Raw genomic sequence first — 256,940 nt, forward strand, 5'->3', positions numbered from 1 at the left:
AAAACAATCTGTAGTTATCCTGTTTATCCGTTTCCGTGTTCACTATCTCTTTCCCCCTGGAAATGTTAGTTCCTTTAGGGACAGGGTCTATGTTTCTTGTGCACGGCTTTTAGCACAAAGCCTAATGCAGGCTATGTACTTAGTAACTATCTACTGAATGAACAAATGAGCAAGCTGTGTGGTTGCTTATTCAAGATAACCTTACCCCCATGCTTTTCCCTTTGTAACAGAACCCCAAATTTTGTTTGGCAACCTGTCCTACTCATGATCGTGTGTTTTACTGAGCCATTCATAGTATTCCCTTTCCCTGTGCTCGTAACTGGTTTCAGAAAGGACGCACGACATAATCCTAGCCAGAACCATCAGCAGAAGTCCACTGGGTCAGGGAAGGGGGTTCTTAAAGAGTTTTTCCCTTCATAAAAAGAGGAACAGACATTGCCTTTTGATCTGGATACAATGCCTAGTACAGCTGAAGAAACTGGGTCATCGATGACATTACTGAGGAACTATACTTCTTTTTTTTTTTTAAAGATTTTATTTATTTATTTGAGAGAGCGAGAATGAGAGAGAGTACATGAGGGGGGGAGGGTCAGAGGGAGAAGCAGGCTCCTCGCTGAGCAGGGAGCCCGATGCGGGACTCGATCCCGGGACTCCAGGATCATGACCTGAGCCGAAGGCAGTCGCTTAACCAACTGAGCCACCCAGGCGCCCTGAGGAACTATACTTCTTGTTACCAGGCCTAAGAAGTTTCCTCATTATTAAGCCATTGTGAGTTGTACCTTTTGTTACTTGCAGCCAAAGGCATCTGAACCGTCGAGACTATAGCATTTGCTGTCCCTTGGTCTAGCGGCCGCCACTATGACTAAGACTGACAGACAGAGCCTGACAATCCAGAGCACACCAGCCCAAAGGGGTACAGAAGGTGCCCCGGCAGAGCGGAAGGTTGGAGGAAGGAGTGCCTAAAAGCAGGGAGCTAGGAGGGTAACTGAGCAGTTTCACAAAAGAGATGGGACCTGAGCTGAGTCTTACACAGAAAGCAAGCGTTGTGCAGATAGACACACTGGTCAAGATTCTCTCAGACAGAGGAAACAACAACATCTCATGTTCCAGAGAAGAAAAAGAGTAAGCAGGATCACCTACTTATAAGCACCTGTGTGCACCAGGCACTGTGCTAAGTGATTTAACATACGTCCCCCCACCTCTAATCCTTAGGATATGCAAGTAGGTAAATACTGCTATCCCATTTTTTAAAACATGGAAACCGAGGCTCCAAAGAGCTGTGACTTGTCCAAGGTCATATAGCCGGAGAGCGGCAGAGCCAGGCTTTGACCACAGACCATCTGGCTCCAGAGCCCACAATTTCCCTACCACTCCAGCTCTCGTATAGAAGCAGACCCCGTTTGGGAAGAAGACACCTGTAGACTGACCCAGTGTCCTGCGTGTGGAAGATAGCAGAGCTCCATGAGCAGGAGAGAGATGCGTGTGAGCAGAGAGTCAGGAGAGCGTTTGAAGGAAACGACCAACACTTATGCCCTGGGTGACATGGTGGGGAGCTGCGTGGGTGATGGAGACAGGGGCAGGCGAGAGAGGATGTAGGTGGCCCGAAAACACCAATCTCTCTTGCACCGTGTTTATTTTAAATGGAATGACTGCCCTCTCTTACCCATTTCCTTTTGCGAGACCCTTCCAGCTAAATATTATCCTAAAAATTTATCAGCCCACAAATTTTTGTTAACCAGCCTGCTAGAAATGTTATGCAGATGGCAAAATAAATAAAACCCATCAGTAGTTACGACTGGCCTCCGCGAAATGGTAACTGGCCTCGGGCTCACAGGAACTCAGCTTCGAGAAGTCGGCCTTAAATAATGAACAAGAAGGGCGCCTGGGTGGCTCAGTTGCTTAAGCGACTGCCTTCGGCTCAGGTCATGATCCTGGAGTCCCGGGATCGAGTCCCGCATCGGGCTCCCTGCTCAACGGGGAGTCTGCTTCTCCCTCTGACCCTCCTCCCTCTCATGCTCTCTGTCTCTCATTCTCTCTCTCTCAAATAAAAAAATAATAATAATAATGAACAAGAAGATGAAACAAGCATTGGGTCTCTGGGCACCGTGTGGCACTGTAAGTTGGCACCCCAGATCCTGCAGACGCCTTTGGTTTGCAAGCTCTCTTTTTCACAAAACCAGGGGTATGGCAGACACCCATCACCGTAATAAAATAACATACAATAACGGCGCAAGCTAATTTCCCCAGGCTTCTATCTCAGCAGGGAAGGATATAATATTGCAAGCCAGCAGAAGCCACCCGAGTGGTTCTGTTTTACATTACATTAAATGTTACTATTTCTGAAGGGAATATCTGTGGAGCACTGGTGTAACCCATAGCAACCAGCTAATAAATTGTAACTTACACTGCCTCAGCTTATTGTAGGGGTGGAGAACAGCAGGGGAAAAAAAAACAAAAAACAACAAAAAAGGCAAATACTGGCAAAAAAAAAAAACAAAAAACAAAAAACCCCACCACATCTCCCCCCCCCTCCACTACCTCCTCTATACACACACACACACACACCACACCACCACATACAGGTGCATCAGCATTCTCTAATGAAATTATTTCAGGTGAAGTGGGACAATTAGCAGCCAAGCTTTTAGAATTCTTCACCTTCATGTTTATATATATTCGATGCCTCTTTGAGAGCTCCGAAGGGGTATTCTAAATGCGGCCGGCCGTCGGCCCTGCCCTCCAGAAGGATGACCCTCTGCATCACTTCATAGCCTTTAGCGAGGGTGACAGTCTCAGCGTCAAGCCTGCACGTGGAATGGGGCCGCTGAGCTCACCTTTTCTCCTTCTGTCTGCAAATAGCTCTTGCCTAATTGCTCCCATACTTCAAATTCACAGCAGGCTGGTGAGCCTTGCTCGTTGCTCCGCTGAGCTACTCTCCGGCCTCAGCCCCCATAGATTCCTCCCCTCCATTAACTCCTTGTTCCTCAGGCCCGTCTGTTTTTTACACAGTCAGTCCCTCCGAAACGTGGGCATGGATCCGGATTCACAGGAATTATTCATGGAGCACTTTGTGGCCTTGAGACAGTCTGTTCATCTGTTTGGGCTGATTAACCGTGCACACCCCCTATCTGTCTCTGTGAACAGTGCTGGACTTGAAATCGCTTCCGATTCTGAGATGCCCATCACTCGGTGGGCTTTTGAAGGAAACGACCAACACTTATGCCACCTGAGTAACTGTCCCTGGGCATTTTTCTTCTGTCTAGCCATGTCTGCTTCGGTCCAGAGGAGGGGAGTAAAGAGTGCACCCAGGCTCAGTTTCAAGGGGCTGGCTCTCCTTTCCTCCTACACTAGGAGAGTAACACTAGCCACAGAGATGCGTGGGACTTGGAATCGGGCACTCTGGATCAAGAACCTCCTGGGGCACTGACTAGCTGAGTGTCATTTGGAAAATTCATGCTGCTGCTGGGGACTTAATTTCCTTACCTGCAAGGCTAGGCCACTATGAGTATACTCAAGGGTGCGTTCAGCTGCGATCACAAAAAGCCCAGCTGGTGATGCTTTAAAGAGGAGGAAATACATTTTTGCACCTGGTAATGGCTAGGGCAGGTGGGAGACTCGGCTTCCGCTTCCCTGTGAGTCTCTCCTGGGGGGGGATGCTTTTATCCCCACGTTCCCCCCACCAGAGCGAGTCCCTCCACTGTTATGCTTGTTATGCTGTGCTGTAGTTTGCATGTCTGTCTACTCACTGGATCCAATCCCCCCTCTGGCTCAGCGCCTGGCGTGTGGTCAGGAAGAATGGACGGGTGAATGAATGAGTGAAGGATTCTAAGCCTCCTGCAGAAGGAAAAGGAAATTTGGGAAAAATAAAAAGCTATAATATGGGCAAAAATGCTGTGCCAACTGTAAGATGCTACAGAAGCATTGAGAAAGTTCTGAGTATTAATTATGACAGTCACGAAGCCTCCTGCTGTAGGAGCCACCTCTGGGATGCTGGTCTGAACTCGAAGGCCCACCCTGCGGGCAGTGGGAGAGTTTGCTGGGACAGTGGGAGAGAAATGGTTTTTCCAAGAAAAGCTGATGGCTTTTGGCCCCTAAAAACAAACAAACAAACAAACAAAAACACCCACAATGTAATTATTAATTACAAAGGTCAAAAGCTGTCTTTACAATGGAGAGATCTGACAGACATTCCTTTAACCAAATAATGAAATTTGGCATCACAAACAATGAGGTCAACTGGCTCTACAGCTTCTTGGTATGCGCAGTGGGAGGACACAACCCACCTATGTGGTATTTTTGTCTCCAACACTCAGCCTGAATATAATCACGAGGAAGCAACTAGCAAATCCCAGATTGCAGGACATCCAAGAGGACAGCCAGCTGAACTCCTTAATACTGTTGGCGTCATTAAGACAAAGAAGTCAAGGCAGGGGACTCTTCTAGATTAATGGAGACTAAGATAAAGCAACCAAATTGCAACAAGTGAATTTGATTGGATCCTGGATTACAGAAATGCTACAAAAACAAATTTTCAGATAATTAAGCTACATATTGGATAATTCTGGTGCATCATTGTTAAATTTCTTCAGCTTGATGATATTTTAGGAATGTGTCTTTATTCTTAGTAGTTACATGGTGAAGTGACATGATGTCTGTAATTTACTTGGAAATGGTTTAAAAAAAAGTACACACACACACACAAATATACTCTTGTATATACACACACATACAGAGACAGAGATACACAGAGAGAAAAAGCAAATGTAGCAAAATGCTAACTAGTGAATCTAGGGGAGGAGCACATAAGTATTCATAACACTATTCTTTCAAGTTTTCTGTAGTTTTTAACGTTTTCCCTATAAAATCCTGGGGGAGAAGACATTGACAGACAGCATGAATATCCTATTTACTCACTTAGACACTATTCCAGTTAGACGTTTACATTTTGTCCATTTTGATTCTCTCAGTTTTTATTATTATGCACTTGCCTTCTGACTTCTCTTACTTAGGCTAAATTAGAAGAATCAGGGTAGCGTATGAGTCCACACTCCTGTAAGGATGCATCGTGTTTTCAAAAGCATCATTTGGGCTCCTGCTATGTATTCCTACTGTGCCTCTTTCTCTCTCTCTGTCTCTGTCTCTCTCCTCCCCACCCCGACCCTGTCCCTTGTCTCCCCACCAATGATCTCAAATGCTCCATGCATTTAGGTGACCTTGGTCCTTGCCCTTCGGCCCCGCATACCCCAGCTAAGACTTCCTTTGAGCCGAAGCAAGGAAAAGAGTGTCGGTCACAGCCCCAACCCCCACCTCCCATAAGCACACACCTGAGACTTTGACAAAAAAGGACAGCGGGATTAAAATCTAGCTTTAGTTTATCCAGTCCATGATAGAGGTGGCATTTGGGGCAGAGTCTTGGTGGAGGAGGGGCTCAGAGTTGTGGAAGGCTGGGTCCGGCCCTGGCCGCCAAAATGTAGATCAGGCCAAGCCCAGGATGCTAGACCATCTGGCAGAGTTTCTGGAGAGGGCAGGTTCCTGCTGCTTACTGTCCCCGAAGCCAGAAAGGCCAGCCTGTCCCATTGACCATTGGCAAGGGGCCCTTTGCCCGCCTGAGTATCCAGTCCTGGCTGTGCTCACTTACCAGAGACACACACCTCTACAGTCTTTGGCCAACGTGTGACTTTGCTTCGCCTCCTCTAACACATGCCTTGCTCTCCCAGCAGGGCCAGACTTCTCCATAGGCAGAACCAGTGAAGTGGTTATGGTGACACAGAGGTCTTCTGGGACCTCACCTCACTGGATGCTGCCCAGATCTTCAGACAGTCTGGCCTGCCTTACTCACTAGGCATCACAGGCAAAGCACGTTAGGCCCCCAATACTTTTAGGGGCCCACGAAAATGTGTTAAGTTCTTTTAACATCAGAAGGGGGGAAGGAACTATTAGGGATAAAGATTATATTCTTTTTTATGCCAACACAATCATAAAATATAATTTGTAATTTGTTTTGTAGAGGAGTCCGCGCCGCCCGCCCCCCCCCCGCCCCAGTGCCCTGGGGAAATGTGCCGAGGCCGTGGGAGGCCACAACGAAGCCCTGGGGTCTGGTTGGCTCTGCCCCTCCCTTGCCCCAAACCCAGGGTACGCGGCTGCCTCAGGACCTCCCTCCCTGTTCCTTTTCTCTGTTTGTGGCACCTTCCCCAGCCTCTCTCCCCACTGCGGCTCTACGGTTCACGTTTTCTGGAATCTGCAGCCCAATAGGACAATTCAATGCGAGGAGCTCTTCCCAAAACCAAATTTATACCAATGAGAGGACCATTCTTTTTTTCTTTCTAAAATGATGTACTTCTCCTTTCTTTTCCTTTTGGTACTAAAATGTCCTTCCATCTATAAAATTGCGGTAATGTCAGATGATATTTTGAATGGCAAATATGTCACAAATTGTAGAAGTCGGTGATCGTCTGCTGGTCCAGCCTCGACCCCCACTTCTGTGAACATTGTCCTGGCTGTAAAACCCCACGCTCTGACAAGTCCTGGCTTGGAAAACTTGAGTTGATCTTTCTTCCAGACTGACGTCTCGTGGCTCCTGCTCTGTGAAGCCCCCTCTGGCCCCAGGCTCTACACTCCGCTCTGCTCCATAAGGCCCATCACACTCACTTCCCCTTGTCCTGTTAGCATTTTCTCGTCCGCCCCCCCCTCTACTAGCCATCTTCCTTCAGGAAGGCAAGGCTTCGCCTTACTTCCTTGCGTCTCCTCCGCTTGGCACGGCTCCTGGCACCCGGTAACTGCTCAATCAATCTTTGTTGGATGAATGGAGAAATATACCAATTCCCAGAAAAAATTAAGTGAATGGATAGAATTTCTCCAGCTTTTAGGTTTTTTTCCCCTCTCTCTACATTTTTATTAAATCTTTGGCACCTGTTTTGCTTGTCCAGTGGCCAGTGCTAGCAGATGACTGAAAGAATTAGCAAGTAGCAAGTGAATATTAATGGGCCCAGACATAGCCGCCAGCACTTAGTTTGACAGCTTGTTTTTTCTGTGGACAGGTGTTTGGGCTTATGGTTGTGGTTTTATATTGTGTGTTAGTGCCTGTAAATTTAATTAAATTTAACATTTCTAAGCAACTTAAGCATACAATAGCTAAATATGTAATTTTGTGCTAAATCAGAGACTGTATTTGGACTTAAATATATCAATATTTCATTGTGATCTGCAAAGGGTACCATGACTGATAGGAACCCCGTTGTATGAAAAAAATAGAGACCAGAGGATAGAGAACCGCTGTCCTGGTGCAAATTTGGGCTCTGGAGGCAGGTTTTAAGTGGAATGGGGGCTCTCAGTGGTTACAGGGAGCCTAAAACAAGGGGGCGGGATGCAGGAAGTAGGGGTGGAGATATTTGTAGGAGGCCAAGGCTAATCACTGGTCCCTGTTCCTCCCGCCCATCGCTTGGGCCTGAGAATGTAATTCTCTCTTGCTTATTCTTGCTGAAGCTTTAGGTGGGTCTATATGAGTGTGTGTGCATATTGAGGGCATGGCAAATAAGTAAAACAGTTATTGTTGGGCAAATGAAGAAATGCCTTTGGTCCTTCTGCTAAAGCTGAATCTTCCCATGCTCAGCTCTGATAGTGTTACTGGCCTATTAAGAAACTCTCTCAGGGCTGCCGTTCCAAGCTGAGCGAACCCTAATTTATTGGCCTCTCAAATCCCGACCCGATGTAACTTTCCACCATTAAGCCCACCATCCTCCAGGCACGCTCTGCAAACCAGCTGAACTGAACTTACCATGTGGTTTTCCAGAACAGTCTACCTTCTGGCCTCTACCTTTGTTATCACAGTTCCCTACTTCCTACACCTGGGCAGTCCCCCACTCCATCTCCATCCCCCCACTTCCCACCTACTTTTCAAGACCCAGCTTACATTCTAATTCCTTGATGAGACTACTTCCATTTCCCCAAATGGATATTATCACTATTTCTCTGACCTCCTGTATCTTTTTTTCAAGGCACTTATGTTCTGCTCTTTAGAATAGTAATTTCTGTATTTTATTATCTCCAGTCCACAATCCAGACACACACAGATTTGTTATACGACATTCATAGTAAAGGAGTTTTATTCATCGGGGTATAATACCATGCCTGGTACGTTGTTCTCATTTTATCTATATTGCACTGAATTGAATTTGTGTCCTCAATAAGGCCAAGCTGAATTCGGCATGCATTTTGCTGATGATCTGTGTATCAGAATTCTTCTGGTTGCAAATCACAGATGAACCAACAAAAAAGGGACATAGTCAACAAGGAAAATACATAATAATGTCACAAATACTAAGAAATCTGGAGGTAAGGAGGAGGCTCTGGGGTTGGGATCAGTGATTCAGTGATGTCATCAAAGGCCTGCCTTCTCCAGTGTGTAGCCCCCCCGCCCCCCGCCCACTTAGACCCGGTCACAATGTGGCTGCTCAGATCTGGATTCTACACACAGATACAACACTGGGGAACAAAGAAAAGAGATCATTCCTTCTACGATCCTCTTTTTATCATAAGGGAAAATCTTTTCCCAGAGACTGCCAGCAGACCTCTTCTACACATTATCGATTGGAATTGCAACACATGCACATGCCTAAAACAAGTGCTGACAAAGAGAACAGAATTACCTTGATCGGCTCAGGTTAACCAAAATTCACAGCCTTGGTCCGGGAAAAAGTTCAGACCCTCCTAAGCACATGGCCGCCAGGTCATTGCCCAGACTTGGGTTCCATGTCAAGGTGGAAGTAAGTGGTGTCTTTGTCTATGCACAATAGTGCCAGTTAAAGTTGTTCTATATTATAGGCTGTTGTAAAGCTGGGACGTGCCGGAACAGGAGTCCTGAGCTCTTGGGTAGTAATGGGTAGGATGGGAACCTTCACTTCCTACAGGGAGATAATAATGATTAATGTTAGCTACCATTCATTTCTATCCCCTTTCTCACGCACCTTCCAATACTACCTCCCCCCCATCCTCAAGCCAGTGATCCTGCTGAGAAAACCTAAGCAAAGACATTCTGTGTTCTTCTACCTACACCTACCCACCAACTTACATCAGTGCCCACATATTCTGCCTTTCCTCCCACATTAAGTGTGCCCCATCCTTGCTCCCAGGGAAGACCATTGCCTCCACTTATACCCCAGTTCCCATTTCCTCTCACCTACTCGAGGGCATCATCCAGCAAATCTTTCTGTTTCCTGCACCACTTGATTTGCCTCTGTCTTCGAGATCATTCCCATCCATAAACAGCATGCTCCCAACCTTAAAACATCCCCTCGTGACTTCACATCCTTCTACCACTATGGATCCAGTTCTCTATTTTCCTTTGTAACAGAATCCCTCAAAAGGGTTACCCAGAGCTGTGACTAAACCCATTCAAGGCAACCAAGGATGTTCATTGCCTAACTCCAGTGTTTAGTTCTCAGTCCTCATTTTATTGCCTCCCTTAGCAGTATTTGACATAACTGGTTTCTTCTTTGTACCAGGAACACGCTCGGTGACTTGGTTCCCAGGATGTCTCACGTGGCTGGTTTTTCTCCTGTTGCACTTGCTGGGACTTCTCGGCCACCTTTGTAATTCCTCTTTCTTTCTAAATGTTGTGGTATCTGGGAGCTCAGTCCTTGGACTTCCCTGCCTCTACTCAACTCTCTGGTATCAGTACCATGGCTTTAACCATCATCTATATGCTGATGACTCCCGAGATGCGTTTTCAACCTGGACATATCACCTGGATGCTAGACTCAGACATCCAACTGCCTACTTGACATCCTAATCTGAATGTCCAGAAGGCATCATCAAATGTAACATGATTGTAACAGTTATCTATTGGTGCAGAATAAACCCTAAAGCTTCGGGGCAATTTGGGCTGGGCTCAGCTGGACGATTCGCCTGGCCTCGCCTCGGGTCATTCATGTGACTAATGTCCTCTGGAGGCTTTACTGTGACAGGATGGTTTAAGACGTCCTCATACACATCTGGCCATTAGCTGGAGCTATTGACCAGGACACTCTGGTTGTCCTCCATTGATAGCTACAGAGGACAGCTGGGGGTCCTTACATGGGGGTCCTTACATGGCTGAGGCAATGTTCTAAGAGGGCAAGCCCCCATGTGCGAGTGCCAATGCATGACTTACTGGGTGCTGTGAAGGTAACAATTTCTCACAATGACCAGAACAGAATTCATAGCATCTACTCCTGCCACCCCCGATCTGCTCCAACTATAGTCTTTGCCATCTCAGTAAACAGCCATTCCATCCTTTTGATTGCTCAGGCCAAAAGCCTCAGAGGCACCCTGGAACTCCTTTCTTGTCACACTCCCCCTTAAATCCATCATTACACCCTGTTAGCAATTCCTTAAGAAACATATCCTGAACCCGGCCACTTCTCACCACCCCGCTTTCTACCACAATCTCTCACCTGGATGATTGCAATGGCCCTTAGCTGGTTTCCCTACGGCCACTCTTGACCCCTGCAATCTGTTTTCAACACATCAGCCTGAGTATTATGTTAAAACATTAATCAGATTATATCACTCCTCTCCTTAAAAATCTCCAAGTTTTTTACAATGGCCAACAAGTTCCTACACGATTGTTCTCCCTGCTCCTACCCTCCCCTCCTGCACACATACACCATTACCTCTCCGACCTCACTTCCAGCTACTCTCCCTTCCTCCCTCCCTCAGCTCCTCACCTCGCCTGCCTCCTCGATGCTTCTCACTTGGACCTGGTGCACTGCTGGCTCGGGGCCTTGGTACTTGCAGTTCCCTCCGCCCAGAACGTTCTTCCCTCAAACATCTGGGACCTGGCTCCTTTACCTTCTCTGGGTCTTTATTCAAACACCACAGCGGGGAGGCGCCTGGGTGGCTCAGTCTGTTAAGCGTCTGCCTTCGGTTCCGGTCATGATGCTGGGGTCCTGGGATGGAGCCCCGTGGGGTCCTGGGATTGAGCCCTGTGTTAGGCTCCCTGCTCAGTGGGGATCTCCTTCTCCCTCTCCCTCTGCCTGCCACTCTCCCTGCTTGTGCTCTCTCTCTCTTTCTCTATCTCAAATAAATAGATAAAAAATCTTTAAAAAAAAAAAAACCATCACAGAGGGGTTCTGACTGCTTTATTTAAAATCACAATCCCTCCTTCTGCGGCGCAACTTTACCCCCGTCCAGGATTTCTTTTTCTCTTGGCGCTTTCCGTCACCCGATGTACTATGCCCTTTACTTATTTACTTGTTTATTGTCTGCCTCCCCCTCCTAGAATGTGAACTCCTTGCAAGCAGGATTCCCTTTTTGCCTGTTTTGTTCACCCAGCTCCTGGAATAGAGCCTGGCATTTAGGAGGTGTTTAATTATATTTGTGAAGTGACTGCATTCATTGAGCACTGACCTTGCACTCCAGACCTCACCCAGTTTATTCCCCGTGGGTTCCCCACGCTAGCCCTACGCAAAAAGCCCTGCAATAGGTCCTCCTATGAAGCAGATGCAATTGTCACCATTTTGCAGGGGAGGAGACTGAGGCTGGTTGCTTAAATAAATGCTCTGAGGTCCCGTAGCCAGGGAAAGGGGAAGTGTGGTTTCGAGCTCTTGACCAGCAAGCTAAATTGTCATCACCTTCCTCGAGTTCTCTCATGGCTGAGGGGCGGGCAGCTCGGGGGCCCCCCGGTCAGCATCTTCGCATGGTGGGACTTCGGACTGCCTCGCTGGAGATGCGTTGCTGATCCAAATTCCTGCTTGTGAAGGAGAAGGAGGAGCAGGAAGAACGGGAAGAGAAGAAAGAGAGGGAAGGGCCAGTGGTGGAGATGGTGGGGTCTGGAACCGTCCAGCTGCCTCCTGGGGTTACCGTGGGCGGCAGGACCCCCCGTAAAGCATCCCTGGGATGAGGACTAGGGTGTGTTCCCCACCACGTCCCCCAGCTCATGGGTGCTCCTTTCAAAGGCTGCTAGGAAGTCTGTCCTCTTTCTCCCTCATGCTAACAACTGGATTCACAGGCTGAAAAGAAGTAGCCGTTGCAGATAACCTCATCTGCTCTCCGCCCCCAGGAGGCTTTGCTCATTGCCCTCCCCCCAGCTGGCCTCACCTCCCTCAGACCTGGGGCCCCGGCTCAGCAGTGGCCGGGACCCCCAGCACTACACAGGCCAAGATGGCTCTGCAGTGGGTGAGGAGGAACTGGGGCCCCTGGCTGACACTGGGCGGCCAGGAGCAGGCTGGGAGGGTCAGGGCTGAACGCCACACGTTGGGCATTGTTGCAACAGAGACTACTTTGGTCTTGTGACTGACAGACAAATACACCTAGTTTTTTTTAAAAAGGGTTGTTTTGTTGTTGTTGTTTTCTTTTTTATTATTATTATTTTTTTAAGATTTTATTTATTTATTTGACAGAGAGAGAGACAGCGAGAGAGGGAACACAAGCAGGGGGAGTGGGAGAGGGAGAAGCAGGCATCCTGCTGAGCAGGGAGCCCGATGTGGGGCTCGATCCCAGGACCCTGGGATCATGACCTGAGCCGAAGGCAGACGCTTAACCGACTGAGCCACCCAGGCGCCCCTTGTTGTTGTTTTCTTAAACAGTCTAGGACCGAGACAGACAGCTGTGGTTGATAGTGTCTGGAGAAAAATAGAACTACTGTGTTTGGGTTATCATATGATAGCTCACAAAGAAAAGAGCTTTGTTCTATGATTGGTTTCTCTAGTCAATTAAATATTTAATATCTGCCATGAGGTCCCTGCTTTTAAGTAGAGATACTTCAGATATATTTGGCAGCCACATGCCTGCTTACTTAATGTAAGTTTCCATCTCTTTTCCTTTCTTTCTTCCTTCCTTCCTCCCTCCCTTCTGTCCTTTCTTCCTTGTTCTTTCTTTCTTTCCCTTTCTTTCTTTCTTTCTTTCTTTCTTTCTTTCTTTCTTTCTTTCCCTCTCTCTCCCCCCCACTTCTTCCTTTTTTCTTTTCTTTCCCTTCTACTCCTTCCTCCATTCCTTCCCCCTTCCCAATTGTCCTCCTTTGGTTCATCCTCTCTTTTCTCCCCTTTCTGCTCCTCTTCCGTGGATAGGAAATTATCCATGAGGAAAAGGAGGGAAGGATGAGGGGGTCACAGAAGTGTTGTAGAAAGTACAAGTGAAAGAAGCCTGTCAACATCCATGTATTATATTCTGTGCTGTGAACTTAAGGCACACACGTGGCCTCCTACACCTTGTCAGCTTCGTCCAAAGCGTCAGGGGAGATGCTCTCTCTGATGAAGTCCCCAGGGCTCTGAGGTCTGGGCTGGGGTGGGACTCAGGGATCCCAGGGAGATGGGCTGCATTGTAGAGGGTGGAAGTTCCTTGCCAAGGACCTTTGCAGAGGGAACTAGAGGATGATCACTAATGAAGGCTCTTGGGTACGAGTAGAAACAAAAAACCTGCCCTCCTACTTGTTTATATGAACCATCTATCCAAAGCAGCTTGGTGTTTGCTACACCAGGGACTAAATTGCCCAGGGGAAGTCATGAAATACCCCCATCCCCTGGTTGCTTGAGCTCCCTGGAGTCCAGGGCCTGGAGGTTCACTCCTTGGGCTTGAGGGTAGAGTCCAGGGTGTTCACTTAGCCTCACCTTCATTCATTCCATAAAGCTTTAGGTGAATGCCCGCTAGGCACCAGGCATAGTGTGGGGAGCAGAGGACACTGTTACATCGGGAAGTTACTGGCCCCAAGAAACCCACTAGGTAAACATACATGTAAACAAATAACTGAAATCAGTAAAAAAGCACTACCCTAGAGTACTATACTAACCACAGAGCTTTCATTGATGATTAACTCAATGCGGGGAGGAGGAAAGCAGCGGGGAGGTGAGGAGGGGTACCATAGAGAAGCTGGTGCTTCAGTTGCTCCTACAAGAAGGCTGGAATTTTGCCAGGTTGATGGGTCGTGGAAGGAGACAAAGCATACCAGGCAGACTAACAGCATATATAAAGGCCCATCCGGAAAACCATAGGTAACCGGGTAAGACCAGATCGTAGTGGGAAGAATCAAGAGCTGAGAAAAGTTGGAGCAAGATCAAGGGTAGTCAAAGGCATGCTTGTAACCTATTCTAAGGAGTCTGAATCTTTCATAAGCAATTGGCAGCCCTGGAAGGGTCACATCTACACTTTAGGAAGATGTGCCCTTTAGAAGGACGGATGGGCAGAGAGTGAGATCATCACTTGGGAGAGCAGGTGGGCAACCAGGACAATAGTCTAGAAAGAGGTACTGAAGCCTGAGCTAGGGCAGAGGCCACAGAAACAGAAAGGAACCAACAGCTTCAAAAGATGTGAAGAAGATAGAATTGGCAGCTCCAGTTACCAATTGGCCGTGGAAAGTGAGAAGTCTAAAATTAATCTGAAGGTTCTGGCTTATATGATTGAGTGAAAAGTGGTATCATTAATGGAGATAGGGAATTGAGGAGGAAAAAATAGATTCGAGGGAAAAATAATGAGCTGCGTTTGGGGCATGTTCAGTCTAAGGTCTGGTGACATCCAGGTAGAACATTTCAAAAAGCAGTTAGCTCTATAAGTGTAAAGTAAGAAAGGACCAGGCTGAAAGTTCCAGTAAGAGTTGTCCACTGAGAGAGAAATAGACACCATGAGGTGTCGGGGGGAAATGGGGTCATACAGAGAGTATATTGGGGTGGGCAGCTATTCTGGCCTTTGTCTTATACCCTATGTCTAATCCAACAGGAAGAGTGGTCAGCTCACCCCTCACCGTACATCCTGAATCCACTTCTCGCCGCCTCCATCACCACCTCCTCGGGCAAAGCTTCCATCATCTCTCGCCTGGGTTATGTAATAATCTACAAATTGGTCATCTTGTATCTGTTTTTGCTTCCCTATAGACTATTTCCTATACAACAGCCAGATGGGCCCTTTTCAAATGTAAATTAAGTCATGTCACTTTAATCTTCTAAACCACCCAGTGGTTTCCCCTGACACATGAAATAAAACCCAAAATCCCACAAGACTCAAGATCTGGCCTTTGCCTTCCTTTCTGAATTCACCTTCCACCTCCCTCTCCCTCATCACTCTGTTCCTGCCACACTGACTTTCTAGCTCTCAAAATGCCAAGCTTGTTCCTGCCGCAGGGCCTTTGCACCTGCCTGCAATGCTCTTCTCCTGGATCTTTCTACAGATTCAATTTCTCCGACAAAATTTTCAAGTTTGAATTCAAGTTTGTATTTCTTTGAACAGAGTAAGCATAGGTGCTCCATTGACTGTGTCAGATAACTCCAATATCTCAGGATTTTGTGGACCTGTTCCAGTTTTCTGGTGTTTCTGCTGGCTCTCACTCACCTTGTTTTATTTCCTGGTTATCTCTGGCTGTATGCTGGAAATTTTCATTCTGGAATAATTTGAGGCCCAGGGTGATAGGCTTTTTCTCCTGAAAGGATTTTCATTTACTTCTGGAAGGTACCTAGTGCTACTCCCAGTCTGAACCCACTTTAAGCCAAGTTCTAGGCTCAAGGTCTTCAGATGACCTGAAGCCAGGTTGCATGTCTGAGTAAGAGCTAATTCTGGGGGGTGCCTGGGTGGCTCAGTTGGTTAAGCGACTGCCTTCGGCTAAGGTCATGATCCTGGAGTCCTGGGATTGAGTCCCGCATCGGGCTCCCTGCTCGGCGGGAAACCTGCTTCTCCCTCTGACCCTCCCCCATCTCGTGCTCTCTCTCTCTGTCTCATTCTCTCTCTCAAATAAATAAATAAAATCTTAAAAAAAAAAAAGAGCTAATTCTGGTTCACAGTTACCCCAAGGACATAGCTCTTGGAGGATCTCAGCTTTAGGTTCAGAGCCCTCCACCTTCTTCTCAGGCTCTGATGTTTGTCCCCTCACCCTCTGAGGCCGCCAAAAGCTCAGCTCCGTTTTGCAGATATTTATTGCATATCCATAGATGTCCTCGGGACAACAATGGCTCTATGTGATGGTCCTTCTCCTAGCTTCTGCCCAGTAATTCTGCACCACTTTAATAACTACCTTTGGCATTATTTAAATTTTGTCCGTGTATTTTCGTTGGCATTGGGAATATTGGTCCAAATTTCCAGGTCTGATGTGTTAACAAAAGCAGTCCCACTTGCCCCATTTCCTCCACGATTCAATTCCTCATTCAGATCTGTGTGCAACTTTCATTTCTTCAGAGAAGCCTTTCATGCCAATTCCATCGAAAATAGCCACCTCTATTCTTGCATTCTCTGCTTTATTGTTCTTTATAGTGCTTAATCACCATTGGATATTTGGTTGCATATTTATCTGCTTACTTGTTTATTGTCTGTCTCCCCAGCTAGAAGTTATTTACTCATTCATGCATCAAATATTTATTGCATGCATCCTATGTGCTAAGCATTATTCTAGACATTGGGCATGCACTAGAGAACAAGGCCGGTCAGATACCAGCCCACAGGGGGCTTACGTTCTCATGGGGAAGACAAACAATAAACAGGAAAATAAACACAGAAAGTAAACTCCATGAGGATAGGAAGCTTGCCTGCTTTCTTTAGCACCTTGGGGTGTAGAACAGTGCTTTATGCTGACTGAATATTTGTTGTTTTTTTTGTAAAGGAAAAAAATCCTTGTCCCAATGTTATTTTTCTGTATTGTTTAATCCCTAGTGTTTCAACTGTATCGTTGGCTTGCTGCCTTTTCTCTTAAAGGATTAAAAAGACTTGTGTGTCAGCCTGGAAATAGAATCATCATCTACTATATTACGGTTACGGGGAAATATGTTCTGAGTTCCAAATAATTAACTTCCAAGTGAACTTTTGGAAACTGTCAGCTGGGCTCATATATATTTGGGTGAGATTTGCCAATGTCTCTGCACTCTTTTATAGAAAGAGGCAACACGCCAGCCAGATCAGGCTAGACAGCCCTGGCGATGAGTGGGATAACAGATGTCTCAGAAAGAGTGCCCTCACATCCAGAAGGCTCTCTTCTGTTATGAGCTCATGGGTGTTTGGATTCTTAGAATCTCAGATCCGTGGTGACACCTTCCACTGTGCAGGGACAGAAACTCTGTGATTGAACTCACATTTTTTCACCAGAGGGGCCAAGCTCAATTCTTGAGAGTCCTCTACCTGGGCAACAGCATGGTTGAAAGTGGCAGCCAGCCCTGGCAGCCAGCCCCACCACCCTGGGACACTGAGAGAGAGCAAGGGATGGGGGGGTCAGCCAATCCAACTCAGAGAAGTCGCTCTGACATGACAGTGTCGTGGCATTCAGCCTGAGCGCGAAATCTTTGCCAGTGCACCTGCTCTAGGTTGGTCCATTCATTAGCAAGGGGAGGCAGCCCAGGGAGGAAGAGCACAGGTGGCGAGCCAGAGCTGAGTGCAGGAAGAATCAAATCTGAGGCTGTCGTTGGGTTAAAAAAAAACCCAAAACCAAAAAACAACCAAATCAGGATTTGCTGAGATTTTGGGAAAGAAAATGGAGAGTAACAAAATGCTCGAGGTTTGGGCTGTGAAGGATGGGGGGCCTCTTGAGTGTGGTCAGGACTAAGTTCAGAAGGGAATATTGGTGGAGAAATGAGCTCTTCGGATTCTTTGGAAGTGGGTGACAAACTATACAGTTGAGGGACCCATCAGAAGTAGGCTTGGAGCGAGGACATGGGATCATGAATTTGTGAAAAATCTATCCCAAGATTTTGAGCTGGAAGAGCCCTTAAAAGTCATCTAGCAGGGGAGGGGAGGTGGCGTGGCAGCCATGCTGTCGTGAATCTCTGTGTGTGCGCTCCACCCCCCGCAGCCATTACCTGCATGGTTCCAAGAAGGAGGAGGAGGAGAACCAGGAGGGTGGGGGGAAATTTTTTTAAATAGTCATCTGGTTCAGTCTCACTCCAACGTTCAGAAACCAGATCTTCCAGATGGGGCCCGGGAATCGACTTTTCATGCTTCTGGAGTAATTCCTGCACAGCCACTTTGGGACCTTCTGACTACTCTCACCAACCTCACTTTACGGAATAAGAAACTTGGGTCCAGAGAGGTCAAAAGACACCATGAGCAGCAGAGCCCAGACGGAGAGCTAGAATCTCAGGCTCCTAGTTCCTTGCTTCTTATACTATGAGAAGTTCATAATCAGCCCAAACAATAGCCAGTGAGTACCGAGAACTAGTCCCAGGCATCTTGTTAAGTTCTTCCTGTATTTCAGCTCATTTAATCCTTGCAAGCTCCCTATGAAGGCAGGTGCTATCGTTATCCCCTGTTATAAACGAGGAACCCAGACGACAGGTGTAGTACCTTGACCAGAGTTAAGTGTCAGGGGCTCAGATCTGACCTCCTTCTCCAGAAGCCACTGTTCTCGGTCAGCCAGAGAACAGGAGGATCAGCAAGCACAGCCCTGGGACTTTGTGGAGGAGGAAGAATGTTAGCTCAGTAGATTCTTATGTACCCCCTGGGATAAACCACTCTTCAGAGTTCCAAGGGGGCAACTCCAGATCCTTCGCTGACGCCAGATGGCCCACCTCAGATTCTGAGCACCCATCTTGTGGGGAAGCCTTAGGGGTCTCCTCTACTCCCTTGCCACCTTGATCTTGAGATGTAAGAGTCAACTCTATTTTTTTTTTTTTTTTAAAGACAGATGGTATCCTGTGTAAGCTATTCCTAGTCTTCAGCTCTGGGGATCCTCGCCCGTGTAGGAGGGTAATCACCAAGAAGAAAGCTTGCTATCCGAATTGTTTAATAGCACGTTTAGCTCTGACTTGGCTGTTCTGTGGGGTGGGGAGGCTTTGCTCTTTCCACTTGGCATTTTGAGTACATTAAGGGCAATTAACACTGGTACTTGTGAGCACAAGGTATCAAGCTATCTTTAGACAAAATGCCTTGCCCTCAACTTGTTTTCGGCTGACAAAAGAGAACTTGGCTAATGCCTTCTTTCCCCCCTAATTTTTAAAAACCGTAACTTTATGTCCCTTGTGGTTTTATATTAGCCTTTTGATTACAGCTCCAGTAGGTTTGGAGACCTCAAACTGATAGAACCACTTGGTCATATCTTATCTGCAAATTTTGTGGTATTGTTCCCCCTACAGTGTTTATTTTATTTTATTTTTTTAAAGATTTTATTTATTTATTTGAGAGAGAGAGAATGAAAGAGAGCACATGAGAGGGGGGAGGGTCAGAGGGAGAAGCTGACTCCCCGCCGAGCAGGGAGCCCGATGCGGGACTCGATCCAGGGACTCCAGGATCATGACCTGAGCTGAAGGCAGTCGCTTAACCAACTGAGCCATCCAGGCGCCCTACAGTGTTTATTTTTAAACACTAGCTTCCAATGGATAAAATTAGGGAAAATTGAATGAAAATCTGGATCTCCGGCTTTTCTTGAAAAGTAAGAAAATCAGGCAACCCTGGATCTTTGTTCCTGACTACAACTCTTTGCTGAAGCTGTGCTTCAGTCTGGCTTTATAGGCTTCTGAATTTAACTCCCCGGGGGAAGAAGATTAGGGAGTCTTCCAAAATGTCCAAAATATCCACCTGATCCCAGGCCAGTCCAGGAAGAGGTTTCAACATTCCAACGTAAGTTGTTTTGAAGCAAGCTGCTAATGTTTAGCTCAGACACCAGATGGGTTTGGTGACTGGGGTCTTCTGTCCCCTCCTCTCCTTTGATGCTTCTCCTTCCCTTAAGACTCGCTGTCCGTAGATGGTCTCCTGAAAGGGTCACCGTCATGCCACTGTTCAGCACTTCATTTAATGCTTTCTATGTCTGGAGGGCAGAGACATTCTTTTCACTGTACAGGTGTGCCCCAGAGATATTGAGGGTTAGGTTCCAGACCACTGCAATAAAGTGCATATTGCCAAAAAAATGAGTCAAATGAATTTTTTGGTTTCCCAGTGTCTATTGTAGTCTATTGTATTGTTGTAGTCTATTGTATTATTGTAGTCTATTAAGTATGCAATTGCATGATGTCTAGAAAATAAGTGCTCACCTTAATTAAAAAATACTTTATTGCTAAAACATTCTAACCATCATCTGAGGTTTTAGCCAGTCATAATTACTGATCACAGATCACCATAACAAATATAATAATAATGAAAAAGTTTGAAATATCGTGAGAATTACCAAAATGGGAGTGACACAGAGACACAGAGTGAACAAAGGCTATTGGTAAAATGGCACCAAAAGACTTGCTCTGAGCAGGGTTGCTACAGATGTTCATTTTGTAAAAAACTGCAGTAGCTGCGAAACTCAGTAAAGTGAATCGCAATAAAAGGAGGTATGCCTCCACTCTACTCTCCCTGCCCTGCAGTTAGCACAGCCCTTTGAAGATCTTAGATGGTCCATCCATGAGAAAATTAGAAAGATGCTATGCTAGGAACCAGCCATAGCATATATGGGGTGGTGATGGGGTCAAGGGTTGACAGACCATCCAAAAAGCTGCAAGGGGTCTAGGTGGTAGGAGGTGGGGTAGGTGGAGAAGTTTAAAAGGAGAAGGGATATTGAGTACAGGGTTCAAGGATGGAGGAAGTGGCCCAGGCAGAGGCCTGGGGACTAAACGCTTAGGAAGTGTGGTCTTGGATAAGAGGTCGGGCAATTTGTTGGGGTCAGAGAGCTCTGACACAGGCTGAGGTAGCTCTTCTTGCAGATCCCTTGACTCTCCTCTTTCTCTCCCTCTCCCTATCCAATTCTCCAGAACATTCTATTGAACATACTTTCAAAATGCTTCTAGACTCCACCCATATCTCACAACTTGTATCATTATCATCCTAGTCCTAGCCACAGTCATCTCTCACCCGCACAACTACAAGAGCCTCCTTTTCAGTGTCCCTTCTCCACTGGTACCTCCCGACGCTCTATCCTCCTTCTGCAGCCAGAGGGACCCAACCTGCCTGCTAGCCCCTGAGGTCCTACAGGATTTGGCTTCTGTGACCTCTCTGATCACAGTTCTCCTCCCTTGCTCTCATGTCCCTTCAGGTACGCCAACACACCTTATAGTTTCTGAGCATGTTAAGGGACTTTGCACCTGCTGTTCCCTAAGCTTGGAACGCTCTACTTCCAGAAATCTCCCAAGGCTCACTCATTCCTTCTAATCAGGTGTCGTCTTCCCTGGTCACCCACCTAGAACAGAATACTCCTCCCCACCCCACACACATGCACACGATTTCCTTCTCCCACTTTTCCTAAGAACACATGTCATGTTATGTTCTATATTTATTCGTTTCATTATTGGCGTTTTCCACCAGAATAAGTGCCATGAGCGAGAGCAGAGACTTCTTAGCACATAGTACATGCTTAACGAATAAATGAAGGAGTCTAGCAGATAAGAAGTGAGAGATGCCAGAGTCAGGGTTGTCTTGGGGAAAAGAGGTAATATTTAACACACAAGAAGAGATTTTCCATATAACACTTGGTATAGTGATAAATATTTAATTCAATTCAATTCAGTTGAGGTATTTATAGTGCAATATGCAGACTGCAATGCCAAGAGACGTTTGGGATAAGGGTTAATTAAAGTACAGGTCCTGCCTGCAAGGAATTTATAGGCAAGGAAGAGGGGCGAGGGCAAGTAAGACCCCTTAGTAACTTTTTTTTATCCCCCATAGCATGTTCTTCATTGCCTTGCCCACTGTGGGAGTGGGTAACTAACTTTTTTTTTTTTAAAGTTAATTATCAGTATACTCCTTCCCGAAATCCTTTCATCACCATACCGTCCATTAGAGTGAAAAACATCTTACAAACCCACAATCCCTTTCTGAGTTCTGAACTCCACACCTCGCCCCCCAATTGTTTTTTGAACATCTTTACCTCTATGGCTCTTGGGCATCTCCAACTCAATACATCCAGTCTCATCCTATGTTTCTTGATCTCAGTTTTTGAGGTGGAGCTGGTTTTTCTGCCCCATTCCTCACCTTCAACCTGGCATTCCACGGAGTCTACCTCCTGACGTCCAGGGGACCTGCTCATTTCTCTCCCTCCCTGTTGCTACTTCTGTGGTCCTGGTCACCGGATCTCTTGTCTAGATTTACAGCAACACCCACTAACCTCCTGTGGAACTCCCCTCCCACCCATTTTCCACATCTAGGCCAGAGTGGTCTTTCTAAAATGTACATCTGAGAGCAGTACTGCCTTGCTTGGAATCTTCAGGGGCTTCACTATGGCCCTGGACTAAAGTCCATCCCCCCCCTTTTTGGGAGAGATTTTATTTGTTAGAAAGAGAGAGCACAAGCAGGGAGAACAGCAGGCAGAGGGAGAAGCAGGCTCCCTGCTGAGCAAGGAGTCCCATGCGGGACTCGATCCCAGGACCCTGGGATCATGACCTTAGCCGAAGGCAGGCGCCCAACCGACTGAGCCAACCAGGGGGTCCCTAAAGTCCAAACCCCTTAACACACCATACAAAGCCCTCTAGGTTCTGACACCAGATTTCTTCTCTGCTCTTTCTTGTTACTTTCCTACAGCCTAATTTGTGCCCAACAGAGATTTCTGGTCCTCTGATTACTCTCTCGTCCCTCTAGGTCTTGGAGGATACTGATTCAGGGTCTGGACTCAGTTACTCCTTGCCTCCCTCCTCTCCTTCCTCTGGAGCCTCCTTCTGCTCTTTTGGATTCTACCTAGTTTTCATTTCCTCTAAGAAGCCTTCCTGACACCTGACCTGATCTGACCAAATCCCTCCTCCTCATGTCCCAACCTCGAAACACAGGGTCCAGGTCCTAGCACCTGCTTCCTCAACACTTTGTTCTTTTCTTGCAGTACCTGTTTTATAGTCTCCTGACTAGACTGCAAACTCCAGTAGGGCAGGACTGTCTTAGTCTACCTTGGTTACCTTTTGACCGTTCCTACCCAGAAGGCATGTGTATTCATTAAGTATTCAAGGTATGAAAATGCACTTGTTTGAGTAGGGCTGCTCCTCAAAAAATAATTCTATCTTACATTTATGGAGTGCTTAAGATGGGGCAGGCTCCACTCTAAGTGCTTTGCAAGTGTGCCATGGACATCTCCCATAACCCTCTTTAGTAGGGGCGGGCTATTTCCCCATACAACAGATGGGGAAACTAAGGTACAGAGAGGTGAAATAACTCCACCAAGGTCGGCAGCAAGAACGTGGAAGAACCAGGGTTAGAACCCAGGCTGTGTCCAGAGTCCAATTTGGCCACAACTTCTAGGAAGTTCTGCTCTAGAATGAAGCACAATATGGGGTTCCACTACACGAACAGATTCAAATCTCCTGCTAAGGGCTTTGTTTTTGTTTTCCGGAGAGAGGACACGCTCCCTTGCCGCCCTCTTCAAGGCTCGTGGGTCCTTTGCTGGGCTTTGGGAAGGGCCTTGTGCTTCTTGCCCACGGCCCGGCAGCCTGCGTACAACGCCCTACTTAACTTTCAGGGCTGCCCAGCCACACGCCCCCTGTGCCCAGGCCCTGGGGTGGCTCTTGCCCTCGGCCGGTGCGCCCGGGAGAGAAGAGCGGCCCCCGCGTGCCCCCCCACCCCTCAGCCCTCTGGGCCCGGCCGCGCGTCTCCGGGGGCGGGGGAAGGGGCGGGTCCGGGGGCGGGTCCTCTCGCCCAGGCCACCGCCCTCGCCCGGCGCGCGGCTCCACCGGGTGCAGCGGGCCGAGCTGGAGGGGCGGGGCCTCGGGAGGGGCCGGAGCGCCGCTGCCGGTGAGGCTGCGGGGGGAGAAGGAGAAGGCGGTGCGTCCCCAGAGGCGTGCGCCCGGACCGCCGGCCGCCGGACAGACGCACAGAGGGAGAGGGCCGGGGGCGAGGTCAGTATCCGGTGGGAGCGCGGGCGGCGCGCGGAGGGGCGGCGGCGCGGGCAGCCGGGAACCCGGGGCAGGGGGCGGGGAGGGCGGCGGCGGGCGCGGGGTCGGCTCCGCTCGGGGGTCGGGCCCGAGACCCTCCCCTGGCTGGTCTGGCGCGCGGCGAGCGCGCCCCGGCAGCGGAAAGCGCAGCCGCCGCTCGCTTCTCCCACCGTCTCTTTTCTTTGCAATCAGCGAAAAATAAACACCCGGGAAGGTAAAACAATAGCGGGGCCACCTGGGACGCGGCGCGCGCGGAGCTCCCACGTTTGGGGCGGGGGCCGGAGGTGGAACGGGGAGTGGCGGCCCCACGGCGGAGCCCCCTCCCGCTGTGCCCCCGCGGAGGGTGGGGCTACCCGCGGCGCCGGGCTCGGCAGGAGGCGAAGGGAATTCCCTGGAGTGAGGCGTGTGGGCAAAGTATTGCAGGAACAATCGGGCTTCCCGCAATTGCCCTGCTGTGGGCAGGGAAACTGAGGCCGGGGCCAGTGTAGCGACTTGCCCAAGGTCAGAACGCACGGGTTGACTGTCCTGGTCCGGGAACGGGACCCAGGCGGCCAGCGCAGCCCAGCGCTCAGCCCCTCTCGTTTTGCGGCGCTGGTGTTCGCCTTTGATACATCTCTGTTGTGTTTGTTTTAGAAATCTGCTGGCATTGTGGGACCGGCTTCGCTTCGGGGCCGCTGAACGCCAACTTGCTTCGTGTGGTTCTGGGTAGGTGTGGGGCAGGTGGCAGCTCCGTGACCTACCGACATGGATGGAGACGGACTTTTTGATGAAGAAACCCAAACAGTCGGTGCCATTCCGGGGCGATTTAGCTGTCAGAGGTTTTGACAAAACCTGCCCTGTTCCCTTTGGGGAGTCCGAATGAGGGAGCTTACAGACACCTTCACTGGGAAGCCAAGGACATTTCTGTATAATCAGTGGATGAAAGGATTTTCTCAGACTCTTTTTTCCCTTCTCCTCGAGGATTAATTCACTGCAATCTACAATTCCAGTGGAAACCGCAAGGCACGCGATGTGGCAGAAGCCTAGAGGGCCTTCAGAATTGTTCTGGACCCTTCTTTTAGCATAGGGGAGTTCAACACAAGCCACCTGCAGCCCTCGCTGCGCCCCCCCCCCCCCCCCAGTCTCCTGATCTCTTCTCTTTAACCATTTTTTGAGTTAAGTTCTGTTTCCAAAACTGTCCTCTGGAGCTATAAGTGGATTGCCAGAAATGAGAGATTAAGTGCAAGAGAAGAGGGAGCGTCCTGTGTTGTGTCTCTTCTCTGCTGCCGACATGAAGTGCTTTTTCCCAGTGCTGAGTTGTCTGGCTGTGCTGGGTAAGTGGATCTGCTTAACAGTGCGATCGATGGGCAAGTTTAACCTGCTGTTGGTTCCTGTAATTCCCTGTGGTTCTTTCCCATCAACACTTGGCTTTGGGGGACACCAGGACACCGCCAATGTGTATCACAGGTTGGAATAGGGTACAAGAGGCCCATTTCTGACCCAGGAGGAACGGTGAGCTATTGTTTGGTGTCTTTAAGAAGGAGCATCTGCTGTCCTTGAAGTGTCTGCCCCCGGCCTTGCCTCGTGGTGAGATCCTCCCATCTGCATGTCGGTGGTTTAGGGGCTCCATGTGGCTTATAAACTTCAGTGTCTTCGCCTCTGTGTTGGTCCACCTTAATTCCTAACTCAAAGTGGCAACGTTATTCTTACTGTGGGGAAAGTTGGTTTAGTGGTAATGATGGTCATTTTTTGTTTTGTTTTGTTTTTGGGCAGGGGAGGAAGTAGGCATGAGTGGAATAGGGTGGTGAAGGGACCTACCTAAGTGGTCTGGAGACTAAAAATGTTTGAGGATACCCGTCTTATGACCCCTCACCAAGGAAACTCAGCATAGTTCTGGAGGAAGAGGGATTGGAGGAGGGGAAGCTGCTTGCGAGGGGATGTGTTCGGATTGGTTTTGGTGCCCCTACAGAAGGCCAGAATGCTTAGAGCAGGATGAAGAGCTATTGTCCCAAGAGGTAAACCCTTGACACCTGTCCTAGGAATTCTCTCCCCATTGCAGAGCCCCCCCCCCCCCCTTTTGCCCATACTTTCTATGCCATTGAGCACCGTCTTATGTGTAGTATCTGAGGACACATCTTGGGTCTAGGATAAACTTCCTAGCCAGGATCTGATGCATCCTCTCTGTCCATCTCCTCAGACCTTGCACAGGAGCACGCCCTCTGACCTCTCTGTATGGTTCCGTCGTGGTTTCTTCCTGCGTGAAGAGGTCATCATAGTTGCCTATGGTGTCTGCATTTCTGAGTCTAGATATTTTGCATTTACGGAGTTTATTCATGACCTGCTTCTCTTTAGAGAGATTGCTCTCATGCATTGTCTGTACCCTTGTAGGAGTTCACAGTTGGGTGGAAAGAACGGGTTTTGGAGTTCGAGAGCCTGATTCGAATCTCAGCCTCATGATCGCCATATGAACCTCAGCAAAAAAGGGATGATACCTCCAAGAGCCGTCTTGACAGTGAAAGGCTATAAAAGGTGTCCTAAATATCTTGACTGCTTTGAAAAATGTCTGGAACACATAGTAAATGTGTCCAGTCGGTGGTTCTCAAACTTGGGTGCATGTTGGAATCACTGGGGGAAGCTTCTAAAAAGTCCCGATCTCCAGGCAGCAACCCCAGCCAGACCAATTAAACCAGATTCTCTGCGAGGGTGACCCAGGCATCAGTCTTTCTGCTCTCGCAGGTAATTCCAAGTGAAAGAACCAGTGTGTGAGTTCATTAGTGCCAGCCCTCCCCGCCCCAGCACACATGCAGACGCCGGGTCCTGGGGCAGGTTAGTCAGTGTTGTGCCCGCGTGTGGGTGAGGATACAGTGTCCCCGTGTCTCCCGTCTGTTCAGGCAGAGTTAAGGAGGCGGATAGCTCTCTGTGTGCCAGTCCTGAATATCCCGTTGATATTTGTTCATACTGGATTTGTCATTCACTTAGTGTCTGGGTTTAAATCAGTAATTAGTGATTCATGTGGATTCAAGAGGACAAACAAGGAAGGCCCTGGGGAGTCAGAGGAGGGTGGGATGGCTAAGGCCCGCTAGAGGGCTGGGTGGAAGGGTGGGGCCCAGGGCAGGAGAAGGAGCCACCGATGGCAAAACAAGGAAATGGGGACATTTGTGCCTTTTGTTTCTTCTGGCTGCTCTAGAAATGGGAGGCCTCCTGCAGGTCCCCCTGCTGTTCACCCTCTGGGCCACTCTGGAATGGAGCTTGGGCCCTGACTCTGTTCTCCTCCCTCCACTCCCAGCCCCCCTCATAAACAGGTACTGGGGAGGAAAGGAGCATCAAGGTGGCGGTGCAGGGGAGTACTGGCAGCCCGCCAGACGTGGGTGAGGGTGGGAAGGTTTAGAAGTGCGGTGTGCCTGTTTTTTTGCCGCCCCCCCCCCCAAAGTCTCATCTGCTCCCATCACCTGATGACTGTCAGCAGGGCAGGGAGGGGCTCTTGCGACTCTGCTGGTAACCTTGGAGAGCTGGGGTTGTCGGGGGAGGGAACAAAACCCAGGTTGGGGGTCTTATTTCCTGCTTGAAGTCTGGTGTGGGCTGATTCATGCGTCAGCATTCTTGCTGTGTACTGTAAATTACTGTGTAATGTGAATTTCAAAGAGCAAAGAATCCCAAGGTTTTATGCTCATGTGGGTCACACACCTAGAATCAAATTTTGTTTGTATAAAGTAGGATGAGGCAAAGTACTCTGCAAAGTGGTGCTGATGCAGGTGCTGCCAGCCTCCAGAAATGGCAAATTTGAGTCAGAAAACGCTACAGTACACGAGGGTGTATCCAGGGTAGATCTCCCACATGCCAGCAACACCCTCCACATCGCTGGACCTGTGCTTTCTGCTCCCTTCCTTTGCCAGCAGCGTCTGGGATTTGAATCAGGTTCCTCCTTTTCTGCCTGTTGGGTGCTGACTCCTGCCCTTGTCTTTGTCCTACCCGAAGCCACAGTGACCACTGTGTCTTGTCTCTTCCTCTTGCAGCGCCGGGTGCTCCACCCGACTTGGGAGCCCTGGGCGGCCACGGCCACCCTTGTTCCAATTCCAGAGCCATCTGAAGCCCGGGCCCGGTTGAGCCATGAGGGTTAGAGAAGTCTCCACTGCTGAGAATGGGTGGAGCCAGAGGGGCAGAAGATTGAGAGAGCGAGAGCCAGGCTGGTGTGACCGTGCCATGAATGTGGCGTGTGTGTGAAAAAGGAGGGAATGAGGAGAGAGGGAGAGGCGGCCGGGACTGTGCCTGGCAGCAGCCTGCATGGGTGACAGTGACGTGGAAAGATGACAGCAATGTGGGAGAGACAGCATAGGATTTGTGTCTGCAAGAACAGGAAGGGGACAGTCGGGGAAAGAGGAATATAAACTTCAGGCCCGTAGAGCACATTTCAGTTTTGCATATAGCCGTGTGCCTCCTAGGCCAGTGCTGATGTTGCAAACAAGACGAAATAGCTTTAAAAGTGTTAGCCAGGGAAGATGTAGGAGACTGGGACATCTCTGGATCAGCGCTGCTTAGAACCTGTAGCCGGCTCGTGAGCATTTGTGTGCCCCCCAGCGGCAGAGAATTTCACGTGTAGAGTTTGAGAAGCCTCTTGCTTGAACAGGATGGGACTGAGGCAGTGATCAGTTACCTCTCAGGGAGGAGGCCAGAGGGTTCTTCCGAAAGAGACTGAAGGGAACTTCGATGTTCTGATGAGAGTGAGCTCAGAGGCCGGACTCATGCTCAAAGGCAGAAGACAGAAATGAAGCTGCTTGGGGCAGTCGGGGGGAAGAGTTCTGAAGATCGTGATTTATGGGTGAACAAACACCGTCCCCACCAGTTGTCGCAGAGGTGGTACACTTTCCCTTTCCTGGGGACCATTTGACCGGGGTGCCGGAGAAGGGAATTCTTGTCAGGAGGACTAGACTTCTAGGATGCCCTCCACCTGTGTGAATTATTGAGCCACCACTGGGCACCCAGGGCTGTGTTAGGACGCCCCAGTCCCTTGCATTTTGCATTGTAGTAAGAGAAGAACAGTAACGATACCACCTCTTCTAGCTCTGGCTTTTGCTGTGAAGCGAGCCCTGTCTCATTAAGTCCTCCAGATATACTCACTGGATAGAGGACTCCTGTCATCACCTTTCTGTAGATGGAGATATCGAGGTCCCGGGAGTTTAAGGAACTTGCCTCAGGTAGACTACTGTACCTGCTGGATATAGTGCTCCACAGTGGTAGGGATCCAGGCCGCTTCTGTCTTGCCCCACGTGCCTGCCTCCATTCCCAAGGTCATGGAATGGTCCAAGATGGCTATGCTAGCCCCAGCCATCACGAAGGAGGTAAAGGATTGGCGAAGGGCAAGACCTCGCAATTTAAGGACATTTCCTGAAGGTTGCACACATCTCTTCTGCTTATATTCCCGTTGGCTACAGCTTGAGTGCATGACCATACTTGGCCGCAAGGCAGGCTGAGAAATAGCATCCTTAATTCTGAGTGTCCCGCTAAAAACTGAGGGTTCGGAGGAGAGAACAGATTTTGGAGGGACAGCAACGGGTTGCTGGCCGAGTGCCAGAGCTAGTAAGTAGCAGCACAGGGTTTTGAAGCCAAGGTCATTTGGTTCAAATCCTGTGTTCTTCCATCTCGCCAGCAGCCCCTCTGCGAGTGTGTGGCCCAGCCCCTCCCCGATAAGGGAGGGCACGAGCCAGATGAGCCAGCCATTGTCACAATGGGGAGCAACATAAATCCGCATACAATTATACAGGCAGTGTTGGGGTCTTAGCAACAGTGGCCGTAGTATTTTCAGAATGCTTATGTGCCAGTGACTGCTAGACCCTTTGCAGAGCAAAGCCCTTCCGTATGAAGGACCCTCTGTGTCGTGTTCACTGCTTAGCCCCAGAGCTCAGCCTCATGCCTGGCACAAAGTAAGTAGGTGTTCGGTTAATTTTTTGATGACTAAGTGGTTTCTATATTGGCTCCCTTGACCAAGACAAGGAAACTCAAGGCTCAGGGAGTTTGAATCATTTTGCTCAAAGGGCAAGCACTAGAGATTGGCAGAGCCTGGATTTGAATCCAAGTTGGACTCTAGAGCTTGTCCCTTTATGTCACCAAACAGGGGTTCTTAAACCTATTTTGGGCCCTGGATCCTTTGGGCAGTCTGGTGAAGCTTGTGGACCCTTTCTTTGGAGAACATTTTGAAATGCGCAAATAAAAATCCATCGACTAACAAAGGAAATCAATTATATTGAAATATAGTCATCAAAATATTAAACAAATTTATGATTATAGCAATATGCCTCTTTAGTAACGCATTAAATAACAAGCTCTAGCAGCAGGTCTAACCATTATTGTAATTACGGCATAGTGAGGCACGAAAACGGTATGTTGAGATATCTGTGTCAACTGTGATGTGATATGAAAGCGTGTGTGATTTCTGTTGTGACAGAGTCACAGGTCCTGGAGACATCATCATGATGGCTGCCTGCATTCATAATGAAACAGTCCGCATTCACAGAGAGGTTAGTTGAAAATAAAGGTGTAATTTTTTTTTTTTTTTCCCCATTCAAGTTCCCATAGCTCCTGAATTCTGTTCAGGGACCCCTGTGAAGTGCAAAGTAAAGTTCAGAGTAGGCGGTGGTTGCTGGGAAGACACTGTGTGAGAGGACTTCATTAGCTTTCAGAAATGGGCAGGGTTTCCGTGTGGGGAGGCATTCTATTCCCAGTAGAATCCTGATAGTGCAGAGGAGACAGCAGTCATAATGGTGGGAGAGTGGCCCTGTAGCGTCTGGAGAAATGACCATCAGTGGTTTTAGGGCCCAGTTCACCTGGGATGATGAGGACGCAAAGAACCAGCTTAGACTGTAATGAGTTTGGGATTTGGGCTTAGACCGGGTCCACAAGAGCCCAGGCAGACCACTTCCGCTGAGCCCTGGCCTGGAAACTGAATGAAGTGGCTCCGTTGCTGGCCTCCCATGGTCCCTAGCCTCGTGCATCCTCCATTATGGTTCCTTGATTAATATTTTTAGGTTCCTTCGGGAGCTCTTCATTTGCCATGATTGGACACCTGTTTCTTTGCTGCTTGAAAGTGAGCACAGCTAACTCCTTGTAAAGGGTTGGTTTTTAATTTAGGGAAATTTAGGACACCTGTGCATGAATGCCCCCTGATTTTCAAAGAAATGAGTGGTTGCGTCAAAATCAAGCTTGCATTTGTAGAAAATCACATGTTGCCAAATTCCCTCATCAAGAACGCTTTATTAAGTGACTAATTGTGGGCCACAGTGGTGGGCACTTAACAAAGACCATGGCAATGAACCTCCCTTAACTGGAACCTTCAATTAAGTGGGATTTTGTTTTTATTTTTGAACTCCACTTTCCGAAAGGCGAAAATCACGAGATGTGGTAGCAAGGATTTATTCTAGAAATTAGCTTCCAGGCCACCATCCGTCCAGTCTCTGCATCTTCCACATCTATAATTATAGTAGCAGAAGAGAATGATGAGCCTCAGGGCACTGCAAGATCCTAAATCAAAGATTAAATTATATTAACTCTACTCAGGCTGGAAAGTGGTCAGATATATTTTAAAAACCTTTATAACAGGCTTTGTAATAACGAGAGTTGAAGCAAAGTTTCTGTCTAATCCTCTATTACCCCTTTAATTAAATTCACCTGAGTACCCTGTTCCCCGTCATCCAAGTGACCCAGGCTTTGCTGAATGCCCCTGTCTTCTAGGCGATGATCCTCTAAGGCCAGCAGTAAAGCAAACGGTAAATCACTTTGCACATGGACAGGAGGACAGTGGTATTATGTGCTCTCCGGAGGACAGGCGTCTTTGGGGGAAGGAGGGACTGGGCAAGTTTGTTCTTGTTTTCAGCTCAGCAGGAGTAGGGAGGGAACTCTGTGCAGGAGAAGGATGAGGCTGGAGTAGCTTGTGAGTGGTCAGTCTGGAAAGGCTTTCTGGTAGAGCTGCAATGGTAGGCATTTCTTAAGTAATAGGAGAGTGAGATCCTGGCGGAACTGTGGGGCTGGAGGCCATCCTGGGCACCTTGGGGCTGCTTTGAGAAGGCTCCTCAAGGAGTGGAAAAGCCTGAGGGTCAGTGGCCGGGGCCTGAAGGAGCAGTCAGTTGGCATGAGGTCTGGGTATTTGGGCCTGAGACAGAAGGAAGATGCCAGAGAGCTGTAAGCGGGTGTCCTGGAGGACCCCTGGAGAAGTGGCCAGGGAGGGTAGGAGGCATTCCTGGAGGTGGGGGGTCTAGGGTGGAAGTGAAGGGGACCTGTTTCTGTAGCAAGGAAAGAGCTTTCGTGCATCAAAACATCGTCAGGGCAAAGACATTCAAACAAAATTGTGAACTCAAAGAAATGGATGGCCTCTTCCCCTTGACTTTCAGGTCCCTAGGCCTTCCCTTTATTAAAACGGTGGTGGGGGGGGAGGGGCTGGAGAATCTGATACCAGTTGTGTGTTCTTTCCCCAAACCTGATTCTTTGATGTGTGGGAGCATGTTCAGGATTGCCTCCAATTGGCCTTATTTTTGTGTATTTAATAGTGTTTTTGTTTTCCCATTCTCGAGTGCAGTCTGTGCCTCCTTTCTCTGGGTGACTTCTGAGAATACCCTCTTTGCCCTCAGGGCACTGGGTCCCGGCCTGTGGCGTGCTGGTGACAAGAGACATGTCATGAGGCAGGCTGTTGACCTCCTTCTCATGGACCCCTTTTATTAACTTACCTTCCCTCAGGAGCCCCATCCATTTGAAATCTTCTGTCTCTCAGCATTAAGTAGTAATTAATCTGTTTTTACTACGTGGTAACCAGTATGATTGCTCGCTCTTGCTCTAGTGATCTAGTTCGGCTCTAAAGCAAAATTAATCTGGCACTCTGCATTGCCCATGACCCAAAGGACATGCACGGCTTTACGGGTTAGGTACCTTAGCCCTGGATCTGCAGTGTAGGGGAAGTGGTGTCGTTGTTCCGTGTTTTGAAATGTCTGAGGCGGCCAGCTTTCCTACCCCATGTGTTACTTTAAGAGCCTCAGGGCACTTGGATAACCTAGCTGGTGTGTGCCCATTCGTTGATTGCGTCGGTGACCTTGATTGACTTTGCTAGGAAGGACTTTCAGTAGGAAGAGCGATAGGAGCCTGGACCTGAGTAACCAGCCAGTGTGGCAGGTCAGACCACACCTGCCCTGTCCAGGGACAACCTCCTCCTCCTTTGTTTTTTTTTTTTCGAGACTTCCAGAGAAGTTTCACAACCTCTTAGATGTTATCAATCCCACCAATCTTAAATTTCACTGAAGACTTGATTGGAATTAACTCATAGTTTAAAGCAACAAAGTGCTTCGCAGTAAAGTGTTGTATAAAAGTAAGATCATGGGAGATTGGTTTCAATTTCAGATGGTAGCTTATATTTGTTTGCTTTGTTTTTTTGGATTTTAAGTCATTGACAGAGGTAACAGGGGAATATAGTTGTGTTGTAAAAAATCCAGATAGTGCAGATGGAGAGTAAAATGTGAAAGCTTCCCTCTCTGCCCCATGCCCCTTATTAGTCTGATACATATTCTTTACAGTTTGATATATATTCTTCCAGATCTTTTTCTCTAATTTTTATGCATATATTCACACCAATATAGATTTTTTTTTCTGACATAAATGGAATCATACAGAACATATTGTTCAACAACTTGATTTTAAAGGGGGTAATTTACCTCACTGTTTTTTCAGGCTTAATTTTATGGTCATATCCGAACTGATTTGGTTATTTTATACCTAGTCGAAACTAATTTGTGAAATCATTGGGGAGTAGTGAGCCTCATTCAATAGCTATATCATGGAATAATTTTGTCTTGCCATATCAAGAGCAAGAGTCATAATAAAAACACTAGCCTTAAATTTTAATGTACTTAATGAAAATAACTGACTTGTTTATTCTGAGTATTTTCTCCCCAAACACATAAACTTAACAAATTAGGTACACACATATTTTGTTGACTGTTTTAGTTATAATTTTGAAATTATGTTGAATTCAAATGAAGCCTATTTAAAACTTGTTAAGAGGATAACCATAAATATTGGGTTTGGGGTCTAATTCAGTCAAGTTTCGTATTTGTTCATAGACTGGGGGAAAAAAGAGAAGTTTGCTTGCATTTTCAATTCCCAAATGATTCTTCCATTTATTTTTTTTTAAAGATTTTTTTATTTATTCATTTGAGACACAGAGATACAGAGAGAGAGAGAGAGGGAGAGAGCATGAGCAGGGAGAGAGGCAGAGGGAGAGGGAGAAGCAGGCTCCCCGCTGAGCAGGAAGCCCGATGTGGGGCTCGATCCCAGGACGCTGGGATCATGACCTGAGCCGAAGGCAGACGCTTAACCATCTGAGCCACCCAGGCGCCCCTGATTCTTCCATTTAGAATGAACTGGACTAGAGTAACCGCTGAGGTTGCCGGCTACCAGACATTTAAGACCCTAACCCAAAAGAGCCCTTTTTTTCCTCTAGCCCTGCAGAAGCAGCTATTTGTGTAAAAAAGATTATCATTTCAAAGTGTGTTGGGTTACCTCTCAGGTTCACTGGTATGACTTTTTTTTTCCTCTTTTTTTAAAGATTTTATTTATTTATTTGACAGAGAGAGACACAGCGAGAGAGGGAACACAAGCAGGGGGAGTGGGAGAGGGAGAAGCAGGCTCCCCGCAGAGCAGGGAGCCCGATGCGGGGCTCGATCCCAGGACCCTGGGATCATGACCTGAGCCGAAGGCAGTCGCTCAACCGACTGAGCCACCCAGGCGCCCACTGGTATGACTTTCTTTAAATCCCTGGGAGCAAATGCAGGTTTCTTGGATCGGTCACCTTTAGACCTGATTTTTAAAAATGTTACCATGTTGAAGGGATGGCGGTTGGATTCACTTAACATAGTCGACCCTTCTTCAACATCAGTGTTTGACCTGCTCCTCCCCATCTCAAGACCACTGTTCTGCTAGAAACTACTTACAATACTTTCCTAAGAAGACTTAGTCTGTTCATTCAGCAAATATTCGAGTGCTGACTCCAAGCCGCTCCTCGTTCGGTTACCTCACATAACCAAGAACTGAAAGGTAAAATCGTGAGAAACATTTTAAGAGGTCCCCGGATCTGTATTTTTAATCTTAATAAATAGAAAGATTAATTAAAAACACTCTGACATGGGGGAGCTCTTTTCTGTCCCTGAGGTGTATCTTTTCTCTTATTGTTACTTAACATCTTTTCCTCCTGGTTTGTTCTCAACTCTTCTTTAGCAGCTGTGAATTACACATACCCCCTCAGCCCTGACGAAGGGCCTTTGAAGGAGAAAGACATGATGAATACCACTGATCGGGGGAGATTGGGGTGGGTGGCCCGGCGAGTGCAAATTCTTTCTTTTGAAAATACCCAAATTTCCCAAGTCCTGGATATGTGAAATGTCCTTATTAACTGCTGCGGATATTGTCTGTCTCTGGGAATTGGGAATTTTGTCCTTGGCTCTGAATTTCTCGGAAGCCAGAACAAAAGAGAAATAGAGCAGTCACATACTTCCCATCAGATCAGAGGCGGCATCCACACCAGGCTTTCTCCTCAGGACCCTTTATGTGGGGGCCGTGGTGGTCCTAAGGTTGACATGTCTCCTACCTTATATTCTACATCCCTACTTCCCTACAGAGTGGCTCCCCTCAGGGAGCCTTGGGAGGGGAGCCTGTGGGGACAGCTCAGGGCCCCCTCCAGTGTTGGGCCTGGGTTCCAGAAGCTGTTGCGTCCGCTCAGTGGGGTCCAGGCTCTTCCAGGCCCACACCTTGCCAAGTGCTGTCCCCTGACCCAGGGCTGCTACCCCTAAGCACTCATCTGATCGGTGCTTCCCCTTTCTCCACCAGTCCCCCAGGTCTCAGATTCCAGGCAGGTTGGAAGCTGCGCACCGTGGGAGTCACTTCAGCTGGTAGTTGCTGCTCCCCAGAGCATCTGGATGGAGCCTCCTTCTCCCTGCAAGCAGCACGTCTCAGAGGCCTTTCTGGTGTTCCTCATCGGCTTTGTTCTGTGGTGGTTTTGTGTTGGTTGGGAGTTGGCTGGTCTGTTGGGGATTCTGCTTCCCAGATGGACACGTCTGTTAGTTTATCCGAGACTGGTAGGGAGAGTCATTCTAGGCTCATCCTGAATCTAGACCACCCTTTAGGACCTGGTTAGAGATGATTTGCTGAACAGTTTCTTAAGGTCTTCTGATATTTTAGTACCCAAGGAAGCATGCTGGACAGTTTTGTCATCTGTCTTCTAGTCTTTCATTACCAACAAGCAAGATCGCATCTGAGTGCCCTGCCCAGCCCTTTCTCCGTCCCTCTGTCAGAAGGGGCTGTGGCCCCCAGCTGGCTGTCCCGGCCCCTTTCTGGCTGGAGGAACAGCGTCTGTAACTCCTTTCTCACACGTATGAATCCAGCTCTTCTGAGCAGCTCCCCGCCGCCGGTGGACTTCCGGAAGGGAGGAAGTAGATTGAGAACTCATGTGCCTCTAGGCTTGAATGTATTTGAAGAGAATCCTTAGGGATCTCATGTGTAATCCTCTTCTCTTAAAGGGGAAGTATTCCGGAGGTGAGGAAAGGGCTGCCATAGGCCTGGGTTGGGTTGGGGGAGAGTGGAGGGACTGGAGAATGCCCCTCACAGAAGAGAAAGGGACTCTGGTGTATGAGGTCTTTGTTTTAAAATGAAAACATGATGTAATACAAACACTTGCCTTTCCACTTTCACGCCCCACCGCCACAGAAGAGCTGTAATTTCCCATATTTGGAATTTGGGGAGAGCCAGGCCTCATTTGAGGACAAGGCCAGATTCAATCTATGCTTTGGGAGAAAGTAAGTAAATATGAGAGCCTTGACGGCTGCAGTATTTATGGTGAATCTGTGATTACTGCATGTACCTCCTTGTCATAATTTATTCAGCAGCCCCCGATGTCCTAGAGCTGGTGCTGTGCCCATCAGTAATCTGACTCTTGTTTTCTTCTGCATATTTTCCCTTTTGTGAATGTATAGGCATTCAGCTTTAATCAAGTAGGCTTTTACTCTGTCATCTGTAACGGGGATGACTGAAGTCATGTGGAGGATTTTAAGTAACTAATCTCTTAAGACATTCAGAGCATAATCTCCTCCAACTCCTGATCATCCTGCCTGCATCCGAGAGATTTGCGAGGTTCTGCAAAGGAGACAAGATGGGGGACTTTGGCATCCTTCGGAGAGACCGGGCGTCCTCCTTGCTGGCGACAGATTTTTGTTTGCTTTTGGCGTGGGGACAGGGCCTGCTGATCATTTGCCATGTCAAGAGAGTTAGAGATGCTCCATGAATATGACCAGTGTGTTGGTAAATCTCAGAGCTGGTGCAGAGGACAAGAGGCCAAACATGCATGAAGATGCCGTCCAAGCTCATTGATGTCCGTGCAGTGCGTCTGGGCCTGGCTCTCACAGAGAGGCTGCAAAATAGATAAGAGTTCCGTTGGTCAGTGCTGTTCACTGACATTCGTCATTCTGTTATAGCAGATCAATCAAAAGATCAGAGGTGGAGCTTCTAAAATTTCCATGTGCTTTGCTTAGGATTGGAATGTGACTTCATGTGTGCGTCATTTATTAGACTAAATTGGATTACAGTCACTCTTCAAATTGTCCTTTCTTGATTTGCTGTTTTCAACCCCTTTCGGAGATTAGCTCAGGTTCTTGCCATCAGAAGTGTCCTCCTGCAAAGGAGTTTGGCGAATATTCTTGCAGGTGCAGACTTCGGTACTGTCTCTTCATGTGATGGTAGAATCCCTAAAAACGTAGACTAATGAGGAGGATTGGTTTGAATTAGTGAAATGTTTGAATTACCAAATATTTTTCAAGAACTTCACTGTTACTACTTTTAAGTAAATACTGTAACTCAAATGAGGCTAATAGAGAGCCTAATAAAGATCCTTAGGGGATCCTGCTTTAGGAGAGAAATAAGAATGATTTGCAATTAGCACACCAATTGTTTATGTAAGTGGAGTTTCTGAAAAACTGGATTGTGCGTGAAAACAGTTTGTTCTCTTAAGTATTTTAAGTAGTCCCTATGAAGCCCTGTGTATGTACACTGCCAGTAGATTCTATGTGATATAAAGACCTGTTTCACAAAGACCTAATTCAGCCCTATTAGCAATATCAGGACTCCCAAGCTAGTCAAGTCCCTGATCTTACCCCCCGCCCAATGCTGCCACAGCACCTACACTTACCTATTTTAACATGAATTAATAAGTTTAGCAGATATCTAATATGTTCTGCCATGTGCTTGGCAGCGTGTTAGAAAAGACAACAATCGGGGCGCCTGGGTGGCTCAGTTGGTTGGGCGACTGCCTTCGGCTCGGGTCATGATCCTGGAGTCCCTGGATCGGGTCCCGCATCGGGCTCCCTGCTCGGCAGGGAGTCTGCTTCTCCCTCTGACCTTCCTCCTTCTCATGCTCTCTGTCTCTCATTCTCTCTCTCTCAAATAAATAAATAAAATCTTTAAAAAAAAAAAAAGACAACAATCATCATCCTTGTGTAGCTTATAGGCTAGCAAAGAAGTCAAGCAGTACACAAATAAATACACATATAATTAATTACAAGGGCAAAAATCTAGACGGTATATTACTTTTTAATGCATGATCTAATGCATTAGACTATAAGCTCCATGAGGACAGGAATTCTGTCAGTGTTGTTGGCCATGGTGGCCCAAGCCCCTCCTTAGCCTGTTGCCTGGCACGGAGGAGATGCTGGATTGAGTTGTATGACATTGCCACATTTGTAGGTCAGCGACGGTCGAATATCAACAGTGCCATAGGGGTCGATGTAAGAGTTGTTCTGTCAATCCATATCGAATACTGAATACGTATTATAATCTGTGAGCTTTTAGGGTATGCTGCATTAACACAGTTCTCTTCAGCCAAGGAAATGCCCACTACAGTACTTGAGGAGGAGCTGTCAAATTCCGAAGAGCCAAAACTCGCGGACCTGTGATGTGAGGTAGAGATGGTGCGTCAGTGGGACTTCGAAGCCCTGTGGTCTGTATATTTTCTGTGTAGTTCTTGGCACATTTCCCAGCCTCAGGGGGAGGCATGTGTATTTGGGGCCTGGAGTGCCGTCTGTTGCCCAGAGACTCTGGGAGAGGGTGCTGGAAAGCTGAGATGAAGACAAAGATCTGAGTGGGGTGGCCCAAGAGGAATGAGGGACGAGAGACCCGTTGGAGCAAACAAAGGGGCCGTCTCTTTAGTCCAGAGGGAAGGCAGCCCTTGCTTTTACAGTGCAGACCTCACGTGTTCTTATAGTCACCAGATTGGTGGGTGCCCACGAAGTGCTCAGTTGCTTGCTAGGCACTGACAGCCTTCATTGTGAGCCTCCTTTGTGCCTGCCAGGGTGCGGGCTGATCTTGTAGATCACTGGCCCATTGGAGGCAAGGGTTGAACTGAGGAGAAGGCCCAGCTGGGCCCTGCTGGGAGAAGCCCAGGGCTCTGGCCCGAGGCCTACTCCCTATCTGTGGAACTGGGAGTTGGGCCCAGCCGAGGGCTGGGACCAGAGCTTCCCAAACCTCCTTTGCTGAGTACTTTTTTTTTGCATCTGTTTGGATTTATTGGCCTTCTTTCCAGTTTCTCTGCACAAATGTCCAATTGTGCCACTCTATTATAATGCTCACTATTTTCTCACACCCACAGGATAATTTCTAGTTCAGCTCAATTCCACGGCTTGTTGTTGAGCATCTTATGTGCCAGCACAGGATGGGGTGGCAAGTTCGGGAAACACAAATGTGTGACGTTGGTCCCAGCCTATGGCAGACACTTGGTTGCCTCCACAACAGCTGTTCTTTCTAGATGGCAGAGCCCTGATTTGGTTTGAAGGTCGTATCTCTCTCCTGGTACTGCTCAAGGAAAAGTGACCCTGCTTTTGGCTTGAGTAAAAGCTGACCAGTCTAAGCCAGTCATGGAGGCCCATAGTGTAGACATGAGTGAGTGACAGAGTTGTGGCCGGTGAGGTATGAGGAGAAGTCTGCTGTGGCAATTCTGGGAAACATGTCTTCTCTTAGAAGCCCAGAAAGAGGACAGCTCCTTCCACTGGATTCTTGGATATGAGGCAGCCATCCTGTCACCATGAGGAAAGTAAAGCTGTTGAGCCCTCAGAGGGGTGGAACCAGAGCCACTCAACACTGAGCAGGTCGACCTCCATACTTCCTGTCTTCACTGTTTCAGCCAGTTGATTTGATGTTTTCTGCTACTTATAGTTGAGGGCAACCTGTATTAGATACTCCCTCAAAGGATTTATTCTTATAAAACAGTACAATTCAGCTGATCGTCAAAAGGCACACTCTTCAGAGCCAGTGCTGAGCCCTGGGGTAAGCCAGAAAGGAGAGAGCTCAGTGCATTGGTGGGCAAAGCCGGAGCGAGGCAATTGTGTTTGGAATGGATCCTGAGGTCGGATTAGGATTTGTGTGGGAAGAGCAGAAGGGCATTCCGAGCGGCGGACGGCATGAGCAGGCCTGCCGAGACAGGAGTGGACATGGCACTGTCAGAGAACAGTGAGATTATGTCCTGACTAATTCCACAGGCAGATCCTAGAGCTGCGGGCATGCAGTGGAAAGGGTTGTGAGCAGGGGGGAAGCTGGAAAGGGGACCCTGAGGGGCATGGGGAGGCAGCCATGTACCAGGTTGGTCAGAAGGGAAGGAAGACAGGAAAAGCTGAGTGGAATAATTCAGTTCCAGGTGGTGAGATTCGAGGTGAAAGGAGTAGGCAATGGAGGAAGATGTCAAAGGAAAATTGGAAAGGAATAAAATAACTGCTAAGAGAAAGGTTGATTGAATGTGGAGAAAAGGGGAAGTCTAGAAGCTGCCTCTAAGTGTTTGAGTGTGATGACTTGGGAAATGACATAAAATGGAAATTTGAAAGAGGGGATCAATTTTAGGATGATGCTGTCTGGTCTTTGTCACTGGGGTTTTGAGGTAATGGTGGACGATCTAAGTAATGGCACCTTGAATTCTTCTGAAAATATGGGTTAGGCCTTGGGAATGAAAGGCCAGGGCTTAAGATGATATGTCTGGGACAACACAGACCTGCACATACTCCTCCAGATTTGCAGTGTTGTGGGGTCATGTGACTAACCTTAGCCAATAAGACGGGTGAGGAAGTAACAGGTGTCATCTCCTGGTGAAGGCAGCTAAGAGCTGGTATTCCTGCATCCCCCCCCGGCCCCCCCACAGCCCAGAGCATGCTTGGGGCCAAGGGGCAGGGGCGGTGGATGTGGCCACAAGGGGAGGAGGGCCTCCTCCCAGCATCAGACTTCGCTCGCTCCACCTTTGCCTGGGAGATCATTGTGGGAGCCAGATCTGCACTTGTAACGGGGTGGCATTGCTGACTGCTGTTTGTGTAGGGTTTGGCCTTCACGTTACAATTTTTTTTAAGATTCATTTATTTATGTGACAGAGAGAGTGTGAGAACACAGGCGGGGGAGGGGCCAAGGGAGAGTCAGGCTCCCCTCTGAGCAGGACCCTGAGACCACGACCTAAGCCTAAGGCAGATGCTTAGCTGACTGAGCCACCAGGCGCCCCTTCAGGTTCCATTTTAACACCGCCTCTGACGTGGTTTGCTCAGGGGTCTGCGGTGAACTTGCTGGCTGTCTCTCCTTCCACCCCTGGGGCTCTTAGTGTTCTTGGAGGGCGAGTTCACTTCGTGCTCCTGTCCCCCAAGGCCATTTAGCTTTCCAGGGTAGGGGCTCCCTGCTCAGGAGCTGTGGTGGGGAGAAGGCTGCTCTCTCCACAGGTACCAGAAATGTCAAGCAGCTGGTACCCACTGGTGACCAGCTTCAGTGTCTCAGTCATCCGTGGGGCTAGACGTGGAGCCTTAGGAAGAAGGTCCAGACCTCCAGATTAGACTAAGTGCAAGGTGCCTTTTAATCTTTCCTGTTCTCAAAAGATTGAAAATGTACCTTTTCTTCAAGGCTCAGGAGTGTGGAGCTAGGCCCCTGGACGAGGCCACTCTTTGTTACGGCAGCGGGCTCATTTGGCCTGGCTGACTCGCATTAGTTTCCTCAGGGCAGGGGCCGGGATGCGGTGCTGGGAGGCATTTGGCATCTGGTTTTCGTCAGGCAGCGAGTAAAAGTGCACATGCCGATTCTGATCTTGCTTTAAACACAGCAGAGTTAGTTGCAGGGGAAAGGCTTTTGTGAGGCGCCTCTCCTGCTCTGGCTGTGATCTCTGGTGTGTCCTGTTTCTCATCTAACTGAAAACTTTGAGCTCACAAATACCCAGAGGAAAACCCTTGAGGCAGGGGGGAGAGCCGCCATGGGCCCCTCGGAACCCCACCCCCTAGAAGTTTCCAGCTCCTCCTCAATTTGAAAACTTAAAGGCACTGGGGGGGGGGGTGCATTTCTCTGCCCAATGTTTTTTGTAATTTTTCCTCCTTTTCCAACAACCCAGAGGTGTCATAATTATTTGTTGGTGCCATTCTGTTCAAGGGCAGCCGCTCTTGCTTTACCCGTTGCTCTCCCTGCTTCCTCTGACAGGCCTAGAAGGTCCATGTGTCGTCCCAGGGGGAGGATGACACTGAAGCCATCTGTCAGCCTGGCCTTTCCCTTGTCCATCTGTCTTCCAGTCACCCTTCCATCTGTCCACCCAGCCAACATTCGATAAGCATTTGTTACTGAGCCAGCAGTAGGATTTGGGGCAAGCTACTTAACTCTTCGAAGCTCCCATTTATTTCCTCACCCGTAAAACAATAGGAGCCACTCCTGGGGGTTAGTGTCAGAATGAAATGGGGCCACGGGAGGAGAGTACCGGCCCTGTGCCTGGGGTCTGCTCGGGAAACGGTAGTTGGCGCTCGGGGCCTGGGTGCCTTCCTGGTCAGCTGCCTGGCCGCAGGTTGCCTTGGACATGGGTGGCCCTTTGGAGGTTGGATTTAGGCCACAGTACATAGTCGCTGAGCCATAAATGCGAGACCTTTGGACCACATTGTCGCATTCCTTGGGATATCTTGCTGTTCTTGTCTCAATCTTGGCGGGGCCACAGTCGCCTGGCTCCAGAAGTCTCCAAGTGTTGACCATGTATGTTGGCCTCAGAGTGTTGACCGGCCTTGGCGTCGTTTGAGGTTGAACACGTCTCGGCCACTCCGAGGGGGTTCCTCACCCCGTTGATGGGGTGGCACTGCCTGGGTCTCGCTGGCCTGTCTGCCCCACCTTTTTTTCCACCACCTGCCACACCGCTGCCTCTAAATGTTGCCTTCATATGACATGTGAGCCATTTTTACCTCCAGCCTTCTCCATCTGCTCAAGCTCCTGTTTCTGTCGGGGCCACTGTTCTCTTGCCTGTCCTTTAGGCTTCCCTTCATTTTGCTGCCTTTCCCAGGATTTTTGGGGAGCAGTGTTGATGTCATCTCATGCAGCATTGCTGGGTTTTCTGGAAAGAACCTGCATTGGCATTTGAGTGTAAGTGAATGGTAGAGGGTCCTGGGGAAGTGAGTCGTTTGTCACTGGAGGGGGAGACACCTGCGTTACCTGGAGGAGGGACATGCTGGTCAGCTTACTAGGCTTTCCTGCTGGTGGCAATGGCTCGTGACCTGCGGGACCCACCGTTTGCTCCCCTACCTTCCTCTGCCGTCCCAACTTAGGTGTCGCCCTTCTCTTTCTCCACTGACAACTCACTTGCTTCTGCCTCTGGCACCGTTGGTGTCCTGTAAATACTCTTCAGTGGCCCCTTCCTGCCCTGTTCCTACTCTCCCCCCCCCCCGGTGACTTGAGGAAATTCTCACCTTCGCTCTTTATGAGCCAAAAACCAACCCTGTCTTGGCTGGTAAGTGTATTGTGCCGGGAGGAACTTTTGAAGTAAAATGAGACACACTGAGGAACGGGCACCATTCGCTTCCAGGCCTCTTACAGTTCCTCGAAGTCTTATGGATCCGTCTTCTCTCTGACCCCACCCCCTAGAAGATTCTAGCTCCTCCTGAAGGTAACGATAAATAATGGCGTTTACCCAGAAGCCAGGCAGAGGAAGGCTCTGTCCTGGCGCCTGTGGGAAGTGCCGGGGAGTGGCTGAAGCTGGTGTTCCGTGTCGCAGAGCCCCAGGGTTCAAACAGCAGTGGGAACAAGCCACAGTGGGTTATAAAGGGGACTTTGTCCTGCTCAGGCTCGGCTCTGTGTTTAAGCTGGCGACGGGAGATGATGCAGTTGTGGGCAGGCTCTTGCCGCACGACCTCTCATTAAGGTAGAGGAAATGAGAGGCCTGGAGGCCCCAGCCAGGCTGGCCTTGCGCAAGACAGTCACCAGCAGTGCGGCCCTTGCCACCCCCTCCGCGCTGGCCTCGGTCCTCTCTTCTGTCCCCCAGCGGCCGTAGCCGCGAGCTTCCCTCCGCCCGCGGTGCCCCACTGAGGCTGCAGCCCCCCTCCTTGTCTGGCCGGGCCCAGCCTTCGTCCCTGGCTCTCCCCAGGGGTTCAGTACTTCCCCAAGTCCTCCGGCTCATCCCTGACCCGGGCTGGCTGCAAGGTTTAGGGATCCGGAGCGTGGCTCCTTTGCACTGAGTTGGGAAGCACAAGCGGACGTTAATTGAACTCCCACGTCAGTCCAGGCTCTGTGCGTTCTCTCGCGTTCTCTGACTTCATCCCTACAGTTTCAGGTCTGAGGACTGTCGGGGCACAGCAGGGTTCATGGGACTTCTCCAAGTCACGGCCCACACGGGCCACTTCCTGCTAAGGAGCAGGACCCGAGCGTTGTTGTCATCTGCGTTATTGCGGTATCCTTAACGTACAGCGGCACTAAGTGTTGAGTACGCTGTTCTCTGAGTGCTGACAGACGTAAACGTTTGTGTAAACCACCGTCACAACCAAGTAGAGAGCCCTCCTATCAGCCTAGAAGGTTCCCTCCTCGCACCTCCAGGCGCCCGGCCCTGGCCCTGGTTTCTGTTACTACAGCGTTGCCCCGGCCGGATTGTGGGCCACACGGAACCCTACAGGGTGAAGCCTTTTGAATTTGGCTTGTCTCTCTCCACATAACGCTCTCCCAGTTCATTCATGTGGTTGTGTGGATCTCGTTTTTTGCTGAGCGGTATTCCGTGGTATGGATATATCACCGTTTGTGATGGGCAGAATGTCCCGTGGATGGACATTTGGGTTGTTTCCAGTTTGGGGCCATTATAAAGAAAGCTGCTGTTTCGTGTGTAAGTCTCTGTGTGGATATAGGCTTTCATTTGTCTTGGGTAAACACCAGGAGTGGGACTGCTGGCTCATACGGCAAGTGTACGTGTAACTTTATAGGAAGGTGCCAGATTGTCTTCCCGAGTGACTCTGCCACCCCACAGTCCCACCAGCAGCGTACGAGGGGGACCTGACACCGTTGACTTCTAGTCTGGGGCCTTTCTGGTCATCCACCTCGTAGGGTCACTAGCTGCCATGGGGTTGGTGATGCATAAGCACGTTAACGCGGCCTGAGCTTATGCTTTCTCTTTACTTTTCTTTTTCTTTTTAAAGAGTTGTTTGCCTTTGAATTTATTCAGAGTAGAGAGCCAATTCCAGAAACCCCAGAACCATTTTAGAAAACACATATTTAAGATTCTATTCTTCTAGAACCATCCTAGGTACAAAAATCAGTATCAGATAGGGTCTCCTGAGAAAAAGAACATACATATTTATAGCATGAACATATATGTGTGTATGCATGTGTACATGGATATGTATATGTACACATATGTATGAATGTGTGTATGTATTCACACAGAGACACACATAAAGAGATTTGAATTTTGGAATTGTTCTTGTGGTTGTGGTGTTGGCAAGTTTGAAGTCTCTAGGGCAGGCCCACGTATTGGAAACTCAACAGGATTTTACCCTGTGGTCTGAGGCTTGATTTCTTCCTCACTAGGATAACTTTCATTTTTCCTCTTGCAGATCTCAGCCGAGTAGCTGAGACCCACCCATGTTTTCAAGGGTAAGATCCTCTAAAGTCAACGGATCATAGATGTGTTTGGTTCAATAACTGGTCGCTGTGGTGGCTAGGTTATAGTAACCAGTTACTGAGAGCCCGCCCTTTTAATGCAGGATTTCTAGAAAAGTCTTCACGTTTGGAGCCAGTTGAGGTTCTAGAAAACTAGAGAGGTTTTCTCCAGATGGCCCCTGGGGACTCAGGGCAGCCTCCTTTTCTGATGGCTACCCACACACAGACGTCCTCCTTTGCTGGCTTTCTTCTCTGCCATCACCTCTGTTCGTAATTTGAAGTCGGTCCTTAACAGGTGCCTAGTAACTCTGGTTTCTAGTACTTTCCAGGTAGATCCCTGATGTTTTGACAGTCCCAAATGGACAGGGGTGCTGTCAGATTACAGTTGGCCCAGGTAATGGGAGAAGGAGTTTGAGGAGCATGTGGTTGGGTTCACTTTTCTCTTTATTTGCAATGGCATTTCCTGTGTGGGGACCACTGACAGGTGTTCTTTGGCAGGGGTCCGGATGAAGGAAGCACGGGTCCTCTGCTCTGAGGCATGGTGTCACAGAGTGGAGCGCTGAGCCCAGAAGTGTGCCCTGCAACACACTGGCGGCCGAGCTACCTCACCAAATCTGGCCTCAGGTTTGGGGAGGGCAGAGATCATCTGGGGAACTTGCCTGCTAGGCTGAAGAAAGTCCTGTGCTTGGAATAGGAAACCTTGGTTTCCTGCCCTTTCCCTGACTCCTGCTAACTTGATGACCTTGGGTGAATCATCAGACCTTTCTGGACTTCAGCTTCCTTACTGAGGAGTAGGAACAATGGTCTCTTTGTGCAGGGGGTTGGTCGGTCAGCCGCACCGTCCATGGGAAAGCTTCTTGTGTACACACATGGCATCATGAGACGTGGCCTTGGCCTTGGCCACTGTCCTGAGAGAAGCCAAGCTAACACCGGGAAGCCACCTCCACCTCCTGCCCTCCAGGATCGCTGTGCCTGGAGCCCCTGGAGGACCAGGCATGGATGGGTGTGACTGGGGCAGGCTGGCCCGGGGTGGTGTCAGCTGAGAAGGGCTGGCCTCTGAGCATGGGGCATGGAAAGTTCTGCTTGCTCCCACAGATTGACAGTAATAAATGCACAAAAGAGGACAGAGCCGCTGATGAGCAGCCAGGAGTCAAGGACACAAAGAAATGTCAGGGGAGTGAGTCAAGGTCCCTGAAGGTCACATGATGACTGTCCATCCCAAATGGGATTTCTCGGTGATTCAGGGGTGTGGATACAAAAAGAGCTGGATTCTAACCCCAAGGAGAATGGGTTAGAATTTAGGAGGGGGCAGCCTTGTGGGAGAGACAAGAGCACTGATACAGGAATTTGGAGACCTGAGTTCTCTGAGCCCCTTTGTCAGGAGCTAGCCATGTGACCTTGCACGGGGTGACCTCCATTTCCTTTTCTGTGACCGCGGGGGCAGGACGGCATGACCGCGCTCGAGTTTTCACATAGCATTCGGCGAATGAGGCCCCACAACCCCAGTGCCGCTCACTGTTCACACTGTGCTTTTCGGACTAAGACGTGCAGGCAACTTCTGTTGTTACTGGGTGGTAAATCCCTGTGGTTAATGAAGAACCGCTTCAGGGGGCAGAGGTTGGGGGGGGGAGTGGAGGCTGCTGGTGAAGGTGGGGACGTGGGTTCCAGAGGTGGGTTGATTTCAGGCAGTAGTATGCAGAGGAACCTGAAAATGACTTCGCTAAGCAGTTTTTGCCAAGGGCTTGCTGGCAGGTGGCTCTGGTGGCCCCCTGCTGACATCTGCCACCCCAAGCTTCCTGCGGCCCAGTGAGCGGTGATTGATGATGGTGCAGCAGAGCCTCTGCCCCCCGAGGGGCTCTGCCTGCTGCCCCCACACCCTTGGGCTCGGGACACCTCTTCCCTGACAGCCCCGGAGCTCCAGCTCTAAACCACTGGCTCTGATTCTGGTTGAGGCTTTTCTTTTGCCACATTTTAAAAATTTATTTGAGAGAGAGAGAATGAGAGAGAGAGAGTATGAGCCAGGGGAAGGGCAGAGAAGCAGACTCCCCGCCAAGCAGGGAGCCCAACACGGGACTCGATCCCAGGACCCTGGGATCATGACCTGAGCCGAAGGGAGACGCCTAACCGACTGAGCCACTCAGGCGCTCTTTTCCACATTTTCTCACCCACTTGAGTGAATGTGCTTCTTCCTCCCCATGTGACAGGAGTTTTTTTAGCCTTCTCCCTGGACAAGTTTTGCTCTGTCCCAAATCCCACTCTCTGTTTCTTTGAGGTTTATCTTTCACACCCCTGGCCCCTTAAGCAGGGGGATTCGGGTCCTCCCAGCCCTAGCTGCTTGGAAGCATCCAGAATTCTAAGATTCGTCATCAAGACTACACTTTCACTCAGAAGTGTGCAATACGAGCGATTATTCTTACAGAAGTCACCCCAGACATCAAAAACAGAAGCTTGAGGACCAATTTCTTGTCATTCTGAAGTTTTCCTTGTCTTAGATAATTCTTGCACATATTAAAAACGCATTTGGAAGTATGAAAACAAATGAAGTGTTCTGTATTTCAAAGGAAACTTTGATGGAACAACATCTTGAATGGTTTCTAATGGTGACTGTTGTATCCATAGTCCTTCCAAGTCTGGTAACATTCTATCAGGTTGTGCAGGGTCATCAGGAACACTGACTGCATGAATACTGTTCCTAACTTTTCTGTCTTAAATTACAATAACACAATTCAAAAGGCCTTCTCCGGGCTTCCTTTTGCCCTCTGCTGCCCTTCCCAGCTCTATGCTCTGCCCGCTCTGAGGGCTGCCCTCTGCCGTGATCCCTTGCTCTTGCTCTTTGGGCGTCCTTTGCTCTGGATATTGCTACTGCTTTTCCTTAGCTTAATTCTGTATTGCGGGAAACTGCAGATATATCCCCAAGTGAAGAGAATAGGACAAACCCCCACACACCCATCACCCAGTTCCAGCCATTATCAGCTCATCACCAGTCTTGTTTTATCTGCACCCTCATTCCCTTTCCTACCCTTCCTGTATTATTTTCCAGAAAACCCCAGGAACACTTACTATTTGCCCACGTGTTTTGGAAAACTCTTGTCCGTCAGGTTGCATTTATTAGTAATTTGTGTTTGTATTTAAAATTCATCTTCAGAATAACAAGGAGGTAACATTTTGTCCCCATCAGATTGGTGAAAATGTAATAGCCAGACAATGCCAGGGAGTTGACAAGGACCTGGAACAGAAGGAATATGTAAACCCTGACCTTGGGAATATAAGTTGGTGTCCCAGTGTTGCAGAGCGATTTGGGCAATGTGTAGCATGACTGGAGATACCCTTAGATGAACAATTACAAGAATATTTATTGTAGCGAAGAATTGGAAACCACTTAAAAGTTCATCAACAGAAAAATGAATAGATAAAGTAAACATTCATACAAAAGACTGTGATATACAACAGTCAAAATGAATGCACTGGAGTGACAGATGTGAACAGAGATTACTCTCAAAAATGGTCAAGTAAACATGATGCAAAGTGCATACAGTGATGCCATTTTAAACAATTTGGAAACGTGCAAAAACTCTATATTGTTATACATACGCAGTAGAAGCATAAAAACGCACAGGAGTGGTAAATGCTGAGTGCAGGATGTTGTTGTTTCGGGGGCGGGTGGGGCCTTGGGATGGGGAGCAGGGAAATTTGGACTTGGGCAGCGTCTGTGAGGCTTATTTTCTTGGAAAAAGGAATTTTAAGCAAGTGTGACAAAACATTAAGATTTGACAGTCCTGGATAGGCACGGCTATTTATTATTCTGTATACTCTTCTGTATGTTTCCAATGCTTCCTCATTCAAAAATTAAGTTTAAGAAACATGTAATTATTTTTCATCTCCTGAGCTTGAGATGACCACTGGTGTCACATGATGTTGTTAGCATCCAGACTGAAGCTAAGACACTCGTCCAGTCCTGAGAAAATGCGTATTTTGTCATCTGATGACAGTAGGTCATGGATTCCCTTAAATTTAATAGATTTCCATGTATTTTCCAGACACTTATATTGACAGTTAGAAAAAGCCAAGTGATGAAACCCTAATGATTTGACTTAACAAGCTATAGAAGAAGCAATTACGTTGTACTTTCTTTCTCCTTTTGGAGAATGTAGGAACAGTGTGGAGAGAGGGGTGCAGGGGACCCCGTCCTTCCCTATATGTAGTCTGGTGCTAGATGTGGTTTCCTCCCTCTTATCTGTGGTTGGTTAACACCTGTCTCCACACCTGAGGCTTACACCGGGGCAGGACAGATGGGCTCGGGGGAGGTGGGATTTGTATAACGAGGCCTAGGTGACTAGATGTATGCAGGATGAAGGGCCCATCTTTCCCAAAACACAAACCATGCAGACCTGGTCCCGACTTGTCCATCCACACCTGGGTTCATACTATCCTTCTAGCCAGGGCCCACAGCAGTCCTCCCGGTGAACTCCCACTTTGTCCTCTGGCCTTGCCTGTGTCCTGTCCTCGCGTGTGGATGAGTGCCTCCCAGACCGGTCCCTGGGCTGCCTGCCCAACTCCTGCTTACCTCCCAAGACTCAGATCAAGGGGACCTCCGTGAGATGCCCTCCCTGACTCCCCAGGCTGACCCCACCCTCCCGTGGTCCTTGCACAGGTAGCTCCTTGGCTGGCTGGTGCTTCATTCCATGCCTTTCCTGGACAGCAATGCAGGCGGAATGGTTCAGAGCACAAACTCCCTGTGTGGCCCTGGGCAGATGCCTTGATCTCTTGGCCCGACATTCATCTGCAGACAGGGGTGAGAAAGGCACCCACCTCACATTGTTGCTGTGAGGATTAGTGTGCCACACGCGAGACATTCAGAGCAGGGCCTGGCAAGACCCAGTGCTGGGAATTGCTGGTGCTGCCATTGTTACTTTTCCTTTTCCTCCCTCCTCCTTTCTTCCTTCTACCTTCCCTCCTTCTTCTTCCTTTGTGCTCACTGTTGTTCTCCCACCAACACGGCGAGATGGAAGACATCATAAGCAGAGCCTCTTGGTGTGAGTGACGAGTGGCAGGCTTGTGGGGGGAGGCGAATTCTGGAAGGACTAGGGGGAGATCGGACGGATGCGGGAGTGGGCCCGGGATTTGGACACCTTGACGACCAAGAGGAGGTGTTTAGACGAGAAGGGACTGGCAGAGTGGAGCCACTGGAAATAACACATTTTCTTAAAATTTATTTGTATTTTTAATATGTGTGGAATGGCTTAGGATTTGGCATCAAGTTGCATTTGTTGAGAATGCGTACTATGGGTGCCAGCAAGAGGCGTGGTGACATGATGCACTTACGGATAGGACAGGAGCACAGAAGTCTTGTGCCCAAGCACCGCGTTGCTGGCTGCTTTAGGGTGTTGTGGGAGTCCGTCCTTGACCTTTCTGCATTCTTCTAGCGAGTTTTGATGAAGGTGAAGGTCATACTCTTTTAAAGTCACTGAAAGGACTTTAAAACAAGAGGAGACAGCATGTATGTTGGTTGGTAAGGAAGATAAAAAATGAGGCAGGCTGATGGTCTGCCTTCTGCTAGAATGGAACTAGGATAAAGGCAAGGTTTGGAATCCAGCTGTACAAGGGCAAGAGGGGGAGGCGGTGGGCAGGATGGCAGGTTGTAGTTGGGCAGGCGCCGACCGTGTGATGTGGCCACCAGACAAAGCTGTCTTGTCTGCACTGAAAGAAATCTGGTGTCTAGAGCCAGGGTGCTGGTCAGACCACAGGTGGGGGGCGGTGTGGGGTTCTGGGCAACACATCTGGAGGGACAGAGACAACCTGGAGCCTGTTTGTGAGAAATAGGGAAAAGAACTGAATCCGTGTCATGCGTGCAGCCATGAAAGGTCTCGGGCTGTCCAGACTGCAGAGGAGAAGCTGCAAAGCTTCTAGATGGCAAGCTCCTTGAGCGTCAGGATGGTCGCTGTGCATCTCTCTAGCTTTAGTGCCTGTTTCAGTGTTTGGTGCCTAGAATGTGCTCAGTTATTACCCACCGAAGGGGTAAATAAGAGACTGGGCTCATCCTATGTTCAGGACCCCTGAGCCCAATTTCAGTTCCAAGTAAAGAAGAGCTTTCTAACAGAGCTTCCCGACCTGAGCTGGCATCCGTGGAGATGAGCCGCAGGTATGGGGAGTCAGTAGCCAGTGGGCCCCAAGAATCGTTCTTTACATCCCTGAGTCAGGACTTTTTGTGGAGGGAAGAAAAAGGAGTGGGTAAGAATCTGTGCTGGCTGAGAGTGGCCAGGAACAAGTAGGTTTGTAAATGAATCTATTGGCAACTTAGAAACGCACCCCCTCCCCCAGACAATGCTTTTTATAATTTCTGGTTAAAATGCCCTAATTTGAAATAACATCGAGTAGAATTTAAGTTAATAGTGTGAATCGCAGTCCCATTTGCTCAGCTCCATGGCCCAGATCTGCAGAGCCATTTGTCACAGTTTGTTTTAAAGCCAGGAAGAAAAACTCCTGGCCGCTGTCCAGAACTCCTTGTGGAGATGCTGTCTTTGGAACATGGAAGGGGTGGGTGGTGAGAAAGCTGGGGTGGGGCAGAAGGAGGGCCAGGTGTGGGGGGGCAAGGGACGGGGTTCCACTTGCCCTCGCTGGCTTGCTGGTGACCTTGGCTGAGTCACGCAGCTCTCAGTCCCCCGTGCCTGGTGGAGAGGAGCCCCGGCAGACCGCACCTTCTCCAGGTCAGCGAGCTTTCCTTCTTTCATTCATTCAGCCGATACTTTGAGTTCCTCTTGGGTACCAGGCACCATTCTAGGAGCTGGGAATCCAGTGGTGCCAATACTTTCCTAGTTTTAAGACCTAGGATGCGAAGAACGGCATCCTCCATACTAGAGAGCAGCGTTTCTTACAGGCGTGAGAACCACGTGCACGCAGACTGTTGTGAGCTCGGGAAAAGTCATCAGCAGGCCTCCTCCTGGTGTGCTTGAGGCCTGAGAGGGGGCAATGAGGGCCAACTCAGAAGTACATGGAAATCAGGCTGTGGAGATTTGGAGAGCTGAACAGATGCCCCTGAAAGCACCTCTGAGCACGGAAGGAACCGGAAAGTGGGTGTGGGGAAGGTGGTTATGGAGTGGGGCTGTCTGCAGGGCAGGGACCCACTTTGCTGGAGGAGGCTGAGGGGGCTTCAGCTGGGGTAGGGGGAGTGAGGCACCTGTGGGGAGGGTTGTTGTTTGGAGTGGAGGTGCACTGGGAAAGGTGGTTCCAGGAGAATGAGCAATCGATTCATGCCACGCATGTCCTGGGCACCTGCCACTGAAGTGCAGAGGGGCCCACAGAGCTGGGTTACGGCGGGGCTCTGACTTCGGCTGCCTGGAAGCCAGCGGGGCAGACGAGTGTGGAAATGTCCCTCCATGGTGCAGCGGGGGCACACCGCACAAGAGTGTGGGAGTAGCTGCCCCAGAGGGCGAGGAGGGCCTCCCAGCAGAGATAACAAATGGGCTGGGCTTTCAGGAGGGACTCGGAGTGGGTTGGGTGTGCGGCAGAGGAAGAGCCATTCCAGGGAAGGGCTTTGGAGTCTTCGGAGTTTGCCTTCATGTTGTGTGTGGAGGCAGAGAGAGACCCCCATCACCAGGCGTTGGTCATTTGATTCTTGGAATGATGGGGGATATATGCTTCAGTGCCCCAAAAAGAGGGTGGCTATCACAGTGTTCGAGGCTGAGAATTCTTTGTGCTTAAGCTGCCACAAGTCTTTTCTGGAACCGTGGGTGGAAAACAAAAAATAGTCCTTCCTGCTCTGTGTGTGGGGAGTTGGAGGGCTGAGGGCTGGGAGGCGGCTGGCGGGCCAGGTGCAGAGCGTGGCAGGTGGATGGAGGTGTGGCTGCAGGACGGGGCCGGGAGGGGCTGACAGTGACTGGGAGTAAACGGGATTTAGGGGCGGTCCGTGGGCCATCCACTGCCGTCCACAGTCGAGGGAGGAGAGAAGAGCAAGGACCACTGTCTGCCAGGAAGAGAGCTGAGGAAGGCAGACATCAGTGGGGATTGTTTGGGAGGAATAGTCAAATATGGGCAGATACAATAAATTTACTTAAACAAGTTTCTGGAATCGACGGCTTGACTCAAGGGCTTAGCCAAGCTCTGTGCCTTAAAACTAGTAAGTGGGAACCTGAAGTGAGTTTGAGATGGGGTCTAGACTTTGGGGCTTCTGTTGCTGAGAGGCGGGTTATCCGTTATCTAGAGTTTTTCAACCAACCACCCTAATCTTAGTGGCTTACAATAATAATCCTTTTATTCTCTCTCGGGAATCCTGTAGGCCGGGACTTCAGGAAGGGTTTGGCCCGTGATTCTGGCGCGTGTCCGTGCGACTGCTGGCTGGGGCCCCAGGAGGGGGAGCAGGGGGTGGGGGCCAGCACGCTGGGGGCTGGCATGGCTTCCTCAGAGTATGGCGGATTTAGTGCGGTCAGGCTGCTTCCTTGGCTCCTAGGGCTCCCAGTGAGTGTCCTGGAAGAGGCAGGCGAGGGAAGCCTTTCATGACCTAGCCTCGAAGTCACTTGTGTGGCTGCGGTAGTCAGAAGCCCTCCCAGACTCAAGGGGAGGTCGGGATCGCATCTCTCCATGGGAGGCGTGTCAGAGTCAGGCGAGCAGAGCACGTGGGATGGGAGGGGGCTTCGCAGCCAACTTTGGGTAACACTTGCTCAGGTGGGGAAGTGGCAAGAACAGTTGAACTCCCCAACAGCGCCATAGCGATGTTAGAGGCCAGTGGGGCGGGGGGGGCAGCTGTGATCTGGCGGGCAGCCCATGATACTGGGCATGCAGGGGAGGAGGCAGCCGGTGATTGAGGCGATGGAGGAGGAACGCCAGAGCTGTTCTGGGCCTGAAGCTGCTGTGGGGGCAGGGCGGGAGGGAGGACCAGAGGGACTTGCGTTTGGCCAGAAGCACGTGGCTCTAGTTGATGAGTTGTTTTCTTCACTGTCTTGAGCCCTCCCCCCACCTTCCCCTTAGCTTTCTAAACGACACTTAATTAGGAGAAATTTTAAGTAATCTTAGTCTTTTTTATTGTCTCCAGATTTTACTTTGGCATAGCATGCATTTTTATTCATTTACTTTTGAATAAGCGAAGAGATGCACGTGTCTAATTTAAGAAGATACAAAAGGATGTAGACAGTGGAAATTAAGTCTGCTCCTCACCCCGTCCCCCCAGAGACCACCACTCTTGCAGTGCATGGAGTATTCTCCCCGCCTGGGGCCTCGGTAATGCTGACTGAGGGCTCCTGCTCTCTGGTCTGGCGCTGAGGCTCTTCCCCAGCTGGTTCCTCCCCTCCAGACAGACCCACCCACCTTCACCAGAAGGCCCCGCCTGTGAACTCAGGGTCAGCCTCAGCCTGGGGCTGTGTTCAGGCTTTTCTGAGCCCTTGATGTTGCTTCTAATTCAAGTCAGATTCATTCCATGTTGGTTCTTCATTTCTGCTTTGTGTGGTTTCTAAGTGTTCTTTTACTCCCAAGATCATGATTTCTGATTTTTTTTGTTGTTGTTCTGTCAGTTACACATACATTTCCTTGGCAGAGGGAAATATATACAGGTGGGGGAGCCCAGGGGCTTTGAATTTTGGTATCACAGAATCACACAAACTTGGAGCTGAAAAGGGACTTTATGGATTGTCTAGGTGTTTTCCCTTTTTTGTTTTGGTTAAAAAAAATTTTTTTTTTGTATGTAGGGAATTCAGCCCTAGAGAGGAAACTGAGAGATTGTCTAAAGTCCTCCCTGTGCCAAAAAAAACACAAATCTCCCACAAAACCAGCTCTGCTTTACTTCCTGGGATGGATGCTGACCCACAGAGACCCCGAGTCCCTGGTGCAGGTGGTGGGAAGTACCTGATCCAGCTCTGGACAGGAATGCTTGAACCCAGGAGATTCCAAATGGTTTGAGCGTGAGACCTTGGCACTGTGCCCAGGCCCGGAGGCACTTCTTAGCTGGCCTTCAAAGGGACAGGTTGCAGCTGAACACTGTGCAGTACCTGAACACAGCTCGTTGACACCAAAGGCTGTGTCTCTGCAGTGCGCAGCATCGATCCATAGCATTAGAAGCTATTTTTTCTCTCTGAGTGTCCACAGGATTCATTACTTTACAATGAGCCTGTCGGGGAGAGCTGTCGTGAAGAAACTCTCCACTCAGGTCCCCATGTCTCATCCTTCTGGAATTTTGCCTTAGCAAGTAAATCAAATGCTCTGTAAACACACTGATGTCACCAGCCCCACGCATGGGGATTTAAAACTTTTTCAGGGCCCCTTTATATCTGTCGCCTCGCCTGTGCCTGGCTGCAGCCCGTTACTTTTCTGGATTTGGCTGGAGGTTTTGTGAAAAGGTTTTTTGGGGTTTTTAAAAAAGATTTTATTTATTTATTTTAGAGAGCACGTGGGTACGAGCAGGGGGAGGGGTAGAGGGAGAGGGAGAGAGAATCTCAAGCCGACTCTGTGCTGAGGGCAGAGCCCAACACACACGGGGCCGGGGCTCGATCCCATGACCCTGAGATCATGACCTGAGCTGAAACCAAGGGCCGGACGCTTAACTGACTGAGCCACCCTGGCGCCCCCGTAAAAAGGTTTTAAACAGCAGCTCCTTTCCCCCTCAAAAGCACCCCATGCGCTGGGTCCTGGCTCCACAGGTATGGTGAGTTCATCCCACCAGACAAGGGGAGCTCTAAGTTAATGAGTACCATCTTTCGTCTCCCTCTTAGAGCATAGATATCCTTTACAATCCTTGTGAGTTTGGGCAGACAGAAAGATATGGCTGAAAAGGGATCGCTGGGCAGGATTAAGCATGAATCCTTCAGCGTTCACGTCCCTGTTTGCTCCTTCTGGGTTTGCTTTCTTCCCTGCCTCTGAGGCCCCTCATTGAGTGTGTTGCATGCTTAATCACTCCACAGTTATCTTGAAAGTGGTTTCTGAGATGCTGTTTAAATCCTGGCGAGGTTGTTGCCTTTCGATGGCAGTCTGCTGTGCCGAGGGGCGCTGGCAGCCCCCTGCCCCTCGCCCCAAACAGATCCATGGCTCATCTGGCCGTATACACAAAAGGCAACTGATAACTCCTCTTATCAGCACTGGGTACGTTGGAGACCTTTGGGGATGGCCCGCGTTTTCTGGTTTTGATTACCACGTAACTATTTTAAATGTGCAGCCCTAGCAAAGTGATAACCTTCACAGCCATGTCATCAGGGCTCTCATTAATGGGATCATTTTCTATTCTGAATGTCAGTTGTCTCTCTCCTCTCTTTTCTCAATCAAGCCTGCATTGATTGAGTTGTGCACGTCTGGAATCCTTGACTGCCTTCCAGGAACAGGCTCTGCTCTTGGTGACTTCTGCTGTGTCTGGACCTTCGTGGTAATGATGCCCATTTGGGAGCTGTGGGGTCTGCAGCTGACGGAGGTTTTGAGGAGGACTGAGTGCCAGGTATTTGGGAGCAGTCTTGAATTAACTATCGATCAACTTTCTCAAATTGATCGATGGCTTATTTTGGGCTTTGAGGCACCTCCCATCTGAGTGTTTGCTATCCATCAGCTGTGTGACTGTTCTCTGCTCCCTCTGTCCTGCAGAGGGTTGTTGGAGGAGGTGATTTCTAGCTGCAAGTGGCAGGGTGGTCTGGGGAGTTGGACGGGCTCAGGGGAATGGACTCTCAGTCCGATGATGACCTTATCAACTTTCCCCCAAACCTGCCTCCTCTGTCTTTGTTTTGCACACCCACCCCGTCGCCCAGATCTGGGAGTTGCTCTGGACGGCTCCCTGGACACTCCTTTGGGCTCTTTTTTTTTTTTTTTTTTAAGGATTTTATTTATTTCTTTATTTTATTTATTCATGAGAGACAGAGAGAGAGACAGAGGCAGAGGGAGAAGCAGGCTCCCCGCGGAGCAGGGAGCCCGATGCGGGACTCGATCCCAGGACCCTGGGATCATGACCTGAGCCGAAGGCAGACGCTTAACCGACTGAGCCACCCAGGCGTCCCTTCCTTTGGGCTCTTGACCACGTTTACTTAGTATCTCTTCTTCCAGACTGCCTCCCATCACCTCCTGGGATCTGCTCCAGTTGGGTTCTCAGTGGCGCTCTTCTGGATCATTGCAAGGATCTTCTGCTAGGACCCCTTCCCCATCATTCCTGCCAGAACCACCTTCCCAAGACATGATTTGGAATATACATACTCTTGTGTCCACCCCTCAGTGGCTCTTCACTGCCCTTGGAGCAAAGCCTCTTTAGCATGGCGCCCGAGCCCCACCTGATCTGCCCTGCGGCTGCTTCATCTCCGTCTGACCCCTCTGCATGCCCGCACCCGTGGGCCCTCCAGCTCCCCCCGGTAGCTCTGTGTGGACGCGGGCTGCCCTGGGCTGAGGGCCTGGTCCAGCCTCACCAAGCAGGAGTGTCCGCTCGTCCTAATTAAAACTGGCACCAGGAAGTTCTGTTCTCCGAAGCTCTCCCGACTCCTCACAGTTAGCAGGGACCGCTTGCCCCGTGCCCCCCACGTGTCCTTCGCCATGCTGCTAGCCCTTCTGCCTTTGTTTACACGTCTGTCTCCCACTCCTCCACGGCTAGGATAGGGGTCTTGTAGCTCATCAGCCTGACACGGGGCCCGGCGAAGGAGAAGCACCGTCCATAGTTGTGGAGTGGATGAAAAAGGAGCATGGGGTCCTGGCTCCACATTCACCGTGGCACTTAATTTCTCTGAGCCTCCGTTTGCTCATGCCATCTGTACAATGGGAACAGCATACTTTTCTTGCAAGGTGGTTGTGAAGTTCAGATGAGAGGACACTTAGTGGAGCCCGCTAGTATGGGTTTCGCAGATACTCCGTCCTCGTGGCCCTTTTCAGATGGCAGCTGCAGAGAAGCATCAGTGTCAGATGAGGTATCTCATGACCACCTCACCTCGTGTCTTTTGTCTCCTTTCCCAGAGGGCTTCTTCTCGCCCCTCTAGTTGGGAGGGTGTGTCTGGGGAGTGCCTTCAGCATCTGGGCCGGGGTTTGCCTCCAGGCGGCAGAGGCTTTTGAACCCTCCCTGTGCCTTGTGGGACCATTCTGCCAATGTTCAGAATCCCAGTCCCAAAATCTCTGTTCCTCAAGGCTTCTCCAGGGCCCTTGCTGGTGCGGCTGCCCTCGCTCCCAGTGGGGAATCACGGACAGCCGTGGGCTGTGGGGCGCGTCCTTGGCCCTGGGTAAGCCAGAGACAGCCTGCATGGTAATGCCTGAACTTCCGCCTTCTCAGGACTCCCCCCAGCCGGCTGTCACTCAGGGGCCTTCTCTGTACCCTGGAGGGATGGTTGTCACCAGGGCTCATGGTCTCCATTCGTGCTGCACGGGGGCATCCGGTTGGAAGAAAGAAGAGGAGAGATGCGTACAAGGGCTCGGAACGGATCAACATGGGATTGAAAGTTTAATAACTCGGAAAATAAGGAGTTTCAGCAAAGTGGCTAAATAGCTTAAAAAAAAAAAAAAAAGAGGAAGATGATGAGGTTGAACCTGTTCAACCAGGCCCTTGAGCAAGTACCAAGCTCAAATAGAGGGCAACTGATTAACCATGTGACATGTCACACCTGCCAGGTCACCTGGCCAGCCTGGCCCTGGCCGATTTTGCCATCTAGTCTCTCTCAGCCCTTCCCTTTCCCCTCCCCCACCTCACACAGGCCACTTAGACACCCCTTCCCCCCCTCCCCCCATCTCCCCTGCTCACACAACCTCGGACTCATCTGCACAAAAACATTCACTCCTCTCTGACTCCTTTTCTGGGGGGTGCGGAGGAAGGTGGTCTGAGAAATACTTTGTGACCATTTGTCCTCATTCCAAGAGTAATCTGTGCAGAGTGCAGAATGCTTAGGAAACACGACACACAAAGAAAACCAGTCACTTACACCCTCCTGTCCTTCAGCATTTCCTGCATGTTAGCCTGGTACTTTCCCCACACATATTGTAGTGGGGTGAGTGGTTCTTGACAAAAATACTTGCAAACCCCTTTAGAGCCTTTTTCTCCTTTAACTTAGTAAGAGGCTTCCAGCATTTTTAGGTGTTCATAATATTTAGCTCTGTGATTTTCGATGGCTGTGTAATATTTCCCCATCTTGGAGAAGGGCTGTCATTTCCGCCGTAGGGCCTTGCTGGGTGGGCCTCTCCCTGCTTCTGCGAACCCCCATCCCCACCCCCGTGTGCTACTCCTGGTGCTGCCACCCTTTGGAGGGCCCCTCTGCTCTCCCCCAGCGCAGCCCTGCATACCTCCCAGGGCTGTGTTCTGAACCCCCCAGTTCTCGTCTCTGGGTTGCTGCAGAGTTGTGTTTTATGTGTTCCTGCCCCCCAGTAAGAAGAAGCAGGGGACTTGCTGCTCACTACCTGGTGACAGTCATGCTCAAAGCACGTTGCTTGAATTAAATTGGAAAATGATGCATCCCCAGGGCTGCCCACAGAGGAGGGCACGGTGCAGGAGACTGAACCACCAACAATGAAAGCCAAAGCTTGAGAGAGAAGGAATGGCCGTGAATTACTATGATAGAGGTGACAGGGGCTTGGGAAAATCCTCAGAGGTGGTGTCCGTGCACTTGACTCTTAATTTTTAGTTGAGTGTGGATGTTGGTTCTTTATTAGTGTGCTGGACATATTTCAGGGTGCCTGGCTACTCACACTTGAAGCAGGGGGTGGCCCCCTCCCCCATGGTCCCTGCTGCCTTGTCTGCAGCAGGGACCAAGGGGACAGTGGTTGTATGCCAAGTAATGGGATGCAGAAGCCCATCTGGGTGGGGTGAAGTGTGTATCCTAAACGACCCTCCAAATCCACAGCTGAGCCTTTGAGGTTACCGTCTGGGGCACTTGTACCGAGAGCCATAGTGGGGAGTTGCAGGTGAATGCACAGGTAAGGGGGGCATATGTGAGCTGAGTTGTTGGAGCACAGAAACTTTGGCCACGTAAAGGAAACCCATCCTTGAAGAGAGGAGTGCAGCCTACCTGAGGAAGTCGTCTAGGTCACGGGGGTTTCCAGTTCTGGGACTTCCAAGGTCTATGACCCATACTTTTGGGTTGCTTTGGACTTCCACAGTGTCACTTGTTGTACATCCTCCAGCCCACACACATACACTCTTGAGCTAGTCGAATGGGCCCCTGAGCTCAAATCCTTGTGATTATCCGGCTAATGTCCAAGAGGATGGCCCACACGTGTAGGGGGGTTGGTCATGGTCAGGAGGATGGTCATCTCTGCTGCCAGCCCATTTGCTTCCTTTACTGTCCTGCAAAGCCAGCCTGGTAATCTGTGCAGAGTGCAGAATGCTTAGGAAACACGACACACAAAGAAAACCTTCCAGAGGAAGGTGCCTGAGCACCTCTGGAACCAAAGGGGGGTGTTCTGGGCTTTTCCTCACTTTGGAGAAGTGGGCCCTTGGAGCCTGCTGTACTTGTTAGCTCATTGGCTCATCCATCGATAATGTTTACTGAAGTGTCTGACAAGCCCCAAGCACTGAGCTCAGGGCATGCACAGATAGTAACAGAGTTCCTCAGTGTCTAGAGATTCCCACTGGGATTCATAGCGTGGCCTCCACGAGGCCGAGAGAGCACAGGGAGAAGGCTGTGGTCTTGGGTGGAGCTGGGAGAAGAGCATTAGTGGTTTATACAAGGAGTGCTCGCTGAGGGGGAGCTGAAGGGGCTGCACCAGGAGAAGGAAACTGCTCTGAGGTCTGTCTAAAGACCACCCATTCAAAACCTGTGCGTGCCTTGGCAGCTGGGCAGCCCCTATTTCTTATGTGTGTCTATATGTGTCTGTGGCCTTGGCATTGGAAGACAGAACAGGAAGGGGGTGGACATTGTGTTGAGGGCCACGGCAGACCTCTCATGAGCTTCCCGAAGCCGTGGCCTCCGGTTCCCACCCAGGTCGTGGTCTTATTCCTGAGGCACTGGACAAGGCCCTTGAGGTCTTCTGCGTTCCTTGCTGCCCCGGCGAGCTAACATCCTTCCTGATGCCACCCTGAAGAGCCCTTCTGGCATTTTTCGGGAAGGACCTGGGCTTAGCATCCTCTTTCTGGGGCCACGAGAACGTCAAAGGAGACACAGACAGGAAGCCTGCCAGCTTCTAGGAGGATGAACCAGAGGACAGGGTGTGATGGGGGAACCAAGGAGGTGTTATCTTGCCCCACATGGAGGTGGTGGTGACGGCCAGTAAAGAGACTGTTTGGAGATCCAGCAGATGCCTCTCAACCAGCCTGAGAACTTGGTGAAACTGGGGCATCCCGGGTCCAGAAGTACCCCCTTCAAGGGTGTTAGCAGCAACAGTTACGAAATGCACGCTGGTGAGGAGGAGCAGGCCTTTGCTGGTTCTGAGCAAGGGTCCTTTTACTGGAACTCACGCAAAGCTTGTGGTTCCTAGGCCACCAGACTTGGCAGGGGAACTGTGCCATGAAGTTGCCCTCTTATTAAAAACAACCTGCCTGACACTCAGTCCATTTCTGTTATCTTTGAAACCGATGGAAGGAAAACAGTGGTCAGAAGATCTAGGGTAATTATAGGGAGAGCATTTACAGGCAAGTAATCTGATTCCATCTTTTAATTTTTTTTCTCCTCCAGAAGATAGAAGGCAAATTCTGGTACTTCTATCAATTATAAGCATTTTCCACTGAATATGCTGCCTTCGGTCCTGGTGGAGTTGGGAAAAGGGTCTGTTACCTTAGCCATGAGCGCGGTAGGATCAGGGCAGGCTGCAGGGCACCCCCATGTGCCTTTCCAGTTGCTTCCATGCTGTGCCAACTTTAGGATGGGGGTGAGGGGGCCCCAGGTGAGTATGAGAAGGTAGTGGGGACTCTGGGGCATTAGCCCTGCCTTTTCTGGAAAGGGAATGGAGGGCATGGCGAGGGGTGAGTGACAGGAGAGGGGGCACTGAGGAAGAAGAGCAGGGAGATACGGTCTTGGGGGCTGGGCCTAGTGCCAAGCATGTCATGGGTGGAAGAGCCCTGGACATCCTAGAAGTGCTCAGGTCTCCCCTGTGGGTTAAATGGTTAAGGAGAGAGAAGCTAGGGATTGTACAAATTTGGGCGAGGAGAGGACAAAGATGTACTGTTCCCAGACCAAGAACAGGTGCCGAATTCAGGTTCAGCTGCTCGCTGCTCAAAAACCAATACTTGACAGACAAAGGATGGTGGGAAAGGAAAGCTTGCTTTCTTCAGGAAGCTGGCAGCCTGGGAAGGTGGTGGGCTAACGTCTCGACCGTCTTCCCCATGTAGGTGAGGCTGGAAGGGTTTAAAGGGGAAGGGAGGGGAGTGCGTGAGCAGGAGAAGCAGATGCCCTGGCGGTTCGTCCGAGGTGGACGTGACCCTGAACAGAGTTGCTGGCATCTGGGGCCGCTGTTTTCATGTAGTCAGACCTTATCTTCTGGGAGAGTCTGGTCCTTCACTCCTCAAGGCTTCTGGTCTGCAGATCTCAAAGTAGGTTAGTTCTGCTCTAGACCAAGGGACTTAGGTCAGCAATCGAGGAGTCATAAGCTGGAAGCAGGTTATCCCTTGAGACCCATTGGAGTGCTGTTCTAGTGATAGGCATGTGCAAAGAGAAGGACATGTTGGTTATAGCAAAACGTTTAGAAATCCTGTAAATATCCATCTGTAGGGGAACAAATAAAGTGCGGTGTAATCCCAGGAGGGGATACCATATAGCTGTATAAAAGGAAAGAACTAGAATTATATTTAATCTCAAAAACATCGAGGAGCAAAACCAAGGAACGTGTCTGTATGGAACCCCAAAGTGTTTATATAAAAAAGTGGGGACTGATACTTTCAATGATTATACACACACACACACGTGTGTGTGTGTGTATCTGTATGTACGTGCATTTTTAAGAAAAGTCTGGAGTGGTATATCCCTAAATCATAGCAGTGCCAGTCTTTGGGGAGTTGAGGAGGGGAAGCAGGATGACGGCTGGTAGTCGGAGGAGATTGAAGGCTTATAATATTTTCATTAACATTTGTTTTAAATATACTAATTGAAGTAAATATTAGAATGTTTAAAGTATTTTTGAAGTCGTAGTTCAGCAGCATTCTAAGGTGATGGCTTCAGCATTTAGGATCGAGTAAATGAGGCCGCAGCTGGGGGGCAGGGACCCAGCCCAGGGGCTCGCTCCCTGGGAGTCCTACCCTAGGCAGACAGCGAGGAAGCCTCGTCATGACTCAGCAGGACACATGTCGTGGAGATCAAAGTCAGTTTGGGGTGAAGTGAGTCATTGTGTTTGCCATCTTCTTTGCTGGTTCTGTAGCGGGTAGTCATACCTCCTTAGAAGTGGCATCAATAATTTAACATTAACTAATCATCATCTTTAGACAAGCTCTATTTTAGGTACCACTGGGGAATTAAACCAAAAAAAAAAAAAAGAGAGAGAGAGAGAAGGAATGAGTGATATTTTTGTCCTTGAACTTAAAACCAGGCCAGGCCCTCATCTTGTCTCACTTGACTATTAATTCGGTCTCCCTGCTTCCATTCTTGCCCTCTGCTCTGTCCTCCACCCACCTCCAGAATGAGGACTCAGAAACACAAATCTGATCTGTGTCCTCACTTTTCCTCTGCTGGCCTCTTTCTCAGCTCCCCCTGTCCCAGAGGAGAGGTTTGACTTTATCCGTGTGCCTTTCGGTGCCCTTTCCCACCTGGCAGTCCTGTACCCTCCAGTCATGTGACCAGAGCCCACGGCAACCTTCTTGCTGGTCCTGGAACGACACTATCGTATTTTTGTGTGGCACTTACTTCCCCGCCCATCCTTCAAGACCCAATTCAAATGCCCCTACTTCTGTGAAGCCTGTTTGTACATTTCTCCTTCTGTTTTTTTTTTAATTGTTCTCCCCCTTGGTGATTTTTTTTTTTTTTTTTTATTCATGAGAGACAGAGAGAGAGAGGCAGAGGGAGAAGCAGGCTCCCAAGGAGCAGAGAGCCTGATGCGGGACTTGATCCCAGGACCCTGGGATCATGACCTGAGCCGAAGGCAGAAGCTTAACGACTGAGCCACCCAGGCGCCCTACCTTTCTCCTTCTGAGGGACCTTAATCTTTTCACTTTGCACCTCACTGCTGTCACCTTCTGTTATATAATAATGATCAGTTATGTGCATTTCCTTTGGGATTGTCCGCTTAGCATGCAACCATGTCTTATTAATCTCTCCCTCGATGCAGGATCTAGTTACAATGTAGCTGTAAAGTGCTGCCTTGTCTTTGCCCCCTGCTCAAAATAAAGCTGTTACCTTTCTAGCCCTGTCCGCCATGGTGCTTAGCAGCCAAGGATGCATGGTCTCAGACATGTTTACCAAGTAAAACACTGACTTGAGGGGCGCCTGGGTGGCTCAGTCATTAAGCGTCTGCCTTCGGCTCAGGTCATGATCCCAGGGTCCTGGGATCGAGCCCCACATCGGGCTCCCTGCTCAGCGGGGAGTCTACTTCTCCCTCTCCCACTCCCCCTGCTTGTATTCCCTCTCTCGCTGTGTCTCTCTCTGTCAAATAAATAAATAAAATCTTTTTAAAAAAAATAAAAAATCTCTCCCTCAGTTTGTGAAGGGCCCCCCTTCATATAATAGGTACTCAGAAACCTTTGGTTGGAAGCATAGCCTATGTCCCAGTTATCTTTGCCCTGTAACCAATTACTCCAAAACTCAGTTGCTTAGAATAACCATTTTATTATGCTCGTGGAACCTGTGGGTCCGGCACTGGGGCGGGCGTGGTGGGGGTGGCTTCTCTCTGTTCCCCAGTGTTTGGGGGCTCAGCTGGGAAGATTCAAGGCTGGGAGGCTGCTTGTGGCTGAGCAGTGAGATGATGGCCCCCTCCCTGGGGCCCGTCCACGTGCCTTGGGCTTCCTCCCAGCATGGCAGCCTCAGGACCCTCGGAGTTCTTCCGTGGTATTAGAGCAGATGCTGCATTACTTGTGTCTGACCTGACCCTGACGTCCACAGGGTCACAAGCCCGCCCAGGTCCCAAGGGAGGGGGATCAAAGCCCACCCCCGATGGTAGGGTCACACTGAGGAAGAGCACCCGGGACAGGAGGTATTGTTGAGCTGTGTTTGGGAAATACACCTTGTCATGGTGTGGGGGAGAAATTGGTTTCACAGCTAGAGCTAACATCACTTCCTACTGCAGGTCCTCCTGCAGCTGGTGGCTTCCTGCCTGTTGAGCACTTACGATGGGCCACGCGCTAAGAGTCTTCAAGGAAGAACTCATTTAATCCTTCAGCAACCAGGTGAAGATTAAATCACTTTACAGATGAGGATGCTGAGGCACAGAGAGGTTCAATATTACCAGCTGAGGTCTCACAACCCCACCTGTGCTGTGTGAGGTCAAGGAGGGAGAAAAGTCTGGAATTAGCTGCACCCTTCGGATCTGCTGCTGGGTTGTGGCACCGCACGAATCGCACCGGAGTCAGAGGCTGTTTCAGGGGATATTTTTAGTGGAAATAAGGACCGAGATACAGGCCTTTGTGCCCATGGTCTTGGGAAGCAGGGCAGACCGCTGTCCTGGCTCTGTAGTTTTCGTGTGTGCGCGCATGCACCTTGGTTAGGCTGCCTCTAGGGGGCGGTGACACTGACCTAGCAGGACCTTCTCTGTGAAGGTGCTTTGGGTGGTGTGGGTGTCTCCAGCCTGGCTTCATTGACTGTCTTCCCCCACCTTTTGCTTCAGGTTCTGCTTCTGTGAAGTGAAGACACTAAGAGAATATACCTCCTGGGGTTGCTGTGAGCGTTGACATTCGTTAATCCACACGATGCCCTTGAACGGTGCCTGGTACCTGAGCGGGGTCCCACATAGTGCTGGCTGTTGTTGGCAAGGGCCAAGCTCTGTGTCTGTCTGTCCCCTGGTCCGGAAGGAGATCGCACGGAGATTCTTTTAGCTCATGCCACTCTTGTCCTCCGTTGGCTGAAGGCTAAAAAGTGGGGATCTTCAGACATTGTCCCTGGAGTTGCCTCCCTGACTGCTCTCTCTCGGGAACGTTCTGGGGAGCTTTTGGCCCAGTCTCCACCCCGCAGAGGGTCTGTTTGGCATTTTAAACTTGAGGCCATATATTCCCCACGATGGTCGTCAGGACCAGATTGGCAAGAAAAGCCATTCTGTGGTTTATCCTCACTTAGCACTGATGTTCCCCTAGCACATTCAGCGTGCGCCACAGACTAAGAAAAGTATTAGTCACATTCTTTGTTCTGGAGAAAGTGACTTAACCCCAAGGGCATCTCCTTGTCTGGTCATTGTGGCTCTAATGACGTCACCTTCCTTTCGTGGTGTGAGGATTAAATGAGATGATGTACGCCAAGCAGTGAGGCTAGTGTCTGGCACCCTAAAGTGCTAATCATTATCATCCTTTATCTGCATTTTAAAAACAACACATACTTGCCTGTTTAAAATAATGGGAGGGGCGCCTGGGTGGCTCAGTCGTTAAGCGTCTGCCTTCGGCTCAGGTCATGATCCCAGGGTCCTGGGATCGAGCCCTGCATCGGGCTCCCTGCTCGGTGGGAAGCCTGCTTCTCCCTCTCCCACTCCCCCTGCTTGTGTTCCCTATCTCGCTGTGTCTCTATCTGCCAAATAAGTAAATAAAATCTTTTAAATAAATAAATACATAAATAAAATAATGGGAGAATAAAAAGAAAAGAAAAGGCGAGAGTCACCCATATTCTCACCACTCAAAGATTCAGCCCAGGATCGTTGTTTTCTGGGGTCAGTTTTCTAGGTATAATATTTTTTTAAACATAATTTTACTACCTATGCAGTTTTGCATTTTTAGCCAAAAGTTAAACGTCGATGTTCCTTTTACGCTCTTGTACTTACAAAGATTTTTTTTCGTGGTTTTAGATTATCTCATGTGGGCAGAAATAAAATGAAATCTTGAAATGTTCATTGGGTGGCTTTCACAATACTATTTGATCTCTGGGGTTACAACCTGTGAGATCGAGATATGGTGCATTACATTATTCCCATTGTATGGATAAAGAAATATGCCAGCATGGCGGAGTTGCATGTAGAATTTGTACCAGCTGGGTGCGGAAGGGAGCTTTGATGATTGTAGAGGCCACAACTGGAAGGGCAGAAGTGGAGTGGTGAGCTAGGTCCTTTGACACTTTGACATGCTCAGTCATGCATCTTGAACGTAGCAGTTGGATCCTTTGCCTAGAGATGTGGGTTCCTTGAGCCCCGGCGTATTCAAAAAAATGCGTAAGAAGGTAGTTTTCACAGGCACAGTGACCCCTCCTGCTCACTAACTCCTGAATCATACTAGACAGTTTCATCTGGGAACAAAGGAAAAAGAGCGTCCTTGGACATGCATTGTCTTGAAAAAACTAGTTAAGTGATAGATACTATTGTGTTAGTTTATGTGACTAGAAACTGTCTAGTTTCATCTGGGAACAAAGGAAAAAGAGCGTCCTTGGACATGCATTGTCTTGAAAAAACTAGTTAAGTGATAGATACTGTTGTGTTAGTTTATGTGACTAGAAACTGTCACAACTAAATCTAAAAGGACCTGGCCAGTCCTAATGATCATGCACTGTCTAAAGCAATATTCTTAATTCTTTTTCTGGGCCTTGAATTGCTTTCCAGAATCTTTTTAAAATTTATGGACCTCTTTTCTAGAAAACACATAACATGGGCAGGGAACACAGTTTTTCATTAAATTTTAGGACTCACAGGTGTTGGTCAGATACTGGTGCAAAACAAAGTACCCCCAAACTTCAGGCTGAAAACAGCAATAAATTCTTCTCAATTTTATTGTAAACCTAAAATTGTTCTAAAAAAAAATCATAGTCTTTTTTTTTTTTTTAAAGATTTTATTTATTTATTTGACAGAGACACAGCTAGAGAGGGAACACAAGCAGGGGAGAGTGGGAGAGGGAGAAGCAAGCTCTCTGCCGAGCAGAGAGCCCAATGTGGGGCTCGATCTCAGGACACTGGCATCATGACCTGAGCCGAAGGCAGACGCTTAACGACTGAGCCACCCAGGCGCCCCTAAAAAAAATCATAGTCTTAAAAAAAGATTTTGATTGGAGAAGCTGTGTGCGCTCTGTGAAAGCAGTAATTACTGCAGTTGTCAATAAAATTCTTAAAATGATACAAAAAGTCAAAAAACACAAAAAATAACAGCAAACATTATCTCATACAGTTTCCATGCATCAGGAATCCAAGAGCATCTTACCTCTGGTGGCTCTGAGGCTGTGGCTCCCGACGGGGTACAGTCATCTTGGCTGGGCCTGGAGGACCCACTTCCAGTGTGGCCCTGGTCCATGCTGGTGTTGGCGGGAGACCTCAGGTAGACCTGCCCAGGGGGCTGCTTTGATGTCCTCCTCACATGGTGTATGTGGTCCCAGAGAGCAAGACAGAAACCCTGGTGTCTTTTTATGGCCTAGCCTTGGAAGTCCTACTCCAGCATTTCTGCATTTCCAGTCAGTGCAGAGGGCAAGGTATGGAGGGTAACCTCCTTGTCCTCTCCAGTCATACCATCCTCCCTGCACATTGACCCGGAGGTTTTCCTAACCCTGTCATTTAGGGTTTTTATATGGGGGTTTTATTACATAGGCATGGTTCATTAAATCATTGGCCATTGGTGATTGAACTCAATCTCTTGCCCCTATCTCCTCCCTGGAGTGTGTGGGGTGGGGTTGAAAATTTCAACCCTCTAAGCTGGGCCAGCTGCTGTCTTGAAACTGTCTAAAGGCCTGCCTTAAATCATTAGCATAACTCCTTTGGGGCCAAAAGGGCTCTTTATGAATGACAAAAGACATTGCCATCCCTTAGGAAATTCCAAGGGTTTTACAAGCTCTGGGCCAGGAACTAGGGACAAAGACCAAATACACTTTTTTTTATTCTATCATACTAGTCAATACAGAAGACATTTTATACAGCAGTCATACATTATTTTTATTTTTGGTTAAATTTATTTCCTACTTAATATGACTCGTACATACTCTTTGCAGAGGACAAGGGTGGGGAGGAGTAAAATATAAAGAAGAACATAAAAATCACTTGCCATCCTATTACCCAGTGTTTTCTCTCTGTACTTTTTTAGGTTTACAACAAAATCGAGAGGAAGATACAGAAATTTCCTGTACACCCCTGCCTCCACTCGTAAATAGCCTCATGCATTATCCACACCACTCATCAGAGTCGTACATTGGTTACCCGGGGTGAACCTGCGTTGACACATTATGATGTGTCACCTGAAGTCCATAGTTCACCCTAGGGTTCACTCTTCCTGTGGTACACAGGATAAATGTATAATAAAATGTGTTCATCATTACAGTATCGTACAGAGTATTTTCACTGCCCTAAAAATCCTCTGTGCTCTGCCTATTCATCTCCCCACCCGCTGCAACCACTGATCTTTCTGTTGTCTCCGTAGTTTGGCCTTTTCTGGAATGTCACATGGGTGGAAGCATATAATGTGTAGCCTTTTTTGATTGGCTTCTTTCACTTAATAGTATGTATTTAAAGTTCCTTCCTGTCTTTTCATGGTTTGAAAGCTCATTCCTTTTTAGTGCTGAATACTCTTCTGTGGTCTGGATGTACCACAGTTTGTTGATCTCTACTGAAGGCCATCTTGATTGCTTCCAACTTTTGACAATTATGAATAAAGCTGATACCAACATTTATGTGCTGGTTTTTGTAGAAACGAAAGTTTTCAACACCTTTGGGTAATACCACGAGTACAGTTGCTGGATCATATGGTATGGGTGTGCTTAGTTTTGTTAGAAACCCCCAAACTGTCTTCCAGAATGACTATACTGTTTTGTATCCCACTAGCAATGAAGGAGAGTTCTTGCTGTACGTCCTCACCAGCATTTGGTGTAGTCAGTGTTCCAGATTTTGGCCTCTCTTACAGGCGTGTAGTGGTATCTTTTTGTTGTTTTCATTTCTGTTTTCCTGGTGACTTAATGTGGAGCAGCCTTTCATATGCTTACTTGCCATCTGATATCTTCTTTGTTTTTTTTTATTTATTTATTTTTTATTTTATTTTATTTTTTTTTAAAGATTTTATTTATTTATTTGAGAGAGAGAGAAAGCACATGAGAGGGGGGAGGGTCAGAGGGAGAAGCAGACTCCCTGCCGAGCAGGGAGCCCGATGCGGGACTCGATCCCGGGACTCCAGGATCATGACCTGAGCCGAAGGCAGTCGCTTAACCAACTGAGCCACCCAGGCGCCCTGATATCTTCTTTGGTGAGGTGTCTCTTAAGGTCTTTGGCCCATTTTTTAATCAGGTTTTTTTCTTATTTTTGAGTTTTAAAAGTTCATTGTATATTTTGGATAACAGTCCTTTATCAGATGTGTCTTTAGCAAATATTTTCTCCCAGTCAGTGGCTTGTCTTCTAATTCCTCTTGATTTTGTCTTTCACAGAGCAGAAGTTTAATTTTAACGAAACTTATCCATTATTTCTTTCCTGGATCATACCTTTAGTGTTGTATGTGAGAGGGCGTCACTATATCCAAGCTCACCTAGGCTTCCTCCTATGTTATATTCTAGGAGTTTTATAGTTTTGCATATTACGTTTAGGTCTGCGATTCCTTTTGAGTTAGTTTTTGTGAAGGGAATAAGGTCTGTGTCTAGATTCGGGTTTTTTGTTTATTTGGTTTTTTTTGCATGTGATTGTACAGTTATGTGAGCATTATTTGTTGAAGAGACTATCTCTGCGCCATTGGATTGGATTTGCCCCTTTGTCAAAGATCAGTTAACTGTATTTATGGGGGTCTATTTCTGGGGACTCCTTTTTGCTCCATTGATCTATTTGTCCTTTCTTTCTCCAATACCATGCTGTTTTCATTACTTTATAGTAAGTCTTGGAGTTGGATAGCTTTAGCCCTTCAACTTTGTTCTCCTCTTTCAATATAGTGTTGGCTATTCTGGGTCTTTTGCCTCTCTGATAAACTTTAGAATCAGTTTGTTGATGTATACGAATAACTTACTGTGATTTTGATTGGAATTGCATTCAATCTGTAGATAAAGTTGGGAAGAACTGATATCTTGACAATATTGAGTCCTTTTATCCAAGAACATTGAATTTTTCTCCATTTGTTTAGTTCTTTGATTTTGTTCATCAGTTTTGTAGCTTTCCTCCATATATACCTTCTGTATATTTTGTTACATTTCTACTATTTAATTTTGGGGAGTACTAATGTAAATGGTTTTGTGTTTTCAAAATTTCAAATTCCATTTGTTCCAGAGTTGGTTTGTTTTTTTAGTCAACCCCCTTAGGTTTTTTATATAGACAATCATGTCATCTGTGAACAAAGACAGTTTTCCTTCCCAGTCTGTGTACCTTTTATTTTCCTTTTCTTGCCTTATTGCATTAGCAAGGACTTCCAAATATGATAATGAAAAGGAGTAGTAAGAGGGAAGATCCTTGCATTATACCTGGTCTTAGTGGGAAAGCTTTGAGTTTCTGACCATTAAGTCTGATGTTAGCTATAAGTTTTTTGTAGATACTCTTTATCAAGTTGGAAAAATTCCCCTCTGTTCCTAGTTTACCAAGACTTTCTATGATGAATAGTTGTTGGATTTTGTCAAATGCTTTTCCTGCTTCTCTTGATATGATCATGTAATTTTTCTTTTTTAGCCTATTGAATAGTGATAGATTACATTAATTGATTTTTAAATACTGAACAAGCCTTGCATACTTGGGATAAACCCTACATGGTCTTGGTATATAATTCTTTCTGTAAATTGTTAGATTTGATTTGCTAATACTTTGTTGAGGATTTTTGCATCTGTGCTCATAAGGGATATTGGTCTGTTTTTTTCTTTTAATGTCTTTGTCTAGTTTGAGTAGTAGGTTTGTGCTGGTCTCACAGAATGAGTTAGGAAGTGTTCCATCTCCTTCTGTTTTCTAAAAGAGATTGTAGAGAGTTGGTATACTTTTCTCCTTAAATGTTCAATAGAATTTGTTCATCTGGGCCTGGTGCTTTCTGCTTTGGAAGGTTATTAGTTATTGAATCAATTTCTTTTATAAGTATAGGTCTATTGAAATCATCTATTTGTTGTGTGAGTTTTCACAGATTGAGTCTTTCAAGAAATTGATCAGTTTCACCTAGGTTATCAAATTTGTAGGCACAGAGTTGTTCATAGGATTCCTTTATTATCCTTTTAATTTTCATGGGCCCTGTGGTGATGTCTTCTCTTTCATTTTTGATATGAGATAATTTGTGTCCTCTCTCTTTTTTCTTAGTCATACTGGCTAGGGGCTTATTGATTTTATTGATCTATTCAAAGAATAGCTTTTGATTTTGATGATTTTCTCTGTTGATTTCCTATTTGCAATTTCAATGATTTCTGCTCTGATTCTTGTGGTTTCTTCTGCTTACTTTGGACTTAATTTGCTTTCCTTTTCTGTTTTCCTAAGGTGGAAACTTAGATTACTGATTTGAGATCTTTCTTCTTTTCTAATATATGCTTTTAGTATATGTGCTGCCGAAGTGAGCACTCTAATATATGTTTTTGACTTTATGAATTTTCCTCTAAGCACTGTTTTGCCTGCATATCACACATTTTGGTAAGTTGTGCTTTCATTTTCATTTAATTCAAACTATTTTTAAATATTTCTTGAGATTTCTTCTGTGATCCGGGTGTTCTTTAGAAGTGTGTTGTTTAATACCCACATGTTTGGGGATTTTCCAGTGATTTTTCTGTTACAGATTTCTAGTTTAATTCCATTGTGGTCTGCGAGCAGACATTGTGTGATTTCTAGTCTTTTAAATTTGCTAAGGTGTGTGTTATGGCCCAGAATGCGGTCTGTTTTGGTGAATGTTCCATGCGAGCTTGAGAAGAATGTGTACTCTGCTGCTGTTGGATGAAGTGGTCAACAGATGTCAGTTATGCTCAGTTGATTGATGGTGTTGTTGAGATCAGCTATGTCCTTACTTATTTTCTGCTTCTTGGAGCAGTCCATTTCTCATAGAGAGGTATTGAAGTCACCGGCTCTGCTAGTGGATTCATCTGTTTCTCCTTGCAGTTCTATCAGTTTTTGCCTCATCTAGTATGGTGCTCTGTTGTTATGTGCATACATGTTAAGAATTGTTATGTCTTGGGGCACCTGGGTGGCTCAGTCATTAAGCGTCTGCCTTCGGCTCAGGTCATGATCCCAGGGTCCTGGGATCGAGCCCCGCATCGGGCTCCCTGCTCTGCGGGAGGCCTGCTTCTCCCTCTCCCACTCCCCCTGCTTCTGTTCCTGCTCTTGCTATCTCTGTCTCTGTCAAATAAATAAATAAAATCTTAAAAAAAAAAAAAAAAGAATTGTTATGTTTTTGTGGAGAATTATGTAATGTCCTTCATCATCAGTGATAACTTTTTTTACTTTGAAATCCACTCTGTTTGAGATTAATTGAGCTACTCCTGTTTTCTTTTGATTAGTGTTTACATGGTATATTTTTTTCCATCCATTTACCTTTAATCCATATGCGTCTTTATATTTAGAGTGGATTTCTTGTAGATATGATACAGTTGGGTCGTGTGTTTTGGTCCACTCTAAAAATCTCTGTCTTTTAATTGGCATGTTTAGACCACTGATTGACATTTAGAGGGATTCCTGATACAGTTAGATTAGTATCTACTATACGCATTACTATTTTGCATTTGTTGCCCTTGTTCTTTGCTCTTATTTTTGTCTTCCACTCTTTTTCTGCCTTTTGCGTCCAGTCCTTTTTATATGGTTATATGTGATCCTGTGTATATTTGTTTTTTTCTTTTTAAATTACAGAAGTGATGTGTACTTATTGCAAAGTAATTCAAAAAGTATAGGAATGTCTAAACTGAAAAAAAGTAATAATAATAAAAAAGTCCCTGCCCGGGAGGAGTCTTCTGTTGTAGGCTGAGAAGGGAGATGGAAGGGGCTGTGAGGCCAGGGGATGCCTTGGCCAGGTAGGGGACCTGGGCCTCTTTGAATACATAGCACTGTCTCGGGAAATGAGGGGCAGTGCCAGGAATAGGAAATGTGGAGGGTGGGGTGTAGAAAGGGAATTCAACTGAGAAGAAAAAGGTAATTTTTACTTCTGTGTTAGGGTCCATTCCCTAAGAATGGCATTGTTTTCAGGGGTCAAAGGCCCTTTGTGGGGCAGGAAAGAAATGAAGGAGATATCGAATGAACAGGTGCGGCTGAATGTGTGTGGTTCAAGTCCAGTCCGGTGTTTATTTATTTATTTGTTTGACGGGGCTGTTTATAACCTGCTTCTGGCTTGGACAAGTCATTTTGACCCTGATGCCCTGGCTCATTGAGGCCACTTAACGCTGTTTACTTTTCAGGGGGTGATGTGTGTGATCTGACAATCAAGCGCTTTCGTAAGGTCTGTGAGGAAAATGCAGGCTGGCTAAGCCCCGGGTTGCCTCACAATAGCCAGGATCTGACGGGTCCTCCGCTGCGCCCATTCACTGGAAAAGAATGAAACGCTCTTGACCCAAATTCATGGAGAGTCTTTGCAGAAGGAAGGAGCTTAAAGCTACCGAGAGCTTTAAGTTAGGAGACGTTCTCTAAAATTTGGATACCTGGTTGCCAGTATGTAGAGACCCGTGAAAGCAGCAGTTGTCGACCCTGCCATGCATTTGAATTTTTAGAAATGCTGATGCCCAGGCTGCACCCCAGACCAGTTACAGCAGGTGGGGGCCAGGCCCTGCTATGTTGTAAAGCTCCCGGGGTGATTCCAGTGTGGATCCAAGGTGGAGAGGTAGTGCCTTGAAGAAGCTGGCTCCTCCTGACTTGCCTCTAGTAGCCTTCCTGGAGGCGGGGGATGAGGGGTTGAGGCTTTTGTGTCACAATACAAGGAAATACGAAGAGACCTAAATGTTATGCATGTAGTTAAATTGTTTTCAGAGTTCTGTGTTTCTAGAGTAGTGCAAACATTTGATTCAGAATGTCACCATATAGATATTTTAAGTTGTCATAGACAGAGTACACATAGTCAAAACGCTATACACCAAATTTTCAGACTGAAAATAACTAATGAGCTGTCTTCTCAGTGACTCTCGATGTAGTAATGAATGCTGTCAACCAGGATGGACCAATGAAATTCACATACCACTTTGATCTGTTGATTTGGTTCCCACCGTTCATTTGTTCAGTTCCCGGTTTCTGCTCGTGAAGCCAGGATGGGGTTCCGGGTAAGATTTTGATTGGGAGAAAAGGTTCCCCATGAATTACAGGCCTTTCCTTGTAGGGTCTCTGGTGAAGTCTGTCGTCTGGTAGATGAGGCCCCAACACTGCCCCCCTCCCCCAAGCTGCAGCCCCGGACTGGCTTTAGAGCTACATCCTGCTAGTCCTTGAGCTGTCCTGGCTGTTCACCAGCTGGATCTCCGACAGACAGGTTTACATTAGGGCAGCTGCGATTCCTTTTTGGAGAGGGAGAGGGAAAGCTTTCATGGACGGTGGAAGTGGGCTGCAGCTGTGGGTGGAGGTGGGTGGCCCAGAGATGCTGTCATTGTCAAGAGGCCCTTGGAATGTCCTGGGGTGATGCCTGGCCAGAGCTGTGGATCCAGAGCTGCAGAATGTTCCAGCCAGGAGGGGTTTTTAGCTAGCAGCCCTATACTGAAGAGTAATTGTGGGCTAGACCCTGTGGCAGGGCCTTTGCAGATGTTATCTTACGGAGTCTTTTTGATAACTCTGTGAGGCACACATTATTATTATCCCCATCTTACAGATGAGGAGACTGAGGCCCAGAGAGGCTTAAGTAACTTAGCCAAGATCACAGCTAGTAAGTGACAAAGCCAGCCCTGACGTATGTGCTGGTCCACTCCCAAGCCTTCTTAGAAATCATTTTACAGATGAAGAGATCAAGGTCCAGAAAGGAAAAGCAACCTGTCCAAGATGACACAGCCAGTCCCAGTTGCTGGCAGAGCTGTGGCTGGAACTCACGTGCCCCTTGCGCCTCATTGGCGTGCCCAGCCGCTGCTGAGGGGAAGGAAGGCCACGGGGGTGTGCCCCCTTCTCCCTGCTCCAGGGCTCAGACTGTAGGCATGGAATGAGAAATGAAACTCATCATATTTCCTCGCTCCTGAGTCTGTGGGGGAGACCGTGTTAAGAAGAACACGGAGAAGGCGGGCAGAGGCTACCCCAGAGCAGTATAGCCCAGTCAGAAGGCAGGGGGACTGGTGGGGAATCAGAGCCCCCATCCCAAAGGGCGGGTCTACACTGTCAGTCCCCCACCCCCCATTGCCAGTGTGCGGGCATCTGGGCAGCAGGGCTATGCTTTGGCCCTGCACGTACTTCCACATTCGTGTGCACTCAGCTTAAAGCTGCAGTCGCCTGCAGGAGCTCGGCTCTGCCCACCCCACCCCACCCCCGATACGGAGGGTGCAGCACCAAAGCGAGGGCCCCAGGATTACCTCCGACCTACAGGCCCAGACTGCAGGACGGTTGCTTTTATTTGTTTTCAATGGAATGGGTGTCGAGGATTCAACGTTTCGTGCTCATTTTATTAAAAACTTTATAAACGGCATTAATAAATAGATATAAAACTGCTACACAAATGACAGAGGGACTAAATGAAATTCCGTAGGGTTCAGCCGTTGAATAAGTAACAGAACCGCGACTTTGCATGGTCAGATTCCCACACATGCATATTAGGGACAGAGCTTTACTGCAGAGTGTTTTAATTAATATTTATAAATCACAGAGCACCTCAGAAGGGGCCAGCAAGCTGTTTATATGATCATGTCATACAAATCACAAACCCTTTCGAAGATCGCTGCCTACTCTGCATTTTGGTCTGAGAAGTAAGCGAGCATGTCTGTGTGTCCCCCACAGGTGTAGTGTCGGCACAGCGACATGTCGCCGTCCAGGAAGGACCCCTGTACCGCACAGAGGGCTCCCACATCACCATCTGGTGCAACGTGAGTGGCTACCAGGGGCCGTCTGAGCAGAATTTCCAGTGGTCCATTTACCTGCCATCCGCCCCAGAGCGCGAGGTCCAAATCGTCAGCACGGTGGACTCTTCCTTCCCTTACGCCATCTACACCCAGCGAGTCCGCGGGGGGAAGATCTATGTGGAGAGAGTGCAGGGGAACTCAGCCTTGCTGCACATCACCGACCTCCAGGCCCGGGATGCCGGGGAGTATGAGTGCCACACGCCCAACACGGATGAGCGGTACTTTGGGAGTTACAGTGCCAAGATGAACCTAGTGGGTAAGGAGATGACGTTTCCCATGGCCAGTGTCCCGCCCCACCCAGTAAGTCCACTCGGGCTGCTATACCCAAATACCGCAGCCTGGCTGGCTGAAACCACAAGTGTTTATTTCTTATAGTTCTGGAGGCTGGAAGCCCAAGGTCAAGGTGGCAGGCACAGTTGGTTCTGGTGAGGGCCCTCTTCTGGGTTGCCAACTCGTGATTTCTCATTGTGTCCTCCCATGGCAGAAAGGGAATGAGAGAGCTCACTGAGATCCCTTTATAAGGGCACTAATCCCATTCACGAGGGCTCCCCCTGCATGACCTCATCACCTCCCAGAGGCCTCACCTCCAAACAGCGTTGGGGGGGTGGGGGAGGAAAGATGAGGATTTACCATATGGATTGTGGAGGAGGGGAGGAAATAAACACCGAGTCCAGATCACTGAGTCACTTCTTTTTTAGTGCAACTTTATTTAACTTAAAAAACAAAAACAAAAACAAAAACCAAAAAAAAATCCAAAGCTCCCCAGATATCTTAGTGGTTAACCAGTAGCATGAGTGAACAAAGGTTGTGGGTTCATTTGTAAATAATAGAAGGCTGAGGCTAAAACTTATGAAGGATCAAGTGCAGATGTCAAGAATTCAGAGGTTAACTGACCCTGTAGCTGGCGAAAGGGGATATGAAAATAGAAGGCAGGGACATTTGTGGTTGATGATCTGTCTGAAGAAAGGACGAAGATGGAGCATATGACATCAGCTAGCAGAGAAGCGAAACCGCTGGGCAGTGGAGGGGCTCTGAGACCCCTGGGGCACTGCTGAATCAGGAAGCAAATGCACCTGCAGGTCCTTCCTTGCTCATACCCGGAGCCCGACCCTAGGTCCTCTGGCTGCATGAGTAAGGAATTATGCACCAGCCCTCTCCCTTGGCCCTTGTGCTCCCTGAGTGATGGAGGGAGTTGGCAGGAGGGGAGGGCACAGATTTCAGTGTGGACGGCCGTGGGCCACCACACTTGCTGACGTGAAGGGTCAACGATATCAAGGCTGTTCTGTTTTGTGCCCACATCTTAATTTTTCCACATCTGTTTTTCTGCCTACAGCTTAATTTCCAGTTTTTTTTTTATCACAATTATGCTTGGAAATTATGACGTGAGCAGAAAAACAGAACAGCCTTGATATTGTTGACCCTCCATGTGGGTGAACATTGCAGCCCAGTGCGGTCCACACTGAAATCCCCCCCTCCCCACCCCATGCCAAACTTGCTTTTCCTTTCTCTCGGTCTGCATCCCATCAGGAGGCCTGTGAGAACCCAGGCCTGAGATCACGCACTGAGAAAAGACAGCACTGGTTGTGACTGGGGTGTCCCCATCACACCCCATCAGGCCGAGAAGGGGGGTGTTTAGTCTCCAGAGTACATTTCTGACCAAGGCGCCATGGGGCAATGCCCGAACTGAGGCTTCCTTCCAGCGCCGACCACTCTGACACATGCATTGTAGGAGAATTCAACCCGCCAGACAATTGAGGATGTTGTTGCTTTCCTCTACCAAAGATTCCTCTACCAAACATAGCCTTGCTAGAGGATTGCATTGCTGAAGTGAGTTGGATGGGGGGACACGTGGGGGTGGGGCCGCGAAAGGGGAGGAAGTCAGCAAGGTGCACAGACACATAAAACTGCAACTTCTAGGAACAATTTCCTTTTGAAGATCGGTCAGAAGCCAAGTGAAAGTATCTTGACGCGGTACCAAAATGAACAACAAAATCTCATTTGGCCTAAAAGAGAATTCTTTTTTACATGGTATTTTCAGGGAGTTCATTTACTGTGGGAAACAAAATACATCCTACCTGTTATCCAAGTGTTATTAAAATACCAAACAGGTAAGTGTAAGTGCCAAAAAATTGCAGTCCAAATCCAAGCAGGCAGCTCCTGTTTCTGTGCCATCCGGGGTCGCCCGTGGCCTCATGGTGACTGTTGAAGGCCGTGGGGGGTGGGTGGCTAGCCCCCTCCCCGCCGCGAGGATGAGGTTCTGTGGCTTTGTGACCGGGCGGCCGGGACATTTCTGTGTTGCAGTGATCCCCGACACCCTGCAGACCACAGCCGTGCCCCAGACTCTGCACAAAGTGGAGCAGGACCCCCTGGAGCTCACGTGTGAGGTGGCCACGGAGACGCTCCAGCACAGCCACCTATCTGTGGCCTGGCTCCGGCAGCGAGGGGGCGAGAAGCCTGCGGAGGTCATTTCCCTGAGCCGAGACTTCGTGCTGCACTCCAGCAGCGAGTACGCCCAGAGGCAGAGCCTGGGGGAGGTGCGGCTGGACAAGCTGGGGAGCACCACCTTCCGCCTCACCGTCTTCCACCTGCAGCCCTCCGACCAGGGCGAGTTCTACTGTGAGGCCGCCGAGTGGATCCAGGACCCGGACGGCTCGTGGTATGCCATGACCCGAAAGCGTTCCGAGGGAACCGTGGTCAACGTCCAGCCCACGGGTCAGTCTCTCTCTTGTGCCCGCTCTCTACCTGGTGGTGAGGGTTGTCTGACGCCGGGAGGGTGTGCAGACTTCTTCTCTGGTGACCTCTGAGGGTACTAGGAATGTAGAGGGAGCCTAACTAAGATCTGACCTTCTAGTGAGTCTTGGAGAGGAGCAGGCCAGACCGAATCTGGCTTACAGGCATGGTTTCTTGGACCCACGTGGAATTTTATATTTTTTCTTGAATTACAAATTCATTTTAAAAAATTAGGAGATTTCACATAAACCATTTGTATCTGATGAACTGGGTCCACAGTGGCTGTCCCCTTTGATGATGTTACCTGTTTCGGGGACCAGTCCTGTTTCATTTGTAGAAGACATTTGAGATTATGAGCCTTCCATCAGAGGTTTGAAATTATGATCTAGGGATACTTTGGCTTAAATTATTATTTTTTGTATTAACACTATGTCTTAAGATATGTGGTGGTTTATAATTTCCAAAATACTTTATCACGTATTACTTCAGGGTCCCTCAGAAGGTCTGCAAGGTAAGTTGGCGGTGGGGCAGATGCCGAGGGCAGTTGCTTTATGGTGGGGCCCTGGGAGAAGTCACAGGGCGGGTTGTCAAGGCCAGCCTGGCAAGTATCGGCTTTCTCCAGTGAAAGACCTGGAAAAGGGGTTCCCTGAGGAGGCTGAGTGACATGTTTATAGCTGGGGTGAGAAGATGGTGGCACCGTGGGCTGAGATCTTCCCTGACTCCTTGTATTATTCCCCCACAATCTCTGACTGCCCCATGCCCCTGAGTGCAGCCAGGCTCCAGATCAGAGCTGACCCCTGTCGCTGGCTGCCTTGGCTGGTCAGGGCCAGGCTCTCCACGAGCCTTCAGTGCCCTGGCTTTGGTCGTTGTGTCATCATCGAGGTGCAGTAAGTGGCCCGAGAACCTTCCTGTGTTGTTCCTCACCTTTAGTGAGGGGCTACAGTTGGAGGTGTGGTTTGTGGGAGATGAGCTACAGTACGGGGGGGGTCTCCTCTTTAGGACCTGACCTTGACCTCACTGTCCCTTTTGCTACATACAGTCAGGGGTCCTAGTCTTCTCCCACTTGTTCTTGTGTCCTTCTAGAGCAGTGCTTCCAACTTACCTAATGGTACAGATCCCTGAATCAGGCTCCTGGGGTGGGGCTGGGGGGCCTGGGAAGCTGGATTTCCAGTACACGTCCCAGGTGATTCTTCCACTGCCCACATTGTCCAGCACAGCTCTGCAGGTAATAGGGCAGAAGGGATTCCCTGGACATCTGATGGGCTTTTCTGAGAAGGGGCGGCTCCCAGAAAGAGAGCACTTTATCTGCTCTGTCGGGCCCAGAGCAGTTAGCAGCTTCTGGATCTTCCAGTACTAAGACATCTAGGGAAGACACTTCATCTTTATCCTTTCCCTTTCTGGATGGCTTTACGATCAGCTTCAGAAGTCTGGACCAAATTTTGAATCTTAATGCTTTCAAAGAAGGTGGCATCAGTTAATCTTCTTTATTTTAATCTTACCAATTTGGGATTAGGACTTTCTGAATTTGCCCAGCAAATGTATTCAGACTAAGCCAGCAAAGGGAAAACTAGATATAAAAAAAAATAAAGTGGATGACTTTACTTTGTGCCCCCGAGCTTTTCAGGTTCGACAGTTGCAGCCCCATCTTGAGGCCCTTCCCTTAGTTCCTTTCGGTAAACACTCAGTAAGTCTCTGCCGCAGTGAAGGTCTGGCGAGAGCCACTGGGGATTCCGAGATGAACAACTCTTGGGGCCTGCGTTCCGGGAAGGGGCAGCTGTGAAGGCTGGTGGCTAAGTGGGGCGTGCTGAGGTTTGTGGTGCTGCTGTCTGGACAGTGCCCTGGGACACAGTGACTAGGAAGTGCTCTTGCAACCTGAAGTTTTCCCTGGATGGGAGAGTGAAGGCAAATCCAGGAAAAGCAGCTAATTTGCTAAGTGGAACTGAGTCTGAAGCTTGAGGAGACAGCAGAGGGACAAGCATAAGGGCACAAAAATGTGTCCTGTGTTTGGCCAGCAGAGAGGAGTCCGGCGTGGGCAGAGGTTGAGTGACAAGATGAGGAAGGAGAGGAGGTCTGAAGCCCCACGTGCTGGAGTGTGGAGCTCGGCCTTGACTCCATAGACCCCGTGTTTGCAAGCTGTCCTTCTTGGGATCTTAAGAGCACTTTAGAGGCGCCTGCCAGGAGGTCCTGGAGGAAGGCATGCTGAGGGCCACAGCGTTGCCTCGCTTGCCTCAACCAAATGTTTTCTATATTGGGCAACAAAAGATTTTGCACGGAGAAACTGCCCTTTCCCCTGCCCCCTCCAAGGAATGTTTGAAAATCACTGTTGCAGACAATGGGAGGGGGAAATAGAGATTTTAAAGCAAGGAGTGACACAATGAGATCTGGGTTCTAGAAGGAGAACACCACGGAGGCCAGCAGGAGGTTGATGAAGCAGGTCGGTCCTGCTGTGGAGAGACAAGGTAGGAGAGAGCTATAAGGCCAGGGCGGGTTGGCGGCAGTGCCTGGAAAGCAGGCCAGTGGGTGTTAGAGATGGAAGAATGGGGAGCACCACCACGGAACGGGAATCTACCTACCGGGCACCCTGAGGCCAGGGCTCTGGGTGATTCCTTGCATCGGGGTAGGGAGAGAGGGGGAAGGAAAGGTATCAAGAGTGTGCCAAGTCCTGCTTCAAAGCCTCTGCTTCCCCATTGGTGGCAGCCCTGGTTGTCTTTTCTACTGTTTTTGTCAATTTTAGTCAAGGGGTCCATCCTTCATGCAGAATCGTACAGAGATGCTCAGTCATAGAGCACTGTCCGTGCTGAACCGGGGAGGGATGAGGGCCGGGGGGAAGCCCATGGGGTAGTCATTGCAAAGGGCCCTGGACAACAGCAGGTCTGAGTGAGAAAGAGAGAGAAACCTAGCGGTCAGTCAAGCAAGAGGAGAAACAGGAAGGAAGGCGTCATGGAACCCAAGGGCGGAGAGCGGGTCCAGAAACCTGCTTGAGAGAAGCCTTTGGTGTGATGGCGTAGGTGGGGATGGGCGGATCATTGGTGACATTTGCTAAGTCAGTGAAGTGTGGGAGAAGGGCCAGAAGCCAAACTTCAGGGAGCTGAAGAAGAGTGAGGGGGCATTGGAAAAAGCATAAAGCAATTTGTAGAGGTTTAATTGGGTATCATCACCAAGGACCAGTTGCTCTACAGGAAGGAGGTGGTTCGCTGTAAATCTTGGGTCTTCAACCTGGGCATGGGAAGGCTTCACCCAGCCATTGGGGATCGTCCCACGAGAGTAGAAGAGTCTCTGGCTGCCACAAGTAGAAAGCCACAGTGGTAGCCAGCCTAACTCTGAGGAAATGGAAAGTTCTGAGGTCTCGGGCATCCATTTGCATGTCTTCCATGCCATTTATGTGGAAGGGGTGCTTTTTTTTTTTTTTTTTTTTAAATCATTGATGTCAAGTGACTGTAATTGGGTTTACCACAGAGCCACTGTCTGGCAGATAATACAGGCACAGTTCCCTGTGGGTGTGTTCCTCTAGGCTAGGGTGGCAGAGTGAAACCCATTCCTTTCAACTCCTACCTCGTAGGACTGGCCTTTGGGGAATGGGAAACTGAGGCAGCAGCTGTCCCCTTCCTTCTCGAGATTTGATCTGACAGGTGGTGACTGGTGGAGAGACATTTGCTTTCACTTTGCGGAATTTTGTTAGAGATTATCTTACCTGTGTCTTATTTCCAGTGTGCACATGGGGCTGGAGAACATATCTCAATTATAGGTACATTTTTGAGTATTTCTTAGCATTGGGGTCAGCGCCTAGGCCACCGTGTAACTTTGTCTCTCACGTCTCAGTGGGGGTGGGTCCTACCACATCTGCAGAAAATGTTTGTAGTCCTGTTGCTTAAATGGAGTTCCAGGAGTACAGTTCAGGGCTAGACCTGGGTAAGTGATGTCAGGAATGATATTCCTTATTGACCTCTGGGGGTCTAATCCAGGGCATCACAGGCTGCAAACAGAGCCCCCTCTGTCCCAACTGGGATGGCAAGCCCCTTAGACTGCCTGGGTCTAGCTACCTTTGAGTTCGCTCTGTGACATTCGGGAGTTTCTCTAGTCCTCAGATCCCCTGGGCATGGGTTGGATTTTTCTCCCAAGACAAGTGGGGAGGTGCCTTTCCTGTGGTTAGGACTACACAGAACGCATGGGTAATGGGAATTTGCTGATACAGTTGGGATAGCCGGGGGTGGGGGGTGGGGTCCGCATTCACCCAGAATGCATCCGTTTTGTTATTTGTTTTCTTAGACAAAGAGTTCACTGTTCGACTGGAAACAGAGAAGCGGCTGTACACGGTGGGTGAGCAGGTGGAGTTCAGATGCATCCTGGAGGCTCAGAACGTTCCTGACCGTTACTTTGCCGTCTCCTGGGCCTTCAACAGCTCACTCATTGCCAGCATGGGGCCTAACGCCGTGCCGGTCCTCAACAGTGAATTCGCCCATCGGGAAGCCAGGGGCCAGCTGAAAGTGGCTAAAGAGAGCGACGGTGTCTTTGTGCTGAAGATCTACCACCTCCGCCAGGAAGACAGCGGGAAATACAACTGTCGTGTGACAGAGAGAGAGAAAACGGTCACCGGGGAGTTCATCGACAAGGAGAGCAAGCGGCCCAAGAATATCCCCATCATAGTCCTCCCCATCAGTAAGTAGAGAGACATGCTGCCGCCTTCTCCTCCCCCTGGTCTGGTCTGTAGCTGGCATCATTGAAGAGAAGTCGGGGGGACAGATGAGCTGTGTGGGCAGAGGGGAGGGCAGGGCTCGTGGAACTCAAGGGTTCAATCAACGCTGGCAGAGAAATCCGTTAATCTCTCTCCCTTCTCCGGCTCGCCTTCCCACACTTAGCAACGCCCCCAGTCATGCAGAGCATTGGGGTGTGTTTGCAGGCTGGAAGGGGCATCCCAGAGCCGAGCGTTAACAGCCCTCTATAAACGCCAGCCGCGCCTGCTCAGCTTGGAGGAAAATCAGGAATCCAGGAATGGCTGTTTGCTCCCACGTGGGAATTAAATGCCCAGAAGTGGGCAGATGCCTACCTTGAAATCTTACTTACGAGGGTTGGTCTTTTATGGGAGAATGTTCAATCATAAAGCACGTTATTTAAAAAGATTTGCTGTCTGGGGTTTTTGGGCATAAGGGTTGCCATTTCCCTAAGGGTCTCTTCCCTGTTGAAATTGTGTTTTCAAAAGTCAGTGGGTGGGACCTCTCCTGTCTTCCTGGAGCATAGCCTTCCTCTTAAAGCTTAGCCGGTTTCCCAGGCTATGGCTGGGCTCCTGTCTCCACGGAAGCTGGCCTTGTCTGGGTGGAGAGCGGTTGTGGCTGGGGACTCGGGGCACTACCTGAGTTTGCTCCTACTGGGTTTACTCATTCCCTAGATTCAGGATGTTATTAACATCTCAGTTCTCTCATAGTTCTGTTTTTAGTAAAAAGAGAATTAAAGTGTACCATGCCCTGAATTTAAACAAGACAGTGAAGTTTTTAAACTAACCTTTAACCTTTTCTCAGCTGCTCAAACTGTTCTTTCCCTTAGCCTTGTAAAGGTTACCTCTACGTTTTGATTTACACTTTTACGTTTTTAATATAGTTCTCCTCAAGCGAGAAGGAAAAATTAGACATAGGGGTCTTTTGCCACTTCTTTCTTTTCTCACCAACAGGATTCCTTTCTTTCGCACTTACTTATTTATTTTTTGAAATCTCTCACACACACCTAATTATCTCAAAATTATTTTGTTTCTTAGACTTTTTAAAAAATTTTCCTTGCAATGCCTAGCATGGTGCTTTGCGTAGGGTAGGTGCTTGCTGAGTATTTGTAGAGTTGAAATTGTTGAATTGAATGCCCACTCTCTTGACTGTTTCCTGTCGGTTTGTGCTTGCTTTAACCATGGACTCTCTCCTTTTAAATCTGCAACTAATTCCTCGTTGTTTTGTAAGGATCCAGTGAAGGGCAGCCACGCTGTTTTACTCCCCTAGATCTTTTGTACTTAAGAGATTTCCCCCCACCCCTTCCAAGAACTTGTTTGATGATCTGTGGCCTGCTATATTGCTTTTCCAGCAGATAACTGGGTAGTTAAAGTCCCTCAGCACCACCAGATCCTGCCCCAAGGCCACTTGGGTAAGTCTACCAAAGTACAATGATCACATCGGGAATGGTGATAATACCTTGGATTTTAATGGCGCTTTTCCTTCCAAGAGCCCAAGTACTTCTGCATAGATCACTTCTTTCTCTGCTCCCACCCCTGACATCCCCGTAGAGGCCCAAATCATATCCATCCCTGAATGAAGAAGCGAGAGCACCGTGCAGAGAAGTGGCCCAGCCAGTTCCGTTAGTGGTTGAGCGTGCGTGGCATTAGGAACATTCGCTTCTCACTCCAGATCCACTGCTCTGCGCTTAGTCTGTGCTACATTGCCCGCCTCCTGATTGGAAATTTCACTGGTGCCCATGCAGTCAGATTCTCATCAGTCTGTCCTAGTTTTCGCTTAATCCAGAGAGTTTTAAATTGTCGGCTGCCTTTTTCTCAGGCCCGGGGACGCTCGGATCTAGTCTTAACAGGCAAGGCTACACTGGGTCTGTATCTGCCTTTGCCCAGTCCACCGGCCTGGTTTCTCTTCTCAGGGGTCCACATCTCCCCCTGCGGTTCTTCCTGGCTGGCTTGAGCAGCAGAGCCCCAAGCAGCAGCCCCCATCGTAACCCAGCCAGGGCTTCTGGAAGAGTTCACTGGGGCGACAGTAGGGAATGGCAGGGACGCCCTGCACGTCATTCTTCTGCCGGAGGCAAGCGAAGGGATTTTTTTATCCCCGATGCGGAGTGGTCCTTTCGATTCCCCACATGGAAAGATCATACTGGGGATGAGTCCGTAACCTAGAGAGGAATTATTAGTAACGAGGATGATAATGAGACATAGTTATCTCCTCCAATACTGTCACTGTCGTGACCCCAAGAAGTAGGAACTCTTAGTGCCTCCGTTTTGCACATGAGAAATGGAAGCGTGGGGAGGTTAAGGAAGAACCCCAAGCTTACAGAATTAGGAAGCAGTAAAACCTGGGCCTAGAGCCCAGGTCTGCCTGCCTCCAAATCCATGCTTTTAGCCTCTTAGTGCTGTAGATAGTGGCTAAGCAGGAGCCTCCTCACCTCCAGAAATCATCTTGGTATGGCTCCTGGGGGGGGTTGCCCTCCTGGGAAAATTCCTCTTTCCCACCCTGTCCAGACGGATTTTTCACGTGGAACAAGCCAGTGCAGAATGGATAGCAGGCATTCTCACCATAGCACGAACTACCTGCCGGGGCTCGGTGCTCATCTTTGTCTGTTTCTGCCTGTGGGATAAATATAGGGGAGAAGAGATCGATTCAAATGCATGGTTATGGGTGTCTGCTGGTCCGCCCTCCGTGATTGGATATGCCTCTGAATCTGGGATTTGATTTAATTGATTGATTTTAAATTGTTGTGTTTCATGTGGGTGGTACCCAGAAAGTTGAAGCCGAATTAGTTATGGTACTTTGTATTCTTGTGCGTTTTTTAAAACTCAGTATAGATAATTACACAAAATAATGTACGCATAATTAAGGCAGATTCGAACATCCAGGATGTTTATCAAAACAAAAGTTATTGGCAATAGTAAAGTTAATCATGATCACGGTGACCACCTTTTGGAAACCTCCTGTGTGTTAGGTGATTTATATACATTGTCTTGTTTGCTTTTTAATCTTTAAAAAACTGCACAATATAAATACCACCGTCCCTATCTTATAGAAGAAGGCACGTAGAGTTGAAGTAATTCGATTGAGTGACGTCATGGAGCTAAGTGAGTAGGAAAGGAGCCAAGGGAGTGAGTGGATCCTTAGCCCAGAGTTCGACTGGCAGGAGGTTTTAAGGTTGAAGCAGTGGAACCAGGGCTGAATGTGGGCGGCCGGATGGAGAGCCGGTGGCCTTGGTATGTTCCTCTGCTTAATGAAAAGGATGAACGCTTACTCCCCACCCCTCTGTTTTGGGGCTGCTTGCTAATATTGCCCTGAAGAGCTCTAAGGGCACATGACGGACGTTCAGCATTTAGCACTGAACGGCGGGAAGATTGAGGTGAAGTAGAATTCCCGAGTCACTCAGCTTACAGAAACTCCTGAGCTGAAAAATCCTTGAACCCTAGCTGAACAGATTCTCTGATAAATGCCTTTATGCCCCAAGTGTAAGGTCATCGTGTTGTGTTTCTGAGGTTCTGATTCAGCCTCAGGTCTTAGACCCTCCTTATCCCACACTTTGTCCTGGTACCCAGCAAAAGGCCTCCAAGGTTATGGATCTTAAAATCCTGGGGAGCAGTGCCCAGAACCAGCCAGGGCTTGCAACAGTGAGTGTCAGAGGGCTTTTATTCTCCAAGGGAACAGCACCTGCATAGCATGACCTCCGCACCCGTTCTCCTTTTTACGTCTGCGGGGAGGGTGCAGGAGGGGCCAGAAAGCCGCAGTGTGGTGCTCTGTCCCTCTTCCCAGAGAGCAGCATCTCCGTGGAGGTGGCCAGCAACGCCAGCGTCATCCTGGAGGGTGAGAACCTGCACTTCTCCTGCAGCATCCGCATGGCGGGCCGGCCGCAGGGCCGCTTCTCAGTCGTCTGGCAGCTCGTGGACCGGCAGAACCGCCGTAGCAATATCATGTGGCTAGACCGGGATGGCACCGTCCAGCCCGGCGCGTCCTACTGGGAGCGCAGCAGCTTTGGGGGCGTCCAGATGGAGCAGGTGCAGCCCAACTCGTTCAGCCTGGGCATCTTCAACAGCAGGAAGGAGGATGAGGGCCAGTACGAATGCCACGTGACTGAATGGGTGCGGGCTGTGGACGGCGAGTGGCAGATCGTCGGGGAGCGCCGGGCCAGCACCCCCATCTCCATCACGGCTCTCGGTAAGTAAGCATCTGGCGGTCTTTCTTTTCTCTTTTTTTTTTTTTTTAAGATGTTATTTATTTATTTGAGAGAGAGAGAGAGCACAGAGGGAGAGAGAGAAGCAGACTCCCCACAGAGCAGGGAGCCCAATGCGGGGCTCTATCCCAGGACCCCGAGATCATGACCTGAGCCGAAGGCAGACATTTAACCGACAACCACCCAGGTGCCCCCAGAATCTGGCAGTCTTTCTGTGGGGCTGTGGGGAGACTGCTTCCCTGTCAAGAACCTTACCCCGACTTTTATCAGAGTCCTGGCAGGAAACGGATGGCACCTTCCGAAAGATTTAACTGAAGGGACCGTTACCGAAGTGCAGGTAGGGTTGACGGGGCAGGGGTGCACAGTGGGGCCCCTGGGGACTGGTGGCAGCTGGGGGGTGCTCACTATTTCTGTGTCCGCGTGGTAGGCGTGAAGTTAGAAGAATTCTGGTCGGGGGAGCGAGGCCACCCCCAGGAGTGGAAGGATGTGGTCACTGCCAAAACTGGCCCCCCAGAGCAGAGCCTCTCTCGCCTGCCCCCAAGCTCTCCTGCCCTGCAGGCCAGGGCAGACAAGGGTAGAAAATCCCCCTTTCACCATTTATTTAGCATTTACTATGTTCCTGGCTGAGTCTAAGCACTTAAGCTTAATTGTCCCTTTGAATCTTCACCTAGCCAAGAGCTAAACCCGATTTTACAAGGAAACTGAGTGAGACAGCTTAACTCATTTGCCCAGGACCACAGCTTTTAAATGACAGACCCAGAATCTGGACCAGGGAAGCCAGGAGTGTCTCAAAAAAAATTTTTTTTTTTAAAGATTTTATTTATTTTTTTGACAGAGAGAGACACAGGGAGAGAGGGAACACAAGCAGGGGGAGTGGGAGAGGGAGAAGCAGGCTTCCCGCAGAGCAGGGAGCCTGATGTGGGACTCGATCCCAGGACCCTGGGATCATGACCTGAGCCGAAGGCAGACACTTAACGACTGAGCCACCCAGGCGCCCTCAAATTTTTTTTTCAAAGTCTGTGCTTTTGTCTCGTCCTCCGTAAGTCACGTCCTTAGGAAAGCCACTTCCTCATTAGGATGAAATTAAGATACCTTGAGATTTTGCTAAAACCAGAGAATTAGATTTGCTTCTCACGGGGCAGTTAAGGAGGCTTCTATCAATGTTTATCTGCCTAATATAATCAGTATATTAAATTGTAAAAGGCCAGTCTGCTGCCTGTTTTCTTGTTAGGTCTTCCTGTTTATCAGGACAGCTGTGACATCAGTTGTCCTCAGTGGCTTTGTGTCCCACTCCCTGGGACTGTGTTGCCCACTCTCCTCACAGGTAGAGCTGGTGGTGCTTTTAGACACAGCCCCGTAAAGATGGCAGCCCCAGCTGCTTTTGCTCTCAACAGAGTAAGTACTCTATCCTCCCCACCCAAGATTAGAATTACACATCTTTTTTCTAAAAGCTTAATCCCCAGGATTGGTCCTGCTTCTTGCAGTCATCGTATTGCTCAGATTTCTGTCTGTGGAAGCTTCGTCCACTGGTTGAGTTTGCCGCCCGGCTCAGTCAGCACCAGTGTGGACCTGGGGATGGCACCTGTGGGGAAGCCTCTGGCTGTCCGGTCACGGGCATTCTTCGCATACTGTGAGGTTAGGGACGTCCAAGGAGTGGTTAGCATTCATCAGGAGCGCTTCTCTAGAGGTGACCTCACAGAATCCGCTAATCCCCTGAGATTTTTCCTCCTCACCATGTGTCTGTGGTTCCCACAGTCAGGGTCACCAGGGGCTCTGACCCGGGATTCTGGGGCTTGGTTCTGCTTCCCTGTTCTCTACCCCTGGGGCACCTCTGGCCAAAGCCATAATCAGGGCAGCCCAAGGGGATATGGCAGGGAGAGTGGAGGGCACCGTGGGTTCAGGTTGCCTGTGACCCACACGAGTTTTCATATTGGTGCAGTTAACATATGGCTCGCTCTCAGCAGGCACCCCGGGGCGATAACAGGTGGGTACCTCCTCCATCTACCCCTGGACCATCGTGATCATTCAGTTAGAGTAAGCTGGCTGCTCTGTGCACCATGATCATGGCGTGTGCTCTGTCAAGTCTGGACAGAGTCCCTTGCCTGGAGAAGCTCTCTCCCCTTCGGGTGTCGAGGCCAGGAACCCTTGGTGCGTGTCCTCTCCCTGAGGTCCTATGTTCCACCACCCTCAGGGCAACGTATACTGCATGCAGGGGTCCAAGTGACCATCACAACCACTTCAGGCTTAAGGATGGGTCTCTGGGTCTTAACTTTTTTTATTTTAAGGATACATAAAGATAGCTTATGAAATCCAAATTAAGGATCCAGAGTTTTCAGCAAATTATGCCGACCTATTTGCTGACTTAACCTCCCTACACAAAGCCAAAAGATTCATTCTGTGCCTGGTCTTTTACCCACAGAATTTAAAGTACTTTCCTTTATGTGTATTTTGTTTCTTCAGCTAACGACGTATTTAACAAAACATGGCACGGGCCGGGTACTATTCCATGCCAAGTATGCTGCAAATATTAACTCATTTCATCCCCACAAGGACCCATTTTACGGATGGGGAAATAGAGGCAGAGAGAAGTGAAGTAACTTGCTCACTGTCACACAGCTAGAAAGTGTCACAGTCGGGCATCAGGCTCAAGGGTCTCTGCCTTTAACCACTTCCCGTGGGTAATGCCACCTGATGAGAGCCCTGACTGCCATCGACAAGCAGCTTGACCGTGGGCAATTTATATAACCTCTCCGTGCCTCTGCCTCATCCCTAAGAAACGGATGGTGCTCCTTCTTGTCCTACAAGGTCATTTTGAGGACTTGGTGAAGTGTGGCATGAGCACGGCCATTGGCACCATGCCTGGCACATGGCGCTCAGTAAGTCCCAGTTTTATGAGCAGAACCAATGTATTAATATTAAGTAGTGTTTCAAGGTGAAGGAACTCAGGTAACCCCCGCTGAGGAGTTGGTATCAGGGATTGGTCAGCTGCCTGTCCGTAAGGAGTACTGTGACGGCAGAAGCCCACCTCACCCCAGGTCCCCACCTGCTCAAGGTCAGGCCACCTGCTGTGGCTTCCTCACTGCCCATCTCCCCTGGATTTCACAAGGAAAGTGGAAAAAGGATGGGTGAGCAAGCCTCCACTGGGAACATGAGACACGTCCTCCCATCCGCCTCCCCCTTCTCCAGCCCCAATGCGCTGCAGACCAACAGAGGAGGCGTCGGGGCTGGGGGCTGTGTCCACCTTGCAGGCAATGAATGAAGTTGGCTTGGGGGCTTTTTTCTCCTATTTAAGCATGGGATCCCGAGACTTCTGGGAATGGCTCTGCCTATAAACCTCACTCCCTGGGAGGGGGCTGTTGGGAGGCAGATGGACATGAAGGTGTCATTGGGAAGGATTTGCTTAGTGCTGCTCAAGGAGAATTGCGTCTGGCCTCTGTCTTTGGGCTCGTGCTTCCATATGAGAGCTAAAGTAACCCTGGCCTGGGCATCAAGAGAGACCCAGAGCCTTGGCTCTGCTCCGCTAGCTTTGCCAGTAGCCCCCATCACTGCGGCACGCTGCCCTGAGAAAGCCAGGTGTCTCCCCTAGCTGGAGTCTCTCTGCTCTCCCTCCAGAAACAGGCTTTGCGGTCACAGCCATCTCCCGCACGCCGGGTGTGACCTACAGCGACTCCTTTGACCTGCAGTGCATCATCAAACCCCATTACCCGGCCAGAGTCCCCGTGTCGGTGACGTGGCGGTTCCAGCCGGTAGGCACCCTCGAGTTCCATGACCTGGTGACCTTCACCCGGGACGGAGGGATCCAGTGGGGGGACAGGTCCTCCAGCTTCCGAACGCGAACGGCCATCGAGAAGGCCGAGTCGAGCAACAACGTGCGCCTGAGCATCAGCCGGGCCAGTGACACGGAGGCGGGCAAGTACCAGTGCGTGGCCGAGCTGTGGCGAAGGAATTACAACAACACCTGGACGCGGCTGGCCGAGCGGACCTCCAACCTGCTGGAGATCAGGGTGCTGCAGCCAGGTCAGGGGCTGGGCGCGGGGGCGGGGCGGGGGGTGCTGGGTCGTGGGCGCGTGCCCCGGGTGCCAGGCACGCAGGGACGGAGGGGGCGCACATCGAGCGCTCGGCCGGCCTGCTTTCTCCGCCTGGAGAAATTTCAAAGCTGGAGGTGACTGCAAGATTGCCATTCGCTGGCCTGGCTGGTCCGTGGCTGACTACTGCATTTGTTTTCTCCCTCTGGTTGGTTGGCGTCGTTGTTTTTGAACCATTCGAGGATCAGTGGCAGTGGTTGGGTCTCCTGCTTCTCGGTCCTTCAGCGGGTGCTTCCTAAGAACAAGGACCCTCTCTTGTCCAACCAGGACACCGCTGTCGGGCCCGGGGAACTTGCCACCCTTGCGGGACGTTACCAGCATTTCCCCCATTGTCCCTATAATGTCCTTTATAGTTTTTCTTCTTTTTTTTTTTCTTCTTCCGAACCAGGATCCAATCAGGGATTACAAACCACTTTTAATCGTCATGTCTTTTTAGACTCATCTCCTGTAATCCTTGTGACAGTAGGCATGGAGGAGGGACCGTTGTCCCCTGTTGGCCGATAAAGAATGTTGAACGTGAGAAGGAACATGGGAGGGAGGCACTTACTGAGTATCTCCCTTGTGGCAGGTGCTTAGGGTCCCTGGTTTTATGATAATTTCACAACAAGCCCAGGAAAGATTCCATGACTAGCCCAGGGTCGCCTAGCTCGTAAAGGGTTGAGGGAGGGTTTGAACCCTTGTGTGCCTTTTCCCATGCCCTGTCCTGTGGGGGGAAGAGAGGAGCAGGACACTCTGCAACCGCTCCTTCATTGGACCCTTTTCCTAAGTATATGTGCTTTTATGGTGTCCCTGGTGTCTGTCCCCCCTCCTGCTTGGTTGGAAGCTGGTGGAAGGTGGAGCCCAGGCTGCAGGTGCTGTTTAGCTGCCGCCGCCGCCAGACCCCCAAACAAGAGAGCACAGGCACCCACTTGGTGAAGGGAGGTGGGGATGAGAAATGACTCCGCAAAGACGTTTTTCTGACTTTGTGACCTGCCCACTTTGCAAAGATGGTTTGAACACCTGGCAAAGAGGATTTTTCTGCCCACTCACAGCCGTGGTTCGTGTCCAACCTGGTCTGCTCCACCACATCATATGGTCACAGTGGTGTTGTCTGAACTTTTATCCTTGGCCTCTTCTAACCCCATAAAAGCCCTGTTCTGCACCAGAGTTTGGGACAAGCAAGTTGTATAAATGATGGGAAGGGGTTCCTTGGTCAATTACAGCCTAAGCCTGGGCAACAACAAGCTCAGGGAAGACGCTGTGCTGCTTAAGTGGATTTTTGGGTTAATGGAAGGTTAAGCAGAGACCCCATTTTGTGTGACCTCTTGTTGTGGAAATGCCGAGGGACACACTTGCCTGCCTCACTGACTAGGACGTTCTGATTGTAATTGCACATTTTGTGGTCTCCTCTGGCCCTCAAGGCCGGGTTGTGAGCCACGGTGCCTGTCACATGGTTCTGCAGCTGTAGAAGGTAGGCTTAGCACTGACCCCAGGACCTTGCCTGACATTGCCTTTTTGAATCAGTTCCTCATACTTGCTTGTTTCCATCCCTATCTGGAATCTAAGGCTGGAGCACATAAGGGAAGGCTTAGGAATTAGCTCATCGAAGTTCAAGTTACTTGGATTCTGATTGATTTGTGGGGTTACTAAAGAGAATAAGGGATATAAATGTGTTAAGTACCTCTCGGGTGCCGGGCTTTGTGCTTACTAGCACCTATGTTTTTCTTAAAAATTCATCCAGCAGTGAAACAAGGTAGATGTTTGTATCCCCGTGTGGTTTCTCTGCGAAGAAACCCACGCTCCCGTTGCTTAGGAGGCACGATGGCGGCAAACCAGCTTGTCAAGTGGAAAACCGAGATTGCAGCTGCTGGTGGGCCATGGTCTCCTCGACTTGCAGAGTTCTCTCCATTTTCCATCACACCATCTCATTCCTCCTGGGTGGAAAATGTAGCTGGAGAGCTAGGGGGTGAGGATCTGCTCTGAGGACCGTCTCGGGTCTTTGTGGCTTGTGCTGAATTGGTTTGTGCTTTCACTGTTGAGAGAGAAGGAGCTGCACTGGTGCGGGAGCCTTGGGAGGGGCTGTTGGTCACGTGGCCAGTGCTCAGAGGTGAGCAGGAATGCACCCCAGAGGCCCTCTGGAGGCTGCAGGGAGCCCGGGTGGGTGCTGGGGCCGCACGCCACCGCCCGGGGAGTGGCTGACGCGCCAGGGAGAGTGCATCCCTCTTAATGTTACCATCTCTCCTCTGTTAAACATTTATGCACTTAGCCCTTCGTCTTTCCCAAAGAGCTTCATGTTCGTTTTTCCTTTTTTCCCCCACACACTCCCGGTTGGTGCTGCGCCTTCATAGGGGGGAAGTAGAAGTGGAAAATACGGGGGCTGACTGTGTCAGACACTCGGCGTCTGTGATCTCATGTTGTCTTCACCCACTAACCTGGGAGGAGGCTCTTGCTGTCCCACTTTATCAATGAAGTAACTGAGGCTCAGAGAAGTTCTGACTTGCCCAAGTCAAATAAGTGGAGGGTGGGGGGTGAGGGTTGGGATTTGAACCCACGTGTGCCTTGTTAAAAAGCAGTGGGGTTGGATGACGAAAGGGGGACTTTGACTTTCTTTAAGGCCATATAGTTGGAGATTATGCTTTCTGCATTCAGTTAACAGCCTTATTAATGGAAGAAGTTTCTCTTTGGAGCTTGCTGGCATGGCGGAGTCTCGGCATGGGTGGTTGTAGCAGTAAGAACAGAAACAACGACACGGCAGCTAATCTTTATGGAGCATTTCTTGTGTGTCCGTCACCATCCTGAATGCTTTATACGCAATAGCTTACTTGGTTCTTATAATACCAGCTTTTGCCCATTTTATAGACGAGAACACTGACACAGACCTTAAATAAATTATCTAATGATCCATAATAATAAGAGGCAGAAGCAAGATTTAAATCCAGATAGGTAGTCTGGCTCCAGAACCCAAGCTCTTAATTTTATTATATTGCGTATTTTCGAGACGAATATATATATATATTTTTTTTTAATTTTTTTTTTTTCTCTTCTCAGGAATCCTCTTTGGTACCAGGTACTTTTATTTGACCTCTCTTCTCTCTGGTTTACCATCCTTGATTTCCTGACACCCATTAGCAAATACTTAAGTTTGTTTTTTTTAAGTTGGGGTCACGAGGTACCCGTAGAGGTTCCGGTCTGCTAATGGTGTAGGAGTTTAATTTATGCCTCCTCTAACTCCCGTTTCTTCATACTTCTGCCACAAGATGGCTCCTAAGATTTGGGGATACTAGAGCTCAGAACCAGTGCTGGCTTCTCTTCTTTCTGCTCTCCCTCCATTCCTTGCCCCTCAAAACAGGGCTTCTTATCCCTGCTCTGGTGTTTTCCCTAGGAGCGTCCCCCACCACCTGCCGCCACCACCTTTTAAGAATATTTTGTCAAATATTCTTATTCCAACAGAATCATAGAGAAACCCAGGGACTGTTGGCTCTCTCGTGCTGGTCCATGTATCAGCCTTTCACTGCTCATGTCACCTGCTCCCAAAGGGCTCTGTGTGATCTATGCCCCAGACCAGTCCTTGCCGGGGCCACCTGCTGACCTGACCACATCACAGGTGTTTGATTCATTAAAATCTCTGGCTGGATGGCACGATTGATTGTGGATCTATTATTGACCATTCTTTTTACCTACTTCCTGCTCCATCTGCACGTCCCCAAGGAAATCTTCAAGGAATGCCATCACTCCCATTTTGTTGATTTAGCTTAGCCTGACTCCCATCGATCACAGGGGGTGACCCCCAAGGGCCTTCAGGCAAGACTTTAAGCCAGTTCAACATACTCGATTCTTCGCTCTTAATCAATTCTTTTTTCTTTTAATTTCCAAGCATCACTTTGCTTCCTTCTGATTTTCTTTAGCACCAAAACACACCCTCCAATTACATATCCCTAAATACAGAAGCAATAAGGGAAATGTCAGCACTCATTTTCCAAATGTTTATGACCCTCTCTTGGTCTGGCTATTAAATATTGCACATTCGCATTGACAAAGCAATAAACAAGCTTCCAAGAGGAGAGTCTCCGGTGTAGAAAGCCGACTTGTCAGTGGGTGTATTCTGCTGGGATTTTACTGATGGGTAGTCAGGATGAATATTTAATACCCTGTGGATGCTGCCAAATCCGTTTTCTCCAATTTCTTATTGCTGACCTGGCAGATTGGGAGGGCTGAGCGCCTTTTTTTTTTTTTTTTTTTTGACTTGCATGGGTCCAGGGCGTGTGAACAGTGGCTGTCCTTGTCACAGTCTGGTGAGTGACAGCCCGCCTCATCCTGAGTGGGATTGGCCCCTACTTTCTTTTAGGAGAACCTGGGGTTCATTCTCCTCGCATGCCGAGTGCATGTGGCTTCCGCCTGCTGAGTGCTCAGAGACAGTGAGCAGGAGTGCCAGAGCCCTAGGAGAGTCCCCAGCCCTCCCGCACCTCCTCAGGCCCCGTTGTCATGGTGACGCCAGGTGCACCTGTTTGCAGTCAGCGCAGAAGGGTCACTGCTCTGTCTGCAGACAGGTAAGACAAGACAGGGCATGTCTGGGTTACTCCTAATTAGCTGTTTCCACTTCCAAACTTTTGCTACTTTCTCCTCAGTCCTCCCTCCCACTGCCTTCTGCAAGCATGTTTGAGCACCTACTGTGTGCCAGTTTCCATGCTGGGTGCTGCAGCTGCAGACGGGTGTGGCCCCGTTCCTGCCTGGCAGGCTGTCCTGCGGCTTGGGAAGGCGGAAGCTCGGGGAAGAGTCACAAGGGTGGTGGGAGAGCCGGCTTGGGGGATGTGCCCAAGGAGGGAATCGGGTGGCATGGGCGTGGGCAGCGGGACAGTCCAGGCTTGGAACAGAGTGTACAGAGAACATCATGGAGGGAGGAAGCAGCACGCATGTTTTGATATGACTGAAGAAGCATCGGGTCAGGGAGGGCTCTGGCCCCAGGTATGTTGGCGAGGGCCAGGGGAGCCCCTTTTGTTTATTTTTTATTATTATGTTAATCACCATACATTACATCATTAGTTTTTGATGTAGTGATCCATCCATCCAGTTAATCACCACACATTACATCATTAGTTTTTGATGTAGTGATCTAGTGATTCATTGTTTGTGCATAACACCCAGTGCTCCATGCAGAACGTGCCCTCCTCAATACCCATCACCAGGCTAAGCCATCCCCCCACCCCCCTCTCCTCTAGAACCCTCAGTTCAGGGGAGCCCCTTTTAGACACCACAGCGTGGAGGGTCATCATATGTGCTGGTTAAAAGCAAGGACAGACTAGGCCGCCTGGGTTTGAATCTGGGCTTTACCACTTACCAGCCGTGTGACCTTGGCCAGTATCTCTAAAAGTGGGGATAATGATACTTATTTCATAGATCTGGTGGGGAGCAAGTAGTCAATATTTATGAAGTGCTTACAACAGTGCTCAGCACATAGAAAGGCATCTATAATTTGTTAAATAAGACATTTTTCTCTAAACTGAGCAATCAGGAGTTCTGCTCATGCTCAGATCATATAATCCTTTTTATAACAATTTAGAATAGTCCTTTTACTACTATTAAAATGAAATTCCTAGACAGTATAACATTCCTACTCACATAATCTTTAAAAATTGTTACAGTGCCCTCATTGTGGAATAAAGGATGAATTTTTTAAAAAGTAGTTCATAACACAGTGATGTGTTGTAACACGTCCGTGCTCAGGGACAGCTATCCTGGGCAGCCACCCTGCTGCCCTGTCCCTAGAAATACCGACTGAGCATCAGGCCCCTCTGCCCAAGCGGCGCTTCTGTCCCCTACACGCTTTCTGAAATCCTGAGCAGCTCTTGCAGCAATGCCAAACAAAACAAAGGAAAACCCTCCCTTCATTTCCCTGGTATATATTAAAACCATGCAAAATTAAAAAAAAAAAAAAAGTATTGTGGTGATAGTAAAATGAAAGTAGGTTCTGGGCTCAGGGACAGAGTTTTCCCCCACATGAATGTCGTTTGAAAGTCATGCAGGACCCGAGGCAGAGGTTTGTTGCATGGAGCCATCCCAGACCTGGGTTTACATCTATCGCTGGCTCTCATCCACTGAACACCCCCCGCCCCCACTTCCAATCAACGCGACAAGGAAAGACCTGCCCACAGATTTCCCTGGTGTCCCTGGGGGCATTGCTGCCCTGCTGAAAACTGCTGTCCTGAGGAGCCACAAGCAAGTCCTAAGCTGGGAGCAGCGAGCTCCTGTTTGCGGCTTAGGAAGCTCCCCCTGGTGCGGGCGGGGGCTGGAGAGCTCCCGTGCAGGCTGAGTGTAAGGCTGGGCAGAGCTTCTAGGGGCTCAACTAGGGCATGACCATGGGGAGAGCGAAGAGCAGGGGCTTGGGGTGTAGGGACTGTAGGGTGTAGGGGCTGCTTGACGGGCAGGTGTCTTTGCCGTCTCCTTCTCTGAGGGTGGGATGGACACACACACACACCACACACACCCCCATTCATTCCTCCCCCGTAGCTTTCCCTTCTTGGCAGACTTGCTTCCCTCAACCTGACAGACGTCTGCTGTCCAGCCACTGGCCCCCCTCTTTGCCTCACTCTTCTGATCACTGTCACATGTCTTTAGTAAAGCACAGTGTTCCTTCTCTCTCCTCTACTCCTTCACTGCCTGAGTCTCCTCACTGTCCTCTGGCTCTGCGCGCCCCCTGCACAGAAGCTGCTCCATCCTGGGTTACCCGCGGCCGCCTCAGCACCACACCTGTGGCTTCTCAAACTCCGTGTGCCTCAGACTTCGCTGGAGGGCTCGGGAAACTGCCCCTCGCTGCCCCCCCGCCCCCGCAGCTTTGTGATGCAGCGGTCTCAGCCAGTCCCCAGGGGATGCTGATGCTGGAGGGCCCCGGAGGGCCCCCTGAGAACCGCGGATGGTCAGCGGCTGGTACGCGCTCCAGGCCCCTTGCAGTGCGGCGGACGCGTACCGTTCTGACTTCATCTGCAGGACTGACCACTTGCTCTCCCCGAATGTGGTGCACAGAGCAGTTCCCACCTTTGCTTCCCTGTCCCCTCTCTCGTGGGTGCCCTCTCGCTCCCCTCCTGTGCCTGGGCAACACCTACTCACTTGCTTTTCAAGGGCTGAGCTCCGACGTCACACACTTTGTGAAATGTGCAGTCCCTCCCGTCGCAATCAGGATTCAACGCCTCTCCTTTAGCTTCCCATACCTCCAAAAGATCAGTTGCCTCTTTATTCAGTCATCCATTTCTTAATTTGTTTAGCAAATGGTTGGGTCACAGTCCCTGCCCTTCAGATGCTTATAATTTCATAGGAAAGAAAAGGCCTTTAAAAAATGAACCTCAACGTGAGGCGGCCTGTAAGAGCTCTTGCAGGGTATAAGAGAATCGTTACTGATGGAAGAAAGGAGTTCTGGGGGTGGGCGGTGCGCACAAAGCAGGGTCCGCAGGATCGGGGGAGTTGGCCGGTGAAGCCACTGCTCCCCCCTGCTGCCGAGTCCCCCCAGATGCCTCTCACCACCTGCTATGCGCTGTCTTCGCTGTAATGCAGCAGCCTCTCCCAGAATGCCACACCCATGATCCCGCCCGATGAGAGGCCTAGGAAGGGAACTCTCCAGGTGCAGAAAGGGCCCGTCCCTCAAACCGGGCACAGCGTGGCTCCAGGAGCCTGAGGCGCCCCCTGGAGGCAGCACTGGCGTGAGCCTGAGCCTGAGCCTGAGCCTGCGCTAGCAGGTGGGGCCTTGCCCGGCAGCCTCTCTTCCTGCCCCTTCCTCCCGCTGACTCACTGTTGGGGATTAACCCAGCCTCCGTCCCTGGCTTTCCTATGACCTGTGTGTGGTTGCCCTCCCTAAATCCATTCCTTCACAGGGGCCCTGTCCAGGGATTCTCAGGCTCTAAGGTGCGCAGGAATCACCCAGGGATCTTGTTTTTAGAGGCAGATTCTGAGTCAGTGGGTGGGGGGTGGGTCCAGGAGTCTGCCTTTCTAACGGGTTCCCAGGTGACGCCGGGCCTGGGCCAGGGGCTGCACGTTTAGTAGTAAGTTGGTCACTTAGTTTGACAGTTCTGGATCTCATGGTGTGCTTTGCATGTGGCACCGAACCCAGAGACCAAAATGAAATGGAAATAGTAAAAATGTATTGCACGTTTATGTTATACCAGGCTCTGTGCTAAACTCTTTCTATAGACTGTTGCGTTTAGCCGCCACAACACTGCTATGAGGTGTTGTCATCGTGTAGATGAAAATTCCTCCAGTCCTAAAGTGGGCTGTGTCCTGTTTGTCGTCGTCTCCCACTCACGCCTCCCCCCCCCCCCCCCACCTCAGCCTCTACGGAGGAGGATGGTGCAAGCAGGCTTCACAGGGCCCAGGGCAGTACTGGTCAGGACTCGTGAGATCTTCCTAATTAGGCATGGGGGCTGCCAGCTCTCCTGGGCTTCAGGCAAGGCCCTCCCTGCCCTTGAGATGGGGGAGGAAATTCCAAGTGCAGAATAGGAGCTGACCCCTTGCCCACCTGTCAGGCAGGCACCAAATTTCAAAACTGCCTCTCTTTCAAGCTTTTCAACACTTCACAATATTTTGACATGGGAAGGAAAGAAAAAATGGAAATGCTTTAAAACATCTTTCTTCTTTGGATTCTTGTTCTCAGACCACGTGACTGAATTGAGGCTTAGTCATAGGATTTCAGTTTAACATATGCAGTTACTATAGCAATTGAGGTTTCCTTAGTAACAGTTGCAAAAATAATCCAGCCCCAATTAATAATACATTTTAAAGCTCTTTCTACTCCACACTGAACAACCCAGTTTTTTGGACAAGAACCAGATAATTCAGGTGGTATCATTTGTGCTGATATAGATATCATTTGCATGTGGTGAATTGGGTTGGAAGGGAATGAAAAGGGAGCTGGTTGTTTCAAGTATTGTAGGAATCAGATCTGAAAAGTCGACTGGCAAGCTAAGTGCATCTAGTTTGCAGAGCTGGGAAGCTTACTGGTAAACCCTGCCCTGGATTCCCGTGTGCCCTGGAGGACTTTGTCTGTTTGAAGAAGGGAGAAGGCAGGGGACTGGGCTTGTTCACAAGAAATATGAAAAGAAGGGTGGGGCGTGGGACGTAGGATTTCTCTCTCATGTTGATGTGTTTGTTTTTTTTTTTACAGAGAGGGGAAGAGCGGGTGGGGGAAAGAGGGGCAGAGGGAGAGGAAGAGAGAGAATCTTAAGCAGACTCCAAGCCCAGTGAGGAGCCCTTCACTGGGCTTGATCTCATGACCCTGAGATCATGACCTGAGCCAAAATCAAGAGCCAGACGCTCGACCCACTGAGCCACCCAGGCGCCCCTCATATTGGTGTGTTCTTGATGGCTGGGGAAGGTCTGTGGGAATGTGAATTCAGCAGTCATTTGTGAGGAGTGTCTCCTGATTCACCACTGAGTTACTTGTTCTTAGAGTTGCTTTTGCAGTAATGGCATTGGGTATCAGATCCCGCCATCCCTTGGCTTGCTGAATCCTCTCTGCCATCCAGAATGTTTATCTGTGTGTGACCAAGGTGTCCAAATGACTGTCTGGGGCTTTCAGAAATTTCAGTTGGGGTGTGAAAAGCTGCTTTCACTGTTAGCTCCCTAGGAGGAACTTGGAGCTGCGTCTTTTTCCTTCTTTAAAAAACTTTTTCAGTAGGGGGACAATAGTGGGTAGGGGAGAAGCACAGCCAGGTATAATAAGGATGGAGTGGGTATGATCCCAGGTTACCTTCCTAAGATATATTTCCTTAGACCTTGGCTTCTTGCCACCTTAAAGGTGAGCCCAGTCATTGATTAACAGGTAGGGTGGCACTCTGGAGTCTGTCCTCCCTCTGGTTTTGGAGCAGGGCGGCGAGGGGAAGGACACTGGAGTTAACTCTGTTCTGTCCCATTGCTCGCCACTTTCCTCTCAGCCTCCTCCCTCTCTCTGCCCCAGGAAGATCACCCCTATCAATCCTTTCAATACCTGCTATCATTATTTCTCTGGCACGCTCTCCCCCACATATCCCAGCAGATATTCGAGTACTTTCTGAAGCCCAGGCACTGTGCCAGGCTCTGGGGGGTGCCGCGATGAGAATGTCCACTAGGCACGATGGTGGTGTTCTTTGGGGTATCCCCGGCACTTAGCATCAGGAGGGGCACACTCGAAATATTTGCAGACTTTCAGAAAAAAGGTTGATCTCTGTCCTCAAGGCGCTCACAGACTAGGGTGGAAGAGAGACTAAGGAAAAAGAGTTGGAAGATATGTAGAGGGTGCTGGTGCTAGCAGTGAGAGGGGCTGCCGGCCCAGGGTGGGAAGGAAGAAGGGGGTGGAAAGACGAGTGCACAGAAGGGCCAGAGGGGAGATGGTGGAAGGAGACAGGCAGAGAGGTCAGCTGAGCAGAAACCAGAGCTCAGGGAGGAGGTGCAGGGGGACTGGGGGCGAGATGGGGGGGCTGGAGGGGTGAGTCGTGGAGATGAGCCAGGACAGTTGGGCGAGAGCCAGATCCTGGGGGACTTTGTACTGTGAAAAGGAATTATTTTTTCCTTATAAGCTATAAGCAGTTGGGTGGGAGCCATTAAACTTTCTAAGCAGGGAAGTGATTGGGCAGATCTGAGTTTTCGCGGAGTCCCCTGGAGGCTGCGTGATAGGAGGGGAGGCAGGGAGGAGGCAGGTGGAGGGATGTTGGGGTGAAGCCGGCTCCGTGCCGCCTCCCTCATGCTGAGCCCCGCTTCGGGGGAAGCCTGGCCGCATTCAGTCCCCTGGGAGCTGTGTGGGGCTCCGCTGCTGAACTGCCCCACCCCCTTTCCTCTGCAGTGACCAAGTTGCAGGTGAGCAAGTCGAAGAGGACCCTCACCCTGGTGGAAAACAGGCCCATCCAGCTGAGCTGCTCCGTCAAGTCTCAGACCAGCCAGAACTCGCACTTCGCCGTGCTGTGGTACGTCCACAAGCCCTCGGATGCCGATGGCAAGCTCATCCTGAAGACCACCCACAGCTCGGCCTTTGAGTACGGCACCTACGCCGAGGAGGAGGGCCTGCGAGCCAGGCTCCAGTTCGAGAGGCACGTGTCCGGGGGCTTGTTCAGCCTCACGGTGCAGAGGGCCGAGGTCAGCGACAGCGGCAGCTACTACTGCCACGTGGAGGAGTGGTTGCTGAGCCCCAACTACGCCTGGTACAAGCTGGCCGAGGAGGTTTCGGGGCGCACGGAAGTCACCGTGAAGCAGCCAGGTAAGGACCCAGGGTGCAGCCGTCCTGGGCTGGCGGCTTTCGTGCAGACAGACTGCCCGGGCGGAGGGCGGCAGGGCTCTGTGGGGCCCACGCTGGGGGTGGGTGCAGGCGTGCAGACCCTCACCCTAGTGCTGTGTGGACTGCTGGCTTTGCCTCGGGCGCGTCCTGGTGCTGTAGGGCCAACTCAGGAAAGCACCCTCCGCTCTGCTGTTAGGGACAGCATCTTCCTCACCAGGTGGTGCCCCAAGGGGTGGCTGTGCTGGGCAAGAGGCCGCGAGGCAGGGTCCCTGGGGGCTCCTGCATCTCCTCTTGGGTTTGCAGGTTGCACCCTGGATCTCGGGCTGGTGCCGGCTCCATACCCAGCATTCTCACCTGGAAGGCACTTTCTGGTCTCCCTCGTCTGCTCGCCTTTTTTCCTTACCACCCATTTCAGCACCCCCGGGCAGGCGGGGAGCCCTTCCTATCTCCAGAGCGGACCACCCCTCGGCCCTGTCTCAGAGCCTGTGGGTGCAGGCCTCATTCTGCTTCCCGACAGAGCAGGGGTGGCACCTGACCTCTCTGAGCACGCTTCCTACCTCCGCAGGACTCCGTTCCATCCACTGCAGGGCAGCCCTACTCGTTGAAAAACCCTCCTCCACGTAATTCCCCTCCAGGTTTTAGATCTGCCCCTGGAACAACCCAGAATGAGTTTGGGTCATATCTTTTCATGCGTGAAGGGGGCCCCTGTCAGTCTCCCCTTCTCCTTGTTAAAGAGCTCTAGTTCTTTGAACTCCCCACACGATGTGGCCTTTAGCTCCCTCTCCATCCCTCATTCCTACATGGCCTACAATCTATTGTGCTATCCTGTCCTTCCTGATGGGATGGGGGTGCTCTGTTGTATTGCTAAGATTGCCCCAATGCAGGCTTCTCAGCACCTCGGTGACACTTATGTGAACCGTTCTGCGGGTGCATTGCCCAGGAAGCTCTGGTCTGCATTATCGCTCTTGGTTTTTCCAGAGATCTCAAGCCAGTCCTTGGGGCTTTTGAAAACTGACAGTTGTCATTTGGCCCACAGATGTTCTTTTAGGTTTCTGTTCTTCCTGTATGTTTTCAGTTTTGGTCACTTTCTCTGCTGGGAGGACATGATCCCTCACCCACCTCGAGTTCCCCCTTAGTCGCCATTCATCCTTTGCCTTTGTTCATTTGTGCAGAAACTAAGAGATTCTCAGTGGATCCTAAATTTATCAAGGGAATTTCCCCATCTGAGACTACAGACTTACAGCGAGCTAACTGGGCCAACGCACAGGGCTGCACGGATGTTTGTCAAAACACATTTAGTGAGATCTCTGTTTGTGGGAATACTAACACTATAAACAGAAAACTCACAGGACATTGATTAAAACAACACATCCCTCCTTTTCAGTGATTTTTTTCGTTTTGTTGTTTTTTTTCTTCCCCTGCTTCTAGTTCTTTTTCTCTACGCACCACCCCTCTCCTTCTTTTCCCGATGAGAAAGAATATGCTTATAGAGCTTTTGGAAAACACACAAAAAGAGAAGAAAATAATCTTTCAACCCAAAGACAACCAGAGTTAATATCTTCATACATGCACACGCACATGCGCATGTATGTATATGTATATTTTCGGGAGACTGGTTATTTAAAAATTTTTTTAAAGATTTTATTTATTAGAGAGAGAGGGTGAGCGAGGGGAGGGCCAGAGGGAGAGAGAGAATCTCAAGCAGACTGCGCTGAATGTGGAGCCCAACTCGGGGCTCGGTCTCATGACTCTGAGATCGTGACCTGAGCCAAAACCAAGAATGGCCACTTTACCGAATGAGTCACCCAGGCACCCATTTTTTCTGTTATTTTAATTTTTTGACCTTTTAATTACAGGAGTTACTGCATTGCATGGTAAAACATTCCGACAGTTTTGAAGTGTAAAAAAAAGTAAAAAGTGCTCTGTGCATGGCCCTCCCCCCTCCTCGGGTATCACTCAGGAAGTGTCCTTCGCCAGGTGCTTGTCTGCTTTTACAGTTTTGTGGGTTTTTGACGCCTCCCCTCCCCCCCCGGTCCAGATAGGCTCATCAGGACCTTTTATGAAATTACACGCATGTCGTCAGGGCATACCATCATTAGGGACACTTTTTTCTCTGGAGGAGAATCTGATTGGCTGAGTTTTCAAGTCACAGGTTCTATCAATACCAGGCTTCTCTTTACTAAGGTTAGATCTGTTCTGTTCCCACCTTGAGAGGGAACCGGAGAAAGTAAGAACTGCAATTCGTAAGGCCAACTCGGGAACATATTTAACTGTCTCATCTGCAGTTCTTTTTGTGGTGGACGGTCCAACATATTCTAGTCATCATGTGGTCAGTTTTCAAAATTCGCTCTTGGTTCGAAAGGGGGTCTCACCTTGTCCTTTTCTGCCTGGCCCTTCCCAGCCGGCCCTTCTGGTCAACCATAGGCTCATGGGCTGCTCTCATTTGGATGTGGAGTCCTCTGTACCTTATGCTTGTTCCCTCCTATGCTCTGAACCGATGAGATAGAAATGGGGGGACCGCTGTTACCATGAACTGCTTACAATCCATGCACTCAGATGCGTGATCAGGGGACTCAGAATGTACGTGGAAAGGGTGCATGTGGGTGGCCTGTCATTCCGTGAGGCTAATATGTCTTTCCTCGCCTTTCTAGATAGCCGCCTGAGGCTCAGCCAAGCTCAGGGGAATCTGTCGGTCCTGGAGACACAGCAGGTGCAGCTGGAGTGTGTGGTGCTGAATCGCACCAGCGCGGCCTCCCAGCTGGTGGTGGAGTGGTTTGTGTGGAAGCCCAACCACCCGGAACGGGAGACCGTGGCCCACCTGAGCCGCGAGGCTACCTTCCACTATGGAGAACAGGCGGCCAAAAACAACCTGAAGGGGCGGCTGCATTTGGAGAGCCCTTCCCCTGGTGTGTACCGGCTCTTCATCCAGAACGTGGCAGTGCAGGACAGCGGGACCTACAGCTGCCGCGTGGAGGAGTGGCTGCCCAGCCCCAGCGGCGTGTGGTATAAGCGGGCAGAGGACACTGCCGGGCAGATGGCTGTGACCATCATGCGGCCAGGTGAGAGTTAATGTCCCCAGGCTGTCACTGCTCTGCGTATTTCCCCTCCAAGTGTCATACTTTATGCGCTGCACAAAATGAGTGTATTAATACATTGTTTGCAGTTAAACTTATGAGCATTTACATTTTGCATTTGCATTCAGGATTGTCTCACATTTTTTTTCCCCTTGTGAAAGGAAAATGGCACATCTGGCTTTGGCCTAAAGTGATTCTATTTCTTAACCAGAGTAGCATTTTTCGATTAATTGTTGCAGAACATAGAGTATTTTCTTTTTAAGAGTACATTCCGACTCAGAAGGTGGTGGATATGCAAAAATCTTGAAACAGTAGCCATGTGGTTTAAAAAAAATTAAGCCTGTGGATTTACAGTGGAAAAGAATTGATTCACATGCTTTAAATAGAAATAGCATGCTTTAAATAGGAAGAGATGAAATTCAATCTCATTTCCTAATAATTTTGTTGGTACCAGTGACTGCTCTGTGGGGCCTTTCTTGTCTTTGTTGTCGTTTCTAAAGTTGCTAAATGCACATAATTACTCGGTAGAGTTATGGTTACCCATTTCAACCCGTAATGAAAGCAGAGGTAAGCCGGATTCCTGGGTCCCCTGCGACATCACATCGTCGTCCATCCTAGTCCCAGCAAAAAGTCAGTGGTCCCCCGGAGGACATGGAGCAGAAATGAACTGGTGGCCTGCGTCGGTGTGAGCGCTTTGTCTTGTTCGTTTCCCGCGCATCCCGGCGTTCCGATCAGTGGTCTTTTGGAAGCGTCCGTCACGTTTGCACGTCTCACAAGAGCGGCTCTTTTCGTGGGTGGAGCCTCGCAGCTGTGCCTGCCCCATGTGTCACGGAACACACTTCAGGAGTGAATACGCCCTTTGTTCCGGGAAAGGGGCATTATCTCACTGCTCTGTGTCTTGCCTACACTGGATGGGAAATCACCTCTGCTTTGAGTTACTCATAGTTCCCATGAGCTTTTGTTTTTTTTTTCTTTTTACCGTGCCTAGTAACTGCTGCGTGTCTTCTCCCAAAGGTGAAATTGTAGAGAGGTGGCAGCTGAGCACTCTTCTCCCCCAACACCCACCCATGTGTGCGTCCCCACACTAGGGCTGCAGGGAGACTGGGGCGGCGGGGGGGGGGGGGGGTTGGCAGACATTTAGGGAGCACCGGCGGCATTCCTGCCTAACATACAGAGAGGAGGCAGAAGCGGACTTTTTGGGACTTATACCTGAAACAGGAAAGAGTGCTAAAGTCTGCACAGGGAGATGGTTTGGCCTATTCTAGAAGGGGACAGACACGGGCAACCAAATTAGTACAGAGATATGTTAAAGGGGGGGGGGCGTGGACAGGTGGATATTAGTTTCATTCAGAAAACTTGCATTGAGTCATTACTGCAGACGAGGCACTGGAAGGAGCCAGGAAATTTAAATTAAAACTCAAATGCTTAAATAGCAAGCATTCAGGGGCGCCTGGGTGGTGCTGTCAATTAAGCACCGACTCTTGGTTTCAGCTCAGGGTTGTGAGATCAAGCCCTACATCGGGCTCCACGCTCAGCGCAGAGTCTGCTAGAGATTCTCCCTCTCCCTCTGCCCCTCCCGCTTGTGCGCGCTCTCTCTCTCTCTAAAATAAATAAATCTTTAGATTGTAAGTATTCAGACAAGAAGAAAACAAAGGGAGAGTAGATGGGGAAGAGGCCCTTCCGAGGAACTAAATGTCCAGTGGTCTCTGATTGTCTTGCCATTTTGGGTGTATTGCGTCTTATTGGCCAGCCACCAGGAGCTTTAGGATACCACTGTGGTAGACTCTGCAGAGCAAAGGTGCCCTAGACTGCTCCTTGATCTGCAGTATTTCTTCTCTCTGATGGCTCTGGGGTTACAGTTAGCCATGCTCTCTGGAAGGATCAGCTGATGAGCCAAGGAGCGTGAGTCGCCTATGAACGGATATTCTGCGCCCTGCCACCTTGCCCTCCAGCATGTTCTCCCCCATGGGAGCTGGGCTGAGGCGCTGTTCCCGCCACCTGTAGCCGGTTCCCGAGGCTTTCTGTGCCAGCGATGCAAACCAAGATTCTAGATGGGCCATGGGGGGTGTGGAGGGGCTTGGTAGAGCCCCACAAAGGTGGGGGAACCCCCAGCTTTGTGTTCACCTTTGAGCAACATTAAGCCAATTCATTGAAAGCCCAGGACAGTACTTGGGAAATGCTCCTATTTGGTCTTCATCCAAGCAGAATCTGATTTGGTATCTCTACTTTTGTTACCATTATGTTGGCATCTTTTATGAGCATTTCATAAACAGAGCCAAACAGGCCATTTAGGAGGTAGGGAATGGATTATTTGTTTAGTACCTACCCCGTTGAGCCAGAAAAAAAAAGGGGGGGTGCACAGCAAAATCAAGAAACAGATTATGGCTGCCTGGTGCTGTCTGAAGTGTGACTCCCCTGCTTGGTACCTTTCCCTGGCCGTTTTGTGTCTCCCGTCTCTGTCGGGAGGATGCTGTCCGTGTCATCCTTCTGGGGGCTCTGTGCTCAGGGCGAGGGGCCCTTTCAGGTCTCGGGCTTGAGTCCTTGGAGATTACTTACCTCCTCGGGTTCACTGTGGCATAGATAATGGTCTGCATGCACACAGTTTGAACTCAGAAGCTGAGGGGTGAATGAATTTCCCAGGGCTGCCACAACAAATTAGTACCAACTTCATAGCTTAAAACAACAACAGTTTATTCTCTGACAGTTCTGGAGGCTAGAAGTCTAGAAGCAAGTTGTCAGCAGAGCCAGGCTCCCCCTGAAGCTTCTAGGGAAGAATCCTTCCTTGGCTCTTCCGGCGTCTCGTGGCCCCAAGTGTCCCCTGGCTTGTGGCTGCATTGCTTCAATCTCTGCCTCTATGTCCTTTCTGTGTGTCCCCTTGTCTTCTTATCAGGACACCAGTCACTGGATTAGGGCCCACCCTAAATCCAGGGTGAGTTCCTTACAGCTGCAAAGACCCTATTTCCAATCAAGGTCACATTCTGAGGGTCCAGATAGACATGAATTTTTAGGGGGACCCTTCAGCCCCTGCAAGAGGTTACAGTGAAAATAAGTGTCCCTTCCTTCCCAGATTCCCATAAGCAGCCGTACTACCAGCTTCTTGTGAATTCTTCTGCGGATATTCGATGCAAATATAAACAGATACATGTGTCGGAATAAAACACATTTTCTTCTGCACACAGTGACTTGTAGGGTACCCAGTGTTCTATAGCCTAGCGATCTTTCTAGAGACTCTCCTTCCATTTTGCTCCTTTCAATAGGTGTGTGTTGTATATTACTATGTTCCTAGAGTGTATCTGGTGACGGACATGCAGGTTGTTGTGAGCAAAGAAATTAAAACAGCCTCTTTTTCCTTTTTTGCCCCTCGCCTCCCCCAGATGCTGCCCTGCAGGTGGACATGGTGGTCCCCAATGCCACAGTGTCCGAGAAGGCAGCTTTCCAGCTGGACTGCAGCATTGTTTCTCGGTCAAGTCAGGACTCCCGCTTTGCCGTGGCCTGGTACTCCCTGAGGACTAAAGCTGGAGGGGAAAGGGACGGCCCTGGCCTGGGCGAACAGGAGGAGGAAGGGGACGAGGAGGAGGAGGAGGAGGAGGAGGAGGAGGAGGAGAACCCAATGGAGCGGATGGCCCTGCTGAGCGTGGGCCCAGATGCCGTCTTTGGCCCAGAAGGCAGCCCCTGGGAGGGCAGGCTTCGCTTCCAGAGGCTCTCCCCGTTGCTCTATCGGCTCACGGTGCTGCAGGCAAGCCCCCAGGACACAGGGAACTACTCCTGCCGAGTGGAGGAGTGGCTGCCCAGCCCTCAGAAGGAATGGTACCGGCTGACGGAAGAGGAGTCGGCCCCCATCGGCATCCGGGTTCTGGACACAAGTGAGTTTGCCCAGGTTGCAGGGGAAGGATGTCTCTGTTGGTTCCAACCGTTGGTTCCAGCGGTCTGGAAGAATAAAATCAGAGCTCGATTATGGGTTAATAAGCAGTTTTCCCACTTGTCATAGGCATTTCGACTTTGCCATGCCAGTTCGTATAGTTGACCCTCAACTGAGGATAGGAGTTCAAGTGAGAACATACCATCCAGTAATCTTCCTAATCAACTCGATGTTCCACCAGATTCTCTTTTAGTAAGATTTCATTATCCAAGTATCTTGTGAGATGTTACAGCGTCACTCTTTAGAATATCCAGCCTAGTCCTACTTTAGCCAGTTAACGTGTTTCAGACTCAGAAGGGGGACAAAAAAATGAAGCCCGAGTGCGTCGCTGCTCTGTTTTTCTCAAGTTCCTGGCTCGTGTGTATTTTGGAGGGTGACTTGGAGGTTGAGCTGGATTCTGCACGAGTGGCTGGGATGACCAAATGATACTGCAGGGCCCTGCTCACCATCAGTGGCTACTCCAGAAAGGTCCAGAGCTCAGAACTCTCATCACATCAAGGGACTCCATGGCCAGAGACTGGAAGAAGTAATTGCTGACCTAAATGATTTTTTCTCACAAGGCACTCTTTTAAGTTGCCCTTCTGTCCAAGTGTGGCATAGAGCAGACTGAAGATGGCGTTTGTCACCGTAAACTTGGCCTGCAATGCAGAAACAAAAAATCTGCTGGAAACCGTAACCTCTCTTCCGTTTCAGCCAAAACTTTTTACCGGGTAAATTGATTTGAGGTTTCTCGTTTTGTCAGCTTTTTCTTTTCTTTGACTACCTCCTGTTTAGGAGATGGAACCATATGAAATCGAAGTTTTGTTTTTTTTTTTTAAAGATTTTATTTATTTATTTGAGACAGACAGAATGAGAGAGAGAGAGCACATGAGAGGGGGGAGGGTCAGAGGGAGAAGCAGACTCCCTGCCGAGCAGGGAGCCCGATGCGGGACTCGATCCTGGGACTCCAGGATCATGACCTGAGCCGAAGGCAGTCGCTTAACCAACTGAGCCACCCAGGCACCCTGAAATCGAAGTTTTGTAGGTCAAAAGTGGGGGACTATCAGCAATTTCATATACTTTGGAAATCTAATAAGTGTAAGTGCATGTTGAATATTCTTAATAATACTGAGCAACAGCTATGCAGTAGAAATGAAAGCAGAGAAAAGCCTAAATCATACTCAGACACCCTAACAATCTACTGAATAACCCAAAAGTACAAGCGAAGGTGTTTAGACCACATTTTATCTGCCCACTGTGGATGTCCCTATTTAAGTTTCGTAGTACATAGAGGTCATCCAGCAGCCTTATTTTCCAGAGAAAATGGAAGGTCTCCTGCTGAGGTCTCCTACGCCAGAGCAGACCTCGACTGGGTCTGGGGTGTGGGGGGAGCGGGTTTCATTCCCTTCCATATCCAGGAATAACTAGCACTGAATTCACTGTGGACATTTGTAAATGGTCCATAATGGCATTTCAATTGATAATGTCAAGCAAGTAAGCATCATTTCTGGTAAAACTGCTCTCAGAAGCTGGCGGGGGGAGAGAACAGGTCCCGTCCCAAAGAAGGACGTTTGGAGCAGAACTGAGTGCATTGGGACATGTGAAGTATCACCGGGCAGGCAGTGCGGACTGGGGTGGTCAGCTGCTCCACCATCTAGATGCAGTTGGGTTCACAATCAATAAACTGTATTTGATTCTATGGCTCTCCAAGCACAGTACTGGCTCCCCGCGGGAGACGGAGGCATTGCTTTGAATGAACTTCAGCTGGGAATCGGAAGAGGCGCTGCTGTGTGAACAGGGCTAGGGGGGTGGTCTCCCCTCCCTTAGCAGCAGCCAGGGAAAGACAGGGTGGGGGCGGAGTTGGGTTGGGCTGGGCGAGGGCTTCGGGAACGAGGGCCGGCGGTCCAGGCTCCCAGCCCTCACGGTCTTGCCTCTGTTCCAGGTTCCACCCTGCAGTCCATCATCTGCTCCAATGACGCGCTCTTCTACTTCGTCTTCTTCTACCCTTTCCCCATCTTCGGCATCCTCATCATCACCATCCTATTGGTACGCTTCAAGAGCCGGAACTCCAGCAAGAACTCGGATGGGAAGAATGGGGTGCCCCTGTTGTGGATCAAAGAGCCACACCTCAACTACTCCCCCACTTGCCTGGAGCCCCCTGTGCTCAGTATCCACCCAGGAGCCATAGACTAAGGGGAGCCCAGCGGACCTCAGCCACAGAGGAGCTGAGACTCTCCCTTCCTGCCTCTTGCTCTGCGATCGCTCAGCAGACGGCACCCAACCTCTGGAGTGCTCTTGCCCGAAAACTGTCAAACTTGAGAAGTGTTCAAAGTCCCCGATCAGTCACAGAGACAGACTGCCTCTCAGTGGCAGTCCTGGTTGGTTAGCTGTTTTGGAGCAGATGTCCTTATCCTGCAGAATTAGGCTCCTTGTTTCTGTTTCCGGTAATGTAGTGAGTAGCTCCAGGTGCCATGTCTACTCACTGATTTATATAGTATTCTCATATAGATGTGACAGGGGTTCTTATTCTTTGTAATGGACTCTTTTTAAATCCCTTTGGTTTACCCTTTTTGGATTCCGTAACGTGACGGACGAATTTCTCTTTAAGGTACCACCGATGGCAAAAGGAGGGATGAACTTTATGGCGCAAAGGAATCTCTTCCAAGACTTATTGTTTTTGCGTACTTGAAAATGCTACCCACGGATCAGAACACACCCAAACGTTTTTTACTTTCTTAACGAGACTCGAAAATTGTGTGTAGTGTGGGCCCAATTTGTATCTTATCTTCTCCCTCAGCTGGAATGGTTGGAACCACTTTGTAGTAGTCAAGATGAAAGCATTGAATTTTGCTTCAAAGAACTGTGTACGTACAACAGAAATCCTGCATAACCCCATTAGGAGTAGATGGTGCCTGACCAGCCTGTCAGGGAGGCAAAGAATAGGCTTCATCCCAAGCTTGCCAAAAAAACCCCCACAAAAACAAAAAACCCACTTTGTTGGAGAATAAGTCAGAAGCTCCAAACAGCACACACTTTGCCAGCTAAAGTGGGCAACACACTGCTTTTAGCAGCTACTGACTTTCAGATTGATCAGAGCCAGTGATTAGGGAAGGAAGGACAAAAGGCTAGTTGTTGGCTTGATCTGTTCTGCACCAGATGTCTCTGATAACTGTGAGTGGGTGGGCTTCTATTTTAAGGTGCTTTGCCAAACTCTTAAGGGAAAGTGGCCAGGGAGCCTGAAAAGGGGACAGTGCTGAGCTGACCACAAGGGGCCCAAGCAGCTACCCACAGGACACCACATACCTGGAGGGCACGGGGCGGGCTGACTGCTAAGCTCCCGCAGGGGTCAGTGGTGGGATGGCGTAGTTTCCAGAGCCTGACCTTGGAGACCAGGGGAGGTATAACTGCCACGCTGGAGGTATGAAGACTAGGTTTTTCTTCTTCCCTCTGGGTAGATTTTCCTCAAAGAGAACGGTGTCTTTCTTATTCACCATTTCTGTCTGCGTGGGTCTTACTGCCATGAGAATATCTGCCCCGGAGAGGTCCAGACACAGCCCTTTTGTGACCCATTCAGAGGACCTAGTCTCAGCAGGAAGTCATCACATGGCTGTGTGGGTCTTTGCCTTCCCCTTTCTTAGATCTTGTTTGTGGTTTCAGGCGATTTGGTTGTTCATTGTTATGGTGGCTTTTCATTCGAATGCCCACTGAAGCCCAGCAGAGCCAGTGTCACCCTGTTCCTTTACACTGTGGGGCAACGTGCTTGGCTCCCCTGGCACGCCGTCGTGGGTCACAAGTGTTGCCTTTTGCGCACTCCATGGGAGGCGTGCTCATGCCCTGGCGCTTCTCTGTTTTGCTGGTTAAGAGCGCCATCTCCTTTCCTCTTGAACTTGCATCTTGACTCCCCAGGGACTTCCCAGTTTAGAAAAAGCCACCAGGGATTCTGGAGCTAAGCCTAACCAGAGAGATGATTGTTCTGAGGCTGAACAGACTCCCCGGGAGGCCAGGTGGGTGCCGATCCGTGTCGGGGTCGGTGGGGGTGCTCAGCGGATGCTCTGCTGTTGCGTAGTTGAGGGGAAGCAAGACCACCAACAGGCTTGTGGAGACCTGCCTCCCTTTCTTCCGCCCGCACCAGTGCTCTCCTATGAGACCGTGTGCAGGCAGCGCCACCTGCATCCCTCTGTTGCCTGATGTGCTCACTCCCATTTATCACGTGTACTGCATCAGCGCCTCGGACGTACAGAGTCCACCTGCTCGGCCGTGAGGGAAGAAGGCAGTCCTTTGCCCCATTTCTCCCTTTCCGGCGCCGGGGCTTTCGGTGGAAAATTGGCCCCTCATTTGTAGCCTGTGTCAATGAGGGAAGATGACTTACTTTCCTCTGTGAGAAGGGGAAGATGCCAGAGGGCCAGCCGGGACTGGGCGTGTGAGGACTAAGAAGAGTTGACTTTGCATTGGTTCACAGCTATAGAAAAGTAGGTAATGCACGGAATTAAATATGTGAAGCAGTTGCAGAAAATTTGAAAGGAAGAAAAGAAACCGAAGCCAGTATTTTAACAATTGGGTTTTTGTTTTGTTTTGTTTTTGTCCCCGTGTATTTTTTATTGGGCTGGGGGATACCATCCAAGGGTGAGCTTTTCAACTTTCTGTGAAAATCCCCAGGACCTTGTTTGGCCATTTCTATGGAAATGTGGTGTCAGATGAGTGGTAATGGTGCCCTCCAGTGGCTGGAGACCTCATTGTACACGGCCTACAGATGTTCTAGGCCATGGACCAGGAGAGGAAAACTAACAGCTATACTCTTGACTTATCTACAGCTACAATGTTGCATTCATGAAAAACTACCCGGTGCTAGGCCCATCCCAGGACATGGATATGACCACACCCTCCTCCATCGGGGTGTCTCTGTAGCAGGTTTTCATATTCTTTTCAAACAATGGTTTCTCTGCGTTTATTGTTGAAAAAACAGGTAGGGTAAGGAAACTACCCATGCATGATGTAGAGAGCTGTTGATCTGTTTTTGGTTTGTTTTTTTTTTTTGTTTGTTTGTTTGGTTTTTTTTTTGGTTTTTGGTTTTTTTTTTTAAAGGAGAACTATTTGTAAAATGTTGCACTAAAATGTTTTATATACACTTCAGAGACCTGTAGTAAATTATGTTGAAAATATGGCTGTTTGCAGTTACTGGAGCCCACTGTCCTTCTTTCTCTTAACCAGCCTCTCTCCGTGAAACCGCCCTGGGAGCGTGGAGTTCTGCCCCTGGCATTGCGTTGGCCTGCTAGGCTCAAGGGTCAAGAATTGCAGCCTTTATTACCCCACCCTGCCCCCAGCCTAAAGAGTGCCTTTGTACAAATGATGGGGGAAACAAAACAAAACAAAACAATAAAGGCTTTCCCAAGACGCTTTCCTGCCATCTGCTGAAGATGATTCATAGTAAATGCACACAACCACCGTGACTGTCAAGGCCATGCTGCCCCCAGATCTGTGCACACACCACACACCTGGAGGCCCGATAGGCAGGTTCAGAAGGCAGAGCTCCTTAACCAGCTTTCCTTTTTTAGGGGGACGGGACGGGGTGGGAGGAGATTGATGGAGAAGGAGCACAGGAACGGGGAATAACCTTCCCCTTGGCTACAGAGGGCCTCCGCAGCAAGACCACACCACCTTTCCCAAACGATGGAGTGTTGTCCCGACCTGGACTTGTCAGCAAGCATTTTCCAGGATACAGGAACCGCACAGGAGCTGTGTCTTCCTGCTCAGGGTGCCTTCCTGCACAGCACGCCAGTCCACGTTCCCTGCGTCCCCCGAACGCTGGCGTGGTACGGAGGAGTTGGCCACTTCTGCAAAATGAGAATGATAGAATGATTAAAACCACAGCAGTGATACATGATCTGTAATTCTTTACATTGCACAGAATATGCAAAAGAAATATGCGGGTAAAAAGCAGAGGGAGGCGCTTCCTTTTCTCTTTAAAAATCCAAACCTTTCAGAGGCTTTAATCTGCTTTCCTCTGCTCTGCAGCCGCATCTGCTGCATCCTTATCAACTTCTTGCAGCTGCTGGCCTGGCCAGGAGTTGAAATGGGATTGTTTATCCCTTGGGTACCCCGAATGCTTCCATGTTATGTCTTAACGTTCTACTTTTGCCTAATTTTTCTCCCAAATGCTTTCTGCCAGGGAACATTTTTTTAAAAGTCTTTTTTTTGTTGTTGTTAAGATTTTATTTATTTGACAGAGCAAGAGAGCACAAGCTGGGGGAACAGTAGGAGGGTGAGGGAGAAGCAGGCTCCCCTCCAAGCAGGGAGCCCGATGCGGGGCTCGATCCCAGGACCCTGGGATCATGACCTGAGCCGAAGGCAGACGCTTAACCATCTGAGCCACCCAGGTGCTCCTGCCAGGGAACATTTTAAAAAGGGAAATGGAGTATTGTGGAAGAAGATTACCCATCTACGCCTTTGGTGCAAATCTGCCCAGTGTTTATATAAGGGAAATGGATGTACATTTCCACAAGAGGCAGGGACAATTTCCATGTATGCAAGATTGGGAGCAGTGTTTTGCTCAGCTCTTCCTGGGATTTCTAAGCTTCCTGGGGGTAGTTCCAAGGTTGGCAAGAACTAGAGCCCGAGTACCAGAGATGGACATGCTAGGAAGAGTAGCTACCTCAGGCCACGTGAGCAGGTTGGATGAGCCCTCCTTTCTTACCTCTAGTTCATGATTTATCTACAGTGACAAGCAGGTAAGACTAGACCTCAATACCGGCCACAGGATGAAAAATACATCCACTCTCCTTTTGGGGGCAAGTCTTCAGTATACGAATAGAGCCTTTTTGGCCCATTGCCTAACTCAGGTCCACTGTTCGAGCCACTTTTGACTCATAAAGTCTGCTGGACCATGCACAGAAGCTCCTCTAAAAATGCTTGGTAGAAGGGAGTACCTGGCTGGCTCAGCCAGTGGGGCATGTGACTCTTAATCTTGGGGTTTTGGGTTCGAGCCCCACGTTGGGTATGATGTAAATATTTCAAAAAAATTGCTTGACAGAAGCCCAGCATTTCTCTTACTGAAGAAGCTGGCATTGCTCATTGGTCTTGGTCAGAGGAGCATCTAACCAAAGAAGATCTAACAAATCATTCCTCACCCAAAGGCTGGAGACCATGACTTGAGGCATACTTCCCAGCCCCACGTGACTGGGCAGAACTTTCCCCAGCCATGCTGGGTTGACAGTGCCTGCTGGCTAGTCCAATCAATAGCATGGCCGCCTATCCAAAAGTTGCATCCTGTTCCTGTATGAGAAGGTAAGAGTGGCACTTTAGATTTAACTTCAGTTGGACTCCCAGTTCTGCCCCTTACTGTGTGTCCTTGGGCAAGTCATTTACCTTCTCTGAGTCTCCGTTTCCTCATCTTTGAAAATAGGGAGAGCAAGAAGATTAAAATAATTCGGGTAATGCACTTTAACACAAGGCCTGGCTTGGTAAGTGCTCAGCAGATGTTTGTTGTTATATCACTTCTCAGTTCAAAAACGTTGAGAGGCTCTCCAGTGTCTAAAAGTTTGACCCCATCCTACCTTTCTCAGTTGGCCTGAGTTCCCACCAGCTCCGGACAGAACAGAAACTTGATTTTCTCACATTTTGTGCTATACACTTCACCTGCCTCATGTTCTCAATATCTACAAATGGTAGGGAAGGTTTTAAGGTAAGAGGCTTCCCGGTTCATGACATTGGTCCCAGAAATTTCACTGACAGAAATACCTTTTAAGATTTAAGGTATTTTTTTTTTTAAGTAGGCTCCCCACCCAGCGTGGAGCCCAACACAGTGCTTGAACTCAACAACCCAGAGATCAAGACCTGAGCTGAGATCAAGAGTCAGGTCCTTGACTGAGCCACCCAAGGGGCCCCTAGATACCTTTTAAGACCTTATGCCTGACTTAAGAACTAATGAATTATTACAGTACAGTTCAACTGTCTTGAGTGGCCTTGTGATCCTCACTTGAGGAGGATGGAGATGACAGCAACAAGCACATTTCCACTCGGTTTCACAACTGACAACGTTGATGTTTATAAGGACAGCAAGGTGTCCTGTTCACCTGAAGAGCTTCAGAGTTCCCTTAGCTCCCACAGCTGGGCAGGGGCAGTTCATGTACTTCCCTCTGAAAGGGGGCAGACAGGGAAGCCACGTGAGGAGCTGGTTCTGGGAGTCATTTGGTCTGGGGTCAGATTTGAGGGAGGACGAGCCCGTCAAGAAGACTAACCACTAGGGGGCGCCTCAGTGGCGCGGTCGGTCAAGCCGCTGCCTTTGGCTCAGGTCCTGGGGTGGAGCCCCAAGTCCCGCTCCCTGCTCAGCGGGGAGTCTGCTTTTCCCTCTGCTTTTCCCTCTGCCCCTCCCCCGGCTCGTTCTCTCTCTCTCTCAAACAAACAAACAAACAAATAAATAATAATCTATCTTCAAAAAAAGACTAACCACCAGCACGGAGTGTTCCAGGTGCCTTTCGGAGCTGGGGCGGGAGGTTTCGGAGGAGGCCGAAGAGTGAGGGGGCGACCAGACCTGACTCCTTAGCCTAAGGGAAAGTCCACAGCTGAGATGGAGGAAGAGGAAAACAAAGAGGAAACCGAGAAGGGAGAAACCCAAGGCTAGAAGTCCCAGCTCCGGGTTAAGAGAGGGGTGGGGGTGGGGGTGGCAGGCTTAATAAGGAAAACGTGGTCTGAACTTGACTGAGACCGGCGGGACCGGCTGCACCAGGTAACCCCGCACGTTCTAGCAGTTGCCCACAATGTCCCGTTTCCTTCTGTTTAGCATGTTGCTGCTGCTGGAAAACGCTGAAGGAAGTGCTTCGGAGCCTCCCAGTCCTTCGGCAGAGCTCTCCTGTCACCGTAGGGTCAAGCCCAGTGGGACGCAGCTTTGCGGGCGGGGGGCGGGGCCACAGCTTCCCCTCCCTCCTCCCGACACCCCCAGTTACGGAGTTGCCTTCGTCACGTCCCAAACGTCCAGGAAAAGTGCTGGAGGAGCGGGAGGAACGAAAATAAGCCTGGTTTTTAGAACGCAAGCCACTCTGAAGGAAGAGCTCCGCAGAGCGGACGGGAGGCGGCGGAACGGCCCTGGGGACTTGCCTGCAGAGGAAGCAGCGGCGGCCGGAGCCCCGTGAGGGGCGGGGCCAAGGCGGCGCCGGGGGCGGGGCAGGCCCCGGGGTGGGGGAAGGACCGCGGGACGCTGCTCCAGAACTTACCAGGACTCCCCCGCGCAGTCCGGCCCTAGAGGCCCGCCGGACGCGCCATGACCGCCGGGAGAGCCTGGGGCTGGGCCGCGGGGGTCCTCGGCGTGGTCTGCCTGCTGCTCCAGTTCGGTGAGTGGAGGCCTTCCCCGGGCCCTGGCGGGGACTGGGCAGCGCCGGGGGTGTCGGTGTCTTGAGGGCTCCGGGGCTGGGCGGACGGGCGGGGCTCGAGGTGGCCACAACTGGGTTGGGGAGAAGAAACGCAGCCAGCCGGACCTTGTCCGGCCGAGTTGTCACTTCAGCAAGTCTCCCGTGGGTAGTCAGGAGGCAACCTTGACTTTAGGCACCGGAATCCGCGTTTGGAATAGGGACGGGACTCCGGCTCGCTCACTTCTCCAGTGGTTTCTTCTGTTAAGAATCCTTAACCCGGGGCGCCTGGGTGGCTCAGTTGGTTAAACGACTGCCTTCGGCTCGGGTCATGATCCTGGAGTCCCGGGATCGAGTCCCGCATCGGGCACCCTGCTCAGCGGGGGGTCTGCTTCTCCCTCTGACCCTCCCCCTCTCATGCTCTCTGTCTCCCATTCTCTCTCTCAGATAAATAAATAAAAATCTAAAAAAAAAAAAAAAAAAAAAAAGAATCCTTAACCCCCAGCTCCCCCAAGGCCTTTCACCTCTCCACCACCCCACACCTCCGGAAGGGTGTGCCTCTGCTGAGGTTCCAGTGACTGCTGAGCCACTTGTCGCCCCCACCACCCCCGCGGGGTACGGTCGCCGAGCGCTTGCACGGCCTTTTCACTGCTTCCGCAGCCGGTGAGCCCTCCCAGGACGGCTCCCGGCAGCGGGTTCCACCTACCCAAAGAACGCGGCTTATCCGCGGCGCGCCGCGTGGGGCGCAGGAGCCGCCACAGCCGATTGGTTCCGCCGCCCCCCCCTTCCAACGCCGCGCCGCGTTTGAGTTGCGCTCTTGCCGGAAGGGACCGGGCTCGGGACAGGGACCGGCCAAGAGAAATGTCTGAATCGCCCCCAGGATTCCGAAGCAGGGCGGCTGGTGCTCCTTTCCCCTCCCTTGAAAACGTCAAAGAACTCTGTGCGTCTAGAACTGCTTTCATCCCTTTCCCACTTCTCAGCCAAATTAACAGCCCCATGAAATAAGTATCTGTCTCCATTTTTATCTCCCCACCTTTATAAACCCCTACACACACAGTCATAGCCAACCCCCTGGAGCGTAGTAACAAACGCTTAACAAGTTCTTCTTTCCTTGAGGGTTTCCCGTTGGGGGCCCCTTTGCACATACTACAGATCAATCTTCCAATCCTCATTCTGCACTCAGCTTCCACGGAGTGCCTGTGGGGTATGTGTCTATGGAGGCCCGCCTAGCAGGGAGGGGTTGAGAGATCTCAAAGGTCCTACGGTCTAAGGCACAGAAATAAATGTCGTTAATTAAGATCGGCTGAGCATAAAGTGCTATGGGCGTGCATAGAGAAGGGAGCGAAGAACGTCTTTTGTGAATCAAGTATCTCTTGTGACGCAAAAACGTCTTGGAAGGGGAGGGTTTTTGAACCTGGCCTCCAAGGCTAGACGGTGTGTGGATGAGCCATGACGTGGGAAAAGATTCCAAGAGGTGAAAAAGACGGGAGCACAGTGTACAGGGTGAACCTGGCAGTTGAGAGTCATTCAGTGTCCCTGGAGCGTAAGTGTGCTGGTGGGAGCTGGAGGCCCCACAGCAGAGAGCCCTGCACATCCCGGATGGGAGTTTGGAGAATTCTTTCTGGGCCTCATAGAATCAGAACCATGCGTTTAGGAGGAATAATCTGGCAGCAGTATGGAGGAAGGATGGCACCTGGGAGTCATCGGAGGTGGGGATGCCATCACAGGACCCCCCTGAGACTGTGGACATCAGGGAGATGCAGGTACAGGCGGAGCCTGACTCAATGAGAAGCAGCCCACCAGTGATAAAGAGCATCAGCTCTCCAGTCAGTGCTTGGCTTCCCACCCTGGCCCTGCTCCTTATATGGAATTGTAATTTCCGTTAGTTACCTAACTTCTGTGAGCCTTACTATCTTTGCCTTGGGAGAGAGAGAGAGAGAGAGAGAGAGAGCACCCCTCAGTGGTGAGGGAGGGTCATGATAACATGTACTTCTGAGACTGTGAACATGAGTCACTCACTGAACACAGTTTTACTGGGCGTCCACTATGTGTTGGGCACTGTACAAGGGACCGAGGTTACAAGAAACAGACTTCCCTGCCTCTTCAAACCTTACATTATAGTCAGGGAGAGAGACAGAAAGTGAATAAATGAGTAAATATCTAGATGTTGGGTGGTGGTAAAGTAAACACTGATACAGAGATTAGTAATGCAGAGGAAAGGGGAGTGGGCATGGTTAATATTTCTTTTTATTTCTTTAAAACTTTGGGACTTTGGAAATCTTTAGAATAGTTGCAAAAGATAGTATGATGAACACGTACACACTTTTCTCCTGGAATCCCCAGTTATTAACATTTTGACACATTTGGTTTACTTCTATTTACACACACACTTAATTTTTTTGTTTGTTTAAACATTTGAGAGTTGTAGATCTTATGATACCTTACCCGTAAATATTTCATCATATGTCTTCTAAGAACAGTATGTCACCAGGAATCCATGAAACCATGATCAAAGTCAGGAAATACACCATCAATATAATACTGTTTTCTGATAGAGTCCAGAAGCTGATCCTGGATCACACACTGCATTTGGTAGTCCTGCCTCTTTAATCCCCTTTAATTTAAACTTGCCAACTCTTTTTTTTTTTTTTTTGGTACTTTATGACATCACCATTTTTGAAAGGTCTGGACCAGTTTTATAGAATGTCCCTAGATTTGGATGGTCTGTTTCCTTATGATTAGATTCTGGTTAAAACTTTCAGGAATGTTCCATAGGTGTGTCATGTCCTTCTTTGTGCATCTCATTAGAGAGCACATGCACTCCATTTGTCCCATTATTGGAGACCTTAACTTTGGTTATTTGGTTAAGGTGATCCACCGGATTTCTCCATCACAGAGGCACCTGTTCCCCTTTGTATTAATACATGATTTATCAAGTGACACTTTGAGCTTGTGTGACTCCCCTGTTCCGCAACAATCTTTCATCCAGTGTTTTAGCTGTTTTAGCATCCAGTGGTGATTCTTTCCTAAGTCCCCTAAAATATTTGTAGACGGCAGTTCTCTATCCCCATTTTTCTTTATACATCATTGACATTCTTCAGTAATGAAGAACTTTAGCACCTCCTTTTTTTAATTTTATTTTTTTAGTATAAGTATGGACCCAGGGGTATTTCTTAAGATGGCATTTTTGTCATCTATTTTGATGCTCGGTAATCCAGATTTTGGCAAATGGGAACCCCTCTGTGCTTCTGTGTTCTTTGCCATGTTTCCATCAGTTTTTGAGAACTTCCTACTTTCTGGCACAGAAGGATGTCTTGGACTCCTTTGTACCTTTTCTGCCTCAGCCTGTAATCATTAGATTCTCTCATTCCTTTTAGTGGGAGATGGGACTTAGAAATCAATATCTGGGTGCTAGGTGTGCTCAAGGCTACTGGAGTCATGGTTTCTAGGCTGTCAGTTCTCAGAGCTGGGAAATAGAGTGTTCGCAAAATCATAAGTTTATCCTGTTACCGCTAAGCCTAATCTAACAATTTGGTTCATCTTTCTCTTCCTCCATTCCCTATTAGTACCTCCCTTTGCCACAGTGAGAACTCTATTCCTCATAGAATCAGTATGTTTTCCTAATATACATTAAACACAAAATAGTTTCGTAATTGCTATACCAAGAACACTACCAAGCACAAACTTTACTAAATACATTTCAAAGTTTCTTCAGAGTTTTTTTTTATTCTTCCATATAGCCTGTTGTATATGTACAGAATACTGTCTTTTAAAATTACTTGGCTTAATTTTTTTTCTTCTGAGGGGTTATGCTATCAACTCAATATATACTTGCATTAATTTGTTTTGTTTCTATTCAGTTTTAGGGTTCCCCCCTTGATTTAATTTTTAAATATGTAAAATATTAATATAGTGCCAGTCAAACCATATAGAGAGATGCTCAGAGAAATCCTATTCCTACCCTCTCCCTCTGTCATAATAGGTACTGCTTGTTTCTGTTTTATCTTTGTTTCTTTTTGTAGATATAAATAGATAATGCAGCAACAGTAACAATAGTAACATACTCTATGTACTCTTTTGTACTTCGTTTTTGTCTCTTAACCATATGTCTGGTTAATCATTCCATATCAGTTCATAGAGATCATCCTCATTCCTTTTTTATAGCGACATAGTCCTCCATGGGCTGAATGTATGACGTTGCATTCAGCTACCCTACTCTTCAGGTTAGGGTTCTATACTGTGTAGTCAGGGGAGGGGTCTCTTTAAAAGGATGACAGTTGAGTGTAGACTTGAGTGGGCCAGGCAACTATCTGGGGGAGTAGTATTCCGGGCAGGGGTCTAGCAGCAAAAACCCTAAGCCAAGCTTCTGGCATTTAAGGGATTTCAAGTAGACCATTGTACCAGAAAGTAGTAGGAAATGAAGTTGTAAACACAGTCAGGGCTAGGACTTAGAAAGTTTTGTGGGCCCCTTTAAAGACTGTGACTTTTTTACTCCCAGTGAAAAGGGATGTTTTGGAGGATTTTGAACAGGAGTGAAATTACAATGACTGGAATGTGTAAATGAATTACTCTGGCGGCTTTGTGAACACTCTGTAGAGTGGGCAAAGGAGAAGCAGGGGGACCAGCTGGGGAGGCCATAGGAACAATGCAGATAAGAAATGACTGCAAGAGAGGGGGATGGAATGGGAGGTAGGGGGATGTGGTTGGACGGTAGAGCCAGCAGGATTGGGTGCTGGGGTGCATCGTCACGATACCACATGGACAGGGCTGAGGTAGTGCCAGGCGGGTAGCAAAGCTCGGTAAGAACTGTTGTATTAGCTCTTTTTAGCAGAGCCTGCCTTATTCTACTGCTGCTTTGTATAGTTCCTTTTTCTTGCCAGCTATCTCCACAGCTAGATTTTTCCTTCCTTGTATGCAGAAACAAAGCCATATACTACTTCTTAAAAAGTTCCTTTCACTGATTTGTTTTCATGTTTTTTTTTTTTTTAACAATACAGCACGTTAAATCTGGACATTAGATGAGACAGTGTTTGTCTAGCATTTCTCCTTTTTAAGTTATTATCTTACATTATTGTGTGAGACCTGTTCATGTTTTTGTTTGTTTTTTGTTTTTTGTTTTTTGTTTTTTTTTTTTTTTGCTGCAATCAAGATTCAGAGTCTGTGTGTTTTTATTTAGGAAAAAGATACTCTAAGTCAAAATAGTGTGGTGTATTCCTATGAGAAAACTAGACCCATTGTTATGATAATAGTAGCTGTCATGAATTGAGGACATGCTCTGTGCCAGGTTCTATGCTTAGTATTTTGGATTTTTGTTTTCATTTAATTGTCACACCAGTTTTTTTAGATAGAGACTATTAAGGAGGAGAACAAAGGTTAGGTTAAGTACCTTGTCCAAGTTCACACAGGAAAGAAGTGAAAACGTGACAGAAGTCATCAGACTCAAAATCCATGCATGCCCAACCCAAGATTAGATAAGCAAATTTTATGAAGATATGAAGAGCCATCGTGACCTCTCTCTCTTTTTTTAGGTGTATTTACTTTTTTAGTAATCTCTACACCCAACACGGGGCTGAAACTCACAATCCTAAGATCAAGAGTCACACGCTCTTCTGGCTGAGCCAGCCAGGAGCCCCCATGGGTGATCTCTTATATGTGACATGTATGCATTGTCCAGTGTAATTTTGCTAAGACATGTGAAGTTATATAGGACAGCACAGTTACCAGTCATGTAAGATTGCTTTCAGTATCATCATCTGTAGAAGAGAGTTGGGGAAACCTTACTTGGGCTGTAGAATTCAGGATGGGGATTTATTTATGTATTTATGAACATTTTGTTATAGTTACACTCTCTCTATACATCCATACTTTACTCCCTAGTACTTTTGCATAATCCTGATAACATTATATTTATGAAAATTAACAGTAATCTCATCATATCACCTAACTTCTACCCCTATTCAGATTTTCCCAGTTGTCACAAGAATGCCTTTTTTAAAACACCAGGATCTAATCGAGTATCCCGCATTGCATTTGTGACTAGGTTTTTGGTTTAATTTCGATGGGTATCTTTAAAAAATTTTTAAAGAGACTCAGAACCACCTTTTGAGAACTCAATCTAAGAATTTGTTTTATTGCCCTTTTGAGCACTGTAAGGTTTTCTGAATGAAAACAGGGTTTCAGGGTAGGTATTGGTTCCTCTGTTGAAAAGCAGAAAGTTTGCCTGTGTACGTGAAGCATGAGTGTTTGCAGAAGTTTTCTGTCTTTTGATTTCCTCTTAAATTTCTTCTCAAGCGCAGAAGGCTTTTTAAAGTAGTATATGGCTTTGTTTCTGCATACAAGGAAAGAAAATCTAGCTGTGGAGATAGCTGGCAAGAAAAAGGAACTATACAAAGCAGCAGTAGAATAAGGCAGGCTCTGCTAAAAAGAGCTAATAGAACAGTTCTTACCGAGCTTTGCTACCACACAGCCCCTTAGACTCTGCAGTCGCAAATCAAACCTTCTGTCTCAGGATTGAAAGTGAAACCATGATACCAGCTTTTCCATTTGTTCCCCCAAGTTGAGGTCTGAATAGGAAGTGTAAAATACTGAGACTGTCCCCAGGAAAGTGCTAGAAAACATCTTAGCATTTCTTTGGACATAGCTTTCAGTGTCCGTCCACCACCGTCAAAAGAAAATGTCTTCCATTTACTTTATAGACACAGGATCTTCTCCTTTGACCTCTTTTCCTTTTTAAAAATCTTCTTGCCCTTGTGCCCTTTGGTCTGTCTTTCCCTTCTCAGCTGCTGGCGCGTGCGCCAGCGACCTCTTAGCCCAAGGACTCTGGGGCTCCAGTGGAAACCAGTGGAAGTAAGGAGACCTCTTGCCCAGAATCCCTGCAGTAGGTTCATGTCTGCTCTGTGCCCGCAACCGGGAACCCCTAGTTCATAGGTCTACCCTTTGTGACCTTGACCAAGTATCTATCTGAGGGAAACCAATTATTTTGATAGGCTTGTTCTCAAGACCCGTTTCAGGTCCTAGTGGACTTCACTTCCTTTTCATAATATTCCCCAAAATGTCTGTTGTGATTAGTGTCTGAATTTCCACCAGGCTCACTGCTGGTGTAGTTTCTTGAACATTTTTCCCCTGTAACAGTTAAAAACTAGAAAAAAAAATGCCATTTTATATACACATTCAGAAAATAATAAACTCAGATTCATAGGAAACTAATAAGGCTGTTGTCATCATAAATTAGTTTCTCAACTATGAGCCTAATAACCTGAAAATAGTGGGGATTATAAAGAAATTCTTAATGGAATGATCAATAGTGTATAGAAATACCTTGAATCAGAATTTGGAGAATAGATTTTAAAAGACTCAGAGTCTTAAATAGCTCTAGTAAAGACCCAATTCCCCAAAGCGTGCTGTAGATCTCAGATATATCCTCCAACAAGAACATGTGGCTTTTGAGCCTAATGAGCTCACAAACGGGGCTTTTGACCAAGATGGTATGTGGGTATCTTGAAAGGACAGGCTGCAGAAGTGCTGACAATTAGAAACAATATGAAACCAGCAAAAATGATTTTGATAATCTATTTTACTTAACCTAATAGAGCCACAATATTTTCATGTCAACATGTAGTTGATATAGAAAATATTAATGAGGGATTTTACATTTCTTTTTTCATATTCAGTCTTCAGTGTCCAAACATATCTCCATCCGGACAGACCAAATTTCATGTCTCATGAGTCATGTGTGGGTAGTAGTTGCTGAGGCTCACTGTACAGATTGAGAGGGAAAGGAAAAGGACTTTTAAGTGTCAGCCCAAGGAGTAATGCTTTGGGGAAGCTTTTTAGCTTTGGGGAATGTTTTAGCCTGACAGAAGACAGAAAAGCTCAAAAGGAAATTGATTTAGTCAGTTCCAATATCTCCATTCCAGATGAGCTCATCCAGGAGGCAAGGAGTAGCTTGACAACTGAGAGCACTTGTGGGGCAAGTTCTGGGGGGTTTCTGGGACTGGGGGGCCAGGGGGCTTACAACTTGCTGAGATTCAGGTGGCTGCCATTTCAGGCTGAAGTCAAAGAGACAGGGAAGCAGTGGTGGCGTAGCTGAGAGCAGGAGATTCCTGTTTTTAGCAATCATGGCAGCACAAGTACTTGACTCGGTCTGGACAAGGATGGCATGGACAAGGGAAGACCAAGGCCTCTCACTTCCTAGCTAAGAGTGCAGGCTCCGGAGCTGGCTGCCTGTGTCCAGACACCAGCTCTGTGTCTTCTGCGTGACCTCGGTCAGCTTCTGAACCTTTGTAACCTGGTGGCTCCCATTCTTTGGAATGTTCTTCCCCATATTCTCAGGCCCCATGCCCTTACTTTTGCTGGGCTGAGTTGGCCTAGGGCTCATTTGGAGTGGATTTATGAAGAGCTAGGTTAAAGAAACAAGCTGCATTGTACTTGAGTAAAAAGACTCCATTTCCTCCTTATTATCTACATACCTGGTGAGCAGATTTCCTATCCCAAAACTGGGTCATGGGGCCTGACTAATCTGAGAATATCTATGAACCTAATAGGACAGATTATCTGATAACAGACATTTTAGGAGAGTGGCCACTTCTCTGTGTTGTAAATGTGTGTATGTGTGTAGAGAGAGACTTTGTCTCCCAAAATGCCACCACTTTCACACTCCAGGTAGATGTCAACTGAGGGTGTGCCACGATACAGAGGAGGAAGGTTGTGGTCACAACCCCCTGTCTGGAGAAGAGACTCATCTGCTCACTTGGGTTCAGAATGCCCCCAGATCCTGCTGTCTTCATGCTTTTTTTTTTTTTTAAAGATTTTATTTATTTATTCATGAGAGACAGAGAAAGAGAGGCAGAGGGAGAAGCAGGCTCCCAAGAAGCAGGGAGCCCCATGTGGGACTTGATCCCAGGACCCTGGGATCATGACCTGAGCCGAAGGCAGACGCTTAACCATCTGAGCCACCCAGGCGCCCTGTCTTCATGCTTAAAGGAGGCTTTAACTGAAGCACCGTTAGAGTATTGAACATAGGCGGGAAATACCAAGATTTATATATTCAGGTACTGAAACTTTTAGGGGATTTTTTTTTTCATCAAATGAACTTTGATCTTAACTGCTAAGATCTGCAGGCCATCTAAGATCTGCAGGCCATCCTTAAAAGATATTTTAGGGAGAGAAAAAGACTTCAAAATCACATTGTTCATTTCACATCTATAAACAAATTGCATCTCCTCAGACCTGACACGGGCTATTATAACCTTTGATTCAGAGCTGACATCCTGCATGGGTCCAGGCTTACCTGGTGCAGGTAGTAGGCGCAGCCTAGTTAAACCTGAAGGGGAAGCAGGAGACAAGGGGAGCGTCAGTGAGGGAGACATGGGAGTGGGAATCCAGCAGCCCCTCCAGTCTGGCTGTGGCGCTGGTGGCCGGCGTTGGGGGAAGGGGACCGTTTCGCCTGCACACCGGCGGGCAGGGGGTTCCCAGGCCACTTATTCTTTGGTGCCAGTTGAACATTTCCACCACCTCTCGCTCAGTGATGATGATTCATCACCCAGTTTCCACAGCAGCTTAGGACCTTGCAAAGCTCAGCGTCTGGAGGAACTGCCAAATTCTGTGGTTCTGTCAGGAAGCCCTGCCTTTCAGACTATAGTCCAGCTGTATTAAGGTTACTTAATTCACTCAAATATTTATCGAGTGCCCTTCCTGTGCCAGGCAGCGGGAATACAGCGGAGACCAAGCACCACCCTGTCTTTGCCCTCATGGGGTTAGCCTGGCCGGGCGGGGGGCGGGGCCTGAACTCCGATTGGAATCAGTTGCCGCCTTTTCAGAATGAGAAGTTTTCACAGGAAATTTGAACTTCCAGCATTTCCTGGACAATCAGAAGTTCTGCAGATTGCATGCGCTCACGCGGGTGGGAGGGGAGGAGCGCGGCTCCGGAGGAGCGCATGCGCGCCAGTGCCCGCGCGCCTCGGCTCCCTGGCCGCCCAGTACCTCTCCCCGCTGCGCTGCGCGTCTCTGTTCATGCTTCGTCTGCCCGTTCTCTCAGGCTTCGCAGAGGCGCCTGTGGTTTGGTTTCCCTTGTCACTTCTTCATTTGTTCCTTGCTTTCTTTCCCGTTTCTTTCTTGTTTTGGCTCCAGCTTTTCTTCGTCCCCGCATTCAGGCCTCTCTTGTCCCTTTTCCGCCTCTCGCATGGTACCTGCCGTTACCCGTGAGGAGTGCAGACTCTTAGGCCCTCCCTTCAACTTCGTTTCTCATGGCCTCTAATTATGAAGCCCTGCCCCAGGTCCCTTTGTCACATCAGAAGTCGTCTGCAAACTGCAACACTACCATCACAAAACTCAGGTTGTCACATCTTGGGGATCTGGGTTTGTCACTTTCTTGCTCGATCAGACCTCAATTTCCTCATGTATGAAGTCGGGGACATGAGGGCCACAGACTTGCTCTCTTAGGACCGCTCAGGCCCTGACATTCAGTGATCTGGGGACCACTGAGCTTGGTACCTCACCTGCAGGTTTCAGAGGCATGCTTGAGTCTCAACTAGAGTATTCCCAGTACATTCTGGAAACCGCATCTGTAGAAATCCTGGATCATGTCACATCTTTAATAGCCATATGCCGCATAGCAGGCCAAATAAATAGTGGTTATGAGCATTCTGGAGTCAGACTGTCTAGGTTCAAATCCAGTTTTACCACTTCACTAGCAAGTTGCTTAATCTTTGTGCGCCTCAGTTTCCTCATCTGCAAAAAATAGGGTCAAAAATAACGCCTGCCTGTGTGGCTTTTAAGAGGATTCACTGGGTGCATATTTGTAGAACTCTTCCGTTGGTGCCTCGCAGATAGTAAGTACTATACAAGTGTTTGATTACTAAAAATAGCAGCCCATGTCAATCCCAGGATCCAGCTGAAAACACGCAGAGGAATTTGTGGCTGGGAGTGGGAATTCCTCCTCCTTAACTCAGTAGTTATGGTGACCATATTTTCTAAGTCAAAAAATCAGGACACTTCATCTGCAAAATATGTGAGTTCCAATTCTGACTTCAAACCATAGAAGAATAATTATCAAAATTGGGTGTGATGAAAATGTTTTGCAAGGATACTGCAACAAAATATTTGGAGTTGGAGCTGTTTTTAGATATATGATTTCTCTATTGGTATTAGGCACCCTCCTATCTTCAAAAGATCATTCAGTATTCTTCAAAACAATTTAAAAAATGCTGGCTAGCATGGAATGTCTGTTTAGGCAATCACTAATTCATTTTTTCTTTCCCTCTCTCTGTTTGTAAATGATGCAAGCTCACACCACACTCAGTGGTCACAGAGCCAGGATCACATACAACCAAGGTGTTGATGTGGCCTGACTCACTGCAAGAAAAAGAGAGAAAGCCCTGTTGAAAGCCAACTTCATTTTAGCCATTGTGTAAAGACTGTCAGTCTTATTCAAACCTCAAAACAATCGTTTGTGGTGGGCGTTAATGATGTACATTTTACAGCTGAGGGAGCCTTGTGTGGGAGGCTTTTGAGAGTTCCACTGGGCCCATCTGCCTGAGAATCTGGGCACTTACCCTTCTGCCGCCTAGCATGGGAAGTTGGCATCCTCTCTGACCACTCCAATATCAGCAAAGCAACCAGCTCACTGCTGACTCCTTTCCTTTGCTGCTGTTTGTGTGCAAATTCATTCATTCATTCACTCATTCATTCATTTGTTCACGGTTTGTGACTTTTGAGAAACCACTCACTCCCCTTTCTCCTGTTCTTCTTTTTCATTGGCAATTATCCTATCAGCAACTTACTTCAGGGTTAGTCTTAGAAGTGCAATGGAAAAGACTTTACTGTGGGAAGGGAATGCTAGACAGTAGCCACTACAAATGTGATGATCCCCAAGTCTGGATCCTCTCCTGTGAGCCCCGGACCTGTGTACCCAGCTACTGAACATCTCCACTTGGGAGTCTTACAGACCCCACACAGTGTCCAAAACTGAAAGTATGATCTTCCAGCCCCAGCGTGGCTCTCCTCCACGTCCCCTGTCTTAGGGAATGACACCAACCACCCACCTTGGAGAAAAATTATAATATAGATAACAAAAATTTCTATAACATACAAGGAACTCATATTTGATGAGAAAAAAACAAGCAACCCAATAGAAAAAAAGGCAAAGGATACAAAAGGACAGTTCTCAGAAAAGGAGATCCAAATTACCAACAAACAAAAGATTTTTAAATTTCTAGAGGTCAGGAAAATGCAAATTCAGATAACAATGAGATGTGCAAGGAAAAGATAACTCAGGTGTTACTGATGGAAATGTAAATTGCAAATGCAAGCAGCGTGGCAGCTTCTATTAAAAAATCTGGGGTGCTTGGGTGGCTCACTTGGTTAAGCATCTGCCTTTGGCTTAGGTCATGATCCTGGGGTCCTGGGATCAAGTCCTGCATCAGGCTCCCTCTTCCTCTGCTGCTCCCCCTGCTTGTGCTCTCTGTCTCTCTGTGTCAAATAAATAAGTAGATAAAATCTTTTAAAAAAAAGGAATTTTAAAATAAAAAATCTGTTTGCCCTTTAATTCAGCCCCACTCCAGGGACACTGTCCCACAGACACAAAACCATAAATACACAAGAACCTGGACACAGGTATAGTTATAACAGTTATTGCAGTAAAAGAAGCTAGGGACTAAAGGGGTGTTCAGCAGTGGTGGATGGCTAATTAATTATGGGTCATTCGTACCCTGGAATAATATGTAACTGTTAAAAAGAATGAAGTCTTGCCATACTGGTGGATTTGGTATGACTTTTATGAGGTATTCTTGATGGGAAAGGCAAGATGCAAAGAAGTATGCATAAGACCATTTTTGTTAAATCATGACAAAGCATATAATTTTATATATATATATTTATGCATTATGTGTGATATATCTTTGTTTCTATTTGATGATCTGATCAGGGAGAAAAAAGCAAAGGGTGTATTCTGAGTTGTTAATGGAGATTACCAGACTGAGGGTGGTTATAGGGCTTGGGGGCTGGGGTAAGGCATCCAAGCCACACACACACACCCACACACACACACACACACACACACACACTGTGCTAAATGTCTATATCACCATTCTGCATCTATATAAAATTATATCTATGTGTCTATGTATATTTTGTTTTTAAACACATTTTTAAAATTAAGAGTTCGTATTATTTGTCACCATCCTGTCTGAAACTCTTTGGTAGCATTCTGATCTCAACATACAGGGCAGAATTTTGTCTGTGGCCTTGCACGGCCTGGCCCCTGCCTGTGTGTGTAGCCCCTGGGTACCTCTTGTCTTACGGCATTGCCCTTCTGCCTTCAGGAGCTGTGTTCCCTGAACATGGGCCTGCCTCCCCCTTCCGCTTGGTGGGGCTCACTGCTCCTCATTCTTCACAAGCCGTCTCTAACCCCTCGTCGGTTCCCCGAGTGGGTGCTCTGTAGTGATACCCTGTGGTTCTGCTTACTGGCCCTGAGCATGGTTGCGGCGGGGTGTTGGCCCAATTATTTGTTTTAATTAATTAATTTGATAGCGCACATAAGCAGGGGGAGCAGGCAGAGGGAGAGGGAGAAGCAGGCTCCCCGCCGAGCAGGGAGCCCGATGTGGGGCTCGATCCCAGGACCCTGGGAATCATGACCTGAGCTGAGGGCAGATGCTTAACTGACTGAGCCACCCAGGCGCCCCTGGTCCAATTATTTGGATCAAGTCTGACTTCCCTAACAAAAAGTAAGCTCTGAGAGGGCAGGGACTGTGTCGTGTTCTGGGGTTGGGGGAGTCCCCACATCGTAGACCTACCCAGTGAGTATTTCCAGAGTGAGTACCAGGACCAGGCTGCTGTGAAGGGCGGGGGTGGGGCTGCACAGAGTCAGGAAATCTGCGTTCTGGTCCTGATGCTGCCGTAAGCCTGCCGAGGGACTCTGTGCGACGTGGTGGGCGTCGCTACTGCAGTGTGTGTGACACGCGCTAAAAAGGGGCACGAGGGTGCGTGAATACACTGCCGGCAGCGAGGAGGCATGCGCTGACCTTGCCCGTCAGTTTTCTTGGTGCCCTGTCACTTCGCCTGTGAAATGGGGGGTTGTTCGACTAAATGGTTTTGAGAGTTTCTTCCATCTTGAAACGGAATTTTTTGGAACTGGTCTCCCCCTTCCCCTCCCATGCTTCTTACCAGCACTAGCTCCATTCCCGACTTCTTTCGTCCTCCTGTGCTCAAGCCCAGGAAACATCACCTCTCCCTGGGAAGGTGGCAGCCATCCATCTTTATGCAGCCAAGGTTCACCTCCTACTGCTTCTCTTCCCCCACCACCCTACCCACTCCCATTCATGCATGCATTCACTCATTCATTCACTCGCAAGACATTTCGAGCCTCCACTAGTGGCTGTGGATAGACCCTCGCTCCTCAAATCCTGCCCCCTCTCACGTGCTGTGGCCAAGTGTGAGAGAAGAGAGGGCGTGATCAGCACCACAAGGAAGGCTGCTGCTGTATTCCTGTGGGCAGTCTCCCTTAATTAAGGGAGATGGGTTCTAGAAATCCTCGCAATAGACAAATGGGACATTTGGGCTTCCTTTTTTGGGGGGAGGCTTCTTATTTGAAATTACTGAACACAGTTGCCTACAACTGGTCTATTTAATAGTCTTGATTTTTCCCATGCTCCTTCAATTACCCTGATTGCTACTAGGCAAAAACTTCCATCAAGTTTTAATTTATCTTTAATGTCTTTCCCTTAACAGCTGCTCTTCTCTCTTAACAAGAAAGTCAAGTCTGGAACCAGATGCATTTAAACCCATTTTGGGGGTATCGAGACTATCCCAGTCTAGGGGTGGTAGTAAATATTTAACAACCGGATTGGTGCAGAGTAGGCAGGAGTCTCTGTCTGAAGCATTAGTTCCTTTGCTGTAAATACTCCCACCATGTGGGTTTCAGGTGATCAGCCAGGCTTGGCTGAATGGGGTCCAGGTGAGATGCTAACGGTTGACTCACGAGGGGGGACGGTTGGAGCCAGCTCCCCTACGCTCCCCACGCTACTGAACCTAGTCCCGTGCCCTTAGGCTGTGTCTCACCCCACCTGGCTTGCTTCCCAGTCATTGTTTCTGATCTCAGGTAATAGCCTCTGTCAGTCAACCAAGAAGGATGCCTGACCAACACCGTGAACTACCCCTCTCCCTCACCCGCCACCTGCAGTCACTAAACCCCATTGCTTTCTCTCCCAGGCTGCTCTCCAAGTCTGCCCTTTTGTCGCCTCCACCCACACCCCGCTCTGGTCCGCCCAGTCTGCCACCCTCTCGTTGCTGGTTTCCCTGCCTGCATGCCTGTCCCCAGCCACCGCTGCCCACGCTTAAATGACGTCATGCCGGTCTTGTTTTGAAAGCCGTCCTGTGGCTATCCTTGCCATTAGGATCCATCCCAAACCCTTAGCATGTCTTACCTGACACCCCCAGGTACACTCACATACACTCACATATGCTGTGATCTGGCCCCACCTGCCCCTCCAGCCTCACCCCCCACCTGTGACCTGCTTGCTCGCTTTCCTCTAGCCATGGGGAGCTGCTTTTATTATTTCCTCAAACACACCCAGCTCCTCAACTCAGGGCTTCCTTTTTTGGGGGGAGGCTCCGCTTCCTCTATCAATACAGTTACCTCTCCTCCCCCGCTCCCCCAGCCCTTGGGTGATGGCTTCTGTGGAGTGTCAGCATGACTTCCTGGGGAAGGCCCTCGAGGACGTGGCTCCCCGGGCCTGCTTTGTCTTCCCTACACAGTGGGGCTTCTTGAGGGCCTGGAGTGACACACCTGTCTGGTTGGCTGTCATGTTGGCAGCCGTGCCCACAGCCCCTAGCAGGGACTTGGTGCTCCATCGAAGTTGAATCCGCTTCTTGCATTTATGTGGGCCCCAGTGCCCCCATTAGAGAGTAAACTCCGCATGGTCAAACATGTCCTGCTTGCTGTGTTTGCCATCAGCAGTTTATCTGCTTAGTGCGAAAAGTAGCCAATGAATCATTTTTACTGCTAAATTTAACTTTTTTCCCCCCCAAAGAGCATCTTGGAGGATGGTTTTCTATTTTCCATAAAGTCGTGTTGGTTTTCCTAACCAATTTCTTTTTCCCTCCTAGACTCCATCAGCTGTGATCCCCAGAGGATGTTTGGAATTGTGAACGAGAGCATAACTTTCTCTGTAGCAAGGTCCGTACCCTTTACAGAGATCATGTGGACAAAAAGTAAGGATAAAGTCATCGAATGGGAAGCAGGCTCTCCCGTCCACATTTTCCCACCTTTTGTAGGTAGAGTTCATTTAGACACCATGTCAGGAAGCCTTACCATCTTTAATCTGACATCATCGGATGAAGCTGAGTATAGAATCGAATCTCCGAGCTTTGGTGACATCTTGTTCACTCTGACTGTGATTGGTGAGTATCCCATAAATTGGTTTATTTAAAATGGCAACTTTCCAACTATTTTAAGAGACGAACACAAATGAACGGTTTCTGAGAAATGAGAGAATTCGGTCTCGTAGGCTGTCAGGCACACAGGAGGAGCAAATGTCTGTCCCCTCGTCATCCTCTGAGTGAGGAGAGGATGTGACCGAGGTGGAGGGAGCGACCCCAGCTGGGCGGGGCTGCTGCCAGCAGCATCACTTGTCTTGTTAGGAATATTCTGGAAAGGGATGTAGTGGCAGCAGTGAACTCAGAACTCTTTGAGCTCCACTGAGAGATGATGCTCTAGAAATTAGAGTGCCTGCTTGCACCTGCACCGCACCCCAGGAGGTGGATTTTTTTCTCTCCTATATCACTTTACACGGGAACTGGAGATAGAGTCCAGGTTCCTCCACACTTCCCATCGATGCTTCCAGGTCATTCTCCTTGTCATCTATAGGCCCGTGGATACATCCCAACATTTCTGGATCACTGGAATGCCTGGCTCACTTTTGCTGTTTCTGATGTTCCTGCTGTCATAATTCTTAGTGGTTATAATATTTAAATATATAATTCTAATATCCTGGCTTCTGTGTCCCTGATCTCTCGTGATGGTCTTGTCTTCCATCCACCCCCCGCCCCCCGCACCTTTCCCCATGGATAGAACCTAGAAGTTGTCATTACCACTCATTCTGTTTATTTATTTATTTTTTAAATTTTATTTTATTATGTTATGTTAGTCACCATACATTACATGATTAGTTTTTGATGTAGTGTTCCATGATTCATTGTTTGCGTATAACACCCAGTGATTCATGCAGTACGTGCCCTCCTTAATACCCATCACCAGGCTAACCCATCCCCCCACCGCCCTCCCCTCTGGAACTCTCAGTTTGTTTTTTAGAGTCCATAGTCTCTCATGGTTCGTCTCCCACTCCAATTTCCCCCTCTTCATTTTTCCCTTCCTACTATCTTCTTTTTTTTTTTTTTAAACATCTAATGTATTATTTGTTTCATAGGTACATGTCTATTACCACTCATTCTAAGCCCTCCACTATGTCATGCCAGATGTCCCCTGCTCTGCCAAATCTGCCACCCCTTCACCTTGCATCGCCCCCTGTCCTCCTTAGGCAGCCCCGAATGTGCTCACTCACTGGGTTCACACATTGGAAGACTTGCTTAGTTTCCTTGCTCCTTTTAATTTTTTTGATTTAATTTTTTAAATTACTTTTTAACGATTTTATTTATTTATGTGAGAGAAAGAGCGAGAGAGAGAGAGCACAAGCAGGGGCAGAGGGAGAGGGAGGACCCCAGGATCATGACCTGAGCCACCCAGGTGCCCCATCCTTGCTCCTTTTTAAATGGGCTATACTCCTCTGGCCTGTGCAACCCGGTCCAGGCTGATGTGCTGCATGTTCCGTGCTCACACACTGTGGCTGCTGAGAAACTCATCGCCCCCTCCACCCTTCCAGCTACCACCCACTTGCCATCTTGAGTTTGTAGAAAATCTCCCTGAAGGGTTGTCCATGTTTGCTTTCTAACTCCTTTTCTCTGTTTACTTTTAACCCACCCCAAACAGGCTTTCATCCCATCTCTGTACCAGAACTCTTGATCTCCTCATTAATGAAGCCAGTGATCCATTCATGCTCTCTCCACCACATCTTTCTTGGCCACTCAGCAACATCTGACATAGCTGATCACTCTCTCCTCTGAAACACAACCTTCTCTTGGCATCCAGGACACCACCCTATTCCGGTTTTCTTTTAGCTCACTAACTGTTCCTTCTCAACTTCCTTGGCTGGTTCCCTCATCTTGCCAACCTGCAAGCATTGGAGACATGAAGGCTTGAGCCACCCTTCTCTGCCTGCATTCACACCCTGCTGGGTGAACTCGTTCTGGGTTCGGGGGTTTTAAATATTATTTTGATGCTGATAATGCACAGATTGAGAGCTCTCACCTGGAGCCCCACTGAGCTCCTTATGTGTGTTTCTGACCACTTCCCTGTATTTCACTCGGATATCTATCTGATGGGCCTCTCAAATCACAGGTCCCAAAGTGAGCTCATCAACTCTCCCTTAAATCCTGTTCCTCCCCAGATCTTTCCCCCAGCTTGGTTAACAGCAGTGCCTTTTTTTTGGTTGCTCGGGCTAAAACCTTGATGTCATCCTGACACCATGTTTCTCTTCCTCTTTCTCTTGAACACTGTGTTTATCCCACCAGGAAATTTTGCTGGTTTTACAGCATCTGACCACTTCTCACCACTTCCTCTGGGGCTGTTCCAAGGCTCCTTCATCCTCATCTGGAGGACTACAGCAGCCGCCTGATTGGGCACCCAGCTTCTACCATTGCCCCTTACAGGAGACATTTTGTGTTATTTACAAACTTAATTACATTTCATTTTTTTCCAGTTTTATTGAGGCATAATTGACCTGTATCACTGTATAAGTTTGAGGTGTACAGCGTAATGGTTTGACTTACATATATGATGACCACAGTTTATTTTTAAACAGAAGCAGCCAGAGTGATCTTAAAACAGAGGTTGGAGCATGTCATTCATCAGCTTAGAACCTTCTAGTGGCCCCGTCTCACTCTGAGTTAAAGCTAAGATCGATAGTGTAAGGCTGTATGAGAGCTGGCATCCATGATCACCTCTTTCTGTTCTCAGGCATCCTAGTGTTGCCCTTGACTTTGTCTGCCTTTTCTGTGCTACCCACCAGCATTCCCAGCTGAACCTTTACCCATGTCACACCTCTGTGGGGTCCCAGTTTCACTTGTTTTCTCCTAGAAGAGGGTGTCATTCTAGCCCTCCCTACTCTATGCCAGAGGTGTTCTAGAAAGATCCAACTGGTAGCAAAGTGTGTACGATAGTTTGCAGGGAATGGAGAAGAGGCAGAAAGTCCAGTGTAGAAGTTCAAATCTGAGCTCTAAGTCCCATTTGAGGCAGTCTCAGTGGGACAAGATGGAGTGAGGAGCTGGATGAATAGCTGTTATTCACCAGTTCACCTGCCTGGTCTGCTGGAGACATTGGAAGGAAGAGGGAATTTCTCTCTTGTTCATCATTGTAGCCCCAGAGCCCAGCAAGGGACTTTAGTAGGTACTAGGCATTCAATAAATATTTATTATAGCAATGGAAGGAATCGAACCAGGTGACTGGGAGGTCGGAGGTGCAGTTGACAGAAATGGGGGCTCTCAGACTGGGTGGCTGGTTTGTCCAGAAGATGATCAACTCCATTGAGAAGAGTGAGGCTTGTTAAGGTGTGCAGGCATCCCATTGGAAGAACCAGTGGATGCCTTTGGAGAAGCAGAATTTTTAAAATGCGCAGTTTGGGGATCTGGCTGTTTATAGAGCCAGCAACTAAAAAGATTGATTTCAAATTTAGATAACAATGGAATGCATTTTAAGAGCCCTTTTATAGAGTTTGTAAAACTGAGTTCAAACTTTTGAATACGTTTATCTTTTTAAACTTGATGAGATGTTTAAGAATAATTTGATTTTTAAACTTTCATGGTCACTCAACTAAGGTGCTTGATTTCAGGAGTCAGACCAACTGAATAGCCTAGTTAGCAAAGACCCGCCAAGCAGCAGAGTCCAGAGGAGGTGAGTTTTGATCAGGAGGCACTGATCTGGGCAGCATTGAATGTGAGACCTCCAGTCCTGGCTTGAGAGTCTGGATTTTAGCCTGTGACAGTGGGGAGCCACTGGATCTGATACTGGAGCAAAGAAGTGACTTGAAGAACTCTATTTTCAGATGATTAATCAGATGGTAGGTAGTGATGGTGGATTAGACAGAGGGGACACTAGGTTGGAAGCTACTGTGATCTTCTAGGGAGACAGATGTTGCTAGTAGATGTTGGGAAAGGAAAGAGAGAAGATACTTCTAAGAAAGAGTCAAGCGATTTAGATTTTGGTTATAAAAAGACATAAGATGACTCAGGATTTCACACTTGAATGACAAAATGATTGGTCATACTTTTTTTTTTTTTTTTTTTAAATGAGGAAGGCCTCTTCCTTTGGGGTATGTTAATACCTAAGTGACTTGGTGATCTTCCGGAGACCCCAGGCCTAATGGGAGATTTTTAGAAAGGTATTTTAGACAGGGGGATTTCCTGGCACCCCCTCAATTTAGGCCATCTACTTCCTTCTGTGTGTAAATTGGTATTTGGTTTCTTTCTTCCCTCAAAATCCCCTTCAAATTTCCACCGTCAATGTTTTTTAGTTCTTTCTTTTGTTAGTTGCATTGAGGATGGTGATGTTCATATAAGTAGAATTAACTATTCTATCCTTAAATGATCTGAAGTGGTATGACTTTTTCTTAAAGTTAAGAGAAATACACAAATATCGTCAGATCTGTATAAGCAGTTCTCAATCTTAGAGTAGTGCCCCTGAATTCATTCATTGTAAATTGACTAAGTTGTCTTAAGGATGAAGTAAATACATTTCCTGCCAGTTTCATGCTGCTTAAGGTAGAGATGTAACTAATATTTGTTACAGCGCTGTGGGAAGTCGGGTGGGCAGTGAAAGAATATGAGGATTCTAGACACAAAGATCTGAGTTGTAGAAGCTCTGAGCCAGATGCTGCAGGAAGGTTTGCATACTTTCCTGTGAGCGGGATAGGCTCTTCCAGAATGGCTATCTGGCAACTGTGCTGTAGTGAGACCCCCAGAAAGAGCTTTTGGATAGTTAAATGAGCTCTGAAAACACGGAAAATCATACTAGCTCTTCCACGTAGGCCCTTTCAAATTATGTTCATACTCCACTAGACCTTTCCAATCTTGTAGAGTATTACATTCCATTTGACAGATGAAAACGAGACAGATTTAGCAATGGGTCTCTCCATCTGTAGAACAAGAGGCCTGGGCTGGATGATTTCTTAATCTACCACAAGAGCTGTGGGCCAAGGTTACATAGAGCAGAAGCCCACACCTCCCAACTCTGGTTGTGTAACGCACACTTGTGGGGGGCCTTGCCTTCTCGTCATGTGCTCTATTACAGCTGATGTGACCATGCCAGGCAGTGCATGTTAATCCCTATGTCCGTTATTACCTCTATCACCTCATTTCATCCTCACCTCCACCGTGGAGGGGAGGCACTGCTTGTTTCCCTGTTGTACAGGAGAGGACACCTAGCCACAGGGGGATTCAGTAACTTGGCCGAGGGCAAGTGGCTCTTCCTGGTAAGGCTGTGCTGTGAACCCAGGCAGTCAGGCTCCTGAGTCAAGGCTCTTGGCCACCTCACCCGTCCTTTTCAGAGGGGAGCTGATTGAAGAGTTTACCTTTTATACAGTGGAGAGAGTAATTTGAAACCGTCTCCCTGAATTTATCCATCTATCCACCCATCCCTCCTCCTGTCCAACATACATTCTCCTTCCTGAGGAGCCACCTGTGCGCCTTGTGTTGGGTCAGGCGCCATGGGTAAGAGGTGAGGAGTATCTAGTCTTTACCCTCCAAAGATGTACAGTCTGAGGGGTCTTATGAGGCACCTCTGTTGAGTTCAGAAAGTGTTGAACGAAATGCTAGACGTTGGCCAAACTAGATCACTAAACTAGAATCTGTGGCAGAACACATGGAGCATCCACATCAGAATCATCTGGGGTGGTGGGGCCCAGGGATCTGTATTTTTAACACACACCCCTGGTGATTTCTCGTGCCCATTGATATTTGAGAAATGCTTCTGTGGAACATCTCCAAGGAACTAGGAAGCTCGGTTTCAGGCCCCTGAGAAATGCCCAGCTTAGTTGCAGAGGCAGGCATAGGTACAAGCAGAATCTAGAACCATCCATTCCATTTCTCAAGTGCACGGAGAAACTCGGGGCTGCTGGGAGGTGCTTCCTGGGGCTGCTGTGGGTGTGTGGTAGGCAGGATGGACCCGAGGAAGCTTAGAGAGGAGGGTTCCGGGCTTGCCAACTTCGAGTCAACGAGAGCAACTCTTCACTCTTTTGAAAGCTATTGGTCTGTTGCTTACAATTTAATTTGGAGAAAGGTTTCCATTGCTTGCTTTCAGGCAACAACGTAACAAGTTATGTGAATTTGATTAAACCTAACAGGTGAAGAAGTCCCAAGCAGAAAGGGAAGTCATGGGTGACTCAGGTCTCTAACCTGGTGTGTTACTTAACTGAGTGCGAAGGAAGTCTAGAGAAGATGGGGGGAAAGAGTTGAATGTTTTCAGTTTTTAGATTATTTTAGATTAATAATTAGATTATAAGCATTCCTTTGCCTTAGAAAATATTGTTCTAAATAGCAGCATAGTATTATAGCATCTCAATGAACGTTACTTTCCTTTAATTTGCTTTTTTGTAGATGTTCATAAAGCATTGAAATTTTATTATCCAAATGCTGCCATGTCCATTTTCTGGAGAGTCCATATATTTGTACATGTTTTCTCGAATTTCTTATGGTTAGTTGTTGAGGCAAAGTAGAGATGCAAGAAGGCATATGAATGAACAAATGCACAAATGTCTAATGGGATAAACTAGCATTGTGGTTCTTAACCCATCCTTGCAGGTTCAGGCTGCTGTAGCCAATAGGGGGCACTTGCTAGAGAAAGATTGGGCCTGAGGCCTCTAGACTGACAGGTCTGTGACAGGTGTCATCTCCTACTCTGCCTATTAGCAGAATCTGCTCTCGGCACGGCTCTACCGCATGCTTTGCAAATATTGTAAGTCAGATATCTTTTGGAATTAAACACTTTTAGATTTTAGAAAGGTAGTATAAACTATTTCCTCTACATATGTTAAGAAGCAGCCCACTTAGTTTTGAGGACCACCTTATACTCAAGCACAAGAATATTTTCAGTACAACAGGATAATGAATATTTGAAGTAAGTGAGAAAAATACGGAGCACCTGGCTGGCTCAGTCAGTAGAGCATGCAACTCTTGATCATGAGTTCAAGCCCCACGTTGGGTGTAGAACTTACTTAAAAAATAAAGAAATAAAAATGAAGTAAGTGAGAAAAATAAAAACTGTTAAATCCTCATGTCAACTCAGATGAGGATTTGGAGCTAAGTGACTTTGCTGCTATCCTGTGGAAACTCTTGGCTTTCTGAATTGAGGATAAGGGGTTTGGTGTCTGTGTATATTCTGAATTTGAGCAGGTAGATCTGACCCAGAAGAAGAGAGAGTTCTCTCCCCTGGGTGCTCAAGGAGGTGGTTGTCTTTTCCAGCTCATAAGGAAGTTGGGAGCTCTTCATACCTTTGTAGACGATGAGCCTAAATGTTACTCTTTCCTGTACTAAATACTACATTTCTTTTATCCAGATCCTCTTCCATCTCCAACACTAAATTGTACCTCAACTGCTGAAGACGTTACAGTCCGTTGCAGGATCCCGGAATCTTACAACCACACAGAATTTTTAAACTACTCATGGAATTGCTTTTCAGCACTGTGTGAAAATAGCTCCGATCCATCTGAAGTGTTGATTAAGAAGAAAAATGATCTCTCACAGGAAGTACAGTGTATTGTTAGCAACCCATTGTCCAAACAGACATCATCGCTTGCTTTAGCAACCTGTGTCCCAAACGGTGAGTAAACAACCCAGTGTGTCATGGTGGGGATACTCTATACAGGTGGGGCCCAGGGATCATGGATGGTTCCGGAATTTCAAACCAGAGATGCTGACTTGCATTTCACAAGTCTGAAATGTAAAATGAGGTATGGTGTTCACAGACACTGCGTTACAGATATACAGATAACATTTCTTAGCCTTTTCTGTGTCAAGCACCATTCTCATACATTTGTTAAGTAATTCAGTCTTCCCCCAACTGTATGAGTTGGGTACTAGTCACTATGATCCTTATTTTATGGGGAGAAACCCAGACACAGGGAGTTTAGTGTGACTGATTGCCTCAGGTCAACAGATAGTAAGGGGCAGAGCCTGGTTTTGAAGTCAGGCCGTTGGGCTTCGGAGCCCATGCTCCTAACTATTCACAACAGTACTTTGTAATGTTCTTAATAACCATTGTGTTCTTAAAGGCTGCACTTGTGCTCTAAGAATGTGCACTAGGTACATTTGTCTATTGGCGACTCCATGAATAGCATGACAATCTGTCTTGGCTGTGGTCCTTTTATTTTGTTTAACTATCATGTACCTTTGTAATTTGCAATTTTTATTATCGGGGTTTTTTTTACATTAGATTCCCAGTTTACAGACAAAAGGATTGGTAATTTGAAAGTGGATCATTAGAACATAAAAGAAGAGATGACAATTGTGAACACGTAGAGTGCAGAACAGTATCCTAATTGTAAATAGTGAACCAGATCCAAGGGCAAACACAGACTCTTTGAGTCTCCTTGGGCAGCGATAGGGTGATTCTGTGAATCAATTTTTTCTGAACAAGCAACTGAAACAGAAAAAGGCAATTAGTCAATATAATGAATATAGAAAACCTTGAATTATATTTGATTAGTGAGCCCTTCTCCCGGAGTCTCCGATGTACTGTCCTTTTTTGAAAATTTTCTTCCCTCTCTCCTCTTTCCTCTCTCCCCTCTTTCATATCTCCTCTCTCCTTTTTCCTCTTTCCTCTCTCCTTTTCTTAGTAGGTTCCATGCCCAGGGTGGAGCCCAACATGGGGTTTGAACTCACCACCCTGAGATCAAGACCTGAGCTGAGATCAAGAGTCAGACGCTTAACCAACTGAGCCACCCAAGGCACCCTGAAATTTTTCAGATAATGACATGGAGGCCTTAAGTTCATTTTATCATTTTCAGACTAAGCAGTGTGACTTCCTGGGTAAAACAAACAAATACTTCCAGATGAAGTGCAAAATGAGTTCCAGTTCTTAACTGATGGTTTTGGTCCCTAAAGGCAGAAAAAAGACCAAACCCACAGAGGTACCACTCAGGGAGGCACCCTTCGTGCAAGTCACACAATTATCTAGAGGATTTGAAAGCCAGCTGCAAAGTCAATGACAATTGTTATGCTTGGAGCAAACACTTCTTTCTTAATTCCACTTAGTGGGTGTTGCATAATAGCCAAGGTGTTAAACCATATCCAAGGTGTGGAAATGCAGTTTGCATGCTAGCAGATAGTTGCCTTATCATGCGAACAAGAAACAAAAGCAGTGTGCTATTTTGGCTTTGGCCTGTGTGTGATTCACATAACCAACAAGAAAAAGAAGGTATTGTGTGCAGAATGAACGAGCAAGTTGAGATCTTGAAAAGCTTCTTGTGTCCCAAGAGTCAAATGCTTGAAGGAAATAATTTCTGAAGAGGATCCTCTATAGATTTATATGGAATATTTTAAGAAATTTTCCAGCATTTTGCCCTTGCACAGGTTTTCATTTAACCTTTACCATTGGAATTGAATGTCCAAATAAGATGCCCTTCCCTGTAGATACCTTGAGAAAAGATTGTCTTGATCACATCCCTCTCATTGATGATAAGAGATTGTTAATTTGCAAACAAACTCTTTGTTATGCAATAATGGTGATTCGTCTTTCTTTTCCATTTCCCCCCACCCAAACTAATAGTTCATATTGCATTATAGATTTTGTGAAAGTTTGAGAAACATTGCTAGGTAGTTCTTAGGTCATCTAAATCCTGGAGTGGTGCTGGGGCAACTGGGTGGCTCAGTGGGTTAAGCGTCTAACTTCATCTCAGGTCATGATCCCAGGGTCCTGGGATCGAGCCCCACATCGGGCTCCCCACTCAGCGGGGAGCCTGCTTCTCCCTCTGCCTCTGCCCGCCGCTCTGCCTACCTGTGTGCGCTCTCTCTGTCAGATAAATAAATAAAATCTTTAAAAATAAATAAATAAATCCCAGAGTCGTGCTGACATAGGAGACCTATATCTGGGGTCCTGCATCGGGCTCCCTGCTCAGCGGGAAGCCTGCTTCTCCCTCTCCCATTCCCCCTGCTTGTGTTCCCTCTCTTGCTGTGTCTTTCTCTGTCAAATAAATAAATAAAATCTTAAAAAAAAAAATTGTGCTCTCTGGAGTCAAACAGGGGTTCATATCTCTATTTGCCTCAAAGCAAGTGGGAAGAGAGAGGAGAGAGCACAGTCCTTCCCTTTAAAGATCCACCCAGTGCGGCATGCATCACTTCCAGTGCCAGCAGCTTGGCCAGACTGAGTTCACGGCCACGGCTGCTGGGGGAGGCTGGGAAATGTCCTCCTTAGCTGGCTGGCCATGCACCCACTTAAAACACAGGGGTTCTATTACCAAAGGAAAATGGGGAGATTGGGTATGGGGACCACTAGAGGCTTCTACCACAATGAATATAACTTGTACCATTTTATTTTATTTTTAAAGATTTATTTATTTATTTGAGAGAGAGAGAAAGAGAGAGAACATGTGCAAGTTGGGGGAGGGGCAGAGGGAGAAGGAGAGAGGACATCTCAAGCAGACTCTCTACTGAGTGCAGAGCCCAATGCGGGGCTCGATCTCACGATCCATGAGATGATGACCTGAGCCAAAACCAAGAGTTGGACGCTTAATTGACTGAGCCACCCAGGTGCCCCTAACTTGTACCATTTTAAAACATAGAGGAAATCGGAAAAACTTAAAGACTGATATAAGTAGCAAATGTAAGTAGAGATTCTCGCTTTTTTGCACCTCACTGGTCATTTCATGTACTCTCTGGGGTTTATGCACCCAATTTAGAAACTCTGGGTCTCAGCCAGAGGTTATGGTATCTCGGAAGACCGTGATAGCAGCAGAGATTGGGAGAAGTGGTTCAGGTTAGGGTACATGTTGAAAATACAGCCCCAAGAATTCCTAATGGTTTGAGTGGGGGAGAAGGGTCCCTAATAAGAAATGTGCAAATGACCCCCAGATTTCTGGCTCAAGCCACTGGATGAACAGTGTCACCATTTACTGAGACTAGAAAGCAGAGAAGCAGGTGTGTGGAGGATATAAGAAGTTTGGTTTGGGGCATGTTTGAGATGCCCGTTAGATTTCAAATGGAGACGTCAGGTAAGGCGCTTTGATTTACGAGTCTAGGTCTCTGGTGAGTCGTTCGCACGGGAGGAGTAAGTGTGGGCAGAAACAGCATATAGTCGGCATTTAAAGCCGTGGGACTAGGTGAGGCCACCTAGTGAGCAGAAAGGACAGGGACCGAGTCTCGGGAACTCCAGCATTTAGAGGCTGTTGAGAGGATGAGCGTCCAGCAGAGGAGAAGACTGAGAAGGACCTCCAGGGAGGCAGGAAGAAAACTCTAGCATGGTGGCATCTCAGGAGCCAGGGGAAGAGAAAAGGAGCAGACTGAAGAACTTCTTTTACTGTCAGTGTCATCTCCCCTGAGTATCTGTCCTCCCAGAGTGGTGGCAGCATCTGGCATCATCCCTGGGACAAAGGTTTTTGGAAGGGACTGGATCAAGTACTGTTAGATTCAGCTGTTTAAAAAAAAATTTTTTTTTTTAAATATCGGTGGCGTAAAAATGTAGATGACTTCTTTCACATTAACTATATATCTATATATCTCCCAGGTAGGCAGCGCTGGGCATACTGTTGCTTCATGAAGTTGTCAGAGACCCAGCAGCAGCCCGGTTCCTCCTGCCTCCCCCACTATTTCAGGCAGGAGGATCCAGAAAAGGGAGACTTTGGAGAAATCCCACACAACCCTTCCTTCAGCTCAGTGTCCAACACTTAGTCACGTGGTCAAACCTAGCTGCAAGAAAGGCTGAGGAATTAATCTCTGAGTGGAGTGATAGTATGCCCAGCTGAAAATCTGAATTCTGTTACTAAAGAGAGGCGAATGGATAGGGGGCGTTACAGGGAGCTAACTAGCAGTTTCTGGCCAGGGGCTTCTCAGATCGTACAGGTGGGTGACTTTCTGTTTGTCCTAACCCACCTGTGTTCCGAATAAGAGGAAAGGGTGTGTGTTCACATTCTCATTCTCATTTGTTCATTCACTTTCTCTCTTCCCTCCCCAGCCTCTCCCTTTTTCTTTTAACCCTCAGTGTTTGCCGCTGGTGACCCCATCCTTCCCTTAGCAGGGCATTGCGATCGTTCTGCCACATGCTTAAGTATTCTGCCTTTGTATTTTTAGTAGCTGGATGGAGTCCACCTTATAACATGTCTTACTTTTCCGTTGAGGACACGTAGGTTGTTTTAGCTTTTTGGTACTGTCAGGAAAGCTGCGGTAAATATCTTTGTGCCTTTTCTGGAGGGAGGGGAAGGGCACATCACTGATGGTTTCTGTGGGTTAACATCTTAGAAATGGACTTGCAGGGTCAAAGGATGTTAGTAGAGGTACCAATGGCATCTCCCCAATAGCTTGATGGTGATAGCTAATAGCTGTCCTCAAGGGTGTTAACTGATGCTCACAACTGCCCTGTGAGATAGGCATATGTATCAATCCCATTTACAGTTACCCCGTGAGGAAGCCGAGGCACCAAGAGGTTAAAGCACCCTCTGAGTGTTGTAATGGTTCAGTGAGACTATGGGCGTGTCACCCAGCGCAGTGTCTGGCTGTTTTATGTCAGACGTTTTTACTGAGCGTTTGTAACGCTGCTGCCAAATTGCCCTACCAGACACACGCTGCTAAGTTCCGCTTCCACAGGTAGTGTGGGCTAGCTGAGAACAGCACTTCTAGTGTCATATTTGCATCTTTTAATAAATAACACTGGGCTTGCTGTGTATCAACCTTGTGCGGGTAAGTTTATTTATAAATACAGTCGGTTCTCTTGATTTGTGGTAGTCGTGTGTCATAAAGTCACCGTGAATACGGAATTAGTGAATACCGAATGTTGCTTCTGGGACATGCAGGGTTAGGTTCCTGCAAGCTTCTGGTCACATTTTTGGCAAGAAATCAATAAATAACCTTGTTTTGTGTGTGTTTCTATTTAAAGACTCCTTATTATATATGTATTGTTGATTCATGAACATTGGACTCCCGGCCGACAGCACCATGACTTACGCTTAGATGAAGCATATCTAACACATACATTTTCTCTGAAAGGCACATCCCAGCCTTCTTGCACTTAGGAACGCTACACGGCACTTTGGCACTGTGTTTGGGGCTATTTTAGACAATGAAATAGCCAACAAAAAGCGACAAAAGCGTGGCAATACACAGACCAGGAATAGGACACTTGCTTACATTAGAGGAGAGGACTCAAGAACAAGAGCATTGCCTTGTTTGGCCTCAGCTGGGGATGTGTGCACCTAGGAATCAGATTTTTTTTTTTTAATTTTATTTTGTTATGTTAGTCACCATACAGTACATCATTAGTTTTTGATGTGGTGATCCACGATCCATTGTTTTCGTATAACACCCAGTGCTCCATGCAGTACATGCCCTCCTCAATACCCATCACCAGGCTAACCAATCCCCCCTCTCCCCTCCCCTCTAAAACCCTGTTTGTTTCTCAGAGTCCATAGTCTCTCATGGTTCATCTCTCCCTCCGATTTCCCTCCCTTCATTTTTCCCTTCCTTCTCCTAATGTCCTCCATGCTATTCCTTATGTTCCACAAATAAGTGAAATCATATGATAATTGACTTTCTGTGTTTGACTTATTTCACTTAGCATAATCTCCTCCAGTCCCATCCATGTTGATGTAAAAGTTGGGTATTCATCCTTTCTGATGGCTGAGTAATATTCCATTGTATATATGGGCCACATCTTCTTTATCCATTCATCTGTTGAAGGGCATCTTGGCTCTTTCCACAGTTTGGCTATTGTGGACATTGCTGCTATGAACATTGGGGTGCATATGGCTCTTCTTTTCACTACATCTGTGTCTTTGGGGTAAATACCCAGGAGTGCAATTGCTGGGTCATAGGAACCTCCACACTGTTTTCCAAAGTGGCTGTACCAACTTGCATTCCCACCAACAGTGTAAGAGGGTTCCCCTTTCTCCACAACCTCTCCAACATTTGTTGTTTCTTTCCCTGTCCATTTTTGCCAGTCTAACTGGTGTAAGGTGGTATCTCAATGCGGTTTTGATTCGAATTTCCCTGATGGCTAATGATGATGAACATTTTTTTCATGTGTCTGTTAGCCAGTTGTATGTCTTCTTCAGAGAAGTGTCTTTTCATATCTTCTGCCCACTTTTTGACTTGATTATTTGTTTTTTGGGTGTTGAGTTTGAGAAGTTCTTTATAGATCTTGGATACCAGCCCTTTATCTGTAGTGTCATTTGTAAATATCTTCTCCCATTCTGTGGGTTGCCTCTTTGTTTTGTTGACTGTTTCCTTTGCTGTGCAGAAGCTTTTTATCTTGATGAAGTCCCAAAAGTTCATTTTTGCTTTTGTTTCACTAGCTTTTGGAGATGTATCTTGAAAGAAGTTGCTGTGGGCGATGTCAAAGAGGTTACTGCCTATGTTCTCCTCTAGGATTTTGATGGATTCCTGTCTCACATTGAGGTCTTTCATCCATTTTGAGTTTATCTTTGTGTATGGTGTTAGAGAATGGTCGAGTTTCATTCTTCTGCATATGGCTGTCCAATTTTCCCAGCACCATTTATTGAAGAGACTGTCTTTTTTCCATTGCATGTGTTTTCCTGCTTTGTCAAAGATTAGTTGACCATAGAGTTGAGGGTCCATATCTGGGTTCTCTATTCTGTTCCATTGGTCTGTATGTCTGTTTTTGTGCCCGTACCATGCTGTCTTGGTAAACACTGCTTTGTAATATAGCTTGAAATTGGGCAACATGATGCCCCCAGCTTTGTTTTTCTTTTTCAACATTTCCTTGGTGATTCGGGGTCTTTTCTGTTTCCATACAAATTTTAGGATTGCTTGTTCCAGCACTTTGAAAAATGTCATTGGAATTTTGATCGGGATGGCATTGAAGGTATAGATTGCTCTGGGTAGCATAGACATTTTAACAATGTTTATTCTTCTGATCCATGAGCATGGAATATTTTTCGATCTTTTTGTGTCTTCTTCAATTTCTTTCATGAGTGTTCTGTAGTTCCTAGAGTATAGATCCTTTACCTCTTCGGTTAGGTTTATTCCGAGGTATCTTATGGTTTATGGTGCTATTGTAAATGGAATCGTTTCTCTAATTTCTCTTTCTACAGTTGCGTTGTTAGTGTATAAGAAAGCAACTGATTTCTGTGCATTGATTTTATATCCTGCCACATTACTGAATTGCTGTATGAGTTCTAGTAATTTGGGGGTGGAGTCTTTTGGGTTTTCCACATAAAGTATCATGTCGTCTGTGAAAAGAGAGAGTTTGACTTCTTCTTTGCCAATTTGAATACCTTTTATTTCTTTTTATTGTCTGATTGCTGTTGCTAGGACTTCTAGTACTATGTTGAACAATAGTGGCGAGAGTGGGCATCCTTGATGTGTTCCTGATCTTAAGGGAAAGGCTCTCAGCTTTTCCCCATTGAGGATGATATTTGCTGTGGGTTTTTCATAGATGGATTTTACGAACTTGAGGAATGTTCCCTCTGTCCCTATACTCTGAAGAGTTTTAATCAGGAAAGGATGTTGTATTTTGTCAAATGCTTTTTCTGCATCAATTGAGAGGACCATATGGTTCTTCTCCCTCCTCTTATTAATGTGTTCTATCACATTGATTGATTTGCGAATGTTGAACCACCCTTGCATCCCGGGGATAAATCCCACCTGGTCATGGTGGATGAACCTTTTAATGTATTGTTGGATCCCATTAGCTAGGATTTTGTTGAGCATTTTGGAATCCATATTCATCGGGGATATCGGTCTGAAATTCTCCTTTTTGATGGGGTCTTGCCTGGTTTGGGGATTAAGGTAATGCTGGTCTCATAGAATGAGTCTGGAAATTTTCCTTCTGTTTGTATTTTTTGAAACCGCTTCAATAGAATAGGTGTTACTTCTTTTTTGAATGTTTGGTACAATTCCCCAGGGAATCCATCAGGCCCTGGACTCTTGTTTTTTGCGAGGTTTTTGATCACTAGCAATCAGATTTTTCACCATCCTGCTGCACGTGTCCTCTAGGGACCGTGAACGTGCTGTGAGCATTGACGTGGGGAGGACACATATATTTTAGCAAGTAGGTAGATTGCAGATATGGAATCTGCAAATAAGGAGAGTCACCTGGATCTCTGTTTTGATCAGTCTGGCTGTTTCTTTCTCACTGGCTTCCTTTTTTTTTTTTTTTTTACAGGGCAGTCAAGGCACAATTTTGTGATTTTACCAGCAGTAGTCCTCGTAGCAGGAGTGGCATTTTTTTTGCTGTTTGGAAAAGGTATGTATACTTTCTTTCAAAAAAATAAGTTTTCAAACTCAAATTGGGTTTTCAAAGGCCAGAAAATTAATAGTTTAGGGACTAAAGCAAAGTTTGGAATTTTAAGCGTTTGGAAGAAAACCAAGCCTTTTGTTTCGTTTTGTGTTCCTTGTTGTCCGAGGTTGCTGGGTCTGCCAGGTTTGCCAAGATTTTGCATGATCTTAAGGGCAGAAGGAATCCTCAGGCCACAGGGGGCTTTACAGACGTGGAAACACAGATGGATGTTCCCTGGCCTCCTTCTACTTGTGGTCTGCTTCAGCAGATATTATATCTCTGGTCTCCAAGCTGGATTTTGCAAAAGACTGCTTGCTCTTGGCTGCCAGGGCCGTACTTTCCACGTCTTCTAGCCCAAAAGGAGGTCCTGGGGAAAAGGCAGCTGTTGTTGGGGTTTGGTGACTTGGAGTGGGTCATAATGACCTGCTATTACCTGCACTGCCTTCTGAGCCATCCTTGCTTCCTTAGAGATGTGGGCCAGCCTGGAAGGCAGCCCATGTGCCCTGGAGAATGGGTAACCTGCCCCCCATCCTGTTCTTTCCTGGGGACAAGAAGCCCCTCCTCAAGCCCCAGGGGACACAGACCAGGATCCAGGCTGTAAATGTGAAGACCAGATGTTCTTGCAGCCCCGACACTTTCCATATCTGCTTTCTCCAGAAGGCTCTTTGCAAGACTGATTTGTCACTGCCCCAGGGAATGCGGAAGAGTCAGCTTTCAGCCACATGATGGTGTGTAGGACCCATGTCATTTCACATTCACGTCTTGGACCAACTTAGATTTCACGTTCCCTAGACCTGCACTGCTCAGTACCGTAGGCACTGGCCACGTGGAGTGGTTTAAATATAAAATCAAATTCATTAAATTTAATTTAAAATTTCTTTCTTCATTTGAACTATCCACATATGAAGTGCTCGGTAGCCACAGAGAGCTGGCGGCTACCGTAATGGGACGGACAGATAGAGAAGAATTCCATCATCGCAGAAAGTTCTGTCCGTCATTGCTGTCCTAGACTACTGTTTGCACATTGCCACTAGAATATGGCGTCTCAGGAATACTGTGTCCGTATTACAGGTTGCAAATACCACAAAGATCCCTAGGTAGTAGATTACAAGTCGGTTGACTCTCCTCTAAATAAGATAGAAAAATCAGCTGAAGAAAGTTTTGAGGCTTCATTACCAATGAGTAAAATATTGGGGCAATGTTCTTGTAAAAAATTATTTTTAATCCCCAAATAGCAGCATCATTGTTAATCGTCTCCCTAACAGATTGGTCCCGAGAAACCAAAATCATTTTCCACTCAGAGTTCTTGTGGGTCTGTCACCAGAATACCTGAACCAAAAAAAGGTGGTACTGAGTGCCCATGTAATTCCAAAATAGTCGGTTGATTTAGCTTTTAAAAAAAAGTTCACTCAGTGGAGAGAAAGTTACTCCCATGGGCAGTACCGGTAGCTCTGTATAACTTGAAAAAAAAAAAAATTGTCTTGAAAAAAATTACTTCAGCCAGCTTCACAATCGTAAAGCCATAACTTGGGAAAGGGTGAGGCATTTGGCACGGAGCCTTCTGAGGGGGACAGGGGAACGTAAGCAGCTGCCACGGTGAGTTGTAGTTGACAGACACCACGGAAAGTTCAGTCGAGCCTGTGGACTAGGCTGCTGGACCGCTAGTCTGGCTCCAGACAAGGGCTGATGCCTTTTATGGGAGGACACTGATGGGTACATGTGTGGAAGCCATATCTTAATGTCCAAAACGGCACTGTCCAAAATGGTAGCCATGAGCCACCTGCGGCCGTTGAACCCTTGAAACGTGGGGGTCCAAACAGATGTGCTGAAATAGAAATTACACACTGGATTTATAAGACTTAATACTTGAAAAGGGCCACAAAATATCTCATTAGTAATGTTTATTTTGATTGCATGTTAAAATGATAATATTTTTGACATGTTGGGCTTACTAAATAAAGTATTTTGAAAATTATTAAAGTGTCAAAATTAAACATTAAAATTAATTTCAAAATTAAAACATTTTGAAAATGAATTTCACCCAGTTCTTTTTCCTTTGTAAGGTGACTGCTAAAATTGTTAAATTACCCCTGTGGCTCACATATTCCTGGGCAGTGCTGGCCCACGCCATCCGAGCCTGCCCTACATCTTTAGCCTTATGCATGAGCTGCTGCAGAAATAGCCATTGTTGTTCAGTGTTTGGTTTTCTTTTTCTGTCATCTGATGAGCAGTTTTGGAACACCTCTTTGGACCCCCTCTGTAGTTAGTTTAACTTAAGCATTTGGAAGAGCAGGAAGACCAACTTGACAGGTGTGGTTTAGAGTGTTCCAGATTCAGGTCTCCCATCAGGCAGGCTGTAACTGCAGATTTCAGCTTTGCTTTTCAGTCCTTTAACTGAGTTGAAAATTCCTTTGTTTGTAGGTTGTCTGAACTGTGGCAGAAACACAGAGAGAACCGAGTAAGTACCCTGTAGACTGTACAGTGGGTAAGTTACATATCATGTAGCAGAACCAGAACAGCCCTGATGTAGAGTGCCTCTTCCTTGGGGACCATCTGTCTATCTGTCACTTGTCTTGAATGGTAATATGTAGCATCAGCGCTGGGCTCAGCATTTTCCGTGTAGCACCTCCTCACACCCTCACGATGGGCCTCGCACAGGGGTGTCATTACCACTTGCTTAGAGACAGCGACTATGAGAAGTCAGGTCCCATTGCTAAGAAGCAGTCGAGCTGGGATTCAAATCAGGGTCTTCAGACTCCGAGGGTTATACTGTTAGCCTCCATCTCCCATCCCGGGAGAACTGGACCAAGGATTGGGTTCACTTCGGGAGCCAGGGTCAGAGCTGGGCCTGTATCACAAACAAAAGCTAGGATCCAGACACTGTTAGGAGCAGCAGTGCTGACTAAGGAGGCTATGGAGGCTCCAGAAGGATCCCTGTCCCCCACCACGTCCTTGGCAGTCAGGAGGCAAGGGCCCAGGAGCTGGGCTTTAGGGGGTGATGGGAAGAGTAAAGGCTCAGGGCTGTAAAGGGCGGGATAGGGAGTGAAGAGTCATCCTCTTTGGGGCAGCAGATATCGGTGAATAGAGGGAGCTGGGGCTGAACTGGCAGGCTTGGCCATGCCAAGATACTGAGAGAGAGTTGCCAAGAGGCTTGTGTCATTTTTTCCTGGGAAACCACTGAGGATTTCTGAGCAGAGCTCTGCGTTAGACAAAGCATATGGGGAATTAACAGACAAGAGGCTGGAGAAGGGGACACTGGTTGGTGGACAATGAAACAGTGCAACCAAGCAGAGAGGGCCTGAATCGTGGTGGTCGTGGCAGAGTGGCCGTGAGGGCTAGGTGTGGGAGGAAGTGTGGTGGTCATATTAACGAACATTCCAGCTGAGAGGGCGGGCTCCCCACGGCAGGGGCGGGGGTGGGGGTTCCCTGCCAGCTCATCTCTCACGGGCCTCGGACAAGTCTCTTCAACTCTCTGTGCCTCAGTTGTCTTCTATGGAGAATGGGCATAACAAGAGTAGAGAAATAATAGTGTTGGTAATAATAGCATAGAAATAGCAACATGTATAAACAAGTTAATAAAAATAAAATGCTTTGAACAGTGACTGGCTCAGAATGGGGCTTAATAAATGTTACTGTGCTATTATGGTTATGAATATTATTATTATCCAGGAAAGAGGCCAGAAGTGGCAGGAATTCCGACGGTTGGTGCCTGGAAGATGGTGGCCCCACCAGGTGTACGGAGGAGTCAGGCGCGGCTCTGGCTTGGGAAGCTGGGTCTGTGCTGTGACGGGCTGAGTGTGGGTGGGCGCATTACTTGGGTCCTAGGTCCGGCGCATAACTGCAGAAGTGGCTTTAGGGGCTGTGGCTGGAGCTACAGCATCTTCATCAGGACAGTAACTGATGCTCTGAGCGTCTGAGGTCACCAAGAAAGCCAAGCCCAAGGCCCTCGGGTGACAGGCAGAGTGGAGGAGCCAGGGTGGGACAAGTCCAGGAGGAGAGCCAGGGTGGCCCCCTGCTAGAGACCCTCAGGGAGGTGGCTGCGTACTAAAGGGGAGGAGAGGCTAAGGAGGAGGGCGGGTGGTCAAGACCTTTGGCTTTGTTGAGTGAGTTGCTGATTTTCAAGAAAGCCATGGGGTCAACGGTTGGGGTGGGAATGAGGACGGGCCTCTGCGCAGCAGGGAGCACCTGCGTGCCACGGGGCCCGGGGACTCAGAGGGTCCCTTTCTCCCCAGCTGCTGGCCGGGACACGCCCAGGTTACCAGGGAGGCCGGCGGTGGCAGGAGGCCATGCGGAGGGGGCTGGAGAGGGGGTGAGCAACGGTAGGTGAGATGAGGAACAGGTGTGCCAGCAGGGAAGTGGGGAGAGAAAGACGACATGGTGGCTATTACAGATTGGCGGCAGGAAGCATGAGTGCGAGGGCAGGGCGAGATTCCCGGTGGGGCTCTGCTGAGACCCAGCTGGTGACAGCAGAGGAGCGCCATCAGAAGCATGACTGCCGACGTCATGCAAGGCAGGCTGTGAGCCAGAGGTGATGGAGCATCCCAGAGCTCATGCCCTCGCCGGCTCCGTGAAAACGGAGGTTACTGCAGTGAGGTCAGGCACTGTGTTAGTTGATGGTTTGAGATCATGTTCCCAGGGAGGCCTGACATTGTGTGGGATTCAGAGAAGGGATACGTTAGGGCTCCCACCCTGGAGCAGCTTGTGGGCACACTGGAGAGAGAGGACGAGAACATAAACAGATAGAAGGGCGGAGGCACGGGGTAATGGGCCAGAATGTGTGGTGGGGATGGTCAGGGCTGGGCAGCCAGCCGAGGGGAGGTAAAGAGGCCAGAATCATCATGAAGACTCTGAGCGGGGGAGGATGGGAGCTGGATCTTCAGAGCAGGGGTGGAGTGGAAAAGGCATTCTAGCCGGGAGAAGCAGCAGAGGCAAAGACATGGAGGGGAGCTAAACCTCGTGGTTTATTTGACGGAGAGATTGGCCTACTTAGCATCAAGGTGAGCAAGTGGCAGAAGAGTGAAGTCAGGGGCATGAAGATAGAACGATATGGGAATAGGGAGCCATTGTAGGCTCTTGAGCAGGAGAGTTACGAAAAGCATGAAAAGCACTGCTTTGGGATAATGAGTCTAGGAAGGTAAAAATGACATCTGAGGGTGACGTCCTGGGGAGAAACCTGGGTAGCTTGGGGCTGGGTGTGGGAGCTCACATTTCTTGGTGTATTTTTGTTTACTCTTCAGATTTTGTACTTTGTGTATTTACTACCTATTTAATAATAATTTTTAAATTTAAAGAGCCCACTGTGGCTGCAGTGGGACTTCCTTAAACTCAATTATTAAAAGAGTTACATATATGGTGGAGGGGGGAAGGGTTGGAAGAGTAGTGGGGGAGGGGACACGCATAACCAGGAACAAAGGTCAAATTGTCACATTTCTGTGAGGACAGTGTCTGAAAGAGCTAGACCCAATCAGAAAATATCCAAGGACAGCCAGTAGATTTCAGATAGCTGAGAGAAAAATGGACATGACATCACACTTTTCACCCACACAGGCCAATGTCGACAATTTCCAGGAGTGCTGGTAGTCTCTGTTTTTGTGTAAATGCCTAGAAAACAGGTCACAAAGTCACCCAAGTTAAAAAGGGAGCAGAGAACCCTGTTTCTGTGGGAAGAAAGATCTGCAGTCTGTAGGCCGTGTCTCAGCCTGAAGGGGAGCTGGAGAGGCAGGCCCCATTCATTGGCAGGAGGTGCAACAGGTGTGGGCGTGGGTGAGGAGAGCGCCCTGAAGGGGGGGGCGGGGGGTGGGGGGAGCAGCAGGGCACCGAGCCTTGCACCTGCAGAGCTGCTCTAAGGAGTCCTGTGCCTGCTGGGACAGGTATGGGAAGCAGCGCCCGCTTCATCCCCCTCAAAAATTCACTGCACCCATTTTCACGTTCTATTAGATTTTTTTTTTTTTAAGGTTTTATTTATTTATTTGAGAGAGAGCACAAGCAGAGGGGAGAGGCAGAGGGAGAGGGAGAAGCAGACTCCCCTCTGCAGGGAGCCCGATGTGGGACTCGATCCCGGGACCCCGGGACCAAGATCTGAGCCGAAGGCAGACACCCAACTGGCTGAGCCACCCAGGCGCCTATTAGATTCTTAATAAGGAAAGCTCATAATTTGCTCCCTTTTACCTAACCCCTGTGACTCCAGCGCTCACTGTTTATGATCTCTGGTCACTAACGGGGTACAGATATTTGGGGAACCCTGGTGTGGTCTGAGCTGCGCCTGGCAGATCTGGTCTGACCTATGAAGTACAGACTGTAGGGAAGGCACTAGGCAAGAACGGGAACTCAGTTTGAAGGGGCGTGTCCAGGCAATTCTGCAGCTTTGTGCCTGGGCTCATTTCCTCTGAGCTAACTGGGGCTGGTCCTGTCACCACTGCAGAGATGACTCATCAGGAAGAGAGGCTGAGGGAGGGGCAGTAACTATCCCCAGGAGACTCATGTGGCAAGGAGCGGATAACTGCCACAAAGAGAAGCAGCTCATGTAAGGGTCCTTAAGGTCTCAGCTTTGTTCTTTGGAGAGTTCGATGACACTCAAAGACTGAGTTGGTTTGAGGAAATGGGCTGTTAACAAGTGCCTCGCACTGAAGGTGGTACTTCCTGTGGGCCTCCAGCTACCATCCCAGGAGGGCCCAAGACCAGTCTCCCTCCATCTCTGCTCCCCGGAGCCCTTGGCTTTGATGGCTTTATTGTAAAAGGGCTACTCGCATTAGACTAGGAGGGTAATTTGGTCTGCATTTTACAAGTTACTAACATGAGATCTTTTTTTTTTTTAATAGCCCCAGTTGACCGGTACTACAAGATGAAATCAAATGTATAGCGACTAAGTTATTTAAATAATGGAACAAAAAGCCATCTGATTTACCATTCAAGTTTATGTCATCTTCGAGGACATTTTGGAATTCTAATCTGAAGTGGCCCTCCACCAGAAGGTTCTTTTCTGGAAGAAATATCAACTAACAACCAGTACCAGTATCTACCCTATCCCTGCTGTGATCTATGACTAGATACTGTAGATGACTTTTGCCTCTCAATTTTTTACTATAAATTTTCTATCAGAGAGATATAAATTTGTAAATATGTAAATATATACATAAGTGGTAGATGGTTTGGCTTTTTTTTTTTTTTTTTCCTCTTAGGTCAGAAAAATATTCTGAGTCACACACCTCAGGAGGTGAAGGTTTTTTCCTAAAATCTATCTTCCGCTTCTCTTTTGTTTTAGAAGGAAAAGAATTCATTGCAGGATTGGTAGTAGAGTGAGGGAGGAGATGGACAAAGTATGTTCCGCGTGCTGGGTCCGTTGCTCTTGACAGGAGGCGAGGACACACGGGTCTTTTCGTTTATTTTGCTAAGACCAGATCGCCGCCATCCACACGCAGGGAGACTTGTCTCATGAAGGTCTCTTAACTCACTCAGTGTCTGGTGTCATGGGCAGGGAAACAGCAGAGAACTCTTAAAAACTGTAAAGTCCTATACAAATGCAGAACAGAAGCGTCTCCTGAATGAGGAAGCAGACGGCCCTGGCTGTCCCTCAGGTGGCCGTCATATATACGAACATCCCAAGCCCTTAGCTCCTGAACCCACACTACCCCTGGAGCTCCTGCCACATGAGAGTCTTCAGCCTCAAAGAGGAAACACTGCTTTTTCACACCAAGACAAAGTGTGCTGAAAGCCGCGTGAGGCAGCTCTCTCAGGGCCCCTCCCAGGTATCAGCAAGAATGAGGCAGGGTCCTGGGCGCCCTGAGTACTGCTGGGAAGACCCACCCCTACTTCTCCCTGGTCCTCCCACCTCTGGGCAGCAAAGCTTCCTATCAAAATGTGTGTCTGGGCGCCTGGGTGGCTCAGTCGGTTAAGCGACTGCCTTCGGCTCAGGTCATGATCCTGGAGTCCCGGGATCGAGTCCCGCATCGGGCTCCCTGCTCGGCGGGGGGTCTGCTTCTCCCTCTGACCCTCCCCCCTCTCATGCTCTCTGTCTCTCATTCTCTCTGTCTCAAATAAATAAATAAAATCTTTAAAAAAAAAAAAATGTGTGTCTGGCTCATCCTGTGAAACCCTTTATTCCAGGCCCTGTGGGGAGCCTGGGACTCCCAGAACATCCTTCGCCTTCCAGACCGTTGTCTCTAGATGCTCCGTAAGGCCCTTTCTGACCCCTCCATCAACGGCAAAATTCCTCGTATTCTCTGCTATGAATGTTCCCTCCCCTTTCTGTTCTCACCGGAACCTGACTCTCCCCGAGGGATGCTGCTTCCTGAGGCCCTCTTAAGGGCCGGTTCCTTCCTCTCCTGTGCTCCTTGGACCCTGGGCAAGAGGGAGGGCCGGTGTCCTGGCTCCTGTCTGCTTCCAGCCCACGCCTCCTTCCTCAGTTCCGATGGGCAAACGAGCAGATCACCACCACCACACACCCCTTTTCTGGTTATCTTTGTTCCTCAACCTGTGAAAACTTTAGCGCTAGGTCCAGATCACTCTTTCCTATCGCTCCTCCCTTCAGTATCTGAGTGTGCTTTCAGAACCCCAGGTCCAGTGCCCTGGCATGGTCTGCCCCAAGCATCTTGCCTCCCTCCCTTCCCAGCAGCCACCGTCCTGGTCTTGCCCCTGACCTTCCACCACCAATGCCCTCAGCCCCTCACAGTCCCTGTTAAAAGCATCCCTGCTCCGCTCTCCATCTTACACATCTCTCCCTTGGCGCCCCACTCCACAGACCCTGCAGCCCCAACAGGTCCTCCAAGCCAGTGACCTCACGGCCCCCCACTGGCCTGCAGCCGCTGCGACTTCTCGTTCCCCGAGTCGTGCTGGGTCTCCATGTTCATCATGAGAGCAACCTGCTACCTTCACTCTTTTACCCTGCAGTTCATCCTCCTCATTTGGCCAAATCCCAACCCTGGGCAGAGTCACCTCTGCCGATTCCCTCCCTGCACCTGAGTTGCTAAGGACCCCTGCAGGCAAAGACAGCCCTGGGCTGAGGAGTGTCATCTCAGTGACTGCAGACTCCCAGGGGGCTCCCAGTGGCTCTCAGCCTCGCTGCATTGCCCTGGTCTGCTCACTGTCTCCTCCCCTCTCTTCCTAGACCTGCAGCCCTGTGTCCTCATGCTCTACTGCTTGCTTCACTTCCTCTGTCACTGAAACAAAAGCATCCAGAAGAACCTCCCACCACATGTCTACACACCCAACTGCATTGGCAGTCATGTCCTTTGCCTCCCCTCCTGTGACTGCATGTGAACCCTCCTTTGCTCCTCCTGAAACCTCCATTCTCCCCCCTTGTCTTATTCTGCTGGGGCTGCCATGACAAAATACCAGTGGCTTAAAAAACAAATTAGACTGGGTGACTTAAAAAAACAGAAATTTATTTTCTCACAGTTCTAGAGGCTGGAAAGTCCAAGATCAAGGTGCTGGCTGGTTTGGCTCCTGGTGAGGGCTCTCTTCCTGGTTTGCAGGCGGCTGCCTTCTCGCTGTGTCCGCTCATGGCTGGGAAGAGCCCTGGTGTCTCTCCTCTTCTTCTGAGGACACCAGCTCTACCAGAGCAGGTTTCTACCCTCAGGGCCTCATGTAACCTTTGTCACCTCCTCACGGTCCTGTCTCCAAATAGAGTCACATGGGCGTTAGGGTCTCAACATGTGAGTCTTAGAACAAAAATATTCCATCTATGACACTGCTTCTGTGTGGGATCCCAGCTGCCCTCATCTACTTAAGGAGATCACTCCTCGTCTACCTCTCTCCCGCATCATCAGCATTTACCTCTCTGCTACGTCATACAGACTGTCATTTCCCATATCTTCAAAAAAACAAAATACTCTTTATTCACTTCCCCATCTAGCTCTGGTCTCATTTTTCCACTATCTTTAATGTAAAAGTTTCTCAAAAGAAATGATCTGTACTTCCTTTTTTCTGACTCCTCTCCTCCTTTCTTGAACCCACTTCAATCAGGCTTGTCAATGTTACCAGGGACCCCCCCTCCCCCAGCCATGGGATCTGGTGGGTAGCTCTCCAGCCTCATCTTGCCGTGTCTGTAAGCAGCATTTGGCTCAGTGGAGTAGTTCCCACGTACTTAGTGCTTTGTAGATGCTAGGTTCTGTGGGGTCTGCGACAGGAAGGCTTGCAATGTGATAGGGCAAACAGATCTGTGAGCACTTGTGATGAGTGTACTAAGTCCTAAAACAGAAGTATAGACAAAGAACGAAGGAATTACAACCATATGATCCAGCTGTTCCACTCCTTGGTGTATGCCCAAGAGAAAAACATGTCCACATATATGAATATTCATAGATCATTACTCGTAATAGCCAAATGGAACAATCCATATGTCCGTCAACTGATGAAAAGATAAACGTGGTACATTCAAACAATGGGATAGTAGTCAGTGTAGAAAGTAATGAGGGGGCGCCTGGGTGGCTCAGTTGGTTAAGCGACTGCCTTCGGCTCAGGTCATGATCCTGGAGTCCCTGGATCGAGTCCCGCATCGGGCTCCCTGCTCGGCAGGGAGCCTGCTTCTGCCTCTGACCCTCCCCCCTCTCATGTGCTCTCTCTCTCTCATTCTCTCTGTCTCAAATAAATAAATAAAATCTTTAAAAAAAAAAAAAAAAAAGAAAGTAATGAGGATCTGAGGGCGCCCGGGAGGCTCAGTCGGTTAAGCAAGTGTCTGACTCTTGATTGCGGCTCAGGTCTTGACCTCAGGGTCATGAGTTCAATCCCCATGTTGGGCTCCCCGCTGGGTGTGGAGCCTACTTAAAAAAAAAAAAGTAATGAGGGTCTGATATGTGCTACCACATGGGTGAGCCTTGAAAACGTGCTCAGTGAAAGAAGCCAATCCAAAGAGACCACACACTATATAAGTTCATCCATACAAAATAGAATAGGCAGATCTATAGAGCTAAAAAGTGGATTCCTAGTGGCCCAGGGCTGGGAGGAGGATGTTGGGTCAGGGGAAGGAGTGACTGCTAATGAGGGCATGGTTTCTTTTTGGGGTGATGACAATGTCCTAATATTGTAGTAATTGTATAACTGTCAGACTAAAACCATCAAATTGTACACTTCAAATGAGTGGCTTGTACTGTGTGTGAATTATGTCCTAATAAAACCGTTATTATAACAAAAAGAACTAAGCAATTAGAGGAGGGCTGGCCCTGGGAAAGGGAGCCCCCCCACCCCCCCACCCCCGGAGCTGGCCTTCCCCGTCGGCTGCTTCAGCCCTGGCTCAGCCCTGGAGGCTAATGGACTATGTGGGCGACTTCCCTAATCTCAGGACCCCAACTACAGTTTTCCCCACTCTGCCTGGGGCTGAAAATTACCAGAGGATAAAGCGACCTTCTATTTGGAAGTCAGAGCCAAGAACAATCATCTAGCCTCAAACACCAGCCAGTGAGTCTATGAAAGTGTCATAAACCAGAGTTCAACTTAGAATCTCAAGACAGGGGTGCCTGGGTGGCTCAGTCGTTAAGCGTCTGCCTTCGGCTCAGGTCATGATCCCAGGGTCCTGGGATCGAGCCCCACATTGGGCTCCCTGCTCAGCGGGAAGCCTGCTTCTCCCTCTCCCTCTGCCCACGACCCCCCCCCCACCCCACTCATGCTCACACTTTATCTCAAATAAATAAAATCTTAAAAAAAAAAAAGATTCTTGAGACGGATCATCCCACTGTGTGTCTCCTCCCGGCCACCCTTAGCCATGCTCTGCCCCGCATCCACATCCCCTGCTCATCCATCTTCTGCATTCCCATTCCCTGCCCAGCCCCTCCTTCTGGGGTGCTTCCCCTGCAGAGCCAGTGGAACCTCCCTCCACAGTCAGCACTGGACCCTCCACCCCCCTCCCCCACCCTCGGCCTCGTCTCTGCATCCCTGGTGCTCCTCCCCGAGGCCTCTGGCTCCATCAGCAGCCCTCCCCCAGGGACAGGCAGGTGCTACTGCTCTCTCTGATTCATGCATGAGGAAAGCCACAGGCACCTGTCCAAGGTCAGCCGGTCACAAGCGAAAGAATCAGGACTCCAATGGGGCAGTGCAGCCCCAGAGGGCTCTTCACCACCAAGCTACACTAAGAGAAGTTAGAGGCATGTGGCCACTCTTCCACGGAGAGTGGGGAGACCTCTGAAACCCTCAGATTTACGCCCCCCACCCTCAACTAAAAGGTCAGCTGTGTGTGTCCACCAGCCAGAGGAAGCCCAGCCCTGGCCACTGGGCCATGTAGTGAGAGGCCTAGTAGCAGCCCAGGGCCTGTGCGGTCCGACCAGGAGTGACCAGGGATGGCGGAAGTGAGAGTGAAGTGAGCAGATGTGTGGGTTCCCTGGGCAGCCTGGGGAGTTAGAGTCCTTCCTCTCTCCCCAGCCTCTTCCTCTTCTTGATCTCTTTTTCTTCTTCAAGATTTATTTTTCAAGAGTCTTTCATGCAAAACAAAACAAAACAAAACAAAACTATTGATTAAAGTAGTAGGCCTCCGATCAGGGAAATACAAATCAAAAGCACAATGAGATGCCGCCTCACACCGGTCAGAATGGCTAAATGAACAGTCAGGAAACAACAGGTCTGGCCAATCATTTGGAGACTGGAGCAAAAGAAAAAAAGAAAAAAAAATGCATGCCCCTGTATACACATCTGTATGTATTTTCTTAAGGAGCAAGACTTTTCTAGAACATTACAGTAACAAAAAAAAAAAATTGAAAAATTGAAAAGTAGGTATATTAGAACTCAACAGTATTTTAAGTTTAAATATTTTATTTATACCCTAAAATAGTGTTTATTAGAATAGTACTTTCCCGGCTTTAATGAAAAACTCAGTAAGATTTCAAAATCTACTTTGCGTATCTTATTTTCAGTGGATAACATTGCCATGTTTAAGAATTTCTCTTGACCAGGTGGGCTGATGACGACTACTGAGGCCTGACCAAGGGGCCGGCTGTGTCCCCTGGTACTATGCAGCCCCGGCCAGGCTTTGGAGGCCAACACCAGCCTGGCCCAAGCACCCAGGTTTACCTCACCCACAGGAATTAAAAACATTATCACCCCTGCTGTTCCCCAGGGTGGGGGTCGGAGGGGAAGAATTTCTCTTGACCAGGTGATGATCTTAATTTTCCAACTGCCTTTAGCTCACTGTAAAGCCCTTCAGATCACGTGTTTATTTAAAATGTTGAGATTTTGCTCTTCACAGATTTTTTTTTTGCTAATTTTGAATCTTAAGTATATTGCATTAAGTATTATTTATCTTGATTACTGAGTTCTTTTGGTGCTCCCTTAAATTTTGCACCCTAGCTGAGGGTCCCCTCACCCTAGTCCCAGCCCAGCTGAGAATCTTCTGATAGCAGAAGTATCATAGGAGAAGAAAGAAAACCAATTCATTCATTCAACAATGAAGTCATTTGTCCATCCATCCATCCATCCATCCATCCATCCATCCATCCATCCATCCATCCAACATGTTAACTGAGTGCCTACTATGTGCCAGGCACAGTTCTGGACACTTGGGATGTAACAGTGAACAAGACAGACAAAAGTCTGCGTTCATGGGCCTGCATTCTAGTGGGGAAGACAGACATGTAACCAGATAAATAAGGGAAGTACAGTATTAAGGGCTAAGAGAAGAATAAAACAGGGAACTAGGGGGAGCGTCAGAAGGGGTGAGGTAGAGCTCTAAGAGAGTGAGGGCCTACTGTGTCCAGAGTGGGAAAGAGTCAGCCCATAGGTGTGTTTTGTGTAGCCCTCACAGTGTTAATTTTTTTTTTTTAATTTGGATGTCTTTAGATGCACACCACTCTCTGTTTCACCATTGACTCTATGCTTCCCTATTGTCTTGCATCCATTTTTTTTCTTGGCTCTGTGCCCCAAGCCATGGAGACAATTGTGTGCTCTAAATATGCCCTAGAAGCAGTAGAGAACAACAGGACAGATGGACAGGGCAAAGGACAGTCAGCCCCAGCCTGTGTGGCTGGGAAATCGGGGGCAAGTACCTTCCACCCCCACATCTTACAATGAGAAGTCACAGTCCACAATGCCACAGTGGGGGCATTCCCCGAAAAGGGCTGGGGTTTAAGTTTTCCACCAACAAAGAGAAATGAGAGCTCAGAGTCAGAAATAAGTTGAGTTATGGACATTAGAGGACATTCCATTTCCTTCGTGTCTTAGTTTGTGGACTAAGAATCACGTCCACAAGAATAGCATCTATTGAGCCTCTCCTGTGTACCAGACACCTTTGGACTCAGAAGCTCTATGTGATCCTCACCATAGCGGCTCAAGTGAAGTGTGATTTTCCCATTCTTGTCCTCCGTTTCCCAGGTGACAGACAGATGCTCAGAGAGATGAAGCAACTTGCCCAAAGACGAGCAGCAAGCTCCTGCCAAAATTGTACCCGACCCTGTCCCTCTGGCCCAAGAGCAAGTTCTTTGCCGTAAACCTTGCTGCTCATTGAAGGGATGGAATTCCTCCTCCCATCCTGTTGCTACAGATGTTATGTAAGGTGTGCATGCCTGAAAACCACCTGGCCAGTCCTCTCACGGTGTAAGTACTTCTATGAAGACCCATCTCATTTGAACCTCAGGAAAACTGTGAGTGAGACAGTGTCGCCCATTTTGCAGAGGGGGGAACAGGTGTAGTGACCTAAAATGATATGTCCAAAGTTACCTAGCAAGTTGGGAGACGTGAAGCTGGGCCAGAGTCCTGTCCCGACGCTGCATCACCCGTCCCAAGACAGGATTGCAAACCCTTGGACGGCCCGCCCCCAGTCAAGCCACTTACCCCACACTTCTTGCCATAGCAGCAAAATGCTACCCAATGTATGGCGGAAGGGGTTGGGCTCCTCCATGTCTGCTGACCCCCACACTCACTCCCAACCCCAGATATTTCTTTTTTTTTTTTTTTTTAAAGATTTTATTTATTTATTTGACAGAGAGAGACACAGCGAGAGAGGGAACACAAGCAGGGGGAGGGGGAGAAGGAGAAGCAGGCTCCCCGCAGAGCAGGGAGCCCGATGTGGGACTTGATCCCAGGACCCTGGGATCATGACCTGAGCCGAAGGCAGTCGCTTAACCAACTGAGCCACCCAGGCGCCCCCAACCCCAGATATTTCAATCACAGAATAACTGAGTCACGTAGAGAGCTGGATATGACCCAACAGGGCAGCTCCCCACTCTCCCATGGACAGCACGTGGACTTCTGCCTCTCGTGACTGACTCGCCAGGCTGGGTGACCCCGTGCATTCTCCCCATGAAACGCTGGCTGCCCTTCCCTCCCGGCGGGCACACTGAATGCGCGGGCCCACGGGGTACTGTGTCTTCCCTGTTGACCTGAATGTCACTTGCAGTGACATGTGTTTGCTCCCAAGCCTGTCCCATGCTGGAGCGCTTCAATGAATGTCACATAAACTGGGGAAATGTGGGTGTGAAAGAAAGAGTTATTGTTTCTGTCAGAACCAAGTTGACAGTTTGCAGAGACTTAATAAAGGAGAGATCCTAAAATAAGGTTATTGTTGAATTGGATGGAGGCAAGACAATGGGAAGGATCGGAGGCAAAGCATGGTATCTAAAAGGTTCCTGTACTCAACTTGTTTTCAGGTGTCTAAGTTCACGCTCCGCTCTGTGGAAACCGAAATTAGAAATTGTAGACAATGCATCCAGGGTGTGATTTTTATACAAAAGCACAGTAGGGCAGAACTCCAAAAAAATAGACATATTCTCAACGCAAAGGCCTTGACTCTATGTCAAACTACTGGTGAAGGAATGTACATGTGTATGTTTTGGGTTAACAAAAATGTTCAAGATACGTATATGTAATTTAAATTTTCTTCTCACATATACCCACACACATGCTTTTATATTAATAGAGAAATGGGATTATGTTACATATATTGTTTTAATTTTGATGCAGTCCTTTTTTTTTTTTTTCCTTTTCTTCTGATGGGGTCCTCCCTCACTTTCTCCCATCCGCCTTCAAAACCAGGATGACAGCTGGGTCTGGCTTCCGCCATGTTTCCTCCATGCTCCTGCATGTTGGCTCTCATATACAATGGGGCCAGAAGGCAAAGAAGGGTGGCATATTTCTTCTTAGGAGTGGGATAATTTTATGTATAATTTCCTGCACTTCACTTTTTCTCACCAATTACTCATGGTAATCCCTATGAATCACCAGATCTAGGTCCAACTGTTCTCTTTAATGGCTGCAGAATATTTCTTCACATGTCCTAATATATTCACCCTCCCCACCTCTGAAGGACATTTGCTTTGTTTCTAGGTTTTGTTTTCCACCATAAGCAACAATTTATTATACATCCTTGTGCATATAGTTGTACATTCTGGCACAGTTGACCCTTGAACAACATAGGGATTGGGGCGCTGACCCCCACACTGTCCAAAATCTATGTATAACTTTTGACTCTCCAAAAATTTTACTAAGTAGCCTACTGTTGACCAGAAACCTTGCCGATAACATAAACAGTCAATTAACACACACTTTGTATGTCCTATTTATTATATAGTGTGTTCTTACAATGAAGGGAGCCAGAGAAAAGAAAATGTTATTAAGGAAATCATAAGGAAGAGAAAATACATTTACAGTGCTGTACTGTGTTTATGGGGGAAAATCTGCATATATGTGGACCCATGCAGTTCAAACCCGTGTTGTTCCAGGGTCAACTGTCTTTTTATTTCCGTGGGGTCGATTCCCAGAAGTGGAACGGATATGTGTATTTTTAATTTTCATTTTTAGTAGATGTTGCCAGATTGCTTTCCAAAGATTGCTGTGCCACCCAAGAGTGATGATTAAAGTAACTTTTTCCCTGCATTCCCACCAGCAAGAGGAATCATTAATCTTAAAATGTAGGTCATTCTGATAGAGGCAAAGAAGTATCTCATTGCTACTTAAATTTACATTCCCTGATTGCTAGAGTCTGAAAGCTTTTTATGTTTTTTGATCATCTGGACTTGCTCTTCTGTGAATTGCCTATTTGCATCCTTTGTAAGTTTTCCTTCCTTTTTTTAAAAAAATAATTGCTTCAATTAATTCTGCAGCTAGTCCACCAGCTTCCACTCCCTGTCCCGTTAGATAGAACTGAAAATGTTGTAAATGTTGATATGTTGCTATTGTAAACCATTTGAAATGAGCAGGAGAAATGAAGGCCACAAAGGGCTAGGAAATGGGTGTGGGAAAAGAGGTTAGGAAGCCATAAAGCATGAGGAAGGACGAAATAAGAAACCAGGATTCTTGAGAAAGTAGAAATGATGTAGCCCCGTGGTGCTCGAATTGGTAGATGGCGAAAGAATACAGTGAAGGAGTCAAGACTCGGGAGGGATATATACATTCACATGCGTGTGCTCGCACACACGTGCACACATGCTCACACACACACACATCATTCATTGAACCTTTGCCACGTGCCAGTCACTCTGCTAAGTGCATTGCCTGCTGCATCTCACCCTTCACTAGAAGGTAGATGGTAGTATTATTCCCATTATACAGATGGAAAAACAGACTCACAGAAGTGTAGTAACATAGTTAAGCCTGCTTTGCTCATAAAGGGGTAGAACCGGGACTGGGACCTAGGTCTGCCTGCCCTAAGCACTTAGCTGGGAGGTGATTGGCCCTCAGAGAGGTGTGGACAAAGCTGCCATCAGGGGGCTTAGACCAGGGTTCCAAGCTGGGCCCGAGAAGGGGTTACAGACGAAGTGGAGACAAGTTAGAAACGCTGCAGCCTAGATTGGGTGGTCGGTTTCCTGAGAAACCTGTGTGGTCAGAGGGGCCTGTGGGGGGCAGGTTTCGGCTCTGTAGATGATCGGGGGCCCTGAGCCGGGGCAAGGGGTTCTGGGGGTACAAGAGAGCACATCCCGGATGTAAGCCCTCAGTGGATGAAGTGACTCACACACCCTGATGTCACACCACATCCTTGGCTGCAATCACCATGAAGGGAATGACACAACCAGTTGGAGGAAGTGTTTTTTTTTTTTTTTTTTTAAGATTTTATTTATTTATTTGAGAGAGAGAGAGAGAGCATGAGAGGGGAGAGGTCAGAGGGAGAAGCAAACTCCCTGCTGAGCAGGGAGCCCAATGCGGGACTCGACCTGGGGACTCCAGGATCACGACCTGAGCTGAAGGTAGTCGCTTAACCGACTGAGCCACCCAGGCATCCCAGGAAGTGCATATTTAAGGAGCTTACTGTCTCAGTCCCTGGAGAGAATGAACAGCCTTGTTACTCCTGAGTTTCCAGGTGCTTTGCCGCTCAGCCCTCCCCACGCCTCGGCCTCTGGGTGACAAGAACCCCTGGGACAAAAGGCTGAGTGGCTGGAGGAGTCACGCTGGTGAGAGCCCCCCAGGGGTGTGCAGCAGCAGGTGCAACGAACGCAGGGCCCGGAGCCCCTATGCCCGCCCCCCGCCCGCGAGTCAGGAAGTTCCCCAGCCCTGTTCCCAGCTGCAACATCAGGGCAAAAATACTCCCCTCCTACCTTACAGGGGGTGAGCGAACTCCTTGGAAAGCACTGAGGCACAGTATAAATAGCAACGTTTGCCATGCGTTGTGTGGTAATGCTAGAAACGCCTGGACTGACCCAAAGAAGCAGCCGAGAGATCCCCTTGTCCCAGGTGGCTGGGGAGGCTGGTTCCATTCGAGCCAGAATGAAGGGTGTTCCGAGAACAAGGGGAGGTTAAACGTGCCTGTGAAAACAGTGGGGCTTCCGCGAGCAACCCCCAAGCTGAATCCCTTCCCGGCAGATTGCTCCACCAGGGAATCTGGGAAAAGACGATTTGGGGTTGGATCCAGCAGATGGGGGTTCAGATCTCAGTTCATCCACTTAAGAGGGGAAGCCACCGTCTAGGCTTCTGTTCTCCGTCTGCAGAGTTTCTGAGCCGCGCCTGTGCATGAAAGACGAAGGCGCGTGTTTGGTGCTGGAAAAATACCGGATGGATTTCAATTCTCAGCTAACTCCATCCTGCACTTTGGTCGTTCCCATCCGCAGTGGGAGGACGGATGATTTGTAGGAGTCCTGCCAGGATCTGTGTCTATGTTCTCTCTGCGGAAACTCCTCGAACCCCGTGAGGTGTGCACTGTGATCCTTCTAGAAATGAGGCATCAGGTACTCAGAGGGGGTGGGCTGCCTACTTGAGGTCTTACCCTTTGAACCCTTGCCTGGCATCAAAATCTGTGCCCTTTATCTGAGACAACATGCGGAGTCGACTCAAATCTACATTTTTCTTATAGATGATAAGAAAATCTCAAGGTACAAAATCCATGCGGATGAGGTCAGGTTCAAACACAGTCTCATACCGTCAATGAGTCTGCTGCTAAATCACCTCTTGGGTGACTCCTGAGCACCACGGTCCTTTTTCTTGTCTCGCACTGCTCGCACCCCCAGGTCCAAGTTGGAGAAGCATCAAACCGTAAGTGCAAGAAGCATTCAAGGCCATTCAATTCTGCCTTTCCCTCTGGAGGGGGGAGAATGAATCGGGAACATCAAGTGCCCAAAGTTGCCCAGGAGAGGCCTGGGCTGCTGAGTGCCAGCTGTGCCCCTTCGAGAGCCCCCTCCCTCAGTGGGAAGCACAATGCCGCCCCTCCCCCCTCCGTGCCCCTTTCTCAGAAGCAGGCATCTGAGACACACCATCAAGGACAGGGTCGTTTCCCTGCATTTTCCTTTGGACTAGATGACTGGTCCACTGGACTGCATTTTCTTCTTTCAGATCTAGGACGGTTGAATGAATGTTTCCATATAAGGTGGAAGTAAAAATTCCTTTTGCTAAAAATAGCAGGGAGGAAGGAAGGGTGTGGCCTGGGGAAACAGGACAATGCTTTGAGCTTGAGGCTCCACATGATGGAGGCCTCCTCCGCCCAGGCCCCTCTCCTTCTCCACTCTTCTGCCAGAGCCCTGCTGCATTCTGCACTTCTTCTTCTTCTTCTTCTTTTTTTAAAGATTTTATTTATTTATTTGAGAGAGAAAGAGAGTGAGGGAGTACAAGTGGGGGGAGGGGCAGAGGGCCAAGCAGACGCCGGCTGAGCAGGGAGCCCAACGACGCAGCCCCATCCCAGGACCCTGAGATCATGACCTGAGCTGAAATCAGATGCTTAGCCTACTGAGCCAGCCAGGCGCCCTGCATTCTGCGCGTCTACGCACCAGCCAGTTCTTCCTCCTTGGGTCCCGGGCTCCCCTGCTCCCAGGACCAGCAACCCCCTCCTGAGCCTTCCACTACGAGGGCTCACTCCGGCCCCCTCTGGCTCTCTCCTTATTCTTCTTATATTGAGTCCTTATATCCTGTACTTTCATGAAGTCTTGAGCATTCTCCTCTTTATCTGAGGGCATGCTACATCGTGGTGTAAGAATTTGCTCAGAAACCTGACACATCGGGTTTAAAAACCCATTCTTCCCCTGGCTACCTGTGTGATTCTTGGCCAGCTCAGTCTCTGGTCCTGTTTCATCAGCCGCAAATGGGGAGAATAATATGTTTCCGGCAGGTCTCGCGTCAAAATCAACCAAATAGTGTCCCTAAAGCGTTTTGCCCATTGTAAGGGCACAGTAGATGGTCCCTTTTCTTCTAGGGATTAGCCTGGGTCTCACGCTCCTGCTACGACCACGCCTAGTGCCCCAGGGGCCCTCCTGGGTGGTGCCAAGTGGGAGATGACTTTCTGTGCCCCAGAGCTCTGTCCTGGCGCTTGCAGCCCCTGCACGTGGCAAAGGGACCCTCCCACAGGCTGATTCTACTGCACCATCTGTGTCGGGAGCCAGACTGGGCAGGCCTCCAAAACCATCATAATTTCCAGGGCGCGATTATTCAGCACAGCCCCAAGAGGCCCGCAAAAGCTCCAGAGGTAAGAATGACAGAGTGCAAAGGAAATGTGTCTTGGGAACTGGGGTCTAACTTTCGGCTGCCTCCTTGGGCAAGTCTTTTAGGTTCTCACTAAATTTACTCATTTTAGATTCAACTAAAATTCCAACGAGAAATTCCTCCGTTTCCTCCTCCCCCCGGCCACAAACAAATTCAACAAATACAAGTTGGACATGGAGGTACTGGGGATACAGGCAGAGTCCTGCCATGAGAGCATCATGGCACCCATCATCTGATGAGGGCACAGATGTGCTCATCAAATAAACGCAGAATTCTGCCCCTGAGGAGGGGTTCGTGGTGCTGGAGTCTGACCGTGATCTAGTCAGAGAGGTCAGGGAATGCTTTTTGATGAAGCTGTGACTGAACACAGATTGAAGCGCAAGGAGGCAGTCACTGGCCACCACGGGGTGGAAAAGATTTCCAGGCAGAGGACAAGGTCAGTTGTAAAGACCCAGTAGCTGGAGGGGACAGAGGTGTGGGAGACATTGGAAGGCCAGGGGGAATGCTGGGTGGGGAGGATGGCTGGAGTGCTAAGAATTTGGGCTTCAGTCTCCTATGAGCCCTGAGATAGTTTTAAAAGGAGGGGATGGATATTTCACAGGTGGATGTTGGAAGAACGAATGAGTCTATCAGCACCTCATCTCCCCAGTCATTTCTCAGATTAACTTAACAGTCACTTAGCAAGAGCTTGAAAATTTGGAACATGGCAGATGATGTTTTAATGGAGGATATTTTGACATACAAAAGGGACTGGAAAATCTAGAAAGTGAGGTGATATCTCAGAGTTTAGGCCCAGACGCCGTGTCACAGCGGGGAGCTTGGTGCTGGGCTCATGGCATCAGAAGGGGGTGAAGACTTGGGGTCCTGAGGAAGGAAAGGAGAGTATTCCGGTGTCTTCCACACCAAAGACGAAAGATATCTTGGCCACTTCATAATCAGGATCAAGGCTAGCCATTCCTGAACTTGTTATGGGTAGAAAAAGAGAAAAACCTAGTGATTGTTTGGAGCCTTTACTGAGCCATTGCTGCCCTCTAAACCAATGGGAGGAGCCTGGTATCTGACGAGGAAAATTGCATATGTCCATAACTAAAACTCAACTCAAGTATGTGGCTCATAAAGACATTTTCTGTCTATGCAAACTTTCTACTATCTCAGGGAATTAAATCCAGATCTACCTGCCTGCCTGGTCACAGCAGTTAATTGCATGGGGTAAATACTTGCTGTCTGACCACAGGGAGAGTGCTTAGGGATGGTCAATCTGTTTCTGCATTATGAGTTGGGAATAATGATACCTACTCCACTGGGTTAGACGAGAGAATGTATGTACCATGTGCAGCATGGTGTCTGGTCCCGTGGTAGCCGCTAATATTATGGCAATTATTCTGTATGGGGGATGTAGCTGTGAAGCTTCTCTCGGGACCGGGAAGGCAATGTAATCAACAGCACGGCAGGCAGTAAGGGACAATAGGGGATGGTGGGGACTGCGTCAAACTGAGAATGCTTGCCTCTCCAAAGGGGGAAGCAGCTCCTCAGCTTCAGCCACTGGATGCTGCCCAAGAACTCAGAACAAATGTGGTCAGACTTTTGCAGAAAGGCTGGGAATCCTAGTTTATGATTTTGGTGTTCAATTCAAATAAAAACCCCCCACAAACAAGAGCAACAAGCAAAACTAACAATATCATGGCACACGCAGAACAGGTCCTGGAGCAAAGCTGGACTGGAGGAAGCTAAAACAAAGCTTCACAGAGGCCAGCTGTCCTCAAGAGGCAGATGTGCCCCACAGATAAGACTGAAAGCGCAGGAAGGGCCATCAAGGCAGCACAAAGGAAGTGCCCCTAACACGGGTGGGGAAAGGGCAGCGTTGTTAAACAGGCGTACTGTCCCAACGTCCCTCAGGGAGGATTTCGAGGAGGACAACTCTCCTTTACCTGCCTGTACTGGGGCTCAATGACAATACCCGCGTTTTAGACTCCCAGCCCAAGTAGTGAACTGGGAGCAAGAGGTGGGTGCGGGAGGTGCTCTGGGAGGCTGCAATACCACCAATGTCCACTGGGGGTCTCTCTCCCACAACTGATGGCATCGCCATCCCAGACTGTTGAGGGGGAGGCGCGGAATGGCTGCCCTGGGTGGCAGCGGGTCCCAAGGCCAGTCCCAGCACCCCGTGGAAGGATTGCCGCGCCCTTCACGGGGATGCGACTACCTGTTAAACATTTAAAACTTGGATTTTAAAGGGCAGCTCTCCTGCCAGCTGGGCAGTCTGTCAAAAGAGTCTTTTCCTGTGTGCAGAAAGCCCTTGGAGATACTCTCTGCACACTAGGATCTCAGGACAATCCTGAGAGTTTGTTAAGGTCAGCTGGGTGGCTTCCCCTGCCCAGGCTGTCTCAGACGCTGACTCCAAGGGACCTGCTGCCTCCTTCCCGCTGGAGCCGAATGAGAAGTATAATCCCAGGCTTCAGAGATTGCCCTGTTGGGAGTAGCTTTATCTGGTCAAAAATCCCCAGTTGAGAGGCCAGAGATCTGGGTTTGGGTTCTGGTTCTGCCACTTATCAGCCGTATGTCCTGAGTGTCCTTGTCTGTGAAATGAGCCTAATAGCAATCTCAAAAAATTGTTTCCAGTATTAAAAAGGAGCGCATGTGAAACATTTTAAAAACGGAAAGAGGTATGAGTCATCCACATTGTTACTGGAGGGCAGGACTTGGCAAATGTTTCCTGTAAAAGGGCCACAGAGTAAGTATTTCAGGCTTTGCTGGCTTTATAGTCTCCGTTGTAGCTACTCAGTCCTGCTAGTGCAGCCGAAGAGCAGCTGCACGTAATTCATAAACAAACGAGCACGGCTGAGTTTCAATAAAACTTCATTTTTGCGAAAACAGGCAGGGGGCTGGATTTGGCCTATGGGCTGTACTTTGCCCACCCTTACAGCCTGTTTTTGGAAAGCCTGTGAGCTAAGAATGGTTTTTATATTTCGAAAGGGTCCCAAGAAACCAACAAAGAAGAGGTGACAGAGGCCAGACGGTTTGTGGCTCACAAAGACGACGGTATTCGCCATCCGGCTGGCTCTTTCTAGAAGTTGGCTGACCCCTGCTCTTGAGCACATCGGGCGCGTCTTGGCCCAGGAGACAGCAGCTGGTCCCTGGGTGTGGGGTGACCTGGCTGGTCATGACGGCGCAGGCAGGAACCAGATGGCCCCTGGGGCTGTCATGCTCAGGAGGCTGCAGGACAGTGGGGCCATGTGGCTTCCCAGTTCTCTTTTCAGATGCCTATTTTGGATGGGCCCTTTGAAAGAGGATCAGAAAGCATTCCATCTGAAAAGGAACCAATAATCAAGGGCAAAGGGCTTTCATTTCCTGAGCTGTTTCTAGGGTACAAGGTGGTTTCGAACACGGGCCCTGAGTCATGGGGGAGCCCAGGACTCCCACCCACCTAGGGAGCCAGGGGCTCGGATGCAGAGACAGGAGAAGGGGCGCTGTCAGGCCAGAGACCGGCCCTGGAACCAAGACGCTTCTTCTTTGTTCTGGATTCAGTCACACAGATGAGCAGAGGCAGCTCAGAGAAACAGTCTGCATAGAAAACGGAGAGAAAACCTGGCTGAGGAAAGCACGTTGTGCCCGTGAAATCATGGCGCCCAGCCCCTGCGCCTCCTATGGGAAGGCCCGGAAGCCTGGACCTAGGTGGGAGCTGTGTTGGCCCGTCGGGCAGGGAGAGCGGAGGACGTGGCTCAGTTGTTATGGGTCTGTTTTACTCCCCTCCCCCACCCCCCCACTTTCCTCTCACTGACCCCAAGATGCTGTTAGGTAAACAGGCTGCTTGGCCCCCACTGAATCCTCTTGTCTACCATCAGGAAACTGGTGGCTCTTCCCAGTATTGTTATGGCTCTGAGGAGCTCAGGACGGACCTGGTGCCACTCAGACCTGGGGTTGGGCAGGTGGGGAGGCTTAAGTCATTTTGACTAAGGAAAGGGTTAAGGTATAGGCAGGGAAAGATGGGGGCCCCTGGCTGGGCTCTGAGACTATTCCTGGCAAGCAGAAGCATTAAGCCAGAGTGAACAAGAGATAAGGAAACAGACCACCTGGCCTGGGATGTCAGGGAGTATTTTTCTTTGGCGGCTACAATGTATCATAGAAAATGGCCAAAACTCAAAGAATTAAGTCATTAAGGATGTTGGCAATAGTCCGTGCTCAAACCAAGATGGCACCAGAAACTCAAGGCCACAAGCTTCCCAGTCAGTTCTCCAGGGAAGATTGCCACTAGAAGCCCTCAGTGGCAACCCCTTCGGGACCCCTCTCTCTCTAGAGAGCTTCTTCTTTGCTTTCTGTTCTCACCTTCACTTAATCAACTTTCACTTCCCTTCACCCTGTTGTGTCCGCGAGGTTCATTCTTCAACTCCGTGAGACAAGAACCCTGTGATCCTGTAACAGTTTCATGGCAGCTCTCAGTCTGCCCAAAGAATGGGCCTGGAAAAAAGCCTTTTGTCTTTTTGTATTGCTTTTTCTGACTAAATATCATAGTTACTGCAGAACATTTGGAAAATATAGACATGTATAAAAAAGAAATGTACAGAGTGATTTTAGACTGAAAAGCACCCAATTCATTCAGGAAACTGTTACTTAATTGAGCACCTAGTCCCTGCCAGGTGCTGGTCTTGGTGCTGGAGATATTACAGGAACAAGCAGAGTCCCCACCCTCTCGGAGCTTCTACTGTAGTCAATAGAGCAGGGGAAGGGGCTAGAAGCTGATGGAACAGGGTACCGTTTTTGATAGGGGGCCAGGAAACGGGGAAGCAACTCGGTGGGTATCTGGGGAAGAGTGTTTCAGGCAGAAGGGGCAGAAATGTGGCGGGAGCCTGCCAGGTGTGGTCAGGGGGGTGAAGGAGGCCAGCATGGCTGGAGGTGGGTATGGAAGGAGAGGAGGAAGGGCAGCGGGCCGAGGACATGTGGGGATTTGTCGACCATGGGGAGGGCCTCAGATTATTAGCGGGTGAAACAGAAATCCCACATAGGCTCTTTTTTTTTTTTATTCTTATGTTAATCCCCATACATTACATCATTAGTTTTAGATGTAGTGTTCCATGATTCATTGTTTGTGCATAACACCCAGTGCTCCATGCAGAACGTGCCCTCCTCAATACCCACCACCAGGCTAACCCATCCTCCCACCCCCCCTCCCCTCTAGAACCCTCAGTTTGTTTTTCAGAGTCCATCGTCTCTCATGGTTCGTCTACCCCTCTGATTTCCCCCCCTTCATTCTTCCCCTCCTGCTACCTTCTTCTTCTTCTTTTTTTTTTTCTTAACATATATTGCATTATTTGTTTCAGAGGTACAGATCTGAGATTCAACAGTCTTGCACAATTCACAGCGCTTACCAGAGCACATACCCTCCCCAGTGTCTATCACCCAGTCACCCCATCCCTCCCACCCCACCCCCCACATAGGCTCTTGAGCAGCAGAGCAACCTGACCAGCCTTAGGTTTTGAAATACTCACTCTGGATGCTGGATGGAAAGAAGACAGGGGTTGGGGCCCAGGGGCTGGCATGGGTGGGAGCTGGGAAACAGGTTAGGCTACTGCAGTCGTGCAGGGGAGAACGTTTTCCCTGACCCTCCTGGAGTCCCTGGCTGGGGCTGAAAATTAAACTCACAAAGGCAGATGGACAGTAGAAAAGCACACATGTTTTACTGACTTTTTACAGGGGCATGAAAGCCTTCACAGGAGAACGAGGACCCAATGTAGCGACCAGAGCAGGAAGCTCTGATACCCTTTAGACAAAGAAACAGTACATTTTTGAAGAATTGAGAAGATAAAGGGTTTGGGCCGCAGGTAGTAAGTGGGGGAAGAGGCAACAAGGTTTGTTTATATGGCCTTCTTGGCTCCAAGTTCCCTGTCACTGGTGTTAAGGGTGTTTTCCTTCCTTTGGGTGCCTTTCACATGGGAGATTTACCTCCTGCTTTCAAGAGACCAAAAAGCGTCAAGGCGTCTTTCTTGCATCAACTATTTCTTAGGTGCCTTTAATTAAAGTAATATGCTGAGGTGGCATATCTGGGGGCAATGTATTCTGTTCCTCTTTGATAATAATATAGCTCTGGACGTAGAGGGAGCTGCCCTGGTGGAGGCCGGAAGCCCCTCCCCTTGGGCTTCTGCTCCTCCCTCTCAGTGGTCTCTAAGGTTCCCCTCTGGAACCCCAGGGTGCCTCAGAGCACAGTTTGAAAACCACTGGACTGGAGGGTCTCTGAGGGCCCTTCCGGGTCTGCACTTCTGTGCTCTTGTGACCCTGCTTGCCAGGCTGTTTGAGGGCCGGACCTGATTCTGTGTGAGCCTACCTGGTTTCCATGATCCGGGCCTCCAAAAATGCCAACTTGAAAACTGGGCAGTTTTCAGGGCCCAGAAAGGGGAGAGATTTTGAAAATGAACTCAACTCCCACGTACAGACCATGGCCAGCCCCCTGTAAGGATGGTAAAGATGAGTAAAACAAAGTATCTGCCCCAAGGGACTCGCCGGCTGGGATGGGAGAAAAGAAGTCACACAAATGACCAAAGAACACCGGGGTCAGGGTCTATGACTTGCCCTGACTTTCTTCCCTGTGCCCAGGGGTTGGCCTGAGGGCATCTGGAGAGCTTTGGGCCACACCGGCTCCCAGGGGGCTCCTCCACAGACCCTAACTCAGTGGGCCCCAGGCTCCTCAGCCACCCAACCCATGCTTGGGTTAACTCCTGAGTGTCTCAGAACCTCTCTGCTGGGCGGAGCTCTGTGACACCGCTTAGTGCCCTGAAATATTAGCCCCAGAACACAACCAACATGGAGGGGAGTGTTCTTACAGAGCCCACAGATCTCACAGAGGGAGAGCCTCGCACGAGAAACAAGTATGAGGTGAGGCTTGCTGAACAGGTGGGACCCTAAACCACTCCAGGACCTGAAGACAATCAGACATTTCCAGAGAAAGAGAAACACGAGGGCCGGGGGGAAGAGGGGGGCCCCCCGGGGAGAGGAGGAATGAAGCGTCTGGGAGCGAATGGTGCTTTTCTCACATTTACCAGGAAGAAACAAAAAAATATCAACAAAACCAGACCGAGAGCCGCCAACTAAAAAGATTTCTCTGAGTCAGACTGCTTTCCTGGAAGCTGTGAACTTTATCCTCCGGCAACCATTAATCTAATATTAAGGCCCTTAACCTTCTTAATTGTTCTCTTTCAGCATCGGCTGGTTTCATATTAACCTTCCAGGCTTTCCCATAATTCAGTTACCTGCACCTCCAGCCAGACCCGACCCAGGAGCGCCCGCTCTCCCAGTGCCTCCCCCCCTCCCAGAGCTGCAGGGCCCCGTCCCTACTCCCCTGCAGCCTGCCACTCTTTCTGGTTCCTGGGCCGTGAAGCAGCCTGGCAGACACAGTGCGCAGTGTGCAGGCCGGCCTGGGCCGGCTCCTCTGTTACTGCAGACGGAGCCAGCAAGCGGGAGAACACGGCTACCGGCCGTCAGGGCTCATCAGCCTCGGGGGGCTTGTGGCTTGCTATTTGAGCTTTGTTTTCCTTCTCTCTCTCTCTTTTTTAAAGATTTTATTTATTTATTTGACAGAGAGACACAGCGAGAGCGGGAACACAAGCAGGGGGAGTGGGAGAGAGAGAAGCAGGCTCCCCCCTGAGCAGGGAGCCCGATGCGGAGCTCGATCCCAGGACCCTGGGATCATGACCTGAGCCGAAGGCAGACGCCCAACGACTGAGCCACCCAGGCGCCCCTTGTTTTCCTTCTCTCCTTGCAATTGTTTCTTGGGGAAAGACAAAGCCTCTCACCCAGATGCTGAAGGCACACTCGGAAGCTGCCTGTGTGCCCACCTCAGATGCCCCACTGTGCCCTGCGAGGGGTGAGGGCGGCTGGAGGGCTGCCTCCCGAAGGGCCAACTCAGCGGTGCCCCTCGTGGGACTGGCCACCCGGCCCGAGCATGAGTTCTGGCCTCTCCTCAGAGCGGTGTGTCCGTGTGGCGGAGGGCCCTTGGGTCCTTGGGTAATTGCTGAGGGCTGGGGGAGAGGGTCTTTGCGTCTCCCCCCCAGGAGAGGCCACTGGGACACTTTCCCTTAACCTTCACATTCACTTTTCAAACCCTTATTTCATGGGGAACGGATGCCCTGCCTTGACGTGGGGCTGCAGAGTTCAGTCAAGGGCTCCCACCAGCCTCACCCCACCCACTCCGGCCAGGGCAGGGGCACGCAAGATCGTCTTCCCCACAAGGCACTGTGGTGGCAAGGCTGGGGCGAAGGGGCGGTGGGAGCAGCTTCTTCAAAGCCCGTCCCTGCCAGAGGCCCTTCTCCCAGTTAGTGTGGACTCTTCTCCAGCCCTCCTGTCTGGGGGCCTCCAGGTCTGATGTCTGTTGGGGGCTTCGGCCTGGTGAGGACACCCCACCAGCACCTCCTCAGGCCTCAGTGTGTGAGAAAGGCAAGCCCCCCCCACACCCAGCTCTTCTGACTGGGCACGTGCACCCAGACAGCCCACACCCTGTCCCCAGGCCAGGGCTGCCTCTCTGCTTCGTCGTGCTTTCCAGGCACAGCGCCCTTGGCACGAGTGGACAGAGCCCTGGGCTCAGTGTTGGGGGAGCTGATCCCTCTGCCCCGGGCCCCTCAGGGGACTAGAGGACAGATCCCACAGAAAGGACATTGGGGCAACATGGCCTCCTTCACCGCGTGGCCCAGCGCAGCTCTGTTTGCCGACCACCACACACGGCAAGCGGAGTGTCCCCCAGCTCTGCACTCCCGGACTCCCGGTAGAGGGAAGGCCCCACACCCACACCTCGTTTGTGAGCTTAACCTTGGCCTAAAAGGTAGTCTGGAAGAGATCCAAGTTCTCCCAGCCACGAGTAGATGCCATTAGGTTGGGCAGTCATGCATGGCCCTTCACGTGAAAATACAGAAGAGGGTCTCTGGCCATGTGAACCTAAGGGGGTCACAGGCCCTGGATGTGGACATTTCCCTGGAAACATAAACATAAACATTTAATAACTACAAAAATTAAACACTTCCAAATAACAAAGCACTCTTTTTATTCTTCTGTATTTTATACAATGGAAGCTTTAGAGTTTTTTTCCTTTTATTAGATTGCCAAAATGATATCCAGAGCTGTCCAATTTGCCTGTCACTCCAGCTTACTGATCTCAAAAAGTAAGACTGAGTAATTTTACTTTTCATTTAATTGGACAGGCTTGGGTCTGAGCCGGGCATCTCTTGGAGTCAGGGAGCAGCATTCACCAAGGGTCTGTGGTCAGCAGAGCCCCACCTAGGATCTGTGTGAGGCTACAACCAACCAGCCCAGACGTGCTCTCATGGGGCCTGGATACTGTTGGGAAGATAAAGTACATGAGCCTGATGGGAAAAAAAAAAAAAAGTCACAAGGTGAGGAACAAAGCATGTGATTCCACTCGAAGGAATTAAGTGCAAACTCACCAGGAGTGGGAGGGTTTTGGTTGCAGAAGGGATTAGCCAGGTGTGGTTAGCCCTGGATCGAGGAGGCAAGCACTACCCTGGATTTGGAGGCAGAAGAGAGAAAGTAGGGGAAGGTCTCCATATTTGGGTGGAGTGGTTGGTGGTGGGAGGCGGGAGTAAGTGAGGAAGAAGAGCAGAGGAGCCAAGCTGCAGAAATCAGTCAGCGGTCTAAAAAGTCACACTCGCGATATTGCAACACCTCCTCCTGCCCCCACCCCATGCTTCCAGCACCCCTGCCTCTCTCGAGTGCAGGCCCGCTGCCTGGGGTGCCACAGTCATTGCCATAGCAACCAATTGTTCCGTCACAGAGTCATGACTCCAACTCCAGGTGGGGTATGAACAGAAGGCACACGGCAAACTGCTAAGTGACAGAGATAGAGTTTTCCAGCAAGTGCCCCTGCTAATAAAGAAGAAAAGACGTACACACCGAAAGATAAATGGAACAGGGATGGGCAAAGGCTACTTTTTGCATGAGGCACCAGCCGTTTGCCGAAAACAACAAGAGCAGTCCCACAGGTTCAACGGGAATGATGCGGGCAAGCGCAGCCCCCGTCCGCCTGCCGTCTAAGGGGCAGGGCCGGGCATGCGCAATGCCAGGCTTGTGGGACAGAAAGGGGATGCCTTCAACGTGTCCTCTCCATCTTGCACATATTCCTGATGCTTTCCCTGCGGACAGCCGCTCTGCAGCCCCTCACAGGACCCTAGCTTTTCCTGCGTGCGTGTGAATTCTCTTAAGGACTCATCCATGCTATTTAGGACTTAGGAGCCCAAGCACAAACCTTACTAATTAGAAAGAACTGGGGGAAAAGTGAGTCTGAGTTCCCAGGTATCTTAGGAGCAGAGCCTATTACCGCTCTGAAGGCCTGACCGACGCAGTGCCTTTGTCGGGTCAGCCCGAGTCTGCTCTTCGCACTGCAGGACTGAGGGCAAGCCACTTGCCTGTCCTGGTGCCCATCTTGCAGAGGGGGGCAACTGGACTCCAGGAGTTCCAGATGCAATGCTTGCGCTCACCCTTGTTTTCCAGCTCTGTCTAGTGCAGAGGTGGGCTCGGAGGGACGCGACTGTAAATGTCAGGTTGATTTCATGTGCGGAGTGTATTCATCAAGCTGAATCAAGACCACGTGCTCATCTGCAGTTCCGTTCTGCCTTCGATTAACATTGATTGACAACGTACTATGTGGCCGTCTCAGGGCCAGGCCTCCGTAATCGAGGTGAGAAGTGATGGTGCCTTGGGGAGACAAGCAGGTACATGCTCAAGCCCACGGGGTACAGGTTGGCACCCACACATGGAAAAGCACACCCAGGCGTGGGGAAGGGTGGCTCTGGATGCCCCCGCAGAGCTTTCTCCACACCCCGGGCGTGGCGGGAGGCAGCTTTGGGGAGGAAAGCAAGCTGCGGGGGCGGGGGGGGGTCGGTGCAGGGAAGACCCCCAAATGACCGGGGAACCTCAGAGCGGCAGGAGGGGTGAAAGTGGGAGCAAACATGCCATGCCAATGCTGGTGCTCTGACATCTTTGCTCTTCTCAAAGAGCTAGAAAGAAACAGACCACTCCAAGAGGAAAGGCTGTAAGCTAAGGGAAAAGAAAACCGGCAGAATTCCAGAAGGGAAGAGGATGAGATCTGGGGTTTGCACAGGCAGAGGTGTCCCTAAGGAGATCCCAGGTGTTGTTGGTGGTTAGGCCATCATCACTAAGGCTCTGGGAAGGTGCGGGGCGTGGGTACCCAGACTTGGGGAAAGATGAGGGATCAGGGAAGGCTGCCAGAAAGCCTCCTGGACACAGCAGGCAGGCAGGGTGTTCTCTCCCTCCCCACCAGCACAGGCAGATGGCCGGAGGCATGGGTTTAGTGCAGGGCAATGGCGGTCTCCCGGGAAACCCACAGAAAGACGGGGAGAACGTTCTAGACTGAGGTACAATGGTGAGTCTTGATCAGAGAGATAGAGATAGCAATCAGCTGTCTGAGAGTTCCATGCTTCTCCACTTAAAGGAAGCAGAGACTCGCTTAGGCTCTCCCTAAAAATCCATCGGTTAATCCTTCAGTACATGCTTACCAGCACCTACTTGGTATTATGTTATGCTAAGCATTCCTGGGGCTTGAGGCTTTATCCATGCCATCGAGTTACAGAGCAGCGGGAAGTTTACAGGGGCACGTGCACGTTTGTGTGAGCGGAGCTAAGCAAGGGGCACAGAGTTGCAAGAAAGAGCAATCTCCTGGAATTGCCTGCTTGGGAAATCTTCACAGGGAAGTGGAATTTGCGAGGCTGTTGCAGGGCATGCAGGTGGAGAGAATGAAGGGAGAGCAAAAGACGTGTCTGGGAGGCAGGGGAGAGACCAAGCTTGCAGAGGCGTCCTGCCAGTAGCTGCCACCAGAGGACGCATGTCTCAGAGGCCGACTGGGCACCAGCCTGGGAAAGGTAACAATTTCTGACATTGGCCGTGCGCTTCAAGTTGGAATCCTAGGTCTGCCATTGAATAGCTGGCGGGGCCTGGCCCAACTCCTTAACTTCCACGTGCCTAAATTTCCTCGCCTGCAAAGTGGGAAAGGGAATAATGCTGCTCTCCAAGTTGGGAGACCAGAACCAACAGTGACAATGGGCAAACCCCCCAGCACTTAGCAGGCCTCCAGGAATGCTGGTCCCTTCCCTTCCTGGCCTATTGAGAAGGCTGTGTTTGAGACCAAAGGGAGTAAGTATTCCAGAAGCCCTCTGACTGCCCTTGTGGGGGTAAATACACAGACCGATCAGTGGGAAAAAATGTTCTCTTCCAGCCTGGGGGGTGAGTCGACCGTGCATGCTTGTCTCCGGATGTCGGACTTGCTGAATCTTCCCCGAACGATGCCATCTCTGTCCTGGCACCGCAGGTAAGCAGCCCCATGAGAGCCAGGTTCTTGGCACATGCCCTCTTCCTGGAGTGAGTCACTAGAGAATTGGGCTGTAGTTACAACCTTCACCAGCTCGGGGAGGTGAAAGTGGATTGGAATGAACACAAACACCGCACAACTTGGTGCTTAATGTTCCTTTCCATCAGCATTTCGCCCCAGGCCTTAACCTTGCCACTCAAAAAAGTAGGGTGGCATAATGAATGAGATAAACTGAGTGACCCCTTGTAATCCACAAACAAAGGGCCTTTCAAGCCCGAGGTCCAAAGTCTTATCTACTGCAATAAAACCTAGCCGGTGACAAACTGGAGGCAGAGTGGGTGGTCCTAGAGAGACTCCTTAGCCCCAACAGACAACCGGAAAAGGCTCTTGGTCCTTCCCCAAGGACAAAGGGTGACCATGAACAGAGAAGGGGAAAATCGAAGTAACTGACGGAATGCCATATGGAATGAAACTTTGAAATCGAATGCATGTCTTCCTTCTTTGGTTGTATAAACATAAAATCATTTTATGATGGCAAGCATAAAAGTAAACACACAAATCTCAAATACCTTGTATTTCCCAAAACTTGATGTAAGCTTGGGAGTGATGACATGTTTAACCTGGGCTGGGAATGGGGACAGTCTATGTGGCACCCTCCACTCTGGCCACGTGACCTTGGGCAGACCCTCCCCCCCCTTGATTCTCTGGGATTGAGGTTCCTCAACTGAAAAATGAATGGTTTGTCCAGATAATTGACAGTTTCCTTTAACACCCCTCCCCCACACAGAGGGCTTTGATTTTCATGGCTACTCATACTTTGAGCTTAAAAAAAAAAAAGGAAGGGGATGACATCAGTCTTTGCCAGTCCTGTGCATCACCCCCTGAAGCCCCTCAAACACACGCCCAGAAGGGCAGAAGGGGCTCCTCTTTTGCGGAAACTGTGAACCTACATTTGTGTATTCCAACGGAGCCCAAATGTTTGCTCCCAGAGGGGTGTAAATGGTCACCCAGCTTTCCGACTGGCCACCGGCTCACGGGTCATCCCAGGAGTTGTTCACATTCACGCCTGGTTCCCGTGGAACACTGGCTCAGCTCTGCAAGTCAGTCTAGAAAGCTCTGTGTCCCTGCCGCAGTAGGCATTAACGCGAGCTTCTGTCAGGGGAACGAGGATGAGCGAGGAAGCACGGCCCCAGCCCTGTGGGAGCTGACATTCTAGCAGGGAGTGCAGAAGTGCTTGTAGACCAAGCCTAACAGAAGCACAAAGCACTGTGACAACACTTGGGAGGGTGAGAGCATTCCCAGCTTGGGAAGGCTTCCTGGAGGAGGAAGACGTGGATCTGTACAAGAAGGGCAGGATGGGGCACCTGGGTTGGTTAAGCGACTGCCTTCGGCTCAGGTCATGGTCCTGGAGTCCCAGGATCGAGTCCCGCATCGGGCTCCCTGCTCGGCAGGGAGTCTGCTTCTCCCTCTGACCCTCCCCCCTCTCCTGCTCTCTGTCTCTCATTCTCCCTCTCTCAAATAAATAAATAAATAAATCTTAAAAAAAAAAAAAGGGCAGGATGGAGCCGGGCTGAGGCTGGAGGAGCATGCCCGCGGATGAAGTGCAGGAGTAAACACAGTGGTGAGGAGCGCAATTCATACTCAGGAGTGGCAAGCTGCTCTTTCTCGCTGGAGCCTCAAGCGTGCAAGGGACATGAGCCTAGACACGCAGGCAAAGAGTTGATTCATAGAAAGTCTTCGGAACTCCAAGGAATATGGATTTTGGGACAGGACCTGGGATGTCATGGCAGTCTTTTTTTTTTTTTTTTTTTTTTAAGATTTTCCTTATTCATTCGACAGAGTAAGAAAGCACAAGCAGGGGGAGCAGCAGAAGGAGAGGGAGAAGCAGGCTCCCCCCTGAGCAGGAGCCCGATGATGGACTCGATCTCAGAATCCCGGGATCACCACCTGAGCTGAAGGCAGACACTCAACCAGCTGAGCCCCCCAGGCGCCCCTGTCATGGGCAATCTTGAGTAGCCCTGGTAAGCCTTGTACCTGGACGAGGAATCTGCCAGCAGGATGGCTTTTAGGGGAGCCAGATGGGGGCAGAAGGAACAATGAGGGAATTATTTCAATAACCCAGATTGGTGATTGTAGAGGTCTGAGCTGCAGTGGGGAGACCAGGGTTGGAAAGGAGGGAAATTCTGGAAAGGTGCTGTAGACGCAACAGAGTGGGCTCCGTGCCTCGTGGGATGTGGAGGCCAAAGTCACACCAAGGCAGGATGTTGCCGAGGAAATTCAGTCACCTGCCCCACCTGAACTCACAGGACAGCTTATCCCGGGTTATCCCATCTGGAGGATGGTCCAGAGGTGCCCTGAAGCCAAGAAGTGAATAGGCTTAAGGAAACCCACTGCTGTAGTGACTGTGGGTTCTCCCCTCATTTTTAGCCTCCTACCCCCACTCTGAATAAAGACGCTTTCTACCTTTCTTGAGTCTAGCAATCGGTTGGGTCATGTGATCACATGACATCATCTGGCCAGTCGATTTGTAACTGGAAGTGTCAGGTTTTTGGGGAATAGGGTTTTCCTGCTGGTTAGAAGGCAATACGACTTGGGAGGATTTAAGTTATGTAGTTACAATCAGATTGGAGTCCTGCCTTTTCTGAACTTGCATCCTGGATGTTGTGTGTGTGTGTGTGTGTGTGTGTGTGACTTATTTATTTTATAACTGGAAGCTCATACCTCTTAATCCCCATACTCAGATGTGGGGGTAATCCACATACTGGACATCTTAACTAGCCAGGAACTCATTTACAGAAAATCTTTCGGGTTGCTTCTGTGACCACTGTTTACACCCTTAATGCCTTTACATTCAGGGAGTTACAGGATCACTTTGTGTTCTAGGAGATACTTTGTTCTGGATACCGACAACAGGGGACAAGCACAGATGAGTAGCCAAAAGGAAGCTGATGTCAAGGTTTAGCTGCTGGGGAGGACAGAGGAACCGATCCCCACCTCCCAGCCCTGGGAAGGACACCCAGAGATGAAACTGGGTTTAGGAGGAAGATGGCAAGATCAGCTTCCTGCCTGCGGAGGTTGTGGTTCTAATTGATAACTGGTAGTAGTTAACATATATTGAGCACTTTGTGCCTGGCAATATTCTAAGATTTCAGTGCCTCACCTCACAAGCCCATTCAGGATAGCTGCTACTATTATCCCCACTTGCAGACAGGGAACCCAGGAACAAGGAGGTGAGGCTCACTGTCATCCAGTTAGCAAGCTCGAGAGCTGTCACTCAAACCCAGGTGTCTCTGATGCAGGGCCCTTAACTATGACATTCGCTGTTCTAGGGGAGTTTAAAAAACAGGTCTTCCCCACGAATTCCTTTTTACCCGAACGTCTCTCTCCTCCGTGAAATTGATTCCATACTTGGTGGTTTATCTGAGACAATTCCTGAGAACAGGCTCCTTTCTCTCTCCCAGGTTACAGGGTTTGAAGTTTGACAGGACCTTTGCAGTGCTGTGCTGACAAATCCACTGGAGGGGGTGGGGTGGAGAGACCTCTAATTTGTAGCATTTGCCAATTTTCATGGTGAAAATGCTCCCACTGTGACTGATTTGAAGTTGCCATTGCAGTTTGTAAAAATCCCTGAATATTTAACAATTGGCTCTGGTCCAGCCCACTCCAGCACACCACTGGGGCTAGGATTGCATGATAGTTAACAGGGTGCCCTTACTAGCTGGGAATTTGAGAAACACATGCTGGGGCTGAGCGCAGGCACAGGAGAGCTTCCAGGGGCCTTCCAGATATGCCTTTGAGGGGTTCCCCAGGTGCTGCCCACTGGAGGTCTGGCCCAGGGCACTCTGGGAGACCAGGCTGTGGCCCCTGCTCGGCGGTACCCGGGCTCACCTGCCGCTGTCGGTCCTGAAGCTTCCGCTCACCACCTGAAAACAGTCCCCTCGGCCAGCAGGTGGCAGCACATTCGCATTCAACTCTGGGCCAAGCAAAATGAGGAGCCTTTGTTCTGAGCCAGAGGCGGTGTCACGAAGAGAAAGGCCCAGAGGGGCAAGCTAATTAGCCTGTCCTTAGCTGACCTAGGCCTCCAGAGCCAGGGGGCGAGCTCCCGCAGCTTGAGATAGTGAAAGCAACCTTAGCAAATAAGAGACAGCGGTCCCAACTCCACCGCCTGCCTGCCCATCCTACGGGCTTGGGCTCGGCCTAGGGCAGCACCAAGGAAGCAGGCCCTGGGTCCTTTCAAGAACGGAGTTAGGTGCCAAGAACGTGTTTCCAGTTCTAAGGAGGGAGACTTTTTAATCCTACCTGCCCCAACTGCCCACAAGACACCTGGTGCTGCTCTTACATTGTTGACTGTTGATTCTACTGGATGGTCAACTCCTACTAGGGTGGTGGGAATCCCAGGTAGTTTGCCTGGGATCGTCCTGCTTTTGGCACTGAGAGTCCCATGTCCTGGGAAGCCCCGGTCCCTGGCAAATAGGGGACAATAAGCCACCACCCTCCTAGTCAGAGGGCCCGCCGGGCACACAGTAGGCGCTTTCCGTGATGGTGGTGCTGAAGGAGGGAGCAAAGCCGAAGTCACGGGGGCTGACCAAATCCATCGGGCAGCATTTGGTTTCATTCATTTTTACAAGCTGCTCCCTTTGCATTGTCAGAGGTGAGGGCCAGAATAGGCGAGGAGGAGACTCGGGGGCAGTCCTCCTGCCTGCTCACGTTCCATCTTTGACCTCCCTCCCGCTTTCCTTCCCTCACACCTCACACCTGCCACCAGCCTGCGCAGCCCTGCGTGTAGTCCGGGGCGCTCCCAGAGCCTGCAACAGAGAACTCTATGTTCCGGGGCAGGGTGGGGCAGGGGGGCAGAGAGGCAGGCCAGAGGAGGAGTGAGGCAGATGGGAGGCAGCCACCAGCAGGATGAAAGGAGCCCTCCGCTTGATCCCCAACACCAAGCAGCAACATGCGTTCCTCTCTCCTCCCGTAGCTCAAGCCCCATTGTGATGTGGCTTGTCTTTTTCTGCCACTGTTGAATCCTCAAATGGTTCCTTCTGGGCCAAGGGCTCAGCTCAGGAGAGTTGGGCTCAGCAAACACTAACCTGCAGAGTGGCTTGAATCAGGGCAGAAAGCTTTGCCTTAACTCAATGTAAGCAATTTACAAATTTCCCTCCCTGCTCTGGACGTTGGGATCAAGAGCAAACCTCTCACTGTGGCCCCTAAATTCTGCACCAGCGGGCTCTCATTGACTCCCCAACCTCATCCTATGCTGTTGTTCCCGGCACTCACTATGGCGGTCCCCCTGGCTTTCTGCCAGCCCCTAGAGATGCCATGCTCTTTCTTGCCTCCGAGTCTCTGCTCGGCCACCCCCTCTGTGTGGGTGAGAATAGCAGCTGATAGATCTGGCTCAGATGGGCTGGCCCCAGGAGCCACGTGAGCGGGTCACATTGAAGCTTTGACTTGAAGGATGAGAAGGGATCAGATCATCCAATGGGGAGCAGGGATGGACGTAAGCATATTTTCAATGGGGCAGGTGTCTGCTCTTCTCTGGTCATCCCATTAAGAAGGAGTTATTGGTGCTTAGAAATATAGACATCTCATGGGCTTTGTGTCTCAGATTTTCTGAATAACCCACCACTCCTCGTGTCACAATCTGTCACACTCTGTGGGCTCATATTTACATTCCACTAGTAACAAATCAATGCAGGCATAGCCCTATTCTAGATGAAAATGGACCATGCAGGTGAAATCCTGCTGACTCCCATCTTCCAACCAACATTTGGATGTGCAGGAGCCTGCATTAACCCTAGGATCTCAGTAGAGATTCTCAGGACCTGAGGACTTGTATTAGTAGGCATAATCTTTCACTTAAAGAACAAAGACCAGGAGTTGAGGCTATTTGCAGGCACCAGATAATGGTCCATGAACATGGAGCTTATTGAAGAAATGCTGAGTTTGCGACATGGAGGTTCCCAAGTAAACCAAGTCCTAGATCGAATGCACAGCAACTCTGGTCATGAAAACATGGATATCTCCAAATCCCAAAGCTTTGAGCGGATGGTGAGAGTCATCACTGATATCAGAGAAGGGCCTCCACTCCATCTCCAGAGCTAGAAGAATCTTAATGCGTCCATAGAGGCCACAGCTGACACTCAATGGAAGCTCCGGGATGGACCCCAGGGGGAGGAACGCACAGAGATGGGGCTACCAGGTCCTCGCCAACCCTTTATTGAGCTATGACATGACTCTCATGGAAGTTGGTGTGCCTTGCCCATCTATGAGTGGTCACCTTTGGGATCCTGAAGGTGGGCTAATCCCTTGCGTCTAAACAACCTTTGTTCTTGCCAAAGAGCTCATGTCTACGACTGTGTCCTGTCCAGGTTAGTTCCAGCCGTATTCTCCTTATTCTTCTCAGAGGAGGGAGCTGAGCAGCTGGGAACAGTCTCGGGATCTGGGCAGTCTCAGGGATGTTGGTGCATGACTGCTCTTTGCCTGTCTATTATCTAGAAATGCCAACTCTTCAGATTGCCCACAGAAGGAGTTAAAGGCTGGGAAGTGAAGGTGTGGATGTAGGGAGGGGAAAATGGAGGGAAAGTCTCCAAGTTTCCTGTGTCCTGTTTCGTTTTGTGTTTCTCGGCAGCTTTGTCCTGCTCCTTCCCGTCTATGCCTGAAGAAGAGTCCCCTGAACTGCCTCCCCTCCACCGCCACCCTACCCAGCATGCCTTTTTCACCTCCTCTGCCACTTGCTTTGAGGTAAGGAGCCCCACCCCACCCAGAACACGGAGTTCTGTCCCAGTCTGGGAGGCGGACGGTGGGTGTGAAGGGAGGAGCGGCAAGGGCAGTCAGAGCCAGAAGGGAGGAGGAAAACGAAAGGGACTATTTTATTGTTTCTCAGTGACTCCCACCTGTTGTCAAAGAGCCGAGGTGGTAGGGCTTTGAAATGAAATGAGAGGACGTCTTGCTCACCAGATTTGGAGACCTTTTGTAATCCCCGCCCTTGACTTGGCCTGTCTGCTTCAATATCACCACCATCCACAACAACACTCATTGAGTGCTCATGGGTACCAGGCACTGGCCTAGGCACAGGGGGTGGGAGCTTATGTCAAGGAAATGGCCAAAGGCTGCATTGGGTGGGAGACATACAAAGCTCCCTTCTGAGAATTGGAAACATCATGTTCTTTCTTTAAAAAAAGATTTTTATTTATTTATTTATTTGAGAGAGAGCACAAGCAGGGGGAATGGCGGAGGGAGAGGGAGAAGCAGGGTCCTATCTGAGCAGGGAGCTTGTTGTGGGGCTTGATCCTGGGACCCTGGGATCATGACCTGAGCCGAAGGCAGATGCTTAACTGATGGAGCCAGCCGGGTGCCATGGAAACATCATGTTTTTTGAACAATGGCTTACCTTCCTTTTTGGAGGAGCCCCAGCTGCCTGTCCCATGATGCCACCAGAGAGTCTCAGCACTTAAGGTGGGAAAGGAGGGGTCTGGGGACCGTGCCAGTTCTGGTGACTGATGGTGTCCCCATTGTATCATCCTGCCTGTCCACTTGGGTCCCCACAGGTGAAGGACAGCAGGGCAAAGAGCTTGCCCCCCAAGACCTCTTTCTTTAAGGAAACACAGTCTGTGGCCCAAAGGCCCTTGTGTGGGCGGACACCTGGGACACACGAGTGAGCCCCTGGGATGGCAGCTCCTATAGTGACCACATGGGAACCAAGTCTACTTACCAGTGGTCTTAATGTGGACAAAGAATTGAGCAGTTAATTCGTTAGTATTACGGATAAAAATATAATCAGAACTTTGCATCCATATCGTGGAATACCCTTCCATAATAAAAGCAACTAACCATAGATACAGACAACAAGTCGGATGGGTCTCAAGGCAGTTATGCTGAGCAAAGAAAACAACCTCAAAAGGTCACATTCCATGTGATTTCATTTCTGTAACATTCTTGAAATGAAAAATTATGGAGATGAAGCACAATGTCATGGTGGCCAGGAGTTCAAAGTTGGTGGTGGCGGGGAGAGCGGGTGTGGCTGGAAAGGGGTAGCATGAAGGAGCCCTGTGGGGGTATTATGGACCTTGAATTTGGTGGCAGCTATGCAGGAGGGAACATTGCACAGAACTGTGCATGCGCGTGTCCCTACACACACACACACACACACACACGAGTGCTTGTAACACTGGTAAAGTCTGAATTGATTGGGTTGCACCAGTGTCCGTGTCCTGGTTTGGATAGTGCGCTGTAGCTAGGTCGGGTGTTACCACCGGCAAGGCTGAGTGAGGCGGACGCGGGACTTCCTCGCACACTTGGTGGCAGTGGGGGCAAAATACAATAACGCAATTTCTACTTCCAACTTCTTTCATGTAGCATGTGTGGTGATTTAGCATTCAGCGGCATTACGCACATTCACATTGTTGTCAACCATCGCCACCATCCCTCTCCAGAACTTTCCATACTGAAACACCATGTCTGGTGAACGCTAACTCCCCATGTGCCCAAGGCCACAGCCAGTAGTAACCACTCTGTGTCTCTAGGAGCTGCCTGTTCTAGGTGCCTCATGTCAATAGAGTCCTACAACATTTCTTCTTCTGTGTCAGGCTCGTTTCACCGGGCATAATGCCTCAAGGCTCATCCACGTTATAGTATGTGCCAGAATCTCCTTCCTTTTTAAGGCTGAATAGTAGTCTGTTGCACGTGTATATTACATTTCATTTATCCAATCATTTGTCAGTAGACGTTTGGGTTGTTTCTACTTTTTGGCTGTTGTGATTCTAGCGAATGTGTGTTTTTTGCAACTTTCTTTGTATAGTTCTCTCAAAATAAAATGTTAAAAAATATAGTGATAAATAAAATCTGTGTTGTTAGCTAATGCTTTCCTCTGCTGAGTATGTAAAGTGGTGTTTGCTGTTGAGCTTCACACTGCTTTCCAATCACAGAGATAATTCAACTTTTATAGGGCAGATAGAACCTGATTTCCCCCCTCTGCTTTTAAGGAGCAACAATGTTATGTGATGGTCCACAGCTTAGTGCACGGGGTTCTGTAAACGTCAATCACTCTGGCCCCAACATTGTTTACAGGTGTGGGTCAAGAGACAGGAAAGAAAATCTCTAGCCCTGTTGAAACTGACACAGGATTTCAATGACGTTTGCTTAGAGCCAGCTTTTGATGATACAGAATATGAAACCTGATAAAAATGATCACCAGGAGAGGCAAAAACTTGGCTCTGGAGGACTCATTTGAGTTGCAAATGTTTTTCCCATTGGTGGTTTGGCCACCATCCCTCGGTCCATCTGCGTGCTGGTCTCAAGGACTTGGGGCTCGTTCATGTGCAGAGTGGACACCACCTCTTGGAGGAGCAACTAGATGGCCAGGAGTGGATGAGGGTACCCTGCGAGTGTGGACTCCTGGAAAGCTGCACTGGGGTAGGCCTAAGGCTAGGAGGAGAGGGTTGCGTTCTTATAGGGCAAGACAGGCTTTACAGAGAGGATGCGCATGACTGATGTGATTGTCGTCTTCCCAACCCTGTTTCTGGAAGGCTTACATTGCAGAGGGGGGCTGATGGATGTGACGCAGTCCCAGCTGCCGAAGCACCATCATCTGGGCACAGGACTGTCAGTGTTTGTTTTTTATGGAGGTCTAGGGGCTTGGTGAACTCCCTGGCACTGGGTGCAAAATTCCTCTCTGTGCGTGTTTTTCTTGGGAGAAAGCCCATCTCTTTCTTCCAGTCTTCAATGGTCCATAACCCCCATAACATAAATAGAACTTCTGCTCATAACTGTTTCTGGGAGACCTCTCCTTAGGAGTGTGCTTAGGCTTGTTGGATCCAACACAGCCCTTGGGAGAAGGGCCACCTGCCCACTGTGTCTCTGTCCTTCCTTCTGTGTCTTCCCTCTCCCTTCTCTGCGTCGTGTCCTCTCTTCCCTTCCAACTTTTCCTCTTCCCCCCTTCTCTGCTGGCTCTCATGTCACTTTCCTGTTTGCCTCTCCTGCGGTATTGATTAGAGGTATTAATCATTACAATAACAGCTAAAAATTTCACTGCGCTTCATTAATCCAGAGGAAAATAATGTGTCAGCCAGCGAGTGCTATAGGGCACACTCACACGTTCTTACCGGAGCCCAGGACAGTGGAAATTTCTCAGTTTCCATTTGTAATGAAGCAGGAGGAGGCCATTATGGAAGGCAACGGTGAGCCTGGTGGGGGCTGAGCAGGGGGAGGGTGGGAATGTGGGTGGGCTGGCTCCAGTTGTGATCACATTAGTCACCCATCACGAACCCTGACAGACCTTGGGCTATTCAAGGACTCCAGCTGTAGAGGCTGAATTGTAAAATCCTATTAGGGTTGCCAAGACCAGAACAGTGTGACTTTAATAAGGTTAAAGTCTGGCATTTTTACAGCTTTTATAATGATAAGGTTCTTAGTCACATGAGGGGGGAAAGAACTAGAGAGGGTCTGCCCACACCTAGCTGGTCAGTGCTGGGGACGTGGTCAGGCATGGCCTCTTGCCAGGCCCCCGAGGGTGTCTTTGGTTGTGTCCGGGGTTCCAGGCACGAGTTCTACCCTGCTGCTCAGAAAGCCTGTTCACCCAAGTCTGTACTCGGGACGATTAGGGGAAGTGAATCCGGGCATTGATTTCCAAGAAGAGTCCTTGAAACCAGCGGAGTTTATTAGAAGCAAATGCCCTATTCCCCAACCAAGGGAGTCCCCCGTAGTAGTTGTATCCCCAAAGCCCTGCTGTATTTCAATGCCTTTGTTAATATCCTCTGGCCTAGAATACTCTACTGCTCATCCGGATCTGTCCTTCAAATGGCCTTCCCTACATTTGTCCTCCCTTCCTGCCCCTGGGAGGAGGAATCCATCTACTCTCTTCTTAATCCCAGGGCACTTAGACCATCTTTCTAAAGCAGTGCCTGTCCCCATGTAATGAGTTCGTTGTGGACATGACCTCACCCCATCAGACTGTGAGTCCTCCATGCAGGGTCAACCCGGGCCTGTTCTCCTGGAGTACTCAGTCGGCACACAGTGGGTACCCACAAACGTTGAAGGAAGGAAAGAATGATGTAGCAGGAGGCCCATGCCTTCCACTGGGAAGACAGCTGAAATCCCATGTCCTCCATGCATGGATCATCTTTGCTCACAAAGAACAGTGAGAAATGTAATTTTCTAAGTAGGTCACTAGTGTCTTGAGGGTGGAATTTGCATCAGTCCACGTGTCCACGGCATCAGCCGCCATACGTCCCTTAGTGTAAGTGTCAAATGCATCAGAGGATCTTGTCTATGTCCATTAAGTCATCACGTTGAATCCTTTACAAAGACCTTCCCTCACATGGCATGAGTGAAATGAACAACAGCGCTGATGGACCTCTCCAGTGTTAGAGCTCTGGCACTGGGCCCTGCAGAAATGCAGAGACAAGAAGTGCCTGCCCGCAAGGAGCCAAGCCCAGGTGCCGGAGGGACGTGGGGAGTGCCCATCCGGCCCTTGTGTCCATGCCAGTTGCGAGCCGCCGTGCGGGGTACAAAGACATAAGCCTGGTCCCTGGAGAAGCTGACGGTCCAGCGGGGGAGCTGAGCCATTCATGGCTGGATGAGCTCTCAAAATGCACCTCAGTGTTTGCTAGGTGACAGAGCCCCCTGCCGACAGCCCCCAGGGGCCCACACGTTTGTGGGAGCAGAAGAGAGGAAGAGCGTGCAGGGAAGGGGAGACGCCAGTGGGAAGGAAGACTCAGCGCCTTCCTGACCCCTGTAGTCTGATGGGCTCCGAGTGCCACTCTGTTTCCGGGGCAGAACTGGAATCTTTCCCCTGGGTCCAAGATGCATGGGAACTGTCAGGGCCACTGTGGGGGGAAGCCGACTCTCGAGCTAGGCTCTGGGAGCCCCCTTTTAGGGATCCGTGGATGAGGGGTGTCCAAGCCTGGGCCGGGGCTACTTGGGACCAGCTCCCGCATCAGGACCAGGCCAGAACTATGCCTCACCGCACAGCAGGAAGGAGGCTGATGGGTGGCGTCGCCCAGGGAGGCCACAACCTCGGCCCTTCGGCCCGCCGCGCAGGACCTTGTGCTATGGTGTGACCGAGGAGCAGGTGGAGCTGGGGATATCCGGGAGCTGCCCTCCCGTGGGGCTCCCATCGGCTTTCTCACCTGGGAAACCCAGCCTGTTCCAGGACAGCCTACGCCACCAGCGGGCTGGACTCCTGTGTTTGCCCAGGAGCCTGGATGAAGGGGCAATTACGAAGGGTCCCAGGAGGCACCACTCCCACAGGGAGAAGAATCGGGCTGGTATTACTAACAAATGCGCTCTCCCGATCCAAAGTCCATCCCCTCGCTGGGGGAAGGAAGTGTCCTTGGAAATGCCAGTCCTGGCCCCCATTTCCCTCAGCTGGCACGGAGAAGCAATTCCCCTTTGCCCCCGGCCACCCCTTGCTTGGGAATGAGGAGCGTGACTCACATTAGCGGGGAAGGCAGCATGGTTAGGTGAGGCTCATTCAAATGCCAGGCAGACACAAATAGCATGCTTTCCTATGAATAGCTTCCCCAGCTGTTGTGCGGGCGGCTGGCCGGTTCTTATCCAAAGTACATTTGTGCTTATTTACGAGCCGCATCGGCACCACTGGCTGCCTACCTTTGGCCCCTCAAGGCCAGCTCCATTCTTTGTTCCTGAAAGTCTCACCAAAGTGAAACATTAACTGGTGGTGGGACAGAAGGGCCCGGGAGCCTCTGAAGGCAGGGCTGATGAAGAAGGATACCTGGAGGGGCTGTTGCTCACCGACCTGGAATTTTCCATTCCTCTGCAGCTCACATGACCGGGGCAGTGTTTTCTTTAAGCCACACAGAGATGGGTGCCAGGGTGGCATGTGCTAAATACTTGGACGGGGGGGGGGGGGGGGGTGACCACAGCTGCTTACTGGTGATACTAATCTTAGCGATACAGGGGTGGTGGAGATTGTTAGGTCTAAGAGCCCGGAGACCCAGGGTTTGGCCGTGACTCTGCTTCTAGAACATCCTGAGGCCCCATTGGAAGCCACTGGATGTCTCAGGGCTTCTGCTTCCTCAGCTGTCCAGGAGGGGCTGGGTGAGAACACAAAGGTCCTTTCCGGCTGGAACATTTTCTACTCTAGATGCTGACACCAATCAACTCCATTTATAGCCTGTTGTAGTAACTGTCTCTCCTTATCACCCAGGAGAAGTTACTAGGGCTCGCCCTCTGCTACCTTTGCTTCTCTTCTTTCCCTTCTCACCATCTGCCTCATTGCTTCTTAGCCACATTCCCTTTATCTCACTTCTTTTATCTTTATCTTAGGGCCCAGGGCGTCCCCTGCAAAGCCAGAATGCAAGTTAATCACGTGATGCTTGAGTCACGGGGACCCTCGTTTGCCACTTTCTACCTTGGCCACTTCCTAACTATGTAGTTGGCCAAATTATTTGCTTTCTCTGGTTATCCATTTCCTCATCTATTGAAAAAGAATCGTATCAGGGTTTCTGTAAGAATTATGCAATATGCCTCATACATGAAGGCTTCATAAATATAAGCCATTATACGATTATAACCTAAAAGTTGGCAAATGCAAAAAACTCATTCCTCTTCCCAAAGAGCTTTCCCTTTAGTCTCTGTTTCTGTTCTCAGGGACACTGGGCTTTGGGTTTGATGTCACCCTGAGTTTTCTTCTCACTTGTTCTGTGCAAAAAGTATCTCTGGGAGACTTCCTTTCAGCTTCCCTGGGGTATGACATTTTTGGAGAGAAGGCCTGAAGGTCCAGGGCCAAGCAAGGGCTCAGCCCTCTGCTGAGATGGGGGTACTATCTCTGGGAATTCCAGGAAATGTTACTCATCCAAGTACTTTTCTTGGAGGGGGGATTAGTTTTGAATCATGGTTGATGGGCCAAGATTTCCTGAAAGTGGGTGTGGACCTCATTGGTTGGGGTCAAATGGACCAAGCTACTCTTTCTTAATTTCTTGATTTTGATTTCTTGACCAAGCTACTCTTGTTGACCTCCTTATCATGCAGAATCTGCCCTGGGACAGATTCACGTTTCCTGGGCACTGCCGGTGGTCATGGGGGTCTCCCAGGGTGACATTGGCTTGAAAAGTATAGGGGAGCTGGGCACTTCTACATAGCCCATATAATGCTTTAGGAAATTTTTAAAAAATTGCTTCTTCTGGAGGATGTGTCTCTGTGGACACATAGCTTAGTGGAATGTGAACTGAGTTTTAGTTTTCACTTGGTCAGGAGCCTTTGTGCAAGACCCAAACTACCCAGCCTTAAGTGGCGACCCTGGCACTCACCCATTAGATTCCAAGTTCCATGAAGACATGGTTCATGTCTCTCTCATTAGGGAAGCCTCGGTGCCAAGCGAAAGGCCTGGCACAGTGTAGAGGCTCACTAGGTGTTGTTGAGTGTTGGATGAATTAATGAAAGGTGACGCCTCGCTCGGGATGCCTGCTGTCATTGGTGCCCAAGAGCTTGATATCAACCAGAGTGGGATAGTTAAGAGGATGCGCTATGGAGTCAGACAGAACTGTTTGGATTATACTCCCCCCCTCTTTTTTTTTTTTTTAAAGGTTTTATTTATTTATTTGAGAGAGAGAGAATGAGAGACAGAGAGCATGACAGGGAGGAGGGTCAGAGGGAGAAGCAGACTCCCTGCCGAGCAGGGCGCCCGATGCAGGACTCGATCCCGGGACTCCAGGATCATGACCTGAGCCGAAGGCAGTCGCTTAACCAACTGAGCCACCTAGGCGCCCTATACTCCCCCTCTTAATAGATGCATGGTCTTGACTTCTCTGGATCTCAACTTCTCCAGCCCTTTAAAGTAGGGCTATAATAACACCTCCCCCATTCGTGTTGTAGTGTGGATGATCTGAGATGACTTCTTTCAAGCACCTGTATCAATGTTTGGCAAAAGATTACGTTATAACCAGTGAGTCCTGGAGAGCACGGAGGATAGGCATTCCCCGCCTCCCTAATCTGAATTACTTTAGGGTTGCTGTATCGTGGAGTCTTTCCAGTCATTCTCACTGGGGATCTCAGATATGGATTGAGGTGGCTCGTGGTCACAATGATTTGTTTGCTCCTGGCACTCACCCCCACACACTTACTGGGCCCTCCAAACCCATTAGGCACTCAAGCATTCAGCACTTCAGCTTCCCAGAAAATGCACAACTTCTGTTGGTTAGAGTACAACTACCTTCTACAATTTACCGCTTCCCATTACTGTACCCCCAGTTGCTCTTTTGCTTGGTCTTGGAGATCTGCCATCATTATTGAGCTGATCTCATGCTATCAGCAAAGGCAAGGAGAACAATGGGCTCTCTGCTGGCCTTTGTCCTCCCACCAGCTCCGGGACCATAAAGCCTGCGTGCTGGGGTGGAAAACGAATGTCCCTAGCTTCTGAGGATGTTCAGTTGAGAAACATAATACACACACACATACTCACTGGTGTTCTGTCTGTGTTTTTAAAGTGCACAGCAGTCTGTCGCAGAGACCGGATTGGTACATGTATTTCCTCCTCCCACAGTGCTTCAGGTAGGCATCTTTAAAGCCTCTGCAGAGGGGCTGGAAAGAAGTTGCTGAATAAATTCATGCACGAGGGAAGAAGTGGGAGAGTTTTCTCTCGGTGGTTGCATGTGTCTACGGGGACCTATGGAGAATCTTGAGCTTTTTAAAAAAATTTTTTTTAAAGATTTTATTTATTTGAGAGAGAGAGAGCATGAGCAGGGGGGAGGGACAGAGGGAGAGGGACAAGCAGGCTCCCCACTGAGCAAGGAGCCTGATGTGGGACTTGATCCCAGGATCATGACCTGAGCTGAAGGCAGACGCTTAACCGACTGAGCCACCCAGGCGCCCCATATCTTGACCTTCTTAAACCTAAAAGTTTGCTGTCTAGAATGCCAGTCTTGGCCTGTGCTAAGTCCTCCAACCATCAGGTGATTTCCTGGAGGAGGGTGTGGGGCTTTGGAGGTGGTAGAGGGGAGAGTTCATGGAGTAATAGAATGAACACAGGACTGAGGGTCAAAAAACTTAGGTTTAAGTCTCTGGTCTGTCCTTGATCGGTTGTGGGATTGATTGAGGTACCTTCATCTGCCAGTGCCTCTGGTTCTCTGCCGAATGAGAGCAGCGCAGGGATGTGTGGAAATCATCCGAGCCTGTGGATTGGAACGTGCGCCCAGCACGTGGTGGGGAGGAAGCTACGAGAGATGGGACAATATGGCCCCTCTGCACTCAGCCCATATTCTTGTTCTGCAACCATTTGTGGGGTCCAGGGGACACTCCTGAGGGAATGAAACAGAAGAGAGATCTGTAGAGGATTTGGAGTCTTTTTCCACGGGGGAGCTGTCTTGATTTCACAACTGGGCCTGTCCTTTCCTGCCCAAATGACAGATTCATAGCAGACATGCATTTAAAAACTTCTTCTGTTAAAAATAAGTCAGTCGTGAGTGGAAGGGAGAGGAGAGGTAGGTAGAGCAGAGTACAGGGAACACAGCTTGGGTGTAGATGTAGAGGTGAGACGGTGTGAAGGGGAGAGAGTTTAGGGAGAAGCAGCTGGAAGAGCTTTATGCAGACTGCTCAGCCTGCTGGTGGGCAGGGGAGGGGAGGGGAGGGGAGCTGCAAAGGCAGGAGAGTCGGGGAAGCAGGGGGAGCCTTATGGATTGGCAGCACAGTGCAGGTACTTGCTGACATCAGGCTCCCATATGCACGGGAGTCTGAGTAGCCCCTGAAACCCGTGTCCTGGAAGACAGACCCTGTGAGGCCTCTGGTGAGGAGGGCAGGCACAAAATGTGAGGGGAGGGGCCCAAAATAAAAAGCCTCAGTAAGCAAAATCAATGCTATCCTAATGCAACATTTTTATTGTACCATAAAATAGACTTTATTTTTTAGAGCAGTTTTAGGTTCCCAGCAAAAATGAACAGAAGGTACAGAGATTTCCCGTATATCCCCGTTCCCACACATGCTCAGCCTCCCCCCACTGTCAACACCCTCACCAACGGGTACATTTGTTATAGCTGAACCTGCCCTGATGCACCATTATCGCCCTCAGTCTAGAGTTGACATTGGGATTCACTCTTGGGGTTGTGCGATCTGTGGGTCTTGACAAATGTATAATGACATGTATCCACCATTGAAGGATCACACAGAGTAGCTTCTTCATTGTCCTAAAAATCATCTGTGCTCCACCTATTCATCTCTCTTGCCCCCCAATTCCTGACAACCACTATCTTTTTACTGTCTCCATAGCTTTGCTTTGCCAGGATGCCATGTAGTTGGAATCCTACAGTATGCAGCCTTTTTAGATTGGCTTCTTTCACCTAGTGATGCTCACTAAAGTTTCCTCTAGGTCTCTTCATGGCTTGACAGCTCACCACTTTTTGGTGCAGACTAACATTCCACTGTCTGGATGAACCACAGTTTATTTATCCACTCACCCACTAAAGGACATCTTGGTTGCTTCTAGGTTTTGCCAATTATCAGTAAAACTGCTATAAACACCTGTGTGCAGGTTGTCACTCCTTTGGGTCAATACCAAGAACAGCAATTGCTGCATTAATACAATATTTTTTTAAAAATCAAAATTGGGTGCCTGGGTGGCTCAGTTGGTTAAGCAACTGCCTTCAGCTCAGGTCATGATCCTGGAGTCCCGGGATTGAGTCCCACATCGGGCTCCCTGCTCGGCAGGGAGTCTGCTTCGTCCTCTGACCCTATCCCCTCTCAGGTGTTCTCTCTCTCTCATTCTCTCTCTCTCAAATAAATAAATAAAATCTTTAAAAATAAATTAAATAAATAAAAAAATCAAAATTAATGAAAACCATATGAAGAACAAACTGTCAGAAATTTTTTAAAAAGATAGACTCTGAGCTGGCACTTGTCTGACTTGGCCCCCTCCCATCCCTCCAATCCTGACCCTGTTGGGTTTTACCCCTGCCACCAAGCAGCTTTTTGATGGAAACTTTCTGACTCAATTCACATTTCTGATAGACTCCACTGCTAGGAGCTCCTAAATAATTTAGCCTTTACTGGGGTGGGGTAATCACATTAGTGATTCCAGGTGATTCCCAGATGGCTTCCTTATTAGACATTAACCAGACACAGCAGGTGAGGGCCGTGTGCACCCCTCAGGAATATGTGTGCTTGAGTAAGAAGTGCACGGTAAAGAAGGCATGGGTTTATACAACCTGCTAGGGGACACTGTGAGGCCGATGAGGATGTGCACGGGATGTGCACGGAATGCCGCCATGCACAGTGCTGGACCGTCTGACGTGACCCTGGTACAGCGAGGGCTAGAGACCTGTGGACACTAGAATTTAGCTCATGGGGGAGGGGAGGAAAAGGTTTCAGGCAGAGTGAAGTAGAAGTGTAAAACAAGGATGCCCTATTGCCCTCAGTGTGCCAGGGTGCCCTTCCCCACACTCCCTGCAGGCCACCCCAAATCAATCTACAACCCACTTAAGAGCAATGGGCCTCCGATGCAAATGCAGCTTCCTGGCAAGGACCACTCTGTCCTGGCTGGCCGGATGCCCCTTGTGAGTGCACGCATGACACCCTGCCCATCTCCCTTACTGCCTCTATGCCCCCTGGATTGTGTATACCCCCTACTACGCCATTAGCTTTGTGTGCAGCGATGGGTCTGTCTTGTCCACTGTGATATAGCTCCAGGAAACAGTCACGTGTGTGGTTCATGATAAGTGCTCAATAAAATATTTATTCTGTGAATGAATGAATGATGGTAAAGAACAGGAAGTTCAAAGACTCACAAGTCAGTTGGCGCTTGGATTCTCTTATATTGCTTTTATATTGTTTTAATATTATCTAATATGTGCACTTCGGATACAACCAGTGTCCAATAAATACTGTTTTGCATGTGTGAACTCTATGCGCAGTGTGGGGCTTGAACTCATAACCCTGAAATTAAGAGTTGCATGCTCTACTGACTGAGCCAGCCTGGTGCCCTCCAATAAATACTTTTAATTAATTATGATCCACTGACTGATAGTAACCTGGGAAAACTATACCTATGGCCTTAGGCCTCATCCAAGAACTAGGAGCCCCCCTTTCTTCCCTCTCCTGCCAATGGGGTCCATCCAGCAAAGCATTCCTTGTGGGCTGAACCCTTGAGGCTAATAAGTTTATTCTTTGCAACATGATAAACTGCCACCGTCTTTCATTTTAGCTTTCAAAATAAAGCTTAGAGGAATTATGAGCTATTCTATTATTGTGGACATCAGTGCTGTAAGTGGTAGGTTAACAATACCCTCCTTAAATATGTCCTGTTCACCCCAAACAGCTATGTTGAGTAACAGATACCTAAATGAAGCAAACATATTATTTACTAGTCAGCAACATTCAGAGAGTATAGGTTTGATAATACAACAGCCTGGAAAAGTGTGATCATAAGGTAGAGGTGGTGAAAGAATCTGTCATTTTAAGTCCTGGGTCCTCTGTTTACTTTTTATAAATCCCTAGACCAGTTACTTGTTCTCTCTGAGCATTTCCTCATCCATCTGGAAAATGGAAACCAAGCTGTTGTGAAGATCAGATGAAATCATGGGAGTTAAGGTATTTTGTGAAGCACAATGTGCTGTACAAATACAAAGAAATATTAATGGGAGTTATATTCTTATAAAAACAGAGACAGGAAACAGTAACCCTACGGGACGAAAATTGCTAGACTTCTAGGAAAGCGGAGGTGGCTGTGAAATCCACCCTCCACAACCCTCGCCCCTCAACCCAGAACCTGGAGAGCCAGGAAATGGGAGAGCCTTCTAGAAGTTAAACTGGCCAGATCTCTAATGGATATTTTGGGCATCTGGAGTCACAAACGAAGACGAGGGGAGTATTTGATTGAAGGGCTTCGGGACACTCAAACTCCGATCAGGGTAAGTCTTGATGAAATCTCAGGAAGATAGGCCTGCATGTGATTGCAAATTGGAAAGCAGGAACCTAATGGCTTATTATTCACTTTACCATACCAACTGTGATGTGACATTGTGCTTTCAGGCGTGGTGTACTGGGGACCCACATGACAGTTACCTGGGGATCGTGCATGTATGGGCATGGGTTGCTAGGGTCCATACTCCAGGACTATGAATCCAAATCACTGGGGATGAGGTCAGGGAATCTGTGCTTTTCATACATACCCCAGGTTCCAGAACAACTACTTTTTAAAGTCTGTTTAATAACTCTCCACCCACGGGCATCTCTTCATCTTAAGGCAAAAGCAACTCTGGAAAGATTTCAGAAGAGGAAATAAATGATTTAAGGAGAATAGGATTTGTTTATAAAGGGAAATTAAATATGTATAGGATTGGCTATATGAAGTCATGACTATGGTTTATAAATATTTGAAAGGTACAAATCCAAGTGGTAGAATCTAGATGTTTTATTTCAGTATCAGACGGCGTAAGTAGGTATGATGGAATGACATAAGCAAGGAGAACCTGGGGCAGACATCAAGGAAAACATCCTGACACTGTAAAAAAAAAAAGTTATAGAATCATTTCACATAGTTCAGTCCGCCAAAATATCAGCCCCTTCAGTGGAAAAAAACAGTTGGGCAGCATTTGAAAAAACAACCGATTGAGTCATTCAATCTTCTCCCTCTTTCTTTAAAAACGGTTGTTTTGATGTCCGAAGCTTTGTTATCCTAAGTCACAGGAATCAGGATGATTCTTAATAAAAGAAAACGTGGCTCCTGAAAAATGTTTAGGACAGGAAGTGCCCACTGGTTCTGGCAGAGGTCTAGGACAAGGAAGGAGAAGCAGAAAGTGAGCATACAACTTCCTCCAGCATCGTGATTTTGCCTTGGACCCCATCTCGATACATTGACCTGTATCGAGAACTGACTATGTGCCAGGCCCTGTCTCATGTAATCCATGCAGTCTTGTGAGGTAGGTGGTGTTCTGTTTCATGGAAGAGGAAGTCAGGCTTAAGAGTAGAAAGTCCTAGGAAATGAAAAGCCTGTGGTTTGAACTCTCATCTAGACGACTCCAAAGTGCATGCTTTTTCTCAAGTAGGTACTGGGTACAAAGTACTATAGTCCTCACTGGTATTTCTTTCTGTAGCTAAAGATTGCTAAAGTGAGCTAAGGAGTAATGACCCATACAGATGATCAAACTCTCTCCAAGCAACCTTGATCCTGGGAAGCTCTCTGAGAAATGATTACCTTCGGCTCATTTCAGGTCCTGCCACTGTCCACAAAAACTCAGTGTTTCTGAGTGCTAGGAAAATCAGAGTTAGTGGAACACCAAGGGGAAAGAGATGCCATTTGGGCGATGTTTTTGGCCCAAGAAGAGGTCTCAGAACCAGGAGCAATAATGTTGGAAATGTGTTGTTCTCCCTACCACACCTCCTCCCCTTCTTCCTCCTCCTCATCTTCCTCTTCCTCCACCACCCACCTCATCGCCATCATCCCAACCACGACTGCCACTGCCATCACATGTCCATGAAGAAAGAGGAAGAGAAATGTGATATCATGTATTCAATGACCATCAACATCCCTTGCTACCACTTCCAACTTAAAGACCCAAAGCAACGTTCTGTGCTAGATAGCCCGCCCTTTCATCCCAGTCACACTTGGGGAGCATGAAGTAGACCAATTATGCCAACATAAGAACAAAACCAGAGCCCATCATTCCTCCCTCCAACCTCTGCAGAAGGACAGCCATGTGCTCCACCACATGCCAAATTGCTAAGGCTTCGGAATCCCTTGAAAATGAAACCAGATAGAAAGCAGATAGAAAGGGAGCTCAGCGTTCTTCCTGCACCCCCTGTGCAGCCCCTGAAGCTACAGAATCACGGGGCTACAAGAAAGGAGCATCCGGTAAGCCCAGACCTCGCGGTGCCCATTTGTGTCTCCACATCTGGCCCTGAATGGTAGCTCAGAGACACGGTCCGAGAGGGCGCCTCAGAATCTGCCTCCCACATAAACACACGATGAATATAATTCTGCCGTGAAGGCTTTAGCTCCCTGGGGAAATCTCAGACTCGAGAACCTGCTGACATAAACAAGCGGAAAGGCTGGGTATGGAGTCAGAGGCTTGTTTTGGGAAGCGGGGAGCTGACTTGGACAACAATGGCTCTCCACAGTGCCCTAATTGTGCCCTCGCAGGGAGGCCTTGCCAGCCCTCCTGGGGCCCCTGGGGCTTGGAACCAGCTCTGCTTAGGTCAGAGCTCTGTGCAAATAAGCCCCCTTGGGCCTGCAGACGGGTAAACAGCTCTCCACATTCAGACACAAAGTTGGCCTGCAGAGGAGTAGCTTGCAGGCCTGGGAGCACCCTTGGGCCTGAGCAGTGGGGCCGGAACAGGGCTCCCAGCCCAAGGCAGGAGACCGGAACCAACTCCGACAGGGCTTCAGAGGGGATGTGAAATCCGTATAAGGGCTGGGATTGCCCTCGTAAAGACCAGCTTCGCTGACACAGTATAAGGAGAGGAAAAGGAAAGAGATCAGAGAGAGAGAAGAAAGGAGGGAAGAGCAGAGGGTATCAGTCAAATGGTTTTCTAGGAACTTATTGTTGTGAGGGGCAGGGGCTGACGGTTCTTCTTTGTCCACCCGATCCGGAATCACAGTACAAAATTAAATGGAATTAGGGCACAATCCCCTAGTACTGGGACGTTTTGATTAATAACAAAATAAAAGAAGTTGAAGATAAAGTCTGACTGGGAATGCATAGGCTGATAACACTTGGCTATCACTGGGGCCATGTCCCCACATTTTGACCTTTTATTTTTTATTTTTTTTTAAAGATTATTTATTTATTTATTTATTAGAGAGTGAGCAGGAGAGAAACAGCATGAGAGGGGAGAGGGTCAGAGGGAGAAGCAGGCTCCCCGCTGAGCCGGGAGCCCAATGTGGGACTCGATCCCAGGACCCTGGGATTGTGACCTGAGCTGAAGGCAGTCGCTTAACCAACTGAGCCACCCAGGCGCCCCCATTTTGACCTTTTAGACAACTAAACAAGTTAGTGGAGGGAGAAGTATTTTAAGTGTGACTGATGGGAAGTTCTCTCCCCTGTGGACGGGGTTGGCCTTTGTGTCTTGACTTCCCATTCTGGGCATGGTTGGCACGACACTAGCTCCTACATCTTGTGCCAAGTCTCCCTGATGCCTTCACTCCTGCAGGATCATGGTTGCCCTCAAAAAGAGGGACTCTTCCTGCCTGGGGGGACCCGTCGTGGGATCCCTGTGTTGCTAAAAGCAATGCTGACTTCTAAGTGTGGCCCTCCAGAAGATCTCTTTCCAGCATGGCTGCCTTCCTGCCTGCCATTTTATATTCTGGTCTTACCAGTCCAGCCCGTAAAGGGGAAAGGAGCGACAGACCCTCCTGCTTCCATGAAAAAACAGGGAGGGCTGTGTGTGAGGACAGACCGAAACATGAGTGTGTAAAGGATCCACACTTACCATACAGCTTCCCGCCAGCCGCCCAAAGGGATTTGGCATTTTCGGATCCTAAAATTTTACCATTGTCCGTCACTTAATGCAAAACAGGTATATCAGGGCGGTTGACAGTAAAGTGAGTTCAAAAATTCGAAATCCATTTTCCCCCGACTTCATCATGAGACCACAGCCGTGTTCCCACAGGAAAAAGAAATCCCCCCAATAATCGGAGATGAAAACTCTTCAGATGAAGAAGTTAGTTTGGTGGCAAACAGGGTAATCTGTTATTCTAGCAGGATCATCCCTGCCTGGAATCCAGTGAGGGGGGCAGGACAATAAAGTGAAAAGAGTACAGGACTTGGGGTTAAGCAGGTGTGGACTCCAGCTCTGCCTCCTACAGGTAATGGAACATTAGGTAAACTCCTTAAATTCTCTGAGCTTCAGTTTCCATAGCCAGGAAAGGATGGTGATAGTACCTATTTTGTAGGATTATTATGAGGCTTATCTAAAATAATGTTATAAAGTACTTGGTAAATAGTAGATACTCATAAATGGTACTCCTTCTTACCTAATGGCTCTCTTCCCTTCAGCGGTAAGAACTGACTCATACTGAGGGCCTACAGTGGGCTGCTCATTGGCTACAGGCCCTGCACACATCAGCAACAGCTACTATGTCCTGAGTACATAAAATGTGGCAGGTAGGTGCTTTATGACTTCACTGATGATCCTTACCAGGATAACTGTACGTAGTAAAGTATCATGCTCCCCATTCTTCAGATGAAGAAACAGAAGCCCAAGTTTTCATCGAACACCCTTGTGACACTTGAGCCATTCATCTGCTGGTCCCCCAGCTACTCTCCAGATCATGAGGATTATTTGCCTATCTTGGATTTAGGGTTGCCAGATTTAGCAACTGAAAATAAAGCGTGCCTCGTTAAGTTGGAATTTCAGATAAGCAACAAATAAAATTTTAGTATAGGTATGTCCCATGCAATATTTGGGACATACTTACACTAAGAAGAGACTCTGGTGTCCCTATGAGTTGCATGTACAGCATTCTCCTTGCTCTAGTAAGAATGACCACAATCAGAAACACTGGGCTGTGCTCTTCTGCATCCCGACAAATGATGCCTCCCCTATGTTCTGCGCTCCCGGCACATTCTCTACCTTGGAGGCATCAAGCAACCACCGGGGTGGATCTAAAATGACCATATGTGCATTTTCCCTAAAGATGAGCCCCTATGCATTTATTTCTGCTGAGGCCTGTAAATACTTTATTTGCTGCTACTACTCAATTAAAAGCCCCAATTTCACCATGCTTGTGCTGGCAAATGTTTGAAATGTTCGATTTCAAAACAGTTCTAGTTCATTTTTAATTAGATATTTAACTTCATTGGCTGCTAGCCAATAATTTTAGGATATTTGTTTTCAGCTTGATGAGGGTGGCAAAGGGACCATTTGTGCATAAAATAGCTCACTGGTTGTCTTTGTTTTCAGTGATGCCTTTGCTCTTACTGTTCCTTGCTAATGCCAAGGATGTTAGCACCCCAGCAAGTTAAATATCAACTCCCACTGGAAGCAGTTCTGATGATCCCCTTCTATACTGAGAATGCCCATAGGAACCCCAAAGATTGGAGAACAGAGGACAAAGCAGGCTGGGGAATTCAGGAAATCTGAGACCAAGTGTTGAATGGCCATACTTGAAAACTTGACAATCTTGGAGTAGGTGCCTGGGCTGCCTTGGGGAAATGGAAGGTCAGGGAGGAGAGTTGGGCTGGCCTTTGCCTGTGCCTGGGGAGGGGTTATGGAGAGTGTTAGCCCAGATTGCTCCATCATGGGACCCTCATGGTCCAGAGATGCTCCCATTTGCTTTCTTTTCTGGAAAAAAAGAGAAAGGGATTCCTGCATCCAAACTCCCACCAAGCACTGTAGTTAAGTAGAGCAGATCCTTTGTATTCATGAAGCTTAGATCCCCAGGTCTTGGTATATTCTCAAGATTGCAAAGACATCCATAGACTATTATTTCTGACATGTCCCCTGTTCTCTTTAAATCTTCTCTCACCTGAAGGCTACACCTCTTCAGCCTTTGCACAGTGTTCTAGACAGGTCTTTTTAGAGATCCACAAACTGCTTATTCTTAGATTTGTACAGAGCCTATGGTGACCTTGTTCGTGGCAGAGATCTGAGTCTCTGCAGCCTGATGTCCTCCCTAATTTGTGGATGGCTCCTATTTTGAGGAATGAATGATTTTTTCTAAATCTCTTTGCTATCGGCATCAGCAGTTGTCACTCTTGTGGCGTTCATGTTTCATAGAGAAACATGAGCTTTTGTCATTCATGAGAGGGTCTATGTAAACAACAGCAAATGGAGGGTAACAGAGCCGAGATGTGATGCAGGTACCTAGCAGCTGGCCCGGCTCACCCACTGACCATGGGACCAGTGCTCGTAAACGAGCTTCCGAGTAGCACACATGACTCAGATTTGTGTCTCAGCAAAATTAGAGATCATGATCTGTTATAGATCTCCAGACAAACCAGTTCCTATGAAGTCCAGGAAAGCCAAAGCTCAGGGAGGGACTCAGAATTACTTTGTAGAGTTGTGTATCTCTACTTGGCTAGAACTGGCCGTGGACCAAATGACGGCTCTATCACAGTCCAGTGTTGCACAGTGAAAAGGCGGAAGAGGTGAGACTTTAATGAGGTGATAATACTAACCTAGTACCACCTGCCATGCACCTGTCGCATGCCAGGTGCTGTCTCCTAGCCTCTGCCATTGCGGTTAGGGTGAAACTTCTGGAACTTGAACCCTGCCTCGGCAACTTACCAGCTCGATGACCTTGGGAAACTTACTTAATGTCTCTGTGACTCAATGTCCTCTTTATAAACTAAGCATATGAACAGGGTCTACCTCACAGCGTTGTTATGAGGATTAAAGGAGCTAATATTTGTCAAGTGCTTAAAACAGAGCCTGGCCCATAGTGGCTACTGAGTGTCCGGTACTGAGCGTTCACAACCAGTTCCATTATCCAGGTGGGGGCTGTGGGTGGGTTGCCTAGAGAGAAAAGGCCAAGATGTCCCTTACAGGGATGTCCCTCTTTCAGGGAGTCTCAGCGGCTCTGCATTGCTTTCTGCCCTTTCTTCAAGCAGATAGCAGGCACGGGGCTTAATTAGGGGCCAAGATGCCAAGCTGGATCTTCAGTGGAGTAACCCATCTTTAGTAACTATACAGAGCTTGGCTGAAGTTGATTTACTCATTGTGGACAACCAGCAGAGCCGGGGCCAGGGCAGTCACTCAGAGGCTAAGTGGTCCGGTTTCCTGGGTCTGTTTGGGGCCTAGATGTTCCTGAGTCCCTGAAAGGCTACCACTCTACTGAGGAATGGGGTGGTGGGGGAGACAGACAGAGCTGGAGGGTGGCTTTGCCCTGAGAGGGGCCTGGAAGGAAGATGTGAGGCAGGAAGCAGCACAGAGGGACGCCATTACTGAGATCCTGAGTTTTCACTGCAGAGCTTAGAGTCCAGATGAGCCCTGATCTCAGAGAGCCTTGGGGTCTGAAGGTCCAGTACTGCTCTGAGCCTGAGTCAGGAAGCCCATCTCTCCGGACTTGGCCTCTGCAGGGTCCAGTGCTCCCCCTCTACCACGTGGTGGTGGTGGGGGGGGGACCCAGGGTTCCAACAGCTCAGTGCCCAGGTCTCTTCTGCAACAGATGTGAAAGCTGACTGCTGCCTGACTTTTGGGGATAGTCATGGGGGGGCGGCGCGGAGGGAGGGAGCCGAACTGTAGGGGTGGAGACGCCGTCCTTCACAGCTAGGGGCTGGAGCATGGACTGCAGTTGTAATGCTTTTAAGAAGACCAACAGGCTAGAATCTGACAATTTGCCAAATCAAAGGAGCCAGAAGCAGATAAAGATCCTGGGTACAAGATCAGGAATTGAGAACAGAAGATGAGAGCAAGTGCCAAGTGGGCTGAGAGTCAAGAGAGGCTTTGCTCTTCCAGGCCAGTGAGGCTCACAGATGGGTCAGCTGAGCTCTCGGCCAAGAGCCTCAGGCCAGTGATCTTCTGAGTGCAGTCCCTCTGCTTTCTCGTGCTGAGCTCCTCTGTCCACGTGGCCTAGCCTGAGAGGAAGCGAGGTGGTCACCTGGGCTTTCAGGCCCGACCGTAACTACTCGAATCCTCAAGCCAGGTCTGTATCTCCAGAGGTTCTTGCACCTGAAGGAATGGGGGTTTTAAATGCCCCGCTCCCCGCCTGGGCTGTAGCCATGATCACATTTGGCAGAGGGGCTACCAATTCCGGCCAAGTCCCAGCTGCCGGGATGGCGTCTCCAAATCCTTTCTTGTCAGTGACATGCCAAAAGGCTCCCTATCTAATTGGTTCCTCCTGGGCATGTGCAAAGCACCCCAACCAACCCTGCTGATGGGCTGGAGTCAGCAGGAAGTATAGAAGCTGCTGGAAGGTAGAGTCCATTGGCTACCCTTTCTTCACAGCTCCCAGACTGATCACAAGTGCCTGAGGGTAGGAAAAGGTTGCTGGCTGCCTGAGTTCCGATGAGCACATCAGAGCAAGGGGCCTGACTGCTCAGAAGAGTTTGTCTTTCTACAATGGAGCATGAACCTCACAATTTAAAAACAATAGCATTGTCCTGGAAATAGTAGAACCAGTGATACAACATGGCATAAAATTGGTCTCCTGCGTTTTTCAAGTTAGAGGCATATTTTGAAGTGTACTCTCGCTGCGTCTGACAGAGTGGGGATTTGCTGTTCCCTGTTGCACCCCTGGGCTCTGCAGGCCTTGAAAAGGAGCCTAGCCTTGTTACAGACTCTGGTACCTGCTAGGGATATCCCAGGGCCATCTGCACCCCCAGGCACTGCAGACTCTGGTCATGGAACTGTTCTTCATTCTCTCAGGAACACGTAGGGTGACCTCCAGGGGCTGTCCTGGCATCAGGCTGTTCCTGGAAGGGATGAGGTGACAGAGGGTTGGGATTCCACTGGCCCTGCCCCAGCTGCACCCTGAATGCCATCAGCTCAAGTGCCCGAGCAGTGCTGACGGGAACCCAGCAGATGACACGCAGCTGTGAGGCATTTGTTGTGGAAACAGAGTCACAGATGGCCACACGGTCCAACCCGCTGGGCTGTTTTCTTCACACAATTTTTACAGAAGCGAGGGGGAGAGTAGTTTGTGCTATAAATAAGCTAAGTCCTGAGCAGCCGCTGTCCGGTTTACTGGCTTTGTTTGTGAGCGAGAACATATGGCTCAGAGGAATGGCAGGATCTCCCTGAAGAGAAGGGCTGAGTCCTTTCCTTCTGGTCCTGGGGCCTGGAGGCCCTCTCCCCTCCTCCCTTGGGCACGTCTGGTATAGCTACCAGCCTTACACATTCTCCTCACTACATTTATTGTACAGATTATTTTTTTAAGATTTTATTTATTTATTTTAGAGAGAGAGAGCGAGCATGCAAGAGCTGGGGGAAGGGCAGAGGGAGAGAGAGAGAGAGAGAGAATCTCAAGCAGACTCCAAACTGAGCCAGACTTGGGGCTTGATCTCATGACCCTGAGATCACGACCTGCGCCAAAATCAAGAGTTGGCTCTTCAACTGACTGAGCACCTAGGCACTCCTATTGTTCAAATTATTAATATCGTTATTAAACATCTCCCAACTCAGAGATAGATCATAAAATCCTATGACCTCCAGGGGCACCTGGGTGGCTCAGTTGGTTTAAGCGACTGCCTTCAGCTCAGGTCATGCTCCTGGAGTCCCTGGATCGAGCCCCGCATCGGGCTCCCTGCTCGGCGGGGAGTCTGCTTCTCTCTCTGACCCTCCTCCCTCTCATGCTCTCTGTCTCTCATTCTCTCTCTCTCAAATAAATAAATAAAATCTAAAAAAAAATTATAAAAAATAAAATTCTTTAATAAAGTCCTATGACCTCCAGGCAGCCTTGGATGTGTGGGTGGGGTTCACAAATGCTCCTGCATTCTAGATGTTCTCAGGGCCCTTGCCATCCTGCCATCATGTGACCCTGTGATGCTCCCTCTTTTTCAGCTTGTCCCTAGATACTAGCAATTCTGGAGCAAGTCATTGGGCCACGCTTCCAAGAGGTGCTCGACAAAGCAGCAGGTGGGAGGAGAAGCTGGTATTGAGAGTCCTGAGCAACCCCCTCTGTGGAAGAGAACTTGGTGATACGAAATTACAGATACCCAGCAATCTCATTTCTAAAATTCTATCCCAAAGATATATTGGCAAGAATATAAAAAGATGATACTCAAGGCCATTCGTTGAATCACTATGTAGAGAGCGAAAGATTGAGAAATAATCAAATGTCCATCAGGCGGGAAATGATTGAAAGAATTATGATATATCCACACAGTGGAGTATTATACAGCTGTAAAAAGTCACGAAGGACAATTCAATGTACTGTGATGCAGTTATTTTTGGGATCCAGTGTTAGCTTAAGTTGGAAAAAGATGTAGGGCATGTTATCTTTTCTCTAAGAGAGGGGGGATATTAATATTTACACATGTGTGCTTAGTCTTTAAATGGCATACATCATGAAATAAATAAAAAGATTACTAATGGAGGAGAGAGTGGACAGGGAAGAGAGGATTTAAAATTGCAGGTGGATTGACTATAAACGTTTTAAGGCTTAAGCTTCAGGACCCCTTGCATGTACAGATCTTTTTCAAGGCTCTAAGAGAATTCCTCATCATTTCCTATTCTTTTCCTTGAGAAGGCATAAAGGTTTCCATATGGTTCTTTAGATGGTTTCTATTGTGTTTCATTCCCAGGAGATGCCCAAAAAGTGCCTGTTGAGTGTATGCACAGAATAGAATTTGTTGATGAGAAACCAGCCTCACCATGCTTTCCCTCTTGATTCTAGTCTAATGGCCTGCAGAAACACAGAGCGAACCTTCTTCCTCTTCCGTGTAGCCACTACCCGGCCTTCAATATTTGAGCACAGAATATTCTCTTCTCTGGCAGTCCCCATACCTACTCCTCATGATCAGTCACTGAGACCTCCTCCCAATCCTGCTGTTTTCCTCTGAACAAGCTCCAGGTTTTCTAGAACTGGTAAGAAATGCACAAACTAAAGTGGGACTGCTGCTTCAGAGCTGTCTCCAGAACACACGTACGTAAGGATATTCTCTGAGAAGACTAACCCTTTAATTTGTGGTCATCAGAGGTCATTTGAACATACCCATTTCTCTTATTCATCCATCCACCCACCCATCCATCCACTCATTTATTCAATAACACTTGTTTGACACCAGTACCCGACCAGGCAGTAGGCCAGCTCTTGGGCATACAAAAGTAAATAAAGCCCGGTCCATTTCACATAGTACGGGTGTTAGAAAACCTTTAAAAATTGGAGGAGCCAAGTAAAAAAAGGTTTTGAGATATTGGCACTGGTCTTTTTCTGTATAATCTTGGGCATGTTGTTTAACCTCTCTGAGCTTCAGTTTCTTATGTACAAAATGGTGGTATCAACAACTACTCCAAAAGGTTGTTGTGAGGACTGATGATACAACATTTGTAAAGTGCTTATTGTAATGGCTGGAATGTAGTAGTTGCTCAGTTAGTTAATATTCTTTCCCTTCTGAAGAGCTCACAGTTTGGCTATAAGAATATGTGTTGTGCGGGGCGCCTGGGTGGCTCAGTCGGTTAAGCGTCTGCCTTCGGCTCAGGTCATGATTCCAGGGTCCTGGGATCGAGCCCCATGTCCAGCTCCTGGCTCAGCGGGGAGCCTGCTTCTCCCTCTCCCTCTGCATCCCCCCACCCCCACTGTGCTCTCTCTCTCAAATAAAAAAAAAAAAAAGAGTACGTGTTATGGGAGTGGGGGTGGGGAAGCATGGATTAATTTTGGTGGGAGTGGGTAGGGGTTTGGAAAATCTGGAACATGGGGGTCTATGTAAGGTGGAGCATCTTGGGCAGCCGGAGCAGTGTGTGGGTTTTGGGCACTCACCAGTGTGAATGTAGAAAGTGAAAGCTGCCAAGGGTGTGTTTGTGGGTTGAGGTTGGGTGGGAGAGAATGAGGCTGAAGACAAGCTTTGCCATGTTGCTTAAGACCATGCTGTGTTCTGTGAGCAGTAAACAAGGATTGTTTGTTTTGACTAAAATAACCAGCCACTGGTCCTCTGGGTCTCTGTTTTTTGTTTTTGTTTTTTTTTCCACATCACCTCAGTACTTATTTTATTTCTGTTTGATTGAGCATGGGTATGAGATAAAATATGAGATCGAAAATACTATGCTCCTACTAGTGAGTGGCCCTGTAAGCATGGCCCTAGATGTCCCTTTGGGGCAGGCCACAGTTTAGAGCGGCCTCACAAGCAGGCTCTGAGGGCCTGACGGTCCACAGTGGGTCTGGGCCCCGAGAAGGAGCCTCTCTGTGACACTCCTACAGAATGGATGAAGACGAATGGAGTGTGTTCCTCCTCTGGTGCTGGGAGGAAGGAACTGAGACTCCTCGGCCTGGGCCTCAAGTGGACCCACTGGCAGTAGAAGAAGGCCGGGAAAGCAGGAGGAGGCCGGGAAAGAACCTGCAGCCTCGGCCTCAGGGCACACCACCACCCAGCCCCATGTTCTAGAGGAAGAGTTCCTCGGGGAAGGTCTCTACCTTGGCTTTGCTTCCTCACCACCCTCCAACCTGCTCACACAAAGGCTCTCAGCATCTGGACCCTTCCAGCTTAGGATCTGGGCTCGAGCCTCTGAGCCTGCTCTCTCTGGGCCTGGGGTTTGGCCTAGGCCTGCCAATTCCATTCTGAGTATATTAAAGATTCACCCCTCTGGAATTGCTTGGTGTGGTTATAGCCATGGTGGCGGGAGGTGGGGAAGAATGGAAGAGAAGGAAAGGTAAGCCGTTTTCTCCCATTAGGAGTTGGCAGGGGAATCAGGCATATCCAGCCTGGGCTGCAGAGATACCTGGCAGGGCCCCAGACTCTGGCCCTGTCTGGGCACACAGAGCAGACGTCTATATACGGCTTCTGGTTTTGCTTCCTGACCTCCCTTCCCTTCCTGTCCCCCTCCCCAACTTCAGTGTCTCCTGCCCTGTTTGCCCACACTGAGGACCCAGCCCAAGCGAGCAGCCTAATAAAGCAAGTGCAGTGGCCCCAGACTGAGGGCTCTTCAGGGCGTGGTGAGGGTGCCCTGGGGCAGCCTGGCCGGAGAGGTCAGCAGGATGGTGCTCACAATAAGCCCCACGTGGAATCTCAGGAATCTGCCGCTGAATGAGTCTGTTGTGATGGAAAGATGCTTCTCTGGCCTGAAAGCAGGTTGTGAGGCCTCCGGGTCTACACAGCCAGTGATTGATTCCGGCCCACTGCAAGGTGGGAGAAAACCACTTATCTTTCCTTCCCTGCTATTCCCACACTAGGTGGGGGGATCTGAATTCGGCTCATCTCAAAGCAATTTGAAAAGACAGATGCAAGTTCAAAGTATTCTGCAGGCTGCCCTCGATGAGTTTTCAGAAACCAGCTCCCTTCCATGGTTATTAATATGGGTGCTGGGTGGGCCTCCCAGGCAACGTTTACATGATTCACGCACTCAAGTCTCGAGTGAAAGGAGCAGAGACAAGAAGGGTCACATGGCTTCACAGTGTAGAACTTGGAAAGTGGAGTCTGTATCTCCATTGACCTTTTTACCCATTTGTCAAGTTGGGGTACGTTTGACAGTGGGGTAAACGAGATGAGGGTTAGGTCCTGAGCATAGGGAGCACCTGTTCCATGAATGTAGCTGCTAGAACGGTGATTGCCGTGACGGCCTGTGAACAGCATAGCATTGCCGCGTGCCATCAGTAAAAGGCCTGGACCCCATAAGCCTGAAGTTTGGTTTTTCTCCACTCCTCTCTGGCAAGGGTCCTTCAGGATTCTGTCCTTTAGGGCCTAGGACCATCACACTGGTTCAGCATTAGCCATCTTCCCAGTTGGTTGTTTTCAGAAGTAACGTCAGCCCTGAGGAAGAGTTAGTTCTGGGTTCAAATCCTGCCTCGGTCTCTACATTTGTCACCACTTTGGGCCAATTACTTCCCTCTCTGACTCTACTTTTTTATCTATAAAACTCCTATCTCATAGGAATGTTGTAAGTGTTACACGAAATAATATCTATGAGGTTAACAGACTCCACTTTCCAAGTTCTACACTGTGAAGCCACGTGACCCTTCTTGTCTCTGCTCCTTTCACTCGAGACTTGAGTCTGGCACAGAGCAAGTGCTCGGTAAGTGGCTACTACAATGAATTCTCATTTTTTGGTGCCTGGGTGGCTCAGATGGTTGAGCGACTGCCTTCGGCTCAGGTCACGATCCCGGAGTCCCAGGAACGAGTCCCGCATCGGGCTCCCTGCTCAGCGGGAAGTCTGCTTCTCCCTCTGACCCTACCCGCTCTTGTGCTCTCTCTCTCACTCACTCAAATAAATAAAATAAAATCTTTTTTTAAAAAAAGAATGAATTATCATTTTAGAAAGCTGGAAGTCTTAAGAGATGAGGAATATTCAACTCTCAAAAAAAGAGGAAAGAAAAGAAAAGCAGATGGGTGCTGACCCTATTCTCAATTTGTGGTCTTTGACCTACAAATTCACTATAATCTAAATCCTCCTTGCACTGATTTCTGTGTTCTGGAAAAGAATTTCATGGGTGTTTAAGTCGCTGGCTCATCTCGTCAGAGTAGATAGGAGTACTCCCATTTTTAAGATGAGAAAACAGATTCACAAAGGTGGAGTGATTTGTCTGAGGCCCCATTTCCCGTGAGAGGAGAGCCAGGACCCCAGTCCACCCTTTGCCACGGACCGTGCCGCAAACGCTGTCTCCTGGGTCTCTCCCATGCTCCGCTGACCCTGAGCAGTCCCCGGGCTGATGAGCTCACCTCTCCCAAAGGCTCCACCTTGCCATCAGACTAACGCTTGCGGAACCTCACAACGGACAAGTCCAAGACATTATGATTGTGAAAAATTGCAGGGTTCCACTGGGATTTTATTGTATTAAGTCATCAAGCTGTTCCGTTTGTACAACAGGGAACTTGTCAACTGCTGGGCACGTCTATGTCGCTTGACAAAATTCTTGATGCCCCTCTATATCTCGTTCCTTCATCTTTTGCCCTCTGGTCTTTCTCTCTCCCTCTCTCTCTCGCTATTCTATTTCCTAGGCAGAGCAAACGAAGCTTTCAAACTGACAAGATCCTCATCTAATAAATGGTGGAAGAGATTAGTCACGACAGGGCTCAGAAGTGAACCGATTTTCCTGCAGGCTGAGACTCCTGCTAAGGTCCCCTGGGGGTTATTCTCTGAGCCTGTAAGATGCCGGCTTGGCAGAATGGTGTGACATGTTGGCAATGCTGGAATATCAATGCTTGCCCCGAATTCAGCAGAAAGAGACAGAGCCGAGAATGCTGGGGGGCAGGGAGGGGCACCCGATTCTGGGTCATAATGCCCACTGCACAGCCTTGGGTACAGGCCTCGGGCGGGCAGAGGAAGCACAGATGGGAAGTGGGCCAACAGAGGCTGCTTTGCAGGCCCTGTCTGGGGGCCCAGCATATCACCTTGGGTCACTGCTCACCAGATCTGTCAGACTTCATGCCTGGCACTGAGGGTTCCTCTGCATGGGACGGCCTCTCTCTCTGGATACCACGGCACTTGGCTTGCAGCTTATCTTAAGCACCCATTTCATTCTTCCTGGTACGAGAGCCAGCTTTTTATAATCTTCCACTGGGTTTTAAGTTTCTTCAGATCAGGGACTCTGATGAGTAAGACTCTGTCTTACTCATCTCTGGCCTTTGAGCCTTGCAGAAATAAGTACCTAGCCTGCATTTGCTGAATAAATGAATTAATGAATCAATGAACCAGTCAATGGCTTAGTAAATATTTATGGACTATATACTCTAATAGAGGTTCTGGCAAGATAATCCTTTTTCTGGGCTGGAAGCTCCTTAGCAGTGTCCACCTTATAAAAAGACTGTCCTTTATTATTTGTCCCTTAAAGTGGTTGAAACTTGTAGACATAATACTAATGAGCTGATGCAAAATGATTATAATTTCGTAGCTGGGACTAAGTGCCTATGTTGTGGTTAAAATGTAAATGCTCAACTTTCTCTGTTTTTTTTTTTTTTTTTAAAGATTTTATTTATTTATTTGACTGAGAGAGACACAGCGAGAGAGGGAACACAAGCAGGGGGAGTGGGAGAGGGAGAAGCAGGCTCCCCGCAGAGCAGGGAGCCCGATGCAGGACTTGATCCCAGGACTCTGGGATCATGACCCGAGCCGAAGGCAGACGCTTAACGACTGAGCCACCCAGGCGCCCCTTTCTCTGTTTTTTTAAAAAACAAAAAAAACTTGATCGACCGATTGATTGATTTATCTATCTTAGAGAGAGAGCAGGGGAAGGGGCAGAGGGAGAGAGAATCCCCAAGTAGGCTCCCCACTGAGTATGGAGCTCCACGTGTGGCTCCATCCCACCATTCTGAGATCATGACCTGAGCCGAAATCAAGATTCTGATGCTTGAATGACTGAGCCACCCAGGCGCCCCAAAAAGCCCAATTTTCTTTTAGCTAAATGCTTTTGAAAATTCAGGGAGTTGTGCGCGCATGGGCAGTCCAGTGTCTGAATGACTGGTCATTCTTCATAAGAATCCAGATGAAGCCCAATGAGAGAAGAGCATTGTGACCATTTCATGGGATGGCTGAAGCTTCAGACACCTCTCTATCTGGTGTAGGCAGCTTAGGTTGGGTCTATCTTTGGAAGTCTGTTTTTCCCTCTCCTTGGAAGGATCTGGTTTTCCTGGCAGAAACTTGTTAGGCTATCGGGATGAACCCCCATACACACTTTTCACCTTCAGCTTGTGCTCCACCCTGAATGGAGTGATAAGAACCCCCATCTCTTAATTCAGCTTTTGCATGTGTATCCTCCTTCCCTTTCCTAATGGACCTTGGGAGGAAGGAAATGGAATTTAACTATACTTGTGTTTTACCAATGTCTGGCTCTTCATGTAAAGAACCATTTGCTGGAAAATTAGTTCTGGAGCAAAATTTTAGAATCACTACCATTTATTGAGCTTTTACCCATCAGCCCTCAGGAAACACTTTGCATGCATCGTCTTCCTTTAATTCACAAAGCGCCACTCTGAGGTAGGCATCTCAAGTCCTATTTTGCAGATGAAGAAACAATACGTGAAAACTGACTCGTCAACTTTCCCAGGGTCACACGGTGAATAAGTGGTAGAAGCAGGACTCCATCCTAAGCCCATCAAACACCGAAGCTTCCCATTGGCACTGCTGGGCTGTGACTGGGTGCTGGGTCAATGGCTGGGAGCATCCAAGGATGAACATCTCCTGCTTCCCTGGATGCTTAAGGGACAAGCAGGCCCACATCACAGGGATGTGTCCCAGTCCTCCCGCCATCTGGTATTCTTAGGCAATTGCATTCCGAGTTCACCTGGGATTCCCTGGGCACACCCTGTATATACCGTATAGTGGTTCACTCTGACAGAAGCTCAGAGCATCCGGTGTTGAGACTGTTTTAAAAATTAGGTGCTAGGGGGGCGCCTGGGTGGCTCAGTCGTTAAGCGTCTGCCTTCGGCTCAGGTCATGGTCCCGGGGTCCTGGGATCGAGCCCCGCATCGGGCTCCCTGCTTGGGGGGAAGCCTGCTTCTCCCTCTCCCACTCCCCCTGCTTGTGTTCCCTCTCTTCCTGTGTCTCTCTCTGTCAAATAAATAAATAAAATCTAAAAAAAAAAATTAGGTGCTAAGGTTCTTTTGGGTTTCTTTGTTTCTTTTCTTTTTTTTTTTTCTCTTTGATGAGCAGAAGGCCCTTAGTTACGACTGACCTCTCAAAACTCAGTTTCACCAGTCAGCACTGAGGAAGCTGACAGAGCTATGTGTGTTGGCCTGCCCGCCTGGCTTGGCCCCAGCACCTATGGTATAGATGCTTCCAGGAAATCACACAATCTCCCAAAGGGACAGCCAGCAGAGATGAGCCACGAGTGGTGTCCAGTAAATGAGACTGGAGCCTCAGTCAGCTTTGGGGAACAGGCCTTCCTATGGAGGGAAGGGGTCCTGTGCCCTCAGGGATGGGCATGTTGAAAACCAGTGAAGCAGGATGCTCAGGGTGTAGAAATCCAGCTCCTGGAGGAGGCGAGTGACCTTCTATATACGACTGTTCCTTCTGTCCTGACACGCTCCGACCAGAAAGCCACCTGACCTACACCTCCCCCCAACCCCCAGCTGGGTCAGTGGTATTTGAAATTCTTTTAAGTCTAAGGTTTACAATGCAACTGCTCCCGGAAAAGGTGGGCTTCTGTTCATACTACCCGAACATGCCTCACATTTGCGTGGAGCTTTTCAGTGTGGATGTATCTGCACCTCCTTATCTCATCATGAATGCCTGTGGGGTATGCCCTGTTCATGTCTTGGTTTAAATATAAAGAGACTCAGGGCAAGAGAGTTACGGTGACTTGTCCGAGGACAGGAGGTGACAGAGAGAGAGCCGAAACCCAGATTTTATGATTCCAAGTCCAGAGCTCTTTCGCTATGGCAGAACGGCTTCTGGCTTACCCAGATGAGTACGCTGAGCTCCAAGTGGCCATTGTCCCCAGGCTAGTCCTGCTGGCGTGAAGAGGGGCCTACAACCTTAGAACATGGGCACCTGTGGGCAGTGGGTCTGCCGAGGGGATGCAGGGGAGGGATGAAAGTAGAGGATGCAGGAGGGTGGGTGGCATCCTAAGAGGACTCTGCCAGTTTTATATTCTTGCCAAGGGGTGAGTCTACTTGTAGCTCATAAGTGGCCACAGGAACCCCTTCTAGTCCTAAAAGGCTTTTAAAAATGTTGTTGTTGGGTGCCTGGGTGGCTCAGATGGTTAACCGTCTGCCTTTGGCTCAGGTCATGATCCCAGGGTCCTGGGATCGAGGCCCGCATCGGGCTCCCTGCTCAGCAGAGAGTCTGCCTCTCTCTCTCTCTCTCTAAAAAAAAAAAAAAAAAAAAAAAAAATGTTGTTGTTGTTTTATGACTTTTCCAGGGCAGCAAAATGTTTTCTCCAGCTAAGTAATAATGGAAGACAGTGAGCAAATGCCAACTCAGTGATCCCATGGGAACCCTTCTGGGCTGTGGTGTTTACACAGGATGAGATCAGAAGGGCTGCTCCTGGCTCAGGAGCCCTGAATGTCCAGAGAGCACCACAGTGTCTGTGGAGACCGGAGCTCCGGCACTTAGTCCTTCTGACAGAGGCCCTGAGGTGTGGCTAGAGATCGCTTAACCTTCCTTGGCCTGGCCGGGTAAATGCAGGGTGATAGCAGAGCATTGCATATTCTCAATAGGAAGAAAGATAAAAGGAGTAAACACACCAACCCTCCTTTTTTCTTCATCTGTTCATTCTTCCTGCCCATATCCCTTCACTGGGCCCTGGTTGAGAGCGCTGGGAGGTGCTGGGGACTCTCGGATCTTGTCCTCAGGTAGCTCACAGTCTAGCTGGGGAGAGAGATATGTCAATAAAGGATTGGTCGTTCAGACGTTAAACACCAAAAAAGCAGACTGAACTAGGCCTAGTGACCATAGGAAAGGTGCAGGATTAGCTCAAAGGGAGGGTATCCACAAAGGCTTCCTGGAGGAAGCATTATGTGAGCTGAGCTGTTTCGACCTACAGAGAACTGCACGTGTCATAACTGTACAGTTTGATTGGTTTTTACAAACTGGAATAAACTGGTGTGAATAGCACCCAGATCAAGAAACAAGTCCAGCACCCCAGAGGCCCGCTTGTGTCCCCTCCTGGGCACTAGCCCCTCTCTCTCCCTGGCCTCAAGGGGTAGCCACTCCCACAGTCTCCTGACTCCTAAAGCATTGGCCTGTTTGAACTTTTTATAAATGGAACCATTCTGCCTTGGTGGCTGAGATAGAGCTGCGAGAATAAATAGGAATCCGTCAGGGGGCCGGGCAGAGCAGGGCATTGTGGGAAGGAGGGGTAGTAGGCTCCTAGCAGAGAGATGGCATAACATCGTGTGGGTAAACTGTCCGCCTTCAGCACTGCTAGAGCATAAAATTCAAGGGGTAAAGAGGCATGCAGAGGAAGGCAGGGGGAGATAGACCATGGAGGGCCTTCCATACCATGCAGACGAGTTGGGATTTTAGCCTGAGAACTGGTGATCCCTAAATCTGACCGACCATCAAAGTAGCCTGGGCAACTTTTAAGGCCTACAGATCTCAGAACCCACCATCAGGGATTTGAGATTTTTAAAGTTCCTCCCTGATGATTCTCATAATTAGCTAAGTTTGGAGGCCACTTTATAGAGAGAATGGGGAGCCACTGCAGGGTTCTAAGCAAGACGGTGGGAGCTGAGTTTTGAAGGGTGATGTATGTTGTCTAATGAGTTGACTATGGCAGATGGCAAGAGAGGCCTTGGCCTGATCTGGGATACAGCAAAGGGGTTTAGAGTGGAAAGGACAATCTTCAGAGATAATTAAGAAGCAGAATGAACCAGATGTGTTGATCAATTGGCCATGGCCAAACCCCAAGGAAGGTACCAGGTTTCTGGTTTGTGGCTACTGTATGGACATGTACACATTTTGGGGGCAGAAAAAAATAACATCAATCATATCTTATTTTTGTTTGATTCATTCATCTCTAACTTCACCCCAATTTCTCTACCTACCTTCCTAAACCATTTATTCATGCAACCAATGTGTTTTAAATGCCAAATATCTATCCGACATTGTTCTAAGCACAGTCACATATAGAAGACGGGATCAAAAAGATAAAAAATATTGAGAATTCACTGTTATTATTTCAGAAAAAAAATATTGGAACTTTTTTTCCTTTCAATTCACTAAATATATGCCAGGGAACAGTCAAATGTCAGGTTAGATCCCGGCGGAGTACATATGAGTGAGTGATGTGGTGGGGAGACAGGGGAGGAGCAGAAGAACCATCCAGTGACAGGTAATGAGGATATTTTAAACTTGTGTTGAGAGCCTAAATACTATTCTACTCCTCACAACAACTCTGTATTTGTTGTATTTATTATCTATATTTGCACACATAAGGAAAGGTATCCTCACAGAAAGTGAATAATTCACACAGCTAATGGTTATAATGTTAAGGTTCAAGCTGGATCATGTGACTCACTGCAACCCCAAATTTGGAGAGACAGATTCCCTCGTTTTCACATGGAGAGATTGAGGCTCTGAGTGGTTTGTTATTTGGCTCAAGGTTGAATAGCAAGCAAATGGCAAAGCCAGCTGAGTAGAAATAAGTCTGTATCTGCAGCCCTGGCCTGTAACCCCATGCAGCTCAGCCACTGAAGGAAGCTCTGCCTGTCCTGAGCATGACCCATGGCTCTATAAGCTGACTCTGAATATTGTATTGTTGGAATTGGGCTGGAGGTCAGGTTTAGGATCTGGCTGAGTTCGGGTGTTGCTTTGCTGGAGAGTCTTCTATAGGCCAAGGACAGGCCGTAGTGATAGGAAAGCGCTACCTCGCCTTTCTAGAACTTTTGCCCAGATATGCCCCAGGCTGTTAGGAGCAGATGTGTTGAGGTCATATATTGAGTTCTCTTGCATGTGTTGAGTTAGACTGGGGCCAATCTAGAAATGGAATCAAGAATTAGCACAGATTTCTTTAGCCACATGCAATCAGCAAAGTAAGAGAGATCGATTTGAGGTGGGAGCAAGGGGAAATCAAAGAAAATCTCAACATCCACATTACAGGCAGGCACACAGAGCAATTTTTAATAATGAGTGCTGATGTCCTGCTTTCAAAAGGGCCAGGACTCTTCATCCAAACTTACAGGCTGGGGGCCACCTTGAAGAGGGGCAGAAAGGCATGATGGCCCCATATGCCCTCTCCCAAGATGCCCTTTCTTGCCTCTGCCCACTTCCGGGCAAGATCTCCTGCTGGTCCCCATCACAGCAGGCCACTTAAGACACACTGACTGCCCCTCCAGTCCCCACTGTCACTGGCTCCTGGAAAAATGATTTCTCTTGATACACTCTGAACAGTTGGGCTGCTTAAATGGAACATATCCTGAAGAAAAGCCTAATGAAATGATCAGAAGACAAAAGGATGGCAGTATAAATGTTTACATCATCTGAACTGAACAAATTTGACATCAAGCCATGGGGCTGGGGCAGCTATAACTCCCACTTTGAAATAGCTGTTGTGAACAGTGACTCAGCAAAGCAATGGGGAATGGAGGGAGAAAGTAAGTCAGCTAGGATCTGGGCTGTTGGCATGTTGTCTCGTTTCTCTGCACAAATCCAACACCAAAGTAACATCACTGGGGCTCAGCTGGGCCTAGACTGGGCCCAGGACTGGGGCTGACTGCATTATCTCAATTCTATCTGAACTGAAGTATGAGCATCCAGGTGGGTTGGGGGAGCACAATCTCAATCTCATCTTGGACTCCCACATCCACTGGCCCTTCCGGGAGACCCAAAGTAGAACCATGCCCCGAACTTCACCTTTACTTACATGGAGCTCTCACCTAGGGATAGGTCCAGACACCTAGAAAGTATCTGGTACCCAGTAGGAACTCAACAAATATGTGTTGAATGAGTAAGTGAACAGCAGACTTTAACATGGTCTTTCCCCTAAAGTCAATCACACTCAACATGACTAGAGAATTTTGTGGAAGATGTGTCTTCAGAGCAGCAAGTTTCAATGATATGGTGTCAAAGAGAGTTAATTTATTCACTTAACAAATAGATTTTTAACACCCTCTATGTCCCTGTGCCAGACACTATGTTAGGAGTTAAGAATATACTAGTAGGTAGGAAGTATATTTCCTATCTGATTAACTATGTGTGCTTCCACCCTATAGGATTATGAAAATTAAGGACAATAATATAGACCCTTAGTACAAGAAGTACTCAGTAAATGTTAACTGTTATCATTATTGGAAGAAATTAACAAACAATTACTAAAAGTTGTGGTAATAAAACTATGAAGGAAAAGAGTAGCAAACTAGGGGGACCTAATACAGTTTGGGAAGTCAGGGTAGGGCAACTTCCCAGATGTGGTGACATTCAAGAGTCCCATAGGATGAGTGACAGCAGGGAGCCAGAGGGACTGTGAGGTTTCCCTTCAGAACCACCATAGAAGTTTTCCAAGCATACAAGAGTGTCAAGCAGCTGCTTGAGAAACTTGGGAGTGAGTCTGAGGGATAGAAAAATAAGACAGTCCAGGACCATGGCCCTGGGTGAAGTTCAGAGGGGGCTGCAGAACATTTGGGGAAGGATTTGCCAAGATGCCAAGTAAGTTTGATTGCCAGGAATGAATGGCTGGAGAATAGGACAGACAATAGAGTGGAGGTGGCCTGGAGAGCACAGAGATGGCTCTGAAGCAGAGGGCAGACAGGGTGGGCCTGACCCTGAATGAGTGTGGTGGAATGAGTGCTTGACCAGGAGACTTGGGTCCTAGCTTCTAGTGCTATGTGGTCTTGAGAAAGTCAGTTCTATTCTCTGGGACCCAATTTTCTTAATAACAAAATGGAGATTGGGGCATCTGGGTGGCTCGGTTAAGTGTCTACCTTTGGCTCAGGTCATGGTGTCAGGGTCCTGGGATCGAGTCCCGCATCGGGCTTCCTGCTCAGCAGAGAGCCTGCTTCTCCCTCTGCCTGCCACTCACCCTGCTTGTGCTCTCTGTCTCCCTCTCTCTCTGACAAGTAATAAATAAAATCTTTTAAAAACAATAATAAAATGGAGATAGTAGTGATTTCATTGCCTATCCTACAGGGCTATTAAGATCGAATGAGATAATGTATCTTAAATGTCTGGGAACTCGAGTGCTAGAAGTGATGGGAAATCGGATGATCATCTTCCTTACTATTCTCTTGCAAGAAAATTGAGTGGAAGTGTGTAGCACTCTACAGATATCTGGGATGAATTAATTAATTCACTCATTTAACACACTTTTTTTTTTGGTGCAGTGGGCTGTACAGAGATGAGTAGGCAATGGCCAGACCCTCCAGCTTACAGCCTAGTTGGAAAAACAAACTTGTAAAATGATAAGATAGAATGTGTTTTACATATGTGTGTGTGTGTAAAATGTATAATTGGCAAATTAGGATGGGAGATTTCAGGAAGTCTTTCAGAAGAAGTGGTACTTGGTGGTATTTGAGGTGAGTCTTGAAGGATGAATGGTTTGGCCAGACGGACCAGGATGGAAGTCATGTCAACCTGAGAAAAAGATTCAGAGACATGAAAGAAGCATTCCATATTCAATAAACCAAAAGTAGTGCTATTTAACTGAAATACCAGGAATGTCTGGAGCTGAGAATGGAAGAGGTATCTGGATTTGAATGGCCCCAAAAGCAGAACCAGAGATAAGGCCTTGGGTGTGGGTAGTTTAATGGGGATGTGATCACAGGAAGCAAAAGTGAGAGAAGGGAGAAAATGGGGTAGAGAATGGAGAAGAGCCAATGAAGTGTGGTTAATGAGCTACTTACTCCTATGGGCTCAGTCTTGCTGGGGACCATCTAAGCAACTGTGTGGAATGTCCCACCAGAGGACAGGGAGGCTGTGGCAATTATCTAAGGATGTCTGTTCTCCACTAATGGAGTGGTACTCAGAGGGCATTAATTGCCTGAGCTTTCAAGTTGCTCCTGTGTGCAATGAGTGAGCTTCTATAGCTTTGGAGAAAGCAGAGAACACTATGTGTGAGATTCTGGCAACATTCAAGAAACCATCCAGAATTCAGAAAGAAAAGAAAAAGAAGAGAAAGAGAAGAAAAAGAAATAGGGGCATAGAATCATTCAGTACTGATGGAAAAAAATAAGTGAAATGATTGAAATAAAGAATGGTTGGACTAGAGACACAGAATGTGGAGGACAATCATGAGTGCTAAATGGCTCAGGACCTGCTTACTTGGAAGGATGAGAATGGGATGGTGTGCACCATGATGTCTTTGAAATGTGGTTGGTGACAAGACAAGGCATCCAGTTCCAGGAGTCCCATTAACAGAATTTCAGTTGGAACAGAAATGCAGAAGCTCTTTGGGGACAAGAAAATATGGATGTCTCTGAACACAACTGAGCCCATGAGCGTGGATGAAATAGCCTGTGTCTTTGGGAGTCTAGTGGCAGTCTGGGGAGCTCCAGGCACTGGGCTTGCTGCAGAACTAGCAGGAGATATTTAACTAAGGAGGAAGATGGAAACTCTGTAAGTCTCCCAGAAACCAGGAGCCAAGAGGGCTGGCACTAATGGAATACTGCCAGGCATGTGAATTTTCTTGGGGCACTTTCTCATTCCTTAGTTGTTTTCTCTCTTGGCCCTGTCTCCTAGTTCCTCCACATATTTAACCTGGACCAAATTAATGTTGAACTGCACTCCTCTCTGTTACCTGCCAAGGTTGTAAATCAATCTGATAAACAAATATCCCCAGGAGTTAGCTAATCATGGTCTTTGAGTATACTGCAATAGAGAACCTATTAGACAAAACAGTTCTAAATCCAGCTCTACTACCTACTATCTACATAGTCTTTGGGAGGGTGTTAACTTTTTTGATGTTTGGATTCTCAATCAATGTGCATTGACTCTTCCTCAGAGCTTAGAAGCAGTTGCAGCTACCCAATCTATTTATGAGCTATAGAAATGAATCTCTAATGTGGCATTTCAGCCACGAGTAGAGAATAATTTACATACTGCACTTCTTCACAAGGTAAAGTTTATGGGCATGAATATGACTAATTTCATAATCTTACCCCCTGTATGTATAGTCAGGACAAGGTTAAGCATTTATCTCTAGGAAACAGCTAGTCAACATTTACAGAAGCAACATAAGGAGGTAGTACAGCCTGGATGTTTGGGTGGGTTTCCAGAAAACTTGATCACATTGTATATATTAACTAATTGAGAGTAATTTGTAGATATTATGCCCTTTTAGTCATAAATACCTTTCTGTGTACTTTTTAAAAACAAGGACTTCCTATTGCATAATGTTTTAATGTTATATGCAATGTTGATGTATTACAAAATCTATAGCCCATCTATTCAATCTTCATAATTATCCCAATAATATCCTTTAGAACCATTTTTCCTGGTCTAGGTGCCAATCCAGATGATACATTGTATTGTCTCTTTTATCTCCATGACTTGGGAACAGTTTCCCAGTCTCTCTCTGTCTAGTGCCTCACTAGATAATATGTAAGGCAAATCAGAGATAACCAGACATTTGAGTAAATCCTAAAACATGAAGAAAAAGACTAAAACAAACAAGTAAACAAAAGGGACTTGGAAGAAATGGCTACAATACAGAAACCAGAATAAAATATTTAAAATTAACTATTTAAGAAGACTTCTCAGGGGAATTAGAGGTTTATAACCATGAAACAAAAGAAGGATGATAGAATGAAGGACTCTTACATATTAAAAATATGACATTAAAAAAATTTGCCCGAAAGATTAGAAGATAAAATCAAAGAAATCTCACAGAAACTCAAATGAACAAAAGGACAAAGAAATAGAAAAAGTAGGAAAAAAATAAAAAATTGAGAGAATTAGCCACAAATGTCCAACATCAGGCTAAGAGGAGTTTCTGAAAGAGAAAAGAATTAAACCAGAGGAGAGATTATAAAAAAATATCACAAGAATATCACAAGAATATTCCCCGAAACTCAAGCATATGTCTTTGGAATGAAACAGGACATGGACTGTGTTACAGTGAATGAACAGAATCCCATGCCAAGACACTTCATGTTGTTAAGTTTCAGAACACTGTGGATAAAGAAGAGATCCCATATCCTTCTGGAGAGAAAGAGAGGTCCTACAAAAGATCAAGAATCAGAAAGTTATCAGACTTCTCAAGAACAACATTGCAGTCTACAGTATAATGAAAAAATGCTAATGCATAACGGAAAATTATTTTCAATCTAAAATCCACATCTAGCTAAACTATTAATCAAATATGAGAATGAAGTAATTCACCTTGGGACATGCATGGATTTAAAAATAACTTCACATGTCCTTTTTGAAGAAGGTACTGGAAAATGCAATCCAAAAAAAAAAAAATGAGTAAATTAAAAAGAAAAAAACTTGATACCTAAGAACTTGGGCTATAACCTAGGGGAGCATTGAAAGGAAGTCCTAGGGAAACTACCATGTGACAGTCTTGGAGAAGAACTGGTCCAGTTTGGAAAACATACAGAGGACTTTCAGAAGGACTATGAAATACCCAAGGGAATTCTCAGCACAGAGTGCAGTGTATTCTCAGCACAGAGTGCAGTGCCTGGCACATAGTCCCTGCTATTTAGGAGATCACAGTTGAAAACAAATACTCTTCAAATACCCAAGCCAGCATTCTGCTTTATTGGATTGCTCAAGACATGGAGAGAATAGGGAGTGGGATGAGACTCTGCTTTTTGGAGCCCAAGTTTTAAGTGGTCTGTGACTTTTGTTGGCAGGAGACTGTAGTTCCAATGTGGCCAAGGTTGTGTGTTTGAGCCTCAGGAGAAGTACTCAGCAAGCAGATTGCTATGGAGTAACAGCTGATTGTATTAGATTGCTTTACTCCTCTCTTCTTTTTCTCTCACTTGAGTTTTATAATATGAAGAAGTTGTTCATATATCCAGAGTATATAAATAATATTCAATGTTCAACAGGAAGAAAAAGCAGCCCAAAAGATTTGAACAGAAAATTCACTGAAGAAGATACATAGATTGCAATTAAGCACATGAGGAGGTGTTAAACATCATTAGCTATTAGGGAAATGAAAAATTACAAAGAGATATCACTATACACCTATTAGAATGGCTAAAATAAAAATACTAAAAATACCAAGTGTGGGTGAGGATGTGGAGTAACAGGAACTGTCATCACTACTGATGAGAATGCGAGATGACACAGCTATTCTGGAAAACAGTTAAGCTATTTCTTATAAAGTTTAAACATACACTTATCACATAATCCAGGAATTCTACTTCTGGGTGTTTGCTGTAGAGAATTGAAAACTTATGTTTCTGCAGAAACTTGTACATGAATGTTTACAGCAGCTCAACTTATAATCCCCCAAACAAGAAAAATGAAACAAAATTTCCTTCAAGAGATGAATACATAAACAAACTTGTATATATAATGGAATATTCAGCAGCAAAAAGGAACAAGCTACTGATATACACTGTAACATAGATGAATCTTGAAGGCATTACGCTGAGTGGAATAAGTCAGTCTAAAAGGCTACATAGTGACTTTCACTTCTAGGAAAATAGAGTAGATGTATTTTTCCCTATTCCTGCAGAGAATTAGCCTGGAAATTATAAAACAAACATAAAAAGACTCAGAGTTGAGAGAAGAAGGCAGATCAGCTATGGACCTTGAGATTTTAAGAACAGGGAATAGAACAGCCTATGATTTTTTTTTTTTTTTGCCTTAAATATCCTAGAATAAAAGTCGGAGAAGTTGGCAACCTAGAAAAGCCAATGAATGTAGGCCCCCCAAATCCTAACAGAAGCCTGCTCTCTCTAGCCAAATGGCCATGTAAAAGGCAACCTCACAAGATAGAAAACTTTTAGAAATTAACTGCTTTACTTTAGACAAGCACTATGGGGAAAACTATAGCTCCTACCCTAGTGAAGGTCAGATGGGGAGCCTAAAATCTCATGCCCAACAGGCTATAACAAGGTTCCCTCCTGCTTCCCATTCAGGTAATGTCAGAAATAGTGTAGAGTCAGGATTTTCATCACTACCCAATGGTAAAGAGGTCATCTGCCCCCATGGTGTCTCTTGTGGCCATGTGGGGAGCAGTAATGAAGCAACCCTATCCCTCCCAGCCAGGAAAGTATCAGTGGAGGCAGAGTGGGGAGCTGGAACCCTTACCTCTGCTCTATAGTAATGAAGAGCATTCCACTTCAGGCAAGGCCAAATGGAGAACCTGGTTTTCTATCTCTACCTAACTGTAATGAAGTGGAGCCCCTTCTCCCTTCTCCATCCCTTTCCATCCTGGAGCAGTGTCAGAGAAAGCCAGCAAAAAAGAAGGCTTGAATAAGATCCTGAATTTCATAACTTAATACCCCAAGTGTCCAGGTTTCAACAGAAAGTCACTCATTATACCAAGAAGCATGAGGATTTCAAACTGAATGACAAAAGACAACCAATAGATGCCGACACCAAGATGAAAGAAATTTTTAATTATCAAAAAAGATTTTGAAGCAGCCATCATAAAAAAAGCAATTATGAACATGCATTAAAACAAATGAAAAAATATAGTCTCAGAAAAAATATAGAAAGTCTCAGTGAAGAAATTGGAGGTATAAAGATGAACCAAAGGGAAATTTTAGAACTAAGAAATACGGTAATTAAAACTAAATACTCAATGAATGAACCCAGTGAGGAGATAGAATGGAAAGAGAAAAGAATCAGTGAGCTTGAAAATAAAATAGAAGTTACCCAAATTACTATCAGTCTAAACAACAGAGGGAAGATACACTGAAAACAAATGAACAGAACCTCAGGACTAGTGGGGCCCTAACAAAGGATGTAACTTGTGTCATTGGAGTCCCAGAGGAGAGGAGAAAAAGGGCAAGGCTGAAAAAGCACACAAAGAAATAATGGCTGAAAATTTCCCAAATTTGGCAAAATACAAAAACCTACAGATTCGAGAAGGTGAGTGAGCCCCAAACAGGATTTAAAAAGATCGGAGCACCTGGGTGGCACAGTTGGTTAAGTATCCAACTCTTGGTTTTGGCTCAGGTTGTGATCTCAGGGTTGTAAAATCGAGCCCCCTGTGGAATCTGTTTAAGACTCTCTCTCTCCTTCTCCCTCTGCCCCTCCCCCTGTCAAATAAATAAATAAATCTTAAAAAAAAAAAATCCATGCCAAGGTGTATCTTAGTAAAATTTTAGGAAAATAACACAAAGAAAAAAATTCTAAAAGCAGAGATAGATACAATACCTATAAAGGGAAAACATTCAAGTGACAACGGATTTCTCATCAGAAACCGTGGAGGTCAGAAGAAAGTGGCACATTTTTCATGTGGGGTGGGGGGATGTCAACCCAGAATCTTGTATCTAAGAAAATGTTCTTCAGTAATGAAGGGAAAATAAAGACATTCTTACATGAAATAAAATGAAAGAAAATTTGTCACCAGTAGACCAACCCTAAAAGAATGGCTAAAGGAAGTTCCTTAGCAGAAGAAAATGACAAAAGAAGGAATCTTGGAACATCAGGAAGAATAAAGAACATGGTAAGCAAAATTATGGGCAAAGAACCCTCTTGAGTCTTCTAAGTTAAGTTTGATAATTGAAGCAAAAATTACAACACTTCTAATGTGGTTCTAAGGATGTAGAGGGTATATTTAAGAAAAGCATAAAGAGAGGAGGGTTAGGGTACTACATTTTACTTGAATTGGTAAAATGATGGCACCAGTAATACCAAGAGCAACACTAAAAAAAAGCTATATAAGGAAACACACTCAAAAACAGTATAGGTAAGGGGCACCTGGGTGGCCCAGTTGGTTAAGCATCTGCCTTCGACTCAGGTCATGATTTCAGGGTCCTGGGATTGAGCCCCATATAGGGGGCTCAGCAGGGAGCCTTCTTCTCCCTCTCCTTCTACCTCTCCCTCCAGCTCGTGCTCTCTCTCTCACTCTGCGCTCTCTCCCTCTCAAAGAAATAAATAAGATATTTTAAAAAACCCCAAAAAACAAAAACAAAAAAACAGTATAGGTAAATAAAGGTGAAATTCTGAAAAATGCTTAAGTAATGCACAGGAATGCAGAAAAAAGAAAACAGAGAAATGAAAAACAAAACAAGCAGAAAACAAAAAATAAAATGGAAGACTGAATTCCTTACATATCAATAATTACATTAAACAGCTATATGCAAAAGAATGAAACTGTACCACTTTCTTATACCATACACAAAAATATACTCAAAATGGATTAAAGACCTACATGTGAGACCTGAAACCATAAAACACCTAGAGAATATAGGCAGTAATTCCTTGAAAATCACCCTTAGCAATATATTTATGGATATGTTTCCTCAGGCAAGGGAAACAAAAGCAAAAATAAACTATTAGTATTACACCAAAATAAAAAGCTTTTGCACAGCAGAGGAAGCCATCAACAAAACAAAAAGCAACCCAGTAAATACCATTTCCATTTCTGCAAGTGATATATCTGATCTGGGGTTAGTATCCAAAATATATAAAGAACTTGTATAACCCTACACCAAAAACCCCCAAATAATCCAGTTAAACATGAGCAGAGTTCCTGAATAGACATTTTTCCAAAGAAGACATACAGATGGCCAACAGACACACGGAAAGATGCTCAACATCTCTAATCATCAGGGAAATGCAAATCAAAAACCACAATGAGATATCACCTCACACCAGTCAGAATGGCTAATATCAAAAACACAAGAAATAACAACTATTGACAAGGTTGCGGAGGAAAAGTTACCCTTGTGTGCAATTAGTGGGAACGTAAATTGGTTCAACTGTTGTGGAAAGCGATATGGAGATTCCTCAAAAAATTAAAAATAGAAATATCATATGATCCAGTAATTCTGCTACTGGGTATTTACCCAAAGAAAACAAAATCACTAATTCAAAAAGATATATAAACCCCTGTGTTTATTGCAACATTATTTACAATAGCCAAGACATGGAAGCAACTCAAATCTCCACTGATAGATGAATGGATAAAGAAGATGTGATACACACACACACACACACACACACAGACTGGAATGTTACTCAGCCATTAAAAAGAATGAGATCTTGCCATTTACAACAACATGGATGAACCTAGAGGGTATTATGCTAAGTGAAATAAGTCAGACAAATACCATATGATTTTACTTATATGTGGAATCTAGAAAGCAAAACAAACAAACAAATTAAACACCCCAAAGCCCAAACTCTTAAATACAGAGAACAAACTGGTAGTTGTTGGGGTGTGGCATGGGTAACATAGAGAAAGGATATTAAGAGCTACTAACATCTAATTATAAAATAAGTCATGGAGATGAAAAGTACAGCATAGGGACTATAGTCAATAATATTGTAATGTGTGGTGACAGATGGTGACTACACTTACTGTGGTAAGCACTGAGTAATGTACAGAATTGTTGAATCAATATGTTTTATGCCTGAAACTAACATAACATTGTATGTTAATTATACTTCAATTTAAAAAATAGGCAAAAAATAATTCCATTAATGTACATGGATCAAATATATCAACTAAAAGACATTGACAGAGTGGAGTGAAAAAAAAGAGCCAGTTATATTCTGTCTACTAGAAACCCACCTCAAGTATAACAATATAAGCAGGCTGAAAACAAAATGATGAGAAAATATTTGTCATGCAAGTATGCATAAAAAGAAAGCAGAATCAGAGAGGCACAATGTATAATAAGAAGAGAGTCAATCCACTAAGAAGACAAAGAAATCCTAAATGTATATACACCAAACAACCTAGCTATGAAGTACATGAAGCAAAAATTGATAGAATTGAAAGAAGAAATGAATAAATAAATCCACAATTAGAGTTGAAGATTTCAATACCCTTCTCTCAAGAATTGATAGAATAGCTAGATATAAAATCAGCAGGGATATAAAACTCAACAACACCATCAAAAAACAGAATCTAATCAGCACTTATATCATTCTACCCAACAACATCAGAATACGTGTTCTTTTTCAGCATTTGTGAAACACATACCAAGGTAGGTTGTATCTTGGACCACAAAACAAATCTCAACAAATTTAAAAGAATTGAAATCATATACAGTGTATGTTCTCTAAACATAATTAATTCAAGCTAGTTATCAGTAACTAAAAGATAACAGGAAAATGCCTGAACACTTAGAAACTGAACTATATAATCCATAAATCAGAGAGAAAGTCCCAAGGGAAATAAAAAAATATGTTGAACTAAATGTAAATTAAAGTGCAACAAAACGGTTTGTAAAAGGCAAACGTTAAAAGGCAGTGTTGAGAGGGAAATTTATAGCTCTAATGCATACATTAGAAAAGAGCAAGAATCTCAAATCAGTAATCTATGCTCCCATCTCAAGAACATAGAAAAAGAACAAAATAAATACAAAACAAGCAGAAGGAAATAATGAAGTTAACAACATTTATCAGTGAAGTTTAAAACCAAAAAAAAAAAAAAAAAAAGAGAGAGAGAGAGAGAAAATCAATGAAACAAAGAGCTGGTTCTTTGAAAAGATCAATAAAGTCAACAAACCTTGATCAAGACTCACCAAAAACAGGAAAGAAGACACAAATTACCAGTATTAGGTGTGAAACAGGGGTTATTACTACAGACCCTGCAGACATCAAAAGGCTAATAAGGGAATACTATGAGTAAGTCTACACATACAAATTTGATAAGTTAAACAGAATGGATCAATTAATCAAAGAACACAAGCTACCACAACTCACCCAATATGAAATAGATAATTTGAATAGCTTCAGAACTATTAATTGAATTGCTAGTGAAAAAAAAAATCCAACAAAGAAATATCCATGCCCAGATGGTACCTTTGGAGAATTTTACTAAATAATTAAAGAAGAATTAACACTAATTCTACAAAATCTTTTCCAGAAAAAATAAAATTAAAAAGGACTTATGTATCAATCAATGTAGAAAAAGCACTCAACAAAATTCAATACCTATTCATGATAAATACTTGGAAAATAGGAATAGAGGGGAACTTCCTTAACTTGACAAAGAGCATCTATAAGAATTTATAGTTAACGTTATATTTAACTATGAAAGACTGAATGCTTTCTCCCTAGTATCAGGAACAAGACAAGGATGTCTCTTATCACCACTCTTTTTCAATATAGTGCTGGAGTTCTAGCTAGTGCAATAAGGCAGGAAAAAGAAAGAAAAGTCATACAGACCAGAAAGGAATAAATAAAGCTGTCTTTATTTTCAGATTTGTTTTTCTACACAAAAATTCCAAGTGACCTACCAAAATCCCTCCTTGAACTAATAAGTAAGTTCAGCAAGGTCACAGGATATAAGATAAACATACACAAATCAATTGTATATCTATAAACTAGCAATGAACACTTGAACACTGAAATTAGAAGTGCAATACCATTCACAATTGCTTTAAAAAAATACATAGGTGTAAATTTAACAAAAGGTGTACTGGACTTGTATTCAGAAAACCACATGATGTTGATGAAAGAAATCAAGCAAGATCTAAATAAATGGAGAGACATACCATGCTCATAAATTGGAAAATTCAATACAGTAAAGATGTCAGTTCTCCCTAAACTGATATATATAATTTATATATTTTATAAATATATTAAAATAATTCTTATATATTATATATAATACAATACCTATCAAAATCCCTGTAAGATTTATTTCATACATATAGACAGTATTATTTTAAAATCTATGTAGAAAGGCAAAGAAACTAGACTAGCTAAAACAATTTTGAAAAAGAAGGATGAGGTGGGAGGAATACATTTGCCCAGCTTCAGGGCATATTATATACTTACACTTATCAAGACTATGTGGTATTAATAAGGGAATATATACATAGAAAAATGGAGAATAGAGAATCCAGAAATTGGCCCACACAAATATGTCCAGCTGATTTTTGGGGTAAGAGCTTTATTGGGATATAGTTAATATACTATACAATTAGCTTATTTAAAATGTAAAATTGAATGGTTTTTAGTGTATTCTCAGAGTTGTGCTATCATCACCATGATCAATTTTAGACCACTCTTATCATTTCCAAAAAACCTCTATATCCTTTATCAGTCACCCCCATATTTCCCCAATTCCCCTCACCACCCCCCCACTAGTACTACGTCAACCACTAATCTATGTTCGGTATCAATATATTTGCCTATTCTGGACATTTCATGCCTACCTGCAAGAACAATTCAATGGAGGAAGAAAACCTTTTTTAACAAATTATTCTGGCACAAACAGACTTCTGTAGGCAAAAAAGAAAAAAATGAACCTCAACATAAGTCTCACACCCTATGAGAAAATCAACTCAAAATCGATCATGGACTTAAATGTAAAACATAAAATTATAGAACTTTGACACACAAAAAATAGAAAATCTTTAAGGTATACAGGTAGGCAGAGTTCTTAGACTTGACACCACAAGCATAACCCATGGGAGGAAAACTTGCTAAATAGAACTTAATAACAATTTAAAATGTTTGCTTTGCCCCTGTTAAGAAGATAAAAAGACAAGCTATAGAATGGGGCGGGGGCTATTTGCTAACTAGATACCCAACAAAGAACTAGTATCTAGAATATATAAAGAACTCTCAAAACTCAACAGTGAAAATGAAAGCAATCTAATTAGACCATAGGTGGAAGACACAAATAGTCATTTTACTGGAGGAGAGAGAGATGGCAAATAAGCACATGAAAGTTTGCTCAACATCATCAACCATTAGATTTCTTTAATATAACATCCTTCAAATGACAAAACTGTAGAAATGGAGAACACATTAGTGGTTGTCACAGGTAGGGTAGGGTGGGAGAGAAGTGGGTGTGGCTATAAGGAGCAATAGGAGAGATCGTTGTGGTTTTGGAAATGTCTGTAGCTTGACTCTATCATGTCAGTATTCTGGCTGTGGTATTGTACTATGGTTCTACAAGCTATTACCATTAACAGAAAGTGGAAAAGGGTACACAGGATCTCTGTATTATTCTTTACCACTGCATGAATCCACAGTTATCTCAAGATAAAAAATTTAATGTAAAACAAGTTTACATACTGTCTCATTCCATTTATAGGACATTCTTGAAAAGACAAAGCTATGGAGATGAAGAATAGCTCAGTTGTAGTCAGGGGCTAGAAGGTGAGGGTGTGATTATGAAAGCAAAGTACCAGGGAGATTTTTGGATGATGGGACTGTTCGATACTCTGCTTGTAGTGGTGGTTATGTGAATATATGTATGTGTCACAATTCATAGACCCATACACCAAAAAGAGAGGCAATTTTAAATGTATAATCAAAGAATATAATCAAGAAAAAATTATTAGTAACAAATGCAGCTCATTTGTTTTTTACAGAGTTTGGGTGAGTCTGGTTGGATAATAACAGCAGTTTTAGATTTGCTTGAGTCTATCAGTTTGGAAAGTGTTCAATGTAGCACAGTGGGTGCAAGAACACAAAATGTGGAGTCAGACAGTCGGGTATTGTGTCTTGGCGCCACCATTTATTAGATGTGTGATCTTGCTGGTCCTCATTATTTTATTTGTAAAGTGGGACTACTACCCACATCACAGGGTTATTTTGAGGCTGAAATGGAGTGAGAGAACCTAGATTTATTGTAGGAGGCCTAGAAATCTAGAAGGATGCCAAGCATTTTCTGTAGAAAATAAACCGTAGGCTTTGAACATAGTTGTGTAACTACTTAAAAATGTGTGCACTGTTGTGATCCATTAAAATAAAAACATATAACTGAAAATTAACTTTATGCTTTTAGATATTTTCAAATATAAGGGACTTTGCTACTTGAAAGTGAATATACTTGGATATACCTGAAGTCCTTTATATTTGCATGTATTAGAAATAAGTGAGACAACGTCTGGCACATTAAGTAACTGCTTGGTACTTGACAACTGTTAAGTAGAAGTAGTAGAAGTTGTGGAAGTAGAAGTAGTAGTGGCAGAAATAATAGTAGTAGTAGTAGTAGTAGTAGTAGTAGAGGAAGAAGATGATGATGATGAAGAAGTAGTAGTGGTAATAACAGCAGCAGTAGTAACCATAGTAGCAACAGTAGGCATAGTGGTAATGGTAGTAGTAATAATAGTAGTATTAGTAGTAGTAATAACAGCGACAGTAACCATAGTAGTATAATAGCAGGCATGGTGGTAATGGTAGTAGTAATAATAGTAGTATTAGTAGTAGTAATAACAGCGACAGTAACCATAGTAGTATAATAGCAGGCATGGTGGTAATGGTATTAGTAATAATAGTAGTATTAGTAGTAGTAATAACAGCGACAGTAACCATAGTAGTATAATAGCAGGCATGGTGGTAATGGTAGTAGTAATAATAGTAGTATTAGTAGTAGTAATAACAGCGACAGTAACCATAGTAGTATAATAGCAGGCATGGTGGTAATGGTAGTAGTAATAATAGTAGTATTAGTAGTAGTAATAACAGCGACAGTAACCACAGTAGTATAATAGCAGGCATGGTGGTAATGGTATTAGTAATAATAGTAGTATTAGTAGTAGTAATAACAGCGACAGTAACCACAGTAGTATAATAGCAGGCATGGTGGTAATGGTAGTAGTAATAATAGTAGTATTAGTAGTAGTAATAACAGCGACAGTAACCACAGTAGTATAATAGCAGGCATGGTGGTAATGGTATTAGTAATAATAGTAGTATTAGTAGTAGTAATAACAGCGACAGTAACCATAGTAGTATAATAGCAGGCATGGTGGTAATGGTAGTAGTAATAATAGTAGTATTAGTAGTAGTAATAACAGCGACAGTAACCACAGTAGTATAATAGCAGGCATGGTGGTAATGGTATTAGTAATAATAGTAGTATTAGTAGTAGTAATAACAGCGACAGTAACCACAGTAGTATAATAGCAGGCATGGTGGTAATGGTAGTAGTAATAATAGTAGTATTAGTAGTAGTAATAACAGCGACAGTAACCACAGTAGTATAATAGCAGGCATGGTGGTAATGGTAGTAGTAATAATAGTAGTATTAGTAGTAGTAATAACAGCGACAGTAACCACAGTAGTATAATAGCAGGCATGGTGGTAATGGTAGTAGTAATAATAGTAGTATTAGTAGTAGTAATAACAGCGACAGTAACCATAGTAGTATAATAGCAGGCATGGTGGTAATGGTAGTAGTAATAATAGTAATAGTAATAACAGCGACAGTAACCATAGTAGTATAATAGTAGGCATAGTGGTAATGGTAGAGGTAGTAACAGCAGTAGTAACAGGAGCAGTAGTAACCACAGTAGTAATAGTAGCCACAGTGGTAATAGCGGTGGTAGTAGTAGTCGTAGTAACAGCGGTAGTCATTGTCATCACTGGAGTAGTATTTCACACGCACTGTTTTATTTGGCCCTCCCGGTGGTCTGAGGGCTGAAGGGCAGAGCTTGTAAGCCCCATTATACAGTGACAGCACCGAGGGTGACGGAGGGTGCCTCCTTTCCAAGACCTTGCGGTTTGAACTTGCCACACCTGGGAGGAGAGCCCAGGTCTTCCACCTTGGAGAGCCTGGCCTAGAGAAGCCGGCGGCGGCGGCTTAGTCTGCTTGGGCTACCGCCAGAGACCACAGACTGGGGCTTAAACACCACACGTGTCTTTCTCTCGGTTCTGGAGGCTGAAGTCTGCGATCAAGGTGCCTGCGGACTCAGGGTCTAGTGAGATGTCTTCCTGCCTTGCAAATGGCCGCCTTCTGGCTTTAGTATGGTGGACAGAGAGAGCACTCTGGTCTCCTCTTCTTGTAAGGGCACTGACCCCATCGTGGGAGCCCCACCTCATGACCTATTCTAAACCTAATCCCCTCCCACAGGCCCTACGTCCAAAACCATGACATTGGGAATTAGGGCTTCAGCATAAGAATGGGGGGTGGCCCACAAACATTCAGTCCATAGCAGCAGTCCTGTTAGTATTTGAGGGAAGAATTCTACATCCAGAGAGACTGGTTCTGCACTTGGCACTGATGTCTCAGCGGTCCCACAGTCTGCTTCAGCAGGACAAGTGGCATCCCAGGGTGCCTCCTGTGTCCTGTAAACCCATTTGCTTCCCATTATCTTCCCAGGCAGGGCAGGGAGTCAACCTCGTGGGAGCTAAGTCTATGTTCAGGAAGGACCCTCCCCCCTCATGCTTCTCCGGGAGGTGGTCCAGGCCCTGGGACAGCCGGGTCCCTGGGACAGCTTAGCCCACCTCCCAGAAAGGTCACGGCTCTGGGGACAGGAGCCTTGGGTCCTAGTGATGGCTCCACCAGCTCTCTGAGAAAACACATGGGCTGAGCCTGCTCTCACCCGTCCACCTCCTATGTTCTGAGACTTCTGCTTCCCTACTTCCCCGGCCAGATTATGCCACTTATATCTGTGCGGGGGGGTGGGGGGCACTGTAGGCAGCGCAAGGGTAGGGCTGGGGTCGGCCACCCGCTCTGCGCTCAGAGACAGCAAAGGGAAGGCACAGCCTGGGCAAAAAGGGGGTAGCAGAGGGAATGCCGTGTCATCTGATCCATAGCTGATTAATCCTTTGAAAATGTGCTCTGGGGACATGTCCGTGAAGGACGTCACTGAGGTGGGGGAAGAATGCGGCCTGTTGTCTGGGCCCAGGACACAAAGGCCCATCTGTGCGCACGTGGGCACTCTGATCCAGGCCGGATCAGCTGCTTCTTGTTTCCTCCTTCGCCATCACAATACGACTACAGAGTTCCAGTCGGCCCTTCTACCCCCGCCCCAGGAGAGCTGGGCAATGGGATCTCTGCCCACTGGGTGCCTGCTGAGCACAGCCAGCAGCGCCAGCCTCTCGGCCCACTTGGCTCTGGGCAAGTCTAGAATTTCAATCGCCTGCGTCTCCCTGCCCTCATTTACTGCCCTCTCTCGTCTTCCCTTTCTCTCACCCTCCCCGGCACATGTGTGAGTGGCAGATCCAGGGTGATCTGGACCCAGCTGATCACCAGGGAGCCAAGCCTGGGAGCCTGAGAGATGCCCAGCTGGGTGGTGGCCAGCCGTGGTGGAGGGTCACTGGAACAACACTTCGCTTGAGCTCTGGGGCAGCAGCTGCTCTGGCCCACCACCCCGGTCCCTAGGAAACCAGGCAAGGGATGCTCTCTTCTGGATGGAGTCCCTGCCAACACCCAGCAAGGAGCCAGTGTGGCCTCAGAGTCAGACAGCCTGGGTTACAGTAGCGTAGACGAGGTTCTTAACCTCTGTGAGTGGGACTTTGCTCATTTATGTAAAATGAGGATCATAGTTCTTACGCCAGGTGATGTGGTTAGTATTCCATGAGTATGAAGCATTGCTTAGCATGGGGCGGACACATTAGTAAGCCCTGAAACACACACACCCACCATGCATTAGCCACTCAAGGTCATTTTATTTGTGTATTTATGATTATGGATGACTTCTCTGTGCCAGGCACTGTGCCAGACAGTTAGAGAGAATCGGTGAACAGAAGAGACAAAAACCCCCTGCCCTAGTAGAATGCAACTTCTCATGGAGGGGGACAGACAAGAAGACAAGAAGCAATAAAGCTAGTAAATAAGGAGAGTCCATAGTATGTTAGAAGGTGATAAGAGCTATGGGGGGTAAGACAGAGCAGAGTAAGAGGAATCAGAAGGTGTGAGCAGGGGAAGCTTCCAATCTTTAACAAGGTGGCCAGGAAAGGCCACATGGGGAGGGTGACACTGCTCGAGAGACTGGAGGGAGGTGAGAAAGGGAGCCAGGCAGATCCCTAGGGGAAGAGCATTCTAGGCAGAGGGAAGAGCTCAGCCAAATCCCTGAGAGGGAGGGGTACCTAGTGAATCTGTGGAAGGGAAGGGGTGGCTGGGGGTAGGGGTGGGGGGGAGGGAGAGAGTGATACACAAGGTGAAGGGACCAGGCCTGCAGGGCCTTTGTCTTGGGTTGTTGGGGTTGCCTAAACAAAGGGCCAGGAGCTGAGTGGGTTCAACAACAGGAACAGGTTGAGTCCTGGAGGCTAGAAGTTCAAGGTCAAGGAACCCGCACTTGGTTTCCTTAGAAGAAACGATCATTCTCAGAGTAAGTACAGCTGAAACCCACAGGTATGTTTCCCTTACTGCCCGATAGTCTGCAAGCCTGTTACTGCCCCCAGTGCAGTTGGAAGTTCACCCAATCCGCCCATCCCTGTCAGGGACAGCGGCTGGTACTGATGCTGTAAACACACAGGATGGCCTGTCGTGTGCAAAAAGGAACAGCTTCCGACAGTCGCTTTCATGTACGTTGAGAAAGCCTCCACTGTCTGTATTGTCCTGTGGAGCGATCGAGGGGGAGCCTATGGAGATTGTGGGCCTCCAATGCCCACCTGTCTCTGGGGCCCAGTTACCTGGCAGGGGGAGGGTGGGGAAGGAAGGTGTGGGATGGGCTAAGGCTTTATCTTCCCAGGTCTCCTTCTATGGATTGGGGAAAGGTGTATCTTTTTCTGAGGGCCTGAAGTTATCCATCCAGGTGATATGAGCCCTCTCATCGTTCTAGGGGTGTCCCAGGAATATGGAATGCCCAGGGCTCTGACGGGAATGAACCTGCATATCGGAGCTTGTGTCTCAGTGTCTGGATTAGAAATGATGGGTGAGGACCACAGACTTCCAAACTGAGCTCTGGGAGACCTGTGCTTTCTGGTGCACCAGGTGTAGAATTTCTTGAGACCCACAGGCTTAGGAATTCTTGTGTCTTGCTTTCTGCTTCGGCACAGTGTACAACAAACACCACATCTCTCCAGTCCTGGAATAGTGCTTCCTTATAAGGATATAGGGACTCAATCTCCCAACGGGTTTCTTTTCCTAATTAGCCTATGGGAAGGTGTGCTTGGGGACCCTTCCTTTCATCACTCTTACACGCACTGATTGCCAGTTTCCATGGGCTGGGCTCCCATGAACCTTTCCCTCCTGTCGTCTGTCCTTCCTCTCTTCTACTGGCACCAGATACTCAGGCCTCAGGGATTTCTTGTCTTATCTGTGCTTATCTGCAGCATTCCTGGAGGGTCAATGTACATCCTGCAGCCCCATTCCTTCCAGCCATGAGCAACTGGAAACATGCATGCCTTTGTTGGTTTCCTTATCTCTGCCTGCCCATTGCTTGACTGCCCTGTTCTCAGCCAAACCCAGATCACTCGTTCTCTGGATGGGTATTTGTAGAAGCATCAGCTCTAAAAATCCATCTAATTATTATAAAAACCAATAATTCCCAGCACTAGTAATGATACTGAAAATCTGGTTTCCTTGTGACTGGTCATGGAGGTATTGTTACAATTCTTTAGGAACATCATTTGGCAATACATAGGAAGTATGAAGAGATCTAGGTATAGAAGAGTCAAGAAATCTTTGATTTGGGAACTTCACTTTTGGGAATCTAGCTAAAGAAAACAAACCTGAATAGGAAAACATGTCATATAAATGAAAATGTAGGGGCGCCTGGGTGGCTCAGTCAGTTAAGCGTCTGCCTTCAGCTCAGGTCATGATCCCGGGGTCCTGGGATCAAGCCCCGCATCGTGCTCCCTGCTCGGCAGGAAGCCTGCTTCTCCCTCTCTCACTCCCCCTGCTTGTGTTCCCTCTCTCGCTGTGTCTCTCTCTGTCAAATAAATAAATAAAATCTTTAAAAAAAAAAGAAAGAAAATGTACATCACAGAAATTTGTAATATGGAAAAATTGGAAGTAATCATAAATGGCTAATATTCATTATGTGCTTACTATGTACTAAGCATAATTAAATTCTTTATCATTTCGTCTAATCCTCACCATGTCTCTCTAAGATAGGGACAACTATTATCAGCAGTAAGAACTGCAATTATCCCCCTAGAACTTCTATAATTTCCTCTGGGCACCTAGTCAGTGAGGGGTATATGGTAGTTTGGACTGCTGGCCCAGGCTCTTCCCTCAGGTGAGGTTCATTCCCTTCACTTTGAACACAGCCATTTCCTGCCCCTCCCCCTCCTCAGCAATTAAAATACAATAGGGTGTCATCGCACAGCCAATTAACTACATGAATCACTATGGAACAAGTTCTCCCCCTCCCTCCTTATAAAGTTAGCTTTATGAATCTGGTAAGTCTTTAAATGAATTGACTCAATTTTTTTTAAATTGCATAAATTGGGAGGAGCATCTCCTTTTAGGTCTAGCTCCTCCTTTAAACCTTCAAGATCATCTGGATCCTGATCCTTTCACTTAGTAGAACTACCTCTCTCAAATTTTCTTACTACAGATCCCACGGCATGTGCTGTAAGTCTTCACTGCAGATGCCAGTTCGCTTTGCGCCAAGCAGGGCAGGGTCAGAGACCCTCTCTAGATCAGGATAATCCTGCTAAAACCCACCGACTGCCACTTTTTTTTAAAGAAAATTATTTTAAATTACTTACCAACTCCTCATATGTAAAGTCACAAACTGAGTTTTTAGGAGCCATCTGTTAGCTCCAAAGCATAATTTGAGAATTATGCTCCTCAGTGTCCTCACCCTGAACAAGAGTGATCATTCCATCTCCACAACGATGGAGGAGAAATGGGTGCCAGTGCCCCCCACAGGACTTGGCACCCGGATGGCCCTCAGGACACATTCATTCATTCATGTAAGCCTGCTTCTCCTCCATCATGCATTCAACATGCATCTCGAGGGATGTGGACGCAGTCCTGGGCTCTCCCCACCTCAGGGGGAGCTCCCGGTTACTGTGGGAGACCCAGCAGGGTGGTAGAGCCCAAGCTGGATTTAGCACCTGCAGCTCCTGACTTTTCTATCAGGAGAGTCTGCGCCCTCTACCCCTCCTCCTGTCACAGCTGGCTGCCTTCTGCTGGAGGTACAGGTGAGGCAGGGGGCCCCAGGTAGGAGATGAAGGAAGGCATGTAGAAGGAAATCCTATCCTGGGAAGGAGAATGCCTTGTCCTGTACTGGGCCACAATGTGATTTCTGGCTTGAGTTAGTCGATAACCTTTCTTCTCTTCTCTTTTCTTTTTTCTTTCTTCCTTCCGTTCCCTTCTCCCTTCCCTTCCCTTCCCTTCCCTTCCCTTCCCTTCCCTTTCAACTTCCCTTCCCTTCCCTTCCCTTCCCCTTCCCCTTCCCCTTCCCTTCCTCCCTCCCTCCCTTCCTTCCTTTCTTTGTGATTAGGGGTGAGAAAATAATCTTTATTGAGTATATGTACTTAGAAGGCAAGGAGTGTTTTCTAATCAAATTAATGGTCCCCTGTAGGACCAATTACTGCCTATCAGGACTTAGAACATGCTAGAATCATAGTCTCTTCAGCAGTTACAGTTTTTTTGTTTTTTTGTTTTTTTTGAAAAAAAGGTGTGTGTAGATCGTTTCCTAAAGGAAGATGCTATTATATTCACATAGGTGAATTCTTTTTCCACGGGTGCCCCCTCCTTTCCCCGCCTCTTGCCACTGATGCCCCTGATTTGTCACACTTGTTCCAGCTGTTGAGCTGCCCTTGAAGTGGTTGGAGGGACAAAGCAGCACCCCAGACCTGGTGGCCCAAGGGAATGCCAGAATCACTCATTCATTTGTCAAAGACTTTGGGAGGTGGGCATTCTTCTGTGCCTTATCAGTGAACAAGACTGAACATAGCTCTGTACCCACAACATTTATGTTCTAGTAGAGAGAAGCTGACAATGAACACATGATAAAGAGGACAATCTCTGAGAGTCAGAGGTGCTGTGAGGAGGAGAAAATGAGGCTGGAAAGGATTAAGTAATGTGCCCAAAGTCATGCATTAGTAGGGGACAAAGCCAGGACTCATACCATACTTATCTGCACCAAAGCTTGCCTTCCTCACTCTGATGAGATCACTGCCAACTGAGGGTTAGACCTTACTTTGCGTTGCACTTTATACTCTTCCAAGCTATTTCTGGCACATCGCCTCATTTCACCTGGGGACATTATTATTTCCAGCTTCTCCTCTGAGGCCTGCCACGAATGCAAAGGAAAATGGCAGGAGCGGATCCTCTAGCAACGGAGCCAATTAAGCTTCCCACGAATGTAGAGCAGTTAAATTCCCATGACGTGAAGGACCAAGAAAAGCCTTGAGGTGGCCATGTCTAGAGCAAAACCTTAGGGGCCGGAATCTAGGTAGGAAAAGACCTTTCCTTTCTCCTTCTGCAACTCAAAGAAATCAGTTCTTGCGCAGTCTCCTCAGCATTGAAAGAATGTATCCATGGGCAGCTCCTGGGTTCTTAGGTACTGTGGGAATGGGAGGGAATGACCAGAGTGCTCTATTCTCCTGGAATCTCCAGGGAAAGACACCTTCCCCTGAGAACAGTACTTATTCCTTCAAGTGCTTGGTCTTAGCTGTAAGGTCCGCACTGGACTGTTCACAAAGTTCAGTGACATACTTGATCTTTTTGATGCTCCTGTGAACCCCATCAGGTAGGTCCTAAGATTCTTCTTAATTTCAAATGGGGAGACTGAGGTCCAGAGAAGGCACCTGACTCAGTGTTTTTTGTGGGGTTGGCGGGCGAGCTGGGCTTTGAGATTTCTGACACCAAGGGTCCCCCTTGCTCCACCATGCCACATTACCACTAAAAAGGACAGTTGCTTTTGTGATGGCTTTGGAAGGAGCTCTTCCAAAAATGTATTTACTTCCCTGCCCTTTGAAGCAGAGGCCACAGGGAATGGGAGTGGCGGTGTGGTATAACATTCTCTTGATGATCAAAGGTATCTTTGTGAATGCATATGTTCCTGTTCTGTCCAGAAATCTACCTGCTTTAGTAGTTTTTCTTGCTTTTCTTCTTGATATCACTGGGCCTACGTACTGAAGTCCTTGTGTTCCCTTTGTATTTTTTTTGTTTTTTAAGATTTTATTTATTTGTGAGAGAGAGAATGAGAGACAGAGAGCATGAGAGGGAGGAGGGTCAGAGGGAGAAGCAGACTCCCTGCTGAGCAGGGAATCCGATGCGGGACTCAATCCCGGGACTCCAGGACCATGACCTGAGCCGAAGGCAGTCGCTTAACCAACTGAGCCACCCAGGTGCCCCCCTTTGTATTTTTCTTTAAAGATTTTAAAATATATTTATTTAGAGAGAGAGAGTGTGTGCACGCACGAGTAAGGGGAGGGGCAAAGGGAGAGGGAGAGAGAATCCCAAGCAGACTCCATGCTGAGTGTGGAGCCTGATGCTGGGCTCAGTCCCAGGACCCTGAGGTCATGACCTGAGTTGAAATCAAGAGTCAGACATTTACCGACTGAGCCACCCAGGTGCCCCTTCTCTTTGTATTTTGAAACTTCCAGTCAGCAGTAAGGCTATTACAAATTGTTGTTGGCAATTCCAGTAGGATGTAAGTTGCTACAACCCTTTGGAGGGGCAATTAGGCACTAAGTTTAAGAAGAAGCTTTAAAATGTTCATCATTTTTGATCCTATGATCTCATTTTTAAAAATGTGTCCTAAGAAAATATTCAGAAGGCTTCAAAAATATTGCTGTACAAGATTATCATGACATTAATGTATGGTGATTAACATAAAATAATAAAAAAAAGATTATCATGACATGATTTATGAGTTTGGAAATTGAAAATAGTCAGCGGGAAGGGACAATTGGCAAGTAAATACATTAAGTATTTAAGTAAAACACATTAAGTCCATGTGATAGAATATGATACAGCCATTGAAATTGCAAAAACAATTAATGCAAAAAAATTAAATTAATTATGACATATTCATATGTTAAGCAGGTTGTAAAATAGCACATGCATTATGATGACAATTTTGAAAAAAAAGAAACATAAATAAAAAAATAACAGAATCTGCACCAGCATTTTCTAGGAGTTACTTCAGGGTGTGGGTTATGGATGGTTTTTACTTCTTTCTGTATGATTTTTAAAAATTTTTCTACATTGCACATGTGCTACTTTTAATAACAAAATGCTCAAATACTATATAGGCATGAAATATTGGCTAGCTGTGAGACAAGCCACAGGGGCTCTGAGTAAGACTAGGCTTGTGGGTGTGGGTATCAGATGACTGTGACTTCATGGTGCAGTCTCTGCTGATTTCTAAATTGGAGGCTGCATTGTAAAGGTTTCAGGAAACCTGTTATGGAAGATATTATTGATAATATCCTTGGGTATGGACAGCATACTCACTGGAGTACTAAGGGCACATGAGGATGCATGCACTCCGGCCACCACCCCCTTACACACACATCCATACCGTTGTATTCCTGAGCATCCCTTAGATTTGTGGGTCAGTGTAATGCAGTCCCTGTGAAGCCCCCACTTGGATAGTGGGGCTCCTGGCAGCTCCATCTCTTGGACTAAGTCTGCCAGATTGTGGCACCTTCACTGCACTGAGAATCTGCTGAGTCAGGACAAGCTTCTGTTTCCTGGGTGACTGGAGGAAGTGCACAGTCACACCATCACCCCAGTTTCCTCAGCTTCTCATAAGGGGGTTGGGGCAGCAGGTGAGCCGATGGACCCCAGGCTTACCTCAATCTAAATAAGCCAAGAAGAAAACCGTGACAAGGTTTTTTGGTTTTTTTTTTAAAGATTTTATTTATTTGAGAGAGAGAGAGAGAACACATAAGAGAGAGAGAGGAGCAGGAGCAGGGGGGAGGGGCAGAGGGAGAAGAGGACTCCCCACTGAGCAGGGAGCCCGACATGGGACCCGATCCCAGGACCCTGGGATCATGACCCGAGCTGAAGGCAGACACTTAACCAACTGAGCCACCCAGGCACAAGGTTTAACTGCCAATAGTAGTTGTTAATGTCCATCTATTTTTTAGGAATCCAAAAAAATCTTCTAAGAAAATGAGATGCTTTTATTCATTCATTCAATAGAGATTTATTCATGTTAGTTTCTAGAAGAAAGGGAGATGAATAAGAAACAACAGTTCCGCTCCTTGGTATCTACCCAAGAGCACTGAAAACATATGTCCATAAAAAAGCTGATACTTGAGTGTTCTTAGAGCGTTATTCACAATAGCCAAAAAGTGCTAACAACCCAAATGTCCATCAACTGATGAATGGATAAATAAAATGTGCTACATCTATAACAGAATATTATTTGGCGATAAAAAAAAGGAATAGAGGGGTGCCTGGCTGGCTGGCTCAGTTGATAAGAGCATGGGACTCTCGATCTTGAGGTCATGAGTTTGAGCCCCACGCTGGGTGTAGAGATTACCTAAAAAAAAAAAAAAAGAAATAGAGAACTGATGATGCTATAGCATGGATGAACTTAGAAAACATACTAAGTGAAAGAAACTACACCCAGAAGTTCTCAAGATTCCACTTTTCATGAGTTGCCTAGAATAGGCAAATCTCTATAGATTTCCAGATAGAAAGCAGGTTAGTGGTTGCCTAGTGTTGATGAGATTGTAAGAAGGGCTGAGGGATGATGGCTAAGGGAAGCAGGATTTCCTTTAGGAGTGGTAAAAATGTTCTAAACTTAATTATGATGCAGGGGTGAATGGGGTTCTACCTCTGAGAATCCAGCTCCAGGTTGGGGTGGGTAGGAGCATCACTCAGTTGGCGGGGCTCTGCCCTCATTGTGTGGTGGCCCAGAGTGGCCTGACTCCAAGCAGCCTCATTGTGGTGACTGGTAGACTACAACAAAGCCTTAATTTTTGCAGACCAAGGCTGAAACATGAGGTTAGACCATGCGCAAGGCGGTGATTCCTCTAGTTTAGAAAGCCAGGCTACAATAGGCATTCGCTTCTCCCTCTGCAGGGCCCTTGAAGTATGGGACTAGTGGCAAAAACAGATGGTATGGCCTGATAAGATATCTCTTTGTTCCACTGCTACCCAGTGTCCTCAGTCCTACAAGATAACACTGGGCTGCCCATTGCAATTCAGCCCCAGTCTCCCTTTTGCCAGCGCTATAATTTCAAGCAACTCCCCCTTCTTCCAAACACCCCCATATTTTCTGATCTTCATCCATCAGTTCACACTGTTTCCTCTGCCCTGGTGCCTCTTCTCCATCGTTTCCTGTTAAAATCCCACTTCATCTTTGGTATCTTCAGGATCTAGACCAAATGCACTTCCCTCCACCTTCGATGTGTTCCCATACCATCTGCTTTCCCCTCACCATCCAGCATCAGAATGCATCACCCCCTCCTCTGTGACCCCCACCCCACTTTGTTATCCTTTGTGGCTGGTGATAGTACTACCAAATCTGCCCATTGTGGACATTTCTGGATGGTGATCTCCTTGAGGACTGGGATTTTATTTGATGCCATTTTTATGCTCCCTGATGCCTAATGCCATGCCTTACACGTAGCATGCCCTCAGGCTACGTCTGCTGAATTATGGTATGGCATTTTTCTAACTGGGTGCTACATTCTGCAGAAACTCAGCATACAGGAATTCGCCATTAACCAGTCTGAAACTCGGGAAATTGATTTCACAGATGGGAACTGTTTACAGAATTTTCAGCTTCCTCCACCCATTTGTTCACTTAGGGATACATTCACTGGTCACTCTGGGACTGTGTATCTCTCTGTACCTTCCCTCAGATCGTTTGTACATTGCTAAATGACAACAGCTTCTGCAGAGCACGCTGGGAACAGGTTTGCACACCACCGAGAGTGCTGGAAGGACTGGAGAGGGAGTTGCTGAAGCTAGGAGATTTTCAGTTCATTATGTTCTGTTCAGTTAAGCCATCAGTGATATTTCTTCTTTAGACCTTCATGCTTTTCTGCCAAACACAAAAATATCCCAACCATTTGCTTCCATACTGGTGAATTGCAGAGGGTACCACGATGAATCTTTTAGTAGAAAACTGTTGTTTTCGTCTGTGTGATTTTTAAAGGTCTATTGCCCTTTTGCACAGAATTTTATTATGAGTTGGTGCCAGTTTATTTTCCAGAGGAGCCCATCTCCAAATTTATAATGAAAGACAAGCAAAGTGGGACTTCATGGCTTTGGCTGGACACCAAGTGATAGCTAATTTTTGCAGCAGGAAAGACGAAATAACTCCCTGAACTGCAATTTTGGTTTCTCCTTCTGTTCCAGAACAAAATTGTTTAAATAACAAACTCCTGTCTTAATCATAATTATTGGTTAATGAAAGTATGTGGTATTTCAAAGGATATTTTTGTTTTTTAAATCTTAAATGTCATCCTGGCATTGACAACTGTGTTGGGGCTTTTACTTTTGATTAAGACAGAGGAGTCTGGTTAAATGAATTAACAGTTCATTTAACCTAATGAAATGGAAGAGCAAACAGAAATCCAGTTGACTAATTGTTACTCTGGATGGTTGACATTAGCTGTCATCTAGTCTTTAGTCAGTACACAGAAATGATAAGTACATCCATTTGTGTGATGAAGAAGTAACATTTATGCCTGAAACTATATATTTTATACTTACTTGATTAATTACAGAGTCAGAAATTGGGAATGTTATGGTAACATAAGCTCTAGAATCTCATTTCTTCCAAGAACAAATGAGGATCTTAATGTACCTAATTTCTTATGACAGGATATAAACTTTATGTAGCCCTAGAGAACCCCTCCCATGTCCATTGTTCTTGGTTTCTCAGATCCCTCATCTTCTACTTTGGAGTAGAGACTCTATTTTGCACACACATGTGCACACATAATCCTATTTACAGTCTTCCCTGCTTTTTTTTTTTTCACTCTCTTTTTAAGATTTTATTTATTTATTTGAGAGAGAGAGAGAGAGAGAGCAGGGGAGGGGCAGAGGGAGAGAGAGAGAATCTCAGCAGACTCTGCACTGAGTACAGAGCCCAATGCAGGGCTGGATCTCATGACCCTGAGATCATGACCTGAGCTGAAATCAGGAGTTGGATGCTTAACTGACAGAGCCCACCCAGGCATCCCTTGCTTTTCTCTCTCTTACCTGAGTTTCTCTGTGAGGTTATCCATTCTTTGTGGACTCTAACCTCTGCTCCAGCCTTCAAGGGTGCTTATGGGCTTATTTATTTCTCATCTTCCCAAATCACCTATCATGTTTCCTCAGATCGAAGATGTCATGGATTGCAAGATGTTCCATTAGTTGGCATAGCATTAAAAAAAAAAAACTATCATAATTACAAAAACACAGAGATTTAAAGTTACATTCTGATTTTAAAGATGTTTAATGGGGTGCCTGGCTGGCTTAGTCGGGGGAGTATGTGACTCTTCATCTCAGCATTGTAATTTCAAGCCCCATGTTGGGCATGGAGCCTACTTAAAAATAAGAAAAATAAAGCATGTTTAAACATGAGACTGTGTGACCCCTGGAATCAATGAAATGTGACATCTGGATTTTGAAGGGAGCCTTCAAATCAAAGGTGATGCCTTAGTGACTCCAGTGAGGGAGTGTCAGGCATCCTGGCAGGTTGGTGGGGCAAGAGGTTAGAGTCAGGGGGTGATTTTTTTTTGCCGCACATATCTCACCATGTAGTAAGCTGCCTATCCATCTATGGAGTGACTTTGGGTGGGAAGACCCAGTAGAGAACAACAAAATAAGACATAAACATAAAAGCATGTAAACAAAGGAGTAGATCTGCCTGTTGCAGGAAATCTACAGATGTTCTATAATGCTGTATAAATCTCATTGATCAGAGAAGGCAGAGAAAGCCTGTCCCCATGGAGTGTTCTGAGAAGAGTCCACAGTCCATCTCTCTCTCTGCTTAGGCCTCTGGCTGAGGCTGGAGACCTGAGTTCTAGTTTTTGCTCTGCTGCTTTCCAGCTCAGGAGCCTAGTGATCTAGGCCCATGATTTTCAAACCTTATCCTC

General features: G+C 47.9%; 2 protein-coding genes, 2 long non-coding RNA genes and 1 other non-coding gene across 12 annotated transcripts; 4 read left to right on the forward strand and 1 right to left on the reverse strand.

Annotated features, from left to right (window-relative positions):
• The first annotated feature begins 23,518 nt into the window (after nt 1-23,518).
• Nucleotides 23,519-116,689, forward strand: IGSF3 (immunoglobulin superfamily member 3). Of its 4 annotated transcripts, none has more exons than XM_064588574.1 (12): nt 23,519-23,669; nt 24,339-25,018; nt 77,280-77,657; nt 79,703-80,113; nt 84,398-84,787; nt 86,195-86,251; nt 88,618-89,019; nt 92,648-93,052; nt 103,898-104,308; nt 106,978-107,385; nt 110,775-111,263; nt 113,241-116,689. In XM_064588574.1, the coding sequence occupies exons 2-12, from the start codon at nt 24,976-24,978 to the stop codon at nt 113,489-113,491; spliced, it is 3,645 nt and encodes a 1,214-aa protein (XP_064444644.1). In that variant the 5' UTR covers nt 23,519-23,669; nt 24,339-24,975; the 3' UTR covers nt 113,492-116,689. The 4 variants fall into 4 exon arrangements, with proteins under 4 accessions (XP_064444644.1, XP_064444642.1, XP_045752825.2 ...); XM_064588572.1 differs by having other exon boundaries at nt 86,192-86,251; nt 113,241-114,155; XM_064588573.1 differs by lacking the exon at nt 23,519-23,669 and adding an exon at nt 23,817-23,919 and having other exon boundaries at nt 86,192-86,251; nt 113,241-114,155.
• Nucleotides 64,701-64,831, forward strand: LOC135364257 (small nucleolar RNA SNORA63). Its single transcript, XR_010411178.1, has one exon. It is a non-coding gene; the product is annotated as a small nucleolar RNA SNORA63 (small nucleolar RNA).
• On the reverse strand, nt 111,194-120,640 carry LOC123859220 (uncharacterized). 4 transcript variants are annotated; one of them, XR_010410765.1, is made up of 3 exons: nt 120,505-120,640; nt 116,984-117,129; nt 111,194-111,327 (listed from the first exon to the last, which is right to left on the reverse strand). It is a non-coding gene; the product is annotated as an uncharacterized LOC123859220 (long non-coding RNA). The 4 variants fall into 4 exon arrangements; XR_010410767.1 differs by having other exon boundaries at nt 111,256-111,957; XR_010410766.1 differs by lacking the exon at nt 111,194-111,327 and adding an exon at nt 119,742-119,838 and having other exon boundaries at nt 116,310-117,129; nt 120,505-120,628.
• CD58 (CD58 molecule) lies at nt 120,323-160,361 on the forward strand. 2 transcript variants are annotated; one of them, XM_064588575.1, is made up of 7 exons: nt 120,323-120,621; nt 136,738-137,031; nt 144,293-144,556; nt 153,068-153,148; nt 155,603-155,639; nt 156,851-156,955; nt 157,414-158,471. In XM_064588575.1, the coding sequence occupies exons 1-7, from the start codon at nt 120,552-120,554 to the stop codon at nt 157,502-157,504; spliced, it is 942 nt and encodes a 313-aa protein (XP_064444645.1). In that variant the 5' UTR covers nt 120,323-120,551; the 3' UTR covers nt 157,505-158,471. The 2 variants fall into 2 exon arrangements, with proteins under 2 accessions (XP_064444645.1, XP_045752827.1); XM_045896871.3 differs by lacking the exons at nt 156,851-156,955; nt 157,414-158,471 and adding an exon at nt 160,000-160,361 and having other exon boundaries at nt 120,354-120,621.
• Nucleotides 160,362-172,289: 11,928 nt separating this feature from the next.
• Nucleotides 172,290-193,595, forward strand: LOC123858260 (uncharacterized). Its single transcript, XR_010410768.1, has 5 exons — nt 172,290-173,975; nt 176,963-183,360; nt 184,475-184,661; nt 186,216-186,308; nt 192,931-193,595. It is a non-coding gene; the product is annotated as an uncharacterized LOC123858260 (long non-coding RNA).
• The last annotated feature ends 63,345 nt before the right edge of the window (nt 193,596-256,940 follow it).

Source organism: Mirounga angustirostris, unplaced genomic scaffold (genome assembly GCF_029215605.1).
Source record: "Mirounga angustirostris isolate CCGP_5_RB_7025 unplaced genomic scaffold, mMirAng1.0.hap1 SCAF_4, whole genome shotgun sequence".
Lineage (NCBI taxonomy): Eukaryota > Metazoa > Chordata > Mammalia > Carnivora > Phocidae > Mirounga > Mirounga angustirostris.

Coding starts and splice junctions, on each gene's coding strand:
- IGSF3 (XM_064588572.1), top strand. CDS start 24,976: ATGAAGTGCTTTTTCCCAGTGCTGAGTTGTCTGGCTGTGCTGG. Junction 89,020..92,647: donor CATCTCCATCACGGCTCTCG/GTAAGTAAGCAT, acceptor CTCTCCCTCCAG/AAACAGGCTTTGCGGTCACA. Junction 93,053..103,897: donor GATCAGGGTGCTGCAGCCAG/GTCAGGGGCTGG, acceptor TTTCCTCTGCAG/TGACCAAGTTGCAGGTGAGC.
- CD58 (XM_064588575.1), top strand. CDS start 120,552: ATGACCGCCGGGAGAGCCTGGGGCTGGGCCGCGGGGGTCCTCGGCGTG. Junction 137,032..144,292: donor GTTCACTCTGACTGTGATTG/GTGAGTATCCCA, acceptor TCTTTTATCCAG/ATCCTCTTCCATCTCCAACA. Junction 144,557..153,067: donor AGCAACCTGTGTCCCAAACG/GTGAGTAAACAA, acceptor TTTTTTTTACAG/GGCAGTCAAGGCACAATTTT.